Source organism: Drosophila biarmipes, chromosome 3R (genome assembly GCF_025231255.1).
Source record: "Drosophila biarmipes strain raj3 chromosome 3R, RU_DBia_V1.1, whole genome shotgun sequence".
NCBI lineage: Eukaryota > Metazoa > Arthropoda > Insecta > Diptera > Drosophilidae > Drosophila > Drosophila biarmipes.
The window spans coordinates 18,153,188-18,396,002 of NC_066616.1; the positions used below are offsets into that span (position 1 = coordinate 18,153,188).

The 242,815-nt window shown below is 45.2% G+C and overlaps 32 protein-coding genes and 2 non-coding genes across 66 annotated transcripts; 15 read left to right on the top strand and 19 right to left on the bottom strand.

The window, feature by feature from the left end:
- The first annotated feature begins 249 nt into the window (after positions 1–249).
- Positions 250–3,816, top strand: LOC108024541 (transcription factor Sp2). The gene is made up of 5 exons (XM_017094513.3): positions 250–491; positions 552–922; positions 975–2,825; positions 2,894–3,101; positions 3,172–3,816. Exons 1-5 carry the CDS (start codon positions 339–341, stop codon positions 3,391–3,393), a joined length of 2,805 nt encoding a protein of 934 aa, XP_016950002.1. The 5' UTR covers positions 250–338; the 3' UTR covers positions 3,394–3,816.
- Positions 3,586–7,171, bottom strand: LOC108024547 (uncharacterized). Of its 5 annotated transcripts, none has more exons than XM_017094545.3 (3): positions 6,721–7,171; positions 4,960–5,437; positions 3,586–3,936 (listed from the first exon to the last, which is right to left on the bottom strand). In XM_017094545.3, exons 1-2 carry the CDS (start codon positions 6,822–6,824, stop codon positions 4,999–5,001), a joined length of 543 nt encoding a protein of 180 aa, XP_016950034.1. In that variant the 5' UTR covers positions 6,825–7,171; the 3' UTR covers positions 3,586–3,936; positions 4,960–4,998. The 5 variants fall into 5 exon arrangements, with proteins under 5 accessions (XP_016950034.1, XP_016950016.1, XP_043947111.1 ...); XM_017094527.3 differs by having other exon boundaries at positions 3,586–3,981; XM_044091176.2 differs by having other exon boundaries at positions 4,957–5,437.
- Positions 7,172–7,414: 243 nt separating this feature from the next.
- On the top strand, positions 7,415–8,911 carry LOC108024568 (mesencephalic astrocyte-derived neurotrophic factor homolog). Its single transcript, XM_017094567.3, has 4 exons — positions 7,415–7,622; positions 7,700–7,824; positions 7,909–8,050; positions 8,550–8,911. The coding sequence occupies exons 1-4, from the start codon at positions 7,535–7,537 to the stop codon at positions 8,714–8,716; spliced, it is 522 nt and encodes a 173-aa protein (XP_016950056.1). The 5' UTR covers positions 7,415–7,534; the 3' UTR covers positions 8,717–8,911.
- A 4-nt stretch (positions 8,912–8,915) lies between these two features.
- Positions 8,916–15,313, bottom strand: LOC108024574 (lysosomal-associated transmembrane protein 4B). Its single transcript, XM_017094575.3, has 4 exons — positions 15,121–15,313; positions 10,321–10,591; positions 10,105–10,258; positions 8,916–9,384 (listed from the first exon to the last, which is right to left on the bottom strand). Exons 2-4 carry the CDS (start codon positions 10,561–10,563, stop codon positions 9,284–9,286), a joined length of 498 nt encoding a protein of 165 aa, XP_016950064.1. The 5' UTR covers positions 10,564–10,591; positions 15,121–15,313; the 3' UTR covers positions 8,916–9,283.
- A 1,192-nt stretch (positions 15,314–16,505) lies between these two features.
- Positions 16,506–17,711, bottom strand: LOC108023419 (putative SERF-like protein). The gene is made up of 3 exons (XM_017092908.3): positions 17,520–17,711; positions 17,079–17,184; positions 16,506–17,009 (listed from the first exon to the last, which is right to left on the bottom strand). Exons 1-3 carry the CDS (start codon positions 17,524–17,526, stop codon positions 16,940–16,942), a joined length of 183 nt encoding a protein of 60 aa, XP_016948397.1. The 5' UTR covers positions 17,527–17,711; the 3' UTR covers positions 16,506–16,939.
- Positions 17,712–18,073: 362 nt separating this feature from the next.
- LOC108023751 (uncharacterized) lies at positions 18,074–18,662 on the bottom strand. The gene is made up of 2 exons (XM_017093392.3): positions 18,399–18,662; positions 18,074–18,342 (listed from the first exon to the last, which is right to left on the bottom strand). Exons 1-2 carry the CDS (start codon positions 18,618–18,620, stop codon positions 18,187–18,189), a joined length of 378 nt encoding a protein of 125 aa, XP_016948881.1. The 5' UTR covers positions 18,621–18,662; the 3' UTR covers positions 18,074–18,186.
- A 304-nt stretch (positions 18,663–18,966) lies between these two features.
- On the bottom strand, positions 18,967–26,837 carry LOC108025352 (uncharacterized). 2 transcript variants are annotated; one of them, XM_050888880.1, is made up of 5 exons: positions 26,372–26,837; positions 24,179–24,333; positions 20,884–21,148; positions 20,698–20,819; positions 18,967–20,638 (listed from the first exon to the last, which is right to left on the bottom strand). In XM_050888880.1, the coding sequence occupies exons 2-5, from the start codon at positions 24,263–24,265 to the stop codon at positions 19,175–19,177; spliced, it is 1,938 nt and encodes a 645-aa protein (XP_050744837.1). In that variant the 5' UTR covers positions 24,266–24,333; positions 26,372–26,837; the 3' UTR covers positions 18,967–19,174. The 2 variants fall into 2 exon arrangements, with proteins under 2 accessions (XP_050744837.1, XP_043951469.1); XM_044095534.2 differs by having other exon boundaries at positions 18,967–20,641.
- Positions 26,838–28,304: 1,467 nt separating this feature from the next.
- Positions 28,305–29,525, bottom strand: LOC108023622 (uncharacterized). The gene is made up of 3 exons (XM_017093236.2): positions 28,971–29,525; positions 28,803–28,912; positions 28,305–28,631 (listed from the first exon to the last, which is right to left on the bottom strand). Exons 1-3 carry the CDS (start codon positions 29,339–29,341, stop codon positions 28,444–28,446), a joined length of 669 nt encoding a protein of 222 aa, XP_016948725.1. The 5' UTR covers positions 29,342–29,525; the 3' UTR covers positions 28,305–28,443.
- A 3,982-nt stretch (positions 29,526–33,507) lies between these two features.
- Positions 33,508–64,102, bottom strand: LOC108025271 (single-minded homolog 2). 6 transcript variants are annotated; one of them, XM_050888866.1, is made up of 10 exons: positions 63,979–64,102; positions 63,158–63,395; positions 61,998–62,468; positions 50,167–50,357; positions 43,237–43,361; positions 38,629–38,718; positions 37,086–37,590; positions 36,208–37,031; positions 35,404–36,141; positions 33,508–35,121 (listed from the first exon to the last, which is right to left on the bottom strand). In XM_050888866.1, exons 3-10 carry the CDS (start codon positions 62,051–62,053, stop codon positions 34,582–34,584), a joined length of 3,069 nt encoding a protein of 1,022 aa, XP_050744823.1. In that variant the 5' UTR covers positions 62,054–62,468; positions 63,158–63,395; positions 63,979–64,102; the 3' UTR covers positions 33,508–34,581. The 6 variants fall into 6 exon arrangements, with proteins under 6 accessions (XP_050744823.1, XP_016951125.1, XP_043951502.1 ...); XM_017095636.3 differs by lacking the exon at positions 63,158–63,395 and having other exon boundaries at positions 63,825–64,028; XM_044095567.2 differs by lacking the exon at positions 63,158–63,395 and having other exon boundaries at positions 63,807–64,028.
- A 23,735-nt stretch (positions 64,103–87,837) lies between these two features.
- On the bottom strand, positions 87,838–87,911 carry Trnat-agu (transfer RNA threonine (anticodon AGU)). Its single transcript has one exon. It is a non-coding gene; the product is annotated as a tRNA-Thr (tRNA).
- A 5,957-nt stretch (positions 87,912–93,868) lies between these two features.
- LOC108023640 (uncharacterized) lies at positions 93,869–96,183 on the top strand. 2 transcript variants are annotated; one of them, XM_017093260.3, is made up of 5 exons: positions 93,869–94,028; positions 94,082–94,275; positions 94,624–95,049; positions 95,400–95,834; positions 95,893–96,183. In XM_017093260.3, exons 1-5 carry the CDS (start codon positions 93,908–93,910, stop codon positions 96,088–96,090), a joined length of 1,374 nt encoding a protein of 457 aa, XP_016948749.1. In that variant the 5' UTR covers positions 93,869–93,907; the 3' UTR covers positions 96,091–96,183. The 2 variants fall into 2 exon arrangements, with proteins under 2 accessions (XP_016948749.1, XP_016948757.1); XM_017093268.3 differs by having other exon boundaries at positions 95,917–96,183.
- Positions 95,213–95,286, top strand: Trnat-agu (transfer RNA threonine (anticodon AGU)). Its single transcript has one exon. It is a non-coding gene; the product is annotated as a tRNA-Thr (tRNA).
- Positions 96,184–96,326: 143 nt separating the features above from the next.
- On the top strand, positions 96,327–97,979 carry LOC108025622 (protein farnesyltransferase subunit beta). The gene is made up of 4 exons (XM_017096161.3): positions 96,327–96,533; positions 96,590–96,846; positions 96,914–97,585; positions 97,641–97,979. The coding sequence occupies exons 1-4, from the start codon at positions 96,435–96,437 to the stop codon at positions 97,870–97,872; spliced, it is 1,260 nt and encodes a 419-aa protein (XP_016951650.1). The 5' UTR covers positions 96,327–96,434; the 3' UTR covers positions 97,873–97,979.
- Positions 97,980–98,196: 217 nt separating this feature from the next.
- LOC108023396 (uncharacterized) lies at positions 98,197–99,347 on the top strand. Its single transcript, XM_017092845.3, has 4 exons — positions 98,197–98,361; positions 98,418–98,585; positions 98,641–98,849; positions 98,935–99,347. The coding sequence occupies exons 1-4, from the start codon at positions 98,253–98,255 to the stop codon at positions 99,313–99,315; spliced, it is 867 nt and encodes a 288-aa protein (XP_016948334.1). The 5' UTR covers positions 98,197–98,252; the 3' UTR covers positions 99,316–99,347.
- On the bottom strand, positions 99,317–99,885 carry LOC108023394 (28S ribosomal protein S33, mitochondrial). Its single transcript, XM_017092831.3, has 2 exons — positions 99,645–99,885; positions 99,317–99,580 (listed from the first exon to the last, which is right to left on the bottom strand). Exons 1-2 carry the CDS (start codon positions 99,762–99,764, stop codon positions 99,359–99,361), a joined length of 342 nt encoding a protein of 113 aa, XP_016948320.1. The 5' UTR covers positions 99,765–99,885; the 3' UTR covers positions 99,317–99,358.
- Positions 99,886–100,046: 161 nt separating this feature from the next.
- On the bottom strand, positions 100,047–105,016 carry LOC108024094 (protein CLEC16A homolog). Of its 2 annotated transcripts, XM_017093872.3 has the most exons (11): positions 104,520–105,016; positions 104,324–104,463; positions 104,113–104,261; positions 103,913–104,055; positions 103,767–103,853; positions 102,915–103,705; positions 102,540–102,656; positions 102,015–102,476; positions 101,370–101,955; positions 101,098–101,304; positions 100,047–100,516 (listed from the first exon to the last, which is right to left on the bottom strand). In XM_017093872.3, the coding sequence occupies exons 1-11, from the start codon at positions 104,723–104,725 to the stop codon at positions 100,201–100,203; spliced, it is 3,204 nt and encodes a 1,067-aa protein (XP_016949361.1). In that variant the 5' UTR covers positions 104,726–105,016; the 3' UTR covers positions 100,047–100,200. The 2 variants fall into 2 exon arrangements, with proteins under 2 accessions (XP_016949361.1, XP_016949369.1); XM_017093880.3 differs by lacking the exon at positions 101,098–101,304.
- A 101-nt stretch (positions 105,017–105,117) lies between these two features.
- On the bottom strand, positions 105,118–106,366 carry LOC108024083 (tetratricopeptide repeat protein 1). The gene is made up of 2 exons (XM_017093861.3): positions 105,763–106,366; positions 105,118–105,698 (listed from the first exon to the last, which is right to left on the bottom strand). Exons 1-2 carry the CDS (start codon positions 106,275–106,277, stop codon positions 105,410–105,412), a joined length of 804 nt encoding a protein of 267 aa, XP_016949350.1. The 5' UTR covers positions 106,278–106,366; the 3' UTR covers positions 105,118–105,409.
- Positions 106,367–106,405: 39 nt separating this feature from the next.
- LOC108024074 (methionine synthase reductase) lies at positions 106,406–108,692 on the top strand. The gene is made up of 2 exons (XM_017093849.3): positions 106,406–106,555; positions 106,606–108,692. Exons 1-2 carry the CDS (start codon positions 106,424–106,426, stop codon positions 107,878–107,880), a joined length of 1,407 nt encoding a protein of 468 aa, XP_016949338.1. The 5' UTR covers positions 106,406–106,423; the 3' UTR covers positions 107,881–108,692.
- A 245-nt stretch (positions 108,693–108,937) lies between these two features.
- Positions 108,938–117,249, bottom strand: LOC108024064 (serine/threonine-protein kinase PAK 2). The gene is made up of 2 exons (XM_017093837.3): positions 114,352–117,249; positions 108,938–110,347 (listed from the first exon to the last, which is right to left on the bottom strand). Exon 1 carries the CDS (start codon positions 116,295–116,297, stop codon positions 114,594–114,596), a length of 1,704 nt encoding a protein of 567 aa, XP_016949326.1. The 5' UTR covers positions 116,298–117,249; the 3' UTR covers positions 108,938–110,347; positions 114,352–114,593.
- A 676-nt stretch (positions 117,250–117,925) lies between these two features.
- LOC108023543 (trypsin-4) lies at positions 117,926–119,195 on the top strand. The gene is made up of 3 exons (XM_017093118.2): positions 117,926–118,577; positions 118,890–118,930; positions 118,995–119,195. Exons 1-3 carry the CDS (start codon positions 117,961–117,963, stop codon positions 119,144–119,146), a joined length of 810 nt encoding a protein of 269 aa, XP_016948607.1. The 5' UTR covers positions 117,926–117,960; the 3' UTR covers positions 119,147–119,195.
- A 370-nt stretch (positions 119,196–119,565) lies between these two features.
- Positions 119,566–121,779, top strand: LOC108024146 (glycerophosphodiester phosphodiesterase 1). The gene is made up of 6 exons (XM_017093938.3): positions 119,566–119,803; positions 119,913–120,232; positions 120,310–120,461; positions 120,529–120,733; positions 120,791–120,966; positions 121,030–121,779. Exons 2-6 carry the CDS (start codon positions 119,924–119,926, stop codon positions 121,181–121,183), a joined length of 996 nt encoding a protein of 331 aa, XP_016949427.1. The 5' UTR covers positions 119,566–119,803; positions 119,913–119,923; the 3' UTR covers positions 121,184–121,779.
- Positions 121,780–121,982: 203 nt separating this feature from the next.
- On the bottom strand, positions 121,983–134,310 carry LOC108024139 (titin). Its single transcript, XM_017093924.3, has 7 exons — positions 133,885–134,310; positions 133,601–133,816; positions 133,483–133,526; positions 131,636–133,311; positions 131,490–131,570; positions 131,051–131,434; positions 121,983–130,876 (listed from the first exon to the last, which is right to left on the bottom strand). Exons 1-7 carry the CDS (start codon positions 134,050–134,052, stop codon positions 122,121–122,123), a joined length of 11,325 nt encoding a protein of 3,774 aa, XP_016949413.1. The 5' UTR covers positions 134,053–134,310; the 3' UTR covers positions 121,983–122,120.
- Positions 134,311–134,939: 629 nt separating this feature from the next.
- On the top strand, positions 134,940–136,346 carry LOC108024148 (COP9 signalosome complex subunit 5). 2 transcript variants are annotated; one of them, XM_017093963.3, is made up of 3 exons: positions 134,940–135,294; positions 135,358–135,928; positions 135,994–136,346. In XM_017093963.3, the coding sequence occupies exons 1-3, from the start codon at positions 135,034–135,036 to the stop codon at positions 136,137–136,139; spliced, it is 978 nt and encodes a 325-aa protein (XP_016949452.1). In that variant the 5' UTR covers positions 134,940–135,033; the 3' UTR covers positions 136,140–136,346. The 2 variants fall into 2 exon arrangements, with proteins under 2 accessions (XP_016949452.1, XP_016949442.1); XM_017093953.3 differs by having other exon boundaries at positions 134,941–135,294; positions 135,358–135,934.
- Positions 136,347–137,015: 669 nt separating this feature from the next.
- LOC108023479 (soluble guanylate cyclase 89Da) lies at positions 137,016–140,061 on the top strand. Its single transcript, XM_017093004.3, has 2 exons — positions 137,016–137,803; positions 137,930–140,061. The coding sequence occupies exon 2, from the start codon at positions 137,941–137,943 to the stop codon at positions 139,942–139,944; it is 2,004 nt and encodes a 667-aa protein (XP_016948493.1). The 5' UTR covers positions 137,016–137,803; positions 137,930–137,940; the 3' UTR covers positions 139,945–140,061.
- A 1,869-nt stretch (positions 140,062–141,930) lies between these two features.
- Positions 141,931–145,813, top strand: LOC108025453 (soluble guanylate cyclase 89Db). 2 transcript variants are annotated; one of them, XM_017095957.3, is made up of 2 exons: positions 141,931–142,277; positions 143,546–145,813. In XM_017095957.3, exon 2 carries the CDS (start codon positions 143,620–143,622, stop codon positions 145,627–145,629), a length of 2,010 nt encoding a protein of 669 aa, XP_016951446.1. In that variant the 5' UTR covers positions 141,931–142,277; positions 143,546–143,619; the 3' UTR covers positions 145,630–145,813. The 2 variants fall into 2 exon arrangements, with proteins under 2 accessions (XP_016951446.1, XP_050744601.1); XM_050888644.1 differs by lacking the exon at positions 141,931–142,277 and adding an exon at positions 143,111–143,198.
- A 130-nt stretch (positions 145,814–145,943) lies between these two features.
- On the top strand, positions 145,944–146,635 carry LOC108025469 (dihydrofolate reductase). Its single transcript, XM_017095977.3, has 2 exons — positions 145,944–146,095; positions 146,147–146,635. The coding sequence occupies exons 1-2, from the start codon at positions 146,016–146,018 to the stop codon at positions 146,616–146,618; spliced, it is 552 nt and encodes a 183-aa protein (XP_016951466.1). The 5' UTR covers positions 145,944–146,015; the 3' UTR covers positions 146,619–146,635.
- LOC108025474 (succinate dehydrogenase assembly factor 3, mitochondrial) lies at positions 146,616–147,233 on the bottom strand. Its single transcript, XM_017095990.2, has 3 exons — positions 147,035–147,233; positions 146,860–146,969; positions 146,616–146,803 (listed from the first exon to the last, which is right to left on the bottom strand). The coding sequence occupies exons 1-3, from the start codon at positions 147,114–147,116 to the stop codon at positions 146,633–146,635; spliced, it is 363 nt and encodes a 120-aa protein (XP_016951479.1). The 5' UTR covers positions 147,117–147,233; the 3' UTR covers positions 146,616–146,632.
- A 369-nt stretch (positions 147,234–147,602) lies between these two features.
- Positions 147,603–149,152, bottom strand: LOC108025573 (derlin-2). The gene is made up of 3 exons (XM_017096105.3): positions 148,797–149,152; positions 148,194–148,714; positions 147,603–148,134 (listed from the first exon to the last, which is right to left on the bottom strand). The coding sequence occupies exons 1-3, from the start codon at positions 148,881–148,883 to the stop codon at positions 147,951–147,953; spliced, it is 792 nt and encodes a 263-aa protein (XP_016951594.1). The 5' UTR covers positions 148,884–149,152; the 3' UTR covers positions 147,603–147,950.
- A 167-nt stretch (positions 149,153–149,319) lies between these two features.
- LOC108022975 (cadherin-89D) lies at positions 149,320–164,029 on the bottom strand. Its single transcript, XM_017092203.3, is given in 14 exon segments — positions 149,320–149,730; positions 149,804–150,013; positions 151,132–151,290; positions 151,357–151,665; positions 152,583–152,819; positions 152,938–153,006; positions 153,276–156,392; positions 156,507–156,673; positions 156,746–157,706; positions 157,758–158,467; positions 158,726–159,045; positions 161,462–161,562; positions 161,564–161,631; positions 163,976–164,029. Coding segments are annotated over 14 exon segments (6,807 nt in total). The 3' UTR covers positions 149,320–149,405.
- A 144-nt stretch (positions 164,030–164,173) lies between these two features.
- Positions 164,174–165,317, bottom strand: LOC108022984 (putative gustatory receptor 89a). Its single transcript, XM_017092215.1, has 2 exons — positions 164,409–165,317; positions 164,174–164,344 (listed from the first exon to the last, which is right to left on the bottom strand). Exons 1-2 carry the CDS (start codon positions 165,315–165,317, stop codon positions 164,174–164,176), a joined length of 1,080 nt encoding a protein of 359 aa, XP_016947704.1.
- Positions 165,318–165,408: 91 nt separating this feature from the next.
- On the bottom strand, positions 165,409–167,330 carry LOC108023404 (caspase-3). Its single transcript, XM_017092858.3, has 3 exons — positions 166,973–167,330; positions 166,144–166,476; positions 165,409–165,799 (listed from the first exon to the last, which is right to left on the bottom strand). The coding sequence occupies exons 1-3, from the start codon at positions 167,301–167,303 to the stop codon at positions 165,537–165,539; spliced, it is 927 nt and encodes a 308-aa protein (XP_016948347.1). The 5' UTR covers positions 167,304–167,330; the 3' UTR covers positions 165,409–165,536.
- A 2,330-nt stretch (positions 167,331–169,660) lies between these two features.
- Positions 169,661–239,771, top strand: LOC108023087 (collagen alpha chain CG42342). 19 transcript variants are annotated; one of them, XM_017092345.3, is made up of 18 exons: positions 169,661–170,134; positions 179,668–180,898; positions 218,626–218,705; positions 218,990–219,097; positions 219,199–219,267; positions 219,958–220,011; positions 220,141–220,311; positions 220,696–220,801; positions 224,731–224,828; positions 233,477–233,839; positions 233,990–234,058; positions 234,124–234,219; positions 234,293–234,337; positions 234,396–234,458; positions 237,451–237,477; positions 237,556–237,609; positions 237,908–238,105; positions 238,684–239,771. In XM_017092345.3, the coding sequence occupies exons 2-18, from the start codon at positions 180,187–180,189 to the stop codon at positions 238,849–238,851; spliced, it is 2,481 nt and encodes an 826-aa protein (XP_016947834.1). In that variant the 5' UTR covers positions 169,661–170,134; positions 179,668–180,186; the 3' UTR covers positions 238,852–239,771. The 19 variants fall into 19 exon arrangements, with proteins under 19 accessions (XP_016947834.1, XP_016947882.1, XP_016947898.1 ...); XM_017092393.3 differs by having other exon boundaries at positions 239,311–239,771; XM_017092409.3 differs by lacking the exon at positions 237,908–238,105 and having other exon boundaries at positions 239,311–239,771.
- Positions 239,772–239,890: 119 nt separating this feature from the next.
- On the top strand, positions 239,891–241,662 carry LOC108023308 (uncharacterized). Its single transcript, XM_017092614.3, has one exon. The coding sequence runs from the start codon at positions 240,021–240,023 to the stop codon at positions 241,566–241,568; it is 1,548 nt and encodes a 515-aa protein (XP_016948103.1). The 5' UTR covers positions 239,891–240,020; the 3' UTR covers positions 241,569–241,662.
- On the bottom strand, positions 241,592–242,308 carry LOC108023356 (putative peptidyl-tRNA hydrolase PTRHD1). Its single transcript, XM_017092733.2, has 3 exons — positions 242,051–242,308; positions 241,768–241,987; positions 241,592–241,686 (listed from the first exon to the last, which is right to left on the bottom strand). The coding sequence occupies exons 1-2, from the start codon at positions 242,234–242,236 to the stop codon at positions 241,814–241,816; spliced, it is 360 nt and encodes a 119-aa protein (XP_016948222.1). The 5' UTR covers positions 242,237–242,308; the 3' UTR covers positions 241,592–241,686; positions 241,768–241,813.
- Between the last annotated feature and the right edge of the window lie 507 nt (positions 242,309–242,815).

Sequence of the window (242,815 nt, forward strand, 5' to 3'; positions counted from 1 at the left end):
GGGTGGGAGTCGTAAATTTTTTGAAAATCAGATTTTGCTCAAAAATGCTCCTTTTTTTAGTGGTTTTTCAGTCGTAGATGTGCCAAATAAAAATTATTTAATTGTTATTTAATAACTAAACATAAAAGTTTATCCCGTGAGTATACATTGACTATCGAGTATATTTGGTATCGATAGTTGGTTGCGCTATCGCCATTCACCACGAACTGGGATGCATCTGCAGTGCCACCTCTAGTAGTGAGCGTCGTTCAGACAGTGGAGGAAAAAACAACAAATATTTGCATGTGCAATAAACCAAACGTAAATAGCATTTCGCCAAGCACTGAGCCATCGGGAAAATGGCTGCGGCCGCAAGCAACGTCCGCTGCATCAACTTCTACGACCTGTGCCGCATCTGCACGGACAGCAGCGACCACAAGACGAACATCTACTCGCCCGAGGGACGCGCCAAGAACCTGAGCAGCAAGATTCTCGAGTGCCTCTCGCTACAGGTTGCGTTTTTTACACAAAATCCATATTACCATTGGCTAATAGCCCCTCTTTTATTGCAGATCGATGAGAAGGATCGGTTGCCCAAGGTGGTGTGCGCCCAGTGCGTGCAGCAGGTCGAGCAGATCCACGGACTTCGCGCCACTTGCCGCAACTCGCAGACGATGCTGAGCAACTGCCTCAACATCCGCCCAGCGCCGAGCAGCGAAAAGCTTTACATTCGCGATGCGATCGACGAGTCCGGTAAGAGCCTCAGCGTGGCGCAGGCGGCTCCAGCAGCTACCGCCGGAGCGCAGCAGTCCGGAAATCTCTTGAACAGCATCATCCAGGCGGTGGGAATGCAGCCCCAGCAGCAGTACACCATCACGGTGGACAACGGGGTACAACAGCAGCCACCTGTATCGGAAGCGCAAGTCAAAACCGAGAGGCAAACGTGAGTGACATTTCCTTCCTTATAAGACAACTTTCTAAACAGTTCCCCTTAGTGCTTTGGAGGAGTTCATTCGCCTTAAGCCGGACATCAAGATAACGCCGCTGGGGAAAAAGGAGACCACTACACCCGCCAAGCCCCAGCAGACTCCTCCTCTCCAACCGCAGTCAGTGACGACTACGGTAAACACACCCCAGTTGCAACTACAGCCGCAGCTGGGAGACCAATTGCAACCCCTCTGGCAGCAGATACAGCAGCTGCAACTGCAGCAGCAGCTACAGCAACTCACGAACCAGCTGCAGGCCACGACTCAGTTCTCTGCCACCCAGGAAGATGCAGGAAATCCTGGCGACAGCAAAAAGCCCAAGTTGAATTTTGTGCTCTCTTCCCCAACGGCACCCCAATTCACCACCTCGCTGCCGCAATTCGCAGGAGGTCAGCCGCAGATCCAGCTGCAATTGATGCCCGGTGGAGGTGGAGTAACGAATGCGTCAGCAGCGTCTGCCCAGCCTCAGTTTAATGCCGCTGCTCTACTCTCTAGCCTGGCGGCTCCACAGTCAGCTCCCAATATGCTATCACCGAACAAGTGTTTTCTGCCCATAACCATTCGTGACGAGAACTCGGACCAGCAGATCGTGGCGCATATAGACACCAAAAACCTAGTGCTGCCCACCACCTACCAAGTACAGATGAAGCTGCAGCCTCAGCTGGCCACCGCTGACGGTCAACCGATCATGCAGCTGACACCCACCTCCATTCCGGCCACGCTGCAGTTGACACCGCAGACTCTGGGAAATCCGGCAACCAATTTCCAGGGCACGACTGTGGCGCAAAACCAGTTTCTGGCGCCGCAGCCTCAGTCAGTCCAACAGCAACAGCAGCTTACACAACTGCCTACCACGGCACAAGTAACCTCTCAACAAATCATAAGATCTCCACAAACCACCACCACCAATCCACAGCTGGTGATAAGGAATGTGACCAATATCCCAACAACTCCCACCACGCCAACGAGCACCAAGGAAGCGCCAACATTTAAGACTCCCCCGCCAAAGCAAAGACAGGTGCCATCGCCGAAGACCAAGCCTTCAGTGGTCTCACCCTCAGGTGGAAGTAATAGCTCATCCACCAACGAAATTAAGCGGCTGGTGGTCCAGGCAAAGCAGCAACCGCAGGCAAAGCAACAGCAGCCCGCAGGGACCGCTGTGGCAGCTCCCCAAACGACAACCTCGGCCAATCAGGCTGCCATGCAACGACTCTCCTCGAATACAACCATCACTAAGGTGACAAAGCAGCCCGTTTCGGTGCCAGCACCGGCTCCAGCACCAGCACCCACTCCCGCGAAACTACCCATGCTGAACAAGCAGAATATTACCATCAGTCGAATCTCAATGCAGACAGCTCCGAAGCCGCAAATGAAGCCTCCTGCTACAGCACCTTCTCCAGCTTCCCAGCCCATTCCTATGTCCGTTCCCGCATTAAACCAAGTCCAACCGCCACCATTGGCGTCGCAGCACAAGAAGGTCGTGCGCAAGCCACCTGAAAATCAGGAAAATCCTGGGCAAAAGGCGAAACCTGCGCAGAAACCCCAACAGATCCTGCCTTCGCCAAATCAGGAGGGGGAGAACGCGACCGCCACTGCTAACGATGCGTTTTTGCCATCCTCATCCCTTACTTGCCCGACTTGCAAACGTGAGTTTAAGAAGAAAGAGCATCTCACCCAGCACGTGAAGCTGCACGCTGGCTTGCGTCCCTTCAAGTGCTCGGAGGAGGGCTGCGACAAGACGTTCAGTCGCAAGGAGCACCTGTCGCGGCACTTGATCTCCCACTCGGGCCAAAAGATGTACACCTGCGAGGTCTGCAAGAAGCCCTTCTCGCGGAAGGACAACCTCAACAAGCATAAGCGGTGAGCAATTTGCTTAAGTATGTTAAATATGATTCAATAATAATATCGAACCTTATTTATCTTTGCAGGATTCACACGCACCCTACAAACGAAACGCTTTACTGTTGCGATGTTTGCAATAAGAATTTCGCCACCAAGCTGCACTACGAAAAGCATCGGGAAATGCACAAGAAACCTCGACCGGAGAGTGCGGCACCGGCTCCGGCTGCCACTACTGCTCCTGCAGCCACTCCTGCCCCTGCGCAAGTCCGTAGCAATGGTCAGGTTCCCAATAAGGTGAGTGGTTAATGCGGTTTAAGCTGGTGATTTCCAATCCACCTCCTCCTCCTCCTCCCTGTTTCCCAAGGCGGTGTACGAAATCAAGCAACAACGCACTGCTCAGCAGCAATCGCAAGCACAACAACAGCAGCCGGCACAGATCATGCATGTGGTAACCACCCAGGACCTGGCCGGAAACACCATAACGATCACCCAAGCACCCGACTCCAATATGCCTGCATCTCTGGGCAATTACGTGCAGCTGGGCTTCTCCCAGTACCAGAGTCCCAGCGCACCTGCCGCCAAGTAATTATTAATCTGAATGCTCGAGAAGCACTCCATTTTACCTCGTGTCCTAGTCCGCGATCTACTCGAACTCCTGGTCGCCAGTTCCTTAATGCTTTTAGATTGGTTTAGTTAACTTTACCTCTTACTTTTTCTGTGTGCAATATTATTTATAAAACGTTTGAAGCGCGTTTTCACGCTTCATTTATTTCCTTAATTTATTTTAGTCTGTTTAGTCAGTTTTTATTCAGTGATTCGCAGCAGTTATATTAGGATAAACACCCGAGGAGAGTGTTTGTGTAAAGTTTCCTATTGTAAGGCATTGTAAATATCTGTGTATCTATATATATGTACAAGCTGAACAAATTTGATGGTAGAATACCTTTTTTGGGTGAAAAGAAATGATTCCATTGCAAAAGTAAATATAATGTATAATTTATGGCATAAAGTGTAAGGTGTATTTCGTTTGGTATTGCATTGGAGCCTTCGATTTTGTGGCGCTATAAAGCAGATGGCAGGCGGGCAGGCCCCAATGTTTACGTGTTTATATTTGGTAAGGCTCTCCCCGCTGAAAGTATGAATATCAGACGGTTATTCCAATGTCGGCCGGGTTCTGAAAGATTTCCGAAAATGCTCGTAATTCTAAATCTACCATGCGAACGAGTGAAAAACAAATGCAAGCACGCTTCCCATTGTTTTTCCGATTAAAAATTTATAAGCATTAAGAAAGAAAACCAATTCCGGTGAATTTTTGTGTTTACGCATTTAATTAAGGAAATGTCAAGGAGATGTTTAATACTTTTGGCGTGGTATGGGTGGGTATTACATGGAAAGCTTACAATAAGGTTCAAAATCTAAATGGAAGACTTCAGCAAGCACATACATATATTCAAGGCATATAACCAACTCCTTGGCCCAACAATAAACGATTGATATCAACAAGAAAACGTGGCAATAAACAGCAACTGCGATAAATGGCTATAAGCAACAGCACAGTTCTACGTCACATGAGACTTTCTTAAAAAAGGCCAGGTGAGATTTATGGACTACCGATAAGAGCAAGAGGAAAAAAGTGCTTGGGAACTATAAATATGTGACAAATAAAATTTAGAGTATTATGGGAGTAGTAAACAAGTAAAATTAAGTTCGCTAATTAGTGCAAGTTTGATGACTTTAAAGTGATCTAAATGCGGCTGAGGCAATTTAGAGTAGTTTTCTAAAGTTGTAAATTAATAAAATCAGCAGAGTAAGTGGGGAATTAGTTAAATGTAAAATACCCTCTAAAATATATTATGTTTTAATACTGTTTAAACAGGATCATTTTGAAAGGAAAAGCCAGGATCAACAATCCAAAACTCGATCTTAAACAAAACCAACGAATAAATTAACGAAGAAAGGGAGAAAGCGTGTGGATACTGCGATACTGCAGCAGATAATGGAGATGGGGTGCAAAATCCAGAAAACTACTTCAACTGAACTACAGGTGAGGGGTTCTTAAGGGCGTGCAATGTTAGGACTAGGGGTGTCCCGCAACCGAACTTCAGCCCAAGCGATTGTAGAATGCATTAAATAGGAGCATATGACCAGCTACCTGGGGGATCTGGCGGCTGTGGTTGGGGCTCCCTCCCTATCAGTTGTAGCTCAGGGCAAACTGGCTGACCTTCTGCACATCGCCCCACACCTGCACCGCCTGGATGTCGGAGAGGGAGAAGAGGGTCTCGTACTTGGTTATGAAATTGTGGCCCGAATCCCTGCCCTGGTACACGTGCATCATGGAGTTCGCGTAGTCGAAGACGAACTCGAGGCAAAACGAGGAGTCTGTGGATGAAGTCAAAGTCAAGGCCTCGTCAATCTCGCTTATCATGCGGGCAAAGCTCTGTGTCAAATGGGAGTTCTTATCGCTAGCGCCTGTACCGTCGAAGATGTTCAGCTCGGTGTCCTTCTGCAGACTGCTCCACTCGCCGTTCCGCTTGTAGTTCTCGATGATCGTCTGCGTGGCGATGATCACCTTGAAGTGATATGTGATGTTGTCCGTGCAGTCCGTACTGTTGACGAAGTTCACCGAGTATCTGTGGAGGATGGGAAAGCAATGGTGTTTTACAAATCTTTTTGTAGATCCCACTTAGGTGCTAATGACGTAGCTGTCCTAAAGCCCCTTTTTCCAAAGTTCTACTTGAGCTGAGTAAGTTGTAGGAATCATTTATCAAGTTCATAACAAGAAGCTGATGACTTTTGTCAACACGCTTAACATTTTTATTATTAATATAAAATGTAATAATCTTGTGCTGATCAAAGGTGTCAAAGTGAAGGTAAGATGATTGAATTGAAAGAGTTTAACAATTTGAATAGCTCTTAAAATTCTAGAAAACGTCACATCGTTGTGCCCATGACGTCGCCCGTTGAATGTTTGACCCCCCATTTCAAACGCTTAGTCATCGTAGTTGTTTGAGTGGCACATGGCTGTTAGGCGGGTTTTTTTTTGGGGACCGGAGCTCCCAGACATATGTATGTATTTATAGTGGGTAGACGCGAAAACGTGCAGCTCATTTAAGGAAATTATGAGGAATTTCAGACGTCCGTCCTGTGATATTTTTTATTGTTAAGAAGCCTTAGTCACGGAGTCTATAGAGAGTCCACTTCAACATTGCCGCTATCTCAGGACAAGAACTAGAAGTTAGGAGCTGCTTACGACACGTATCAGAAGCTTCTACAAGTACCTTATCGATCTGGGGAACAGATAAGAAATAACTACAAGGTCTTCGCATATCGAATGCGTAGAATTGTTCAATGGGGAACCCGGATTCCCGAGTGTCGTAACGATGGTTCTTCTGATTGATTGAGATCATATAACTATTCATAAGCTGATTAACAGTCTTCCCACCATCCCATTCTTCTGGCCGCCTTGATTACTACCATTTGTTACGGCTTTTGCTGTTCTCTTCGCAGCCGGCATCTTGGGAGCGCGTGTCTGATTTAATTTCTGGCCGGTGATGTCATGGATGGGGGAATTGATACAGTAAAGCCAGCGACTGATAAGTGCCAGAGATGGCTTTATTGCCATACCCCAAACACTAATAGGTGGCCTTTGGAGTCGCCCAAAAAAGAACGCGAGACCTATATGCTAGGGCATAAATTGTTTAAATTTCACAGCCCATTTGCACGTGTGTGCTATAATGTGTGCGCTATAAATCGCTCGCCAGTTTGTGAGCATTTCCTATAACCAGGTCACATAAGCACAACGTTTTTGGGCCATTTGATTTTGTGCACGCAAAGAACCTATTTTCGGAGGGAGTGTCTAATCGATTTTCTTTAAGTTCTCAGAATCCCAGTATGGTTGGTGGACAGGACTTACTGCTGGGCATCCTGGAGGAGGTTTGCGCTGATGGACACCCTAGTTACTCGATCCGATGGATTGGCATTGGTGGGCAGGATGGAGAAGAACTTTACATCGGGCATCTCGAAGGCTGTTGTTTTGTAAATATTTCACTTTTTATTTTTATCTTCAGGCGGGTGTGTAATTGCAAATTATATCCGGTAAGGGGCAAATAACTTTGCTGTGGCAGTTGCCAACGGTAACAATAACTCTAATAGCCGGCTGGGTAGTTAGCACTTGGCCGACTTGGTCAATACTGTTGGGGGTTTCACGAAGACGCGGCTGTTTTAAGGGAGCTCGAGGAGTATTGCCGCCCACGACGTCACGGGCAAGGTTCGTTCGAATGCATATTTGTTCAGCTTTTTCGAAATGTTGAAGCGCACGGTAGCGTTCCGTTCACTTTCGCGCGGTATTGAAAACTGGGGAGGAATACTTCTGGGGAGCCGGAGAGCCAAAATAACCCAAAGAGTGATCCCCCACACCTGTTAGTAAATAAATTCCATTCCGGACCCTAAGAAGAGTGCAGAGAGTATTTCCCTCCCGAGGCAGTGAGACCATGTCAGCTCTTCAAATTTGAAAACGTGGCTATGCCCGCCGATAAAAGAGTACATTTATCGGTAGTCCGTCTATCGTCGAACGACCGCGATATATCGAGTCGAAAATATCTCGATATAAACATCGATATTTTGGTACGGTCACCTAACGCTAACAATTCATACGAAACAAAACCGAAATCAAGAAACTCAGTTTAGTCAATAAAAAGTCCGCTCCTGCACACTTAAAATAAAACAAAATGAAGACGTGGCACACGGTAGTAGCGATCGGCTTCCTGGCGGCGTTGGCCACCACGACATGGGCCCTGAAAGAGGAGGACTGCGAAGGTATGCTATTGGCCACGTAAGTGGTAAAGATGTTCTGGAGCAGATTTTCACCGGGCGCCCTTCTTCGATCTTTGCAGTTTGCGTGAAGACGGTGAGGCGGTTCGCAGACTCCCTGAGCGATGCCAGCAAGAAGGACTTCAAGCAGATCGAGACGGAGTTCAAGAAGTTCTGCAAGACGCAGAAGAACAAGGAGCACAGATTCGTGAGTAGCCGGCAAACAAGTGTCGCCCCCTCTTCTCTCGCACTCATGCGGAAAAATGATACACGTATGCGTTATTCCACGTAGTGCTACTACCTCGGAGGTCTGGAAGAATCCGCCACGGGCATCCTCAACGAGCTGAGCAAGCCCCTCAGCTGGTCCATGCCCGCCGAGAAGATCTGCGAGAAGCTGAAGAAGAAGGACGCGCAGATCTGCGATCTCCGATATGGTAAATATATCCAGTAGGGTGGAAAGGAGGGATATAATATAGTAAGATAGGATTGGATACATTGTGAATACTTTTAAGAGTATCTAAAAAAGATAAAATTACACTACAGTTCTAGATAATTGTTTTTATATCCATTTGATATATTAAATTGCCATTTTTCGAATGTAGAATGCGTCCCAAGGTGTGTCAATATGCTAGCTACGGCTTAGAACATCTGTCAACTTATTCCAACTATGTAAATGCCATTTTAAAATTTAATTACTTACTTGAACTTTTAAAAACACCTCTGAAATGTTTGTCTCAAATTGAAGTGCTGCTATATAGATAATAATGTAAAGTGAATTGGGCGTGCTAGAACATTTTGACATAAAATGCATTTGTCTTGTTAGTACCCAACAAAACAAACCCAAAAATTAATAACAGATTTAGTTCATCAACGTATCCCTGTCACTATCCTTTTCCCCTTGTAAACCTTTCTAATCGAGTGCGTCCTTTGCAGAGAAACAAATCGATCTGAAGAGCGTGGACCTGAAGAAGCTGAAGGTGCGCGACCTGAAGAAGATCCTCAACGACTGGGACGAGAGCTGTGACGGCTGCCTGGAGAAGGGCGACTTCATCAAGCGCATCGAGGAGCTGAAGCCCAAGTACTCGCACGGCGAGCTGTAGAGTTCAATCTAGTTACTTGTGTAGTTACATGGAACACGCCCACTTAGCTAAAGCAACAACCACATGAAACGCCCCCCTACACATCCATATTTTTAGTTAATTTACAATTTTGATAGACTTTGAGAGAATTGAATATAACTATATATACCTAAAGAAAAAACATATATTTTGAAATAAAAAACAACAAACACACAAGACCTCGTGCTCTCAAACGGTTGATAAACAAACAGTTTGTTTTTATTTCCACGTGTTAATCTTTTTCGGTTCTTGAACTCCTCTTTCACAATTACAAGTATTACGTACAAATTACAACAGAAATTCACAAAATATCTGGATTAAAGTTTTATTTAAATGTTAAATACATAATTCCATTGCACTTACTGCCGCGGGCCGCGTAAATTCGATGTGAGCGAAGGGCTGGCTCGCCTCGACTAAATTACAATTATTAGTTAGACATAATTACTAAAAACGAACATAAGAAGCTAGGATGAAGATGTGTGTGTGGGTGCGCGAGTCTGCTTCTAGAATGCAAATTTTGATGAGTTTTGCTAGTGATCCTGCAGATCCCTAGCGGCGGTAGGGCTGCTTGTTGTAGCGGCCGCGCTCGTTCTCCTCTGACAAGTTGGCGTATTCACTGTAGACCACGCACCAGCAGTAGGTCATAATTGCTGAAAGAGGGCACAAGATACATTTGTAGGTTTAGATATGTGTGCTCAAAAGTGTGCTATGATTTCTTATTTTACAAATGTAATTTACTGGCGATCATGCCATTCTTTACTAGTTTCAATAACCTTTTCGACTTTTAAATGTTTACATTGTACATTGTTCTGGTTTCAGCATATTTTAAAGAATTTATTTGGATTATTTTAACACTAAATAATTTGTTCACTTTTAAATGATTTTTATATCATGTTTTCTTTGAGAAATGTTTATAAACGTTAAAATATTTATTTTACTTTTAAATTAAAAATGTAATATTCCATTTAAAAACGGGAAATAAAATAAGGAACTATCATGAAATCTTTCTATTGTTAAAGATTACCTCCTTTCGTTAGCTAAAACATTACATTGTTGTCAAGTCACATGGCTTCGCTAAAGAATTGTGGTTACCCCACCTCATTAGATTAAAGTGCTGCAGAAAGTTGGCAGTTGCACAAATGGCCACTTCGCGCCTCATTTGCGCGCACCACCCACCCGGCAAGCCCCTCCGAAAACTCCCAGCCCTGGGCGCCGACTCTGCTGCTTTCAGCGCACGGGCAATCATCGCATGATAAATGGGTCTATAAATTAAAAACGGCTCGCAATAACCGCCATCCGGTGCTAAAAACCGCACATGGAATAGTCAGGTTTCCCCCACATCGCCACGTCCCATGGAGCAGTGCACTTACCACAGAAAATTAGGCCGAAGATCAGCCAGAGGACGCCCGTCAGCACATAGCCATCAATGAAGAAGACGACGCCCGTGTAGATGACGGAGATCAGCAGACCGATGGCAATCATGATGCCGAGGACCACCCAGGGTACCATTAGATAGTGGTTCCGCTGTGAAGAATGTAAACAGATTAATGTCTTTCCATAAGAGAGGTTGAGCGACGACGACCTACCTTGAGAGCACCCGCAATCATGAGCAGTGATATCAAAATAGTCATGCACAAATTAATAACGAGGATTATCTTCACGATGTCATTGGGGATGAAGTCAAAGACTATCGTTTTAAAGTGGACTCGTGTTGTGAAGATCACCACGATGGTGATGATGGAGAGGATGATGGCCAGGATGCCCGAAATGACGGAGCCATTCCGGGTCGACTGGCACAGGCAGCAGGAGTTTAAGAGGGGTTTAGGCATTTTGGCAGCTCAATAAAGGGATTACCAGCTAAAAATAAAGTAAAAATACAGAAGATCATTAAGATTATATCATTAGGATCTTCTAAATATATTAAGTAAGAGAAATTCTTTGCTTTTTCAGCTGTGACAAAGTTTTTATGACGAACCCAACATTGTGTAATTCTTCATATGAACTATACAAAATTACGAATTGTTTTCATTTCTCCCCCCTGTTTTGTTAGCCAACGGAATAAGAAATATTTGTGGATTTTTACCTTGCCCACACTGACCGCCATGGCGGTTGCAAAAGTAAAGTCAATGAAACCAACCATTAAGATCCAAAAGTTTGACCAGCTGTGACGTCAAGCAGACAAATGAAAATGTTTATAAAACAAATCTGCTTTAAAAATAGAAGGAACGCAGAAAACAATGGGCAGAAAACGTGAAATACTCGAGAGAACGTAAGAATTATATTTAGCAATGCTTTTAAATCGAATGAGTAATAAATCGTATGCTAGCCGCAGGGATGTGAGCTGGAAATGGCAGTAGAAGGCCGGCTTGGGAAAGTAGATATCATGCGCGCATGCGCAGGCGCACACGATCGGCCAATCTGGCCAACTATCTATGGGATGCACCCGACCAAATGGCAAACTAGCGAAATAGCGCCACCGGGCATTGTCATTAAATTAATCAAGCGCTTAACGTGCCTGGGCTGCGGATTGATGTGGCGCATGTCGGCACTTGCAAATGCCGCTGCAGCTGGTTTGCATCCATGAGATACACCCCATGCAAACATGTGGCTCGCGGCGGTCTTGATGAGATAATCACACGCCAAAATGTCTTGTCTTACATGGAAACGCTTAGAGTCATTACCAGAAAGAAAGACCCGGCTAGGCGGGCTGCCTGGGAAATGCCTTGTGGCTGGCGCACAGCTAGAGTTCGGCCAGCAGATACTGCGATACAAATGCTATTTGTATGTGAAACCCATTTCCGCTGAGCTTCACACCTCACGGCGAAAGATGCGAAGAATCTGGCCAACAGAAGTGCTGTACAAATTGCGCAATTATCAGTGGGCAGGGGCGTGGGGCAAGGGGAGCGTGCCAGAGATCACATCACATTCTGTTCTTCTCTGTAAGGAATTTAAAAACTTTCTGTAGTTTCGTCACAAGCTGGCTGGGCTGATAGACCGGACACATGGCGCATTAACATGCCGTATTTCACGCGTTTCGCACGCGTTTTGCTCAGGCGATCTCCACGTTTGCGTCTGTTTATAAACGCCACTTCAATTGGCCACGGAGCCCAGCAGAGGCATTTGTCTGGTTTCTATAACTCTGCCATCTTGGGTTACTGTGGTACATATATCTATTGACCTGGTTAGGTGAACAAAGTAGAGATACTCGAGATCTCGACAAGTAATTGGGGTCAGACTTCGTGACACCAAGGGAATGGCGGCTGGGAATTCGATATAGCAGCGATTAGCAACCCACTCATGCGCCTAATGGCGTTAATATTCGCATGAACTCATCTAAAGCTGACGCTGACTTCCGCTCGGCTCACACATAGTGGCCTTACTAAACGGGCGTGTTGCGCAGCTCTCGGAGTCAAGTTCAAGTCGAGGCGTGGGCGACTCTTTCCGAGGAATGTGTGCCTCCACTTGACGTAGGCTTGGAGACTGGGAAAGTGCCGCGAGACTTGACAAGTGCAACTGGACGCAGTTGTCATTGCACTCTGTGGGTTGATGGAGTTTCTGTGGAGTTTCTCGGCGCGATGCAGATGGAGTGGGTGTACGAGTGTGTCGGATGCTGCCGAATGTGAAAGGTAACGACTGTCAGCCAACAGATGCATAAGAACTGGCAAGCCACTTTCCAAAAACCTGCAGTTTCGGGGTAAGGTTATTCGGGGAAAACATAAATATTTAGTATTTACCTTATAAAGAAAGGGGTTCCAGAAATTAGTGGATAGGAAAAATAATCTTAAAAAATATTCAACACTATATATATTAATGGTAACTGGTATGTTACAAGAATTCTTGCTCAACAGTATCTCTGGATACAAATATTATCTTAATAAATATATTTAAAATTTTAGATACTCGGTGAGCAGTACACAATATATTAAAATTTCCCTAGTACAAACAAATGTTTATCATAGCCATTAATCAACTGCTGACCCATTTGCCTAGGCCAGCGAAGACAAAATATTGTCCATATAAATCATGTCATTGCTAAGGGCTATAAGCCATGGAAAATATGTTTAATCCACCCGGCAATTGTAATGTTCGCGTGCACTGAGCACGTGTCCAGCTATTGTATCTGACAACTGCGATATTGTTTTGGGGCCTCAGGCGGAGCCAAAGCCAATTATTCTCGGCTCTGTCGAACTTTGTGACCCTGCTGCCCACTGAACCCCGCCGAAAGCTAAAAGCACTCAACAATTAGTTTGCGCTTCAACGCGTAATTAAGTTTGACATTTTCTGCGCTACTTTTTGCGCCACACACAAAAGATATCGAAGAGACAAAAGGCACTCTGCGGTATCTGCGATGTAGCTGGAAATTGCTCAATTCACAGTCTTCGACAGAAAGTGGGAGCTCGCCGGAGTGGCCGAGTCAGGTTTTGTTTGGGCCCCGTTTGGAAACCGGTAGAAATCGTTCTACCAAATTTGACGAGTCCAAAGCACGGGGCATTTTTGGTTTTTTCTTGATATTTATTTAGCCAATTTCTGGTATTCCAGCTCCCACTTGACTTTAGTCTTTGATTTTTTGTCAAATTGCCTTTTTTCTCGGCTGCTTTCAATCACTCGACTTGCCATATAAATCAATTAAAACCGCTGCAGCTGCAAACTCAATTGCAGCCTTTGAAGTTTTCATTTGCCGATCGAGATTGTGTAATTACTAGTGGCAGCGGCGGGTTTTTATACGAAAGATACAAATGTGCGCATCTATGAGATACTTTTTGATACGGCTCCACATTCTGTCAAGATTTTTATATTACAATTTCAATGTCAGAGGGCGGCGACATTGAGAGCGTTCGAAAACATAGTTCTCGAGGATCTTGAGCGAAAGTTAGGTCATAAAGAGATAGTCCCATCAAAATGATTCATTTATTCGGCGGGCAGATAGAAAACGAAAAACACGAAACACTTAAAAATAGCTCGCAAGGTCGCGAGCATTCAGCAGGGAGATCTAGAATCTAGAAAATCAACAAGGCAGTGGAACTTTTGGAACCGCGCTCTCACAATCCCCACCGAGCAGAGCCATCTGGGGTCAACAAATGGGATTCTACCTCTGGCTCTCAGCACCTGCTGGCCAAGATTCGGCGCCACTGGTGCCACTTCGCTTGGCGTTGGTGTGCGAACGCCTTCGCTTTTTCGTTTATTCCGACAGAATCAGAATGTATTTTTGTTTGCCATGTTTTTTTTCGGTTGTCTCCCATATGCTCTGGCGTTATCTTTTGCCTTGTAAACCGAGTAACCTTCACATTGTTCAATTTTCAATGGTTGCGCGTCACTGAACTTTGCCAAGTGGGGGGATTTCTGGCAACGGGATGGCCAACGTCTTATAGAACCCGTTGATTCCCCAGGCTAATTACTTCCCCGGAGGAGTGGCCACTTGGAATTCATCACCCGACTCTGTCATTTGGCTGCGAATGTGAGTTTTATGGTTCGCAGCCGAGGCGAATAGCCAAAATGTGGCTCAATCGAAACGTATGCCAGGCACACACTCTCACATTACGCATACGCCCCGCTGGCTGGAGTCGCCCCACGAGATGGCCTACTTATGTATCTTGCCAACCTGCTCAACTTGGGAGCTCCCAAAAGGCTGGGGAAGGCTTGCAGGTTGTCGCCGACTGCGATCGCGATCGCGATCGCAGACTTTCAATGTCAGCTGGCTGCTCTGACATCACCCAGTGCATCGCCTATATAGCCGCCTCTACATGAACTGACTTTGTTTTCATTCTGCCATATTTCCTCAGCCAATTGGGTCAGCGATCACAAATGCAAACAAACAGTGGCATTATTGTTTTTTAATTTTCCCTATGTGCTGCTGGTTTTTTTGCTCAACTTTGCCCCGGCGATTGCGGGAGCTCAGGAAAAGTATCAGTCTGGGGCTCGGCGGCGATCATTTGAATATTGAAATCGCCAGTGCTGGACAGCCGGCAGCGACAGCTAAATGAAATTGAATATATTTTGTATAAATAAGCACACACCGACGACAAACCGCAGGCAGACGAGCAAGCGCGCCTCAAGTCGGGGAACTGGCTACACATTATAGATAGGTCTCCGACTCTGGCTACTGGGGCTACTCCTCCCTGCCAGCCGCCTCCTCCTCCGCCCCATCCCCGCGAGAAACACTTCGCTGCCCGAGCGCACACACATATGCATATCCACCTCCGGGGGCCAGCTGCTCGCCTGTTATTTCAATTTCGAGGCGATCGTTTATCACTCGATTTGCATGCGACGGCGATCGATTGATCTCGCCATCGTTTTGTAGCTTTTTCTTTCCGCCCAATCGCCTGCCAACCGCCTGCATTTCTCCGCTGATAATGTCAGCCACTTGGCGTCCAGCCAAAATCACTTACACTTTCTAGCTTTCTATTTTCTTGATTTGCCGCTGCTGAACTGCAATGGGCAGTCGGGGGAAATCAATTGAATCCGCACTCGCACCTAATTAGTGCTTGATATTTCGCAGTGCGTGCGTTTCGCAGGCGATTCGGGTACGACTTGCGCGCGGTTTCGATGTGGCTGTGGCGGGTTTCACGGAGCGACTGAAAACGCGGGCTGCTGCCGCCGCCTTCGGAGCCCCCAGCGCGATCGCGATTTGCTCTCATCCGCGAGCGTTTGTTGACTTTTCCGCTCGTTCTTGGCTGGCTGCTCGAAAAAGTTCTCAAACTTGGGGCCAAGATAGCTTTTGCGTGGCTGGCTGAGAGTATGCTCCGCCAGCAGAAACCAGTTAGGAGATTGGCTGGCTGTTCTGTTCCGGCATGAAGTTATCAAACACTTGGTCAAACAATGGTGGGGCGATTGGGTACCATGCTTTGCACTAGCCAGGCCAAACAAATCAGTGGACGTTCTCATTACTTGGGCGACGACATCCGCGTTTGCCGGGCTGGAGGAGCCCGAGATGCTGGCCCCAGATACCTCGGCACGCCATGGCCCCATCTGCCTTTTTGGGAATGAATCGGCTCCTGCACTGTGGCGAATGTCATTCTAAAGGGGTTTTCCTTTGATGCTGAACTTAGTTAGGGTTTAGATCTTATCAACTGAAATCGCCCCTATACATCTATAAGAATCAAAGGTTAAGCATACCATGGTACCATAATATTATTCTTAAGGACTCTTCCCTGTAAGTTTAAAAGGATTCCCTGTCGTATAACCCAGAATATACTAATAAGTTCTTTTAAAATAATTATCCCCGAAGCTTAATAATATATTATCTTCCTAAAAACCAAGTTAACTTCTTTAAGAACTTGGCCCGTTTTCCCCAGTGCATCGACCGGCCGTTAGTGGCCAAGTTTTTGGCGAACTCCTCTGTAAAAGGTAAACGCTAGCATTCGACTTATTGGCATCTAGGCGAGAGTTTTGTGGGCCAGTCCGTGGCGTGCAGCTACTTTCATATTTTTCAAATCAAGCTAACCCTTGTTCCCCCCGCCACTGCCATCTGCCTCCCATTGTATGCAAATTTCCTTGGCAAGGCCTGGTTATTGGCTTTCCAGCGACCTATTAACAAGCCAGGAGTTTCGATTTAAGGTTTATTTTCAACGTTAATAAACTATACCTATGGGAATTGCTCTGGGCTTGGGCAAACATCAATCTTTGTATCTCTCTCTACGGCGCCCATCTTGCCGATCATGACTATAAAAGGTTAGTGCGTTAGTTTCGGTTACCAAAGGCACCAATCGACTCTCATTGCGTGCCATAATCTATATATATATTTTCTTTAAGCACAATAATACATAATCGAGGCTTTCTGGCGGCTGCATATTATGTTTTATTTGAAAATTTATATATATACATTACAGTAAATAATTTAGTCAGGTAGGTGGAGAAATAAGAAGTTAGAGTACTTAATTAACGTACAGCGGCACTGCAAGTGAAAGAGAACGAAACCGGGAACTGAATCGAATCGAGGTCCTTGGGTGGCACCACCTATTGCTATTGCTATGTCGCGCGCTGTACAGCCCGGTAATATCTATGCGTAGTTGCAGAGCGTTGAAATGTATACAATCCTCGTTACTTGTCTATGCTGTTGTGTTGCTTCATGTACAATTTAACCACGTGATCGACTATATCCTAGGTCCTGGGGCGAATCGGGGTCTTGGCTGACGAACGACTGACTATGTGCCTAACCTCTGTGGCTCTGCATCCGGAGACCGGATCTCTGCAAGGCCAGTGGGTCAACTATTTGCTTGTGCCGGCGGCAGCGGCTTCCTCCTTCTTTTTCTGCTTCTCGCGCATCAGCTCGGCGTCCCTGGGGATGGGATGATACATTATGTTATATGGGGGTTCCATTTGGTCAGTAGATATAGCTACTGCCTACCTGGCCTTGCGCTGCTCCACGGTGAGGTTGTCGGTTCGCTTTCCCTTGGTGGCATCCGCCTGTTTCTTCTGGTTCTTCTGGCGGGCCAGGTCGCGTTGGTTGCCGCCTATAATGTAAATTCCATATTAACTAGTTAATACGTGTCACCTGGTTGATGGCGCGTGCTAGGCGTGATCTGCATAATCTGTTGATCGAGAGAGGTTAGAGGCGCTCACATGTCCTAGGTGGCCCCATCGATTTTGCCTGCTCTTTGGTCGCTGCAGCCGGGAATTACCCATGGAAAACTATACACAGATTCTCCGTAATGCTCCCTTATTCCAGAGGCAGGTTACCACAAAAAGTTTACCCCATTTCCTGGCCATTTATTCGAATAGATACCGTTCCACTTAATAAGTGCCCAGCGGCCCATCAACAAAATGGCTCCATGATGCCCCCACTTACGTGTCATTTTGAAGGATCTCTCTGGGTTCTGGGCTGAAAAAATCTAAAATTTAATTTCAATTTTGTTTACGGACTTGTTAATTTTATTCGCTCAGCGTTGTGCGTTCCTAGTTTGAAATAATATTGCTTCTTTTCGGACAGACGAAATTGATTTGTTTTTATTGAGCGAAGCGATGTGTCAAAAGTAGGGATGGGAAAAAGGTAGTCAGATATCAATATATCGATATCTTTTGGAGACTATCTGTTTGGCGCCATCTAGTGTTGTAAATAAGAGAAGGGCTTTTTACTTTCTGCGATCTATGTGTATGTAGATGAGCGGTTCGAGTCCTTGCTAACTTCTAATAGGTGTCCGCTTTTGGAGAGCCCGATTACTTATAACTTCACAACCAGCTCTCCAACATACGAGATGTTTTATTTGGTTTCAATTCGTGGTTTATGGCTTCACTACAATTTCCCGGTCTTTTGCTTTTTAAAATTTCTCAAATTTCATATTATTTATATTATGTATAACCATCAATAACTTCATTAGAAGAAGATATGGTCGTAATCGAAAGTGGATTCACGGAATTCAGAATTTAATACAAAACATTTTTAGTAAGGAATACAACGTTAAATGGGTGTCCCCGAAATAGAAAGGCTCCAATCGAACGAGATCTTCCTAATACATTTACATAATGCTATCCATCGAGTTGTTTCGGCTAGCCGGGGCAGCAAATCGCTGTTCAAGATCTTCGAAAATAGCTCTGCAACTCATCACATCGTACTCCTTTCGAATAGCCCAAATTTCCAAGGTGCTCAGCAGTACAAATTTCGCGTGGGGGCTCTAAAGTGGTGGGAAAATATTTTTAAAGACGCCTATAATAAAAAGGTTCTATTTACCTCCCTCGGAAGGTTTCGCGACCAAAGTCCTATGGCAGCCAGATACGTCTTAATAAGCATTCGCCACATCCAGTACAGATGCGAGTCGCCCAGTTTGGGTATGGGGGGCACGATCACTTGATTCAGTAAATCCGGCTTTACTTCGGAAGAGTCCCCCATAATTGTATATCTAACTGACCTGAATAAATTTTGAAAAAATCGAAAAATTGACCCAAAAACCATAAAGACGGACTTCTAAATTTTGACTGTTAAAATGGAGATGTCTAAAATTATGCCTACTTTTGTTTAACACCTATATCTAATTTCTACGATGAATAGTTAAAAAGTGAGATTTGAGGTAGATCTATTGTAAATACAGGTTCTTCATGGATGAAGATTGGTGTCTTATTTGTGGCCTAATCTATGCATATTGTTCTTCATGGCAATACCCATCTGATTAGTATAGTCTCGAGCTAAGCTCTCACAAAGTAGCTACCCCTTTTATAACTCCTTAACTAAATGATCTCATCTCTTTCAACAATGGATAATCAAACATAGTTGGTCCACCTTCCCCAAAAAAAAAAACACATTATTCTCAAAGATATTCGTATAGTTTAATAATTAATCTGCGGATATACAATAACATTAACACTTAAATGCGTGGTAGATGCTTCTCTCCGGGCTTCTCAGCGGAGGCTAATACTAGGGCTAGGAGCAGATGCAGATGCGGATGCGGATAATGGATGCGTCTGATGGGCGATGGGAAGGACGCGGTCAGGAGTGGATGTGACATGGGACTACCTGCGCAGACAGGGCTCGCAGGTGCCCGGCAGGACGAACGAGGGATGGCACTCCGGACACTTGGGGTTCTCGCCGAACCACTTGGCCCGCTGCTCGGGGATCTTCAGCTGAAACGAGTTGTACAGATCCCCGCCGCTGGACACAGAGCTGCCAGCTCCCGCCGCCGCTCCCCCTCCGCCGGGGCCGTAGCCCGTCCGCCCGATGGTTTCCAGCGGGAAGGCGTACTCCGGAATGAGCAGTTGCTTGCGCAGATGACTGATGTCCGTGGAGCTGGCCACCACATCGGAGCGTCGCTGTGCCTGATCCGGCTGCTGCTTCTCCTCTTCCTTGGCCTTGATGGATCTCGATATGGCCAGCCGGTGGCTGGTGCTCGACTGGTGGATGGGGGAGGTAACCTGCACCGGCTTCTTCTGGTGGCTTCCAATGTCGTTCAACCGAGTGTTGAATATATCCTGTTTGCTGGGGACCGCGTAGTCTCCGCTGGTCTCTGGATATTCGCGTCCGTCCACGCCAATTGGTGGATCCAGTTTGGGCGGCTCAAGGCCGTTCGAGGGCACCTTCCACTCGTAGTAGATGGGCGGACCCTGGGTGGTGGCTATATCGTGAGGCACAAAGTCCACAAAGGGAGGCAGCAAATCGTTGAAGGGCAGCTGCGCCGGCGACGCTGGAGGTGCTGCAGTGCTGGTGGGAGTGGCCAGGCGGAAGCTCTGGGCCGGAGCTGGTGTCCTGTTGTCGTTGCGTGGGGGAGCTCCCACTGTACTAACCGTCGTGGGGAGAGTGGCGAAAGAGAAGGGCACTCCGGCCACGGTGGTTGGACGAGTCAGTGGCCTGGGAGTTGTGGTGGTGCTGCCCTCCGAGCGACTGGGAACCGGACTGAAAGGAGCCGCCGTGGATGTGCGCAGCGTGGAGGAGATTACTCCTCCCCCCTGCAACTGCGGCTCCTCCAGATTGTAGATGGGGTACACGAAGGGCGGCTCATAGATCTTCGAGGGCGTCTTGACGAACTTGGTCAACTTGGTGCTGCTGGACTGCTTTCGGAAAGGGGACTCCGCTGAGTTAAAGTCCGCGGAAGTGTTGTACCGAGTGCTGTGGCTGGTGCCCAAGTCATCCGTCTCCTGCTCCAAGGCCTGGAAAAGGGGCCTCCGGTTGTGCAGGGCTTCTGTGCGCCTGGTGGTCACCAGGGGTCTTCGAGTGGTCGTCGTCGTGGTGGTGGTTGTAGTTGTTCCCCGTGTGGTGGTGGTTGGTCGGGTGGTGGTAGTCGCTCGAGTGGTTGTGGTGGTGCTTAACCTGGGCTTGGCCGTCGAGCTTGGCAGCTCGATTTGCGGCTCGTAGGCTGGAGGCAGTATCAATCGGCTGGGCGGTGGGATGCGCCAGCGTGTCTGCGATATCTGGGGATCCAATTTTCCCGAGCCAACTCCTTTGACGGATTCGTCGCGTATCTGATTCTGGTTGGAAGTCAGCTGCTGCAACAAAAGGTTATATTTTAAATCTACATTCTGCTCTTCAAATAAATAATCACCTTGTATTGGCTTCTGAAGGACTCCCCGGAGTAGTCGGGCGCATAGGGACGATCGAGAAGATCGGGCCTAGGAGTACGCAGGCTGTTCTCCTCATCATTCACAAAGGGCTTGTCCCGCTGACCTATAAAATAGTTTCTCTCTTTAAAATTGTTTTCCTTTCTAATACACATTTGTTGGATACAAACCAATTAGCAGATTGGCGGCATAGTTGCTCTCCGCCTTGGAACAGTTGACCATGTACCAGTGGTCGCAGATGAGCATCCGCTGCTGGAAGAGCGTGGTGTTGGGGCAGGTGTAGCTGAACTGCCGGCCCAGGCCATCGCACATGTGGTACACCTGGCAGCCCGTCTCCACATCCGCATAGTAGCCGGCAGGACGTCCGGCGCAGGAGAAGGAGGTCTTCTGCATGAGCTGCGAGGCAGGATTCGTTGACTGGATGGCATTCTGAGCCTGCAGTAAAGGGGTAAATATAAATAATAACAACATCTATACCTATTGTGCTAATACTAATATTACTAAGAATTCCATTCGTAATTAAATTCTAAATATTTGCCATTCTGTTCAATACTTTTTTATAGATATTCAGTCTCACCATTGCCCGCAATTATCATTAACTTTAGTTCTCCCTGACCAGTAGCGACTTGCATAAGGTACTGGCGAAGGGAGATTCATGACTTCATAGATCGGAATGCTGGGAAAATATTTTCACGGACTTAAGCGGAAGCCTCACACATACTCCGTGCAGATCCAGTGGCAGATTTCGATAAGTCATTGGGCTATAATTTGCCACTGTCGACGTGAAATTTTTTCATTACAATTAAGCACCGCATGGAGAAACAACAATTTCCACAAAAAAACCGACTAAAAATAAAGTTGACATTTCACACAGCAGCACAGGTCGCCTGATGCAAGAAGCCGTGGCACCATGTGCCAAGTTATGACATCGCGACAATTCATCACTTCAGCCCAAATCCGACCTGCGGCTTGGAACCCCAGCTCCGCCAACCCAACTCCCAGCCCGGAGCCCAAAGCGTAAAGCTTACGACTTGCCACAATCGCATTCACACACGCTGGGCACGAGTACTCGCTGATATCGATCTGTGTGTCATTTGCTGAGCTACTCCAAAAGTCGGGGGTCTGAGAAAGCCCCAGCAAAGGTGGCCAATTACAGATTATGCTCGCGAGACTGCCTATCTCCCTGGTGTATCTCACAGATGCGGCTTCCTTTCACTATAGCAGGGTAAACAATCACTAGTTGCTACTTCTGATTAAGTGCCATATGTGTGGGGAATATCTTAGGATTATATATTTTGGTATGTCAAAAGGTTATATTTTACCTTAAGCTATAATAAATCTAATTTTTTCCGAGTTATCATATCCGATTGCTTTTTGGATATTTTCCATAATGAATGTCTTAAAGATCTTAATCTTAAGAATATCTTAAAGATAAATGAAAGAAATGATGAATAAGATTTTTAATAGTTTTTAAAGGATTTAGTTTACAGTTTCCAAGAGGATTGTTAACGTTAGTAACACATATACAGATATATCATCCTTAAAAAGCTCCAAATATTTTCTTATAAAACAAATAAAAAGCAGATTCATTCAAATTGCCCGTCTTTAAGGCACGTCAATAAACTCTGATTAGAAGCTAGTTAAACTAAATGGAGATTCCCTTATGTGGATCGCTTAGAGACACAAATTACGAGAGCTGCAGGGGCAAATCTGGAGTGCTATTATTCCTAATACGACAGGCAATGGGAATCACTTAAGGAAGTGCGATTGTGCAACTGCGAAGGCACACATCCAAGGTTTGCCAGCCGAGTTTTCAATTTCCCGACGCCGTTTGTGTGTTTGTATCGCGGGTAATTTGCCATAATTTGAAACGCTCTTCAATTTCATTTCAGGCATCTTTACGGGCCACACTAGGCACACTAAACACACATTCTGCGCCCAGTTGCCCACTCGTCCGTTACATAACAGTCGCGGCACCGGCTGCGGCACCGACTTCATCCTCGAGTCGGGCTGCGTTTTAATTTCTTGTATGCAAATAGCGAAAACAATCAGCACACGGTGCTCTCTGGTGTGTGTTCCATTTCTGCAAAAGTGTCAGACGAGTCGGGAAAAAAGGTCACTTGGTCAGCGGAGTCTTTTGTTTTAATACGTATCCATCTCGAACCCCGAGACCTTTGCTTGGCTGACGCTGAAGTTGAAGCTGAGGCCGAGCCATGTGCGCCGGCCTGTGTGTGAATTGTGGGTTGTGGATGTGGATGCACCCGTACACACATAGAATAAATTAAAAACGAAACAAAGCGTAAAGAGCGCCAAATTACAACACTTTCCGCCGTTGCTCAAAGTGTCTTGGGAAGCGATTCGGTGGCAAAGACGACCAAAATGTCGGTGGCACAGGGGCAGGCCTCCAAACGGGGTCTGCTAAGGCGGAATGAAAGCGAAAATCCATCCATTCTGAATAATTAAACAATTTTATTGACAGTTTTTTACGGCGCTTTGATTTATTCTTTCCCTGCAAGTAATACCCCATAAAGTCACTGCTTAGGCAGATAAAGTTTTACTTCCCGAGGTGTGCAATTATTTTGGCATTAAGTTTTACATTCATTTTTACACACTTTTGTTAAGATTTTACCAGCTGTAAATAACAAAAGTCATTTCATTAAAAAAAACATCAAAATAGGGAAACCCAAAAACCTATCCTCTGAGTTTGAATTTTACTTTTAATTGCTGGTCGCTTCGTAGCTAATATTTGCTTTTGAATTTATGATTATGAGTTCTTGCTTGAAGAAAGGAATGCAGATTAAACTTGGGTTCAGATAAAATGTCTCATTTAAATTAAAACTGAAAACGTGTTTGCCTGGCTTGGCTTTATAATTCGCTTTATATTAAGTTAGGTAATACTTATTATCAAATTTCAGATTTAGTTCCAAGCAATCAAAATTGACCTATGAACTTTCAATGAAATATTTGCTAAATACTGATAATAAAACTTGGCTTAGGGGAAGTTCCCTATATCTTATATCTTATACGGTTACTTCCTATGCAATCCCATGTGTACTTATCACTTCTGAATAGCAATTACTGAATACTGATCCAGGGGTCACGTTTTCAACTGTGATGATCACCCTTCTAAGTGATTACCATTTCTGGGGATGCCTTCGTTGTTGGGGTCGGGTGAAAATTAAATTGTATATTAAATGTATCTAAAAACGTTCCTGAATGCTCACTTAGTGGGGGCCTCATCAGCATCGATCGTACAAGTGCTTAATTATTGCAATCTTCGGAAGGAAGATAATAAGCACCTTCGCCGCACAAACAAATACTTCGTTTAAATATTTATACAAATCCGCGATTTGCATTTCAACGCTCTCTCACGTGCACAATCAGCTTTGGAATCTGGAATCCGCGGGAATATCTTTCGGATTCCCCGGCTCGAGCCCCTGGGCTAAGGGTATGTGTGGGACTTACCTCACTGGCCAAAAATAAAGCTGAGCAGAACAAAGCCAGGGTCAAAAGTCGCGAATGCGTTGGGTTAATTTGCGTTTGTGCCAACATTTCGCCGATTGTTCTCTCTCTCCGGGGATCCGTCCGGGGGAATTGGGGGGTATTACGCCGCTGGAGAGCTTAAAACCGAAAGTTATTAATATGATATTGAATGGACTCGGGCACAATTGATGGGAAAGTGCAGGCAGGGCCTATGGGTTGGCGCTAATTGCCTTATACAATAGCTCGCATCTTAACAGCCCTTCCCTTCCATCACCCAGCCGTAATATGTCTTTTGTTGCCAATCCTTGCGTAACCGAAACTCTGTTTACTTAAGTAATAACTTTCCCAAAAATATCTCCACATAGGTGATCAGGGGCGATAATAATGTAACTGCTGGGCTTTTCTTCGCCACTGCCTAATTTTCTACGCCACCAAGCTGTTCGTTCGATTCAAAGCGTTCGTAATGAATTGTAATTTAAAAAACATTAACTTCAGTAGTTGGTGCCGCTTTATTGGCTGGCAGAATTCGCCATGCTCTTCCCCCGCTTCTGCGGATTCTACTGATTCTTCTGCTTCTGCCTCTGCCTCGACCTCCACCTACAATTGAATTCTGCGACCTTGCCACTTGCCACTCCGCTCCTCGCGAATATAACCAGTCACACCGATAAAACTGTCAATCGCAGTCGCAAACAAGCCTCCCAAATGGAAAATTGCACTTTATGACCGTTTATGGTAAGCAAATTGAGCGAAATGGACTTGTCCGGCAAAGGCTCTTAGCTTTATGATTTCCTCTTGGGTCAAGAGCGTCTTTATGGTTCTTGTGTTGCTTTTACAAAATGCCAAATGTGGCGAAAAAGTTATCTGTCTAGAACTAATTTGTCAAGTTCCACTAGGTGCCAGTACAAGACTCGCCTTGCCGTATTGACAGTTCCAGTGTCTCTTCAGATTTTGATTTAATGCTGTTGATATTTACCAACAGAGCTTCGACACTCTTTTGACACAAGCAAAAAATCGGATAGCATCAGATAATGTCAAAAATTGGCAGATTGCTGTCAACCATTTTGCATGAACTTCAGTTTTACAAGACTAAGCAACCATTGCAACCATTAAAAGATTAATTGATAATCTTTTTTGATATGAAAGTGTCTTTTTTCGATTTTTCAACTAATACATTTTTGTCAAAATATTTGATTGTCAAAAATCGAAAGCAAATATAAATTAATTTAAGATAAAGGTTTAAAATTGTATCTCTGTAACTTACTAGCGAATATATTTCCCAAGAATAACTATTTTTAAACGGTGAATAAAATCAACCATTAAAATGAATTAAATGAACAACTAACAATAAAAACATTATTTCCATAAATACATTCGCTTCACCATTTAGGCTACCATTAAGGTGCACTCTCGCAATTAACTTTGGAATTGAAATGTTTTTAAGCCATAAAAGCCTGGCCAATCGTCGCCGTGTAATTTATTAGGTTAGCAGGTCCGCTGAACATCGTTTCGCAGAGCTCCCAAAGTTCAATTGCCCAATAAAATCTCATACTTTTCGGCTAACGAGATCATCTGTCTCAATGCTAACCGCAACATTTGTGGCAAGTTGTGGCCAGCAGCGGTTTGAGCCAAGTGCGTGTGGCAAAAGCCGAGGCAGCAGCCGCAGCGGTGGTAGGAAAGAAATAAAAGCTACTCCAACAATGCCGAACTGGCATCTAGTTTGGCGGTTTTTCCTTGTCTTGACCTTTTTGACAACGGAAAATATTTACCGCTTTATCCTCCTCGGGTTGAACTCGTGATGCTGGTTGCAGTTTGGTTTCTTGCGTTTTTTCTCTTCTGGCTTTTCCAAGCTGCCTGGTGGCCAGCAAAAGGCGAAGCCTATTTGACATTTTTGCCAGCCATTTCCACTGAAAGAGCATTGCGAGTCTAGCCCGAAGATGCTCAGCGGCGAATAATAGCAGCAGATACAGCAACAATTATGCCAATTAGCTGGCATTACAGGTTGATTACGGCAGGGCCAGGCCAGGCCAGGCCGAAGGTATTCCTACCCAGCCATAGTTGGCATTTTTTCTAATTGTTTTCGATTCGACCCCCCGACGGCATGGGACTCGCAGATGCAGAGGAAGTTATTAAGATGCAAGCAAAAGATGTTAGATGGCAACCGATTGGCGGGCTCACCTTCGCCCGCGTCGCTTGGCGGAGTATCTTCAAATTGAACAAACTAATTGTCGCCGTAGGTGGTGTGCTAAAATGTATTCCATATGGTCGCGGAGCTCTCTTCACACATCCACTATCCACTATCCAGTAATGCGAGGTGATTCAGTGCGATGTGATCTTTGCAAAGATCAAATGTCAGGCGCAAGCTGGAGCTGCAGTTGCAATCGCAGTGGCTCTAAACAAAGTCAAGAGCACTCGCACATCAAAGCCGCACCAAATTGGTTCGCATAAATTATCTGGCATACGATGTGCTATAGGCATGCCATCAACACACTCTAGCACTCTGATTTTCACAGTCCTTTGGACGGAGCACGCCTACTGGTCTCGAACTCTGTGTCTTGTATCTGAGGGTTTCGAGTGCGCCCGGATCGAAAAACAAACACAACCGCTCCGTTCGAAGTCGCGCTTTGAACTGAAGACTGCGAGTGCACCCAGCTCGGTTAAAGATTCACATTAGGCCGCCCGCTACAGGCCAGGTCTTCTCATCTGGAGAAGAGCCCGGCCGAGCTTCGTCATCGGACTGCTTCGCACAGTGGGCGAAATCGACGCCCACGTGCCGCAGAGAAAATTCTGTTCATTTGTAAAGAAATCTATGCAAATGGGTACTTTCGAATGCGGTCAAATGAGGCGAGTTCTGAGTCAAGAAGTGGTAGTTTGTAGTGGTTTTAGGTCTGTAATCTCCGCATTAAGGCATGGCTTTATGGGTTGTCTTCATAAAATATCACACAATATTAAGCCAATCAAACCATATTTATTTTATAAGGTTATTACATTTGCAGTATTCTTTCATGGCCACCGTTCAAACTAAAGTCTCTAGATGAATACGCAAAATGTGTTATTAACATAACAACAAATTATTATTCTACTACTATCATATCATTAAATTAGTGTATAGTAAAAAGATTTTTTTTAACGAAAATATAGTTTTTGTATTGAAAAAGTTGTTATAAAATAATTAAACATTAAAATAGACAAAAACTTTACAACATTTTCAATTGATGAATATTCATATCGTATTTGTGTTCTATTGCCACAAAATAAAATTTAATGGTTTTCCTTTTCATATCATATTTTATTAAAATTATATTAACAGTAGCTGATCCAATACCACTGTGCCGGATCTTCTCGGGCGGCTAACGAAGTTCAGTCGGGTATTTTTTGTGATCCCCAGGCCAGCAAAGCGTTAACATTGCAGCTTCATTTTCATTTTCAGCCAGATTCTCAGTTTCAATTTACCGTTAACAGCTTCGTTTTCATTTTCATTTCCATTTTCATTCTCATTGCACGTTATTAGCATTTGCAATGCCACCGTTTAGGGAAACCCTTCACCCACCGGTGTTTATTTGTCTAATTTATTGGAACGTTTAGGTGCTTAGGTGGTGGTACACTGGTGCTTCACCAGTGGTACACCGATGGCACTAATGAAGCTGGCACTCCGGCAGCTGGGTATGCCGAGGCAGACAGAAGAGGCGGGCTAAATAGAGCAATCGAGCGGGCCAAAAGATCTGAGCCAGATTGGGCGGCTTATTGCGAAAGCATTTTCCCCATCTCAGATTCGCCTGGTCTTTTGGCGGCATCATTGTCAGATTTCTGGCGGCTGGGTTTTGTAAGCGAAGATTTCCATTTTCCATTTTCATCTTCGTTTTCGATTCAAGTCGTTTATTTACTCCTCAAAGCCCTTTTGTCGTGGTGCAGCCGAAGAGCCAAAAAGCCAAGAAGACGAGAACCGCCAAGCGTTTGGCGCACTCAGGTTTTCATCGCAGTCGTGTGTTGCCTCATTCATATTCGCTGGGCGTTGGGTTTTCCTAGCTTTTCCCCTTCCCCCCACCTACCACACTCTTTTTAACATTTTCATTTTCGTGACGGACCTGGCAGGAAGTCGAAGTCGAATGAGTCGAGAGTCAATCGATGGTTTATTATTGTCGTATTTGGCTAGCTGCTGTCAAAAATAAAGAAAATAACACATATATAACGCTGCGCGTACATTGTAACCTGGAATTTAGTCGGTTATCTCCTGGCTAACTGGGGACAGCCTAGGCGGACGGGGCGCTGGGCCCCTCCTGGACCCCCGGCTTCTGCTCCTGGTTCTTCATGGCCAGCGAGTGCTGCTGGAAATCGGTCAGGATGCGGCTCTCGGGGATGTCCGTCTCCACGCGGCTGCCCACAATGTCTATCTCGCTTTCCTTCTTGTCGAAGAAGATGTCAATAATAATACGCACGCCTGGGGAGGAAGATATAATAGTGACTGTAAATCGTCTTAAAATTTATGCTATAGCTCGGAATACCCATAAGCTTAGGACTATGGTTTTACTTTAGGATTATGGTATTACTTTAGGATTATTGTTTTACGTTATGTAGCTTAAGCTTAAAAGTATCTTTCAATTTCACCCACCTTGACTAGTGCGTCGAATGGTGGTTTTGCTTTGGTAGGACTTTTCTACAGCATTGCTGTCAGCCGAATTGTCATCGTTGATCGAGGTGGTCACCCGAAGGGTTCCTTGACTGTGGTTAAGGCAACTGATTAGTATGGAAAACGAAGTCTAAAGAACTAAAACCTCACCCTCCATTAACGGCTGCTTTCTCCTTGTCCTCCAACAGCGACATGTTGCAGGAGCTGTTGCCGCCCTCTAGGTCCGATCCCTGCTCCTCCTCCGACTTGGAGATGGAGCCAAAGTACAGGGACTTGGCCTGCTCCAGTTCCTGGTTCTTCTGGGTGGCGAAATTGTACAGGTTGATCATGTCACGCACCCGGATGGGGGTCTCCTTCCGCTTGCGCGCCCCTGTCTGCGGCCCAGGTGTCTGGAACTGGGATGGCGATGCGGATTGCGACTGGGATGGGGACTGCGACTGGACCTCCGGATCCCTCTCAATCTCCGCAACCGGGTTAGAGTTGTAAGACAGGCTGCTGCACTCCTCCTCAACTGTGTTCATGGCGATGGCGCTCGGTGTAGTCTATTTCTCTCCCTAAGCAAAGGTGGGTCACTGAAAAGGCCTCGAAAGTTTCTAGTAGAATTCAAGACTTCCGATTTGTTGATGCTCGAAAAATTCTATTAACCTTCTGTGTCTGTGGGAAAGTAATAACTAACTCGAAATTCGTCTCTGACAATGTCAACTGGAATCGAATATGACCTTTACATCAAAGAGATCTTTGGGTCGTGTGTGTGTTTCGGTGTGTAAAACGTAGTAACTACTTCATGAGGGTCCCGCTGCCAGCAATTCGTTAGCAATTACGTTAACGAAATGTAAATGTAATTCATCTCCGAGCTGCCGAAGACGAATCGTTGGAGGGCGACCTTCAGTGCGGCAATCGAAAACCGAATTCGATCGATCGGATCGCATGATTGATCCCACAGACGGGGGCAGTGATGGAGGAAGGTTCGGTGATTAGTGAAATTTGAGCCACACGCTGAATGCCAATGGAATTGTCTTAGAGCGATTTAATGCAAGTTTTTTACTCACATTTCCCCCCGTTTTGTTGCGTTGCTGTAACAATATACCAAGTACCATACATGTGTGTGCGTTATTAATGTTTTGAAATTCGGAATTCGAAATTGGGTGAGCAATGACTTGCCGTTGCCGCAGAAGCAGCCTCATCGTACCAGCATCATCAATCGGTAGCTCCCGAGCGGCCAGCTGGAGGTCCATTTGACACACCATCCCATCGAAAAAAGATCCGACTTTAAGGTCAATCTTATGGCCAGCGACACTTGAAGACTGGCTCGACCACAGCTCGAGATTCGCAATCAGCGCTGATGGCTTGCAAGGCTCTGATTAAGATTGGAAATAAAGCGGGCAATTGAAGACCATTTTCTTTGCTGACAAAACCAAAACCAATAATGTAATTCTTGAATATTTAGTAACTCTATTGTTTAGTAGTACTGTAAATATGATCCCCTTTTAATGAAGCTCAAAATTCATGTTCCCAAAGCTATTATTTTCTCCTCAGAACTAAATTGGCTAATAAATCACCCGGAGTTAAAGTTCTCAAACATTCTTTTGTTCCCCCGAAAATAATTCCTCCACATTGACACTCATTTTAATAACAACTAAAGTTTCGTAACACAGAGGTTGGCCAAACATTGTGACTAATGTCGACATGATGAGGTGATAATGCAATGTAGAACTGCCGAAATTAATTTGAGCCGCGGTGTGGGAGTTCCGAGGCCCCTGATCGACATTCTTTGACTTTTAATTCCTACATATCACGAACTTGGAATTCGGTTCTGTTCTGTTCTGCCCTGATCTGCTCGTTTGTGCTTTGGCAATTAGCCGCGATGTCAAAGGGGTTCATCGGTGGCTCCAGTCATGGCAAAAAGAACAGTGAGAAGGTGTGGGACCCACAGCAGAATTCACACAACAAAAGTACGTGTGCACATACATAGGTGTGTCATCATCATCATCGCTGGCTGTGATTCCATTGAAGGTCGCACGGGGCTACGGGGCTACAGATACATTTGTATCTGCCATTTATGCTCAGTGGGTCTTTCTCGCTCTCGCATTTGCTCAAGATCCCCCTGCCTGCCGCCCACTCGCTGAGACTACACATGTTTAATTGCCAAATTGGTGCAATTCCACATAATTCATGCCGATAGTTGGAGTCGCCGCCACTCAGGCAGTTCTCCGCTGGCGGAGCTGTTTATTCGGCAAGGTCCCCGGCGTTTTCAGTTCCAGTGAAGAGCTTTACGGCCTGGCAAATAAAGGCGCTACCCCCATCTCCCGCGGGGGAGATTCACACGTTTATTAAGAGGCTTCTTCTTCTCGGCTCGAGTCGTGCTGCGCATTGAAATCGAAAGTGGAGCGGCTAAGCTGGCATAATTGATAACGAGCGAGTCATATGGCAGTGATTGCGTATACGCACGGGGGCACCAGAGGGTGCTAAGGGGAAGGGTAAACACCTTTGGCTGTGCTGAGTGAAGAAGCAGCTCGAATGATAGCCGCATCCGGTGGTCACTGGCAATTTCAGCCGCTAGTTGCTACAAATTTGTCAAACCAACAATGCAGCAAGGTCAAGTCAGGCCGCTCAGTCCGCTGAGCCATGATGATCACGTTCGCGTCCGGCGTGCGGTCAGCTCTGCCATATCATTGACCTTAAGTGACGAACATGAAGAGCAATGAATAAGCCAAGATTATCACCTTTGGCAGCATTTTATTGCACTTACACAGGCAGGCCGCCAAAAACGGATTTGAAGTTCAATTGCAGGCAGCTCGGGTGCTCCAGCTTCCTCGACTCGGCTCGCCTCTCGATCTCCAATTCGATCTCCATCTCCATTTCGATCTGCCACGGACCCACCAAGACGCCCATGGCACAATGTACAACACGACTATTAAAGGTCAAGCTCCAAAGCCAGCAGTGCACACGGCAACACAAAGATGAGACCAAAATAAGAAGAAACGAAACATAGAAAACGTTAAGTAAATCAAAGTAAACAAACGGCGCACTTTGTTAATTGTTGAATTTATTTCTATTTCAGTTCGAGTTTCTCCGTCTGCTGTTGGCTGCAATCTATTAGAGAACGATCTCAAAGATGCGTCAAACGAAAGACTCAAGACACGAACTGGCCGCCAGACAATAAAGTGACCATAACGCAGCACATTTGAATGGCTATGAGCTGGCTGGGGAATGCTATTGGTGGGCCACTTTGACACTTTGGCCAGCTCTTCAAAATTTCCCAAACGGAGCACGATCATCGACAATTGGCTGGCCCACTGCCGTTCACTTGCTGCCTCGACTTGTGTCAGGGGTTGTTCTGAAATGCCAAAAAGGTAGCACATACCCACTACACCTCCATTGTTTTCCCATTGAGGCAAGGTACCACTGCCGGGCGACCTTCGCTTGGCAATGGCGGAGGAGCAGCAGCTCCTAGCCCCGGGTTGCCCCGAGGGGCTTTCGGCGAACCCGAGTCAAGTGCTCCGGCAGCCTCTTCAACAATGAAGCCATCAGATCGACCAATATCTCGAATGTGAATTTGGTTCAACGGTTCAATTGTATCGGCACATAGGAACTGTTGTGAGTGATTAATTGGTTTGGCTTTCGAGGCCCAAAACACACACTGGATATGTGGAAGTGTTTGGTCTTGGGATAATGCGAACGAGTATGGCTGCAGAATAATTCATTTAATATCGAGCGTAAACAACGCAGCCCACAGCCGATTGCTTGCTATTCAAGTCGAGTTCGGGGCGCTCCCGCTTCGCCGGATGATTATGCCTTTGTACTCGAACTCCGAGTCAGTCTTCAGATCCGCGCCCCAGCCTCAGATGAATGCTTTCCATTATCTATGAGGCTATGGCCGGGAAAATATGATTGTTAGGTGTCAATCATAGGTTTTGTGTGTCGCGTGTGTGTGCCACGTTGTCGTTGTCAATTAAAGGCACTAAAGTCTCCAATTAAGTCTGGAGATGGTAATGGCTTGCGGTTGAATGGCAATTGCTCCATGGAAAATGGTGATTTACTATTGTTGCACCTTGGAAAACCGAGTGATTACAGATTGGGATGACGCCAGTCGCCTATTTACAACACGATTTATGTTGTAGGAGGTCCTATAACACTTAACTCCCCACCAATTATGTTCGATTGAAGAGCTTTTACCAAAAAAAAAAGTTGGGTAAGGGATTTTCAATAGGTAGAGAAAAAAAAGGCAACTAAAATGACTATTGACTCAAGAAATCTGCTTAGTACTTTCTTTTTCATGCTATTCTATAAACAAATATTAAACTGTTTGTTGCATAAGGAATTTTTAGCAGATAGATATAAAAGCAGCTAAAAATCATCTGTCATGAAACCTGCTTAACGTTAATCTCTGATCCCAACTTTTTCAGTTTTTCCTTTAGCAAACATCTTAGTTACATTTACAGGATACTTGTCAGCAATAACAGTTTGTGTACTAACCAGAAATATTTAATTCTATTTTCTATTGAACTCTTTTAACTGGATTTCACAGTATAGTTTTGGGATTACTCTTTATGAGCCCTATTTGTGGCATACTCTTAGGCAAAAGTAGGAAAAGTTAGTTTTTATGAATGCGTATCACATACCTGAATCATATATTTCCCTAAGCCTCAAAGCTTTATCATTAAAACACATCTTAGAACTTCGATTATTTTCTAGATTTATTTCGCTCTGATTGTTTTGGATGGGCGCACCTTACATGCACTCGGTTTTCTTTTATAAATTCATAATTGAAATTGTATTAAATGTTTCGTCAATTAGCTGACAGATTATCTACACTTTAAATTTATTGTTTCGTTTTTTCGGATACATAATCAATCGTTAAATTTTAAGCGGTAATTTTGATAGCTTACTTTTCGCTGGTTGCCAATAGTCGGTTATCATCATACGAGTAGTAGTACAGACTACCTACAGTATTGCCTGCCGAATTGCCAAGTACATTATGGTATTTGTTTAATTTATAAGTAAAGGTTTTTATGCGGGCGACTAGAAATTTCAAGAAAACTTTAAACATACAGTACAATATGTGTGTTCACGGATACATCCGCTTACGGATTAATTTAATTACTTGCTAAACGATAGGAATCATGAAAATTACTTTGTCTTGCATTACTCGTTACGTCTAGGGTTCAATTAAATATGGATACAAGCATCTTTTATTCACTTAAATGCTACTTAAGCACTCTTAAACGCAACTATTTAGGCATTTTATCCTCACTCTGTTCGCGAGCGCAACTGAAATGTAACTAAAGTTTGGCGCAGCAAACCGAAGCCAATTGGATGGATCGCATTATGCTAAAACGATAAGTATAAGTTAGAGAAATCTTTGGTTGCAACTACAACTGAAATTGAATGATCGAAGCTTAGGATCGAACCGGCATTTTCTTCTAACTTTGTGCTGGTTAAGGTCTCAGTACCCATTCCCAATTCCCTGGAAGTCTGGATACGGATTTTACGGCTGTTGTGGATTTGTTAATGGGCAAACCTAGTGTCACATACAATATACAATGTATCTATAAATTATCACAGTAAAATAAATAGAAATCTTCTCTGCTGGGGCTGCTGTTGTCTTTTCTTCTGGGATTCAACCAAGGAGTGGATGGAGTGGACGAATGGCGTGCTCTTCTGGCTATATCCATTCGTAGCTGGTTCAGATTGTATGGAAGATACGATAGTCATAGTCCACATTTTGGCAAAACTGTGTGTCCTCCCCACTGGACGACACTCACTGGTTCAGCAGCGTGTTGGTCACCTCGGAGAAGGAGAGCAGCGGACTGCCATCGGCGTACGCCCCCCCGGCGGTTGGCGGGGCGTAGGCCAGGGCCGTGTGCGCCGTAATGTTCGCCGGATAGAGCAGCTGATGATGCGGATGTGGATGCGGATGATGCTGCGTGTGGTGGTGTTGCTGCTGGTATATTGCATGCTGCTGCTGTTGCAGCGTCTGCTGCTGCTGCAGTTGCTGCAGGGACTGTTGCTGCTTTGCTGACTTTCGACCGCCCACGCCCACCTCCTCGGCGCAGATCACCAGGGGAGCGGACACAATGGCCAGCTGCTGGTAGGGTATATCTGATGCAGCAGCCGCCGATCCGTTGAGCAGACTGCTGACCGCTGGCAAGGCCGTGGGCGAGCGGGATAGGGAGGCTGGCGGCGGGGGAGGTGGCGATGATCCTGATCCAACTCCCACCAGCTGCTGGTGAAGTGGATAACCACTCAGCTGCTGCTGCTGCTGCGAATGCTGCTGCTGCTGATGGGTGGTGAGGATGATCTAGGGAGGATCGTTATGGTTAGTAGTCAGGCGACTGGAGTGGGTTTCTATTGGTATCAGAAGGTGAGTGGTTTTGGTGGGTGAGTACATAGTACATAGAGTGCTGGTGCTTCATTACTGGTGCAATCTATCCGCAACATTCTAGCGGTGGCCGTGGTGCAGGTGATGCGACTGGGCCGGAACATGGCCACCGCCGCCAGCCGCCGGATGGTGCGAGTGCGGATGCGGATGGTGGTACGTGAAGTACTGCGAGTACTGCGTGTAGGAGGCGGGCGTCCATACCTCGCTGCCATGCTGATGCGCCGTCTCGTGGTGATGGTGATGATGGTGGTGATGATGCGAGTGCGGGTGTGGGTGGGCGTGATGATGTTGCTGCTGCTGTTGTTGTTGCTGCTGTTGCTGTTGCTGGTGGCAACTGGGTGGGTGCACCGCCTGCTGATCTGTGCCCGTGCTGGTGAGGGAGCTGCTGGGAGCGCTAACATTGGAAACAACTCCTCCGCGTTGCGATTGCTGCAACTGCTGTTGCTGCTGCTGGGGCGAGGTGGTGTGCGAGGAGGCGGAGTACAGGCCGGAGTCATCGTGCTGCATTTGGTAGCTCTCCGGCGTACTGGCACTGGCCGACTTGCCCGGCAGCTCCTTTGTCCCGTTCCACTTGGCCGCCGTTGCAGGCTCGTGCTCGTTGTTGTTATTGTTCGCAGCGGCGTAGCCCAGACCATTGGTCAGCGGAGTGGTTCGCTGCGGGGAGCCTGGATTTCCAGTTCCACTTCGTCCGCCCTGCAGACTGTTGAGGGGAACCCCACTCGAGTGCGTGGTGCCCCACATCAGCACCGTCTGTCGCTCGTAGGGATCCTGTCCAGCTGCAGCAGCAGCAGCTGTTGTGGCGGCCAACTCCACTTTGGGCGTGACACTTTGGCCTACTCCGTTGGGCGTGGCACCACCCACTGGCGAGGGTCCGTCCGAGGAGCAGGATATCACCTCCATTACCTGCGGTGAAGACTTGGGCGTCTTGAGGGGAATTTGCTGTGAGAAAGGCAAGAAATCTAGTAAGTAATGGGTTCGGTGTAGCTTTCTACCGACCGTACTCACCTGTGGCGTGGATGTTGGACTGCCATAGCCGCTGCTGTAGCCACTGTAGTACTTCCCGGTTTCCTGCCACTTCTCATCCGCCTTGGAGGCGATGGCGTAGCCGTCGTAGGAGAGGAAACCGTTCGCCACGTAAGCCGAGGCAGGGGCTCCGGAGTGCGGGTAGTCTGTGTAGTAGCCACCGACGGCGCCCTGCAGCCGGTACTGATGGAAGAGGTTCTCGCTGACCGGGTAGAAGGCGTTGGCCGGCATAGAGCTGCCCATGTAGAGATTGTCGGCTGCACTGGCGTACGGCGAGGTCGTGTACATGGGATTCAGGTTGGAGTAGGCGGCGGCCACCGCAGCCGCCGGATCGGGCAAGTACTCCACGGCCACGGCTGGAGCAGGGGATCCCACCTGGCCACCCAGGGGCGAGGTTTGCTGAGTCTGCTGCTGATTCTGCTGCTGCTGCAACTTGCGTTTACTGCGGCAGGTGGACAGGAAGTCGCGCAACTGCGTCTTGTAGCGACGATTTGGTCGCGTCGGCGTCACCGGCGGCGGCAGGGCGTGGGCCGTGGGAGAGGCACTCGGCGGCACCACCAGCTGGTCCGCCTCGGAGAAGTATGTGGACGCCAGTCCCGTGTCCAGGTAGCTGACCTTGAAGTCCATCGTGCGCTTGCCGAGCAGATCGTGGCCCTCCTCGTCCATCAGCTGGCGGTGCGTGCAGATCACAAAGTCCGGCTTGGAGTTCTTGTAGACCAGCCGCGAGCTCGTCTGCAGCCACTGCCATTCGCCGTCCTTCTTTTGGTACCGATAGGCGATCATGCCGGAGGCGCCCGTCTTCAGAACTGGAGGATAACCAATTATAATTTTCTGTAGATTAAATGGGTCTTAACACTTACGCTCCTGATGGGCACTAGCCACGTAGGCCAGGTCATCGTAGTGCACCAGATCGTAGCCGCCCATGTTGACCAGCTCGGCGTCCGCGTAGCCCAGGATGTGCTTGCCCCGCTGGTCCATCGACACCAGCGAGAAGTCCAGCTTGTGCTTGGACTTGAACATGTTCTCCTTGTGCGGGATCTCCAACAGGCTGGGCGGTCCGAAGGGTGTGCAGTAGGCGAAGAGCGCCAGTGGGGGCTCCTCCGTCTTGCGGTTCTGGCCGTGCAGGACCTTGATCCTGCCGCGGATGTCCAGGCGCAGGAAGCCGCTCGTGTTGTCCAGCAGGCAGCGGAAGCGGACGGTGAAGCTGCGCTCCAGGTAGAGCGCCTTGTCCGGCGCCAGGGTCTCCGCCAGCTGCATGCTGGACATGTCGGCGGGCAGGAAGCTGTTCCACAGCAGCTGGCGCTGCAGCTCCTCGCGGTCCTCCGAGTGCACCAGTTCGTACACCGACTGGTGGACAATGTCCGACTGGAAAACGTATATATTTTGATCAGGGGTCAGTCACCCGGGGTATTCCTTCCTATTGATTCCTCAGCTCTCACTCTCGCTCCACTTCTTGGGCCCTCTTTTGCCCGGGGTTTTCAGGGCGTATAAATCAAAATGCGCGCAAATTGAAAATGCGCCCCATGTTGGCCACAAATTGAGACATAAATTCTGCACGCGCCAGCAGGAGCAGGAAGGTTGGACGTGGGGATTCGAGGGACCCCCATTTTGCTGCCTGGCTGTGCAGAAAGCCAAGCGAAAAGCAAACAAACCCAACTGATTTTCGCCAACCTGAAGCCGAGCTACGCTTTTAATTGAGCTGCCAAACGGGGCGTGGCAAGAGCCGCTTTACACATTTACAACTAAATTTCAAAAAAAAAAAAGGGGGAAAAAACGTAAGATAAAACAACTCGGGCGGATGCTAACTACAATTTCAATTTCCATTCGACAATAAAGTAGGCAAAGAACTACAATGAAGGTGTACCCCAAACATGCGGCCGAAGGAAGCCGAATTCAAATCGGAGTGCCCGCATCGGAATCAATCTGGCCACGCCCCGCTACTGGAGGAGATTCCCAGCGATTGCGCAATCTGATTTTAATTTATGATCTGTCGGACCCGCGAATCGATTCAGGTCCATACCCTTTGTGGGTAGAGGGCAGCTTGGGCCACTTTACTGGGCTCCTGAGAGCCTCAATCGCGGATTTGGGTCAGGGTGTTCGACAGCAGGTTACCTTACTCATTTTATTTGCCATACTTGCGAGCCAGCATACTGTGATTTTTGGCCAAATTGTTTACTTTTCTTGTATCATCCATTAAAGTGAACCTGTACTAGGTCATTATACCCCTTCTCTGAGACTGGTCTAAAGTATTCCGCCTTTCTCGGACCGCTTCCGCATGTCAGAGATTGACCCAAAAAACAGAAACACCCGGGATTATATTTAGAAAACCCGTCGGCAATTAAAATCAATCAAAAAACGGAGCGAAGGAGAGCGTCTGAGGGGCTAGAAGCTGGTGGCACTTACCTGATGAAAACCCAAATAGCTCTCGATGCTGTGCGTGGCAAAGAAGACTTCGCCTTCGCATGTCAGTATCATTAGAAATCCATTTAGGGCCTGCAAAGAAATTCGTGGAGAAATGGTAGACGTCGGGTCAAAATTAAATCAAAACTATGAATTAAATGTTTGTTTCTCTTTCGCGGTGGATCTTGATGGGTTACACAGAGACAAGTGGATAGATCCCCAGATGAATGAATCTTTGGGATGGGAAGGGTGGGCAAGGGTGTAATTACAGTAGCTGCCAGGGCTCGTCATATTCGGTGAATGAAACGTTATTGATCATGGCAGCCGGAGGTATTTTATTACACAGTAAGAAAACTATCAGTGCTAAGGTTTAACTAAATAATTACTTGGGATATACCAAGGCTATTCATTTAATTTCTGTAACTTTTAATATTACATAACATATTTTCAATAGATGTTGGGTGAGGTAAATTATAAAAATATAAGTTTAATAACACTCCCTTTAGATCGCAAATGATACCAGTTCATTAATGAATGTGTCATTATAGATAACAAATAATAGTCAAACAAAAAAAAATCAGTTTCAGTAATAATTTCACAGATGCAGCTACTAAAAAAATAAGTGTTTTAGGAGAATAGTAATATATAGAGCTAGATTCTTCTCAGCGTTCTTCCATTGACCCTTTCGGGTTGCGCCCCCTGGAATGAACTCTCTTGCGACCGCATGAGGAGCGCCTGGAAAGACGGCCACGATGATGGCGGCGCTTAGCTGCGGCCAAAGCGTAATCAGCGCCAAAGCGGCTTATTTCATCCGAGCCACAGGTCGCTACATACAGGCATCCCCTGTCCCCCAGCCCCTATCTCCGGGCCCGAGATCCCAGGCGGATCTGGAGTTCCACATCAAACACAACCAGGAAATGGCTTGCAATTAAATCAATGAGTTTCAACTGAACAAAAAGAGAGGGAGAGCGAGAGGTAGATTTGGGTTTAATTGCAGGTTTCCATTCCAGTTGCCTCCCCTGGAATCCCCCGGAATCCCCTGGAATGCCCAGATGAGCCAATGTCATTATCTACTCGGATATGCGCTGCCAAAGACTTGGAGCTGCTAACAAGAAATTATAAAATGCGAGCCAACGGGGGGAGTAACAAAGTCATGCAAAAGTTTTTCAATACGTTTCATTGTTTTGTTTATTATTTGGCGCATTATTGTTTTTGATTGCATTTTAAAGTCGGGCTTTATGGCCTGCTAATGGCAGCGACGCATGCGATTCCCGGCCGATCTCAACTGGAACTAACGGTAGGCAACGTGTGAAGTTGAAAACTAAAAACAGAAAACAGAAAACTGAGCTCAGAAAACTGAAAACTGAACCGGCCCCCTCGAAAGACAAATTTGCCAATGCTCCATTAGTGCCTCCGTGGCGGTGCGGCCGTAATTAATAAAACCGAACCGAAAACCACACCGCCGAGCCTACAGCACATACACATATGGGCACGTAATTAATACGGGCGTATTTAAATATCAATTTGCAGCCACCACACCGAGCGGCATCGAAAGGAAGTCGCCCCATTTTGAGCCGGAGAAAAATGTGCGCGATTGCTGCTAATTACAGAGCAGCGGGCGCAGGATTGGCCAGCGAGGAGTCGGGATCGGTTCCAGAGATCGGGCGAAGCAGCGGGCCACTGCTGGCCAGAGTTTGCATTAGCCGACATAAATGCTAAGTGGCGTCATCATTTAAAACGCATCAACAGCCCGCAAGGATGTGGTGCTGGCGAGGCCCCTTCCCTGCCTGGATTGTCATCAGGCCACGCGGGCTGGTCGGGCATCAATAATCGACATAAAGATCTCCGCAACGGTAGCCAGAGAGCCCAAGATGGTGGGGATGCTGCGGTGATGCCGAGCTCGTGGGTACACTCTCTCTGTGGACAGCATGGGGGTGGAGTAGCTGGGGTTGTCATAGGAAATTGGATACCGATCTCTATACCTATTCTTAACTTTTTAGGTTCTGCTGTGCTTGTAGCATCATTAATAATTCTAGGTTGATAAACAAATCCGCAGATTTCAGAGGACCTCTAAAATAATATTTCTGGATATTATAATAACCGAAAGAACTAGATTTTTTTAATATGAATTCCATACTGGATATTATTATTAAGTATTTCAAACACAAAATATAATAAAATATCGATTTCTTTTCAACAAAATATTGGCACTTAGCTGGCTTAAAAATAACAAAAATATTAAATATTTTATTAAACTAAAATCGATGTATCCATTGAAATATATTTATTTTATACTACATTTAAACGGTGCTTATTGTTATTTTTATATTAAATTTAAAGGGCATTGAATATTTGGTTTTCAAAATCCTGTTTGCTTGCTTTTCCCTCTTTTTTTCTACAGTTTTTTGCTGTTCTCTTTCCATTTCTTGCGGCATTTTACCTTTTTATACGGCCTGAAAGATTTCTCCCCACAGTCTAATTGTTTCTCTGCCCCATCCCCATCACCATCTCCATCGCCGTCCTTCTCCCACCTGATGGCATAGCAGCCACAATTTAGACAAGCTCGTCTGCGGCGTCTTCTAATGCGATTTTAATAATACCCGCCCGTCTTTATAAAAAGTGGGGGATCCGGAGAAAGAGAGGCTGTGTGTCTGTGTGTGCCTGGGTAGATCTTGCATTTCAGCTGTGAGTTGGTGAGATTTGATAAGTTGGCAGCGATTATTTTACCATTTCCTAGGCAGATGCAGGAAAGACTTTTCAGGCGGCGACTTTCCTGAGGGGGGAGGAGCCTTTCTAGTTTGGCCAATTTGCCCATGCTCGTCTGGATAATTGCTTAATAAAGCCCACCCCCAGCGGCAGACCCTCTCCAAAGCCAGTTAAAATATTATATCTTCGGCGGATCTGCCTCCAAAAAAAAAAAAAAAAACTGTTGCATGGAAAGTTGAGTTCATATCATGTTGGCAAGCAAAGTGTTGAAAGTGTTTTACTTTCAGTGAAAACGGAAGACAATTAAATGGCATGGCAGTGTGCTGGCCCTCGACCGAGCTGCGTGACAAAATGCCATTTTCTAATGATAATATGTGACCCATAATAAACAGGAACGGCTAGAGAAACAGCAACAGCTGCAGCAAAAAGTAAAACTTCGTGGTTCAACAGGTAACAAATACCCAAGGTATTAAAACTAAATATGCACACCTCACGGCGGCCCTTCCCCCGGGCCAAATTGCCAAAAGGACCTCTCTCTGCGCCGAGACAGACTAAAAATATGCACGGAAATGCACAATTGTGCAGTTTTGAGCTCGACAATTAGCTGCAGTCAGGAAAGGGGTGGTCGCCCGCTTTTTTGGCCCGCATTCAAATTCGCCAGCGGGCCACCCTGCGTATACGTAATGCAGGCCAGCACGGAACTGCAACGTGCACTGCCATTGCCCCACTTGTGCCGCAAGGATTGCACATGTGTTGCACACCGCACTCGGGCGGGTGGTTACTTTGGACTTTGACATTGAATTGTGTGTGTGGAGTGCAGCCGAAAAAAGCGGCATGTGCAAAAAACAGAAAAAGAAACGAGCTGGTTGCAAGTGCATGTTGCACAATTGCGTGTGTCTGTCTGGGGGGCGGGGGGAGGTAGGGGCACGGCAGGTGGGGGTCAGGGGGCACTGTCAGCTGTAGGAGCTCGAGCACTTGCCCGGTGGCCGGCTGCTCCAATGCCCGGTGAGCTATGTGCGCATTAAATTAAACTGTCATGACTGTGACAAGTGCATATGTTGGCGCCTCGGACAGTGCAACAAACAAATGCTGAGGCACACATGCACTTTTAATTCAGCAAAAACATGCAACTGCCCCAAGGCGCCGACGGTGGGCTGCAGAGGGGGCGCGTTGTGCGACAATTTAATTGGAGTATTTTGGCACATAAACTTGAAATGCATAATTTTTTATGTACTGGTGCTCTAGTTCGGTGCAGCTGCTCCGCTTCAGCTTGATAAGTGCTAATTAATTGCAGCGAAGTCGTTGTAAATCAAAAATTATTGGTTTGCCATGCATATTTGGACTTGAAAGTGCGCGAAATCACTTAATGCATTTTGTTAAACTGTGGTGATTTGTTGGTACAGAAAAAATTAAATCAAGTTAACTAGGAATAATAAATCTATATATAGGTATTAATTTACTATAATTTTAAATATGACATACAAGTGATAAACTAGATTTTAGTGAATAATTCTAGATGTTCGTGCTGGTACTATATCATTTCACCCCCCAGATTGATCTGTGTTTCCGGTTGGTGCAGAGGCAATTTTCAATTAGGCTAATCAATTCGAGCACTTATTAATTGCAGACAATTACAAATGGTGGAATCGAAGCGGGGAAGTGGATTTTCCCCACACCCATTGCCTGTCGATTGCGTGCTCGGTATTTATCAATGGCAGCTCTCTCGGCCAACAAGACGCTGATTGATTATGCCCCTTCAGCCCCTCGTATGGGGTAAAACAAAAATACGCCACATATCCTGGCCAATGAAGCCATCAAACAACCACTGATGAAGACAAATCGAGGCAATTGAGAGGAGTTGGTGGGTGCTCTGTGAGGGGTTTCGCTACTGGACTCCGGACTCACCTGGAGGAACATATCACCATCCAACAGGCCGTGCTCGAAGGCTCCCAGCTCCCGCGTCCTGTAGCCGTCGTGTGCGTGTATGTGGGGCAGGACTCCGTTCTCCTCCTTATCCTTATGCATAACAACTGCAAGAGAGAAAGATACATAGATACTTTTTACAAACGCTGGCATTTTGGATATTTTATTAACCATAAATATTTGATATTCACTCAAAAGAATGCAATAAACTTGGGCAAATTGCTTGGCCATAAATAAGTCGCTCAATTGTTTTACAAACCCACCTTCTGCGAGGAGGAGAAGCGGCATACCTGGCATAACCATAGTAACTTCATAAAAATCCAATATATCATAGAAATATATTGTGTATGTCTGTCCCAACTCCCCGAAAATACTCGTACAATAAATATTTACGGCTTTGGCAAAGTACTAAAAATTGTTTATGGTGTCATTGTAATATTTTATGAGAACTTTCGCCCCCTTTGTGGCCCACCCCTCCATTCATCCTTGAACTATTCACCCCTAGGCCGCCATTTTGCCTAGGAAAATTTCATTTTATTTTCGCCCCCCACCCGAACCCCACCCATTACTTTTGTTTATTTATTTCTTGGCGGTGGAGTTTTATTTTGTGGGAGCCGGAGCGGGTTTTTATAATAAATTTGTCACAAAAATTGATTTATGCGCGATAAACGATAAAAGAAATGGAACTTCATATATTTCCACAATATTAGTAAAAGGTTTTCGGGGGAAAATCGCCCGGGGAGGGTGGCTATACCAAGAGTGTGGTACTGGCCAAAAATTATGCCACGCCAGCTGATGTCATAAATTATGATTTTTATCAACGCAAATGGGTAAAATAAAAAATGTTGAAGAGAAATAAAACAGCAGCTAAAATAAAAACAAAGGCCGGGTTAATTTACGCATGGCAAGCCCCGTGGAGGAAAACTTTCCCCGGGCCCAGTGCAACCCCTAAAAAAAGCTGAGGGAAATTCTCGGCTTCAATTTCAATTAGCAGGTAAGCATTCCCTGCCCCCAACCTCTTTTCCTGGCCAAGCTGACCGCAAACTGGAGCTGCTTGTCGCCTCGCCATAATCTCGGCCTTTTCTGACCTTTTTATCAAATTAACAAAAGTGACTAGGTCTCTGCCCTGGAAAGGCAGCGAAAGATTGTTCATTTTAGCGAAAGTGCGATAAAACAAATAGTCGCCCCTGGCCACTAGCCCACTCCCTCACCAACTCTGCCCACTTTCGCCTAATGTGGCCCAAACAAATTGCATCATGTGCGTGTAATCCTGGCGTGATCCTTTACAGCCACTTGCCCTAGGACGCGGCCGTAATTATTCATAATTTAATTAGGCTCAGTTTACATTCATTCCGCTTCTCGTCACTGCTTTTTATTATTTCTGGCGGTATATTTTAATTTTTTTTGTGGGTACGTGCATAAACTCATTTAATTAATTTAAGCAGGGGAAGGATTTGGGTTGGGTTGTTGGGCCGTTGGCGGCGTGTTGGGTTACGAAATCTGCCCGGGCGACTTTATTGCACTTACATTGTATTATTACATGGCGAGTAAAGCGAGTTTACGACAAATTCTCCGCATTTTCCGCTGCTGTTTCCCCCATTTTCTCTGCCAGCGCTTCCATCTTTCGAAGGACCCACCCCCATTGGATCGTTAAATGAACGAAAGACCATCCACCGAGAACCGCGCCGGCGGTGGATGAAAATCTTGTGCTGCGAACGACCGGAAAAGCGCAAAATCTCGGCTCGCAGGGTGGGGCCGGCAGGGCGGAAAACTCTCCGCAACGCTCGATGATGTACACACATAAAAATGGCGGCGACGTTGGAAAACCCCACCCAAGTGGCCGAAGAGAAAAGCCAGCAGGCAGACAGCCAGAGAGAAAGACCAATGTGGAAACTAGTTGGGGAAGAAAGGCACAGGAAAAGCGTGCGCAGCGAGCGAAGAAGACCCGAAAGATACTCGCCCTAATGACGTTGCACTGTACTGACGGCACCTCCGGCTCTGGGCCATTTTCCCCCGCATTTCCCCTGTTTTTCCCGTCAATTATGCTGCAGCTGGAGATGGAGCCAGGGAACTGGGCGTGTCCCACGAGCCGGTGGCACGGCTTGGCGCAGAATAATAAATAAAGTTTACATTTTCTGACATTTTGGCAAACATTTTCCGTGCCGACAGAAGCAAATATGTCATGGAAATGTCAAACTCATCAGCGGATTTGATTGGAAAACTAACAGCGGCAGCGTCGGGAACATATCCGTGTGTATCCATATCCACCATATCCACCAGTGGCATCAACAGCGGCACCGCCAGCAACCATTGGCAGCTGTCAGGAGTGACAGGCCTTTGGATGCACCCCACCGCCGCTGTGGGTCAAAGGGGAAAGGTTAACGGGCGGGAAGGTGGTCCCGATGCAAGAAGTTGTTTTCCAGGTGCAACGGGAGTGTGAAATATGGTTTGGCAAGGTGGAATATTAAATAAGCAGCGATAAAAGAGCCGTCAGGTTGGGTTTATTATCTTAGGGTTGGACAGCTAGCTATAGTAGATACATTTTCTTTTCAATTTAAGCTATAGTAGATACATTTTCTTTCCAGTTTAAGGATAGGAATAGCTTATGATTAAGCTTAAATAGCAGTCTAACTAATATAATTTCGTTTAGATACATTTGGGCATAGTTTATTTGTGATACACATTTGCCGAAGTTGTTCCTGTGAAGTTACTTATATATTTAGGTAATGGAACCCGAATAACAAACTCCTTTAAAGTTAAGCTCTCTCCTATCCTTAAGAATGTTTTCGTGTTCTAGACACTTGAAGGAGAAGAGCTTCCTCGTTAGCTAGGCCCTTCGTATAATCCATAAACAAATCTATTTAGTCTGCTGAAGGTTCCTTGAAGGTACGTAGCTAGAAGTACTTTCCAAGCCAAATCAGTGCGCAATTACACACAGAAGGAGGAGTAGTTCGAGTGCCTTCTACAATTTTAAAGTAGCTAAACCGTTTATTGGACTTTAAATTGAACTAGGCCTTTAGACATTGTATCTGTTTCCCCAGAGCCGAGGAGGAGCCATAAGGGGGTGCCGACCTACGTAAGTCACGCAATGTTGTCTCCTGCCGCCCTCGGCCAGTCCGTATATATATAATATATAGTATAGTAAGGGTATATGGAACCAGCTGAGCATTGGCCGGCGTGACAATGCGACGCCTTAGAGTAGAAACAACCGCACCAGTAACACCGGGTCGTGGAGAAACAACACCTACATGGAGCTGGTAGGCAAGTGCATCGCCATCGCCATCGCCATCGCCTGACTGATTGCGACCCATTCATTGTCTGGTTTTGAGCCCGACGGGCAGCCGAGGGTTAAGGGGGGCCTGGGGCGGCCTTAACTGGAGCAACGCACGAAAGTCATGTTACAATGTACGAAAAATTGGCCAAATGCCGCTGGAACTGGCTTCCCTATGTTTATAGGTTAAGAACTGAGCCTTGGCCTCATCCTCATCCACATTGCCCCTGTCTCGCACAGACTTTTTAACCCAATTGGTGGCAGCAACTGCCTGTAGGCAATTTTGATAATAACATAAATACCCTGCTGCAGGGGAAAGGGGCTAGCAGAGGCGAGGACGGGCTGACCAAGTGACCTTGTCGTGGCCCATAATCGCTGGGTGGGTGGGTGACTGACTGCGGGGCCTGCCAGCTAAGGTGTCCACTTGTCTCAGGTGCAACGTCTCCTGTGCAGATTCATTCATAATACGCCCAGCAGGTTTCCACAGCTCTGCCGCTTCCCACGAACCCCCGAGAACCAGTTAAAAGACCGCCGAAGGCCAAGTCAAAAGTTATGGCGACATGTTTAGGAGAAAAAAATGTAGCTTCTAAATAGTGAAAAAATAAGTATCAAGCATTTTAGTAATGATAATTCATTAGTTTCTCGACTTAGGAAAGGATTATTCTATTCAGACTATTCCGACTGAAGTTCAGTATCCATACTTTCAGAGTGTTGAGCCTTACTTTGACATATGACAATAAATAGCTCCTAAAAGTATTATATTAAAACCTTAGAAATCATGATATTTTATGAACCACATTCATAATAATAGATATTTTTCTCAGTGCCTCTTTTAAGCATGTGTGGGAACTCGGTGGCTTGGCGAACCGCCAATCCCAATGCAAATGCAAATGCGTTCCCATCTCAAGTTACCAAATCTTTGAAGTAGCTGCTCAACTGGGATAGCAGAGCACTCGGCGGCTTTTCTTGGGAACTCAATTTGCTTATGGGCCACTTTTTACAACCATTTTAATGGCATTAGTTCGCCAGGGGAGGCGGAATTGATGGGGGAAAACTGCGTTTAGTGCTTGGCGTGCTGTGCACAAACAAAAACCCGAATAGAATGAATAATAATCGTTAAAGGAGAAACTATCAATATCAAAGGGGTCATAACAACTAATGCTTCAGCAATTGCTGCGACCTCTCCCTTTGCCACTTAATTACGCAACTCATCAATTAGCCAGTCGCCGAACTCAGAAACAGGAGTCTTTGGCACCGAGCTGTGGCGAGCATTAAAAATGTAGAAATTGCGCGTCTTAACAATTATGGCCAGAAGCCCGAGAGGTGGCTCTGGCAATTATGGACAGTTACCCCCTGCCAGCCTTGGTTTAGACCCTGGCCACCCCCTCGCATTCTGGCCAAGACAATGGGCCATTAGCAGCGCGCTTTAATTATTTAGTTTGCTGGCCAAAACCAAACCCAGAGATAGTGGAAAAAGCGCAGAGAAAAGCCAGAGAAAACCCGCAGAGAGAACTACTAAATCACCGGGAGTGGGGGGCACGGTGGTGGGCGGCGAACGGGGCGTGGTCCTAACTAGTACAACAAATGCAAAAACGAAACTCGGCTTCCTTACCCGATACGGCATGGTATAGAGAACATTTCCAGTTCGGTTCTTGCTCGTTCCTTTCCCCATGCTTTTCGGCTAGCAGAAGTTTTTTGCGCAAGTCAGGGTCAAGCAACTACAGATGGGACCCGCACCCCCAAAACAGATATATATACCTATATTGTCTGGCTAATACATGGACAGCATCCTGCCCCCTCCGCCCGCTAAACATCTAATCAATTTTAATCGTCTTGAGTGCTTCCGTTGGTAATCCATGAGCGGCACACGTCGCATTCGGATCGCCAGGACAAAGCAGTACCCAGTACCCAATACCCATCCCCAAATCGCTTCCCAGGTTAGGGGTTCGGAGGCAAACAAACACTAATTGTAAATTAAATGATCCCGATAATATCCGAGAACATCTATCTGGGCACACAAACGAAACCGAAAGGAAAACAAACGTTGACCTCGCGCCGTGTTCTGTGACAACCCCTGGCAGGATAATAAACAGGGCTAGTGGAAGGGGTTCTGGAAGCGGTTCTGGAAGGGGTTGGGGCAGGGGCCACTCACCGGGGCACACGCCGCAACGGTTCTGGTCCATTAACCCGTCGTCGTTGTAGTTTTTGTGTGCCTCGAGTGTCCTGCGAGGTGCCCGTGCAAGTCCTTTCGGGGGATGCCACCATTGGCAAAGGAAACTAATGTTTATATTGACTTTTCACAATGCACAAAGCGGCACGTGCCACCGGACGGTTGCTCCTTTCCTTTTTTGTGTGTGTGCCCGTGCCTCCTCTAAGCCAACAGTTTGCCAGTGCAATTAACGCTGAACTTCGCTTGACCGCTAATTGTCAAAATATTTACTAAAGTTCTGGTACCTTTTCGCCGGCGTTCTTCGATTTGGCCACGTGGGCGGCAGGATCTGCTTTATCGGTCTCAGAGGCGCTTTATTCCTGCACTTAAATCCCATTAAAGCTGTCAGGCCACACAAAGGCCCCTCTCTCGCTTTGCCAATTTTATCGCAAATGAAAGCGAATGAAGCAATTAAACATTTTCTTTATTTTCATTTTTTCGTGTTGTTCATTAAAAAACGCGCAGTGCCAACGAACTCGGGCGGACGAATCGTTAATCAAGCCATCAAGGCCCGAGAGTTTATTGCATTTGTTTTAATTAATTTAAATTATACAAATATGCTGACCCCTCTTCTCTGACCCCTCCCGTCCAGTGTTCAACTACCCCGAGAAAGACTAAAGCACCCCTGAGAGAAGTAGACACATATGCTAGTTCCTCCGGCTCCTAATTTCAATTTGTCTGCTCCCGACTGACCAAGCTGAGGAGAATATCAAAAGCACTGGGAGAAATTATAGAACTTCCTATGGACTTTACTAAACTTATTTTAAGTTCCTTATCTCATTTTTTAAAATTTGACATATAGCATTTTTTAATGCTTGTATATTTTGTACAAGTTAATTATTTCTTTTCCACAGTATAGGGCAGATTTCTCAATGTTATATTAGCCTAACTCATAGATAAATTTTGTACTTTCTCAATACTATGTTAGGATTTATCTCACAGAGAACTATAAAGTAGAGTGAAAGGATTCCATTTCATTGGGAAAACCAGCAACTTAACCTGAACAACTTAACCGTATGTTACCTTTTTAACATGACATTGAGAAATCGGCTCTTATTATAGTTTTTGGGCTCTATATTTTCCCAGAATGCTTCCTGTGTTTTTAGACCCTAGTCGCTTTGGCCTAGACCGCCCCACGCCGCCGGCCGCTTCCTTCCTGCTCTCCAATCCTCGAGCAGCACGTGCGTGTGTTTGTCTGTCGCTCCTTTTCGCTTTTTTCTGGCTTACGGGAGGAGAGGACCTCCTGCGGCGTTGAAATTAGTTTTGAATCATTTATGAGTCATGTTGTTTAGGGTCTGGGCCGCAGTCTGACCAACCGAGCCCAGAACGGGGAGTTCCTCGGTCCGGGCATAATCGATTTAATAGGCCGAAATTGTTACGCGCCGTATGGCGAGGGTGTTTTCCCCACTTCCCCCATGGCAGTAGCACTCACCTTGAAAATAACTTTTGGTTCTTAAATAACTAACGGACAGCCTTAGAATGCTCAGTCGATCCAGTTTGCTCAAGATGTTCTGCTCGAAGGGCAGCAGCGAGGCCAGGAGGTCCAGCTCGGCGTTGAGGCGCTCCCGATGCCGCTTTGATGGATTGCTCTTTGTGACGCCATCCTTGGGCGGCGGCTTCAGGCTGCAAGGGAAATGGGTGAAAGGGAAATTAAAAACAATTTTCATGCATAAATGGAAAGTGGCTGCCTAAAATAGAACTTATGTATGTTATGTGTGTATGGATGTGTGCGGAACGGAGAGGCCTCGAGCGCGTCAGCTGGCGGCGACGACGGCGGTGGTGTGAACTTGAAAAGGTCAAAATTATTAATTGCACTTATCAGTTACCAGAGAGTGGACCTCTATCCTCCCCTGGATAGTGGCCAGCTCTCAAGGATTACAGCCATAAAACGGACACCCAATCCGGGGTGGGTTGGTTCGATTAGCTATGCCCACTTGGTCCGCTGATTAGTCGTTCTTATGGAAGTGGGTGAATTGCACAATTGATCCCTTCGCAAATGCGTGATACGATTGTGTTTTAATGACCAGCACATTTGGGTTCTCTTTAGCAACACACAAATAACACACCTTTTGTTAATGCGAGAAATTAAGCTATTAACTTTGTTATCCAATAGAATTTGCAAGAACAACTAACTATTGGCAGAAGATTTAACGAACTATCATCTAAAAATCGTTTTAATCGTTTAAATGGCCATTTATATAAAATCAAGCTTCCTAAAATATAGACAGAACGCAAAAATAATCATCACTTTCAGTACTGGATTGGAAATTCCCCGCACAAAATAGCTATGGTTATAGTCCATTCAAGTAATCGATCGACATTATATTTTCACCATTTCAAGGAAGTTAATCGGGCCCATTACCCGGCTCCACCTCTAACAGTTTCCATGAATCAAATCATAAACGGCAATATGCACAGATACCCAGGCACAAATCAGGAGTGGGACCGCAATCCGAAACCACTCCAATTAAATGTCATAAAATGTTCGAGGACCCAGGCAGCCGAGTTGGAAATACCATTGTAAAGCCAAATGCAGAAATGCGGTATTATGGGGCTTAGTGAGGGTTACCAGAACCGCAGAACTCATAAATGCCCAATCCGTTTATGAGGGGTCTCGCGCAGCGGTGAATGGGGCAATCTGGATTAGCTGGTGGTTGGACTCAAAAGCTCTGCCGCTAATTCATCATTATCTCTGGCCGTAAGCGGATAAGCGGAACAGTTCGGATTCCGGATTGCACTCTGTGGGGATACCCCTTCAAGTTGCCTCCAGACCACCCCTCTTTATGCTCCGCTGTGTTCTTTTTTTAATCACTTTTTGTCTCATCATTTTCATTGACATTATTACAAAGTTAATTGCCGCAATTAAATATAATTATTCTTGTAATTTATGAGACGACCCCCTTCAGGGCCGATCCAACCCCTTTTCCCCCCACCGCTTGCGTGGCTTTTTTGTCAATGTTTTGAAATTTTTTAGATGTTTTGTTAGCCATTTGAGTTTTTGTGTGTGCTGGTTTATTTGGAAAACTTTTTGCTCGGTTGAACATACACGAGAGGACGCGGACTGCTGCAGGATATTGTCGCGTTAAGTTAATTGGCTGGCGGTCCTCGTCCTGTACACTTTTTATCGCTCCTCCTGGCTCCCGGGTAATTGTCAGTGGCATGTCCGTTTGATGTCACAAAACTGGACGACATGTTGGCTCAAATTGTCGCTGGCCGGATAATCTCCCCTGTTGATATCGCCACAATCCCAATCCCAGTTCTATTATCGTGCCACCAAGGTGTTGTCCTGCAGCAGAAGGAATGCCAGCCTGTCGCCCCTGCAGTCGAGGGATAATGTGGCCTGGAGATGGGAATTCCAGTGGCTAAACAAATCGACGCTAAATGTGGCACAGAACTCTCTCATCGAGAAGCGCAAGCGAAAGAACTCATTTAATGAAATCGCCAATTACGAAGAAATTTGAAAATGATCAGTGTCTGGGCCGAAAAGAATAAACGAGCGAACTTATAGCTGGATCTCGGGATCGGCGGCATGATTATATTGATGAACGAAACCGTTAGACGCATCGGAATGCACTCTATGGGACGGAGTCGCGCCAAGGCTGCGAATTAGCAAAGGGAATCGACATAGAAATAATTTCGAGCCCGGCCAAATTGAGGCCCCTGCCAAATTGGGGCAATGCGGTGTATTATTTTTTTCGCTCTCGGTTTGCGGCATAAAATGTATAATTTTCTTATTATCTATATGTGGCGAGGGTAAGAAAAAGCAGCCAAATGGCAAGGGCAACGGCAAGGCAGGAGCAAAGGACCAGCGGCAAGTACTGGGAATAAAATTAATTCCATAAACAACTTTCCAAAAAGCAAAGAACTTTCGGCGGTGGCGGTGGAAAGGGGAGAAAGGTGAAAGGTGGCTCAACCTTTTGTCTGGGGCCATAAAAACGTCAGCCCAGAAAGAGAGAGAGTCTAGAGAGGAATCCCAGCCAACAAAGGATATCTGCTGCCGAGTGTGTGTGTTTGTGTGTGTGTGAGAGTTCCTTGGAAACTTTCAGCCCCAAAAAGCCATTTTTATTCTCCTTCAGCGGCGTCGTCGACGTGGACTTCTTTCGTCCCTTCTATACACTTCTCCCCACGTATTACTTTTCGCCATTTTCGTGGCTTTCCCTGGCCTGCCACCCATTCCACCCCATTTGGCATTCTTCTTCACATTTCTTCTTTCCTTTTCCTATTATGAAATGAATTGCTTTTAAAGAAATTACAATGCGGACGACTTTTGGGATTGGGGTTTCGTTGGCTGGATGGCAGGGGGCCAGGAGTTCAGGAGGAGTTCAGGGATTGCGGACCAGGGCGGGTTGACACAAATTGCAAGGTCCAAGGCTGTCGTCTCGCCCACAGCACGCCAAAGCAAAGTCCGCAGATCTAACAAATAAGATATAAGCCCTAAATCCCGACGCACCACGCCCCGTGCTGTCCAGACCAATAGAGATATTGTAGAACACATTTTGCTAAAGCGATGAAATAAAAATAATAAGACTAATTAAAACTGGTTCTTAGCAATAAGGTTATTTTATACATTTAATATTTATTTATAAAAGTGATAAAAGTAATTCGGTTTCACTGATCAACTTTATTTTTATTTTTATTTTTACTGAATTTAATATTATTTTTCCATCTTACCCTACCTCGCACGTATTTTATTTATTGAAGTATCTTTTGGGGTAACATAGTTTAGTAATTCGGTAGTTCATAAATAATAATAAATATATTTTTATCTATTCCAAAAACTTCTTTTGCAATTTACACAGCTCTGCTAAGGCTCACTAATAATTTACTACACAAATTTATTGAAGTATCTTTTGGGGTAACATAGTTTAGGAACTTGGTAGGTCATAAATAATAATAAATATATTTTTAACTATTCCAAAAACTTCTTTTGCAATTTACACCACCCTGCTAAGGTTCACAAATACTTTGACACATACTAATATATCCTTTGGATGTAGCGAGGGAAAAACTGTTTCAATTTGCAAAGTTTGTAACAAATAACCGAAAACTTTCCTTTCGAACTTATACTCCCATTTGCAGGTGTCGATTGTTGCTTAATCCCCACGGCGACCCCGCGACCCCTCGACCTTTGGCTTGGATTTGCATATGGCAGTGTTGAGCCGGCACCCCCGCTTCAAAGCTGCTGCCTCGTGGCTCGGTGATGTGTTTATAAACAAATGACACGCAATCCTTTGGGGGGCACGTGAGTTCACGGCATCCAGCTCAGCTGTCTACGCCCTCGGTTCACTTCTCTTCCACCGGCATGCATGCAAAGCGAAAGCAAAAGCAGAAGCAGAAGCAGAAGCACTGGCATTACGCATACGCAGCGTGTTCAGGCGGCTTTTGCTACCGCCTCTGTCTCGGCCCCTGCCTCCGTGGTTGTTGATCATAACACGCTCGATTTGGCGCCAAAATCGCAGCAAACCGTTAGCAGCAAACATACACTCACGCAGACCATGCCATGCCAGCCAGACCAGACCAGACACTCATTCATTCATCAGCTGGCTCTTTTGACTTTGGCCTATGCGTGTTGGCCGAGAGCTGCGTGCCGCCAGTGCACCTGATAGATGTGGCCCCTTGCCACCGAAGAGAGCGGCAAGGCAACCCTTTCGGCACCTATAAAACGCCAAGTGGCGTGTCCAAAACCTAAAACTCTAAACAACACGGATTGTGGGTCATCACAGCTCACTTTTACTGCAACTAATTTGATTTTGCATACTGCCAAACGAACCACCCACTTGTTGATATCGAAAGCCCACTTCCCCGCTTTACAAAAAAGCAAAAACATATCTTACTGTCAGCTTGGTATTCCTCTCGAAATGTCACAATTAATTGAATCTACATTTCTGCATATAAAAATGTCAAAACAAAGGGGTGGGGTATTCGAATTTAAGCGCCATTTAGGGAAGCTGTCAACCGGCGGAACATGCTACCACAGCCTGCTACCGTGCTGCAACATTGGCCCAGTCACTTAGTGCCAACCTCCAGCCGCCAACCGCCAACCGGCGACTGGTCACAAAGGGAGCCTCCTAATCTATGGACCACTTAATGGATCTGCGCCAAATTCACGCATAAATTTTAAGGCTCAGCATCCCAAAGCTGTTAAAATTAACGAGGAGCGCGAACAGGAAGAAAGGGGGGAGCCTCAGGAGGCGAGGTGCCTCACGGCCTGGCCAACTCATTAATTTTGTCAACCCGAAAGCGAGAAAAGTGAATCGCCAGGCAGTAGCTGAAACCAAAAGCGACTACAAAACGATCGCGCAACTCTGTCAAGATAACAACCAGGCGGCGGCAAGGGGCGAAAGAAGTGGTTCGGAGCTGGAGGAGCTGGAGCAGTAGTACACCGAAAAAAACCAGTCCAGTAAAACTAAGAAATTATTATAATTTTTCGATCAATTCTGTTTGAAATATAAGTAAAGATATTTGATATCGATAAAGATTATATGCTTATTTCTTTTATAATATAGATCAAAATAATATCAATATATAATATCAAGCAGAACATCATTTATTTCAAGGGTAAAAGGTTATTAACTGATCTAAACTGATCAAAAGGTCCGAGGTATGTAATAATATATAATAATGGTATAAACTCTCCTTTTTTTCTAAGCCATATCTTTGATTGCATTTATGAAAGGGAATCAAAGAAACTCAAAGAATTGAACTTGATCGATATCCTCCCCATTTCTGCGCAGTGCATCTGCCGGAGCCTGCGTCTGAGAATCTCCGCAGAATCGGTCCCAGGCTCTCAGGTTCACGGCCTGCGCTAATCGTCAGAGGGGCGAAACACTTCTTGAATGGATTGTGAACCGAATTAAGTTGTTAAACGCATTATTTGCATATTTCGAATGCGATGATGCCACATTAAGATGCCACAAGCAGTACATCTTGCCGGCCCCTCGCTGCTCATTTGCATATTAATTGTACAAACAAAAAGGCGGAGGAATGTTCGTTCCGTCCGCTTAATGAAGTGATAAATGTTATCGATGGCTTTGCAGAGGCCGACAATCGCGTTTGATCTATGGGCCGAGAAAGCGACAGTTTTCCCATCGGCAAAGTTTTGCTTTGGCCTTTTCCCAGTTTATGATCTGCCGAGCCGAAGGCAATTTGTATCCACCAGATACATTCTTGCAGTGAGTACATAAAACTACGGCTATACGACGGACAGTGTGAGTGCGCGGCCGTTTTTAGTTTTATGATTACCCTTGTCAAGTTGGGTTCCTTTCTGGCTGCTCGTATACTTAGAGCTGTAGATGTGCTGTGGGGCGGCAAAAGTTCCGCACAAGAATAACGTCAACTGTGCCAGCCGGGGGAACCAACACAACAACGACAACTACCACGGGTAAACTGTGGCAAAGGCAACTCATTTATTTTATCGATTAAACATTTTTGCGATTCGCGCAGCGGAATCTCTTTTGGTCTCTCACCAAAAGGAGCCCCCAAGCCGGGTCATGTGGGCTTTTGGGAAAAAATGTATCTACTACTGACACACACACACACATACTTGGGTAGCTGGTACACAGATACACACACACACACACAATCATTCGGGGGCGACATCAAAGCGCCGGGCAAAGGCAACTTTGAAAACCTTTTGACAGCTGCGAACGCCAAAAAGGAAGGCGGCAAGGGATGGTGGCAGGGGTGGGGGATTGCCAGTGGGAGAATTAGGCACAGGAGGAGGGGAAAAACGGGGGAGGGGCAGCAAGAAGAGGCAGAAGACGGCGAAGGGGCGGGTTCCACCCTGCCCACAAAGGTGGGCGCGGCCTTTGGATTTAGTGGGGCGCAGGATTGGGCCAAGAGTGGTAAAAAAAGAGGCTTCTGTGCGCTAATGATGAGCATTTGGCATTTCGCCCTCAATCATTTATCATTCTGCGGAACCGTGTAATTATTAAAATTTATATCTGATTTCGCTTTTCGCTGGCAATCAATCGATTGAAAGGGATTCAATCAAAGTACAGAACTGCCGTACGGCTTAATTAAGAATATAGGACTGTCTAACAGTAACTTTAAAAAGTAACAAACATTCATAAAGAATATTAAATAGTTATCAAAACAACAATGAAGAAGACATTAAGACATTTTCTTTATAATGTTGAATATCTCATGGATCATCAACGTATTTACAGGATGGAATTCGAATGCAAACATCTAGTTAGTTTTTACACCAAATTGATAACAATTTTACCATTAAGATAATTTCATATATCAATAGGGATAATTTCATATATCCTAGCAGCCTAATAAAGCAGATATTAAGTATACACGTTCTGTTACAATCCGGTTCAGCCCCCATTCCCAAGCATAAAGAGCCTTTTGTAAGCTCACTGCCAGAGTTAAACGATCCCCTTGGCCAGGGTTTTGTGAACGTCAAAAGGTGACTAAAAGTATCACCTGCCCGGGGCAGATACCACCTCCTCCTCGGCAACTGCAGCCCAATGGACACCCCACCCCGCCGCTCCGGGCCGCTCCTGGCCTGCCCCTCGGGCGCTCCACTTCAGCGCACACTCGAAAAAGCAGAGAAACAAAAAATGCAGAAGGCAACCCAGTGCGTCCTGGCTGTGGTCCTGGGTGCTATGGTCCTTGTGGCCCTGTCGTCCTGCTGCTGGAACTGGAACTTTTACTGCCGGCCGCACTTCGGTGGTGGATTTTAATGGAACGCTTTGGGTTAATTCAAAATTCTTTTGTTTTGCTTTCGCTGACTAACCTGGGCTAGGCTCGGACTAGGGGGTTGGCCAAATGCAGGTGGTCAGCCGGGTATTCGCTGGCTTATGGATTAGTGTTGGTGGCGCGGACTAACCCGACAGTTCACTGACACTGAAGCCAGCGCAGATCCCTGGCCGGAGATCCTGATCCGCTGGCCAGACAACAGACAGAAGGCTGACAAATCGATGGCTTTAGGCCAGCTAAATCGCTGGTAAGGCCGTAAGCGCTTCAACGCCTTTCAATAGGGGACCTCAGCCCCATAAATGGCAACAATGTAGCTGCCCCAATTGGGAAAGAGACAGGGATAGAGACCAGAAAGAGACACACTCGCACTCGCTTAATGGCTGATATCGGCGTACCCCCTGCTCCTGGCCAAATCTCTGGCCCACTGCCGCCCAGTTTGGCATATGGAGCAGCACTATTTAGGCTTCGATACGCTGCATTACGCAATGGTGTTAATTACCAACACACGGACACCAGGCACCCGGCACCCGGCAAGAGGGAGAGCTGTACTACAGATATAGATACTCAGATAGTTAGATGCTAAACTAAAGCACACACACCAGCAGACGGATAATCGCCGGCAAGCAACTGAAGCGAACTGGCTGGGGAAAAACGGTTAACCAAAGACGGTAGCAAAAACATTTAAAGCCATTTTTCCACGGCGTTCCCAATAGAAAATCGTCCATAGAAAGGCAATGGTTTAATGAATCGTCGAGGTTGTGAGAAAAGCCGACTTTGGGTTTAACTTTAGCGTTATTTTCGAAGGATATCCCCCGGCATATGTCGTTCAACCCACATACAAATATCTGCCGATCTCCGACACCCCCAGTCCTTTGTAATTAACCAAATAGAATAGCCCGCGGGACGGTCTTTCAAGCCGAGATACTTTTAACCCCATGTGAACCATGGCCTTTGTGCGGAGGGCGCAGGCGCAACTAATGAGCAACCCACCACCATCAGCCATGTGGTGTCTCCCCCACCCACCTGGCCATCGCCCGCCGGCTGGTCAGTCCGTTTGACCAACATTAAATTGAGCTGCGACTTCCAAAATTTATGTGAAATAGGTCCTGGCCATATGGCCGGCGGAGAGGGACTTTAAAAAGCCGTGCTCCGCCTGAACCGGCCAAAACATATGTCGCAGTGGGCTGCGGTTTTCCACTGAGCGATCTCCTGGCATGTGGGAATACAACAATTCATGCACTCCGAAAGGTAATTCATCAAAAATTTCACAAATTAATTTGCCATAGAGGGAAATGGGAGAATGATTGTGAGGGGGTTGAAGGTTCAGTTATGGGTAAGATAATTAACCTATGAGATAGGCCAAGATATGTGATAAAATAGCAAGCGTGTGAGATAATAACATTAGAAGTAAACATTTGTTGAAAAATTTAACCTGTTTTAAAAAATTGTTGAATAAAATATTCACCTAAAATATATGTAATGAACTGCGTCTCTTACAATACAGTTAAAAATTCCACTGAAATTTCCCTTTAACTCCGAACTTAAACTCTGCTACCCCCAACTTTCGACCCACAAGTTTTGCAACTCAATCAAACCGCATAAAATACGAGCGCTTGAACTTTAAACCGCTGCCCAGAGGCTCCGACAACTGCAGCACCAACAATGCCAACTGAAACATGGCTAATTGCAATGGCCCAACAACTGCAGCTCGCCAGGAGCAGGGCGAAGGATGTATCCTTTGGCACACCAGCTGCAGCAATCAATAACAGGGCTAGGGACACCCTCGCACACCCCTGCACATAGCTGCATAGAGAGCATAAACAACGAGCTGATAATCAATAAAGCAAAAGCAGGACTGATATATCCATAACAACCAACAAGTGGAACCCAACAGCGAGGGGCAAGTGTGTCTGGGGGTTGGGCGGGGGCAGGCCTTGGGGGTTAGGGGCAGCATAGAACTTTAACTACTTGTGGTAATGGCCAACAACTCTCAGAAGCGGATGCACTGGCTTCCAATTAAACCGTGCACTGAAGTGATTGCACTCGGGGGCAAAGGAGAAACGGAAGGAAAGTAAAGTACCGCGAATTCCTAGATCGCTCGGATAAAACTAAGTTTCAGCAGAAATATTAAGGTCGCATTAAATCCAGTAGCAATTTCAGATAGTATATTTGATGCCATATCAATGATATGGTGGCCTCCTCAAGTGATTTCCTAATAAATCAATCTTTTTGTTTATTTTATCGCACACAAATATTTTCATTTCTGAACTTGTTTTTCCATCGGCACCAACTTTTAGTGCTGAAAATTGCACGAATTCAATTGAATAGATAAGTTCCTAATAAAATACTTGCACGCAAGCCGCCAGCCTGGCCAAATGTTATGGCCAAATGCAAATGCCAGGCCAGCCCATGCGTCGTATGCGTAATTCTCGCCAGCAGCTAGGGCTAAGGATCATATATACACATATTTCAGAAGGGCAGCTGTTGCCCGCCACTTATGAGCTCAATTAAAGTGCTGTAAAAAGTGCAGCGCTGGGCTAGCTGGAAGCTTCAAGGAGAGCACATTTTGATCAGTTCATTAAAAACATTAAAAAATAAGAACTATGATCGAGGGGTACGGAACCCTAAAAACGAGCGGGGCCCTCGACCTGCCACTCGAATAATTGCAGGTGTGCATTGCAGCAGGCAGAGGCAAGGTGACAATTTTGCGTCAGTCGAGCGAGTCAGAGTCGGTGTCAGCTTCGAGCCCGGCCCACAGCCAGGTCCACGGGGTGGCACTCCGAAGGCCCTGGCATTTTTTCCGTTTTGCCAACTGCAGGAAAGCGTAATTGTTTTTTTTTTCGTTCTTTTATCAAGCTGGAAGGTTCGGCGAATTACGCGACTGCCTGTCGATGGTGAAACGTATTAAGTGGAAGTTGTACGGCATAGCTCAGAACTTAAATAAAAAACGAACTTAGCGCGTAAGGGGAAACGAAATTACGCGACAGGTAGGGGGAAGGGAATAAGTTAAGAGCGCCTAAACTAAGCTTTGATCATGTTGGGCAAAAGTAGATTAAGCTTCACAGCCGAAAAAATCTCCAGCTGTATCCTTTAAGAACAAAATCTTCTTAAAATTTTAAGATTTTTTACTTACTTTTCTTAACACCCCTATAAATATGTATTGTAACTTAAATTAAGCGACAGGTAGGGGGAAGGGAATAAGTTAAGAGCGCCCAAACTAAGTTTTGATCATGTCGGGCAAAAGTAGATTAAGCTTCACAGTCGAAAAAATCTCCAGCTGTATCCTTTAAGAACAATATCTTCTTATTATTTTTTCTTAACACCCATACAAATATCTATTGTAACTTACAAAAACGACATCTTTTTAACAAAGCTAATAATGCATTTTATGATATTAAAGTTTAACTAATAAATATATTACATTAGATATTTTAATGACCTTGCTGTTATCCTAAATATATCATAACTCTTCGATATTTTGATGATAATCTTCTGTGTCCAATCTACTTTTTTAGTAGATTACAACTATTCAAAGAACACTTTTAAGACAAGTCATATTTCCAATTAATGACTTAATTTGCAATACTAAAGCTAAACGGATAGATTAGGCTAGATAATTAGAGTTTGATAAGTATTCCCCGTAATCACCGCGCTGTTATCCTAAATAGATCCTGGTTCTTGGCTGTTTAGACTATAATCGATGCAGTCTTGGACCGCCTGTTCCCCAACCCGTCCAAGGCTAGGGCGCTGGAGCTGATCAGTGGCTCTTGATTATGGGGGTCGCCGCATTAGCGATCGCTGGGCTTGCTGGGTCTGCAGCCGGCTTGGTGGTGGGCGTGTCCGCTCGCTCGCCTGCTGCATATTTACCATCGCCGCTCATGACAGTGCGTGAGTTCTCATATATTTATATTGAAAACATTATTCTTTTGTGCTGCTGCAGCGGCTAAGTACACAAAATTATCAGAAATTATGTGCACCTTGGGACAGGCAGATTCCGATCTCCCCCAGCGATCTCCCCACAGCCGGAGGGGCCGCGCAGCAGTCTTCATCATGGTCATCGCGAACGTTCACCATCATCATCATCTCCATCAACGGTTTGGCTACTGTAATTTCACGGTAACCTGCCCCGACATGCATAATGCAAATCAATTTGAGACTTTCGGGCGGCCAAAGAGGGGATTCGCCCCTTTTCCAGCCGAGGGCCAAGCCACAATTCAGTGGCCATGGCGATTTGTCAACAAATGCCCGCTTGGATCATTAACAATCGAATGGTGGCGATTTAAGACCAGTGGCCAGTGGGAGATTGATGGATCGTCAGCGGGTGGCGCCACAAGGTGGCAAGTTGGCAAGTGGCTAAGTGGCGAGTGCAGCCAATCGCATTGATTGAAATCTTTCCGTAATAACAGCGCAACCAACAGAACCCGCTCGAGCCCAAACATTCCGCCTCCCGCGGGGCATTTATAACCGAATCTGTATCTGTATCTGTATCTGCATCTTGGGATGGGAATGGATCTGGGACCTGAGACTTGGGATAGGGACGCGACTGGGACTCACCTCTTGCCGTTGCGTCGCCTGCGCTTGGTGGCGTAGACGGTGCCCAGCTGGCTCATTGCTAGGGCGGAGTTCGTTATGGTCGCCGTCGTGAATGATTTTCACTCTTATTATTTTTCGTATCAATTTTTCGTTGTCTTCCGCTGCCCGCCGCTGTCTGTCGTACAGGTTGATTCTGCGCTTTGTGTATCTTTTTGCGTTTTGTTTTGTAATTGGTTTTTATTTATTGATTTGGCTTGCTCTGGGTACACTCTCACACACGGGCACTCGCACACAGTCAGCCAGGAGCTGAGTGCGATCGGATCCGCGAGATCCTGCTGCGGGTTTCGGCTTCGGAGTTGTGGCCACGCGTAAACTTCGCTTTTTCCTCTTTGTATTTATTTTTAATTATCATCACGCTTACATTTTGTTTGCTTTTTCATTTCTCGCGCTCCTTTTTTACTTGTATTGCACTGGAGTTTCAGTTGGCTGGAGCTGTATGGAGGATTTTATGTGAAACTGTGATTCAGCAGTTGAGAAAGGCTGGGAATGGTGGTGGCTGCGCCATTATACTATTCATTCGATTGCGGGCTATCTGAAAACTATAACTTTGATTGGACCTATTAGCAATTGGGCCCTGACCGAGATACAATCAGCGTTACTTTTAAATGTTTAGGGAAATACGTTTCCGGAAATTTGGATTATAACGGTCCCATTAAATTCATTTGGGAGTGATTTTCTATAGAACTGCTTAATTCGTTTGTTAATTTTTAATTTAGCTTATAAGCCTCTATACTCATTCAAAGAAGTGAATAAACATGCTCGGATTTTGGAATTTAAAAAGGATTTGTTAAAAAAAGCATTTTTTTCAAAAAGAAACTTATACTGCAAAGCGACGGGTTTTTTTAATTTTAGTTTTTTTCTTGATCTTTACAAGAAATCTAATTGAGATTAAATTACTATTAGAGAAAAGGATAATCTACCACTACATTTTCTCCAAATTATACCTAAGTAGATTTAAAGGATAAAAATCGGAGGTTTCAGTTTCAAAATATTTTAGAATAAATGCATTTTTAGCAAACACATTGTTTTGTGGTTTAAAAATTAAATTTAAATTTAGTTTCTGATAGCATCACCAAATATTATTTTCTGTAGATCAAGTTTACACAACGTTTTCTTTTAACCTTGAATGAAAATAACCAATAGAAGCCAATTTGATGAACTTTGTTAAGAAAACTCGTTGCACATTTTGCCAGCCCAAAATTCCTTTCAATCCCTTCTCAATTGCGTTTTTATCTGGGTTGTAGCTTGTGGCTTCTGTTTTGACCATTTAGCAGGTTATTGTTTTGGTTCTTTCATGGCAACACTTTTGCTTTTCACTTGCACTTTTGCATTGGCTGTTGGCGTTGCTGCTCGTGGGCTCTGGTTTATCAATGGGCGGTGTTTGCGATGCGATGACGACGCATGCAACAGCAGAACAGAGGAAATCAAAATCGGCACGGAACCAAAGGCGCTAACGCAAGAACGGCACGCAAATCATTTGCGGCACGATCGACGCCGACGCGGGCAGAGGCGCCAGCGGCGGTGCCGGCAGAGGGGGCCGGCTGAGAAACCAGAGTTGTCAAAGTGACATTTGCCAGGGGGGAGCGTGGGTGCTTGTGGAACTGTGAAAAGGAGAGATGTGAATGACCGCCGGCAGTCTGCAAGTGGCACACGTGACGTTCAAGGCCTAGAACATCCAGTTACAGGGTATCGCGTGTTGCGTTTCGCTTGTAGCCTCTATTGTTCTTTTTTTTTCACTTTTTTGACAGGGGAGCGGAGGGGGTCACTCACGCACACACACGCACGCACCTTTAGCGGGACTCTGGCGACGGCGGAACAACCGTTAGGAGGGAGCAGCGACTGCACGCGAGCGCCAGAAACGAGTGAATGAGCGAATGAACAACAGTGCCAAAAAAACGGACTGGGACAGACGAAACGCAGGCATTTGAAACGAAACACACACGGCCGGAGGAGCGCGTGCTCTCTCGCTCGCACACGGCTCGGGCACACGGGGGAGCTCACTCTCTCTCTCGCTCTCGCTCTCTTTCAAACGCGACTTTTGCTGCGCTGCGGCCACGTAAACGCTTTGAGATTCCAACAAGAACTGAGCTGGCGCCGCGAAACGAATGGAAAAACCAGTCCTGGCGGAACGCTCTGGCAAGGGAACACGCGGGCGGTGTGTTTTGGCCGCTTTCCAGTCGTCCTGGCAACGAGCGATCGCCAAGCGACGCGGCCGCGTGGGAGTGAGACAGAGCGAGGGCTGTTCCGATGCCGGGCGTTCCGGCCAAGCGCCATACGTGCGACTGGAAGGAAGCGACCAACCAAGACGGTCTTGGAAGTGCCCACGCCGTCTCGCTCGCACCCTCGCATTGCGCTCAATCCAGTGAGGGGGCGTGTTCGCACTCACACAGCCACGTTGCTGTAGAGCCGACTCTTTCCAGCACAGTGACTGAGCACTGGAATTGGAAGTGGAAATTCGGGGCACATCGCTCATCTCTTAATTAATTAGGCGGTAATTAAGAGCTATCAGTGCTATCGCTCAATGGCATCTTCCCAAGCCGTACTCTCCTTCTATTTGGAACTTATCTCAAACAGGGTTTTTATTCTTTCTTTCCTTTTTTTGCTGTGAAATGCAAATTTTATTTGGTGTGACCAAAGCCATTAAGGCCTAAACATGAGCACTCAGTTCGCGCTTATCGCGAATGATTTATTCCCATGTGCCACTTGACAACGGCCAAAGAACAAGGCGTTCGAAATGCACACCGCAGCCCAGAACCAGAAATCATATTCCTACACCCAGGCGAGATGGGCAAAATGTCCGTGTCCAGGAACCCGATTGGATGGACACAGCCCCTATGCCATAGGCCATATGCCACGTCCGCCTTTGACCGCATGTCGCAGATGGTGATGCTCCAGGTTGCCTAGCACTTCTCAAAGGTACAGTGGTCGCTCCTAAGTCGACACTATTTTTACATGCCATGGGTCGAAAAAATGAAAGCATTATAATAATAACACCAATTCAAGTTATTTCCTTGCTTCAAGAATTTTAATTGCCTTTTTATTAATAAAGAATATAAAATCGATGGGTAAAGTACTACATTTACCAAAATTTTATTGTTTCCATTTTTAGGAATGCCAAACTTTTTTATGCCCCTACTTCAATACTGTCCTGAAAGTCGTACACTTAATTTATGCATTAATACAGGTTTCAAAACAATTTATATGACTTTCATTTTAAGCATTACGTACTAGTTTTGGTTTGCTACAAGAATAACAGTAACTAAACAAATTGAAATATGAAAATAAATACAAAACGTTTATATTCCAGGAATTTTCGTAATATAGTGGAACAGCTCTTCTATATATGCAACACTTTTTGTTGCCTTATTTCGACTACCGTGTCATATTCTTACTATATATGAAACATTGTTTAATTTGTGGTACAAACATCTTGTCGGTTGCTGTAAAATTCTAAACAGTTATTACCCCCTTCGAATGGCCACTGTAGTGCGCCTTCACTTTCGAGAAGGTATTCTTTTCTTTACTGTGACGTCAGCCAGGGACAGAATGGCTGGCACTGTCAATTGCATTGCGTGCAACTATTCAATGCGAAGTCGCAGGGCAGAAGAACCGAGTGTTTATCTAGCCAGGAGTCTCCTGCCATCCGAAGACTTTGGTCTGCAGTCTCACTCAAATCCCGCCGAGAAAACTAAGGACAACAGCAGCTAGAAGGACGGCAGCAGGATCAGGAAAAGAAGCATTCCGTAGAATGAGCAAAACAGAAGGCAGCGCATGTCAATCGCTGGCACTAATAAGTGAGTTGAGTGGAGTTAAGTAAACTGGAAGAAGGGCTTGCAACCAGTTTGCTTTGTTGCCACTTTTCCCAGCTTTGCCCCTCGCCCAGCTTGCAGCTTATCAATTTACGCCTCGACCCTGGAAGAGATGTGCGCAGTGCAGGTGCTTTCCCCACCTCGTCTTTTCCTCCTTACTGAACTGCCCCTCCTACCCTTCTTATCACATTGAAGTACAGTATACTCTCGCTGAATATGATATTGATTATTGACTTATTTTCTTTTTTATAACTAAAGTACTTCAAATTTCGTCGTATATTTTAAAGTATTTTTAAGCATTGTATTTTTAACATTGTACGGAACATGGAATAAGTTCTAAAAAACCTAAGATTACATAGAATTACTAATTACAAGATGTATTGTAAAAATATGCTTACATTTTAATACATTTTCTCAATATTTTGTATTATTTTTTTTGGAAAATACACGTTATCCAGCCTCTACTGTGCTGGGTTATTATTTCACTGCTGGTGTTTGTTGTTCCTCACTGCTCGCCCATCAATTTCGCGATGACGTCTTTCCTCCGATGAGGACTTATGCATAAGTTTTTGCCCCGGGCCTTAATGCGACTTACCACTCCTGCCCCACACTCCCCAGCCTGCCCTCCGTTTGCCTAATTTCGTAACAAGTTTCTTATTAACTCGTTTTTTTCGCTCGTTGGCTTTGGTCGGCAGCTGCCTGGTCACATCAATGTCACTGCTGATCACATCTAGACAAGCACTCCATATAGATCTATATAATTTGCCAATTAAGTAGGGGATAACCCTCCCCGATATCAGACCGACAACATTAGCGGGGCACAAAAGCCGCAAAACGATAAAAAAAAGTGCCGAACAGAACAGAAACAAATGTTTTTTGTGGCACTGCGCCGCTAACCAGGCAAAGGGTCATATAAAATTCCACAGAAAGAAGGGAAGACCATAATGCATTTCCCCATAATGTTTACTCCGATCCATTGGCGGCGCCAATTAAATATAATTATTCTATGTACATAAACAACAGCGGTGAGCTTAAAACAAGGCAAAGCCATAAAGAACAAATGTAAACAAAGTGCAATCTGGGCATACCCTAAAAGGTGCTAAGGCTCAGGTGTATCAGACTGTGAAGGGGGTACGAAGGGAATGGGTAGTTGTACTTTTATTAAAATAATAATTAATGAGAATAACAAAATGCAAAAAATGAATAAATATGTTCTGGATTGTTATGGTTTCATTAAGGTTGATTTTTGCAGCTATTCAAGAATGTTTAAAAGTCAAACGAAGCATTCATTCTTTGAAAAATACCTTTAAATGTCCTGTTTGTACTATTTATTGTTGTAACACCTCTCTAAATAAGTCTATATGATATTATTTGATATTATTTTTACATCAGCAATACAATGTTATAGGGTATAAGGGATTGTATACCTTCGATTTGCCCTGCCAGAACAATCAGCGCAAACGGGCTATAAACAATGTTTACCTTTTAAAAATGCAACTGGCGAACCGATTCCCCGCCGGTCGTTCGCCACACCACCTCCCCACCCACTTTAGCCCGATAAGTAGCCGCAATTATAATTGCCGTTTGCGGCAGCCCAAAAATGGCTGCCTTTGTCCAGGCTGAAAACACTCGCACACACAATGAACATGACAAACAAACGGCCAGCAACAAAAATGTCATTTTAGACAGAACACAGAACTCAGTGCACGAAACAACAAAAACGGCTGAAAATGCAAACAATGGCCGCCAGCAGCAGCAGCGGCTATAACAACCCGCGATCAATTGCGCGAGATAAGTGGACAACGCTGCCAGCACCACCACCACCGCCAACAGCACCACTCGCACCACCTCAGCCTCAACACCACCACAGCTGCACTGCGCTTTTGGGAAGGGCGACCAACCCAAACGCCCGAAGTGCCCACCCTTTCCACCTCACCAGCGCCCTTGCATTGCTGACATATTTCAGATTGAGTTTCCCCCACAACATTTCTCAAAAGTTTAGTGGTAAAAGTGTAAGTTCCAAAGTGTAAGTCGAAATTTTAACCCATTTTCATGTTCAATTTTTGAGTAATTCCAATGGATTTCAACTGGGACCCCAAAACTGAAATTCTAAACTTCATAACTTTGGTAATCGGAGTCCGATTTAGACGTGGGATGCCTCTATAAATTTGTAGTTGCATTCTCTAATATTCTGTATTTAAATATTTATTTTCAAAGAGGGTCGAAATTTTAACCCATTTTCATGTTCGATTTTTATGTAATTCATATGGATATCAACTGGGACCCCAAAACCCAACTTCTCAATTTAAGAACTTTGGTAATTGGAGTCCGATTTAGACGTGGGATGCCTCTATGAGTTTGTACTTGAATTCTGTAAAACATTGCATTTAAATATTTATTTTTAAAGAAGGTCGAAATTTTAACCCATTTTCATGTTCAATTTTTGAGTAATTCCAATGGATTTCAACTGGGACCACAAAACTCAAGTTCGAAATTTCAGAACTTTTTTAATTTATGTCCGATTTAGACGTGAGATACCTCTATGAATTTGTAGTTGCATTATCTAATATTATACATTTAAATATTTGTTTTTAAGAGAGGTCGAAATTTTAACCCATTTTCATGTTCGATTTTTCAGTAATTTCAATGGAGTTCAACTGGGACCCCAAAACTGAAATTCTAAACTTCATAACTTTGTTAATGGGAGTCCGATTTAGACGTGGGATACCTCTATGAATTTCTAGTTGCATTCTCTAATATTCTGTATTTAAATATTTATTTTCAAAGAGGGTCGAAATTTTAACCCATTTTCATGTTCGATTTTTATGTAATTCATATGGATATAAACTGGTACCCCAAAATCCAACTTCTCAATTTAAGAACTTTGGTAATTCGAGTCCGATTTAGTTGTGGGATACCTCTATGAATTTGTAGTTGAATTCTTTAATATTATCCAACTCAAGTTCTAAACTTCATAACTTTGCTAATTGGAGTCTGATATTAGAGCAATGCCTCAACAGAACCAGCTCTCCCGACCATCGATATGGCTATCCATAGTTCCTATCCCGCCTGCCTAATTATGCGAATGTCAATCTTTGTCGGCATTTTAAGGCTTTTCCGATTGCCCCGGTGCGATTTCCTTTGCGAATGCCACAAGAGACCAAACAAAATTTGATTTATGAAGCGATGCGGCTAACGGATACGAGACGAGTCCCGGCTGAAGAGCCAGTTCAGTTCAGTTCAGCCAAGTTTCAGTTGCGAGCCAGGGCCGCAATTGTTTGGTATGGTATGGTCAAGCGGTATCTGAAACAGTTAATCGGCAGCAAAATTAATAAATCCGTTGAGTTTAATAGAGTTCAAAAAGCAGGAACGCACAGCGCACAGCGCAAAGCGAAAGGCATCGGCATCGCCTGCTGGCCGGTCAGTGCCAGATACGCAAGTCGAGTCCCAGCCGAACTGTAGGATTTGGCTGGATCTTCGACTTTGGATTTTGGCTGGAGCTGCCTTTGGGGTCAACGCCGCCGAGATGTTCCCAGAAAGATCAGCAAATGAAGATCTCAATGGGCTGGCCAAGCTGGCCCGGCTGGCTGCTCCTCGTCTAGGCAATGCGCTCAAATAAATTCAATCTAAATTGTAAGTTTGTTTAGCTGGAGGACCAAGGTAGGCTGGGTTTCGCGGACAGCCGGGGAAGGGCAGTGCAATAACAATAATAATAATAATGCAACGAAAAGAAAGAGAGATGTTCGCAGGCATCGAACAAGCCAAATTAATCGACCCAACTCGACTCGCAACTCGCAACTCCGAACCGCAAGCCGGAGAGCTGGTTTGCGAAGCGCCTCAACTTTGGCTATTTTCGGGGCGCAAATAAGATTGATCTTTTGTAACTTCCATGCTGCTTTTCGAACGCCTCCCCGCACGGCCCCCCTGGATCGCCCTTGCCAGCATCCAGCAGCGGTAATTTGTTATCGCGATGATTTATGAACCATTGCAGACCGCGACTCGAGCAGTTTAGTGGGTGTTTACACAAGCCTCGGCCAGACGGAGGAAAAGGCGGCTCAGGGGGCCAAGAAAGGGGGACTGCAGCTCGATTCTAATACCCCAAACTGCCCCAAGGCTAATCCAAACACTAGATGGCGCTGCCTGCTCCTTGATGGATTTGTTGCTCAAAAATGTGCAAGCCAAGAAACCCCTTCGATAAGGAATCGACCATTAAATAGCTCACAATCTTAACTCTTTCGTATAGGTAGTTTAAAAACTAAGCAGAGGATTTCCTGACGAGCAAAAGAGGGAACTAAAAGTAAAGTCCGTTCTAAGAAACTTTATCCATGAGATTTATCCTAAAAGAGAAAGGATCTCTAATTCGACCATACCAAACTTAGAGGTTTAAATTCGAATATATATAATTTCAGTACATTTCATAATGTATCTTCTTCATTATAATATTAATTCTGGGATACAACAATAAATGGTTCTTTCACAACTGTGTATAAAAGCTGATATACCCCTCTCCCCAATAACTACGGTATGCCGCGAAATCCCCTATTCAATTCGAGGCAAACACTAAAGAACGCCAGAGAGTGCGATGCGAATCGCCTGGCACGTTTCCGCATTTTCCTGGCTCTGGATTGTGCAGCCAACATATTTATCCTCCGCCCTGCCGCTGCGCCTGCCCTCCGCATCCTGATCAATGGCAGCAGCCGCAGGGCCGCAAAATGATATTGTAGCTCTATATTATGGAAGTATTTAAGGCTCTAAACGATTCAATCGCAGGCACTGCAAACACTGAGAGAAGTATCTCGACAAGACCGGGCCCCAGATCATTGTAGTTGCAGGCCTTTTCTTTCGGTGCACTGTAAGCCAGTGATGTCTAAATAGCAACGTAGGGTAAACGTTCTTATTTGTGCCCGAGTTGGGCTCATACAAATTGCCTGGTCCCGGAAAACGAGTCGAGAGCAGGCGTGGGCGATAATTGAGAATTTATTCTGGGGCGACGTTTATGGGGCCTAAGTATTCCGTTTCCTGTTCGACGGGCCCAATCTCACGGCCCTCGGCCACCTGTCGCGCCTGGGCAGCAACCATTAATCAGACTAAAAAAAAATATGTATTCAATAAACTGCTCCTAATGATAACCTAAAGTTCTGTAATCTGTTTTAGGAGGACCCCGAAATGTCATCGAAATTGCCGCTGATGCAAAACACCAGCAGCCAAAGCGTTGTGGCTAATGGCTCCAAATAACAATGATTAAGTCGCCAAAGGATACCGGGCTCGGATCCAACCCAAAACCCAACCCATTCCATTCCATACGATTCGATCCGATCCCATCGAATCCCAGAACGTGGGGAGTGTGAGTCAAGCTCCGCCGGCGGCTGCGTCGCGCGAAACTCGAGATCGTATCGGGAACGCTCCACAACGCATCGCCTCGCATCGCCGAGATCCTCGAAAGAGGCGCTGGCCGAGCGCAGAAACCTGTTGACATTGATATTGCCATTGATATTGGTTCGGTAAGGGTAATGGTATTGATATTGGTATCGCTATTCCGTCTCCCCTCCTTCGAGCATTCGTCTGAACATAGCCCCTGTTTTCAGCCCCGGCTGCAGGTGCGTAGTCTCATCGGGGGCAGCTACCGATCAGATAGGCTCTTTATAAAGGGGGATCCGCCGAAGCGCCGTTGGTATGCTCTTCTGAACGATTCGCTTCCTAATAAGCTGATTACTGAAAGAAGGGTCACGTTGGGAAGAGGTAAGTATATCATTTGGTACTCATACTCTTGATAGTTTGCCTTAAGTAGTAAGTGGTAGGTGTCACAGTTAGTAACCATGATCTCTAATAAATATATATTAATATTAAAGATTAGTTTGCTTAATGTTATCACTCAGATCATGACCATGATTTATAAACAAATAGTATTATTATAAAAGACTTACAAACTGCTTAAATATATTAAACATTCTTTTATAATATAATATGATGAGGTATTAACAATTAAGATAACATGATAAGTACCGCCTGGAGAGGTACGTTTTTCATCGTTGCCAAGTGGATATAGACTCTATGATTCAGGACATAATAATCCTATAAGATTTCTGGCCGTATCCTAATCCAGAACTCCGACTACGCCTCTGGCTGCTCCGTTTCTCGATTTGAGGCCATGGCACACGTCTAGCAAGAGTCAGGGGCGATGCCTCGGTGCCGCAAGTGGACTTCACCTGACAGCGGGTCCGAGGTTCTCACGTTGCGAGGGAGTACGTAACCCGATGACTTGTGCATTCTTTTACGGCTAATTTAACCGATTAGCAAGTTGTCCCCCGAGCATTGAATTTTGAGTTGCAGTTCTGCGGTCTGCCTGTCGCCCGCTGTCAGCCACTACATGGTTTCAGCTTTGGTTTGTGTCGTGGCTTGGTTCGAGTTGCTTTGGCCTGGCTGGGTGCGAAGTAACCGATATATTCGACGCCCACACACGTTGTCATTTGTGAATGACTGAGAGTTGGGGTAGCACACACCACACACACGCGTGATTCACGTCACAGTGGGGTTGGCTTGAATGCAAAATAGCTGACAAATGGCAATTGCAACGACTCCAAAATGGTCGAAGGGTGGCCTGGGTGCCCTGGAAGGAGTTGGGTCGAATAGTTGGGTGGTTGGTTGCCCTGATGATGGCCATTAGCCGGCTATTTGAATGGCCCTAATCATGGGGTCTGGCGCTTTCCACTGGCCAGCGTCTGTCACGCCTTTTTGGCGCCCACAATCGGTCAAAGAAAAGCGTTTAGGCAAAAAACGAGTATCACAAAAAAAAGTATAATAGGCCAGCGAAACGGGAATGAGAAAAAAAAAAACAAAAAGCCAGAGAGAAAAGTACATACAAATGACTGCAATTTTTCAACGCTTAAAAATCACATTAATTAGCGTTCATGTTTTGTGCACTCCGAATTGCGAGCGGCAGCTGAAAAAACAACATATGAATTATAAATTATAAATTTATTCTCACTCCAATTATCAACAAAGTTAAGCATACGCCTAGTTGCACTTTCAGCAATAAATAATTGCGCCAAGAAACAGAGGAAAAAATTATTTTTAAACACAACTTAAAATGCAAATTTCAGCATGCAAGCAGGGGCGTACTACGACTTCTTTCCCCGGCTCCTCGACGGTCATCTCATTACTGTTGAAAGCCCAAAGAAAGACGTATTTCTGCCTCGCTTAATTGCCACTGGAGCCGGAGGGGGAAATGGATGAGGAGTTGCCCGCGGTGGCCAGTCGGCAAAAGAAATTGTTTTGCATTTGTAATTGCCAAGTCAGGAAAATGATACCCGATAAGCTCTAGTCAAGTGCAGTTTGGTCTGATTTTCCCTGAACCAAAGCACACCGCCAAATGAATATGGCTAATGGCATTGATTGATGGGATTTATCATAGAATTTATTGGTTTGTTCCAAAAGTACTTTTATTTTGACAATCGAACTTGAAATATTCATTTTGATACATCCTAAAACCTTTCTAATAAAAGCATAAATTTTATTCATTTCCGGGGATCGAGTTCTTCAAAAAAAGATATCTTATCATAGAAGCTACAATTTTTAAAAATTATGTAAAAATATAATAATTTTTTATAAATATTATAGATACCATATCTGCCCACAATAATTAAATATGAAAGAGTAAACCATATTTATTTGATTTCAGTGGTTAAACACGGTTCATATATTTTACCTAGATTAAGATCATGTTTTCACTATCAGCGTCTGGGTATTTAAAGAATGAATGAACAGGGTTGGTGCTTCGGACAGGGCAAAGGAACCCTGCAGCCTACAATTAGACGGAGCATTTTAAGACAGCTTAATGGTTTGATTATCAGGCTCGCCCTGCCATTCGCCCTCTCACAAGCTTCCTTATGCATATCCCATTCAAATGATAATGCCTCCGCCTCGGAGTCACCGGAGCTGGCTAGGCGCTAAGCTCGATCTTATCGCAATGCAAATTTTAAAAGCATAATTCAGCTAATCATAAGAGGCCATGTCGAAATTTAACAAGCACTCCGAGGAGAGTGGTAACCCTTCCTCGGAGCCGCCGAGTCCCCCGGCGCCCTGGTAACCCTGCCCTCGGGCAGACAGCAGACGGCATGCGTGTTGGGTTATGCTAATGCCGATCTGAGATCCCCGCGCCCCTGCCCCCTTTCACACACCCACCCCGCGGATGAGAAATGCGAATTAAACCCGACTCGAACTGGGGCTAAAAATGCAATTCAGCGAAGAAATTAATTTAAAAAGCGCTGCAATAAGAGCGGGCCACAAAAAGAAATTAAATAAAATGTGTAATAATGGAGAGAGACCCCGTTGGGTCCAAAAAAAAAGCCCCCTGCCTTCCTTCCCACCTGTCTGCCGGCTGTTCCCTCCTCGCCGCAATTCATAAATCATTTCGGAAATTATGACTTTATTTTTTAACATTTTCCCCTCGTCTTCTTTCATTTGCGCATTTTTATACGAAAATTATTGGCCGGCAGTGCAGTGTTAGCAAGATAAGGTGTGCCCCGAACTTCAGGTGGGTCTGTAGATAATTATAAAATATTGTTGTGTAGAGTAGCTACATTTTTTATTACGCTTTAATTGTCTCGTCAGGTAGCAGAAATGAGTAAAATGTAAGAGTTAAAATCAAGTTTGCTCATTATATATGCAAATGCAAAAGTCTTGTTTACTCAAAATACAATTTATATTTCTTGTCCTAGGAAAGAAAGGCTAAGGCGGGTGTGCTAAAACAACCCCGTACCTATCTTTTTGGGCCCTCCCCCACTCTTGGCCAAATCAATAAAGCCATTAACTAAACTATTACCAAAACCAGCACGCAAATTTCCAATTGATCCATAAAACACTTTATTCTGTTGACCAATAATCGTAAACAAATTATATTAATTAAAGTGAAATATTATTTGTCCAGCCTAAAGAAAGTAAAGGTTCTAGGGCACGTTTGAGGAAGTACGCGTACCTGACAAACACTTGAAATTACCAAATAAATTAGTGACGAGCCTTATGTACACTTTTTTGTATTAAAAGGCCACCCTGGCAATTACATTTTATGGAACGTTTGTCTTTCAAATTCTCTTTGTTCAAGAAACTTCTAGTGAAATAGCAGAAGCAAGTATTTTGTTAAATGTCTGGAATATTAACACTTTTTATAAATGTTTAATAAATGTGTAATTACTTTTTAATATATGTTGTTTAAACTATAAGTACTAAAATTAAGGTACATTAAAAAATATTAATGAACCCAAATGGCTAACAAAACCCTTGTCTATTGGAGTAATAATGATTGATTGGACCTGAAGATCACAAAGTTTTTTAAAACAACCAAAATCAAATTAAATTAAAAATTATTGGGTGTGTTGCTAACATTCATTAAATAGAACTTAAATAGATTACTTGTTAGTAATAATGAAAAAATGCAAAAAATATGATGTTTCCAAATTACATCCAATCCATTTGCTTAAAAACTGTGAGTTGGAATAACTGGCACTTTTATTCCACTAAGTTAATGGTATTTCAATGTTTTAAATTTGTGGTAAATATCAAAATCCGGGTGTCTGTGCCCCCGCACTTATCCATTTCCCCAGTCTTTTGTCTCCGTTTTTGTCCAGGTAACACGAGCAATTTGCGCTGCATTAACCAGCGAGAAGCCACTGTTTCGCAGGCGCATTTCCTTATCAAGATGCAGGGGCTCTCTGGGCCCCGTTAACCCCCTAGAGCCCCCAGTTCCGGCTCCCCTTCGACGCGGTTAAGTGTGTTTACACTCAAAGTGCATTTGTGGGTGAGCTGTGGCAGTGGCAACTGGAATAATTAATAACTGGCGAGCGGGGGGACACGGGGCCGTTGATTTGCAACTGCAGTTGTTACCTTTGTTCCATTCTTCTGCGTTGTCTGCACTTTGCGAGGCGTTGAAGTCGGATTGTTTTGGTCCACTCACCTGGGGTGAGTGAGTGACTCGCACTTCCACTCAACTTCCAGTGCTGGGAACAGAATGGGAACTGGAACCACGCCATGTTGTGGCCGCAATCGCCTCGCTCTCACTCACTCACACTCGCATGCGAACAGCGACTTTGTGGGCGGAGCCTGGCTCTTCCCTTTGAGCCCATGCAACGTTCGACCTTTTTTATTAGCTTTTTTGTAGCCCGAAAAAAGTGAAGCCAACAATTTGTTGTTGCTGTTTAATTACCCGACAATTAAGCGGCCGCCACAGTTCTTCATAATTCAGACACAATTAGTAAATAATTAAAGTTGACAATTGTCGCACACAATTGTTAATCTTCATCATCGGCCGCGTTCGGTGCGTTTTTCGCTTTGCTTCTCGTTTGGGCCTGAGTACACATCACAACATTAGGTAACATTTCATTTTGGCCCATACCCTTACAAGTTCATAAAAACTTTTAATTTCCTTGGAACTGGCACGCATATTTTAGGTTTTTGTTATAGATTTTCAAGTATTTAAGGGGTATTGATTGGTAGCCAAAAGTATTTGAGTCGGCTTTAATTGGATGGCCATAAGGGTTTACAGTAAAAACATTAATATTTTAATGATAATATTGACAGAATTCCAAATGTATTTAGCAATGTTTTAAAAATTGATTTGGTATGCTTGAAAATATACAATTTAAATGTGTAAAAATAATTTATTTAACATTTAAAATATATATTGGATTAACCTTTATTTATGATTGAAAAAATAAATTCGATAAGTTTGAAAGTAACAATTTGCAATCCTTAAAACATCGACTCATTTATTTTTTCACTTTTAAGTTAGCTTTTCTTCCTTATTTTTCCACATGCATAATGGGCTTTTCCAGGTCATTTCTTATCTTATCGTGGTTACTTTTATTTCATGATGCAATCCCTAATCCCATTTGACTTTGCGCGAATTTTACGACATTTCTTCTCCTTCAGCTGTCGCTCGTTGGCTGCTCTAATTTGCATTTTGCATTATATAAACAACCAGCACAAGAACAAATTAAGGGAAAAACAATTGCTTATACGACATTCGTGTGTTGGGCCCTCCAAAGTTTTCCACTTCCATTACTTTTTGTTGCCAAAAAGAAGCCGCCGCCGTCGCCGTCGCCACCGCCTGATGATGCCAAGTCAGCCCGAACCCAAAACTCACACTCGAAAACGGCTCCGAGTATGTATGATGGATTACGGCAATAATTAATTGCAATTAGCCGACGCCCGAGTTGGCAAATCTTACCCAACAGTCGCCTTAATTAGCCAATGGCAGTGCTCCACTTAGTAGCTAGCGTCTGGGATAAATGGCTGAAATTGTAGAGGGTATTTTCCATTCAAGGATTCATTTGCATTGATAAAGTTGTACCAGATGCTCACTTTGCCAGGTCTAATTGAAGCTAAACAAAATCGTAATAAAATCGTAATCATGCAATCTTTTAATTGAATTTATGAGGTTTGGGTAACTTAAAAACTGGTCGTTAAACCATTTAGGTGTAAAATAATACTTTCAAGATAAAGTGTCCTAGCTTATGTGTTCTAGGGTAACAAAAAATAAATAGGTAATAAAAAATAAATATCAATATTATACCTTTACAATATTATTTTCATAAAAACATACTTGCATTTATACAAATATTACAAGGTTATAACCAACATTAACAGGGTATTCTGTAGTCGTTGTGTGTCTTCCGAAACTGCCTTATTTAATCCGGTTTTCTGATTTAGTTGCCACTTGAGTCAGTCAAAAACTAGCTAATGAAATTTGTCTGCTGCCCGGGGCAGACTGAAAAGGGGCTCCGGTGGGAATGGAGAGATGGCTCTAATGAAAACTGGTCATGAACATGTTGCCGCCAACTCATTTAAATTAGTTATGTAAATAGCATAATTATTAATTAAACGGCAGCCATTGCAACATTAATGTTTATTAATAAGTCGCTGATTAGATTGAGCCGAGTCTGGCGCCACTGGACGGCTTCTTCAAGGGAGAACTTGTACATATGTGAGTCCCAGAGCTGAATTGGAGGAGTTAATAAGCTCGGTTTGAGTGACATGGCAGCTGACTGTATCTGCCTCAGCGGAAACCGCAAAACATCGACGACCAGATCCTATTCAAAGACCGGACCCCCATAGGACCTCAATTTCGGTGTGTGTGGATAATTACCCAGAGAATGCGACTTGAAACCAATCATAATTTTCAATTTTTATTTCGCTTCGTTTCATTTCCTTTTCCCTTTTTACCGAAATCGACCAGAACCAAGTTAATCCCCTACTTAGAGAGGCAAGCAGGGCCGAGGACCCTTCTATAAAGATAGAAAATAACCCGCACTGCCCACTTTGGTGAACGCCCCTGTCCGCTGTCCGCTCCCCCTACCCCCAGTCCCCAGCACTTATATAACTCTGTGCCGCTTGTGTGTAATTTTCTTGTTGAGAGATTTTCTATGTGAAGGTTGTGCGGCGCTATCAAACACAAAAAATACAAAAAACTCAACCTTACAATGGCAATGATAATTTGCAGTTATGTGTTTATAAAGCTCTGACATTGAGGCGACTGCAAGCCGCCGACTTGGCCGAGAGCACTTAACTTTTGACAATCGCCGACAGCGAAATTGACAGCCAACAGGAGTGGCAATCGCAGGAACTTTCGAGTGGGCTGCAGGCCGCGTTTGTGGTACTCCTTCGCGCTATTTTGCACACTAAAAGGTGCTAATTGAACTGAAATCGATTGATTATTCACTCGCCGTATGTGTACTTTGGCTCGAATCGGTTGGGAGGTTGGCAGGTGGGGCTAGCCAGGGGGATGGTCTGCTGGTCCGCTGGTCTGCTGGCCTGCCGGGAACGCCTTCGCTGACCGACTCCGCGCCATTAAATCGCGACTGTCACTTTAGACCAACTTGATGACACGCACATGGGAGCCCAGCAGGCCCAGTCGCTGGCCAGACATATCGATAACTGACTGACAGGGCCGTCGGCGGAGGGGGTGGCCCAAGGGGGGCTCTGCAGGCGAAAGGCAGCCCGCGGAGGCGCATAAATTGTGCGCTGCCGCCGAGTGACGTCAGGTCAGTCAGCAGTTGCAGTAGGTGCAAGGATTGCGTGCAAAAATGCACTTCTGTCTCCCATCCCTCGGCACCCTCGGCACCCGCCGCCTCTGCTGTCCTCGTCCGAGACTCTCGTCGCATCAAAATGCAAATAAAGCATTTCAAATGCCCGCAGATAGGGAGAGTGCCTGCCGGGGAGCGAGGTAAAGGGGCTACGGCTTTGGGATCAAGACATTCGGAAACTCTGACTCAAAACTGTTTTTAAATTCCTTATATGATTGCTTCTTTAGGAGCTTCTGAAATGCTCGCAGAAACATGGTATATTTAAGGAATCTAAAGTTCTAAGTCCATCATACCAATTGATATAGGTATTTTATCAACCAACTAACTGTTTTTAAAAATGATTATCTGAGTTGTATGTTTCTAAAGTTCTGGATTATCACCTATTTCCATCAACAAATCAATCTGTTAACTTCGATTCCTAGGGTATTTAGTACCTCCTTGCAACCAAAGAAACTGCACCTTAAAGAATTCCAGTTGACCTGAGTGGGAAGAAGCCTTGCCATAACGGTTGTGCAACCTTTCTCAACTCTCCCCAAATCGTTTCTGCAAAACAACAAAGCAGGCAAAAGATACATCAATTTGGTATCAATTTTGTTTGGGGATACAATTCTTGCTTTTACTTTTTACAGCGAGCGATTTAAAGCGATCCTTCAGGGTTATTTCTGCGGCAAATTATAGCGAACCCTGGCTTGGGGTCTTGGCGAGCGATCCTCTGGCCCCAAGAGCAGAAAAAGAATTCAACTAAAGTTTACCATTAAATTCCCATTTAGGCTGTCAATCATTTGCGCTAATTTTTCTTGGCGGCTTCAGTCCAAACGGAGCCCTCGTTCCTGCCAAGTCCCGACCCTCTGCATCTCTTCCTCCTCCTGTCGATTGCTTCCAATGAAGATTAATTTAGTTTTGAAAGGCATAAGAGTTGGTTTTAAGTGGAATTTTAGTACCGCTTTTGTTTCCCTTTGAGGCAGGAACTAGCAACGGTTTCGAAGGCGATTCCTATATCGATGGTGGGACCCCAGTGCTGCCCTCGAAACTCCTTCACACTTGATGTGTCCTGGCGATTAGCACAATTTGCCTGGAACGCTTTACACTTGTTGCCTTAGATCCCGATCCCCCCGAATCGCTGGACATGAGTTAAGGTCAGCTGGCGGCTATGTCGATCGTAATCTGAGCCGGCGTCGTCGTGATGAGCATGCAAATTCCCCTCAGGCTTTTGTTTTTGGGGTAATTTGTTAACAAGAAGGGAGAAAAGGGGTCAAGAGGGGAGTGTTGCCCAGATCTTCGATCTAGGGCGAGATAATCTTGAGGTTAATAAATTATATCCTCAAATTTCAATTGTGAGGGGTAAAAAAGCATGGTGGTTTGGTTACATCTTAGAATTTATCTATTATAAAATTTACATTAAATACATTATAATATTTACAGAGTTTTAAAACTTTATAATTTCTAAAATATTTTAAAAAAAGATCACTAAATTATCACTATATTGGTGTAACTTTTTTCGATCTATAAGAAATATTAAAATAAATACTAAATTCTACATCTTAAAATATTTCTGGTTGTTTAAGATAAACATAAACCTTTAGTTTCTAAATCTGAAATACTTTCGAAAGCAGTTTTAGGTCTTTTCGAAACGCCATTTTCCTGGGACCCTATAAAAGTCGATGATGAAGATCCCCATAATTGCTCCCTAAACAAAAACAGAGGCTGACCGGAGCGGGGGCACGAGCTGCGGGGACCAATCAACAGTGGAAAGATCAGAGGCTGGGGCAGCAGCATCGGCAGCCGTCGAAGCATCAATCAAATCAATTATTATCGACAATGGAGAGTTCGTGGAAATGGAATCTGGCCGAGATGGAGATGGGAATGGGAATGGGAATGGATGGGGATCTTTGTGTGAAGTTGGAGCTGCAGCTTGACGGAGCCGCGTCTCAACCGTTGGCCGCCATTAATAAGCATCTTTGGCGGCGCATTTGTTATTTGATTGGTAAATTGAGATGCCAAAGCAGAGATAATGTCCCGCCCGGTCGGTCTTAGCCACTCGGTCTGGGCCAGACGAATGTAAATGGCTCCAGTAGGTAGCCAAGATGGCCGCCGATCGAGCGGCTGCATCACGAACGGATCGGGCCAAGCGCCAGACGGCTAACAATGCCAAATTACAGGGGAAACATCTGCCACATCGGCCGAAAGAGGCCCCCCAGGCTGCATTTGCGCAATCCACAGCCAGGGCTGCCAGAAACTGACGATTGTCTATCACATCTTCAGATCCCCGTTAAAGAAACACTAATGGAATATGAAAAAATCAATACTTGAATATTTAGAATTGATTTTCATGCCAAAATAAATGCATATCCTACTCCCAATACCTATTTTAATGCTGTGGGGACTGGAAAACTCTTTAGGCCTTTGTTTCTTGACAAATATTATGTTCTCATTCATTTTGGCATCCTAAATAGGGATATTTTTCTATAGACCTATGCAATATCTATTAAATTTTCGTTTATATTTTAATAAGGTTACCTCTACCTATTATGTATAATAAAAAATGGTTCAAAAAGCGAAATTAAGTTTAAAACCCTTTACAAGCTATAATTATGTGTATGTTTTAGTTAAAGAAAGTATAAACTTTTTTACCACTAAAGCCTATTCGAGAGTACTGTCTTATGAAAATAATAGGTAATTAAAGATTCAGAAAGTTATATAGTTATCAATGTATACTATGAAATATTCGATATCTTTGATCTTAAAAACCCTATTCTAACCCCGGATTTCAATCTTATTTAACACCTCAGGACTCACAGCGATATGTGGTGACTGCGGCTCGTCGCTTTTGAGGAACTGGGCAAATGTCGCGGCAAATCCAAACAAACAATTCATCAAAAGCGGCGACAATTAAGCAATGAAGTGAAATGAAATTCAAATGAAAAATTCATAAGCGCCAGTTGCGCAGAGGGGGCGGTGCCAGAGGGGGCGGTTGGCGATGGGGAGGTGGTCCGGGGAGGTGGGCGATTATGGAAGAAAGAAGCCGCCGACGCTTGATGAGCTTCGCCGCTGCAACTGCGGAAAGATAAATTGCCCCGCTGATGTAGGCAAATGCACAGCGATCTTTCGGATCGCTCAGATGCTCTCGCTCGCAACAGGCGGCGACATAAATCATTGTGATTGACAGCTGCTGACCATGATAGTGGATGTTGGATTTGCCTGGTGGAGAGGGGGCACCACCGCCACCACCACTCCTGCGGCTGCCCGCAACTAAGCTCATTTAAATTCCATTTCAATTGGCCGAAAAAATAAGCAATAATAAAGCGAAAGCGAAAACATTTCACGCGCTAATTACAGGGTGCCATCGAAAGACGAGGACTGGACACAGATCAATCATATGGGCTTCTCCGCTGTAATTGAAACAAATGCCCGGCTGAACACTGAAATTATTTCATCAGCACTAAGAGTCCAAGATAATGAGCGGAAATATTGTTTCGAATTCAGGATTACCAGCAGATACATTTCCCCAGATAATTATAAGGAAGATTTTGGTCATAAAGACATTGATGCAGCTTATAGTTCGAATTTATTTAATATTTATTCAGATTTTATGAGATATTTATATAAATCGCAGATATTCACTAGCTCGTAATTTAAGTAATCGTTTTAAAAGCTGTTGCTCTACAAAACAACTGTAAACAAGTCCAATCCACCCCGGCAATCAAATTGATGGGCACAACACTTTAAAGATCAGGAGCAGCTCCAAAGTTGCGGGAGGCACTCTCCAGAGGGTAAAACACGCAGCGACTCGAATGAGTAAATTGTGAATAATTTCGTGTTGTCTCATCAATATAAATAAAATATTTATTAACAATTTGTTAAGAGCTATAAATCGCACTCAGCAGCAGCTTTCGGCCGCTGCGAAAGTCAAAAACAGCGAGGCGAAAAACCCGGAGCGATGGGAATACCAGGGCTCCCCCAGAGCTAGGCTTCAGACTGGCGACTCTCACCAGGATCAGGGATGTGTGGGGATAACAGGGGATCCGTTGGGTTAGCTGGCGATCTCTGGGGACCTGTGCCCGTCCGCGGGGGACCTCCTGTGGCGAGGGCGGCGACGGCGGCAGGCTGGGCATATTAATTGTACGCTTGTTCAGCAAGCCGCGATTGCGACCAGGTCGAATCCAGTGCCTCAGATCGGCCAGATCCGCACCATATAGGCACCCCCTTCCCACTGTGCTGTGCATATCCCTGCCGTTGGTGTCTGGCCAAATTGCTGCTATTTATGTTGGTAACTACCGTATAAACTTGGCAACAACAACACGGCGCACTCAGCCACATTCACCTGGGACTGCACACGAGACATCGGTGGAACACGGCAAACGCTGAAATCAATATGTTCGCTAATAAATTGTCCCACAATATTCATTAAATTAAAAAAGTAACGAAAAGTGTTGTACCAGCCTTTGAGATACAGGGGCGCAGCTGCGGGGGATCCTTAAAATATTTGGGCGCCAGTTAGATTGGGGCCAAAAATTAAAGACGATAAAGATATATTAAATATTATAAATACTTTAGTCGACAGAAAAGTTTATCGTGTTTTTTTAACTATTCGAAATTCACAAAAAATTGTTTTTTAAAAAATTTGAATTTTAAGAACGAACGAATCTTTCAGGATCTTTTATAAAAACCTCTATTGACTTGAATCTTTTAACATTCAGAATAATTACATTTTGAGTGTAAGAAAAAAGATAAAACCCTTTTCTTGGCGCCTTACCATCCAGAAATGAATCCGCTCCTGTTGCCTCAGAGCGCGAAAATTTATTTTTAATTACGCAGCCCCAAACATGGCACAAACAGCGACCGCCACATTCTGATGCCAATACTCCGACCGATGCCGATTTCTATTCACGAATCCCGGCTCGAAGCCTGTAGTTGTAGCCTGGAGCCTGGCGACCGAAGACCGAGCTCCGAAGACGCGGCTGGAGATGAGACTGGGACAGAGGACTGGCGCTTGGAATGCACTGCTGACTCTGGTGCTGACTCCTCGGCCCGGACTGTGCAAAATTATGACATGAACATGAACGAAGTCCACATAATGATGTTATACAATACGCCATCTTAGCGTAAACAAGGCGAAAAGCCGCGCCACAGTCCCAAGCGCGACTCCACTGGGGACTGGCGCTTGCTGGCCCCGTAAACGTATCCCATCCCATCTCAATCCCATTCCCAATCCCACAGATCGGAGGCTTAGGACATGTGTTGAGTATTTGTTGTTTGCAGTGCCCTAAGCAGTGGAAAGGAGCATCTGAGCTCGGTTTGAATTCACCTTGTACACATGTAAGGTCTGTTTATCCATCTTTGGAGAGATATTCTTACCGAACAATTTTAGATTTGATTATTCGAATTACAGACGATTACCCCTTCAATAAATACTTACAATTAGTAGCAAAAAAACAGCATCTAACACCAAAAACAAGTCTAATAACAAAGAAGATATTTTACTAGGTAATACTTTATAAGTATTAGATCTCTAAATGAAATAAAATGATATATGGTATAAAAATATTTATTAAAAAAAAAAGAAAAAGTAATCTATGTTAAATGTAATATTGTAAAAGGATCATCTAATTCTTCGAACTCTAAAATTATTGCATACCTTATGGGGATATGCTGATAATTACCGAAATCTCTCTTGGTGGGTTTATATTAGATAATATAGTGGGTTTATATTAGATAAACCCAAAAGAACAAACATGTCACAAAAAAAAAAACATTTATTTTAAGAAAATGTATAAATAAAATGTTCTTTAAAAGGGGTAAATACAGAGTATACAATATTCGCTTGCACCTGTACCTTCGATTGTCCTTGTTCTTGCCCAGAAGCTGTTGTCACGGTGAAGGTGCAGCATTGGAGAGACAAATTCGGCATCCAGTGGACTTGAATTTTGACTTTGAAAAAATAAAATTTATGGACTTTGGTCAAAAGTATTTGCCGATGAGTTTGTGATTTATGGCCAGCACATTCGTGCTCGACCCAAGAGGTGAATGGCTGCAGCCTCATGCGAATGCTAGGAATGTAACCCAGTTTTGCCGAGGGTTTCCGCTTTAATGATGTGGAAACCGAAAGTCCCAAGAGTAAGGCCCTCTGTTCGCGTGGGCGGCTTGGCCTCAGATACTTTTTCCGTAATACATAATGCTGGGTTCTTGACTGCCATTACGCTAAATATAGCAATTACAAGCCAATTGCGAATCACAAATGCCATTGAAAATGCATTCAGCAGAAGGCAGGGGAGCGGGGTTTTATGGCCCACACGCACATTACAGCCCTATGAATATACATACGAGTGGGCCAATGCATTCGGTTCCGCGTGTGTGCGTGAGTAATTGGCAATAACTGCGATATTCTGTCATTTGCTTCGAAATCAAGGCAACAAACTCACGTTAAAAGGTTCTGTATGAAAGGGGTTACGTTGAGCCCCCACCGCCACTTCCCAAGCCCCCCTGCGACCCCTTTGCAATGCGACGCAATGACAATGGCAACCTTCACACAGAAAATCGTTCATTAAGAAAATTATGGAGCTGTTATATGAAAATAAAAGGGGGCAGGTCGCCGCGTATGTTATGTGATGTGAGCGTAAACAGAAAGTCAAGATTAAATGGGCTATTTTCTAAGCTTTTCCCACTGTTTTGCTTGGGTTTGGTAGGAGGGTTTTGAACGATTTTCCTTGGGCTCGTGAAATCAAAAGTTAGGTAAGATCTCTTGCTTAGATATAATAACGTATAAAATGCGTTGGTAGCCCTTTAAAACAAATAATACAATTTTTGAAAAACAAAAGGAATCCTTAACAACTATAAACACTTGTTAAGTAACATTGTTATTCAATTTAGATATTAAAATGGCTAGAAAATAGTTTAGTTTTCATTTCAAGGTAATCTTCATTATTTTTCTGCCAATCGTGTTATATTATTATCTATTGTTCCACAAAATTAGAACCCAAACAGATCCATGTAGTTTATTTTTCTGCAATTTCCGAACTATAATTGAACTATTAAATCACCGCAATCGCGACACTTTATCTCTTATCTATCGGAACCATTCATTCGCCTGTTATCCGGCCGAAAAATCAAGTGCCGCACATGGGAGACCCGCCGACTGCTGCAGTCGCAGTCTCACTCAAATTGCCACTCAAACCGCCGGCGAGTGGAAGTGAGCCACTGGAATCCGAAATCTGGAATATGGGTGGAGACACCTCTGCTCTCGCTGCCTCTCGCTCGGCTCCATATGGCCATCTCGCTCGCGCCGGGCAAGGAATCTCAGGCACAGCAGGCGGTGGCAGCAACAACAATAACTGCAATAACAACAATCGCCACAGAGGCAAGGCGTCGCCCAGAGCAACAAGAACAACAAGGGCAATGGGAAAAAATCAACCACGAAAATTTATGAAACACAAAAGTGGAGGAAAAAATCGGAGAAAAAAGGTAAAGAGCAAACCTAAATGGCGACGAAGACGACGAAGTGGCGGCAGTGATTTTGAGCGACCCAAGGGGGGTGGCCTTTAGGGGGGGTAAAGGCTGCAGGGGGTGGGGGACAGGACAAGAGTGGCAATGGCTGCGGGCACACACAGGATAATAAATAATTGCCGACATCGGCAGGAGACTTCGCTCAGAACGCTGGCAACATAATTTCTGCGGCCCAAACCTGTCAATGTATCTTCGCATCCGAGGGATGCACATGTTAGGCCCCTCGAGGTGCTTCCGCCCCAAAAACACTGAGAAAAAGTTGTGCTCTCAGTGTCAGTTCTTCACATGCTAACATAACAGCCAGAATGAATTCAACAGCATTTAAGACAAATCTAATTAACGATAGTAAATAATCTAAGAAAGGGGACTTTAAAAGTTATCAATTTATCTGGTGGGATTGAACTCGGACCACTACTCCCTAAGGTAGTCGTTTTTTTTTTATCTAGTCCATTTCATTGTGATGGTTCTTTAAATCATAAATTAACTCTTGTTGTTCTTATAAATTCAAAAAAGATTTATTTTTCCTTAAAAATGCAAAGGATAAATTTAATCAAAATTTATTTTTCTTTGTTCCCGAATTTTTCTAGTGCACCTGATCCCCTCGACCATGTGCTGGAAACATGGAAAGTGGAAAGTTAATCCTGGCTAAGCAACGCCCTTTGACACTGACAAGAGGACCAGGGATAAAGACGGGAGGATCTGCAAACAGCTGGCCAAGTGGCCAATTGCATTTTCAATTCCAATACCAATACTCGAAGAGGCGGGGTGGGAAATGCGGTTGCAAGGTCACCCAGCGCTCCTAGGCTAGACGACTGCAATTGCACCACTCCATTCCAGTTGCGTGATCCCGGTAATTATCCTACCCAGAGCGATCGATCGATTGATCGGCCGATTGATCTGCACAGGCAGCAGATCGTGACATTTGATGGACATTTGCCGCCGCTGCCGTTTTCTGTTTGCTGTTTGCTGCTTGCTGTTTTCTGTATTCAGTTGCATTTCGCTTCTGGCCGAAGTGGATTCTGGTCGGTTGGGGTCTACTAATCAAATAGCCTGGGAGATCCCGGCCATGGGACCTCCGCTGCACGGCAATCTGCTCTTACAGCCTTCAATCAACTCATTAGAATCTCAATTCCACAGACTGACAACAGAGCAAATTGCCATTGACGTTGCAATTGTGAAATCAGAAGCGTTTCAATGTTTAAATGAGACAATTTGTAGCCGCTTAAATGCCCACAATGGGCTCCTATAGAAAGGTTATAAAAAGAACCATTAATGATTGTAATAGTGCAGTGCTCTGAATTCGAGGATGGGTTACAGCACATATATACCAAAAATTATATAGTTTATTATACTTAAAAAATGGGATCATTAAAAAAAATTAAAATTAGTCATGAAAAAAAATCACCGAATTGTGAAAGGCCCCGGCGAGATTCGAACTCACGATCTCCTGTTTACTAGACAGGCGCTTTAACCAACTAAGCCACGGCGCCCATGTATCTCATGTTTTTAAAGGAACTTTATGAGTTTTCTCACCTTGAGAACTATAACATTTCAGAATATTTTCACTTAAAATAATTAAAGTTTGCCAATAGATATTTTCAAGCGGCAACGAATGATAAGAGAGAAATCACAGGAAGTAGATAATTTCAAACTGCCCTAGGGAAAATCAATCACTATAATTGTATCAACCTGAGAGGTTGATAGCGCCACAAACTGCGTCAAGTGTTATATATGGTCCATGATAATCTAAAAATAGCCGTATTTATATTAAGTTAGATCGAAAATGTATATGTATTTGTAAAGAATCTGATTAATATAGTTCCAGATTGTAAAAGCAAAGCAGCATTGTTAAGAAATATCTTTCCATGCAATAGTTGCTAGGGTGTATTCTCTGCTAGTTTTATGTTCGTAAGGATTAAGCAAATGGTTTTGTATCCGTTCTATTTTCTTGAGCTAGTTGGATTAAGTTATGGAGCGGCTTTACGTGAGTTTACAACATCGCTCAAACGGCGAGAAATAAAATTACTAATGCAGATCTCACATGAAGTCAACGGAATTTATGCACACCTCCCTGCGGATGTTTTCTTCGAGACCTTTTTACTATTACATTTTTTACGTCTTAAAACCCGGGCAAATCAAAAATGCATTTGCTCATACGGAGTAGTATAATTATTCAGCAGACCCAAGGATATTTGGGGCGAGTACAGTAGTGGCTGCCTAAGCGGCCAATGAGTACGGATTATTTTTGCACCAAAGAAGCTAAGAACTTGGGATTGACTTAATTGCAAGCCAACCGAATGGGTTTCAGATGGGTTCCACTGCCTGTGGCATGCTCGTGTTTATTTGCGCAGGGTAACAATTTGAAATTTGGCTCAGGCTGCAATTTGGCGGCGTGTTTTGCATATTATCAGCTAATTTCGCCTCCGAGATAAGCACTCTTTCTCCTAAACTCCTCGCCCCTCCAAGAGTATAATTTATGCCCCACAATACCCCATCTTGTAAGGCCTTCGGCCGCGTCCCAAGTGAGTGGCAACAATGAAATTGTTCGCTGGTTCTGTGTGCAACACAAAAAATATTTATGCAAATCTAGCTGCGCTTTGTTGGGCTGCTCTAGCCATATTTTATTGCATTTTCAAATATAATTGCGCCTTGGGCATGGGCATGGACATGGGCACATGGCCATCGATGTGGAGGTAGCGCTCCGGTATTTCCACATGGAGCAGCTTTGCACCGGCGATTTAATCTCGTTTAATTGCTGCGACTAAGTGCGGATATGACGGCAGGGAGGGGGATTACCTGCAGTCAGCTGCCGGCCAACGAAATTGCATCAATGTCAAGCATGTGGAGCGGCTTTCGAGGCACCGCAGCAAAAACACGCCGAGGTGCACCAAATGATGGCCTGCTGCACACCTTGTCCCAGCACCCTGCTCCTGGCCCTGGCCACAGCCCCTTTCCCAAAGATTTTCCGCGTTAATATTGCAATTTTATGAAAACAAGAACATCGCCGCGTCTCCCTGTCGCCGTTCTCGATTGCACCTGCCCATTTAGCGCACGCCGCGCTAGTGACAAGTCATTTTGAATATTCCTGTCCAGGGTCCTCTTGAAAAGGATACTCGCAAAGGATACTTGGGTAAGGAAATGGCTGAGGAAGACTTGTTTATACTCTACGGTGGGGGAGGCAACCAAGAAAAAAGGTACAAGGATATTCAAAATGTTAGAGTGAAAGTGAAAAATGCAAATTTGCAAGTCAACTAAATTAAGATTTAAAGGAAGGTAGAAGAAATGTCAAAGGATAATAATTAGGCAAGATATTTGTATCATATAATATAAAATTCCATACATGTAGAATATAGATTTTAGCAACTGCCTAATTATTGATATATATATTTATTTCTTAATAATTTAGTTACCATTTACTTCAAGGGCTTCCAATTATAGATCAATGTACCTCTCCCCATAGTGAGTTACCCTTTCAGTTCCTACCTTTGAGAAAGGGTATTTCTCTGGCTTCAATAATTGCAATGTAATATGTAGTTAAAGGCCCCCGAGGGTGGCTTTTGACTTGGTAACGCTGCCTAGATCAAGTGGCCCTTACGACGAAGGGCCCTCGAAATTAATAACGTTATTTTCGCATTAGGAAGCAGCCATGACACAGGCAGTTATGAGCATTTCGCGTAATTGCCGTAATTATTGCATTAATTTTTTGTGCATTTCCAGTGGCCCCCAAGCTCTGGCGATCCTGACAGCCCCGACGATCGATGGCGATTAGCCAGTTGAAGATACGCGTCAGTTGCAGCGCCTCGAGGAGACGGACGCCAAGTTCGGGTTGCAATTTCAAGAGCGATTATGCTAATTGACCCAGTGAGGAGTACCACTGAGGGATATTATACAGCCTGCGACACAGGGCACAATTTCATGCAATTAATGCCGCAAACTCGGTGTACCTACATTTTGTAGCCGAATTGCCAGCAACTGAAATGGACACCCTCCGAGCTGCTTGCTCTAAATAAACTGTAGGACCCTGGGCGAATTTGCATGGCAACAAAATATAGAGTACAATAAATATTTAAATTTTATTGGAACCCGAACCCTCGTCCGACATCCATCAGCGAAATGGAGAGCGAGGCGTAGCGAAAATGGGCGAGTGAAATAAAAGTTAAAAGCGTTAAATTTACGAGGTCTGGGCAAAGTGCTCGACACATTTATGGGCAAACATGGCCGGGCCAACTGCGATTGGTCTCCTCATTGGGAACTCTGGTGGCTTTACTTTTTTACACTTTGCTAGTGGGATGGCTGGCGGGGGAACCGCTGCCATTTCGCATGCGCGCGCATTTAAATTCACTTCCGTTTTGGCCGCAAATTGTCGGACGTCTGTGTGTGTCTGCGTTTGAGTGCTTTGTTGGCTGCCATAAATTCATAACTTTGTGGAAAATCATAAAAACAGAATTTATGGCTTAATTATATATGTGTACACTCTCGGGAGCGAGGAAAGAAGAGCCAAGTGCACAGTTGGCCTCGACTGGGGCATTTCTTTTTCTTCATTTCACGCTGATGATTAAGTATCGCACACTCTCTTGCAGCTGCTTACACAGATACCAGTACCAACACAGTGAAACCGCACTTAAAATAAAAAACCTTCTTTGAAAATTAGGAACAATTTATATGCACATCTTTGGGGGCGTTTCCAAGTTATACAGGGAACTGAATAACTCTCTAACAGCCTTAGATTAACTTAAAAACGTTAGTACCATTTTAAATAATTTATTATAATTATTATTTTGAGTACTTATTCTTGTACGTACTCAATTTTTAATTATTATTTAGTCAAACACTAGAATGCACTTAAAATAAATGCATTAGGCAAACTATAACCATGTATTGAAATGAAGTATGGGCTAATTTTCTGTAGTAGTTAAAACTGTTAGTAATACAAAATTAAAGATATGAAATATACTTTCGGAAGCCTTGATTTTAAGATATATTTTTTGCAGTGCTGTAACGCGGACTTTTCGCTTGCATTTATGCTTAAATGGGCTGCAATTGTTCCTAAAACGCTGCCAACCTGCACGCGATGATGGAAAACCTCAACGATTTTCATTTTATTCTGGCCAGTCGCCGCTTTTTTTGTTTTTGTTACTGCGGCGGCTGCTGCTCATAACTTACAATTACGTGCAGCATTTTCTTTTGTTTCTTATTGATTTTTTTTTTTGTGTTTTATTGTGCTGAGGCGAGGAAACAAAAAATTGGGTTAAGCTGTTTTGCATTTGCAGCGAGTCCACACGCGCCCAGATAGACGATTCCCACGATTTTCTCTGGCCTGCAGATGGGAGAGGGCCCAAAGGAGGCAGCAGGATGCAGGAGGAGGAGCAGGACCTGCAGACAGTTTGTCTATAAAGTTCTTCGCAACCAGAAAAAAAGAGAACCTCTTGCATAAAGCCAATTAAATTAAGAAATCTGATGCAGTCCAACGACAACAACAGCAGCCACAGCGACATCGGCACATGGAATAAACAAAAAACACAGAAAGAGCCAAGAAAGCTGAAAAATGGAATGATGCAGAAACGTGAATCACAGAGGAATCTGGCTCCCACTCCCACCTGAACTCCATCCGTCCCGGTCGCTCCGAGGGGATGAGCCTGGCAATTGGTATTTTACAACAAACAGCGCTTGCGTTCAGCTTATTTAACATAAATCGAATGGCTACTGAAATACACCCAGTCAGCCAGCCAGCCAGCCAGCCAGTCGGTCAGTCGTCTTATCTCTGCTTTTTGGCTGTAGTTCTGGCTGCCGGGATGTGGGATGCACCTGGAGAAAATGGGGGCAGGGAATAAACAGGTTGTCTAAAAAGTTAAGTATACGACATGTGGGATGTGGGAAAGAAGGGGAAGAATTTATGATATAAAAGTATGATACTTCTATGGGAAGGTTTAATATTTTATACACTGAATAATTTTACTATTTTCGTTGTATTGAATAATAAGCATTATTTTTAATGACTTAAATACCTCAACCTACCATATAATCCTTAATTTTTCCCCGTGCTCGTCTGGAGGCTGAGCCAATTTCATTGAGTAAAGGCAAATGTAAAGGTAAAGCAAACGACCTTTAGAAAAATTGCTGAGGTCCGAGGAGATGTTGTGTCTTTCGCAGACAAATCACGACCCGCAGACGGAGCTGCCGTCCAGCGAGGATATCCAGGAGGTGAGTGGCGGAGTCCAGCGGGGATCTCGACAGACTTCACACCTCCCCCGCGAGAAAAGGCTACGAAAAAACAGGAGTAAGACGGACTGACCCAACTAATAAGAGTCAGCCCGGCGAAACAGCAACTGCAACACCTCGGCGGCGACAACAACAACACGGCATAATAAATAAAAGCCAAGTAGCTGCTGCTGCCTCGGAGTCTGGGTCTGCATTTGGGCCTGGTCTCTTGGTCTCTTGGCTTCGGTTTGTGATTTTCACAAGTTGATATCGCAAACACAAAATGTTAATGAGCAATTTCGAGATGGTGCGAAGTGATTTCATTATTTAAACTTTTTTTCCCCCGTATGCTTAGTTTTCGCCTTTTATTTCGCTGTCTTTGTCTCTGGGATTGGATGCTGCTGTGGGGCTGGGGTCTCTTGTTTTTCACTCCTTTTTCTTTGTGGTTTCGGGTAAGACTTTTATTACGGCCTCTCCATTGGGTAATGAAAGCGAAATAATTTTAATTGGCACTGGCTGGCTGGCAGCACTTTTATTTGGGACTCTTTCGATGCCAAATTAATTATTTCCTGTCAAATTAGTTTTGAGTTTCGGCATAAATTACGGCCGGGCCGCTATGAATATGCATTACAGCCGATCTCTCCCCATCGCAAAATGTCACCTGTCGTGCGGTGTCGCGTCGGGTTACTTCAAAACACTGTTCCGCCGCATAAATTAGGGCCAGCGCATCGGCAACGTTGATTAATTGGGTCGCGTTTGATGATTAAAACATAAATTGCAATGGATGCAGTATAAACTTGGGCATGGATACAGCAACTGCGTGGATGAGACAGGCCAGGATACGCGAGGATATGCCAGGATATGTGCAGTAAATGGGAAAGGACCCATATCTTAGGGGTTGCCGGGCACTAAAATTACACTTAATTAAACAACAACCCATTAGGGATCCCGCTCATGACGAGCTCCTTGGCAGAGGTAAGTGGAGAAGGGCACTCAAGGGGTTGCAGTATTCGAGGAATTTCATGTGGGGAATTGCCAACTGATCCCGGGTCTGGCCACCAAGTGTATAGGGCTATCCAGCAAATTGTGAAAGTGCCTTTTTGTAAAGTAAACTAGTTTCAAGAGTGACACTTGAGTATTGTACATACATTCTTTTATTTATTAACTAAAACCTGAAAATATTTTAGTGATTACCAGATCGCTAGTTAGATAGTCATACATGAATATACATTTTGTAGGGGTTAGAGATCTGTAAGACATGTAGTAGCCAGGCAAATTCACTCGGAAAATGTTACAATACCTGTTGGTTTGCTTCGTTTTACTCAACAGACGTAGCGCCGACGGAAGTCTGTGCGCCACAAAGGTCATAGTGCGAGTGCCCCGCGACAAGGACATTGGCTTGATTTTTGGTGAGGTTTCCCTTCGGTTTCAAAGGACCTATCTTAGTGACCTCATCCACCAGATCTGACCGTCACCAACCGCATTAGGAGTGACCGAAGGGAAACGCTGGACTTCGCAGTCGTCTCCAACGGGGAATGCACCGTGAACACAACCGAAGGAGAGCAGGTGCACTCGATGGGACGAATCTTCGGAGGAGATTTTGGGGCTGTCGAACCAGGCAAGAGTGAAACTGTATCTCTGGTGTGGCCCACTGTGGTTAGTCTAATGATTAGTAGTTATATTAGAATTTATTACAACTAATTAAAGCTCATTGGGAATACATTTAAATTAATAAGCTTATTATAGACTCACCTGCTCTCCCCGATTCTTCTCCTTATATGCTTATTTTTTAATTTCAAATTATTAATTTACTTTTCCTTTAAGGTTATAAAAAACCAAGTGGACTCATTACAGATATTAACAATCGATTTTTTAAATAACTTTTAAATAGTTAAATAAAAATATAGAAAAAATTATTTTTCAGGAGTAAACACATCTTCGGATTTATAATAACAAACGAATAAAAAATCAAATTAATTGAACACAACACCTGAACTTCCTTAGTCCCTGTTCAACCGGGTGGGCAGTTGCCCCATCCTGATCTCCGCCACCAGCGCCCACGCCAAGGACGCGGTGGCCACGGCCAGGCAAGTGCTGCACTTCGACACCCGCTTCGAGACCCTCGATCCACATGGCAACAAGCTGCGCAGGCGAAAGGGTTTCACGGACTGTCGCAACTGGGACAAGGATTACCTCCGCAACTGCACTCCTTTGAATTGCGAGGAGCGATACTTTGGGAAGCGCAGCTTCTTCAACCCGGAAACAGAGCACTGCGAACAGGTGTCGGACTGTTCGGGGCCCGGGGAATACTACGACATTTTCAGCAACGAGGGCGTGGATCCTGGCAATTTTGTTTCCTTGGACGAGCTTGAACTTATTAAGAAGGGGAAGTTCGACTCGAATTTTTTGGATCTGCATGGCCCTCTACCGGTGAGTTTTGTCAACATAATGCTTTAATAAGCGCCATCTATTGCATTTCGCATGAAAGTAATATACACTGCTTGACAGTGGGTCGATAAAGCAGGGTGTTAAGTGGTGTGTATGGTTGTATAGAACCCACTTGAGTGTTCTCTCGTCACATGAGTGACCATGTGGCGCCGTGGCTTAGTTGGTTAAAGCGCCTGTCTAGTAAACAGGAGATCGTGAGTTCGAATCTCGCCGGGGCCTATGGGTAATACGATTTGAGTATTTCCCAGTAACTTTTTTTTATTTTTTTGTCATTTATTTATAATACCTATAAAATCTGTTCCAGCTAATGGTACACTTTATTATCTCTGCAGCAACATGAAGAACCCAAAGCTAATCTGCAACATGAGTTCAGGAAGAAAAGCAGAAAACTTGCTTTCCCTATGCGCCATTTGACTAAACCCACGGCGCCAGAGGATTGCGACAACTCCCGAAAGCTTACCCTGGCAGACTTCAATGATTGCTTTCAGCACTTGAAGGAAGCCCCATTCCAGACACCCAAGGACTCTGGGCATGAGAAGAAAGTGGAGAAAAAGTCACCATTTGAGGTGCCAATGCTGACGCAGCTCTACTACGATTGGTATCTGCCCCTGAGAACTGACAGCTGGGGCGAAGGAGGAGAAAGGAGTGCCATGGGAGGAGAACCTAGTCCTCAGAATGTGCCATCTGGATCGGAGCCCCTCCTAAACTGGATAGGCAGACTGGATTTCAGGGGCTGGCTGATGGTGATCCTCAAGGGAAGTTCCATTGTGAGTTTGTGATGTCGGCGACCGAACAGTGTGAATTGATTGTTGGCGACTGTTGCAGATCTTATTGCTCATTGTGTTTCAGATTTTCGCCACTCTAACGGCCTATTTTCTGGTGTGCCTCGCCGTCTACGGCTTCATGGAACTCTACACCGTTTGGAAATCTGACGAGGCAGCCCAATCGTTGATCATGGATTCCAGTTCTCAGACCAGCGCCTACAATCTTGTGACCTCAGAGAGTCTAATGTCCCATCGTTAATTGAAAAGTCAATAAGTATTTTATAAGAAAATCAATAATCAGGGCTTCCATAAAGAAATTTCATATATTAACAGACAATAAATGTGCTTTGAACCGCCAAACGTTTGAATACAATAGTTATTCATCCCATACTCCACTCGAACATTCTGTTTTTTGAAAACTGAACCCATAAACAGAGAAAAAAGGATTTCCATGTACTAATAGGAATACCCTCATTAAACAAAGGGCAGTGTTGCAAAGCGCGCGTTCTCAGTGCTGAGACAACAGCTCTCGTGAAATTCCTAATCGGCGAATCATTTTTTGTTTATTTAGTTTTATTTAACCGAACATAAAGCAGCGGCAGAATGGGACCCGAGCAGGAGCTGCTGTTCCGCAACTTCCAGCGGTTGAAGGCCTACATGTTCGACGACGAGAAGGAGTCCACGACCACGTCCCGCGAGCAGGTGAGTAATGCCGGAAAGTCGGTCAGGAAGAGATAAGACCCAATGGATACGTGCAGCAAAAGACGGAGGGCTCGGTGGAGAAGTGCTTCGACCGCTTCGAGCAGCTGATGTTCTCCCACCCGCGCCTCACCCAGATCTTCCGGCTGGAGCACCAGTACTACCTAGACGCAATGCTCCGGCGACTGCCCTCCAACTACGAGTGCCTGGACAGCAGTCGACCTTGGTGCGTCTACTGGATCCTGCAGGCGGCGCAGTTGCTCAGCTTCAACTTCGACGACCAGACACTGGACCATGTAGTGCAGTTCCTTGGCAAGTGGGTTCTCAACGGATATTTCTATGACAGGCTCCTGTAACTTACCATTTTTCCCTCCTTGACATAGCTGCCGCGCGCCAACCGGAGGCTTCGGTGGAGGACCTGGACAGTATGCCCACCTGGCGCCCACCTATGCGGCTGTCAACAGCCTGTGCATCATTGGAACCGAGAAAGCCTACCGCGCCATTGATCGCCCAACTCTAGTCCAATTTCTGTTCAGCGTGCGCGAATCGGACGGCTCCTTCCGACTCCATGTGGACGGGGAGACGGATGTGCGTGGCGCATATTGCGCCATCTCCTGCGCCAAGCTGCTGAATCTTCCCGAGCCGGTGATAAAGGAGCTGTTTGCCGGCACTGGCGATTGGATAGCCCAGTGTCAGACTTACGAGGGAGGATTTGGCGGAGCGCCCGATCTGGAGGCCCATGGTGGCTACACCTTCTGCGGAATTGCCGGACTGGCACTGCTCAACGAGGCGGAGAAGTGCGACAGACAGGCCCTGCTAAAGTGGACCCTGCGCCGCCAGATGACCTACGAAGGAGGCTTCCAGGGGAGGACCAACAAACTGGTCGATGGCTGCTACTCCTTCTGGGTGGGCGCCACCATTCCCATCACACAGGCAACGCTCTCAGGAATCGACAAGCAGATGGAGCACACCCTGTTCGATGTGGAGGCCCTGCAGGAGTACATCCTGCTCTGCTGCCAGAAGCAGAACGGCGGGCTCATCGACAAGCCCGGAAAGTAAGGGATTTTCATATTGCTGAAGATTATAATTAGTAAGACTCTGCATTTTCAGGCCCCAAGATCTCTACCACACGTGCTACACCCTCAGCGGCGTTTCCATTGCCCAGCACTCGGAGTGCGCCGATAGCCCACAGGTGCTGGGCGACACCATTAACGAGCTGCTGCCCACCCACCCACTGTTCAACGTCCCACCGAAGTCCGTTGCAGCTGCCAGGAGCCACTTCAGCAATTCCAATGATACTGAGTTCTCCGGCGGCGACAGTCCCACAAAGGAGAACAGTTAAGGCTTCGAGATAGAAGGACGATGCGTTCTGGAGAGCTTTTACTCGATGGATGGTGGTTTACCTTAAAATAACGAAATTTGCTTTAATAAAATTATCTTTGAAATATAGTATTTTTCGCTTCTTTATATGTATGTATGTATGTGAAAAAGGAATTGATTAAAATATATGACTAATAAACTAAAAAAAGGTGTACAATTCTATAATATTGTATATTATAGGCTACGTTACATATTCCACAGATGGTTTTTGGCAGTCAAACGTTTCTAATAATATGACCGCCATTGTAACGTTTACATGAGAATGTTTAAATTGAAGGTTATTCCAATGTGAATGTCATTTTGGACACCATTTGAAATCGCGGGATCATCGGAGATACTTTTATGTTCTCCAGCCACAGGACATTAAAGAGGAGGACTCCTGCCCAGGGTATAGACCGCCGGGAGTATATTGGTCACCTGGTCGATGAGTATTACACAACAACCAACATCGGTAAGGCTTTCATTTATCGTGAGTTGCATCCTGAACTGTTTCTATATTATTTTTAGAGGCCCAGCAGCAGGTGACTGCTAATTTGGCCAACTTTGCCTACGATCCGATTAACTGGCCGCATCTGCTGGAGGCGGAGGCCCTGGATGTGTTTCTGGCATCGCTGGAGTCACAGGATCAGCCACTAAAACTCCATGGAATAGCTGGGTTGTGTAATATTTGCTTGGGTATGGAAATCATATGAATTTTAGACTTCTGCTAAAGCTAATCTTATATTTTCAGACAAAACAGCTGTCAAATTCATCAGGAAGCAGCTGCCGCTCATTACCGGTCTTTTTGGGCGCACAGATCATCCGGAAATAGTGTTGCACAGCTTGGCGCTCTTCTACCAACTTTTGGAATCCGGTGCGGTTGAAAAGGATTTGCTACTGAGTCCTTCTGTGCTGAGGACAGTGCAGGAGTGGAGGGTGAAGGCTCACGATCAGCGCATTGTTAAACTCTGCCAGTTGTTGCTGCAAGACTTTGCCACCCGCATCGAGGTTACCCAGCTGCAGAATGCTCCAATTCTGCCGGCAGCTGAGCAGCCGAGGACTTCGGCAGGTGCAAGTGGTTAAGCGCTTCTCGCAGAGCGATTTGGATCAGTTCGCCCAGTTCACTGGCGACCACAACTACATCCACAGCCTGGAAACCCCTGTGGAGGAGCGTCGGGTGCACGGAGCACTGCTCAACGCTGTTGTGGCGGGCATTATGGGAACCCAGTTGCCGGGACCCGGCACTGTTGTTCTAGAGCAGAGCTTCAAGTTCCTCAAGCCCTGCCGCCTGGAGACGGACACCCTGGTGACCGTGCGCCTGCTGCAATCGCGCAAAATCTCCACCGTGGAGTACGACATCCGACAGAACGACGAGGTGGTCTTTGCCGGCAGTGCAAAGCTGCTGACCCGCCAGCAAGCAGACTAGATTAGGTTTAATAAAGTTGGATTTTTGTTGTATATTTATGGTACTACTTCTTGGAGGCCCGCTTGCCCTCGCCCTTCTTGGGAGGCGCCTTGCCGCGCAGCTTGCGCAGACGCTTCATCTCCTCCTTGAAGTCCTGGTGCTCATCGCGGAACAATCCGTAGTCGCGCAGGTTCTTCATCAGCAGGTGCGTCTCCACGTGGCGCGGATACCAGTTGACCACGTAGTCCCGCTTGTGAATGGGCTCCTCCGAGAACATGCGAACCACCTGGTGGATTAAGAGATACCTTAGTTTAAACATTAGTTTATAAATAAAAAAGATATACACAGACCTTCATGGACTTTTCGTTGGTGGTACGCGCCACTTCGCCGAAAATGCGATTCGAGAGGTAGTTCATCCGGCGGGCATACTGCGTGCCGAGCTTAATCAGTTCCGTGTACTTGTGGGACATGTCTGCTTAATAGTTATTAATATTTAAAGTTTTATTTCATTAAATATTTAATGAAATTGAGCTTCAAGTGATTTGCGGTTATGTCACGAAACAAAAACAAGACACAGCTGATTGCCAGGTACGCTTGCCATTCAGAGAAAACGCGGACATTGGGGATACTCCTCAAAATTTTGAATGCGTTTTGACCGTTAACATTTTTAAATAGAAGAGAATAATCAAGTACTAACTATTTTAAAACCATCAACAAAGTTGCAAATTCCAAAAAACAGTAATATACCTTACTTAACTTCAAATTCGTCAAATTAACTTTTATTTAAAATGAAAAGCAAATAGAGTATGTACCACCATATAAGTCAATTGGAATAACAAAATGTTAGCAACAATCCAAGCATAAGGCTCCTCCTCCTCAATGTAATACTAGAATTTCTAATCTAATTTAGACCGTCTCGATGGCTCCCCGTCGCCTGCCCTCCGATCCGCCAGTGGCTTCATTGGCGTCGCTCCCGATAAAGGATGTCTCCTCGGAGCTCTGCACTGGGAGCACCTCGCGGGGCAGGCCATTCAGCTGGCTTAGAAGGGCATTGGTGCCCCCAAGGGAAGCTTCGCGTGGCGACCCGCTGTGCCCGGACAACTGGTCGTAGTGGAGCACCCGGATGGGCGTATGCGAGCGGGAGGCGGGCGAGGGGTTGCCCCGCGAGTGCGGGCTGTTGGTGCGCGAGTGCTGGAAATCCTCGAGGGGAATCTCCTCCGAACTGAAATAAAACAAAAGCATTTTGCATTTATTTTTTTCACAAATAAAAAGTTTTTTATGCTAACATTGCATGCTGTTGAAAATGAGTTATATTCATAGAAATCAGAACCATAAACAACCTAAAACGTGCCAGTACATGAAAAAGCTCTTGGATAAGAAATTATTTTAATAATATACAAATTAAATTTAAATAAATGTCCTCCGAGAATAATAACATGCCATTCGGTATTTATTGAATCAAAGTAATACGAAAGTTATGTAGAAAATATATCAGATTAAGCTATTTTTAGGATACTTCTATACATAGTTATTTAAATTTACATTACGGTTAAAAAAGTCAATTCTACAATACATATTAGATACACACATATTTATTGAATTGAAATAATAAAAAGCACCAAATTTTGAAAATTTTGATAATCAGGTACATAAAAAGAAAAAAGATGGTAAATAATCGAATTTAGCAAAATATATGAAAATTGTTTGAACAAGAAGAACTACAACCGCGGTTAAACCCATTCCGAATCTCAATTACAACAACCATTCCAAGAAACTAAACCTGACTAAAACATATATGGTTACCGCGGCCTGGGCATCCTAGGGCTGCTCTCCCGCGAGCGGTTGCCTGTACTTCTGGGCTGAGAGTTTTCCCGCGACTGCGAGGAGCTGTGGCTGCCCATGCTAATACTGGGCGATCGCTCCCGATCCGAGTGATCTGCCCTCAGATTCGAGCCCGAAGTTGAGCCTGGACTGCGGCGTCGGGAGCGGCCAGCGCTTTCATTCCTAATTCTGCAGGAAGACGCACAAATGAGGATGGAAATGGGGCGCATGAAAACAGATCTACTTGGACTTACCCCTCGATGGAACGATTTGGGGCCATCTGGGTACGACTGACGCCGGCGCTATTGCTTCCCCTTAAAACGGCAGCAAATCCAGGGACGCGATTAGACGTGGAGAACATGGGACGATGGTGACCACTGCGCGAGCTGCTGCCACTGCTGTTTCCACTGCCTCCGCCACTGGACGTCGCCATGGTGCCGCCCACTGCGTACACTGGAGAGTCCATCTGCCCAGGAATCTCGATGAGCTGGGCGATCTGGTACATCTTCTTCTGTCGCGCCTTGCTGCGACCCTTGGTCAGGCGCTGTTTGGCCGCCATGCAGCGAATGTGGTCGTCGAACAGGAACTTGGCCGAGAGCAGCGGTGTGCGGTTGTGCGTAACCCCACCGCGGTGCACGGTGATGTGCAGACAACGCGAGTCGTCCTTATCACCCTGCACTTCCACGTCCTGCAGAAAGCCCACAAACTTGGCCACGCCCCAGCCTAGCAGCTTGGCATCAGGCTCGACGAGGATCAATTGTAAGGCGTCAATGACCAGAAAGCGTCTTTGCTTGCTGCTGTCCTTGGCCACCACGGTGCAGGCAATCAGGTCACTATTGTCTGCAAAAAAAACGTTTGGTTAGTTATTCCGCTGTAGTGCCTCTCATACTAATACTGACTCAGGTCAAGTACGTTCTCCACCTGCACTAGATTGACGACATTTGTCAGCGGCAGCAGGGACTCCTTCTCGTTTAGAAACTTTTGGCACGTGCGACGCAGCAGGAAGTACACACGAATGGCTCGGCGGGCCTTCTCCACCTCCCCACAGGGAAGGCGTCGCGTAAAGTTAATTCCCGTGAGGGGCGTACCCGTGGGAGGCAGTAGGATGGTGGAGTCCATGCACAGAAACTCCACGTTCAGTTGTGCCTTTCGCATCTCATTGTATTCGTCTTCAAAGAGATCAAGAAAGATGTCCTCCGACTTGTAAAAGTTTCGGAGCACCGCCATTGACTGATTGCGGGCACTGAAGAGCAGATCCTGCTGGGCGGCGGTGATGCAGCGCGTCTCATCCGAGCTGGGACGGGTAAAGGTAACCAGTAACTCCAAGGCAATCTCAACAGTAATCAAGCGAATGCGGGACGCTTAAAGACAAAGGATAAAGATGATATTGATTGTTTAAATAGGTATATTCTTAAAATACATACATGGCTGGCTGGACTGTGTGATGATGTTCAGCAGATGCTCAATCAAGGCTGTCTTATAGCTGAAGGCGCCACGCGTTGACTTGGCCAGAACCTGATCAAACCACTCATTCTTGATGCCTGTATAGAAAGGTTTAAGAACATATTTAGTTACTGGATGGAGTTACTAGACTTTGGTTGATTAGTACGGGATGTGGACGAGTTACGTACCATCTGGACGAAGTGGGACAGGTACCAGAATGTGACATGGTCATTACACACATAGAAAGCATTTAGAATGAAGCACAAATGGGGTGATCAGAGCAATTGAAAGTTTCACAGCATTAGCCCAAAAACAGAGAGGCAGGGGAACAACAAGGCGAACGCAATATAACTTACCACGATTGTGCGACATGGCATAAATGAGGCACAGCGACAGCAGGGCCAGGTAATCGTTTTCGGTGCAGTCCAAAGCATGCAGAACAGTGTCCAAAAACGGCTTGGCCATCTCCGCAAAGTCGGTTTTCGCTGAGGACGACGACTTCTGCAACAACTGCTTTTCCTCGTCGGTTATGTTACGCAGCTTTAACTGCTCCGCCTCGGCAACGTCTGTCTGTGAGTCCAGTTCCGTGGCTGCAGGAGAAGAAGACTCCACGCCGCTGTCCTCGCTAAGGGCATAGCTGGAGGAGCTGGACTGGCCTGTGACTGTGTCCAGGGCCTGCTCGAGGCTCTCGTTGGGCTCTCCAAAGCCAGGGACCACCACTTCGCGGTGCTCGACGTATGAATTGAGAATCTCAGCCGCGCCCTCCTTGAAGACGCTGTGGTCTCCATTGAGAATTACCCATGCCAGGGCGTGAACGAGCGGAGCATGCGAGACCACCAGGAAGACCAATGAGAGCAGGAAAAGGGCCACGATGGAGCTCACTCGCGGATTGTGGATCTCCTGAATGTCGATGTCCACATTGCGGTTAAGCACTGCAGCTAGATTCTGTGTAACCACAGCCAGAGAAGGCGGTGGCGGGGCTGGAGTCAAAGAGAATATGTACAGGGGCACAAAAAGCTTATGAAGCAAGTGCTCGGTGAGGACCGCATTCAGATCCTTTATGTCCAGCAGAAGGATGTCGCTCAAATAGTGCAAGTGATCCAGGTGCTCAGCCACGAGATTTGAAAGCTTCTGATTTGATTGATGGCTGCGGGTGGAGAAGAGATTAGGCAACCAACATGGAAAGATGATGTCATATGATTTCCTACTCTATATCTGTGCGCACACAGGTATCTAGTTCCAGAATGTGCTTGCCGATGAACCAGACCAGGTTACTGAAGTACGGAGCAGCCGTTCTGGGGGTTGAAATAGTCGTGTTAAAGGGTTCACTTAGGACTATAGACAGAGTCCATACTTGTCTCGGATAAAACGCAGCATGCTGGTGTTCTGGACCTTGTAGACATTTAGGGAAATGGTGCGCACAGCAATCCTCACCATGGACTCAGGGTGGTTGAAGAACTTGATGGCCTCCGTGTACAAGGGAAAGTCATTCGTGTGCTGTAAAGAAAAGCCCACATTTACGTTATGTTAATGGATATTTAAAATAAGGCAGACCTCATTGTAAAAGAAGTGTATCGTGTGGGTGTTCAGCTTCAGACTGAGCGTCTTCAGGAAAAGGATGTAATAGCCCATCACGTCCTCGTCTGAGAAGTCGAACTTGTGCACCATGATGGAGTTGACATGGTTATTGCTCAGCAGATAATCTGGAAAAGGAAAAAAGGGTTTAGAGGACCTAACAATGTGTGGTAATAGACAAGGGACTAACACAAAGACGTCTCGTTGCGTATGTTCTCAAAGAGGATGTTGAGTGTCTGGAGCAGCTGGACGCAAACGAAACTGGAACCTCCGCTCTTCTGTCGCATAATGTGCAGGAAATAGGAGAGCATGTTCTTTTCCAGAAAGAAGCTGGAAGAGACAAGGATTTAGCATCGATTAGGTGACACTGCGATCACGCAACTTACTCAAACACCAGGGAGTCATGCTGGTCGCCCCAAATCAGGATCTCGGCGATGCAGCGCAAGGACTCCACAAGAAGGCCACGATTGCTCTCCGACACGGTGGTGTTCTTCTCCAGAATGCTGTACAGGTACTTGAGGTGTTCCAGCGACAGGCGGTTCTTGGGCCGTCCGCCCCAGGGACCGCCGAACCAGCTGCGACTCCGGAACATGCTGGCTTCTGGGTTGGAATCAACTGGGCACGATCCGCCTGGCTGCTCTCATATCAAGCTGTAGAGGATTGCGGGGGCGCCACTCTCGTGGATCTGCGCATGCACCACTGCTCACGGTCACGCCACGGGGTTGGCCCACAAAATGGGAAAACCAGAATGTCTGCGGGGCACGAATCTAATTTTGTAATTTGCGAATTGCGATTTTTCCAACAAATTGCTCTTCTTCTTCACGGGGAACACAAGTGTCACAGTCAGCTGTTGCTTCTGCCCAAGTAAATGGCTATCGTTATCGGAATTCTAGAGATGCGAAGTCTTGTTATTGTTGTGACAGCATGGGAACTGCGACTCGGTCACGACTTATAAAAACCCCTTTAAAATCAACGCTGAAACCATTAATTCTTACGGAGAACATATTTAATTAACAATACAGTCAATTGCGGAAGGAACCTAATAGATTATTTGCATATCACATCATGCATATTATAATAAAATCTGAGTAATGTAATATCAAGTAGACCCAAACATTTTGGTATCCTGCTTGTGATTAAAATGCGGATGTTTTCTAGTGGTAGAGTTGTAAAGTGTATGGAAGCGGTGACTTCGTCACGACTTGCTAGCGCCAGACTGCTATTTTTCACATTATCCTCGAAAACAGCTTTATTTCTTATTCTGCAAAACTTTTAACTAGCTTGGTTTTTGGTTAAAGTTTATGGAATACGAGCCCGTGTTGGGATCCTGTTGCATTTGGAAATTCTGTGTGGACAGGCCGAAGGGTTTGAGTATCATGTTACCCAGATCCTTCAGGCTGGACATCATCTCGTTCTTGAGCTTCTCGTTGCGCTCGTTAATGAGGGGTGGCAGGCGGATCTGAGCTTCACGAGCCTCTTGCTGACCGGGATCTAGCTCGGTCACCTTCTTGTAGTCCTCCAGAGCCTCGTCCAGCTTGTCGTCCTGCTCGTAGAGCTTGGCGCGCCTGCACAAGAATGACACATTGGTTTTAAGTGGGATTACAGATGAGATTACTGATTTATACCCACCTAAGGAGTACTCTGACATATTCTGGCCATAATTCGATGGCCTTTGTGCAGTCGTCGATGGCCGCTTTGTTGGCCTCCAGCTTTATTTTGGCCGCAGCCCTGTTCCCGTAGAGCACTGCCCGCTCCTTGGTGCTCTCCGAAGGGCAGATGTCCAGGGCTTCTGTGTAGGTTTTGGCGGCGCCTATGGCATCGTCGTTCTTGAACAACTCGTTGCCCTCCAGCTTCAGTTTGTCTGCTTTCTCCTTATTCGCCGCCAGCTGTTCGGGACTGAGTTCCTTCTCGCGTTCGCGCAGTTCCTCGATGGTCAGCTCGGTGTCTACGTCCGGTGGTTTCGCTACGGCGTCTCCGCCAGCCGCACCCTCCTCGGCTTCGTCATCCAGCGCCAGTTGGCTCTGCTTTTCCACGATTTCGTCCACATCTTTCTCGCTCAGCCGCGTGTTGGTGTCCTCCTTTTCCGTGATCTCCTCGCCAATCGCGTCCTGGAACTCGTCGTCACTGTTGGCGTTGCCTGCCATCCTGCTGGTAATTTAATTCTAATGGATTTACTAGAGATTTCGGCTTGCTAACAAACAACAGCAACAAATATTGCTCCTCATGCTGACGATAACAGTGCCTATCGATAGACAACCCCCTGGTGGCTATCGATGGCACACCATCACTGATGTTTTGGCGCTCTGACGGTGGATCACCTCATCCGGATGAAATGGACATTGGAGCGTATATTCTGAGTGAATATATACCCGCCAAGCCGCTGGTCGGCAATCTGGAGGTGTGCTTCACGGGCGAAGAGCAGGTGTGTACGTCGCCTCCCTGAGAGAAGCCTCTAAAAGCGTATTTTTATAGACACCCACTGAAGCATGTGCCCAACTAAGATGTGGCGAGGCTTTAAAGTTCCCATTCGCCCGCCCGGGTTCCCAGCCAAGGGCAGTAGCGATAAAGGAGAGCAAGGTGCTCGTGGCTGCAGATAAGGCAACGGAAACAAAACGCGTGGTTGAACTGTCCCTGGAATCTTTTTTTGATTATGAGCCGGGGGACACCATAGGAGTTGTGCCCAGCAATGTAACCGAAGTAGTGGACAACCTGCTCCAGCGGCTGGATCTTAGCAACCATGCTGACACCACTTGTCACTTAAAGTTGGCGCTCAACTGCGCCAAGAAGAACGCCAAGCTACCTGCTCACATTCCGGCAACAACGAGCCCCAGGGAGATTCTCACCCACTGCCTGTCTCTGAACTTCGTTCCGCAGAAGCAGCTTCTTAGTGCCTTGGCGGGATACACAAGCAACGAAAAGGAGCGATGCTTTCTAGCCTGCCTCTCTTCCAAACAGGCAGCGGAGCACTACCAATCTCTTATCCTGGAGAAGGGACTGTTCTTCTTGGATATTCTAGAGCTCTGCAGCAACTGCAAGCCACCGCTGGCCTTCCTGGTAGAGCACTTCCCTCGTCTGCTTCCCAGACCGTATTCGATAGCTAATAGTCCTTTGGAAGCTGGCAACCAGGAACTCCGCATTATCTACTCCCTTCTGAGCCACAAGCCTGGAGTCACAACAAGCATGTTGGGGGCCAAAGCAAAGCAAATCAATCTTGAAAAGTCTACTAAAGTGGTCATCTATCCACGTCTTAGCAACGCATTCCGCTACACAGAACAGGATCTTAGCAGCAACAAAATACTCATTGCAGTGGGCACGGGACTGTCCCCTTTCCTTGGATTCCTCGCCCACAAGGAGAAGCTCATGTCACAGCAGCCGCAGCAGGAAACAGGAAAATCCTGGCTTTACATAGGTGCCAAGACGCCAGAAGCCATTCTCAAGCGGGAACAGTTGGTGGCCTGGCAGGAAACCTCAGTGCTGGAGCGATTACGCATGTGTCATTCGAGAGGCGAATCCCCCAGCTATGTACAACAAATGCTGGAGGAGGATGCCGAGGATCTGGTCAAGTTCCTTCTGAAATCAGAGACTGTGCTTTACCTCTGTGCCGATGGCGCCAAGATTTCCCAGTCCATTGAAAACGGTTTAGGTCAGTGCCTGCAGAAAGCTTTGCATCTTACGGAGGTGGAGGCCGCACGACAGCTAAAGGAACTGAAGACGCAGGGCAAATATCGCGAGGATGTTTGGCTGTAAATGGACAGACTTAGAACAGTCAAAGTAATAGCCTCTCAGATATTGCCTCTCTAGATGCTTTTATATTTTAATCTCTTGTGTTTGTTTTTAATGTACTTCAGACATTTTAATGTTTTCTTACAAAGATCTTCCGCTTTTGTTGTTTTCAGCTGTATTGCTAGAGCAAACGTAATTTGAACAATGTAAAAAAAGTGTAGAAAAAATGGAATATATGATTAATTCTAATTTAGAATTTAATGGAAGCAATACCCAATCCCAAGCTGAAACCCCCTCAGGCTATTAATTTGACTGCAGCCTTAGCATAAATATGAATCTAACAGAGTGCTTTGGTCGAATAAGTAAATAACGATATATTTAACAACACAAAATAAAAATTACAGTGCAAGGTAAACTAAATACATACAATTGTGAGGGGCCAACTTCAATGATCGAAGTGGATGGGGACTAAATTGCAAAATAAATCTAAATAATGGTAGAATATACGAATACGACTTAGGTTCCAAGCAAACTAAACGTGCGCACATAAAACATAAAACTTATTGTGGGATTTGCTCATTGCATTTAAGCGATCGTTAAAGCGCTAGTGTATCGTTACTGCTTTTCCGCTCCTCTAAATATCTAGATCTTCGCTTTTGTTTATCATACTGTTTATGTTTATTTTGGCAAGTCGGGTCTTGACCTTGCACATTAATATGCATTTTGTATTTTAACTACGTTTAGGTTTAATTGAAATAGAGCCAATTCTTTTAGTGTATATAATAATATAATTACGAATCGATCAAAATTGATGTCAGCTTCTCCTTTCTCCTATTCGTCCCTTTACAATTGCAATAAAAGTTGCGTATAAAAAATTATGCTACCTTTTGTTGTTCTTTGTTTGGTTTGAAGACTTATGTTCCATTTACAATTACGTTATTAATTGCAATATTTGCGTTCGTCTTAAATGCGTTTGCGAATATGTAATGTCGGGTATGTCTCGGTTTCCAAAAAGGCCTTCCAAACCCATTTCTACTGCCCCCGAATACTCTCCGTTCGTTGCCTTGCCTAATACTCATTTAAGCTAAACTAAGAAAATCAAGTAAATTTTCGATTAATAGTTAAGTTAAGCTCTTTAAAAATTATGAATGCATAATTATAGGCCAAATATTGGGATTTCGTGTAGTATATAAAATTTAACTATGAACCGATCTGCAGCAGCAGCAATCCAATGCCTACTAATATCAGAATTGCAAGTAAAAGATAATCCCTATAGGTGTTGTGTATATGTAACAGTTAAAGAAAGCTAACACCTGCCGGCAGAATAACCTCGAATGTACCCTTCCTAGTTCCGCCTTCGTTGTGTTTCAGTAAAATATCCGCGAAGAGTCTACCGACTGGCTACATACTTTTCGAATAAATCCTGTGGTGGGAAGTAGCACTCAATATTCAACTGAAAGGGGGGTGGTGGAAACGGAAAACCCACTTCGGATGGGTTGCTGATTACTTTCTCTTCAAGATATCTTCCTCAGCAATTGACATTGCTCGTAACTCCCGATGGGACTAGGTTTAGTGTACGTATACCACTTTCTATATGCATATACTCCCTTTAGGGATACTTCTTTGTTTCAATATTTCACTTTAGCTTTGACACACACATTACCGCGTTAAATAACATCTCTACTATGATAGGCTTCTGTATAGAATTACAATTTTCTCTCGGTGCATATGGCAAATGTCTCGGGGAAGGAACGGGGAAGTCTATGTAAATCTGCTCGTTTGTGGCGTTTTCGGTTAGTCTTAAGTTTGTACTAATTAAAATGGAATATCAAAGATTTTTCCCTCAATCCCGTCAACACTGCGAATATCAGCTAATATACAAGCTTCGGGCTCTGGCTTGTCTAGTTAGTTATCTGTTTTGCATTGATATATATCTGTACTCTATGGGAAATGCATAAATTGTGGAGATAATTCTGCTGTTGCTGGTGTGTCGCTTGCTGCTGCTAGCTCTAGTCCTAATGGCACTTGTTACACTCATTTCGACTTGCTATAATTATCGCCTTCGCTTTGATTTTTTCGTGTTTTGTTTTTGGTAATTTACAACAAGTATTGCATGTTCTCTGTTTAGGGTTCGTTTGCACTTACTGACTACGACGAATTTTATAAAGAATCGCATAATGCAGACTTGATAAAATCGCTTAAATCACAATTATGTATATATACGGGTATATAAGGAGTAATCAAACTTATGTCCCTACAGTTAATAATACAGTATCTATATCATATGTGCGTGTTTGTGTGCGTTTCGTCGCATATACATCGGCATGCGCGCCATGTACGAAGTAAGCTAATTTGCCATAGGACAATCTAATCTAAGCGATAACCCCCGCCCCTCTGCCTCTGAGCGATGCGATATGGATCCACGGTTTTGCGACGGCTTCCTCCGAGTTTTCCGGCCTCAGTTCTCATCTCTCCTTCTCGCCGTCTCGTGCTGCAAAGAAAATAGATAAAAACGATGGTTACTTATTGTGGGTAAAATTCCAGGTCAAATTGCTGCACTGCAGCCAAGAAGGGGGGCGAAACGAGAATGGCGTGGCGAATAATTAACACATCGACCTCTAATAATTGCCATCACCCTGAAATACGTTTATGGTCGGAAGAATGTACAATTAAGCGCACAGAAATAGCTAAGTGGTATCTATAAATTGCAAGTGGCACATCTGAATATTTTGAGTGGAGGAAACCGCAGATATATTATGCTACAGTTTCCTCATGATAAATTCACCAATTAGAGATAGCTAGGCATTAAGGTCTATGTTTTCTAATTAGGAACTTTTGCCAACCGAACCCAATTCCCTGACGTCGAGTGTATGGTCGAAAATACATTTTGTTCGGGAAGCGCAAGGCAAGGTAAACTAATCAAACAACTGTTCCCTTATCGGGGACGCCTTATCAGCTCATTTGATACAACCGGCTGATTAGCTGGCCAAAGAAATCGTTAAATATAGATCGTTACACTCACGACAGGTGGGTAGGCCTTGGGCCTTGGGTTCAGGGGGGCCGAGGTCAGGTGCACTGCACATTATAATTAATAATGCATTATCAGTGCCAATTTTATGGCGCCCCTTCGATGGGTTATTTCAGGGGGTATCTGCATAATCTTTTGGCGTCGCTCGCTCGTTTTGTTCGACCGCCGCCCCCGCACACGATCACTCTGTGCTGCTGAAAAGAACTATTGTTATGCCATGGGAGAGCGGAGCACGTCAATTATCAGCACAATAATTGTTTATATTTATCAGCATGTGAAGCAGCACCCGCTCGAAAGTCACGCTTCGATTTCAATGAAACGCGGCCTGCCGAGCACTTCCAGTTTTCCCCACAATTTTCCTTTGACGAAATCAGAAGCGAGAAGAACAGTCACTCGGAAAAAAAGTAGAACCATTTATCAAATTGAAATTAAGGTCAAAAAGATAGTATGGTTTTTATAATTATTAATTTTAGATATAAGAGTAAACAAGGGTAAATAGCTATGATAGTAACACATCTGGTCATATAAGATACAATATATCTGTTAGATCCATTGGTATCTGGCAATAAAACCTCAAGATTTCTCTCAGTGCAGCTGATAGTTAGCTGGCAGGCAAATGAGAGCGCGCTCCAGATGCAAAGAGGGTCGGAAGAAGTTCACTCGTGGATCGTGTACCAATGCATGTTCACACTACTCGTAAAGCACATTGCAATCCACTGAGTCTCACCGCAGAAATATATATTTTTATTGCGAGTGTACTTGCAGCCAGTACGTGTGTGGCTTGTGGTCTGCGTGTGTGAGTGGATGAGTATGTCGCAGGCACTGGAAACCCTGACAAAACATTCGTTCGCAAATGTTGCTAAAGCCAGTGGATTCAGATACTGTGTAATACACAACTTTGCATTGTCGTTTGGCGTGATCTGCCCGGGGGGATTGAGAGGGGGCGGGGAGGTCGTTTACAAACACCCCCCTCGACGTTGGATGGGAAAAATAAGTCGCTGGCGCAAAGTAATGAATGAATCATCTAAAATTCCGCATAGCTACCAAACAACAAGTTGTGTGGTTCAATAAACGAAACACTCACACACGCAGACGTTCAGCCGAAAAACCTTTCGGGCAAGGTGAAATTATCGTTCAGCGGCGCCATTCCAAATCGAACTATATGTGAGTGGTTTAGTCATTATTTCTGGGTCTTGGGGCGTCGCTCGCTAGACCATTTTCCAATGTCTCGGGGGATTCACGAGGCCCTTTCACTCACTAACGCACACATGTCTACACAGGCAGAAAAATTGAAGGGATTCAATGGATAATTGGATTATTACTTTGGAGTAGATAAACGAAAGGTCTGAGTGATTTTGAAAAAAAAATTCATGTTGATCAATTATTATTGTTATTAAAATGAATAAAAACCAGGAGTTTTTTTCTCCGTGTATCCAGTTGTACTTTGGCCCCAGCATCGAGGTTCCACACCCAGAAGCCAGAATGGAAGCCGAAGAAAATGTTTCACTTTTTGCGAAATTCCTGTGCGTAGCCCTTTCCCCCGCTTTCCAGTACTTCCCGCATTCAAGATTTCAATATCCGCAAGTAAGCAAATCCAACGCACTCTCTCGCTCGCTCTCCCGCAAAATGGAAAGCAAAAGTATGCGCCAGTAATATAAACAAATAAAGAGCCTAGAGATCCGGTAGAAGTTGGGGAAGAAGCCAGGGGCGAAGCCAGGGGGGTGAGTTTAGTCAATATAGTCCCCTGAAGTTTTGCCAATGAAAATCAAATTACCACAAAATCTTCACATTATTCCAACAGTTTTCCCCCATTTTAAACGAACCCCCTCGCAATACCCGGCTAGAGCCGCCCCTGGAAAGTGCAGAGACAGTGCATCACAATGGAGGGGAAGAGCCAAGCCAAAAGTGGGAGTGGGAGAGAGTAAAAATAGCGCAGCCAAGTCGCGACGTCGCCATCCCCCCTCTCGCTTGCTCCAGCAGCAGAAGCAATTAAGTTGAGTAAGTGGGAGGGCGACCAAAGATGCAGAAGAACCACAAGATAGGGAGAGGGAGAACCGCCATCAGAATCAATTATACACACTCTCATTCTTTGTGCTACACACACTTTGAGTGCGACTCCACTTTCGCTCTCTCGCCGCCCCCAACTCTCTCGCTCTCTCTCTCTCCGCCTTCGCAGAACTTTCACGATCTATGTACGTTATTCCATTTTTTTTAGCCTCGCTTATCACATCGAAAATGGACGAAAATTGTTCTAAGAATTTGAGAACCTGATAAATTCCGCTCCGATTTGTGGACTGCCTGGGGGAATGACAATAGCACTAACACACTGTGTTGTACCCGGCTGATAAGGCCAACACAAGTGCAGTCCGCGGAGCGTAGGTGCTTTCGCCGTCCGTGTGTTTGTCTGAATTAAAGTTTCTTTATTATGATACATGAATGCTTGCATATATTTTGGCCAGACAAAGCGATATTCCAAACAGGAAATGCGAACGAGCGTGTTAAATTGCGTACTTAGTTGTTGTTTGCTGTTGTTGCCGGAGCGGCTTCTTTCTTTTTTTGCCATTGTCAGTTTTCAATGGGATGTCTTGTGCAAAAACTCTGCACGTAGTATACGTAATAGGTGGGCCAAGGAAAGATACAACACATACGACGACAGTAGCCGGATAACGGCATATGCTTCCAGTGAGAGTATTTCCAAATGGGAGAAGCCCAAATTTCTTTTTTAGGGAATATATTCCCTGGAACTTATTCCATTGGTCATGATTAGCTGAGTTCGCAGAATTTTAGAACGATAGCTTCGAAATTTTTAACACGCTTCTCTACAAAAAGGAACTCACATTTTGAGAATCTCGTTTTTAATAAAGATTTGTCATAGCGAGTTAAAAACAACTCGTAATTTGATAACATTTACATATTGTTTGGAATTTAAATAAAGAAATGAAAGTAGTATATCACGGTTTGAAGTGAGTCATCCTTAAGTTGTATAATAAGGAATAAATAAAGCAATGGGCAACCCGACCGCTGCTCGAAGTACTAACTTTTGAGCAGTTCCACACTAACTTCATTGTGTTTTTATTATGACGATCAGCATATTTGCTCTTCGGGGCGTTGCAAACGGCCCCATTTAATATTCCCTTTCTACGTGGGGAAAGAAACTAGCCAAGAGACAGAAACCTCGTGCACTTCGTAACCTTGATCGAATTTAATCTGTTGTTCGGACCGACGCCACTTACTGATTAAGAGAGTCAAGATAGTCAACTATCGCCGTTTTGGGTCTAGGTCTTTGACAAAATTCAGCCAGCGCAGTGAAACCAACCCAGCGGCCGGCCAATAAACCGGCAGCCTCTGTTTCCACATGTGCGATTGCGAAAAGGTTTCCGTTGAAATAGATATCGCCTCGCTTGAATAATGAGCTCGGCCCAGCTACCTGGGCCAGTGCTCAAGGGGCGGACGGTGAGCGGACTTACCTGCTTTCGAAGGGGAGTGGCCGGGTCCTAGTCCTGCCCTCGCTATTTCTACGGTTGTACACACTACAAAGACTACGATCAGCATTCTATTCCAGTTCCAGTTCCGGTTTCGTCCACACAAAACAAATTTACATTGAAAACTCATTATACACACGGGGCAGATCCCCCGTATCCGATCCCGAACCCGATTCCGCTTCCGATCACGCGTAGAGCAGCCTGGCCGTTCGGTGATTGCACAGCAACTATACGTTGCGTCGGAGCACCTTCTTGGCGGCCTTGATGTTGGGCACCAGGGCCTTGACCTCGCTGCAGTCGCTGAGGAAGGGATGGCTAAGCAGCTCGTCGGCAGTGGCCCTTCGGTCGACCTCCACCTGGAGGCAGCGGTCGAGGAAGTCCTGCAGGTTGGGGCTGAGCTTGTCCCAGCTCTTGATGTCCGGCCGGCCGTTGGCGGCGATCAGGTAGAGGGCGCGGAGCGGGGTCTCGTACAGATAGGGCGGCTGACCCTCGATCATCTCGATGGCCATGATGCCGATGGACCAGATGTCCACCTTCTTGCCGTACTTCTTGCGCGTGACCACCTCGGGCGCCATCCAGTACGGGGTGCCCACCATCGTCTGGCGCTTCTCGTCGCCCTCGATGTTGGCGCAGAAGCCGAAGTCCGTCACCTTGACGCTGCCATCCATGCCCAGGAGCACGTTGTCCGACTTGATGTCTCGGTGGATGATGCCCTTGGCGTGCAGGAAGCTGATCGCATAGAGCGTCTCGCGGCAAACGCAGGCGATCTGACGCTCCTTCATCACAGTCTCGGTAACGACGTCGGTCAGTGGGCCGCCATCCATGTACTCCATGACCACCCACAGCTGGTCCTCGGGCTCCAGCAGGTAGGCATCCAGGAAGTTGACCAGGTTCTTGTGGTTGAAGTCTTTAAGCACCCGGATTTCGGTGAGTATGAGATCCTTGGAGGACTGGTTCTTCATGTCGATCGTCTTGACGGCCACCTGTGATTCGTTCTGCAAATCGCCGGCTATGAAGACTATGCCGGAGGCACCTTTGCCCACCTCCTGGGTGGTCTTGTAGCGTTCCCTGGGATCCTCTGGATTGCAAATGGCCCGCAGCTCATCGTAGATCTCGGCATCGGTCTTCTGGGCCCGCTTCTCCTTGGAGCGGCGCAGTATCGTCTCGTCCGGATTGTCATCGGCATCCTGGGCATTGCCGGCCGGCTTGATGATGATGGTGTCCGTGTTGATCTTGTGCTGGTTTTCAGAGTCCTCCTCCTGCCGCAGGTCCGATGTGCGTGAGAACTTCTGGGTAACCCTGGGTTTGGGCTTGATCTGCGGCTTGGGCGGCATGGCATGTGGCGATTTCTTGGGCGGCACTGGTGGCGGTTCCTGTGGCGCCGCCTTTAGCGTTTCGCGGTGCTCCAGATTGGACTTGAGCTCCTTGAACACCTCCTCCAAGGCGTCCAGCCGCACCGCCGACTGTTGGCTGCTGTCGTTGATGCTGCTGCTGTTGCTATTTCCCGCCGAGGAGCCGCATCCGCTGCTGCTCTCCGTCTCCGTGGCCGTGGAGCTGCCATCGTCGTCGGACTTCTCGGGGTCCTGCGACTTGTGCTTGTTCTTGTAGTTGACATAGTTCTCGATCTCCTTGGACTCCTCGTGGATGACGTCCTCGGTGATGAAGGGCTTGAAGACCTCGTTCTCCTTCTTCTTGATCGAGTAGTTGTAGTACTTGACGGCATGGTAGGCGGCATCTGGATTCTTGTCCTGCTCATCGCGAGTGATCTGTGAGTTCATCAGGCGGACCCAGGGCGCTGGAAGGCCTTCCAGGTCGCCCGTCTCCTGGTTGCGCGACACATGGAAGTGACGCTGGAAGTTTGTGGGTGCACCGATCTCGGAGATCGATCCCCCATCCCCGCCCTTCTTCTTGAACCACTTGGTGAAGCTCATTTTTCCAGCGGCTTTCTCTCTCGCTCCCTTTGTATAGATGGGGATTTTCTTCCAATGCGTTTAGTTACGCTCGACTTGGAAAATTCTAAACGTTCAGCGGATTTGGATTTGTTGTTGTTTGCCTTTAGTTTTTTTTTGTTACTGTTACTCAAGCCACCACTCTCGCTCTCGCTCTCTTTATCTTTGTCTCCCCCTCGCTCTCACTGAACCAGCCGTGAGTCATGAACACATTCACACGCACGCACACTCGTTCGTTCGGCCTGCGCTTTTGTGTATGCGTATGTGTGTGGGTGCGAGAGCTCTTCTTATCTCTTCTAACTGTAGCTGTAGTTTCTTTCGCTTTACGAAAACGCAGAAGATTTTCACTTTTTATTGGCCCCACTCGCTTCGCTAATTATTAATTTAGCTACCTTAATTTATTCAGCAATCACCAGTTTTCAATTGCTCGACACACAAAGGCGGACGCGGACACGAACACGCACACATCTCGAAGTCGGACACAAAAGGAGTGGCCGTCGCAGTCTTGTTCTTCCACTGTCTCTGGTTGTTGTTGTTGTTCTTGCGGGGCCGAAAACTCCCTTCTTGTTGTTATGAGCCCTTCCAGGGTTCCATGACTATGCAGCAGTTTATCGTTTATTTGGATTTTTAGCCGCCCGGGAATTAATTCCACTCTGGAATTATAATAACTTCTTTGGTTTTTCCCCTTCGCTTGGCTGCAATCGCACTGCTGCACTCGGCCTGCTATTGCTGTCGCACTCGCACCAGAGTTGTGCCGATAAATGAGTTACGTATACGACGTATGTATGTATGTTTTTGCTAGTAAACACAATTGTTATTTCCGCGGACTTAAGCTAGTTTTTACTTTACAATTTTATGTTTTTTAGTACGAGCCGAAACACAAGCGCGCGTGTGTAATTTCTTTTCTTGGCAGACTGAATGTGACCGCAGCGCACACGTTAAGACATACCAAGTATTGGTGATGTTTATTGAAGTATCGATTACATATTTTGACTATCGATTATTCTCGTGAGTGTTCTCTTTATTAAGGGGACTCCCTAAACGGTTTAAATTGCTTTTAACCAGAGTTGCCGCTTATTTCTTATATTTCAAAAAATGTGTGTAGTTTTTTTGAAAATAATAATGGACTGCGACTAGTAAATGTAAAGAATATTATACGTTTCAAGTCAAATTTTTCTATCTATCCAACAGGATGTGTTGGGATTCCGTGTGTTCATAAAACTGGTAATAAAAGCTTCTTCAAAACTTTTCCTTCATGTTTTATGTTGTATAATTCTTTAAACGGATTCCAAAATTTGTGGGAGGTTTAATTAATGCTTAAAAATCAGGGTTTCCGGTTTTCGCACCAACTTAAAACCCCGAACTGGGTTAACCCCATCGTTTTTTACCACCCACTGCTGCATATCCCCGATGCTCTTGCGGAAGTTCATTGCCGCCGTCACCGCTGTAAACAGTAATAAAATCAGAGAATCTGGAAGATAGGCAAAGAAAAAACCCAACTGACAATGCTTAATTACGGACGACGGCGCAGCTTCTACAGAAACCGTGTTCCCAGCTAGATAACGGCAATGATTGATAAAAAGCCAGCGAATATATCGACTTACGGATTCCAAAGGCTGGTTAGTTTCCACTCGTCCGCAGCGACATGCAAAAGCCTCGAGTCCCGATTTCGCTACTCCTCCTGCTGGCTGGGATCCCTCTAATCCTCGAAGGATCTCGCGTAGAAGCTGCCGCTCCCCGACAGCCGGATAGTCGGATTGTCAATGGACGCGAAGCCAGGGAGGGCGAATTTCCATACCAACTTTCGCTGCGCCGCCAAACGGTTCACATCTGCGGCGCCTCAATCCTGGCCAGCAACTGGGCCATCACCGCCGCCCACTGCGTCGACGGGCATGAGCAGCAGCCACGGGAGTTCACCCTGCGACAGGGCAGCATCATGCGTTCCACGGGCGGAACAGTCCAGCCGGTTAAGGCCATCCACAAGCATCCGGCCTACGATCGGACGGACATGAACTTCGACGTGGCCCTCTTGCGGACTGCGGACAGGGCTCTCAGCTACCCGCTTGGAAAAGTGGCTCCCATTCGTCTGCCCGCCGTGGGCGAGGCCATCTCGGACACCGTGCCCGCGGTCGTCTCCGGCTGGGGACACATGACCACCACCAATCCCGTCCTGTCGCCGGTTCTCAAGAGCACCACGGTACTCACGGTCAACCAGGAGAAGTGCCACAACGATTTGCGGCGCCATGGAGGCGTCACCGAAGCGTAAGCGAAGAGAAAATGTTTCATTTCTGGTCGTGGTTAGATGATCAGTTTATGTATAATTTTTATCAAGAAATCAGAATTTTTTTTTTTCTTGCATTTGAACAATTTTAAGTTTGACATCATCTTTACTTAGTTCAGTTTTAAATGTTGAACTCGGATGCACTTTTATACTACTTATACTATGAAATCTTTATTAAAAAATTGTTGTTTAAGGGTTTTATAACCAGGCAAAGTGAAAATCATAAAATATGTACCGATTAAATAAGTATGTATCAGACACATTAATTATCAACTTAATTACCAATCTTCCAGAATGTTTTGTGCGGCCGCCAGAAACACAGACGCCTGTCAAGGTGAGTTCAGATAAATGATTAATCTCCGAGTTGATAAAGACACCGAACCTTTTCGTTCTTGAAGGTGACAGCGGAGGTCCGATTAGCTCGCAAGGAACCCTTATCGGAATAGTGTCCTGGGGAGTTGGCTGCGCAGATCCGTACTATCCGGGAGTGTATACCCGCCTGGCTCATCCCACTATTCGCCGCTGGATTCGCCTTCTCACAAAGCTGTAGATTTGTAGCTAATTACAAGAAATAAATGGAAATATTAATGCATTAATTATCTGGAAAAGCTCTGTTTTGTTATAATTGTTCATTTAGTTTGTCAAATAGAAACTCAGGATGTGCGTTGCAATAAAATAACCAATTAATTAGTTTAACATAATCACTTTTTTCCAATTTAATTTGATCCTTAAACGACTATTTGACTTTGTCACTTTTTCTATTTTACCTACTAATTTAACCATCTTTCTTGTTGAGGATAATGATATTACATTACTATGCCGTTATCTTATTTAATTAATTTTAAGTTTATTACAAAACGAATTTGTTTCAAAGATGTTTAAAAAAGCCCGCCTTCGCCTCCAAATCCTCCACCGATAGCAGAACAGCTGATTGGGGGTGGAGGACGATAACGATAAGTGATAAGCTCACGCACCGATAGACACTTGGCCAGGAAAATGTACGCTTTTCCTTTGCGAAATTTCAGTTGCTTTTTCGACGGTTATTAATAATAGTACATGTTAAATTAGTTGCGCATTAACCCCAGTACAGTTTAAGCCGCCAGGGAAACAAGAAATATTGCAGCAATCGCCTAGGAGAACTACGTTATCCGAAAGATCTGACGAGGGAGTGGCAGGAGGAGCACTAGCGGGTGGCATTCTATTTAGGGTAAGTGGATCTGGGCATAGGCTTATACAAGAGATACAAGAGTTTAAGGTCTCTTGTATCTACAGCAGCCTACTTATACACTATACTTATCTATTCGCCACCGGTGTAGTTTTCTGCTGAATGTCCTTCTGGCGTTGGTTGTGGCTGGCCCTAAAAATGATATACCAGCTGATGTGCTGCTCGGTGAGCCTGCTCCTCTTCTGCTTCAACGTGTTCTGGCTCTTCTGCAACCTGGCCATCCCGTGGTGCACACTGACCCTGATCGTTGTCTGCATCGCCTCCAAGTTCGTGAAGCTGCAGCGGAGTCCCAACGAGAAGCGACTCCTCAGCCTTTTGAGCAGTCCGGAGGAATGGCCCAGTTACTGGCCCATCGCCAACCGTGCGGCCGGCTTCGATGCACCCGAGAACTCCAAGGCAGCGATTAAGAAGGTGGGTGACGTCACTTGCCGGTGGTTGGCAGCACAAAAATCAATAACCATCCCCGTTTTCCACCCCCGTAAAAACAGTGCCTCGCACGTGGATATCGGAACGTGCTTCTCGATGCCGGCCTCACGTCCTGCGGCGAAATAGTCGTAGCCAACCCCAAAAAGATAAATGTGGCCCAACAGCCGCTGGCGGAGTTGCAAAAGCTGAACATCGCGGAGCAGCATCCCATGGGGTGAGCCAATCAATCAACTGGAAATGCTGTTAAGTCTTCAATCATCCAAACATGTCATCGCACACAGGTCGCAGTACGAGGCGGAATCGGTGGCCTCCCTGAGGCAATTATCGGACTTCCTGGAAGCGGAGGCTGCCCAGACCACAGTGTTTCTGCGACTGCACGACAACAGCGCCAGGATGATTGACACACTGCAGAAGTTTATGACCGCCGACGAGACATTCACTCAGCGCACAGTTGTCATTAGTCGCTCACCACTGGCCATTTACCAGGTGGGCGCGAGTCCTTTATTGGTGCCCTTCCAAGAACTAACCTTCTGTGTTTTGTAGCTCCGGAAGCTGAAGCCAGAAATCATTTGTGGTCTATGGCATGAAACCTACTTGTCACTCTCCATCCTCAAGTCCTCCACACTTATTACCTCAATCTATGGCGCTGTCTTGCGCAACATCATTGCCCCCGTGATCGGAATAAGCGTGGTCTTTCTCAGCAAAGATGAGATTAACTTGTGAGTCCCCAAAGGTATCTACCTTGTGGAAATAGTTAATACTATTAATATTTTTCATTATAGCCACATCGCCGATCTGTGGCGCAACGTTGGCGTCCGTCCAATAGTCTACATGGTGAACTCACCCAACGAGAAGCGCTATTTCCAAAAGACTATGAAAATCCAGTATCTAACAGACTCCCTGCGATCCGAACCGCACCTCCTTATGAAGGCCTAAGAAGTTCTTGAGGATTTGAAACGAACAAAAACGACTTAGATCGACGCACACACTTACACAAACTGTTTGCATTTAGCTGGCAGAGCTTAGCCTTTAAGAATAACGTATGTACGCAAGTGTTTTTGTAGAAGCTTTAGAAAGTATTATCCCAAGTTTACCAGCACCAGTGAGATTGAAGATACAATTTAGATTATTTGTGTGCTTTACTTTTGGTTAGCTAACGCTTGTATTATTTTTGTCGACGTCTTGACCTATTTATTTTGTTATTTATGATTTTAATTTGTTTACCGATTACTGCTCTATTTTATACGAAAAAGTTCTCAAAGTGCGTATAGGCTTACTCGATGTACAATACTTCTATACTTAGGTACACAACACAACCGTACGCCTTATATGGCGTATGATTTTTGGAAGTGCTATATATATACACATACACCCAGCTTTTCTATGATTCCCCTTGTTACCCGAATCCCGAAAGTAATCAATTAGAACCCAAAAGTGTGTACCAGCATTAGATATACGTCTATACCAAAAACCTACATTTTATTATGATGATAATAGGAAATAAAGATGATGCAACGATTGATTTAAAGCGATTTATTTGCCTCTTCAATAATAGTCTTCACGTTTTAGGTTTACGAATCTTTATTATTTTTGGGGATGTTTGATAGTATCTTAAAAGGTAAACTATATGTATTATAATGATTAATGCCTTAACTCTATTAAGGTTAGTTTTCTTTCTGAGCGAGGGGAGCCATCCCAAATATATCCCACCGAAATGGGGGATTAACAATAGAACTTAAATGTTATTGTGCCTTTATTAATTGATAAATGCAAACTTTTTATACAGAAGTTAATAACGTAAAAAATGCAGAATTATAAAATAACCAAAAAATTATACAAAGTAATTCAAGCGTTTAGATGAAATATATAGATTTTACTTTCGTCGTGATCGAGTGGCCCGCTTGGGTGCATCCTCACTCGTTGAGACCTCCGGCGCCGCCTCGAAGTGCACCTTCCTGCCTCGTCCAGCTCGCCCTGTCGTCGCGGATGTGGAGGCAGCTTCCTGTGCTTGGGGATCCTCGACGGGCTGCTCCGGCTCCGCTGTCTTGGCGCCTCGTGCTCGACTACGGGCAGCGGGCTTCTTGACGGGCTCCTCCTCCGGAGTACCTGCAGGCTCACCCAAAGGCGTTTTGGAGCGTGCTCTGCCTCGCGCCTTTTTGACGGGCAGATCCTCCTCCGGTTCGGCCTCAACTTTGGCTTTGCGAGTCGTGGCGCGTGCGGTTTTTTTCACCGGCTCCGATTCGCTGTGTTCGGCTTTTCGACGAGTGCCACGCCCCTTAGCCGCGGGCGCCGGCTCTTCTTCCGGCGCTGACGTCACTAGTGGCACCTCAGGAGTCGCCTTCTTTGCAGGAGGCTCTTCATTGTCCACTGCCTTGCCCTTGGCCCTCTTTGGAGTCGCCGGTCGCGGCGAGGAGTCGACAATCAGTTCCAAGGCCTTTGCAGTCAGATTGCGTACCCTGCGGCCTCGGGAAGATGCGGGCTTGTCGTCGTCCGGTGGCTCCGTGTAGTTCTTGCGCGGAAGATTCCGCCCTTCCCGTCGCTGCGAGGTCGTGGGCTCTGGCAAGACCACCGTGTTGTCGGGAGTGGCTTCTACGTCCACGGGCGGTGGTTTGGCAACCGGAGTAGCTGTAACTGCTTCTGGCTCCGGAGCCTTGTTGGCCACCGCCTTGCTTGCCGCTGGCTTGCGAGCCCGTCGCAAGGCCGAGGGCGGTTTGTCATCGTCTGGTGCCTCCTCGTAGTTTTTACGGGGCAGGTTGCGTCCCTCTCGGCGCCGTGGGGTAAGTTCTTCCGCATCGCCAGCCTTTGTCGGGGATCCCGAAGTGACTACGAGTGCTGAAACACTGTCCGTCGGCAGGTCCTGTAAATCGATCTGCTTCCTTTCCTCGTCCTCGTGGGTCTCGTCTTTGCGACCGCGACGAGATGCCGCCTTCTTAGCCACCGGAGTTCCATCATCGACACTCGCTGAGGCCTTGAGGACACGTCGTGCGGGTGGTTTCTTCTCTGGTACAGCGGCTTGCGTCGCTTCCACATCCGCACTTGGCTTCCTAGCGCGCCTCGTCGTCTTCGTTGGTGGCTCCGCGTCGTCGGTATGAGACTCTGAATGGGTTTCTTCCTTTGGTTCGTGCTCCAAGGACGCCCTGCGTCCACGAAGCTTTGTCTTCGACTCCGTTAGATCTATAGTTGTATGGGCCTCGTCTTCGGTGGCCTTGCGCCCACGCCTGCGTGAGTGAGTGGGTAGCTCATCCGATTTCTCGGGCGAGTTCGTTTTTATCGGCATCTCAATCGTCTCCGTCGTTGGCTTTCGACCACGTCGCCTGGTCTTGTGCTCCTCCTCTTCTTTTGGCGGTGGCTTAACTGGGGACGGTTCGGATCCCGAAACGGGCTCGGCTGTCTCTTCGATTTGCTGAAGATGCTCTTCCTCGCTGGACACAATTTCAACAGTTTCAGCCGAAGCCTTGCGGGCATTGCGTCTGGTCTTTTTCTCTGGCTCAACAACATGCACTGGCCGCTCTTGCTTTTCATCATTAATGGGGGGTTTATCATGGCCTGCTGGTGTTCTACCCCTTCGCTTGGGTTTTTCTATAACTTCTTGGGCAACATGATCGATGTCAACGGAAGGGTTGCGGCCCCGACGCTTGGGTCTTTCAACGTGATCATCCTTAGCTGGTTCCTGGGCACTTGCAGGCTTAAATTCGGCCGATTTGCGGGTTTGTGGGTGGAGTTTGTGTTGGTCGTCGGAACTTGACCGATCTTCTTGAGCGGGAGCCAACACCTCCTGTGTGTCATTAGGGGCGGAGGTTTCCACCACTTCTGCTGAAGGTTTGCGTCGTCTCCGCCTTGACCTACCGACCTCCTTGGACATCTCATCTTGCTTTTCAATAGTATGCAGGTCTTCCGATTTGTGCTTCTTGTCTGATACGCTGCTCACGTCTTCGGCTGATGCTTTGCGTGCCCTCCTACTTGTCTTAGCTGGGATGGGATTGACTTCAGCCTCCGCCTTCGTTTCTTGCTCTTCCTTGGATACATTTAAAGCCTCAATGGGTACTGGCTCTTGAGGCGTTTCCTGCTCAGAATGATCCGAAACATTTTGACTGGATTGCAGAGTTTCGTCTGCTTTAACAGCTTTTAGTACATCTACAGGTTTTTCTTTCTTGTCCAATGTCGTTTCCGTTTCTTTTGCAGATGCCTTCCGAACGCGTCTTTTTGGTTTTTCAGTGATGCTTTCCTTCTGGTTGGTATTCTCCTCCCCTTTTGGTTCTACCTGCTCGTCAATATCGGGCTTCTGAATTTCAACTTCCTTGACAGCATCTAGGTCATCCTCAATTTTTTCTTTCGTGTCCGTCGTGGTGACCGCTTCTTTTGCAGGGGCCTTCCGTCCGCGTCTTTTGGGCTTTTCGATGGTCTTCTCTTCCTGGATTGTATCCTCAACTGGTACAGGCTCTTCAGGCTCCTCTTGCTCAGGGATATCCAAATGATCGTCTTTAGCTTCACTGACTGCGTCTAGAGCATCTTTTGTGCTTTCTTTAATGTCCAGTGAAGATTCAGTTTCCTTTGCAGATGCCTTTCTTCCACGCCTCTTGGGTTGCTCTATGGTGATCTCCGCCTGATTAGTGGAATCTTGCTTTGCCTTTGACTCTTTCTTTTCCTCAACTCCAGACTCAGGCTCTTCCTCTAGGATGGGTTGCAGAGCTTCTTCAGCTTTTCCGACTTCTTCTTCAGCTTCCAGTTGGTTTTGTGTCATGGTTTCAATAACTTCTACAGAAGGAGTGCGCTTTCGTCCTCTCCTTTTCTCAGCGATAGTTTCTGGTTTGTCATCATCTACATCAGCGGATGGTTTTCTGGCTCGTCCCCTGAGCCTAACGTGGGCATCATCCACTTCCGGAGCTTCAGCAGATGGTTTTCGTGCCATCCTCTTCGGTCTTTCAGATATTGCCGTTTCAGCTGGTTTATCAGTGGATGCCGATCCCTTCCTAGTCGTTCGTTTTATTGGCTTGGATTTTACTTCATCCGGAGATTTTTCATCTTGTTGAGATGGCTCGCGAGATTTTTTCGGTGACTCAGGCGATATGGCGGTTTCGGAAATGGGCTTTTCCGATTCATTATTTTTGGAGTCGATTTTTTCTGTTGATACATTATGTGCAGACTCCTCAGTTGGTTCATTCTCGGAATTGATTTGACTTTGTTTGGCATCAACAGCGGAGACTGAAGATTGTGCAGCAACCAGAACTGTAGAAGTGGGCATTTCAAAGTCATTACGTTTTGCATCCTCAACAGAATCTGTTCTTTCTTGAGCAGTTAAATCCTCAGATGCTGGGCTGTCGTGTATTTCATGAATGGTATCTGGTTCTTGAATATTATTTGAGGCAGCTTTATTATCAGTGATTTTAGTTATTACAGGTTCTTCAACAGGCGGTTGAGCTAGCTCATTGGGTGCCTGAGGTTCTTCTGAAACAGAAGTACTCGCCGTTGGTACAGTAGATTCTTCTTGCGGTATTACTGAAGTGGCTTCGGCGTCTGATGTTTCAGGTCCTTGAGCGCTAGAGCTTGAATCATCTATTGTAATAACATCATCCTTTTCGGAAACCGCATCTCTGGGCTTGGGCTCATCAAGCTTAGCTTGTTTTTCGGCATTAGGAACAACTACACTTTTATGCTCTGATATGAATTCAACTTCTTCTTCATCGTCTTTTCCTTCACTTGCAGAATCCAAGTCGATTATTGCTCCGTCTTGGTCAGCCATCTGAACCTCCTCGCTCACGGTTTTTTGGTATTCAGAAAGGGATTTGGAAACGTCAAGCAAGGAAGATCCTTCAGCATCTGAAGACGGTTTTGTAATGTCATTTACTTCCTTTTCAGTTTCCTGTATCTCAGATGCGTTTTCCTGAGCTTCAACTATTGAACCAGATACATCTTGAAGCTGCGTTGTAAGTTTGCCTTCGGATTCAGGTGCATTAATGACATGTGTTGTTTGTTGTGATGATGACGAAGACTCCAAAATATCTGTACTTTCTGAACCATTGGAGCTTGATACATTCAGTACTACGAGTGGAGCAGAAATGGTGTCTATTAAGTTTTCGTTTGGCTGCTTTATATCTAATTCTTCTTTTTCCGATTGCAAATTGTGCGCTGCAGGGACATCAGTATTTACAAGTGAAGTATTCGGACAGTTCTCAGGTTCAGATGAGTCCTTTACAATAGATTTGTTGGGGCTTTCAGTATCCATCGAAATGCTGTTATCAATGAACTTATCCTCGGTGGCCGTCTTTTCTGTTAGTTTTTGTTCAACAATTTGGGAAGTTATCTCAGGTTCCACTGCCTTAACTTCTTGATCATTGAAAGAAGTCGTATCCATTGTCGTTTCTGCAGCCCCATCCGTTTCCGAGGGGATCACCTCAACGTCAGTTTCCTTTTGATTCCTTGTTAAATTGGCCGTGGTGATTGATTGGTCGACACTCGACGATTCCGCCAATATTGAAACATGTCTTGAATTATCAGTGATAAAATCTTCAAGTGTGGACCTTTCAACAATGTTCGACGCATCCAACTGAATCACCTCATCTTCAATTCCGTTTTGATTAAAGGACTCTTCAGGCACACATTTTACTAATATTTCTTCAATGGTTTCCCTGGCTTGTTCCTTGTTGTCCTCCTGAATGGAATCAGCGACGATGTCTACTGAACTTTCATCCATCTGAGTCTGCTCAACAATGCTAGAAGCATCCAACTGAATCACCTCATTGTCAGGCTCAATTTGATTATATTCCTCCTTAGATTCCTCGTTATCCAGCTCCTTGTCTTTCTTTGTGTTGTCAAAAGCAGATGACTCTTTGGGCTGATGAGTATCGCAATTTTCAATTAATGAAATCTCATCTTCAGCCTCGATGGCTTCTACGGTAGGGCTCTCCTTTGTTGTGTTCAAATCTAGATTTCCTTTGGAAGGATCAATGGCGGAATCTTCAGGAAGTAAACTTTCACCTAGTGTATTGTCCTCTACAATGCTAGACGCGTCCAACTGAATCACCTCATGGTCGATCTCCTGATCAGAGGACTTTTCAGGCGGGCATTCCTCTTCTTTCTCTGTATGTGCATGTGTATCTTCCGTTTTCTCGATGGATTCATCCAGGATAGAAATTTGTTTATTCTGACCCGTCACAGGGAGTTGAATTTGAGGACTTCCTTCCAGTGAAGCATCATTAGGACCGTTTTGGTTGGTTTCTTCGGCATCTTTTTTATCCACATCCTTAACATCTTTCGATGATTCCTCCGAGGAAGAAATTTCACCCTGTGGAGTCGATTTGATATCTTTGTCCTCTTGAGAAACCTTAGGAGAATCCTGGCCAGAGATCTTCTGATTCTCGGGTGAACTTACATTCGTGGATGTTTCCAATGCAGCGGCATCACTTGAAAAATCTTCGTTTGTATCTGTTCGTAACAATATTTCATTGGCAGGTTCCTCTTTGTCGGAAGATTGAACAGCAGCACAGGTTGAAGTTTCCATTACCAGCGCATCTAAATCTTCTATACTTTTCTCAAGAATTTTGGTGTCTTTAGGGGGTGATAGGCAAGTCTCCTTCGGATCCACATTGTCAGAATTTTCGATCTCACCTGCTGCACTGAAGGACGAATTATTATTTCCCGTTTCAACCGAAGTCTCTTTCTTTTCTACGTTTGAATCACCCGAATATTCTTCTTCCTTGTTCTCGCCTTCGGAATCAGAGGAAATTATCACAGATTCTTCTTGAGTAGACTGTTGATCTTCTGATTGATCTCTTTCCAGGGCTGGGACCTCATCGACAGCATCGCTGATGCTCGTTTCACCAATGTCTCCCATATTGAAGTTCTGAATTTGATCTTGATGAACATTTTGGCTTGCGGAACTTCCAGATGCAAATGGCTCATTTTGTTGTCCGGTTTCCTCTGGAACTTCTTCGGCAGATAACGTTTCGATGACTAGCTGGTCAGTTTTATTATCTGTAAGCAACTCGTTTAGATCGGCCTCCTTTGAAAGCTCATCGCCAGGTGATGTTTCGGTTACTGTTTGATTAGTGGTCTCATCATCATCAAGTTTGTTTTTTTCAGGCAGTTCTTTCGACGCAGATGTTTCAATAACTTCCTGATCAGCGTCACCTTCTGTGGGAACCTCGTCAGTTATATCTTCCTTAAAGAGTTCTTTGCACGGTGATGTTTCGATTACATGTTGATTCGGATCTACATTAGTAGACACTTCATCAGGCTTGGCTTTTTCTTCAAGTTCCTCGCTAATTTCAGCATCGACGGGAACCTGATCTACATCTGGTTTATTTTCTTCGGTCGTTTGTTTAGAAGGTGATGTGTCAACGGCACTTTGATGTGATTTTGAATCGACGGGCACCTCATCATCTTTAGCTTCCTCTGAAAGTTCCTCTAAAGGCGAAGTTTCGGTGACAGTTTGATTAGTGGTCTCTTCAGGTTTATTTTCTTGTGGCAGTTCTTTTACTGGAGTCGATTCGATAACTTCCTGATCAGCTTCACAAACTGTGGGCCCCTCTACCTCAAAAAGTTGTTCGGGCGCTTCCTTAGGCTCGGCGCCTTCTGCGAGTTCATCGGCGGATGATGTTTTGATGACTTCTTGATCAAATTGAACATCAGTGGGGACCTCCTCAGGTTTGTCTTCCTCGAAGAGTTCGGAAGATGATTTTTGGAATGCACTCTTATTGGGTTCCGCATCAGTTGACACCTCATCAGACTTAGCTTCTTCGATAAATTCTTCGGCAGGAAATGGTTTGATGACTTCTTGATCGGATTCACCATCAGTAGACACATCATCTGGTTGGCTTTCTGCGGAATGTTTTTTGAAAGGTGTTCCTTGATTATTTTCTTTATCAATAGGATCATCGGAATTAGTTTTCTCTGAAAGTTCATTGGCAGGTGAAGTAGTAATGCCTTCTTGATCAATTTTACCATCATTGGGTATCTCATCGGGTTTGTTTTCAGCGACATCTGGTTCGGAAGGTTTTGTTTCGTTGACTGGTTGTTCAGATTCTGCAACAGTGGACAATTCCATGACTGGATGATGTGTTTCACATTCTGTGGGTAACACATCGGTTTCAGGCAATTCTTCGATCGGTGGTTGATTTGTTTCTGCTTCAATAGACTGTTCAAGTTCACATTTTTTGGCAGGCGATGTATCCACGACTGATTTATCCGAATGAGAAACACCTTCTTCAGAAGCTTTTTCGGGAGAAACTTCTGCTAATTCGACGTCGCCACTGTTTGCCGATTCCAAATCGTCAGGCTTCAGATCCTCTTTAGGAACAATCTTCTTCTCGCTGAAGCTAAGGACATTAGAAGAGTCGACTGAACGATCTGCAGTTGAGTCTAGAGCAAATATCTCGGACTCTACGATCGTCAATTCGACCACTGGGGTTTCATTATTTTCTTCAGCTGGTGATTCTTTATCCTTCGAAATATCTAGTTTAACTTCCAGATCCTTCTCGTCCTTATTTTTGTTATCTTGAAGATTTGATTCACTAGTAATGCCCTCTATTGTGGTATCCTCAACTTCAATCAGAGAAATTTCTGTAACAGAATCATTTTCAATTTTACTTAATGTCTCGTTCACAGATTTCAAATTAGCGGATTCCTCAATCTTGTAGGCAACAGATGGTTCCTCAACACAAATCGATTTTTTCGGAGTGGCTGCGGATCCCTCTGGATTCTCCTCGTCATCACTAAATACCAGGGGCTCGGTAAGGCCAACATTTGAGTCTGTATCTGAGCGATCTTCAACGTTATCTACAGGTTGGATGTTTTGGCCAGAAGCCTTTGTCTCATCCACAGTAAAGTCGCAGGACTCCACGCCCGACACTACTAAAGCCTCGGAGAACATCGAGTCCGAGGTCTGATCCAACAACTGTATGCCACTCATCTCGTTTGGGTTGGGTGAAGTCGTCCTGGAACCAGATTCAGTAATGGCACTTAGGTTAAGATCGGCCTGCAAGGCGGCCTTGTAAGTTGTGCTGGTCAGAGGATCCTTTAGCGAAGCGACGCCAGTGGCTTTATGAGAGATACTCATTAGAGCCTCTGATGATACGGATTCATTTCGCTTTGAAGAACCCAAGGGATCAACGCCAGTCGCTGTGCTGATTGCAGTCACATTTATTTCGGTTTCGGTGTCCTCCAAGTTGGCCCCAGTCGTTTCGGGCACGTCGTCGAATATTTTGTCTAGATGCAACGTGGTATTGGTCATGTTTAAGTCGTATTCGGTGGTCGCCGCCAAGGAAGCCTCGCGAGACTTTAATACGGCACTAGCTGGTTCATTTGGTACCATTATATTCCTGGCACTGGGCGTCTTTAAAATTCCGTCCAGTGTTCTTCCTGGTTGCACGCGAGACATGGTCGTATTCCTTCTCTTAGGGTGAGGAGTGCTTCCTACAGAAGTTTCCAACAACTCTGCCATGTTGCCCAAAATTGGTGAGGCGGGAACCTTGGGAGTGCGCATCATTTCTCTCAGTCCTTTGAAGCGGGGTGTACTGCAGTTTTTGGGAGTTTTTAGCAAATCCCTCAAGCCATGATAATCAACTTTGTCAACTTCGTCGTCCGGCAGTTCGTTTCCATAATCTCCGTCGTCAGCGATATCAGATTGGTCCTCTGTAACAAATATTTTTGTAATAAAATTGCTAGACAGTTTCGTGAAATCGAAACAAATGGTTTAAGGAACTAAGCAATCAGTTTTTTTTTAAGTAATACACAGTATACAAATATATATATATATGTTTAAAACAAAGTAAGTATATAAAGTAAAATTATATTGACTTAGCTCACCATCTTCTTGGCCAACTTCTTCCAAAATAACTCCCATATCGCCAACGGATTCGTCCACTTGAAATTCTCGCTTGGGCGTGTTCAGCAGACGCTTCGATTGTCGCGTTGGCGTGGACATTTCCTGCGTGAGTCTTCGCTTGCGCCGTGGAGTACCCACATCTGTCTGACTTTCAACCGCAGAGCAGGAAGCGCGGCGAGTACGTTTATTGTTGTCCTTCGGGACCTCCTTGTTGCTGGCTTCCATAGAGGATCTACGAGTGCTTCTTCGCGGCGTTGTGGCCACTATCCTCTGGTCAACAGAGAGGCGGCGCAAACTCCTTTGAAGTAGGGGGGTATCAACATTTGGTGTTTGCTCATTCATCTTTTGTTTGGTCTCGCTTGTTGCTATTAATAGATGTTAATTATTTTGGGTTTAAATAATAAAAAAATCAAAGCCTACCAATTGAAGTGCATTCTCCAGCTTTACTTTCCGATGGCACCTCTTCGCAAATGTTGTCCTCAATTACGCTCTCAGGATTAGCTGAAATCGTTTAAAGGATGTCCTTAACTTTGTTATCAAATATTTTAAAATTAATTTTTTTTTACCATTGTCACTTTCTTTGGGAATATTCGCATCAACCTCCTCACAAATGCTATCCTCTATAACAGGTTCGTCACATTTATCGTTGGCAAGCAGGCTCACAGTTTCGTTTTTCTCCCTGTCCTCAACTCCAGTATTGGACAGACTTATTGACTCTTGCTGATCCTTAACAGTCTCCAAGACATTTTCGGCACATGGTTCTGGTTTATTTATACTCTTTTCGAATGTGGCGTCTAGCTCAGAATTTTCCTTTTCCTCTGTAGAATTTAAATCTTTTTCCTTCTCATTCGCTGGACTGGTTGAACCAGGTGCTGTTGTATTTGTGGGCGGCAGGCTTTTTTCGAATACGGAAGCGAACTGTAGGGATGCATCAGCCTCGTTTTCCCCCGTTATAAGTGCTGCCATCGCTTCGATTACTACTCCTGCAGCACTCTTCTCCTTTCCTTGGGTGTCATCCATGATGGTGAAAGTGCGGCTCAGCTCGCTATTTGAGTCGTCAGGTTTCTCCGGAGTGGAACTCTTAATTTGTGAGGCATTAAACGTTTTTCTCGGACACGGCGATGTTGGCTTAGGTGATCCCGGCATAGGTGAACCGCTTTTCGGCGAGTTGAGCGATCGTCGTGCCTTGGCCACCAGTTTGTTGCTCTTGTCAACGCCGGGACTGCGCTTGGCGGCCGCAAAGGACTTCCTGAGCTGGGAGACCTTGTTCTCCCTGGGCGATTCCATCAGAGATATCCGCCTGCGAGGAGAGGTCTTGGGCACTTTGCCTCTCGGCTGCTCCTCGGGTCGGTTGACTGGTGTCCGTCTGTGCGGATGGAATGGCAATCGGCGGGGAGTGGTCAGGCACTGACGACGAGCCTCCAGCAGCGATTGCCGTTTGGCGGTGGCAACAGGAGTAGTCTTGTCGGTCTGGTTGGCGGCTATCTGCTTCTTGGTACTGGTCAGCAAAGCCCTTTTCATCAGGGACTGGGGCGTTCGCTTGGGAGTGGCGCCTGCGGTGCCCGCCGGTCGGTGAGGAGTTTTGTACCGTTGTGAAGGGCCTGGTGAGGGTGGTGTCTCTGAGTTGGTAATGTCAATAACCAGCGGCGATGCATCGGATGATTCGTCCGTGCTGTCCACACTGATGGGCGTCTGTTTGGGTGTGAGCGTTTGCTTAGGTGTTGGTCGTAGCTTTGAGGGAGTGGTCAAGTCGATCAGGAACATAGATGATGCCCGCTTCACCTTCGTCGAAGTGGATGGCGTTCCAAAATCCATCAGATCCCGGCTACAGCTGTCTTCGTTCAGCTCCGAGAGCACTCCGCCCTTCGGAGTGCTGTACACACTCTTGGGCGTGGAAACGGTCACCGAAGTCGAAGTAGAAGCCGCGTGGGTCGGTTTGCGCACACAAGTGAAGGACTTCTCCACCTTGACGCCCGTCTCGCGCGGCGAGAAGGATGTGATAACCACGTCAGAGAGGGCACACAGTTTCAGCAGCTTCTGATGGCTTCCAGGTGGCGTTGCCGTGTTCTCCTTGTTTTGCGTGGCCTCCAGAAGATCTACTTTGGGCGTCTCACAGGTTGTCACCTCAGCGCTGGGTGGTGGGGAGATATTCAGGGCATCCTCCTCCAAATGGGACTCACTCTGGTCGCGCGACTCTATGGACGTATTGCCCTCGTCATCCGAATTGATGCTGTAGTGAAAACTGAAAAAGGAATCGGGGAAGATAAGTTTTTATGAGGTCCATTAACACACGGGCAACACATGCTGGCAGCGGGGTTTTTCGGTTCCTATTGTTGTTGCTCGGAGACATTGAGGGCAATTTAGGGGTTGGCCAGGTAGTCGGCCAGCCGTCTGCCTGCTGATTTTCACTTACTTGTGAACCGTCAAGCGTTTTTCGATCTGCAGCCGAGGCGATTGCTAAGGCAAATAGAAAAAGTAGGGATATAGGACTTGAAGTACTGTACTCGCTGGCTGAGATTGTGGGTACTTACCCTTAGCGAGGGGCAGGAGTTCGGGGCCTGCTCGCTGGCCGGCAGGCGCTCTGGGGTGCACGGTGCATCCGGCGCTTCGGAGGATTTGGGGAACTCCCAGGTGTAGACCTTGTCGCGAATGGTGATCTTTCCCCCATGGAGCAGCGGACGCTTGCCATGGATGACCACGTCGTTGAGTTGGATGGGGTCCTCGCTGGACTTGTTGTAGATGATGACCTGGCGGGTGAAAAAGCGGGAGGTTTAGGGCGGCTGTTTGGCTTGGGTCCTTTCCAATACAAACTCACCCTGCCGAAGGCGTCGCAGTTTATTTCGCATATCAGGCGCTCCTCCTGCGGCAGGAGCAGGTCGCAGTTGTAGTAGGAGCCCACTTGGAAGGTGCGTCCCTTGGCCGCCAGGACCACGGTCTCGCCATTTTCGTCCTCGTAGCGCAACCTGGCGCCTTCCAGCGACATTTTCCGAGCGGCGTCTCAAATGCGGCTTGGGTGCGGGGAAAACGAATACCGAAGCGAACGCAGTGAAAAGCCGCACAGCTATTGGGAAATCTCGGACACTGCGGTTACAATTAAACGCCACATGCACAACCTATACACTGATTTCTTTCACACTTTTCCATTAATCGCCTTTTTAAAGGCCAACATCACGAGATTGCCGCAGTCGGTTAATTGTAGCGAAAACTCTGTGCAGGAATTTTTTTTTGCAATGGACGCGCAAGTCATGCCAACCCTGTTCGAATGCGCCGGCTTATGCGTTATGTTTGAATTAAGGGCGCGGGAACTGGCAACTTGGCTTCGGCGAAGGCTTCTTCTGAATTAATGGCTGATAAGGGTGGTTTATTGTAAACATAATCATGTTAATAACTATTGGTATGCTCAACTTGATATTTCAATAGCATTGGAAAGAAGAAATAAGATATTTTTGTTGTCAACAACGGAATGCAGCCCTGGCAAGGCAAGCCGGTCTAGCAGTGTTGTAAAGCAGCGGGAACAGTACAGTTAGAAGTACCGAAAAGCGCGCCAAACATAAAGTTTCCAAAATTGAATTTGTATTCTTTATAAATAATTATCTTAAACTTACACAAGTAATTTTAATGAAAAACTAATTATAACGAACACCCCTTACCGCATTCATAAAATAAACATTGGTTCTGCGGTTTTAAAAAATGTCTTGTTTGTACAACTAATTTTTATTTTAAATTTATACTATATTATGTTACAAATTTGTTAAATACTTGTAATTTATTTTTTATTAGGTTTTTTATAATTTAGCTTAAATGTACGAGCAAATTAGGTTCGCTATTAAAAACTATCGAATGAACCTTCTCACCGAACCTATCGATATGACTTGCAGGTTGCAAGTGTCATCCCTAGACTTGAGCCGGAATAAAACAAAAATTCGCAACAAAAGGCGAGGAAATTGCAAAAAGTACATAAACAATGGACTCCGACGCTGCACAGAAGACCTGGGAGCTGGAGAACAACATCCAGACGCTGCCCAGCTGCGATGAGATCTTCCGCTACGACGCGGAGCAGCAGCGCCAGATCATCGATGCGAAGCCCTGGGAGAAGGATCCGCACTTTTTTAAGGACATCAAGATCTCGGCTCTGGCTCTTCTCAAGATGGTGATGCATGCCCGCTCGGGTGGCACACTGGAGGTGATGGGTCTGATGCTGGGCAAGGTGGAGGACAACACAATGGTGAGTCGACGGCTTTGGAAGATGTGGAGCTTCCCAGCTTATTGGCACACCATTTTCTTGTAGATTGTCATGGATGCATTCGCACTGCCAGTGGAGGGAACTGAGACCCGGGTTAATGCCCAGGCCCAAGCCTATGAGTACATGACTGCTTACATGGAGGCGGCCAAAGAGGTGGGTCGCATGGAGCACGCCGTGGGCTGGTACCACAGCCATCCCGGCTACGGCTGCTGGCTCTCCGGAATCGATGTGTCCACCCAGATGCTCAATCAGACGTACCAGGAGCCATTCGTGGCCATTGTGGTCGATCCGGTGCGCACTGTCTCCGCTGGCAAGGTTTGTCTGGGTGCTTTCCGCACCTATCCAAAGGGTTATAAGCCTCCGAATGAGGAGCCCTCTGAGTACCAGACCATCCCGCTGAACAAGATCGAGGACTTTGGCGTTCACTGTAAGCAGTACTATCCCCTGGAAATCAGCTACTTCAAGTCGGCCCTTGACCGCAAGCTGCTCGACTCCCTTTGGAACAAGTACTGGGTGAACACGCTGGGCAGCTCTGGTCTGCTGACCAACACAGAGTACACCACCGGACAGATCATGGACCTTTCCGAGAAGCTGGAGCAGAGTGAGAACTTTTTAGGTCGCGGTACATAACGAGTCGGGGTGGAGAGTGGTGCATTTAACTGATAGTTTTTCCATCAACAGGTACGGATGTCAACGAGAAGCGCTCCGAGGACAAGCTGTCCAAGGCCACGCGAGACTGCAGCCGTTCCACCATTGAACTGATACACGGCTTGATGGCTCAGATCGTTAAGGACCAACTATTCAACAAGGTCGGACTGGGCAAATAGATCAAGACTTAAGATATTGCTAATTCCTATTGAATTTTTAAACAAACTGGATTTTCTATGCGAGCAGGCGATGTATGAGCCCTTTCCCTCGGGAATACTTTAAGTAAGTCAAGCTTATCCAAAATAAATATAGAGACGCCTCTTAGGCGGATAAAAAATATAAAAACTTTCGACAGATATATTAATTAAAGCACAAATTAAATTTGAGTTAATTTTGGGAATGTAGTTTGATGGTCGATATAAGCAATAATGAATTAATCCGACAATTCAAGGTTATTTACATATAAATATATATTTTTAATATACCTTAGAAACAATTTTTAGAAAACATCACTTAAAAGACACTGGATAACTAGAAATTCGAGCATTTTAAGTGGTTTAGAATTTAGTAAACCGAGCCGGCATCAAAGGAGCAACCGAATGCTATCGATTCCAATGTCTTTAATTGTTTGGGGATTTGTTGAATAGAATGTTGCAAAGCCTGGTTATCGAATTGTGGTTGCGGCAACTGCTCCCTTCTCATCAATCAAATGGTTTCATAATCTTCATCGTTTGGCGTATTTTACAACTTTTATTCCTCGATTGCGTGTCCGGCGTTGGGCTGGTGGATATCCCTAGTAGACGAGAAGTCTACGTCTACCCCTGGGATTGTGAGCTACAAGTGAGATGTCAACGCCCTTCCAGCACGTGGCCCAATCAAATTGGACAAGCAAGCGGGTGTTGAAGAAGGGCACTAATTAAATACGTTGTCACGTTTATGGCCGTTGCGAAGCACCAACAAAAAAGGGGGTGCTAATGCAAATACCAGTCCTGCCTAACCGTTATCATCACTCCTGCAAGGAATGCCCATTAAAATGTCAACGTTTATGTTTGTCCGTCCCAAGATTTATACTGTGGCATTTTTAAATCCTCTTAAACGTAAATGTAAATTGTGGCGGAGTACAAGGCAAAAAATCCCCACATCAACTGGAAAATAAACAAAATTACAAGAATTTGTAACTCAGTTGGGGGAAGGAAAACGAAAGCCTTTATAAAGATTTACGTGACAAACTCCACGGGCTGTCCCGTTGTGCGTGTAAGTTATTCGTATAAAAGCAATAAAACTTTCATTTTTGATATTTTATCGAAAAGTAACCGTCAATTGGCATCAACAAGGAGCAATGACATGAAATGTAACACTACCGGCGGGGGCTAAACCCTCCACTTAGCAAATGGGAGAGGAGGAGTCTACAGCGATTGCCGAGGGACTATAAAAGTCGGAGCCAAAAACGACAGGCGCTTCATTCGTGTCCTGGATGCGAGCAGCGGAGCTTGCAATTTACGGTCCACAAAGTCCACATTTGTTGACGATATCACGGCAACATTCACAGCATCCTCTCTTCAAAGTCGTCAGCACCCATCCAATAAAAATCAGAGTAACTACAATGGAAAATGTGTTCGTGTGTATATTGCCTTGGGAACTGTAGTCGGCATATGTGCCCCCAGATTGTGTGTGCTTTTATTGGATTTGCATGGAGCCATAAATAAATTAGAGCCAACATATTACCAACTGAAACTAAAGTTAAGGCAACGCGGAGAAGAATTTAAAAACGTCGACAAGGTGCCGAGGAAATAATAAAGGGATTTTTAAACTAAAGAAAAATTACTTGGACCTGTTGAGCACGGTTTGTGAAATTTAAAGATTTTCTTAATGTATAGTCATTTACTTGTATAAAATTTAACTTGGTAGTGCTGAAAACTTTTAATGAAATATTTTATTTTTAACAATTGGCATATTAATATACTTTCAGAATTATTAACCATGTACGGAATGCTTTACGAGAGTGTGCAGCACTATGTGCAGGAGGAGTATGGAGTTGAAATTTGGAAGAAGGTGTGTCACATCATCGACTGCAAACACAACAGCTTCAAGACGCACCAGATATATCCGGACAAGCTGATGCCGGACATCGCCGAGGCCTTGTCCGCCTGCACGGGCGAGTCCTTCGACTTCTGCATGAACTTCTTTGGGCGCTGTTTTGTGCGCTTCTTCAGTAACTTCGGCTACGACAAGATGATTCGCTCCACAGGGCGCTATTTCTGCGATTTCCTGCAGTCCATCGACAACATCCATTTAATTATGCGATTTACCTACCCCAAGATGAAGTCGCCCAGCATGCAGTTGACTGCCATGGACGACAACGGAGCTGTGATCCTTTACAGGAGCAGTCGCACCGGCATGTCCAAGTACCTGATTGGCCAGATGACGGAGGTGGCTCGGGAGTTCTACGGCCTGGAGATCAAGGCTTATGTCATCGAGAGCCAGAACGATATCAGCGGGGGCACAGCGGGTCCCATCAAGCTCACGGAGGGTCCTCTGACCGTGATTGTCAAGTATCGCCTGGACTTTGACAACCGGGAGTATATGGCCAAACGCGTTAATACAGAGGCCCATCCCTCGCAGCTGAAGATGCCTACTGTAAAACTGGACGTGTTTCTCGACTTGTTTCCCTTCACCTTTGTGCTGAACCACGACATGAAAATCACGCATGCTGGGGAAAAGATAGTGGAGACGTGGATCATGCATAATCCGGGGGCCAACCCAAAGGGCTTCATTGGTACTCACGTCATGGACCTGTTCCACTGTCGTCGTCCCAAGGACACCACTATCGACTGGGATACTCTCATCCAGATGAGGGCGGTTCTCTTTGAGTTTGAGCTAATTCGTACTGGTCACAATCGCGCAGCCTACGATGCCGTCTTGAACATGGACTTTGAGAACTACGACGAAATGGATTTGAACGAGGCCCAGACAATGGCTCTCGCAAAGGCCAAGGAGTTTAACGAAGCTCATCCTACAGACGCAGACGAAGCCTCGGGAGAGGACGAGATCGATCCGGCCACGGGGGAACGGAGGTCCTCTCAGGGTCTGAGATCGATCCTGCTGAAAGGTCAGATGTTCTACATCAAAGACGTTGACTCGCTGATTTTCCTCTGCAGTCCCCTTATTGAAAATCTAGATGAGCTGCACGGCATCGGTCTGTACCTGAACGATCTCAATCCACATGGCCTGAGTCGGGAGTTGGTCATGGCTGGATGGCAGCACTGCTCCAAGCTGGAGATTATGTTTGAGAAGGAGGAGCAGCGATCGGATGAGCTGGAAAAGTCCTTGGAACTGGCCGATTCCTGGAAACGGCAGGGGGATGAGCTCTTGTACTCCATGATCCCGCGTCCCATTGCGGAGAGAATGCGACTCAGCCAGGAGCAGGTTTGCCAGAGCTTCGAAGAAGTTTCTGTTATTTTTCTGGAGGTGATGAACGTCTACGATGAAGGGTTGAATAGCATTCAAGGAGCCATGCAAGCGGTGAACACCTTGAACAAGGTGTTTTCAGCACTGGACGAGGAGATCATCTCTCCATTTGTGTATAAAGTGGAGACTGTGGGCATGGTTTACATGGCCGTCTCGGGTGCTCCTGATGTCAATCCCCTTCACGCGGAGCACGCCTGTGATTTGGCACTAAGGGTGATGAAGAAGTTTAAGTCACACGAGATGGCCGACGTGGCCATTAGGGTGGGCATCAATTCAGGACCCGTGGTGGCCGGAGTCGTGGGTCAAAAGGTCCCTCGCTACTGCCTGTTTGGGGACACCGTTAACACCGCCTCGCGAATGGAGAGCAGCAGCGATCCCTGGAAGATTCAGCTATCCAAGTACACCGGCGATAAAGTGAGCCAAGTGGGCTATAAGGTGGAGTCCCGCGGCACCGTGAAGGTCAAGGGCAAGGGCGAGATGGAGACCTATTGGCTACTGGAGGGACCTGAGGGTTAGGGATAGAGAATATTTAATGCACCTCAACTTAAAGACCATGCACCATGCACTTAAAGATTGTACGACACCTGTGGCTTCTGTAATTCGTTGCAATAAAAGAGAACTAATCTCTTTTCGATTTATGTTTAATATGGGTGAATATCAAAAATGCATTATTATTAAGGTTTGGTATGAGATAAATTCCACATTTCTACCAAACTCTATTGTCGGTTAAAACTAATATCCATGAAAAACAATAGAGTTCTTATCCTAATGGCTCATATTTCTGAGATATTCTCCATCCTGCCGACTCAATTATGAGCTAAGTTTACTTCCCGCCTTCTTCATTTCCAACAGACAACCCCCATTTACGAAAATCCATTTTTAATAACTTTTATGGGCGGTTTGCGTGTCACTTTGCACACCATCAGCCACGCCACCCACGAAGGACAATCATAAACCCCTACAACCCTCAAGTAGACTTGGGTCCAGGGTCCTTTCTCCTGCTCCCCTTAGAAATTAAATTATGTCACTTTGCGTGTGCTGAGAAAGAGCAGCTCAAGTGTCTGGACGTTGGGCAATTAATTCCGGTGCAATATTGACAATAAATGCACAGAAGAAAAATAATATCAAATGTTTAAATACATAATCTATACATATACCATCTTTAAGGATCTTAAAGGTTTGCTCAAGAAAAAATAATTTTTCTATATCCTTTATTTTTCCGAGTGTAATTATTATTAATACTGTGTTAGTTAAGTTTTTCTTGGAAATACGAACACGGGATAGTTTTTGAGCTATTTCTCATTGAACGCGCGCCTGTCACTTCTGTTATTAATGGCAATTTGAGTGGCTCTTAAGCGTGCCCAAAATATCCCCTTCGTTTATTCGACCAGGCATATCATCATCCTTTTTGGACGATTTCTGCTCTGCCCATAAAATCGTCAACGTTTATTTAATAGGCTTACCCGAAAATCCGTTTCGTTTAAATGGGGAAAAGGCTTTCTGTTCGATGCTGCGAAATCCCCATCAAATAGCTTTAAAACAACCCATCAAATATAGGACTCAGGCCAACATATATGTACAAAAGTTTATGTGAGCTTTTATAGCAGAGGTATGCGTTAAAATGAAAGGGCATTGAGTAGAGATGCCCCAAAGCCATTCCTCCATCTGGAAAAAGGGGGTATGGAAGGAGACCTATGCGAAAAACCCTACAGCAATGATATATTTGACAGACTGTTTTAAAAGTTCCAGGGCTTTGGGAGGTATATAGGTACCTGAGTACTTAAGATACACTATTACTAAAGAAATAGGTCCATTAAAAGAATAGTGATTATATTGAACTGGCTTTTCAAATACCAGTTTTAACAACATTTTAAAAATAATAAATTAGTAAATTAAATACTTATTTAGTTATAAACCATCAACATAATATTATTATACATTATTTTTATATATTATTAATACATTTCCGCTCCTCTTTAGCATTACTCCTTATCTATCCCTGGAACACCCGTTTAATAGCGCGGCAAGTCGGAAGACCCAAAGGACAATACTTTGCACGGAATGCCAGGACCCCGAGCGCACAGCAAACGATGTGGGGGAGTGAGGGTCATAAAAGGAACGAACGGAGAGAAAAATGACTCCTTCGGTTGTGTGCCAATGTTGATACTGTATCGGAAGGAGAGAAAGTGGCAATTGAGGCAAGGAGCATTGACTGGCCACGGTTCCTGGTTGTAACGACGACGATGATGATGAAGATGATCACGATGGTCAAACAGAGAAGTGCGTGTCGAGGCGCAGGCACGTAGGTCCTAAGTGGTCCGGAAATATAGCTCCCGCTGCAACTTGGCAGTGGGTGGGCTATAAAAGGCCTGACCGCCAAAGAGGCACGCTTCATTCGACCGACATCGTCCCGGCGACAAGGGAGAGCTCCACGGATCCCAGTCGGAGCCGACTGAACCAACAGAACCGACAGACTCACGAAGCTCGTCAGAGGAAATCATGAAACAAATCAGACTGCCAGAAGCCAAGGAAGCAGCGACGGGCGGCAAAACAAATTTAGTGTAACAATAGCAACTGCCGACGACGGAACACGGAGTCCGGAAAAGTGAGAGGCCCCGCAAAGTGCGTGCATATATACATACCATACCCATCCGTGCCCGAGTTTACGCGTCCGGGGAGCTGTGTGTGTTGGCATACGCCTTCCTTAAATTATAAATAAGCGGGGAGCAAATGCCGCGCGGATAAAATTAAAACTCTTTAAGAGGTGCGGACACAAGCGATTCGATGCTGGAGAACTTTGGGCGATTCAGTTAGTGGATTGAACCAGGCGAAAAGGAAAGCAATACAAAGTAAGCGGAATCCTGGTTATGATAATAAGCCAATTTCACGGTCTCCTAAGCAAGGATATTTGACTGGGAAAATTCAAAGGGTTTCCCGGAAATCGGAAAAGAGCAGTTTGTCCAAAGATGAGGAACTCTTTAAGATCAAGCTGTAACTAGAGGAGAACTTAAGCATCTTTAAACTGTAGAAATTTACAATGATTATCTCTTTGAAGTACTTTGAAGTACTTTCTTGGCCATCATAAATAATAAGCGATTAAATCTTCTTGTTATTGTAGGATAAGGATTAATATTTGCCTCCTAAATTACATTTGACAGCTTACATTCTCTGAACATTAATCAAACGCTACCGCTTCCCTTTAAGCACCCAAACAACAGCATTTTTACCTACTTTTTACGACTCTAGGTTTGACAATAATTTGCATGTTCTTGGTCAAAATTAAGTGTACTCGTACCCCTGAAAGATTTTCCAGAATTTATGGCTCAGTTAGTAAGTCTTTGTGGGAAAAAATTGAAAAGCAGGCATTGCCACCAGCGAATTACCGGCAACAGCAAAGGGAAATAAGTCAAGAGCACAATGAGCTACGTTCCTCTCGCCCGGAACGTGACAAGCTTAATGGGGATTGGGGCGAGGAGTAGGAGGACTCAGAGCCTGCGTCTGCCACATGAACTCAAATTAAACTGGCGGGGCAATCAATCAAATGATATGGAGGAAAAGCAGACTTTCCTTGAGTGCTGTTGACGGCTAGATAAGATAGGATCCCTCGACGAAGCAGGCATATGTAACCCTGTTTTATTTACTTTTGAAAGATAATGCAAAATTAGGTTTGACAAGGAGACATAATATAAATGGGATGAAGTTATTATCCCTTTCCGACCTTAAATGGGACATGCTTATATTCCCTATTATATTTAACCCAGTTGATTAAGGTAGGCGATATATAGGAGCAATCACTTTGAAATTGGTTCAGTTAAAAGGTTAACGTAAATATATACCCCAATCAATAGATTTGGTTAAAATTTCAAGAGAGACAACATCTTCTTAACAACAAATTCGTTTAGCCAGGTCCGTTTTCTGTAACTTCCTTAAAGCCCATCAATCACTTGACCTATATAGTATATTAGTTGCCTGGGCTAATCCCTGACCCAACGCACCAAAATTGACCCTAATCCTCCGGGGTACGAACACAGTTTACCTAATTACCAGCTGTGAACGATGGAAAAACTTTGTCCAGCCTCCTCCTGATTGTGTGCCTACCAACTTTGGGTCGTTACAGGAAAACTTTTGCAAACGCAATTTGGTCGATAGACAGGACTTAAGGGACCGCAGACATCCACACCCATCGCAGCCATGTACGGAATGCTGTACGAGAGCGTCCAGCACTACATCCAGCAGGAGTACGGGACGGAGACCTGGCGGAAGGTCTGCCAGATAGTCGACTGCAAGCACCAGAGCTTCAAGACGCACCAGATCTACCCGGACAAGCTGATGCCGGACTTTGCAGCAGCCCTGTCGGCGAGCACTGGAGAGTCCTTCGACTTCTGCATGAACTTCTTTGGGCGCTGTTTTGTGCGCTTCTTCAGTAACTTTGGCTACGACAAGATGATCCGCTCCACGGGTCGCTATTTCTGCGATTTCCTGCAGTCCATCGATAATATCCATGTGCAGATGCGTTTCACCTACCCCAAGATGAAGTCGCCCAGCATGCAGTTGACTGCCATGGATGATGATGGCGCCGTGATCCTGTATCGCAGCGGGAGAACTGGCATGTCCAAGTACCTGATTGGCCAGATGACGGAGGTGGCCAAGGAGTTTTACGGCCTGGACATGACCGCCTATGTCCTGGAGAGCCAGAACGACATCTGCGGGGGCACAGCGGGTCCCATCAAGCTCACGGAGGGTCCTCTGACCGTGATTGTCAAGTATCGCCTGGACTTTGACAATCGCGATTATATGGCCAAGCGGGTGAACGTCATCGCCCATCCTTCTCAGCTCAAGATGCCCTCGGTGGACCTGAACGTGTTCCTAGAGCTGTTTCCCTTCACCATCGTGCTGGATCACGACATGAAGATCACACTCGCGGGCGAGAAGATTGTGGAAACGTGGATCCTGCACAATCCTGGCGTGAACCCAAAGAGCTTCATTGGTAGCCACATCATGGAGCGTTTCAAGTGTCGGCGGCCCAAGGACACCCAGATCGAATGGGAGACTATTCTGCAGATGCGGACAGTGCTCTTCGAGTTCGAACTCATCCGTACGGGTCACAACCGCGCCGCCTACGATGCGGCCTTGAACTTTGACTTCGACAACTTCGACGAAGGTAGCAGTCTGAACGAGGCCCAGGCCATGGCTTTGGCCAGTGCCAAGGAGTTCAGTGCGGAGCACGCCAAGGAAGAGGCAGCCGCCACCGCCACCTCCAAGGACGAAATCGATCCGGCCACTGGTCAGAGACGCCACTCCGTGGGACTCCGATCTATCCTGCTGAAGGGTCAGATGTTCTACATCAAGGACGTGGACTCGCTGATCTTCCTGTGCAGTCCTCTTATCGAAAATCTAGATGAACTGCACGGCATCGGTCTGTTCCTGAACGATCTCAATCCACATGGCCTGAGTCGGGAGTTGGTCATGGCTGGATGGCAGCACTGCTCCAAGCTGGAGATTATGTTTGAGAAGGAGGAGCAGCGATCGGATGAGCTGGAAAAGTCCTTGGAACTGGCCGATTCCTGGAAACGGCAGGGGGATGAGCTGTTGTACTCAATGATTCCGCGGCCCATCGCCGAGCGAATGAGAAAGAGCGAGGAGCACGTCTGCCAGAGCTTCGAGGAGGTGTCCGTCATCTTCATCGAGGTGTTGAATGTCTACGACAGCGGCTCCAATAACATTCAGGATGCCATGCAGGCGGTGACCACCCTCAACAAGGTTTTCTCAGCACTGGACGAAGAGATCATCTCTCCATTTGTGTATAAAGTGGAGACCGTGGGCATGGTTTACATGGCGGTTTCGGGTGCTCCTGATGTGAATCCCCTGCACGCGGAGCACGCCTGTGACTTGGCCTTGCGGGTGATGAAAAAGGTCAAAGCCCACGCCCTGCCAGGAGTGGCCATTCGAGTAGGCATCAATTCGGGACCCGTGGTGGCTGGTGTGGTTGGTATGAAGGTTCCTCGATACTGTCTCTTCGGGGACACCGTCAACACCGCCTCGCGAATGGAGAGCAGCAGCGATCCCTGGATGATCCAGCTCTCCAATTATACCGCCCTCAAGGTGAGAAAGGTGGGATATAAGGTAGAAGCGCGGGGATTTGTCAAAGTTAAGGGAAAAGGAGAAATGGAGACCTACTGGCTATTAGAGGGACCAGAGTAACATGGTAGATTTGTTAATGTTTAATAAACCAGGAGGCATATAACATATATTTAAACATCTTAATGGGAAAACATCGTTAGTATATAAGAATATAAAATCTGAAAACCTGTTGGTGGCCACGCTGAGGTTTTTTGGCATAATTTCCAAAGTATAAAAAAAATGTATATAAAAATTGTATAATAAAAGTGGATCAATTTAGCATTTAATAAATGGAAGTTTGTTTTTCTTCAAAAGTTATAATGTTTGTCAAACTTTTGTATTGGGGGTAAAAACCGATAACAAATTACGGTTGCATCTGAAACCTTTTCGAGTGTATAATCGATCATCTGTTCGGAATCATTGACCTGCAGATATTTTAGAGTTTATCATTTTTAAAAGACCTAAAAATGTTACGTTTCAATTTAATCGTGGCAGTTAGCGAGAATTTCGGCATAGGCTTCAAGGGCGACCTGCCATGGCGCCTAAAGTGAGTTGGTCTTGAAATATATCAACGCATGCTAAAGATCTCCTTCCGCAGATCGGAGCTGAAGTACTTCAGCCGCACTACCAAGCGCACGAGCGATCCGGCCAAGCGCAATGCTGTTGTGATGGGCAGGAAAACATACTTCGGAGTGCCGGAGAGCAAGCGACCTCTGCCCGATCGCCTGAACATAGTTTTGAGCACCACACTCCGGCAGGAGGAACTGCCCGAGGGGGTGCTCCTCTGTCCCAGTCTCGATGCAGCTTTGAAGCTTCTCGAAGATAAGAGTGATGTGGAGAACATTTGGATCGTGGGGGGCAGTGGTGTGTACGAGGAGGCTATGGCCTCGTCAAGATGCCACCGGCTGTACATCACCAAAATCCAGCAGGAGTTCGAGTGCGACACCTTCTTTCCCGCAATCCCCGACAGCTTTCAAGAGGTGGCTCCCGATTCCGACACGCCACTGGGCGTGCAGGAGGAGAATGGCATCAAATACGAGTACAAGGTCTTAGAGAAACAGTCAAAATAAAGAAATCCACTTATTTATTTGCCTTGCACTTCATCCAAACCTTTGGCCGCCAGCATCAGCTCGTATAATTGCACCACCTGGTCGTCCTTGAGCATTTCCACGGCCTCCGGATCGATCGCTTCGCCCAGCTCCCCCTTGGGCTTTCCCCGTATCCCCAGTTGTTGGGTGATCGTCGAGGCGTAGCGCTGAAATGGACGGATTCTTTAGGGGAGCACCCTTTTGAAAATTACGTAAAACTTACGGCCCACTCGGTCATGAAGAGCTGTGCCTCCATGGGATTGCATTTGATGTGTCGCCGGAACTCGTCCCGGACATAGTTATCGCCCAGAGCACGTAGTTCCGCGGGAAGTCCTGTAGAATGCCAAGAAACCCGGTGAAGTGGTTGGTATTTATGGGTAAGGAAGAGCTCATCTCACCTCGGTGCAGTCGCAGAATGGTTTTGTACAGCAGGCGCACGCGCTGGGGGTGGGTCAGTTGGTTCATCACAATTCTTGACATCCTGAGTTTAGTTCATATATAACATTATAATACTATATATTTCCTAGCCGGCTAAAAAACAAATATTGCTGAGAAATAACAACGAACAAAAACGTTGGTAACCTTAGTGTTGGGTAACGCCGAAAAGTAGTCTAGCAAAGTTTGTCATATGGCAACGCTAGCAAAGGGCGCGCAAATTAAAATTTTCCTGCGGAGGCTAAAAAAGTTTAATGTTATTAATCATGATATAATTTATTCATCATTTTAAATGTACCATTTATTATAGTCAGTTTAGAGTAGTAGTTATTTTTGAAAAATATCTATTAGTTTTATTTACATTTTAGTACGACGTTTCAAAAATTACTACAAAATGTAACCATTAAATGGTGAAATTAGCTTTGGCGGGCAAATAAGTGAAGCACTAAGATGTTTAATTTGTTCCTATTTCCAGTATGTTTATAAAATCAAAAACAAGCCCATCGCAAAATTAAGTCAAGGGTCCTAAACTTTCTTTGTGGACTTTATACATCATGGTTTATTTGTAGCATGTTTGTATATATATAATCACATGTGCAGTGTAGGTTCAAAACTGTCGAGAAAGCATCCCTTGGGGGTTAAATTAAAGAACATCTTGCGTGGAAATTGGGCTCTGCATCAGAAAACAAACCAATAAATGACATACACACACGCTCTGCACCAACTTTGGCTAACTATTGCACGCCTCGCTCTCAATACTATACGCCTAAATACACCAAGCACCAAACGGAAGGTGGCGGAGGGGTACACAACATTGTTGTCATCGTCGTCGTCGTTTTGAACAGAAGAACGTTTTAACAATCAAGTTTTCTAGTTTTGTTATAGCGGCGCCGCAGCAGCGGGAGGCGGCGGGTCCGCGGCCTCCTGCTCCTGTCCACCAGCTGCGTTCGCAATCTGATCCGGCAGCAGAGGCTGACCCTCGCCGCCCCAAGGAAAGCCGCCGGGACGATCTTCGGCGGCTGCTTGATAGTTACGCTCGATGTGCTCATTGAAAAGTCGTTTCCTGAAAAGAAAAATAACAACTTATGCCATATATACGTCTAAATACTCAGGTGGACTCACAGAAAGTAGGGGGTTTTGATCAGTCTATAGCCGTTGGACAATGTGGGATAGACGTCCTCCAGCACGTAGTAGATGTGGCCAACACCCATGCCAATGACATCCACCCACACGGTGTTGCCCAGTATCATGGAGCAGCAGAGGAGCACCCACGGCAGGTAGGGCGCCTGGAAGTTGAGTACCCCGAAGAAGTTCATGGGCACCAGTGGATTGCGACGTGACCACACATAGACCAGCATCAATGTGAAGGCCTGGCCGAGGAACAGCAGGTTGACGAAGATCCCGAAGAAGGTCATCAGCACGCCGCCAAAGATAAACATCATGACAAAGTCGGAGCTGCGTCCGCGGAAAGAGCCGTCCTCCAGCATGCGGCAGTAGCGATATGTGAACACCATATTGAAGAAAAAGCTAATGCCTATGGTGCCGAAGTACAGGAATGTGGTGGCCAGGCGCCAGATCTGGAACTTGCGCACAATCAGCGTGGGATTGAAGTAGAGCTGCAGCGGCGACACCATGTCCAGATGCTAGAGAGTTGGCAGGGTAAGCCGATTAAACACGTCCACGTCAGCCTCGATAAAGAACCCAATACGGTAGGGATTCACTTACCACCGCCAGGGTGGTCAGCACGCAAACCGTCGTGTAGGCCCGTGTGACCACCGGTATCTCCAGGTAGAACTGCCGCAGTGCATTCATGGCGGCTCCTCCTCCTCCGTGGGGCTCGGAATATGCAGTTTGGCCAGTGACCTGCGTTGTGATCCTTTGGACTCAAGGCTGTTATTCCCGTGCTACGCTCGCATCCACCGGCGGTTGGGCTGTTTTCAGTGGTCGTCCCACCTGGGCGTTCGGATCTCCCAGACTGGCAAGAGGAAATGGATTTGGGACAGCGCTGGGCTCGATGGAAAAATAATAGTTTTTATTTTTATGAACGGGTCTGTTAGTGGTGAGCCAATTGCTAGCGACGACACGGAGAGTCTGGCGCCAGCTATCGATTATTGCATGTCGTGACACGAAAAACTAAAGCGTGCATGTCGTGACACGAAAACCGGAAATGGCTTTCAAATTGCATGCTATCAACTTGTTTCTTTAATATTTTATTATTTAGAGCAATCATTTTATTTATAAATCTCTCGTTTATTGCACTTGTTTCTTAACATCTAACCTCTAAGCTTAGTTGACTAAACTAAAAATTGCACTGCGTTTCTTGCTAAAAAAAACCTAAAACAATGAATTCGATTTGCTAAATTCGAGGGGGCGGCGAAAGGACTGCTCCAGATTGTGCAACCTCTGCTCCAGGTCGTTCATCGAGTTCCGGAGGGCGTGGCCCCGGGGGCGCAGCGAGATCTGCGGCGACTGCTGCATGAGGTCGTCCTTGACTCCGGAGAAGGAGTGCCGCACGCAGGAGCGCTTCTCGAAACGCGTGTTCTGGTAGTGGGGATGGTGATTGTTGAGCTGCTGATGCTGGCGGTGCTCGCAGTTGGCACTCCGGCAGTTGTGGGCCACCAGTGGCTCATCGGTCTTCAGCGAGTCCTCGTAGGTGTCACTGTGGGAAAAGGTTTTCCAAAGGTTATTGGATATGAAAAAGGATTAGAGATGTCTTATATATCTTGACTCACCTGCTGTCTGTATTTGGATGGGGCTGGCGCAGCTCCAAGTGAGCCTTGGCATGTCTGGGGCAGAGTAATTCCGGATTGTTGCTGCGCTTGGAGCCGCCGTGCTGAAAGGAGTCCGGCGAGGTCTCGTACAGCTCGCGACTGCTCAGGAACTCCACCCCGGAGTCCTGGCCCGTGGAGTGCAGTGAGAATAGCGAGGTTTCATAGTTATTACTGTCAAGGGAATGGTTATATGCTTAGTATGTTACGTCGAGACAGACGAAAAAGATTTAAAAAATAGTGTGAATAGTGAAGCACCGCCAATGCCAATCAATTGAAAATTTACCCATCATTACTATTCTTGCTTCCCTCAAAACACTGCATATTTTTGAGTGGAAAATGAATATCTTAGTTTTTATGGAAAAACTGATATTTTTTTCACTTTTTTTGGTATAACTTGGTCAAAAATGGTCCAAAACCTTAAAGATGCACCGTTTTGAACAGCTAACAAGCTGGATAATTATTTGCAGTAATTTTTTGGCTGATTAAATAATTTAAAAATTTTTCAAAATTTTTACTTTTTTTACAAGGGGTAGCATCGTCTTTTTTTTGCGAAAATTGGTCAAAATAAAATTTTTTATCTGAGAATGCCAAGTGATTGGATTTTTTATTACGAGTTCAGCAAGATATGACATTCCTCTTTTGGACCATTACTTTTAATATTTCGCCCAAAACACTATTTATTTTTGGGTGAAAAATTAAAAACAAATTTTTTTGCAAACACCGAAATTTTGATTTTTTTACAAGGGGTAGCATCGTACTTTTTTGCATAAATTGGGCAAAAATAAAATTTTTTAGGTTTGAATGCCAATTTGTTCGAAATTTTATTGCGAGTTCAACAAGGCATGACATTCAAGTTTTGGACCATTACTTTTATTTTTTCGCCCAAAATACTGATAATTTTTGGGTGGAAAATGAATATCTTAATATCTTCTTTGACCATTTGTGGTGAAATTGGTCAACAAATCAACCCACCTTAAGTGTTCGACCTTTAAAAGTATTTTAAAATTATAAATCCGCATGTGACAATTTAAGAGGTGATTTGAAGTTGATAAAGAATGCCAAAACTTTAGTGTATAGTTTTTTGATTGGGACAAAAAAAAAATGAAGCCTTTATATATATAATTGGTAAATTGAACCGCAAAAACTATTTCTAAGGAATTCCTAAAATTTAAGAGCGTTATTAGATTAAAAGCTTTAGAGTAACAAGTCTCTTAATCCCTTCTTATTTAAAATCAGTAGTACATATCTTAAAATAACAGTGGAATTTATTTATTAAAGTTTGCACTTACAGATTGTTCACCGGCTGACAGGCATTGTACTTGAGCACAAATGGAGTGCTGCCGGTGCCCACATTTCCATCGCCGCCACTCGCCGCCGCCGCCGCTGCCTTGACAATTGATTTGGGAAGAGGAACATCTATATACTCGCGCTGCTGCTGTCGCTGTTGCCTGTGCGAGGATGGATGGGTTGGATGGTGTCCAGAATGGAAACTCGTTTGACCATTCACTACTCACTCGTTCAGGTACTGGTGGTGCTGCTGCTGCGTGGCCATCGCCTGCTGCTGGTGGTGGTGGTGCAGCTGCTGCTCCAGTTTCTCGGTGGCGGTGGCCGTCGACTGGGTCTGCGCCGAGGAGCAGACGGACTCCGGCATGAAGGCGCTCGTGGGCCGCTGGCTGCCCGTGCTGCTGCCCTTGCTGCAGCGCTGAGTGTGCCGCTGCTGCCGCTGGCGCCGCTGCTTCTGACCACGGGGGGAACCGATGCCGGCGATGGTATAGGTGAGACCGGCATCCGAGGCGGTGAAGTCACGTTGAGACCAGAGGCGTCTGCAATTGGACATGGGAAAACACACCAATAGCTTGAGATAACTTGAACAAATTCTGATACTAAGAAGCAAGACCAATATATAATCAATTTAAGATATGTTTTTAATATTTTATATAGGAAATTTTTAAACTTATAAATTAATTGTTATATATTGAGACAAATCATTTATCTGTTCAGACTTCAAACTAGTTTGAAAGTCAAGGAACTTCTTTTCTCACATTTAATTTAAAGAGCCAATTAAATTAATAGTATTTTTCAAATAGTTATAGTAAATATATTTCTAGTACTAAGCTTAAGGCCACGTAGCTATAGCTTAACTTAAGTTCGCCTGTAAATTTTACATTATAGTCGAACTTTTTATAATAATAAAATAATATTTCTAGTTATGGGTGATAGTATCCCATAGTTTTCCATTTAAAACTTATTCTTATTCCTATTAATATCTTAAATAAGACTAGTGAATTTCTCTCTGTGCAGGATGAGCCGAGTTGATGAGATGAGAGGCGATTTGATTGGCATTCCCATTTGGGATGCAATTGCAGAGATGTCACAAGATCTGCGTCTAATTGCCTCATGTTGCCATTGCCGCATTGTTGCCCCTGGTGTTGTGTTTGTTGCTTTTTACCGTTATAATTTAATCGGGCAGGAGAGGCCCAGTGGCAGCCGGTTTATTCAGAGGCTTAGACGCATCAACCACATTGGCCATGATCGTGGCCCGGCCATTGGCAGTGGCAACAAGTACAGCAACAACAACATTTGCAATTGACTTAAGATTTATTATGGGGGCCTTGAGCTTAGGCTAAAACTATGGCTAACATGAAATGCATCTATGAGCTACTTTTAGAGCGCCCAGTAAGCAGTCTTTCGGTGGCAGTCTTGCACTTGCATTCTAATGCACCACCTCTCTCATTCATACCGTTTTTGGCGCATGCACAGGTAGCAACAGGCGGCCATCAGTGCGCCCAAACTGATCAGGGCCAGAAGCACCACCGTCACGAACTCCAAGCCTCCCATGAAACTGGATGAGGAGGCGTGTGCGGGCCGTGGGGATTGCCCAAACTCAGCCAGCTCGATAATGCGAGGCATGAGCTTGCCGCCGTCGAGCTTCTGCTGCTGCAGCTGCAGTGCATCCAGTTGGAGGCCGGCCAGGGACCTGAAAGAAGACATTCAAGTTCATTAATTCGCATGGCAGTTCTGGGTCAATTGATTTTCGGTCGGGAAAGGCGACGGTTCGGGAAAGGGAGGCGGTTCGGGAAACGGGGAAAACTTACTCCTGAAGTTGCTCCATTTCCATAATGGAATTCGTGTGCGGATCGACTGCATAGATATAGGCATTGGTGCTGCAATGGACAGAGAAGAAGAACCTGTTAGATGAGGCGGGAGTGTTGTGATTGCATCTAATGGCCAGTTTTCTTATGTAATGCGGTCAGACTGCGCATTTTTAACAATTTAGCGGACATCTTGGAGGTCTGGATGAGGAATTTATGAGGTTAAAAAATCTTTATCTGACACATATAATCCTAGGATGAACATAACGACTTATAGTGATATATAAACATTTCTAAGGCCAAACGGTTTTAAAAGCTGATTCTTAAGTAACACAACTCACGCTGGTTCTAGACCTCCAGAATATGGCTCCAGCAATCGCACTCGCACATCCTTGCCAATGGCATCGCTCAGGGCCTCCATGAGTCCTTCGATGCGACGTTCCACCTCGACGGGCATTCCGGCCACCACCAGGCGCACCTGCCTGGCCTCATCGATGATGTAGACAAAGACGTTGACGATGCCACTCCTCCCATCATCGGCACCCATGCGATCAGTGGCTTTCACATCGAAGCCGTAGATGCGTTCGTCGCGGGGAAGATCCGCCAGAAGGCGAATATTGCCGGACAGCTCATCAATGCCAAAAAGTCGAGTTGGCTCATTAAGCAGTCTATAGCGTATCTCGGCGTTGAGACCCTCGTCCAGATCGTTGGCCACCACTCGCGTCACAGGGTATCCAAAGCTGGCACTCTGCGGGAGAACAGCTACAATCGGTTGTCCATTGCCTCGGAACTTAGGAGCATTATCATTTTCGTCCGCTATGTGGACCAGAATTCGGCACTCGTTGAGCGACAGACCCTCGATTCGTTCATCCACCACTGGATATGCGACCCTGGCATAATTTCTAGCTTCCCGGCTCAAGCGATCCGCTCTAATCCTCAACTGATACCGCGATATGTGCTCCCTGTCAAAGGGCTTGAGGGCATACAAAAGCATATTCTTGGCGTCATACTCAAAGGGGGGATGGGCATCCGTTTCATCCAAGCCCTCCTCCAACCACAGGGACCACCGATAGTTTTCGGGATTGAGACCAGCACTAAGATTCAAGCGCATCACCTCAATAGGTGCTTCGTTGTTTTCCGTAAGTTTGACCTCATAGTAGGCGTGCTGGAAGACGGTTACGTTGGCAGGAGGTTCTGGCTTTGGAGTGGACTTGGGAGGATCCGTAACTGCCTGTCCCTGGAGATTTACTATCACCACGGCCGTGGCGGACAAAGCTGGACTTCCCACATCCGAGGCTATAACAGAAACATTAAGGTGTTCATAATCGTTATACCCATTAATGCGGGATATAGTGGAGATGGTACCATCCCTGGAGTCGATTTGGAAGAGAGGTGCCTGCATTTCCTGATGACGAATGGAGTACAGGACCAGACCATTGCCATTGCCCACATTGTCCTTATCTATAGCCGTGAGTTGCCTCACAAAAGTGCCCGGTTGGGTGCTGCGATCCAGATACGCTTTATAAACCGGCAGCATCATCGTGCGATCTGCCACATTGGGTATAAACTTCACCGCCTTTGTCTGATCATCGTAGCCAATGAACTCCGGACGATTGTCGTTGATATCCAGGACATTCACTTCCACATCCACACTACTGGACATTCGCTGCATCGTCGGGGCATTATCCGTGGCCATTACCTGGAAGCTGTACTTGTCCTTCAGCTCCCGGTCTAGCTGCCCACTGATCTTGAGCACTCCCGAGGCTGGTTTGATGGTGAATGGCAGGTGCGAATCACTGAGCGTGTACGTAATATTGGCATTCTCGCCAAAGTCCATGTCTATGGCCGTCAGTTGACCCAGAACGCTATCCTTGTACTCCCCCTCTGGGGTATCGAAACTGTACCAGGACTTCTTGAATGTAGGAGCATGGTTATTGACATCCATCACGGTGAATCGCAGGCATGCCGAGTCCTTCAGACCATCTATGTCGGTCACCGTAAGATTTAACCAAATCTCTATATTGGCTGACAGAGGATAGTTAACCGAAAGCTCTCCGCTGACCTTGTCGATGGTGAAATACCTCACTCCGTGAACCCGCAACATGGGCATTCCGGGTGTTCGCTCCACCTGCTCTCCCTGGAGTTCATAGTGCAGCTGGGCATTCTTTCCGTAGTCCTCATCAGTTGCACTCAGTTGCAGGACTTTAATGCCCACAGGGGTATCCTCATAGATGGCAAACAGTGGGCACTTGATGGACACAGCACGTACCATCCTACGTCGTGATTTGGCTCTAGCTACTACACCCAATGCTGCTCCAACTCCCACAGATCTCTCCCGATCCTGATTGTACCTCGGTGATCCGGGAATGTGATAGGGAGGTGGAGCCAGCATCATGGCTGCCGTGGCCTGAGGTGCTGCCAAGCCACTCGAGCTCTCCACAAAGTAAATCTCCATGTCGGTGGTGTACTCACGGATCTCCAGGCGGGAATCCTTAAACACCGAGATGCGCTCAAACATGGGAGCGTTGTCATTGACATCGGCCACGAGAATAGTGAGATGGGCGTATCCAGAGAGACCGCCCGTATCGGTGGCTATAATCTTGAGGCTATACAACTGCTGTTTCTCACGATCCAAGCCCCTCTTTCCCGTATAGGAGACGCGGAAATAGGGACCCGAACTGAGCTTAAAGTTCGTTTGCATAAAGGTGGTGTGCAACTCCTGGTACTTGAACTCATCGTTCCATTGATCCGTTAGGTTGAAGATATTGAAGGCACCAGTTGTGGATGGCATCTTGTGCTGAGTGGTATTTCCCGAGGAACTACCATTTATGTATTCTATGCTGAACTCTTCGCTATAATCTCCCTGAAGCTGAACTCTGAACTCAGCATTGGGTCCTTCATCGGCATCCTGGATGAGTATAGCATGGTTCATCGATAGCTCTGTGCCCACGGCGCAGTTTTCATTGATCAAACCCACATAGGTGAGTGCATTGAACTTGGGAGCATTGTCGTTGACATCGTCCACCTTGATGTTCACCTGGTAGATGCCAGCTCCACTCACCAATCCCGTGCTGTACTCCACGATCACGGTTAGTTCATAGCTGGCCTGCTGCTCCCGATCCAATCCAATCAAGGTGAGCAGAGTTCCATCCTCCGTAATAGATATCTTGTTCACCACCTCCTGCTGATTGGCTATGATGTAGCGCAGTTTTATATTCGTATCTCCCACGAGTCGTCTCGGCAACCGACGCCTTGACTTGGAACTGCGACTTCGGTTTCGACTGCGGAATCTACTGCCCATGGTGAGGTTGCGTCCAGTTGCTTCTGAAGGCATTTCCCGGAAAGTTCCCAGCTCGTTGTTCACCAGATTGATGCCATTTTTGTACAGCAACTGGCCAATGATGCCACCCACAACGTTCTCCTCCACATGGAAGTTGATGACGTTCATGTTGATCTCTCTGAAATTAATGGTATTTAAAAAATGTATATTTAATTTAAGAAATATAAATTTAACATCATTTTCATTTAATTTCCATCTTCACTGAATTTAGGAAAGTGAAAACGATACTTACTCTATGACAGGTCTTAGAGGCACCTTTTGCTCTGGTTTGTTAACAATATGGATGGTAAGATTTGTGATGAGTACACCTTCATCGCTGAGTTCACCGGGCGAGGCTATTGTGGTCAATGGAGATGAACTTCGCGACATGACCAGTGATTGCGAAGAGTTGGCAAAGAGCTGAGTAGATGTTAAAAAAAGTGATACATTACAAAAATTAGGGGAAACAGTTATTGTATGAGCTCAACTCACATAATTTGCCACCGCCTCGAACTGATAGACTTTCCGTTTGAATTCCGACAGTTCCCTTATGACTGTGATAATGCCCGATCGCTCTTCGATGGCGAAGGGAACACCCTCTGAATAAGTGTGCAGGAGGTCGTACATAATCTCATCCTCCCCATCATAGATCAAAGTGGTGCGTACTTGACCCACAGAGGTTCCCAGCGGCGTGTTCGCACCCACCCAGAATTCGTAAGGCGCACCCACAAAATCAATGGCCTGGTCATCAATGGTGGCATACACTTCGATGGTGATCACTGCCAAGGAGAATCGCCGCTCGGAGGGATTAGTGGGCTGATCACTGGCCTCCACAAAGACGGCAATGCGTCCTCTTCTTAAGGGTCCTCCCACATAGATAGTTCCATTCTTGTTATCCAATCGGAAAGGTATATAGCCACTGCCTTTTGGTCTTTGCAGTTCGTATAGAAGTTTACCATTGGGACCCTCGTCCGGATCGTGGGCAATAACCCGACCTATCACATAGCCCGTGGGAGCATTGATGGGCACCTTGAATTCATATAGATTTCCATGTTCAAACTTGGGTGTATTGTCGTTTGTGTCCAGCAAAGTGATCTCCACCTGAACCTTACTGGGTCCTGGCTTCTTCAGGTGCTTGTCATCCAGATACGAAGGATTCCTTTCCAGGGCCTCCACATTCAGTTGGATAGATCTGCGTTGCTCGCGATCCAGCAAGCGATCATCGCGCACAGTTATCCAACCCGTTCGGGAATCTATTCGAAAAGCACCCGTAGCATCTTTGGTTTCCACTAGATTGTACAGAAATTCAGAGTTCTCGCCCTGATCACGATCCACGGCATTGACCTGGAGTACACTGAAGCCAGTGGGCAGGTTCTCCACAATGGAGATGTTGTAGAAATCAGCCTCGAACTCGGGAACATTGTCATTTAGATCCAGAACCTCAACTTCGATGCTGTGAATACAAAATTAAGATTTATTGGTATTAACTGGTCCATTTACTTACCGTGCTAAAGCTTTCTTAAGGGGATTGTCCTTCTGTCGCGCCTCCAACTGAAGCACAAAGGTATTTCCTGGTAGACTCTCCTCCTCCAGATCGATTTCCTTCTGCAGATACATGACACCATTATGGGGATTCACCCGGAACAACTGACGTTCATTGCCCGAAATGATGTCATACACAAGCGAAGCATTCAGAGAATCCTGATCGAAGGCCATTATGGGTGGGGCAAAGTACAGGGGTATCCTTATGGGCACTCCTGTCATCGGATAGAACTCATTGATCCTGGTTCGATATACTCCCTCGGTAAATTTTGGCGGCAGATCGTCTACGTCTCTCACATTGATTGTGATCGTGGTATTTGCTTGGTTGGCAGGGGTTCCCCGATCCCAGGCAAATATTGGCAGCTTAAATTGCCGGATGCCATTATCAAAATCTAGTTCGCGCTTCAGGATCAGCAGAGGTCGATGGGGACTTTTGAGGGCAAAGTAGGGACTTCCATCTGCAGATAGTTGCTCTGGAACCGTGGACATGCTGAAGTGAACCTCGGAATTCGGAGTATTGGGCTTGTCGCGATCGAAGGCCTGTACTCCCTCAAAGATGATGCTCTCAATGGAGGTGTTCTCATCCACATCGACTACGTAGGGGACGTTCAGGAATTCCGGAGCATTGTCGTTCACATCTTCGATGTACACGGTAATAGAAAGGTAGCTTCCCTGAGAATTTAGGAAAAACATAGGTTTTGTATAGTACTAGCATACATTATTTTGAAAATGTGGTGATCTAATATTTCTTAGATTTGCAAATAAATAAACTTATTTAGATTCTTACAAAAAAATAAAATTTTTAAATTTTAAAAATATTAAAAATAAGAAAATGATTGTATCTTCTTGGTACCAAAGGCACTATATTAATTTTTATAAAACTAAAATACACTTCCATAAGATAAGACTACCACGGATTAGAAAACCCACCTCCTCCAATTTCTCATGCTTTCCGGCACACAAGATCCGGAACTTCAGCAGGTTTCGGGGCACATCGCGGTCCACGAGTCGCTCCAGCGATCGCGCCAGGCTGACCACCAGGGTGGTGGCATTGTGCTCCGTGAGGTTGAAGTACTTGTGGTCTCCGCTCGCATCGGCCCCCTTTAGGGCCGCCGAGGATCTGGGATACGCCTGCAGTCGGAGGATCTCCTTGCCCACCTGGGCGTCTTCCCTGAGCCGGATGAAGCGCACACCTTCGCTTTCCGCGGCGACGCCGTCGAGCGTGTGAAACGCACAACTACCGGAGGTGGCTAAAAAGTGGGGCACCAGATTACAGATTACTATATATAGGAGGTATGTGGCATGTAGAAGAAAAGTAAAACTTTGACAAATTGTCGCTGTTGTTTATTTGGGCATGCAAATTTTTTCGCGCACTCTGAGAACCGAAAACGGAAAAGCCCGAGAAAAACACAATTGGAAAATCACCGAGAGCGGAAAAGGCGACGTGCGGAGCAAATTGTGGGGGGCTGTGTGGCAAGGGGCCGTGTGGCAAGGGGGCCGTGTGGCAAGGGGGCTGTGTGGCAGGGGCGTGGCAGAACTGGCGCCAGCTAACCAAAAACTTTCTACGTTTGTCGCGTGGCCCATTCGACTGCGATTTTCATGTGCAGTTGCAACACTTTTCCACATGCATTCAACTGTCTCCCTGTCGCGGATTCTCCCCCACCTCTGGGAGAAACATGGAGTCGCTCCGATGGCCTGGCTGCAATCAGCTCTTGCAAATTATTTTCTGCTGCCTTAGTTCCCACCCTCATGACATAATTAAGCATTTTTTGTTTGCCCACGGCTCGACTGGCATCCCATCCCATCCCAATCCCAGCCAGATGTGTTCCGAGTGACAAGAAGACGACACCAGCACATCGTCGTCTGACTCGCTGACATTTCTCCGAGCTTCATTTTCTTTCTTGTTTTTATTTTTCGGAAGATCTCCTGCAGCGGGAAATTATCATTGTTGCTTTCAGATGCAGATGCAGATGCAGTGAAATCTTGGCCAGCGTCAAGTAGCTTCTGCTGGCGGAGATGGGGCTGGGGACGGAGACATTGTCGGTGGCCCCATGTCGTTGAAGGCATTGCTGGTTTATTGTCTTATTTGTGGCTTAGTTTTATGTTGCTTGTTGCCTTTGCCGCAGTTGTAATTTGAGTTGCAATTTCTATTATTTACTTGCAGTTTCTGGCTCACTTCGGTGCGAACTCTTGGCGTTGGAGGGTTTCCCCTTTGGGTAAGAAAATCATAGGCTTGTAAATTAGAAATGTTGATAGGATCTGTAGTCTAATTTATATGTATATTTTACAATTTTTTGCTTTTAAATATCATTAAAGAAATTATATTGCATTATTATTATTTGTTTGTTAGAAAAGTTTAAGTTATAAGACATTTCAGGTAAAAGGCATTAAACTTTACATTTTAATGAGCTATTATGAAGGCCATTAAACTCGTTGTTATATGTCTTCTTAAAAAACTACAGACAAATTAGGTTTGAATGAATCTTAAATTCCTTTTATTGAAAATATTTACTTGCAAAGTTTTTGGTTCGAATTTTCTTGAGCGTCATAGATGCATTTATTAGTTTTAAATTGCTTACATGTTTTATTTGCATTAATGCTAGCCAACCAACATGTTTATTATATATCATTGGAACGGGGCAAAAAATTTTAAGTTAATTAATTCCAGTTTATGGATTACACTTTTCACTTGGAGGTCACATTTCTTGTTCATATGTTGGTTTTTTTTTTATTTTATTACACAAATGATTTTAATGCCAATCTTTCCCAATCATTTACGACAGTCACATTCAAATAATCATGCATTGCACTTAGCACTTTAAAGATTGACGGCTTTTCGTAACGGTTCTTCAACTCATTTCCCACAACATAAATGTCATTCTCATTGTTCTCATAAAACAGAAATTATATGTAATTCATATGCACCATTCACATGTGGCCCGAACGCTTTAGCACTTGCTGGCGGCACAATGTCTAGCAACCATTTAGCCATTCATACTTGGAGTCGCGCCTAGCCAACATCTAGAACATTAAGCTCAGGCGGTCATTCCAAGTAACACAAACGAATTAAGTTTTAATTAGAGCATTGCCACACACTCACTGCGCCAGCGACACTTGGGTTCCCAAGACGGGTTTGCGAGTTCACGGCGGGGCGGTCGCGGTCGCGGTCGCAGATTCCCCCAACTTGGCCGGTGGAAGGTGCCCAGGAGCAGGTTACCGATATATGGGTCAGGCGGTGGTTGGACCTAAGCTGGCCCAAAGTGGGTCAGCTGTCAGTCGTTGCATAAACAAATCGACAGGTTGCCGCATTGAGATAATGGTCTCAAAATAAATCGATTTCCTTGCACATTTTTCGCCAGCCCCTGAGGAAAAGCTGTCGCACCAGCATTTAAATTCGAAAATTTGGGTTATTTAACGGTCTGCAAACGAGCCAAACGGGTTGCATGCCCAGACGAGGGAGAGGGGGGACCCAGCCAAACGAAAGACTTAGGCGACAAACTGCGTCCAGCACTTGATTTACGCGGACCAACACATCAGCGCTCAGGCGGAGAGATTCGAGGCTGGGGGACACACACGCACACACATTAGCCGAGAGATTTATGAACAGATCCCGCCAACTTAAAAGGCCATAACGGCTTGGGGCGGGCGCTTTGGCTACCAACTTGCCTTGCACTTGTCCCGCTTTCGCAGCCTGGGAGGAAACAAACAGCCCAACAATGGCCACTGGCAGAACCCAAAAACACTTGGCTGCCATGTCCTGGCAGGCTCTGGCGGATTTTCACTTGACTTTTCCTTTGATCTGTGGCTCTGAGCACTATCCACCAGCTCGCATCGCGCTTCGAGCAACGAACAACCGACAACGCAAACACCTCGCGACCAACTGAAGCTATCTTCCCAACCGAACTGCAGGCTGGAAACCGAGTGCGATGAGACTAGTTTTTCACACACAGCTGGAAAACAAGAAAAGCCACGACAAGTGGCTGAGGAAAAGCGCTGCCAAGAAAGGTGGCAGGGGTGCTGGGTACTAGATCAACGTATCCTTGGCCATACAGACTCGCTCAGAGACCGTTGCGCTTGTACTATTACTTATTTCTCTAGTGCGTTGCGTGCTGGCCAAAAGACAAAAGCCAGGCCCACTGAATGAAAGCCAGGCAGAAAGCGAGAAACAAGGAAGGAAGGTCCAATAGCGTCGAAGCCAGCTGGTCGTAAAAGTATAAACAACAAAAGTGATTAACATAAAGCATAAACATGCAGTTCGCTGGGGCTGCGAGCCCTAGGCACATTTGGCTGCTGATGGTGATGATGCCCCTTGATGGTGATGGTAATGGCGACGGAGATGCCGCAATGGAAAGCCGAGTCAGCAAGTCAGAAATCAAACAAAACACGGCCAGACAATAAGCGATAATCCGCAGTGGATCCAATTCGAGCCGAGTGGGGAATGGGAACCGCTGCAGTTGCAATAAAGGCATATTAACGGTTCTCGGGCTCCGAAGATCGGTTGGAGATGGTGCGCCACTGCTGAAAAGAATCAAGCCTAGGGAGAGCCCATAGGGAGTGGGAAAATGCTAACAAGACAGCCGCGGAGAAAGAGCGAAGAAAGCCAGAGGCTCCGAAGACTGAGCAGCGTTTGCATTATGCGGTTTAATAGCTTTACATAACACCTGAGTGGAGACGAAGTCGAAGCAACCGCAGTGGATGCGACTGACCGACAGCCCAGAGCAACCTACGCAAAGGTGTGCACTGAAAAAAAAAAAATGAAACATATATATGCGCCGAATACCTCTCGAGATTCTCTTTGGAACCTAATGCAAATTAACGAAGATTATAATAAACTGAATCTATATTAATAATATTAGTTATACGGCTACTACCAGAAATATATAAAGATTTTGAAACACCTGTAAAGTGAACCAAATATTTTATGAGTATATATAAGTTCTCTGTGGGATACAATTTATTTAAGTTAATAAATGATATAGTATTTTAAAAGGACTTTTTAGTGGTTACCTATACAGAAAAACATTGATGATTAAATTATGATAAGTCGAAAACTGAAGTACAGTGAATAATACTTTCTCCCAGTGTACGCGCGGCAAGCGGCGCCGTCTTGAAGAGCCGAACCGAGCGAGCCAGCGGCTTGGAAAATTGGCGCGTGCGAATGCTCCTGGTCGCGCAGCTCGCTTGTGGTGAGCCACTGCAGTTCGCTGGAAGAATCAATGCTAATCAGCGAGGGCTGCTCGAGAAGTCGGCAAGTGAAAGCAGGAAGGTATGCTAATCCATCGGCTCTCTTCACCTGCCACATCAGGTTACACATCAGTCATTGGACTCGGATTGGGTGTGAGGCAACCAACAAATTGGGTATGCATCGTTGGGCTAAAGGGATTTCAAAACTCTTGACTAATTAAACTGAACATTTGCGTACAACATTCCTTCTTCTCTTTTTTTGAAACCGCTTGCCTACAATATAATCTTTATGTAACTTTCGGCTTTTTGGCCTACGCCGATAGAAACTAATGATCAATTATGGCCATCATATCTTGCAGTTTGGTGGCGGAGTTAAACGATTTCATGTTTTTTCGACTGCAAATCTATTTCAACTAGTTTTTGGGATTTGCTGGCTGCCAGCTGCCATTTCCAGTTTACGCAATGACTAGTCCAAGTGACAAAGGCATTTCACAAAAATCATATCAAAATTCACGAATGCGATTGAGCAGCGTAAAGTAAAACGACAAAAATGTATTGAATGGAGGTTTTTTCCATTAATCTTTGTGTGATAAAATCGGGATTACAGCCAACGCTTAGCTTAGGGCACCTGCTCCACTTAAATGTATTGTTTTTTAAATAATAGGTAAACAATGCCGCAACTCACACGCAACATCAATAATTTGCACATTGACCCTTTGATTTCTGTGTCAACGTTTTGACAAATGTTTATGTTTGCCAAAATTTGTGTTATTGTTAGAAAGTAAAAGGTGGATTAAAGGTGGAATAAATTCGTTTACATTTAAAACTGCGCGCTCAAAGATGTGGGTCAAGTGCGCCATCTTCATAGTGTTGTTAGATCTTGGAACTAAGGCAGCGCCACCTAGCAAAGATAGTTACTTCCAGAAACAGCCGCCTTTCAGCGGTCGATTTTATGGCGCCACTGTGCAGCTCGCACTCAGTGTACTCTTATTATACTCTTGCAAAGGGTATTATAATATTGATCATGTTCTTAACGTTGTTCACAGGCATTTTTAAAATTTTTAGCAACAAGCTAGTTTACTTTACATTAAAATATACTTTAATAATCAATTAAATGAGTCAGGAGGTTTGTTTAATAAGAGTATGTGATAGATATTTGAGATCAGTTTGAGTTCGTTGTTACAGTTCTTTGTCTTAAGCCTGTTTCATGTTCTCAAGGCTGAACTGCAGGATGACCACAATATAGTTCATGGCATAGGAGACCAGGAAAAGCCAAAACGAGTTGTCCAAGGTGAAAAGACCTAAAATACAAAACTTAACACTGCCAGTGGGTGAGACCAAAGGAAATGGTGTTGGGGACATGGCCTGGAAAAGTATGTGGTTACACAAAATTACCCTTCTATTTTCGAATTATGCCAGCTTCACCCACCTGTTCCCGAGTCAATTCTTTGGGTAGATATTCCAGTTCCAGGCAGCTTTTTTGTAATCGACCTGATCTCACCTGGCAAAGATGGGCGGCCAAAACGACGGCATAGAGCTGGACTGCCATAATCAGACAGTTATTCGAAATGGTCAGGGGGACCCCATGAAGGGAGGTAAAATACGACATGAAGGCGTAAATATTGGCCAGGATGTTGATGAAGTTGCCAATGACCAGGAGAAAGAAGCCCAGCTGAAAGACCCTCACGAATCTCTGGACCAATCTCAGCCAGCTGCGTTCCCTTTGCAGAAGTCTAGCCAGGATGGGTTCCTCTTGCTCCAGCTGGTTGTAGCACTCCAGGATTAGCAGCATGCCCCCGAATATACCATTTGCATAGACACTCGAGACATGTTGTACGTAGAGTTGGACTCCAAAAGCTGCCAGTTGGGTCCAGGGCAGACGACTTCCGGCTCCCTCAAGAAAGGGCACATTGCAGAACAGTTCGTAGAAGGAGAGGAGCAACTTCAGCCACAGGAACAGGGTGGACCACCAGCTCAATCTTCGCCGGCGATGCAATCTCGCCAGGCCCGTCACCAATAGAGCCAACTCCTTGCGATTAAGGAGGTGGGTTCCCAGGAGAGCCAGGGAAATGAGGAAATCTCCTATCATGGCGCCCAAGGCAATTGTCTTGAAGACCGTCGAAAGTCGGACATTCGTGGCCTCATAAATTTCAGAACTTTGCCACACAATTAGCGGTGCCACCGAGGTGAGTAGAAGCCACCTGAAAGCCGCACTTAGGGTCACCCATCGCTGACAGCGGGCGACCTCTGACCCACCAATTCTGAACGGGGCCAAGGCCAACAGCTGCCAGAGTCTGAGCAGCACACAGAGACCGCAAACATGCGGCAATCGCGACATTTTCCGGGCAACTGACCCCACTACAATTCGACTTCTATCTGAGTGTCAGCAAGCGCTATCGCCGCCCCAGAGGCACTAAGCCAATTTCAGATAAGTGCCATCGATATGTATTTCTATCAACAAATTGCAAACATTACGATTAAATGAAAGAGTTGCGGTGTCCCTCGCCCGACTGACTCACAGTCCCCAGTGCATTGGCGCTGATTTCGTGACCGGAGCTCAGGTCTTGGGCTTAACGCGCAGCTGGAAGGTCTTGGTCAGCGTGGACATAAAGTTGGGCATTTCCTTCATCTGGTTGAGGGCCTCGTTCTTCGTATTCGACTGGTACTCGTAGGCCACCTTCCGGTTCACGGCGGTCATAAGGCGGAGCAGCTCGGCCCCCTCTGGCGTGGATGCCTCGTTGGAGGCGGCCAGGTCCAGGACGCGGCACAGGCTCTGGATGAACCAGGAGCCATCGTCAACGTTGCGGAACGAGAAGAATTCTAAAAGGTAAGAGAAGACTATATTAGACAAAGGGCAGGAAAATGTAATTAAAATAAATGATCGCCTTTTATGAGATAGCAATTCAAATATTTGGAGCAATAAAAAAATATATATGTTTTAAAATCCCGAAGCATCTTTTAATGGAAATATGAAAACAAATACTCAATTTCTATAATTGAAAAAAGAATATGAATATGAATATGACTTTATACATATATTAAGTATCTTTTACACACTACCCCTTTAAACCCCCAACTGATTGATGTGAAAAGCCTAATAAGCAGGGAAAACTTTCATTATGTTGTGAAACTATGAAAAGTGGATTACTTTTGACAACACTCACTGTCGAAGGTGGAATAGAAGACGAGCATGTCCGCCGTGCTGGGGATGGCGTAGGTAATGGGCTGTACGGGGGCAACGGTATCCGGGACCAGTTCCCTGGTCATCACCGCGAAGCTTGAGAACTCGACGGCCTTCTCCAGATTTTCGCCGCGGCAGGCCTGGATGAAGAAGAGCTTCGGTTTGTTCTTCAGTGTTTTGCAGTTGTCGCCGAGGAAGGGGTTCCACAGACGTTCCACCGGGTAGGACATGTCCTTGGCATAGACCTTTCCCTCAGTGCCGTGCGACATCACCGCCAACACAAAGCAGTCGTTCCGACTGTGATCCTCGCGAGCCACTGCAAGAATAGATATAATTGATTCACATTGTAAGTAAAATGGGTTTCTGGAAATTATTTATCAAAAGATAATACATTCTTTGTAAATTTAAAATACAACTTTTTTGACTCACATTCAGATCGAACAGAAAACCCGATTACTGTCTTTATCTCATAATTATTGCAGTTATAAAAGTAGTGACTTTGTTTTGATAATGATAAGATATCAGTGTTTGAAATATGTCACCAATACCGAGGAAGGAGAATCACTTGAAGTGTAATTTAAATAACAATAATGGGGATTGTTATTGCGCTCTTGCAACACTTGCAAGGTAATAAAAGTATTTTAGTCACGAAATTCTTCTCATTGTGGAAAACATTACTTTGTACTTTACCACAAAAGACAAAAATAAACTTGATTCAGTTGGTAGATAAAGCGGTTTTACTGATTTATGGCCGCCACAGAGCTTCTGGTCGCTGTATGTAAGTTGTAGCACCTTCTTTTGTGGAAACTCACCCTCCTTGAGCTTGTCGTTGATGTCGGAGAAGGTCAGATCGTCGTAGGTCCGGACATCGAAACCGAATCCCTTGAGCGTGGCCTCCATGTCATCCCGATCCTTCTCAGTGCCCACTCGCTGCTTCTGCCCCTTGACGTCCTTGTGGTTGAGGATCAGCGCAATGCCCGCCCGCTCGCAGTTCTCGTATGTGTCCTCTGTGGTCGGCCGCGAGATGATGATCCTCTTGAGATCCAGCTCCGAGGTGGGCGTCCTGGCGATCTGCGTGGCGTCCGCCTTGTCCTTCTTGTGCTTGTTCTTCTGGCCGAAGAGCGAGAAGTCGGTGTCGTCCATTTCTGACCGTCCTCGCGCTGTGGCAACCTGTGACTAAGCGCGATTAGGTTTTCTAGCTATCAAACGAACCAAAAAAGAAAAAGCTCCCTCTCTCACTTCGGCGCTTATCTAATCAATGCAGGTGTCTTATCAGCCTGCTGGGGTGGTGGTTCTCCCGCTCTTGGCGACATTTTTCGGCTCTTGCAAAACGTTGATTAGCCTGCTCGAGGGGAAGTTACGTTTATTGGCAGTAAAATACAATTCGCTTTGCCATTGCACCAGACAATTTGATTTCCCTGACGGGTCACGCCCACAAAAATGGGGGCCGCCCGTCGGGGAAATTGGCAACTTCCGGCGAAAGTGTCGCTGGGAGGTCTTAATGTGTTTTCAATAAAATTCAGATGCGCAAAAAAGCATTGGGCGGCCAACTTGGGCACGCAGTTCAAATTTTCCACGCACACAAAGTAACGGAAACCGGAAATGAGAATGGCGTCCCAAAGTCGCAGAAGTACCAATCTAAGATGTACCTAGGAAACAGAGGGAGAAAAAGTTTGCAAAGTGGTTGAAACTATGTTAAAACTGACTTTGAATAATAGCTTAATTGTTTTGAATTTATTATATAAATTCAAACAAATTCACAATTCTAATTGATTTAATAGTTATAAATCTTAGTTAACAGCACTTGAATCTGAATGAAGATCTGTTAAGAAAATGTTATAATAATATCACATATTATATCGAATTTTCTTAAACAAAAACTAAAATAAATAAACCTTTTTCTCTGTGCACCCAAAAAGTGTACCGCACCTAAGAGAGCGCATTGCGTGGGCGGTAAAGAGAGTGAAATAAGAGAGAGCGGGAAACGCGTGGCAAGTGGAACGCATAACAACAATTGTGGTCAATTAATAAATCAGCTCCTACGACCTCTGATTGGGAGCCAATTATAATTGACATGTAATTATAATTAGCGCATCATCTCTTTGTCAACTGAAGAGCTGAAAAACGTATGTTGGTAGGTTGGGAATGCAGGAAGGTGGTTAAGCCGGCTTTTCAGAACAATCGCTTGGGGTTCTCGAGGGGCCTTGGTCGCCGAAAGCAGCTGCTGTCCCTCCCCAGTGACCCCGAATCTGCTCTTATCTTAGGACTCCGAAAAGGCGCAGAGAAAGGAGAGATTTATTGAGTTGGTGTTCCAAAATTCACTTGCTGAACACTCGCACAAGATGATTTATCGAGTGTACTTTTTGGGAGTAACAATGCAAAGTTTCACCTGAAATTTATGTAGTACACATTCCTAATCATTTTAAATCACACATTTTGTAGCTTAAGAATTTATTGAGTGAATGGTGAAATATATTATATTTATTTGCAGTTTTTGATATTTTCTTATCTTATTATTTCTTTATGATTTAAATTTAAATTTAGTTCGTATACTAACCTTCTTTTTAATCATAATTCTACATAACTATCTATAAAACCATCTGATTACTTACCATCAAAATATCAACATTTAAAGTTACTTATCTAATTAATTGTTTAAAAATCTTACTCATCTTCTGTTGAAGAATAACTTTCCATGCATTCCATGCAATTAAGCAATTTAAAACCCATAATTACGTAACTCAGAGGGCATTACTTAAAGTGCCGCAAGTAACTCCCACCGGTTGATCATGTTTTTGTTGCTGCTTTCCCCATTATGCGAGCTTATTTACCTTGCAACACCTCCTGCAAAACGCTCTCTTCGAACTTAAGAGCGACAGAGCGAGACTCTTCCGTAACTGTGGGGCTGTTCCGATTCCACTGTTAGCAAGAAAAAGAAGTGGGGCCCATGTTAGGACCAGAGGGAGTCAATATGTAATATAAATTAAAAGGGGGCCTTAATATAAATATAATATCCTGTATACATCAAAGGAGATTTTTTTAAACAAAATTTTGTAATGTTTGGTTTTCATCAAGGCGGATAAAATCTTTAAAACCGTTTCACAAAAATTCGTTATTTGTTAAACAAAATGATCTATTTGGACCCTTGTTTTTAAAAAAATTATATTTTTGAGGGAAAGTACTTAATAAGTAACATTAATGTATATTTCGGGCAATCCTATATAAGTAGTTTCATTTTATGAAATCAGAATACTTTCGTAAACATTATTCTTTGAAAATTACATCTTCATATTTAACCATCATTTTCATGATTTAATAGAATCGTTTGCCAAGATATCAGGGTAAGCTTCTGAGCCTGGGACCCGGACCTCAACAGACTGTCCGTTTCGTTCCGGAGGCGTAGCACCAGAGAACCCGCGCGCAAAGAGAGGGATGCTATGTTAACCGCCTGCAAACAAAAACACCCAACTTTGCGATGCTCGCTTCATTCTGTTTCGGCGACTCGAATCGCGCGGACGCACTTTTCCGGTAGCGGAGGAAAATCTGGAAAATCGGGAATTTCGAACTTGAAACCAAAATTGAAGCCAAAACAGCGACGCCAAAAGCTTTGTTTGTGTGGCCCCGTGAGGAGGTGTGATTGTGTACGCTTGGATTCGGAAAAAATTCGCATTTTTTTAGGGTCGCGGGATCCTATCCTCCGGGCGTGTGTTTTTCCTCGGCCCCCCATTGTTGTCCTTAGATTAAGGATAAACGGGCGAGAGGGGAGCCGAGCTGTGACAACAACAGGGAAGAAGAGAGAAAAGAAAAACCAACTCAGTGTGTGCCAAGTGCAAGGAGTTGTAATTTATAGTTGCCGAAATTAAATTATGTTAAGTGCCCCAAATCTCTAAGAAGAGGAAGTGCAAAGCAGCGGAAAATACCAACAGCCACTGAGGAAGGAAAAACCAAGTACTGGAGGGAAAACAGAGAAATAAGTACGTAAGAGGTGAACCAAACAAACTGTTTGATTATAATAAGCGGGGTGCAAAAAATCCCATTTGAGTGCGGTGTGTGCGCTTTGTGCGGCATGCAAAAACGCTCGCCGAGAACGACAACAAATTAGGGTGGCTGGGCTGGACCAGATGACAAAGGAAAACAAAAGGCGCACGAAGGGCGTACCTCTTTTTTTCGACCCACTCCCAAAAAACAGCCCACATACAGCGGGATATAGAGGGCTATAGAGGGAAAGCAGAACCCACAATGCGAAACGAAAACGAAATCAAATCAAAAGCAGAACCAGCACCAACGGCCCGCCGAAAGGGAACAAAAAATCTGTGGCTAGCTTTTAGGCGAATGCCCCGGCAAAGCGTATAAAAAAATAGATTAACAGGCTGGGCAGGGCAAAAAAAAACATTGAAATTCTGACGTCGTCGCTGGCTAAGCCTCTGCACCAAAAATAACAGCAGCATAAAAACCAAAACATCACCTAGGGAAGCCAAAGTCGGGTCTTACGATCTGAGAGATACCGGGTACCTTGATAAACTTTACGACAAAAACATACTTGGGAACAATGGTATTTCATTAAATCTCTAACCTAATATTACCTTGAAAGGTATAATATTATCTCAAGATACTTATAGATTTTAATATACTTTGATAATTACAATAGATTTCCATATATGATTTATACTAAATAGATATTTTCTAGTTCTTTCAAAGTTACAAAACTTCTTTGTTCCAGTTCCTAGTTCAAAGACCATAAAGTATGGTAAATTAGTATTTCCTTTTATGGCCAAGTTCCTTACCTTATGCCTTGTAGGAGTTAATAACACCATATAAGGGAACTAAAGACACTTTGTAATAAACCTGTCATTCTTATGGACACATGATTAACAAATGTGTAGGCAGTAAAATGTTATAGTTTACGATGGGGATTAGGAAAGTATCCCATGCCATACTGTCTTTATGCCTACTAAAATTTTGTATTATTTTGCAAAAGAATTGGCTCTACCTTTTCCAGTTCCATATAGTAGATACCCTCTAATCTTAGGTAAACCGACCACAAGTTGGCAACTAACCAGCTGGCAGCCCAGCCATCCGCGAAGATGTGTGCTTCTTTTTTACGTGCCTGCAAATGAAGTTGCAGTGGACACCTAATGAACCCGCACCTGAATGGGACGCAGATGGAGACCCTTAAATTGCCAGCACCTGAAATATTCGAGATACTTTATGGGCATGCCTCAGCCGGGCCAGAGGCATGCCAGTCATGCCGCAGGAAGCTGCCCCCGCCCCTCACCCGCCCCCCTCCCAGCCAGCGAGGTGTAAATTCTGTAGCAGAAACCTTCATTTATGAGCGGGCTAAGGTTGCGCTTTTTGCCGCCTTTCCTATCCGCACGACCCTTTTCACTGGCGGGGCATGGGCTTGCCCCCAGGGAACCCTCCTCTGGAGACTGCTTTGCCGGCTTTATGAACTTCAGCTGAGCAATTATCAAATATGCAAGCTTCTTGCAGCTTTAAGATAAGCCTGGGCGGCCTTCTGGTGGGTGACTTCTGCTCTCCATCGGTGGGCCCTTTGAAGTTCTTGTTAGGAATGGGGGGGTTGCTACAAATGTGCGGGAGACAGGCAAACAAACATTAATTGTGACTGTAAATGGTGTGAAATGGGCGAGTGAATGAAGGTTTGAATGACGGAATGAATGGATGCTTAGCAGCGGCTTGAGCGACTGAATGAATGACTCTCGAGTGGAGCTGCCAGTGGCAGTGGTGATGCTCCTCTCGGCAACTGAAAATTGCTCCAAGTGGATGTCATCGCTGTTGGCCGGCGACAATTTTGATGAGCTCAACGCACAAAAAACACTTGACAGCAGCGCCGAAGATTTCGCAGGGGGCCGGGTGGGCCATGCAATAAACGAAATTATGACGCTAAATTGAACACAAAACGCCCAGTGGGACAGGCCGAGAGATATAGTAGAGCCGAGGAATAGTCCAGGGAAAAATAAGTGTAGTTGGGGGCGGAAAGGGGTTGGGGCGACTGGGCTGGAAAGTGGGCAGTGGCATGGGGGTTTCGTTGCCTGCCCGGCATCCACTCCCCGGAACCACCCGTCCACATTTAACGCGCGAATGAACAGCAATCAGCCGAAATGGGGGATATTCGACGAAAAAGGGGGCGGCTGAAGGGACTGTGGGCAAGGCTCTGGACCCGGGACCTGGACACGGACCTCGAAAGACCGGGAATCGCTCTACAACTGGTTGGGCCGCGGTGGTGTGATGGTATGATGGTTTCCCCGGAGGGAACGTTCAACAATAAAAGTCATGATAGACATGGCAATACGGAAATGCTATTTTTGGGGCTGCCGCTACCGCTGCCTTCACACGGGAATGGTCCACGTCCGCCCTGCGAGCGGAAGGTGAGAATTAAGAAATTAGCGTACACCCGGCATCCAGCATACAGCATCCAGTATCCACTATCCACCATCCACTATACAGATGCAGTACGCAGAACCCTCTAACCATTACCCGTTTCCCAGTTGGAGCTGCCAGATGGGAGCCGATGGAGCTGCTCGTAAATTGCCCGCCGCCGCTCACTTTAACTTAATTATATAATTTGCGAGACAGCAGCGCTGAAAAAGGGAGACGAGCCGACCCACGAAAAAGGGAAACACGACAAAAATCGTTAGTTTCAAAGAGCTGAATTTTAAACCCCTGAAAAAAAGAAATTATATTTGTAAATTTTGTGTAAAGTTGGAAATAGGTAATTGGATTTCGGAATAGCAGAGACATTTATTTTTAACTAAATATTTTACATAAAATATATTCAAATTGAATTTATTATTTATTTATATGTCTAGTTGGCAAATGGTCTTTGAGTTAAGATTAAATATTTTGTAAACCATTTTTTATTGATTTGAAAAATAACTTAAAAAATCAAGTTTAAAAAAATTTCAAGTAAGAAAAAATACAAATTACTGAAAGCCTATAAAATCAGCCGAATTTCCATTTTTCAAGACTCAAATGAATACAAAAAACAGTGAAAATAAGGACCGAAAATAATTTTAAAAGTGCACTCACTCTTCTCCTGGCAGAGGGTATAAAAAGAAGCGGGCTTCGTGGGTTTTTGCGGTGCACTGCAAATTAAATGAGCTGAATGCATTTAAGCCCAAATCAGCGCAAGCCGTCGGCTTAGTGACGGGCACAAACTGTGTCTTAAGTGAGTCAGCAGGCATCCGGACGTGGAGCAGGTCCAGGGCCGCCGTCTCCTGGTAATGGGCGTTGCTGGAAAAAAAGTAAATAATCCTTTAACCACAAAGCAATTATGCAACCCGGCAGGAGCAGCCAAACGACGGCGACGGAAAGGCGACATCTTGTCAGCCAGTGAAAAATGGCCAACCAATGACGGCGACAGTAGATGTATGTGAGCTTTTCAGGGGGAGATGGAGCAGGACGGGAGCAGGAACTGGTTGGGTGGCTAGTGGAAGCCCACAGGTTGCAGGCAACAAATTACTTAAATGCCAAGCCGAAAAGTCTGGCTGAAGCTTATGTGAAATTTTAAATTGGCGAGGGGCGTGGGGCAGTGGGCCGGAGGACGAAGGATGGTCGGTGACTGTCCCTCTTTTTGCGGTTACCTTGCACTTTTGGCCGCAACAAACCGGCGACACACACGAGGCCGAGTGAGAAATGAGGCAACATTTTATGGTCCACAGCCAGTTTTCATTAAAATTTGCGACTTTGCAAGGCGGCGAATTTTCAAGGTACATACTACAGGGATTATTTAAGGCTTGTCTGTAATTAACTTGCATTTTTTCAATATTCAAGGAGGCAACTATATTACTATATTAATTGGTGATACATTTTCTTAAACTTTATTATGCCCAAGAGAGAATTTCATCGTTTTGCCCATTCCAAATGGGTCTTGGGATTTGTTTAAAAATTTTTGGTAATGCATCTGTGTTATGTATTATATCCCATATTCTGATTTTTAAGTAAGCATCCATAGACTTTTTAATATAATTTTTTCTATGTGCAGCACAGAAGCCACCTAGATATATCGTCCATACATCTAGCTTATCACATCTCATTCATTCCGTCCATGCCTCGTGTGCCTCCCTTGCCTTTTCCCACGATGTGGGGCCATTTCCAGCTCAGGTTGCATTCTCATTGGCAACTCGTGCGCCTTCGGTGCAAAAGTTAAGCGCTTTTCTATGCCTTCAGTGCCAGATCAGAGCGCAATTGATGGCCAGCAGCTCAGAGCCTTTAACCCGCCTTAGCCGCAACATGACAATGCCGCACAGAGAATGAAAGAGGAAGAAAAGAGCAGGAGGAGGGGGGATTTGGCCAGACGGAGATGGAGACCAAGACCACGACCAAGAGCAATACCCAGACCCGGCCCCCTGTCGAATGTCCAGCTGTGTCTGTTTACACAGCCAGAGCTCTTTAGCAACCCGTCTGGACAGCGTTTTATGTTCATCTGCTCCGGGTTTGTGCGTCAATTTTCGCCTCAGACGGGCAAGAGGGGGCTAGGAGCTGGCAGGGGGAGATGGATGGCAGGAAGAGGAAGTGGAGGCCCTGCGGGTTTGGTCAGTCCGTTGGACGACCTTTCCAACGGGGTCGCGGATTTACATTTGTTGCTCTTCGCTCGGCGCCAACTCATTCATAAAAACGCACGCAAAGTCAAGCGTTGCAAGTTGAAGGTTGCCCCGCCTGTGGTTTTCCCTCCCACTTCTCTGTCCCCCTCGCCCGCCATCGCCGCACACCACCCCCTTTTTTATGCCCACCTTGCACTCGCCTTCTGTGCTCGAGCTTTTATGCAGTTAAGTGCTTAGTTGCGTGTAACTTTACACTGTTTAACAAACTCACTCACTCACCGCACAGCGAGTCAAAGGAGTTCCTGAAAGAAGGGGTGTGGAGGGGGTGAAAGGGAGGTGGAGGGGCTGGGATGCCTGGTTGTCAGTAGGCGACTTCCACTGTACAGGGTAAGTGTGATTTTGCCGTGTGTGCTAGCTGCAAATAGAAGAGCTACACGGGAAAAACTTTAATCTGCGATTGTTCTTATTTTATTAAATATTTAGAGATTTATATTCGGTAGGTTATAAATTACTAGAACTTTGTATCGTTACCTAAGAATATTTGTATTTCATTCGTGAGATTTAATAAGAAAAGTAAGGTTTTCTTTTTGAGAAAAATATATCTTATAAATATTTTTATCTGATATCTAATAAGATTATTTAATTTAAAATTAACTTTACTGGGTTTTATATTCAAATTAAACTTATTTTTCTCACTGCACAAAAGGGCATTTATTAGAGTTGGTTAAACTAACCATTCGCTGGAGTGTGTGGCCCAAGAGTTAATTAGGATCCCTCTTTAGGTTGTTAAGCACCCTGCTGCCTCAAATGAAATCAAATAAAGTGAATGGTGGACATAAAAAAGGAAATACCTGGGCACAGAATGTGTGGAAGCTAGCAGAGATAAGGTTAGGAAAAAATCCTGAAGTGGGGTCTGCAGAAAGGGGAAAAAAGAGGTAATAGGAAGTCGGGTAGCCGAGTAAACAAAAGCAAACATTGCGTGCCAAAATTCCGGAAATTTTTAAGAGTCACAGCATGTGTAAGCTGAATTTTTATAACCAGACACACACACAACACCACTCTCACCCCAGACACAAGCACACTCCCAGCTCCTGGGCAATAACCTTGCCACCCCCCATCCGTCTGGATCCATTCCTTAGTGCCATGTTTCCTGTCTAAGTGCTAAATTGAAATTCCAAAATTAAGTAATTTCTCCCAAGGGCAACTTCTGCTGGAAATCTTTGCCAAATGCGGACATACACCCAAAGGAGGAGTGGCCACGCCCCTTGGTGTGGCAAGGGAACGCCCCGCAAAGAAGCAACATCGTAAACAATAACAGCAACAAGGCTGGGAAATGAGTTGCACTATTAGTTTTGGGCAGGGTGCGTGTGTGTGCGGAGGCTGCCTCATAAAAAGGAAATGCTGGCGAAACTGTAAAAGTAGCAGCAACCGCATCTACATGAAAACAAGCTGTAAAAATTATAGGGAAATAGCCAACGACGCTCACATAAGTGTTTTGTTACAGGCATTAAAGCTAACGCCAAGATACTCATCCAGTATCCAGTGACTCGCCTCGTTTAATCCTAAACTGCAGAGCTGGCATATAAAACTGCAGGAATATCTCAAAAGACCCGTTGAATGGGACAAACTATCAGATACGAATGTAGGCAGGGCGTGGAATGTTGTAAAGTATCTTATGCTTTCTTTATGGGCCCCTACTACAAAGTTTTACTCTCTTCTGGCACAGCGCTTGTAAGTAATAACACTAATTGGTCTTGTTCCTTGGTTGTTCTATCTGTTGCTAAACATAAAAAATGAAAATTCATTAACAGCAACTCATTCCTTTTGAATCCCAAATCCCTTTGCTTTTAATTCCCTTGTTTGCTTGCCACTTCCCAATTTTTTTTTTCTTTGTTACTTCCAGCGGAACCTTAATCAAAACCGAAGTGGCCCAACACTTTCTATGGCTGCTGTCCTCCAAAATCGAAAGTTTGCCAATTCATTCCGCCACCAGCCACCACCCACCACCACCCGCTTTTTCCTTCGCCACATTGTCGTCCCTTCGTGGCCCTGTTTCAGTTAACTTCAAGGAACTTCTCTTCTACTTCAGCTTCCTCAATATTTTTCAATTTAAATGGTGGAGCCGGAGGAAAAAAGGGGCAGCCAGGATGGCAGAAGGAAATGATGCTCTTCACACTAGTTAGCAAGGGGTTGGGGGTTCCAGGTCCTGGCTGCCAAAAAAATAGTTGGGAAAAAGAAAGGGAAAGGGAAGCGAGGAAACTTAAACACTTCTTGCATTTTTCCTATGGCACGACAACTATTTATTGCCCTGCCCGGAAGCCCAGACGAAGCTGTCGAGGATTCCCTGTTGTTGCCCCTGCTTACTTTTGTAGGGCCAGCAACAAAGTTGCTTGATATGACCAGGAACCTACACAAGGAAAAACACAATTTTTAATCTAATAAATTAACCAAAATTATCAGAGGTAAAACTATTTTCTCTTTCCGCTTCCAATAATGTAGGAAAATTGGAAGTTCAAAAAGGATATTTTATATATTTGGATTCTTGAAACAAGGCTCTTTTCTTCGAGTGTACTAGAATGATATCTGGAGTTGACTACCATGATGATGACGTTGAATATTGGTGTTGCTGGCCAATGGTGATGATGAAAAATGCACATGTGTTGCTAACGGCCCGATTATTTTTATTGTTTATTTACTTTGATTCGGCCCTCTTTGCTCTTTGTGTGTGCCATTCGGCTGTTGGGCCATCATGTTCATGTTTTTATTTGCCACGACCGGACCTGTGGCCATGTCCTTATTCGGGTTGTTTGGGTTTGGTTTGCGCATTTGTGCGTAACGAATAAATTTAGCAAAATAAATAAGGACAATAATCCCTTTGAATGCATTGCAATTGAGCTTTTTACAGCCATTGACTGTAACCCCATCGCCCACTAAAATATATAGAGCGCAAGCACGCACACGCACACACATGAGTGTGCACACTCACACAGAGACACAGACACGGACACTCGTACGTGGCACTTAGCTCAACATTGTTGGATGGCTTAGAAAGCTTTTGCCTCTTGGGCAGGATTCCATGCCGTTTTTCGGCGTCCGGCTAAAACCATTTCGATTCCGGCTTGATTTGCATTTCAATTCCAAATCAAATTTTTCAATTGCCAGCTGGACACACACACAGACGCCTGTCCATGTGTGTGTGTGTGTGTGTGTGTGTGCTAAGTGGCCGCACACACACACCAGTTTAATTCAATTTTGGTTTGGAAGGGCGCCCAAATTCATAGCATACTTTGCAGCGCTGCTTGACCCACTCGACGGGGATGCGAATCTTGAGAGCTCCTCCACTCCCCATGTAATTGACAAAAGCTGCGCTCCACACGGCGCTCCTTGGTCCTGAAATTTGAAATCAATTTATTTTATATTGAGTTAGCTGCCCCCCAGTTCCACCCGGAATAGCATTAACCTTTGGCAGTTACATTGTGTAACATCGAAATCGATATGGTTTGCTTTGGTAGGGAGCCGAGCCGGGCTTCGGTGGCCAGCCAATTGCAGTGTCAGCTTAAAACCCAGCCAGCGAACGAACAATGAACCTCCTCCAGCCTCTGTGCACACATGCTCTTATTTGTTAAATTAAAAGCTTCTCCACCGCCTTGCAATTGTTATTGTTGTTGCCCCGACAGCGACGTCATCATCATCATCGGCAGAGTCATCATCGTCGTCTTCATTTGCTATTATTGGCTGCGGAGCGCACAAGACTTTCAATTAGTTTTATTAGGGTGTTCCAAACATTCCATTGACTCTCGAAATTAAGGGGGTGGGCTGGGGCGGTGTGGTGCTATGGGATATAGTATCCAAGTATCCATTGTTGTTTTCAACCCGACGCTGCTTCTGTTTGATATTGGCCTTTTGACTTTTATGCTTTTTTTTTTTGGGGGCGGGTGTGGGCGCAATTTTCGCTTTTTGCGGTTTTTCGTCGGGCTTTTTCAATGGCACGTTTTGTTTTTTGAGTTTTATTTGGGGGGCTCCTCTTATTATTGTTTTCGTTGTTAGGCGCATGATTGCGCAATATTTTGTGTATAAATATGTGCGGAAGATTGGCTTTTGTGCGTGTGAAAATGATGTTTAATCAGCAATTTAGGCCGCATTATGAATCAGCAAATATTTGGTAATTTGAACACAAAAACACAGGTTTAAAATGAGTTTTATTTTAATATGATATTTTTGTACTAAATTAAAACTTTTAATTATTAAGCTTTCCTCTTTATAATCCTTAAGTAATAGTTCTAAACTTGTTCGAAAACTTCCGCCCAGTGCCACCATATAGGTCAACTTTTGGATACTTTTATAGCTTTTGTTTTGCATTTTTTATGAGAAACTTGTTAAAAAGTTCTCAGGCTCGTTTCATTTCATTTCTCCAAAGAACATTACAGTTTCTCTGTCGTCCCCTCCGTCTATTCATCGGGTGCTATAATTTCCACTTTATGACTTTTGTATTGCCAAACGCCCTTCTCCTGCCGGCTGTGGCATGTGGGGCAGAGTTGAAGGCAACAAATGTTTGTGACACGACAGGTCCATGGGTCAAACGCCTTTCCCCGCTTCTGTTGTTTTTTATTTGTTTCGAGGGGTTTTCTTTTTAAACGTACTTTTTTTTGTCACTGCTACTTGAGCTAGAAAAAAAGTTTTGTGCGAAAAAGTTTCGGTTGCCCGATTCTTGCGAGGTACTTGGATCTCAACTCGGTTGCCTTGGCTGCGGGTCGAGCACGCCTGGTTGAACTTGGAAGCCAAGTCAGCGAGCCCGGCTGATTATTGAAAATGTGGCGACACCGCCGACGGTCCAGTGTGCACATAATTCATGGGGGGAAGGGTGAAAAAAATGTCTATACGAAGCCCTGCGAAAAGTTTGGCCCAACTTTATTTTTCACTTTTCTTCTCATTCTGTGTCGTTGCAGTTGAAAAGTGAACGCCGAGCTAAACAAGTTGCAATGTGAAGAGCCCTGAAAGGACAAGTGCGAACCAAGGAACAGGACTTGTCAACGACTAGCTGCAGCACAAGCAGGAGCAGGAGCAGCTGCCACAGCAGCGATTGACAGGACGAAAAACAAAGCCCAACTGGCTGAGAGGACTTCCTGCTCGAGTGGCACGGCCAGCAAAAGTTTAACGTTGTTTTTCCGTTCCATGGCCCCCGGAAAACTGCAGCAACGGGGCGCAATGTGCTGGCCAACTACCGCAGTCGGAGAATAGAAAGAATAGAAAATCACTCGAAAAAGCCTTGGCCAAAAACAGAAAAGAAAAGCGTGAAAATAGAGAGGGGGAAAAACGGAGCAACCACTGTGCGGTGCAGCATATGTGTGCTTTTGCTGTGCTTTTTCTGTGATGCCACAAGGACACAAGGACACTTCAAGTGACAGCAACATACGCGAGTTTTTCGTTCGTGGAGAGCCCACCATTTCCATCTAAGACGCAGCAGTATGCGCAAGCACAAAGCGCCGCCCAGCGGCAGTCCAAGGACAATGCGCCAGGACATTTCCCAATCGGAGCAGTCGGCGGGAAACGAGGAGTCCCCAGCAAGAGCAGCAGGAGCAACAGCAGCAGCAGCAGTGGAAACCCCCCAACAGAGCCTGCTCCTGGGCCACAATCCCGCGGATGGATCCGCATCAGCTGCCGCCGCTAGTCGCCTGGCCCCGCCCCCCTGTCAGCCTCCCATCAGCAGCAGTGTCGCCACCAAGGAGCGACCTCGTCCCACAGTCCGGTTCATCTCCCTGCTGCATGTGGCCAGCTACGTGCTCTGCCTGTGCGCCTTCAGCTTCGCGCTGTATGGCAATGTGCGGCAGACGCGGCTGGAGCAGCGGATGCAGCGCCTCCAGCAGCTAGATGCCCGGATCGTGGAGTTGGAGCTGCGACTGGAGCAGCAGCAGCTGCTCCACTGGCCTGCCGACCAGACGCAGATCCTGTCCAGCAATCCCAGTGGCGGAGAGAGTGCCACTGGCAGTGGCAGCAACAACGGCTCCAGTCAGCACTTGGCGCTGCACGTGCGGCGGGAACTGCACCGCCTGCGACGGGATGTCTCCCATCTGCAGCTCACAAGGCGCCAGCAACGCCGCCAGGCGGCAGAGGCGGCGGCAGCAGCAGCGGCCAGCGGAGAAGGGGGATCCGGCGTTGGACAGTGCCAGTGTCAAGCAGGTGAGCTACAAAATATATGGTATTTATTAGACATTGATAAAAAACAAAAACAAAATAGTTAAGCTTTGAGGTTTTTAAAACTTGTAAAATTCCTTCTACTAAGAAACAAATGTTAAGAAGTTTTACACCTTTGGAATATTTTTCATTTTGAAAAAAACTCTAATGTAATTAAAATTCTTTTTTTTATTTTTGATGGTGTGCCATAAATTCGACTATTATTGAAAAGTCATAAAAGTCAAATATGTTGGCTTTAAGCCAGACGAAAACCCAATTAAAATGCAAAATATTTGCTCAATAAACATAATTAATCCCAGTAATCGATTGGCCAATATCTTGCAGCTGCTAACGATTCTGGCTACTTTATAATTAATCTGTCAAACCATTACTGAGATTCCATGTCAATCTTAATTACGAGTGTCAACTCCGCCTTTGAAATTTTCTGTTTGGTTAACCGAAGACTAATACCTTTAAGCGATTATGGAAACCGGAAATGTTTTTCCTCTCTAATAAAGGGGCCTTCCGACATGTAAACACATACGCGTGTACCTTTTCCCTGATATTGGGATATCTTGTCACTCTTTGACAGCCACAATGTTGGCCATGAACATGAGCCGCCTACATTTGCGGTCAGCGCGCAATTGGTCAGAAATGTCAGGCACACACACACTGGCGGCCGCACCCACACACCCATAAGTCAACAAGTCGTTGGGGCCCGTCTGTGTGAGCCCATTGTGTGTTCGTGTGGGCCACGAAATTTAATTATTTGGGTACGGGCCAAATTTATGGTAGTTTAGAGATTTCATTAATTGGAAAAGTGTTTTCCCCACCGCCCTTAACGCGCACACACACACATACATCCCTGGCAGCGGCTTTTCCTTGAGCTTTTCCCATTTTTCCTGTCTACGCTTTTTTTGCCCGTCTCTGGTGACATTGCCGAAACTTTGATTACTCGGGGATTAGCCGAGCACTCGCCGGCACACACACAGCGCACACAGCGCACACAGCACACACTTGCATAAATAAGCACTTGGCAAGTGCCAGTTTGCCTTGTGGTTTGCATAAATTTCGCTTAAAATACTTTTTGAAAACTTTTGCGACACTCGCGCAGAAGCTGCAGAAGCTCTCTTTTGGGAGATGGAGCTGGAGCTGGAGCTGCCTCCTTGATTCCCCTCCTAGCCAACCCACAGTCTGGTCGTATTAACGCAATTTGTCTTGACATTCGCACAATTAACTCAGCCGCTAAGCTGCCGGACAAACTTTTGTGGCTAATCCCGCTGATTCTGTTGCTGATTCTGATTCAGAGCGCCATGCATCGAGCATATGACGCATACGCAGCGTGGGCCGAGGGGTCGATGGCGAGGCCAAGAGGCCAGTAAACGCTCGACGCAATTATTTAACAACTTTGCCAATTCCAGCGAAGGAAGCTGCAGACGAGATAGGACACAAAGTTTTATAATCGATGCGCTGGCAGGTCGAAAGTTTCGTGCGCCTGGCAACGGTCGAAGTTTCTTTTCAAAGTCACTGCATATAAATAAATTTCTCCGCCACTCAAAATATGGGGGAGCCGGGCGACAGGAGTTCGGCCCTCAAAGGATCCTCGATAAGCGCGTGCCAGGACACACAGCCTTTGGAGCAACTTTAAGCCCCGCAATAATAAATCAAAGGAGCTGCGGGGGCGCCACAAGGACTTCACTTGTCACTTGCTTATCTGAGGCATAGACGATGCGGCAAAGTCATCATCGGTTAAGCCAAGTTTAGGGAAATCCCTGCATATATGCAGGCTGCTCCCTTCTTTTTTGGCCGTATCTGCAGTGCCTGCGAAGTTCACGTCAAGGACATTGCAGTTGCTGGCAAAAGAGACTGCCGCATGCCGATTAAGTCGATTAGTTTTGGGTTTTATCGACGTTTTCCCCCTCAGTTTTGCTGGGAAATTGATAAAATTAGTGCGACAGCAGTTGCCAGTGGAGTGCCATCTCATCGCAGGAAGCATTAAAAGCAATCCCACATTTTGGCAAGCGAGACGGAACCGAACAGTGGAACGGTGCTCTTTTCAGCAGCTTTCACAGTGCTTCAGGAGCCTCAAGGACTGAAGTGCATATTAATCCAGGAAATAGTGTGCTGTTCAGCTTTAATTATGCATATTTAAAACCGATATGGTGCTGAGCGAAAGCAGATTAAATAAACTTTTTCATAATGCATATCCTTTTGCCGACCGCAATCTAGCATTTGTTTATATTTGAAATTTTTAAAATGCCTTATATAAACTAAATAACAGTTTTTTTTACACTTTTACCAAGTGTGACAACCTTATATGAAGTAGTTTAAAATTCATGGTATCTACGTGTTTATTTAAATATTTGTTTAAAGCCTGAAAAGAAAGTTTATCAACATGAATTTAAATTTTCCCCATGAAAATAACTTCTCACTCTAAGGAGCTAATTCAATTGATTAACTAGATAGCATTAGAATAATTTAAATGCAACTCCCAGAGGTGGGTGATTTCCCAGTGGAATCTGCAGCTTAAAGTTGCCATGCTGCTTTGCACATTTCATTTTTTATGAGCATTCTAAATTTGAGCATTCAAAATTTACGAGGGTCCCATGGTGCAACCACAAACACACAGGGACATGGCTGGCTGGGCTTGTCAAACTGCAAATGACATTTGGCCACTTCTCATCCACTCGCATCCCTGGCCAGGCATCCCATCCCAGTTCATCTGAAAGCTGCCGTTGCATCCGCTGCGAAGGGGACGAGTATCGGGCTGCAGGTCCCCGAGTCCCGTATTCCCGGTCCAGAGATCCGGAGATCCGGAGCCCGGGGTTAAGGGTTGAAGCTTAGGTAACGATACACGGGTCCGGTTCAGTCTGCTGCCTCTCCATCGTTGTCCAGCTGAAAACCCTCAATTTATCATAGCCGAGCGCAAAATCCACTTTAGCAGCTGCCCCGGCGACATCGTTGGCTGCGTGTGACATTTTGCAAAGCCAAAATATGTAGAACATGCCACAGAGACACATCCAGATAGTCGAGGACCCCGACTCGTCCTCTGGAGCACACGTAGCCACTCACTCGCTCACTCACTCGGTCGGTCGGTCGGTGAAAGAGCAGCAGTTAGGAAAATGGCATATGAACTATGGAAATTCCCAATTAGGTTTTAATGCGTACAAGTGCTTTTTATTCACTGCAATTTCTCACAGGCCACCGCCCCCACAACTGCCACAAAGCGATGGTGTGCCCTGGGATGGGCCAGGATAAGGATGGGCTTCTTCTGCTCCCGGAATTCAGCTCACGATTCCAGATTTCGGGGCAGCAACATCCCGTGTGTGTCTGTTGCGTTTATTTGCCAGTCATAAATTTCAATCACGTTGCCGGCTATAACACCGAGTGTATCCACTCCATATATCAGCTATGCCCTCCTGATTCTCGGCCTTTCCCTGCATATGCTGCTTGGCAGCGGCAGCACCTGCCAACCCCTCATCGCCTTTAGTATTTCCTTTTTTGGCTGTCAGTGCACAGAGAAAAAAGGATATTAAGTCATAAATCATGATTTTTAGAGTAACACAAAAAATGTCACTTTGAAAATATGAAATGCTAGATAAAGTCTAGGGGGAGACTGGCTAGAATCTATCTGAATGTTAAAGGTATTAAATTGTTTCTTAAAACTTTTTATATATAAAAGATACAAAAATAGTCACATATACATATACCTTAAATACTTTCATTTTTTCGGCACTTTTACTATTACTGATAAAGTACTTAATATTAAAATAATAGCTTACTTAAAAAGAAAAGCTAGATAAGGTATAGAAAAACCTATCTTAAGTACTATTATTCTTAGAAAAAAGACCATTTTCTTATTATATTGCCTATAATTAACAACTTATTTTGTACACCTTGCTATAAAAAAGGTATTTTCCACCCAAGATGGGCGAACTTGATACGAAGACGAGGTTTTTCCTGTGCACATGTGCCTGTGGTTGTTTGGGGCGTGTCGAGGCGGCCGGGTGACAAACCCACCCATTGCCTGGGCCTTCGAGCGTGCCCACAGAGGCTTGTGCGGTTTTCGGACCACCGAGTCCCTGAACCACACACCTCGATTGGGCTTCGTCCAGTATCGATTCCACCGGCCCATCAATTGATTTCCTTCGTTTTCGTTTTCAATTTGCCAGGGACATTTTTGTTTGTGCCCCTTGGTCGGTCGTTAGTCGGGTTTGGGTTTGGGGTTGGGTTCTGTGAGCTGGTGTGCTTGCGTTTGGCTGGACTGACTCGGCTGGTAATTTGTGACTTTGCGTGACTTTTGGCTTACCTGAGCCAGGACCACCACGCCTTGATTGCCATTTAAATGCTGCGCTAATAGGCCAATAAACCATTTCGCTGCACAAAAGATATGAGAAACCAGCGCCAGCAACAACAGCTACATTTATTAATTAGTGAGAAAAAATTAATGCGCAACTGTCATCATTACTCCTGTCCCATCCACGGGCTCCTTCGGTGGACCTTGGTGGCGGATATGGCCATAAAAATATCCGTCTACCCACCCACACAGCGCACACGACAATGTTCGCCAGCGGATGCCACATTTGTTGACAAATTTATTTGTCGTGTGCCACGCTGACACGCCCCTGCCCCCAGCCGCTGCCCCTGCCCCAGCACTTTTGTTTTATTTGTGGTCCCATTTCGAGTTCCAGCCATCTCATCGATGTGCGTTGCCCGGCATTCCTTGGTGGGGAGCCGCAGAAAAATGCTATTAAAAATATCACAAGAGCCCAGGCGAACAAACTAAAAGAGAAATAAAATAAGGCAAAGTAAATTCATTGGCAAAACCGCACAGAAAGCCGGGGAAGAGGAGCGAAAAAAGCGTAGAGAACTGGAATGTATTACCCGGGAAAAAAGGAATTTCATAAATTTCATCTGATTGCGCTGCAGATTTACGAGGATGTGTGAGTCTGACTTTTATTTTTGGCACGTAATGCCATTTTTTTCCTCCGCAACGAGAGAGATCATTTTAATGAGCCAAAAATGTAATTTGTCTGACTGGAATCTTTTAAGCCTGTTAGCTGGCTGAGTTCATTTAAATTCAAGAGCGCTCGAAAGTTATATTTTTATGGCGAACGCGACTGGAAATCATGCCATTGGCGGCCGTGTCCAGTGGGATGTAAAAGAGTGCGGAAATCGAAGTTAAATTAAATTATGGACAGCCAATCGATCTGTGGATGAGAGTTGAGGGTTGGTTTTTACGGAATTCGGTGGAACATATTTCACCTTTGTATTCCACCAGCCGAATTGAGTAGTTCAAATCCATTAGAGTGAACCAGTTATTTAAATTTTTCAGATACATTAACCTTTGCAAAGCCCTTTCAATTGATAACAAGATGAATTTAGAGCTCAATAAACAAAGCTCTTAGGAAGTTCTCGGAGACTGACATAATTTATCACACCACAAGATGCCTTTCCATTTTGGATCATCCCCATAAACCCAAGTTTTATGGCTTTTTAATTCACTCTGAGCATTCGCCCCACATCTGTCAGTGGAAATTATGCATTTGAAAGCGGAATTAATTTATTTGTGACTTTTTCTTCGCTTGTTTTCAAATTGGTGATAACTTAATTAGGGAGGCGATAAATTCATTTATGAAATGGGAATGTGAGAACGGTTAAAAATTAGTGTAATTTACCAAATAACTCAGAGAGAGCACACACATTCGTTGCCATTTTTTCATTAGCCAGCCACTTAGCTTGAATTTCCCCACTAATTGTCAATATGCACACTGTAATTTCCCATTGGCAGGGCACTCTTGGCAAAGCAAATTAGTCTTCGAGTAAAGCTGCCACTGACATTAATTTGTCGCTTTTTTTCCGTTGCCAAAAAATAACTTGCTAATTAGCTAACAAAACTTGGGAAAAAGAGCGATTCGAAGGGGGGAGGTGCCTCCTGGGACATATCATCAATCAAGTGGAATCCCAGCGCCGTCCAAGCTGACAGTCCATGTCCTTGCCGTCTATGTGTCTTCCTGCCCTGTGATTTTGGCTGTGTGATGGAGTTCAATCAACCGCATCCCAAATGCTGAGGGTTCAGGTACTCATGGCGATACAGAGATACAGATAGATATGTGCTGCCGAAATATAGGTTGTATTTGTACGCCTCTGCAGCTGCCACTCGGGATGGGAGCTGCTGCATTGGTTTCAGCCCGATTCGATTTCCCGTTCAGTTTGGCTTCATTTGGTTTATTAGCCACATATGCTTGGCTTTTCCTTACTGAAAAGCCATGCCTGGAAAACCCAATTGAGGGCTGCTGCGTAAATATTTCAACGGCAATCTGAAATTTATTCGACTTTTGGCTCGCCAACACAGTATCGTTGGAGCACTTCGTAGCGATTTCAGCGCAGACAGATTTCATTTTTATACATTTACGTGATTTTCAACGGCAATTCAGCGAGTACGGCGACAACGATGACGACGCACATGCTCCAATTTCAGCCCGAAACTCACGTACTCCATTCGCCGCGGCTCTGGCTGCCCGGGGGATTGGGACTCGGAGATGGGGAGCTGGGTGACTGGGAGACTGGGGAGCTGTGGCTGCTTTATGATTTATTGCCTTGACACTGCCTGCGTGGTGCTGCCTCTGTGTCCACAGCCTCAACAGCTCCACAGCCTGCACAGCCTCCACCGTTTATTTAAGCCATCTCTTTGTTTGTCCGCCGGACTATCCGCAATACAAACAGAAATGCTGGTCAAAGGGGCTCCAGGCCAGGCCAGCCCAGACCAGACCAGGGAACTATTCGTCGGCCAGGATTTGTTGGGACATTCCACAGCACGACATGTCCTCACAGTCCTCACATTTAGCGATAAATACAAGTTTTATGATGGATAATAAATGGCTTCATTCGCGTTGACAAATAGTCTGCCTTCATTTGTTTTTCCCACTGCCATTGTGTCTCCGCCGGCCCTGTCTTTGTTTACGTTTTTCCGCTTTTCCTTGGCGTTGTTGATGAAGCTCCACCGGAACATCGGTGTGGAAAATGGGGGGCGGACCGCCGATAAAGATGATATATGATGGTTTTCGGGGCTGGCAATCTTCAACACTCCTCAACTTAGCATGGCCTTCAAGTGGGTGGATTATGTTTTCAGTTCGGGATTAGCAATTACGCTTATAAATAGAATTTCCCTCCATTTATCATGCATTTCTTTCGGTTTTGTTCTGCCGAAATGGTCTGAATATCCGCTGGCAATAATTTTAAGCGCAAATGTTTATTGCATCATTTCGAAATTTGAATATGCCAGCTAGATAATGATAGGCACACCCTGAAATTTGGTATATGTGTGCTTGGTCCCTGTGGATTTTATAGCTAAATAATTCTGTTGCCTTTTATGCGGCGTTCATTAACATTTTCCCAGACAGCCCGAAACCGAGTTATTCATATTCAATTTTCGACTATTTATGCAAATGAGCCGAGCTGTATGCGCCGTATGCATAAAAGCCGAAAATGTCATCATTCTCTGTTTTTTATGCCCGTTGAAGCGCAAAATATCACTCATACGCCCCATGGCGAAGCCCAAGTACGGCTCATTAGGCCGCAAGAGATTTCTCGTTTATCTCCGCCGCCGCTGTCGTTCGGTCTGGATTTTTTTTGATATTTTTTAACGATTCAATCAGATGAGAAATGAAAAGGAAAATCAAAACCCCCATCAATGTCAGGGGTCGCTGGGGCAAGTCTCGGCCCCATTTGGAGTGTTTTACAATCTGGTAACACAATCTGCTTGTAATGATTTCCCTCCGAAATCAATCTTGACCGGGAATCGGTCATCCATATCCATTTCAGCCGTTTTCTCTGGGCTTCCTTACTTTTTTCTGGACACTGGCCTTTCTGTCTTGGCTTAGAAATTAATTGCTTAGACCGATTTGACGGCGTCGCAGACATTCTTACAAATCACAATCGATCATTGTCGAAAGGCCAACGTATCAACAAAAAGAAAACCCACATACAATGTATAAATCGTTGGAGAAGAGAAACCCACTTGGTTTTGGGTTTCCCTCGGCTGCTGGTTCATGGTCGATTGCTTGTTGGTTATAATTAAATTTTCCTCTGTTCTTGATTTTTTACATCTTTTCCCGGAAAATTCAATAAAACTTCAGTGCTAAGCATCGATTCCCCCGGCGATTTCAAGTCAATAACCATTTCAATGCTACTGTGCGTGATGGCTGGGGCATGAGTAATTGGCCAGTGGGAATGGAAGGGATGGGGATGGGGATGGGACTCTCGGACCCTGGGACTGTGGAACAGGGTGACAGCCGCAAGGAACTGCACTGCCCTGCGAAGTGGACAGCAGGGCGAACTGGTTTCTTGCAGTTGATGTTGATAAATTATGGTCTATAAATAGTGAGCGCTCGAGGGTTTCTTCGTCTTTTTTGCATATCTTATGTGTGTGCTGGGAACATAACTCCCGAGGTGTCCGGGTCTTTATCACAAATTTTCATGGTTGCCTTGGCTCCAATTGAAATTCGATCCGGGCAATCTCGGACAGATAAGAATCCTCCGTTGGGATCTAATTTCTGAAGTGAAAGCCGAGAAATAAAACTATGCTGCTCGGGGGAAGGAGAAACGATTCGTTGGGAAACTCAATTATCTGGTGCCTCTTGTGCCTGAGTGAACCGCATCAAAGCGAGCGCGGTGACAACCCTTTCCGGATTTTCTAATGGAGTGGCAAGAATTACCTTTCGCAGGGGGTTTCCTTTGTCATCGCTTCCCGGGGCCGAAGGATTCGTGCCAAAACTCAATCAAAAGTGTCGACGTTTGTCACCATTTCCCCCGTCTATTTTTTGTTAGCACCGCGCCCTTTTCGACGGTGCAATTAAGTCGAGCTTGGTTCTGTGGGTTTTTCCTTTTTGACTGTCTGGTTTGGCCTGGGCGCGCCTTGTCTGGTCGCTCGCATTTGCATTTTGGCCCAAAACGCGTTTCTGCCAGGCAAGCAACGTGGTTAGACCACCGCATCCGCAGTCGCATCCGCGGCCTCCGCCGCACAATTGGAGCGCTTCCAAAGCGTTCCTAAATCTAATCAAAGTGCCCCCGACTCTGGGCTGTCGTCGCCGCAACCAGGCTGTTGTCGTTGTCGTTTGTCGCCTGTTTACCAATCACCGGCGCCTTTCTTTCGCACTCAGCCCGCATCGCCTGCCCACTCGTTTGGGCTCTTTTCCAGAGTCTCACATCGCACCTCCCTGGGGGAGTGTGTGGCGGGGCAAGTCGGCCGATCGGCCGCCATTTCGCCATTCAAATTACCAACGGCAACGACAGCGGCAGAAACAACTGCAGTCTGCAACTGCAACACGTTTTTCAAGTGCATGGCAGACAACACCTTTTGACACGCTCGTTGCTGCCGCCTGTCTCTGGTTCCACTGTCATCCGTGTCTGCGGTGACCACTGTACGGCGATACTCTTCATCGGAAAAGGAGTTAGTCTTGTTGGATCGACTAAAGTCCAAGTATCTCTTTGTAATTATCCTACGAAAAAATCCCTATTATTAAAATAAATATTACCCTACAGTAATTATTAAAATAGTAAACACAATGTTGTATAGTTATATGGCCTATTAATCTATTAATCTATTAATCTTCTAAAAATGCTTAATCTTAATAAACTTATATAGTACTGCCATAGAAATCTGCCCTGGGATAGATAAAAACTTGATGATAAAATAAATCTGATTAAGGTATCTCGATATGATTGGACTTTTTCTGCAATTACATAAATCTTTTTAAAAATATATTTTTTTCAAAAAATTTTTTGAAAAGCAATACACTTTCGTTTCGTTCAATATACATAGTACACTGTACTCTTACTCTTTAAGGGTATTTAAGGTCTCGATTTGCAGAAAATCCCGCCTATCGTTTTGTTTTCATTGGATTTGCCTAGCTAACACTGCGACTGGGTTTCTGCTTGGGTTTCGGCCTGGTTTGGTGACTCTCTGGCAGAACGACTCTGCCTTTGCTGGGGCTTTTGTGGTTTCCCGTCCGCCTGTCTGGGCCTTTTGTCACACTCATCTTCGTCGGCCGTTGTCACGTCAGTTTCATTGGAATTGCATTTTTTGGGCGACGCTACGCTCGAACGCAGTACGCATGCGCAACGCTTTCGGGGGAAGGAGGTTTGGTTCGGTTGGGTAGAAGTGCAGTGGAATCCCTTGTCCCCGCTCCTGCCACAAGCTCCGAAATGAAGACCAGTTTGTCAACCAGTCGCCCAGGCAGCTTACAAATTTAATCAGCTTTAAGCAGCGGGTCTTGGCACTCGGGGCTTGTACAGCGAAAAATGCAAATTATATTCAAATCCGCTTCCACCGAATTCCCTTTAAAATCAATGACCATATTTAGAGCCTAGCTAAGAAATTTAAAGAGAAAAAACAGTGAGAAAAAACCTCTTAAGAAGGAAATCTAAGAAAAATTTAATGAAGAAATATATCATAATCTATCTGTCTATCTATCATCTATCATCATGTAAATAAAGAGTTTGTTAGGTAATTCTATACTTTTAAAGATTTGTAAAAATAAAAATAAATGCAAGCAAATGGTTTTCTTCGGTATTCAAAATTTACATCCACTTTTTTTCCTGAAATTTTACAATTCAAATTCTTTTCTGAGTGTGAAATTTTATACGCCCGACTTGGCGGAGACTTGGAGACGTTGTTGGCAGCGGACCATTCATAACTACGCATCGCTTTCGGATTCCAGTTATTCCCTCATTTCGTATGCAAGGCGGGCGCTGCATTCTGGAGCATCTTGGAGCACCTTGGAGCTGCACAGTGGTAGGGGTGCCGGCACAGTGGGCCTCATTTGAATGTGCTCGAGTCAATGGGATGGTGATGACTTGGCCGCTCGTTCACTTAACACCTCTGCCTTAGTGCACTCATGCATGGCGCTCTCATATTTATTTATTTTTGGTCTTTTTACCTCGCGGGCTTTGTGTGCAGCGTTTTAGCATCTCTCAAGAGCTGAGCACACTTTGTTGGCCATAAACAGGGCAGCTTTTACATAGTAAAACACATTAAGCATAAGTAAATGCATTTGGTGTAAGTAAAATGTTTATGCAAACAGTAAGAAAAGAAAAGGGGTTGTTCTCTGTGTCCCACTGTGCGGAGAACAGGGAGTCCGAACCCACTGTACCAACAACGCCAAAGAGTTGTCAATTAAAGTCAACACCAGAACAGAGCTGCAACAACGACGATTATGGAGCCATAACAACGACGACAACGATTGCCGCCTTATCAAGAAAACAGAACTGACGCATCTCGCGGGGAAAACCAGGGGGAAAACCGGGGGAAAACAAGAAGGAAAAAATGACAAGCCAAGCGGGAACCTGAAAACAAACACAGAATCACATTTATTATGTTCAACAGACCCCCGATGGCGTCAATGCGGCAACACCTTCAACCCGAGCGAAGATACAGATACGGAGATACAAAGATACGTTTTTATGGCGCTACGAAATGCAGCTTAAAGTTGTCACTACAAATTGGTCGGGGCTGCTAGCGGAGGTTCCAGGTGCCGGGTTCTATTCTCATTAACATACTATATTAAGTGCTATAAATCTTAAAGGTTTGTCCCGAAAAATCTCGAATTTTTCTCTTAGAAAACGTTTTGTTTCCCGGCTGTTCACTGATCTCCCGCCAGCAGCCCGACACATTTAACACTTTATATAATTTATTGTAATTTTTCACACTCCTCCATTGAGTCTTTGGCCTTTTTGTGGCAGGGCGTTGTTAACAAAACGTTTCCAACATAAGCCTCGCACCTTTTTCAGGCTTAAGTCTTAGCAGTTAAGACTCTGCGATGCGGCTCAGTAACAACAGCTTTGGCTGGGAGTTGCAACTGCATCTGCATCTGCATCTCCATTGCTGCTTTGCAGCCATCAAACCCACTCAAAATTCAGATAATTTGTATTTGGCCGGGGGCAAACGGGTTGCTCAAGCTGCCAGGCTGCCGCTAAGCCCTGGGATTGAGCAAACTTAGAGTTTATGCGTGGGTCGATCGTGATTAGCAGATAAATCAGGAGTGCTGGTGTAGAACCAATATATCTTGATTCAATTTGCCAGTGTGTTGAACCTATAACACTGTTATTGGGGAGCCAGAAGAACAAAGAAAAGTTCTTAATTAACTTGAGTCTTTGATAAGAAAAGAAACTCTTTGCTGTCGTTATATGATAATCTTGAATAAAATTTATTATTACTTACATATTCCAGCTAACTTTGTATTTTACAGTGACTTTAATCCAATAACAATCTATGAGTTATTAATGGTAAATAATTGAGTCTTTCAGTTTGCTTGGCAGTATGACAAATCTTACGGCGAGGGAGCCAGGGAAGTATTTATTAAACCTGCAATTTAAAGACCCGCAGCACGGTCTACTTATTTCAATTCCACATCCAACTTAATCCAGTTTGAAAAGGAGTTAAGTTAATCGATCTGCTGAGAGTTGGGCAACTGACCGGAAAGTATTTGCCTGGCTGCAACCCTCATCACATGACTAATCCCACGTGTAAACACGTTTTCGCACTGGCAACTGCACGGCCCTGCTCCTAATTGCCGCTTGTTTCCCAGTAACAAGCTCCTCATGGCCTCATGGCCTCCACTACTCCTCGGCTCGGTTATTAGAACCTTGTTCGATCTCTATCGGAATCGGTTTGGTGCGGCATTAACTCTGTTTGCCTTTCCTGCTAAGCCGGCTCTCCATATTTCCCTCAGTCGTCCTAACCCTCCGGCTTACCTGTCCCATCCCGTCCTGGCCTTTTCGCCAGTCTTTGTCGATGCTCTTTACATGTCAGCGGCTCTAAGCTGTGAGCAGACGACAACGACCGCCCTGCATCCCCAGTCCTCCTCTGCACTGTTTGCACTTGGAGAAAAATGGGAAATACATTTAGTTCTTGGAACCCAAACCCCAATTAACACAGGAAACAAATGTCAACGAAATAATATATAAATGTGGTTTATTTTAGAGAACCTGACTTACCAACTCAAAAAAACTTATAATCTTCTTCAGTTATTGTAATACTTATTATAAAAAAAATTCTAAGGATAACATATTTTATTATTCTATAACCAAGGGACCTGGTCCTTGTTTTTTCTTTACCCTGTTACCTGTAGGTAATCTTCAGTAATCTGCTGCATTTCGTAGGACTTGCCTCTCAGTTCCTCAGTACTATCTAGATTTCGAGTGTGGTTCTTCTGTGCCTGTCGCTGGTAGCGCCTCATAGCTCCTTTCCGGCCAGCCCACCGTATTTATCGTGGCCTCGCCTTTCGCCTTTGTCTGCGATTTGTGCTCCCCCATCGCCTCCTGGTGTCTGTCCTCGGTTCCTTGGCTCCTCTGCTGTGGAACCGAGTCGAAATACCGCCGCCTTTGTGAAACTCGTTTGCATATTGTCATAATTTCTGCCCAGGCACAAACACTCGCCTGTACTCATCCGTTTAGGCGGCTCAGCTCAGCTCCGGGTTCAGTCATTGCCTTTTATTTTGTTGCCATTTGCGGGCTGTGCTGCATGTTTTATTGTTATTTTGATTGCATTTATTGTATTATTAAGCTGCATTGTTATGGGCCCTAAGCCGGGCTGCTGCCTAGCAGCAAACATTTGCCATTTGTGACCTCCGCAATCTCAGCGCTCCTCCCTTTAAATCCCTCCAGATCCCGTTCTCATACCCATTCCCAACTCCCAGGCCACGTTCACATGTGTCAGTTTGGGTTTCTCGAATTCCGCATGTCTGGCTGCAGGGTGTAATCCACAAACGTAGCAAATATCGATTCGTTATAGTACCAACTCAGTGAATATTTTGTCAATCAAATTGTCAATCTTGGAGTGGAGGGGCGCGGGAAGTAGGCGGATTACACTTCTTGGGAGAATATCCATATTCTTGCTGTTCAAACATAATGAAAGTTGTCCTTTTTTAAGAAACAATTTCAAGGCTATCAAATTTGGCAATATAAAATGGATAAAGATGCCTTGTAAAGCCGATTTTATTGCATGTGTGCCAGCTTAGGGCTAACACCAAGACTTTCTTAATATGAATATAATATTTTATATATTTCTCTTCTAATAAAAAAAACCCTAGATGATGGCATGAAATTTAATAATTGCTACTTCAATATTTTAAACACAATTTCAAGCCTAATTAGCCGATAGCTTTATGTTCATAGGATTTAAAGGGGATTTAGTTCATGGTTTATTAGTCATGATAATTTATTATACACATATTGCATTAGGAGTATTAATTTAATTAATACCATAAAATGTATAAATATTTTGGAAGTAGCACGCTTTAAATTTGAGATATTACTCGGAATTAGCCGTGGCTAATAGCGTGAAATTGCGTAATGACTGCACTCATTGTTGCAGCAGATTTTCCAGTTTGCTACTCCGAACCATTTTCCCCTCGATCCCCCGATGCCTCATTGTTATCAAGCTTTTTGTTTGACTAACGGCCTCGGGTGTTTTGTTGTCATTTGAAGGAGAGTTTCGCCTGTGGACCCTCCATTAGTGCGATCGGTCGACTGCTGCATGTTGCATGCCGCATGCTGCAGAGTGTCTTGTGGCAGTGGGAATTGCCTCAGCTCGAGTGTGACGGAACCCAAGGTGTCGGCTTACCAAGAAAACAGAAGCCGGAGTGCAGGAAGGCAGCACTTCGGCCGCCGGGGGCTGTCATAAAAACCCGTTGAGCGTAATTAGGCGTGTTGTGCGCCGCGTTGTCGGCGGCTCCTTCAATGAGTCATGCGCTCAAGCGAGCCAATATATCAATCCGCACGCACTGACGGCCCATTAGACATGCTAGGCGAATGCACACACGAGATGTGCGGGTGTGCGCGGAGGCATATGCGAATGCATGCGGTTTCCATCTGCTGAATGCAAATGCCAGCCAGAGTTGCCGATGCTAATTAATGGCGGCTCCATCGACAGGAGCGGCCGAAACTCTCAGGCCTCTCGCCACTGATTAGCGATCCCTAATTAGAGCAGGGTTCACGGCAAAGCGAACTTCTTTCCGACTGCTAACACGCCCTTGTGGCACCTTTGAACTTGTAACCTCCTCAGGTGCGGGGGCACTGGAAAAAAATGTATCAAAAAATTGTTCTTATTTGTATGTTTATAGGTATATATAAGAAATACTAAGTACTCCATTCATAGAAGCTGATAGAAATCGTAAAAAAAATATTTACAAGCCAAATTAGGTTTCATTATTTATTTAGGTTGTAAAAAATGTTATCAATTGGCTGTGATTTCTGTATCACAAATATAATTGATTTGATTAAACTCATATCATGTGAAACACCACAAGAAAAATATAAAAAACCCTTTTTTGAGTGTGTTGTTTGGGGGTGTGGCAGCGTTTCTCTGTTCTGTTTGCTTTGGCAACTTTTGCCACCGAAAAACTTTTTGCCACCAATTAACGGAAAAAAATTTCGCCGCCATCAAGGTGAAACTATATTTCAATATTGTTTGTTTGCTGGGGGCTGGCTGGTTGGGATGGTTGGTGGTTTGATTGGGAAATGTCTGAATAATTGAAGTGGAAGAGCACGAATGAGTGGCAACGATTGCGATTCGATCCATTCACGAAAGGGCTGAAGTATTGTTTTAAAGCAGGCCCCACTTAAACTTTTCCCGACTAGCTGGCAAATTAAGTTAATAACTATAATAGAGCAATTACCTGGCGGATAAGGGCGCCCTGCGGCAGCAGAACCCAGAAAACCGCACAAAATCACACACAAAAAGTTGACAAAAAAGTTGGGCCAACAAAATTTGTAAACTGTTGTAAATTATTTTTTTGCCTTTTTTGGTCAAACAAAAAGCAGATAAATATTTGAGATACTTTTTGCTCCCCTTTTTCGGTAACCACAGGGCCTGGGAAATTCGGAAAACTAGGTAAATATAAGCCAACGGTAAGCAAAAGTTCACTTCTGGAGGGCGGAAAAAAGAAATCGTTGTCCTTATTGATTTGCTCTCTGCAATTTGTTTGCACATAGTTATTGTTGTTATTGCACGTGTAACCCAGAAATGAAGACAGTCAACAGCAATAGCAACAATCACAAGACACTGTCATAAATAACGAAATTGTAAGTCGCAACCGGGCAGAAAAAAATGGGAGGGAAACCGAATTGAAAAAGGGCAACATTCGCCGGAAAACCCCACGAAAATCAACTTGCTGCCCCATTGTTGTGGGGTCCATTGTTGTTGTTTATTGTTGCCGCTGTCACTGTTGTTGTAGCTGCTCTTTTTTCGGGCCATGTCCATTGTTGTTGCTGCTGTAGTTAAACAACAAACTGCTGCGCCTGCAGGTTTTATTTGGGCAAGAAAGCGAAAGAGGAGAAATAACTTTTAGCCGGCCGAAAAGCAGCACAGAAAATTGGACAGACAGACAGTCAGACAGTCATTTTGGGCTGGGAGACAGAAAGACCTAGGATAAACAACACCGACGGTATAACACGAGTTGTGGAAAATGCTACAAAAGTGGCATGCCTTACAGTTTGGAGAAAAACAGAAAAACAGCCCCGAGGTCCCTTTTCGCATTGGCCTCTTTAATTAATTGCCAAAAAGCGAGTCGAGCGGGACAAAAAACGCAGAACACTTGTGGGGCCCAGCAACCAAAGGCCCAGGCCGTTCGACCGGAAGGAAGTCAGTAAGATTTTCGAGCACAAAAGGCCCAAAGGACCGGGCACCCATACAGGGACACCCAGGACACCCACTCTCACCCACACAACGAAAGCTGTTGCCATTTTGTAGCACACTTTTGTGCGCGCCTCTGTTTATGCGACTTGTAAACTTGGTCTTCTCGGCCAGCCCCACTGTTTTGTTGTTATTTTCTCACTTCCCTGCTGATTGCCGGCAACATATTTCGCAAATTGCTGTCAAAGTGTTAAGGAAGTTGACTCCGGTCGGGGCCAAAAGGGTGCGCTATGAACTAGAGAACTCCAGAGCTCCAGCCCAGTATGGCAGGGCATGGTACATTTCGCCTTCTCTAATTGCAGGCAGTTCGGCAGGATGAATTGCTAATGGTTTTATGTTCCTCTTTTTTCCCTGTGTCCGTGCACAGGCAAACAATAATAATAACTATAATCATGAGCCGACTGTGGCTTTTTATAGGCCAGTCTTACACTGTTTCCGATGGCAGTGGGCTCACAAAAGAAACCATCAAGATGTATGGATAGGCTACTGCGGCATAATGATGATGAATGCTGATGAAGATGGAATATGTGAAGTGCTCTCCTCAGGGCGAGTGTGAAAGTATTCAATTAGCATTCGGTATTCGGTATGCCATTACCATTACCATTACCATATTCCCACTTCACTTGGGCACCTTTTTTCTGCTCCAAGCAATCCCTCAACTTGGATCCACCTGAAGTAGCTTCAATTAGTGGCAAATGCAAGATATTTTTCAATTAGTCGGCGTGGCAAGGGTAAAGTTACTTAGACAACGGTTGGGAATTACCAGGAAACTAGGGAGTTGAGAAACTGGGAACTGCAGAGACAGCGCATTGGGTTTCTGCGTGCAATTAACAGCATCACGTGACCTGCAACCCAAGGCGAGCACTCAGTGGCATGAAAAATGAAGGCGAAGCAGTCGCTGCAGGCGCCTTAGCATCTGCCCCATCCTCATCCTGATTCCCCCAATCTTCGCCAGCCTTCAGTGCACCAAAGACCACAGCCTCCCGAGCAGCCTCAGCTCAATCACGACCCGAATTGACTTTTGGGCTGCTGTGCATCATTAATTCACTTCAACCGAAATTTCGGAAATTCGAATTGAAATTGACTTAGGGTTTCCAGGGGGTTTCGGGGATCGGAGGGCGTGCCGTTTGCGCCAAAAACCGAATGAAAATAATAAAAACGTAATTAACGCCCAGGCCATAGACAAAGTGTAAGTGGGGCAGGGTCGCATTGGTGCTTTCCTGTCCGTGTTTCCTTCCCTCATCTCCGGGATTTGCGGGACCATTTGGCTCATTTCTTATACAATTAAGTGGCCACTGCCTATGGCCAAGGGGTGCAGACTCCGACTCCGGAAACCCTGAGATGTCTGCCCTCTTCAACTTTGTCTATGCTCGTCATGAATCTCATTGCGGGGCGGTTTCTGTGGGCGTGGTCGTTTCGTTTCATAGCCTCTGCTGTTTTTGTTATTGCTTATCTGATTATGCGGATGGCTGGGTCTGCGGACTCCGGACCCCGGACTCGGGATTACGATTACGGTCTGCGGACTACCAAATGCCTCCTCCGACTGAGTCCCGAGTGACACGTCAATGACAGCTCCGTGGAGAGCTCAAAAGTTTAATTACCAGTCGCAGTAATCAGTGTGTTTGGATAAATAAGTAGGTTTATGCACAATGGTTGGGCCATAAGCAAGTGTTCGGGCAGAGATGGATGATACACGTACTCTTTCAAATGAATATTTTAATGTTTAATATTAGAAGATTAAACCACAAGCTCATAGAGGTACCCCACTTCCAAATCGGGATCCAATTACTGGAAACCATGAAAATAGGGATAAATCTAACATAAAAATGGGTTAAAATTTGGAACCTCAGAAAATGGAAAAAATTGAATGTGTAATAATCAAGAATTCGACTACGAACTCAAAAAGGTATCCCACATAAAAATCGGGATAAAATTACTTAAGTTACGGCATCTAGAAGTGCCTTTTCGGGGTCTGATACTAAAATCGATGAAGATAAGAAAAAACCGAACATGAAAGTGGGTTAAAATTTTGACCATCGTAAAATACAAAAAATGACATATAGAATATTAGAGAATTCGATCACGAATTCAAAAAGGTATCCCACATCAAAATCGGGATACAATTACTTAAGTTATGGCATCTAGAAGTGCCTTTTTAGGGTCGGATACTAAAATCGATGAAAATAAGAAAAAACCGAACATGAAAATGGGTTAAAATTTTGACCATCGTAAAATAGAAAAAATTACATATAGAATATTAGAGGATTCGATCACGAATTCAAAAAGGTATCCCACATTAAAATCGGGATAAAATTACTTAAGTTATGGCATCTAGAAGTGCCTTTTTAGGGTCGGATACTAAAATCGATGAAAACAAGAAAAAACCGAACAATAGAAAAAATTACATATAGAATATTAGAGAATTCGTTCACAAATTCAAAAAGGTATCCCACATCAAAATCGGGATAAAATTACTCAAGTTATGGAATCTGGAAGTTCCTTTTTGGGGTCTGATACCAAAATCAATAGAAAATAATAAAAGTGACGTTTTCGGATCCTATCTTGAAAACCACGGATAAACCGAACATGATGGGTTATTATTATAGTTTGTAAATATTGTTAAAGTTAGTTTATGATAATCCAAATCCACATCTAATCAAATGTTTTTTGTTTTTTATTGCAGGTATGTTGATTGGTCTCCATAATGACTTCTAAGACACTCCCCTTAAAATGAGTAAGTTTTAATTGAAACAAGAGTTTCCTTGGGCTTACATTTAACGGCCTCCTCTTATTGACATAACAAATATCCACTTCATAGAGTATTCAACCCCACCGGCAAAAACACAACCCAATTCCTGCTATTTTTGTTTGGTTTTTGGCCAACTTGCCTCCATGTGGGGCGGTTGTATTGGCTTTCCGTTCCCAGCGGGTTATATTGGATAGAAATAACGAAACAACACAAAAAGTTGATGAACAACAAGGCAATGAACTATGTAAAACTTTTAGCCGCAGTAAACGGCTACACCGGAATGGGCGGAATCAGCGGCCCACAGCCCAATTTTTCGCTCAGTGCAGGACGGGTTGGCAGGGAGGAACGGAGAAAGGATCCTCGCTGCCCTCGGGGGAACTGGGCCAAAGAAAGGCAACGATGGGAGCTGAGATAGCATTCGGCTAATAGAGCAGCCAACAGAATTTTGGGGCCAGAGGGAACATCCAAAGGGATTACAACAAAGTGGCAACTGCTGGGCTCTAGATAAGCTCCGTTGCATTGACCACTTGGCTGGTCCGAATGGATTGGGGCTACTTGGCGTCCACTTAAGATATACAAAGCTGAAAAAGATACAAAAGTGGGCCGAGATAAAGGAGAAGAGGGCCACAATCAGCTCGAGACGCTGGCAGGCAAAAAGGCGAGAAACACGAATATCGACAGATGGATGGGGGAAAACAAAAATTGATTAATGGATGCAAGCGATTGAAAAACGACAAACACACGAACAGCAGAATGCTGGCTACATAGTTGTTGGTAGGTAGGTGGGTTAGTGGGGTGGGAGCCAAAAGAGGGGGTTGGGTGAACCGATCTGTGGCAGGGAACATCAAAGTTGAGGTGCATGCCACGCGCATGTGGCCTGTGGAGGTGCTGACCCCAAAACATATAGTACCAGCCAAAAAATAACATCAATCTGGTTGCCAATCAATCGAATAGGCCTTGCAATGAGCCTTAGACAATCGTGGTAAGAAAAATAGGTATGCCAATAAAATTTCTAATCTCAGGCAATATGGAGCTCCCTCTAAAATTCAGCATTTAAAATACCAACCAAGGTTCTCAATTGATAATTGTTGGCATTATTTCAATAATTGATTCTGGGATAGTATCATACCTTTTAAGAAGGGGTAAGACTTGGAATGTTAATTTCGTTTCGGAATAAACTGTTCAAAGCTAGCCCTAAATATTTTAGAAGGTTGTCAAACCTTTTACAAAATATGAGTTAAGTAAATGATCTAAAATCTTTAGAGTCTGAGCATTGCTGTGCGTGCACATAAACCGACTTGCGGTTGCTTTTTATTGCATACTAAAAATGATGCACAATGGCATTGGATTGAATGCCCTGGCGTCGGCTGCAGTCCATCCATCCATCCGGCCGTCCATCCATCCCTCCACTTGTCCACCCATCCATCTCGTCTGCTGACCCGACTGCAATTGTTTTGTTTGCTTTCATGTCTGCCCCGCAAAAAACACACCCATCTTGCGTGAAGGAATTGTAGCGCAAGAATAACACAAGCCAGCGACGACGTCGGCAAATGTTTGTGGATTTTATTGTGGCGGAATGGGGGATTTCGGGAAGGAGCATGATTCAGTAAGTCGGATGCTGAGGCTGTGCAGCCAAGACCAGAAAAAAAGTAAAACCCCGAGAACAAGACCTAGACGAAGGCCAAGCGTCGACGATGACGTTGATGAATTTCTATTTACTTTGTTTAATTTCTGCTTTTATTTGCCATTCGACGGGCCACTCGGCGGCCAGCATCGAATGTGGATGCGGATGAAGAGGTCTGCCTGCAATTAACGTAAAGTGCTTCACAGTACTTCGATGACGTGGGCGTTAGCTGGGTGGAATTTGGGAGGGGTATCAGTGATGCCAAATCAATCTGTAAAAAGAAAAATCGGTTGAGTAAGAAAATCAAACATTTCGGAAGCAGCAATGATGCCAAACCAATTTGAAAGGAACATCAGTGATGCCAAATAGATTATTAAAAGGAACCAAAATCTATTCATTACAATAAATACATTGATGAATAAGATTTTTAAACATTCCTTTTAAGTATTATTTAATCAATTATTTAATTTTGTGTCTTTTCCCACATAACCCCTACATAAAATCTCTATTTCCTTTATGTAAAAACTGCACAGCAAATGAGATCTTAAATAACTTGAACGAGAAAAAATACAAGTAATTTCAATATTGATTAAAATGTTTTTCTGAAATTGAATATAAAACTTTTATGTTTGGCAAAAAATAGCCAAGCTATCAGCTCTTTGGTCATTTGTAAGCTGCAATTACCGTTCGCCTGTTGCCCATTTAATTGATTTTGACGCCGGTCGTCCAATAACATTGATGGGTTTCGCTCCACCCTGCTTATAGCACCCCCACTGGCCGTTTCATTCTCTTTTACGACTGCAATTAGTGCAGTGCACTGAGCGGGTGCATTTTCTTTATATGTGCTAAGTACACATTTTCAACTGCTTCTCGGTTTCTCCTTGGGAGATTGACCTCCAGGGTCAGTGGGAAATCTTAAATCCCGGGCAACTCTCATTTTTCTTTGGCTTCCTCGGTTTCCTTTACTCTTCGTACTTCCTTCCTGGTTACTTTGTTTGTCCGGTGATTAACTACTGCTAACTGCTTACTCTCACCCGTTTTTTCTGCATCCATCTCTCCGGCTTTGATTTTCCGTAAAGAGAAGCTCATCCCATTTCAGTAATTATTTACCCAACTTTTTTTGCATCCGAGGCAAACTGTTTGGATTCATTTTTTCCCCAGCTCTGTAAGATTTGTTTGGCTGTCGAAGTCAAATGAGGTTAAAATACGGATAGCTTGTGGCAAGGCGAAAGGATGTGTGTGGGTGTGGGCTTTGGCCGTAAAATATTTTGGCTCAAACAGATAACGTTACTTGCTCAAATAGATTTGCTTCCCAGCTGAGTGGAGCATCGATTCTGTGCACGTTGGATAAATATCAGAGTCGGAAAAGCAGGACGGAAAATGCAAATAAGGAGGAAATCCAAAGCAATCACCCTACCCACGTTGAAAGCGAAACCAATCCAAATCATCAAGATATATTATTGAAACAGCGAGAGATATTAATTTGCCTTCCTTATTTAAGGCAACTTATTGAATGGCAGCTTAAATCATAAATACCCTCAACTTAGTGTGCTAGAATTTGGCCCTAATTAGTTTCTGGCATTTCCCCCAAAGAACAGCCAAATCTGCAATAACAAATAGCTGCCGTAAATCAATTGGAACAGAAACTAGGAATTATATGAGCCATATATATGCCCACAAAACGGTCCCATAACTTTCCGCGCCATTGCAAATGGCTGCACCGTCCGACCCCCCAGAGCACCCATTCTCCGCCGATTTTGTCTGTCTATATTGTGTGTGGACTACTGGTGAATAACTCACAATTCGAGCGGAGCGATTCATGAGTGTGCCAAATGCTGTTTGTTTCCCGCAGCACTCTTTTTTGCCAACTTTTTTCGGTTCATGGTGAAAATAGAGAGCGAGCGGGAAATGAAAAATATTTCATGGCAGCGATGAAAGCAAAGGCTGGCCTAGTCCTGCTGTGGAATAACTAATAAATTGGCGCTTAATCAACTTCTGGGCCAAGCGAGAAACAAAACAAACAACGGACGGAGCATTTGGCCACATGCACCAGCTGCCACACAGAATGTTGCAACACTGCAGTCGGGATGTTGGGATGAAAATTGTGTATCAAGTGGAATTAATTTAACTCACGGACCGCATTCGCTGGCGCCTCTTGCAGCGTCTTTTTATACAGATATGGCAAAAGTAAATAAAATGCAATCAAATTAAATGCAGCACAAACACAGAGGGGAGCAGCAGCAGCAGCAACAGCCGCGGACTAGCAACACAAAACTGAAGTGGCAGCAACTTCAGCGGCAACAACTGCGAGTGCACTCGAGAACAGGGCCAGAAGTTTGGGGATTGGCGGGCTCTGGCGCTAGTTGAGTCCAAGTAAAGACCACTTCTGAGGGCCCAAGTCCCCACTATCCAGTATCCACTTTACGCTCCTAACTCCCACCATAATCCCTCCCCTCAGCCTGTTGCGCCGCCCTTTCTTGCCACAGCGTGGTGCAACATTGTTGTAGTTACTCTAGACCCTAGTCTGCAGACTCTCGGTGTTTTGTTTGGTAGGCCCAGCGGAAGCTGGAAAAATAATAACAACAGGCGCATAAATTTCACCAGCCACCGCAGCAACAGCCAACAAGAACCACCAAGAAGGAGCGAAAAAAACACTAGAGCTGGTCTAAATATACTATAATCTCAGTCTTGCTGTGAAAGTTTTCAATTTATGCGGTTCTATGACATTTATCAGGCAGTGAAAATGTTGTTGTTTTGTATCAATTAAAGTGCACAGCCTCGAGAAAGTTGGAGGTGCAGACTAAAATGGTTGGCAAACATTTTCCAAGAGGACACCTACTTCACTAGATGCATTTAAAATTTAAAGGTCCGTAGAAACCAGACCAGATATTGAGAGTCTTTAGACATATAGATGTGACATGATTGTTTATTATTTCTTTAAAATAAATAAAAATAAAAATATTCTAAAATCCTATTCCAAAATATGTCTAACAATATTTGTAAGTTCTAAGTTTAAAGTCATTTCTTAGTTGTTAATAACTGAACTATTTCTGGTAGTATTTCTTGGATTTAAAGGATGTTGAACATGTAATTTCCAAATGGAAAGGTATCATCTCAAATACAGCCCCAACCATCTTGAACTTCTTGGCTGCCCCATCTTTCGTCAGCTTCGAGTAGTTTCTGTTGTCGTCGCGGCTCTGACTTGTATTTATTTTGATTTGGCAGGCTCCTTTTGTTGCCGGCGCTAGCATTTGTTAGTTAATGATGATGAAGCGCAGCATGTTGAAAGGCAAATAAACAGCGGGGAGGTCTGCAGATGTTTCCCCACACACGCCCACACACTCGCTTTAATTAAGCAAACATTGAGAATGCTCAGCGTAGCGGGTAAAAAATTCATTAAAACAAAGTTCCACCCAAAACCCCCGACTAAAACAGCGGGGAAAACGCATTGCTCTGGGGTCGCTGTTTTTTCGCCCAGCCGCCTTAGAGCAAACAAAACGCACGCGCGTCACTCGCAGACATTTAATTTGCATAAAAAGTTTGCCGCCACCCGACTTTGCGACTACTCCTGAATTCCTAGCCCTCCCTGGTATCCTTGCCATCCCTGCCATCCTCACCAGCGGGAATTCGTGGAAAGGACATGGAGCGGCATCTTGGGTCCACCGATCCTTTGTGGGCGGCGGCGGTTGTTTGACTGCGGCAGCGACCCGCGACAATGTCGAGTATAATGGCAATTGGCGAAATTTGCATAATGTTAATTTTAATTTGAAATTTGGCCACTCGACGGTAGCCCGGCTCCACCGCATTTATCTTACAACGTGTTGATGCGGTACATAAAATGCTCAGCAGCTCGGACCCTGAAATAATGGAAATTATTACCCGAGGCCTTAGACTAGACAACGTTTAAGGAGTAAAGTTCCTTTCATTTGTTAAGTCTGTTTATTTTAAAGAAATTCTTCAGGCTTACGAATAAAAGCTCACTTGAAACCTATTTTAGTAGCATCCTAAGCTGCTAACAATGAGGAAATAAAATCAAAGTCATAAATTCTTTTGCCTTCAATTAAAAAATTGTTGCTCAAGTATTTTGATTACCCATATCTTGAGCTTTTAAATCTCTTGAAGCGTTTACAATAAAATAAAGAAATTACCAAAGAACTTAAGCCAGAGATACGCATTCTTTTGGTTAAGCCAAATATGTTTTCAATTGTTTTGTCAGTGGCTAAATGAATTTCACTTTGAAAAGCCTTAGCCATCTGAAACAACAAAATATTCAAATGCCATAGGCTGAGCAGAAGATGTTTAATTAAGATCTGCCTTCTGGGTGTGAAATTTTATTTGCTTTCAGTGGAATTATATTTGACACTAAATAATTAAGCAGCAAGGCAATGAATTCGCAAGTAGGCCAAACTTTGCCAGGGATTTACTTATTTATTTGTAATTATGTTGAGTTTGTAGGCAAACAAATAGGAGAAGGCGCATAAAGTCAGATTATTTAAATAGAACACAGCCAAGATTTAATCTGCATAAGCTGCAGTAATTTTCTTGCTGGCCGAGCATACACACTTCTTCCTCCTCAAATTGGTGGTCTGTGGCCTGGCCTAAAAGCGATCGACTATCTTTCAGCTGCAACCACTTTTGCACTCTTGGCCTGCGGCAGGCAAAGTTGGTGCACTTTTTTTATGGGACTGGGCAGGCCCTGTCATAATGCGACTTGCAGTGGCTTGAGGTCGGTGGCCACGGTGGCCACAATCGGGATTTATGTGACCCCTTTTGTGGGGCAAGTGTTCCGGGCACCGGCAGTTATGTTATGGCCATACCATAAAGTGCATAATTGGCCGTGTTGGCCCAGTCGGAGATTTATGCAGCTGCTGCTCCTGTTTCCTGCTCCTTGAATCTGCATAATTAGCGCACTGGCACTTGTGCCTAATGACCCTGTTCTACACGGCCACGTCACATTAGGCCCGTCCAGATGGGCTGGCAGCTGGCAGGATGGAGGCCGAAAGGTCAGCACCCGCAATAAATAATATTGCCATAGGTATGTGCACTCGCCCATTGAGGTTCATGCTTCTCGGGCTTCTCCGTGGCAGGCGAACCCAAGTGCATTGCCCTGCTGGCAAATCATGCCGTCTAAATTTGTATTTATTAGACAATGAGCCACGGGGCGTATGTGTAATATGCCATGCTATGCCATTAGATGCATTCCAATCCAGCCTGACAGCCCCACAGAGAGTGTGTGTTTTCCCTAGCCTGTGGTTACAACATGACCGGCAATCTTCGAGAGCCCGAGTGTGGGTGCAGCAAAGTCCGGATTAGCCACGAGATTCTCCTTTCTTCTCGGTGGCTAGGAACTGTTGGGAGCTGTTGGCAACTGGCAACGGTTCTATTGAACCCGTTTGAAGTGCCCACATTATCATATATTCTCCATGTCTGAGGTCCCGCCCCGGAAAATCCAATAAAAATAATGAAGCCAGAGTCGCAGCAATGGCGACGGAGAGTGTGCCATAAAAAAGCAGCTGAGCAGCGCATGAGAAATATAAAAAGTTAAAATAATAGAAAGCTGCTGCTGCTGCTGGCGCTGCTACTTTGTGTGCTGCATATTTTGACTGCAGAATAAATAGACTTTTGCATACGAGACTGGGAATGCGTTTATGCTCGCATGCATGTGGCACATTCTCAATTTATTTACCAAGCGGGACCCTCAGTCAGTGCTCCGCTGTGTGGCAGTTGTAGCGAGACATGTATGAAATACAGGAGAAGTCAAGGGCGTGGCACCACAGCTCTCTGATCCTGGCATTTTTGGCAGCTGAGTTCCGTATTTAAGCAATCACGGTCGCTCTGCGGCACTCGGAGCCGAGAAACATCAAACATTCTGCGGGGAAACGGGCCCGGAGACAGACTCACCCGGCACAGGCATCCATCCCACACCATTCACACTCAATCACACACTCGCTGACCGTTCAATGGGCAAATAACATGTCAAGTCTCATTATGTTTCACAACTCGAGCAGCCACATTCATGGGAACAGTGGGGCAGCAGTAGAAAGGCATACGAAGAAATGATAATACAAATTTTTCCAATAAAATAGGAATGTATAATCCAATATTTGTATGAATGCTCCCGGCTTTTAGGATTTATACATTTTATTCTAAGACTTATAATGACTTTTTGTACATTTTCATAAAGTTTTTATTGTAAAGATGGTTTTATGTTTTTGTTTTCAAGTTGCAAGTCATAAAAGGTACAAAACGAAGCCAAATTGTAAGCAATAAACAGCTTAAAAATATTACTATGAACGTGGCAAATATGAAAGGTTAATATATAACCTCCAGAAAGGCGGCAAAACCCAATTCAGAACAGCTTTACTGCCTTGTGGTGGCAATTATTTGCACGTTATCAGCAAATATGAAGGCATTATTATAAATCGTCGTTTAATCACCCGTAGGACCACTGTGGCATTTCCCTGTGGCCAGGCCGCATCGACGGCCACAGCATCGTTTTTATCAGCCAGCCTGCGCCCTTTCCCCGCGGCAGCCACTGGCCAGGCCATTGTCCCCTCCCCGGAAATCCATCTACTTCCATGTCTGCGGCTGTGTGTCTGCTAAAATGGCTGGCAATTTAGAATTTATGGCAGCTGCATGATTTGTATGATACGAACGTAAGCAGTTTGCACTCACGTACCAGGGGGGCAAAAGCACATATATATAGATTTGCCCCCCCAGAAGGGGGCAGGAAGTGGTGGCACAAAGGGTTGCCGGTGTCCGCATCTGTATCAGTCTGTATGTATCTGACCATCTGTATCTGCATCTGTATCTGTGCCCCGGGCAGCGGCGCATTTGTCTATTTGAACTTGCGCTGGGCGCAGTGTGATCATTTAATTTGAATTCGCGTCTGACATACCCGCGGGCTCAACATTAAACAGCGCAGGATGCGCAGGGCCATTTATATGTATACCAAGTGAGTAAAAACCGTGGTATATTTTAGCCGCCGCTCATTTGCATTTGCCCAGTGAAATTGGTTAATTTCATTCCCATGTAGCTGGCCACAGAATCGGGCGGTGGTGGCTCGCCTGTAATTTGCTCATTAAAGCGACGGGACAGCTGCCAAATGGACGCAGGATGCTCGACGTGGATGCAGGATGATGGATGCCGTTGTGGATGTGCATGTGGATGCCTCGGCCATGGGCATCCGGCCATTCAGCTGTTGCTTTTGCCTGTGTTGCCTGTGCATCGCATTATGCGCGTAAGCGTAAAACTTTCAATTATTTAAATTATGCCACACGAACAATGCCACAAAGGCTTCAAGCCGTAGCATATGCCACCGAAAGCATCAGCTGCAGGTTGCTCCTGCTGCTGTTCCTGTTCCCTGCATCTGCTGTTGTTGTTGCGGCCGATGTTGCCACTGCAACAATGTTTCCAACATTGTCGCTCGTCTGCAGATACCATGTTACAAAATTGCCGCAAGTTAAACGCATGTCGACGCAGACCCATCCTCAGTGTGGGTATGTACGCACCCCAGCCCCAAACATTTCGCCACCCACCCCATCTCCATGGCCTGCAACTCTACACCACCCACATAATTCATTCATATCATCAGTGTTCGCGCCACGGATGAGACATTCTCAGATGAGTGATGGCTCCAACATATCGCGCATATCGGCAACATAACCATTGTGTAAATGTCACTTCATCCGTCCCCAGCCCTCTCCCATACCACACCATCCCGATTCCGATCCCATACCATCCCCAAGTGGGATGCTGAGGTGTCAGCAAGAGCGACTGTTTTCGCTCCCCTCCATTTATTGGGAATATTGCACATTCGCCGGGTGTAGCTCGTCAAAAGAAGGAACTACTGAAGCGTGATCTGCTAGTTTGCTTATACACTAAGGAAAATAAGCCATGCATGTATATATTATACAAATTATTTGTATTATTATTATTATAGTGCTTGGAATTACCAATAAAAAAGAGAACAAAATATACCTTTTGTTGTATGAATATTGTAAAACATTAAATAGTTCTGCTTACTATGAAATTCTGCATATAAGATATTTTTAAGGGTCTTAAAAAGAATAAAAATATGCAATTTCTGATCCTTAGCAAGTTTATATTTTTAGATATTCAAATTTAAAATTTGCCATATTTTTGGAAAATACATTTTTATGGGGGTTACAAAAAGGGAGTCTTGAGTCTGATAAATAGATACATTTTTGAAGCAAAGTAAGTAAAGTATAAATGTTTTCTCTGAGTGCTGGTTACCCGCTGGCTGTTTATCTGGGGTGCAAATTCATGTGGGAATATATATGAGAAATTATTTACACTGCTTTTTTGCTGAGGAATCGCGCACACAACCCCAGAGGAACATGAGGGGTGGTGGTAGCCGCTGCAAAGGAACTCCAATTTGCAGGACTTGGCGGCATCGGACGGGCACTGTCAAACAAGTTGTATGGCTCGATGGGCAGCCACCTCATCCGCATCCATCTCATCCACCTCCTCATCCACATCCACCGACGCTGACATCACAATTAAGCCATAACTCATCGGGCAATGGCAATATGTGAGCTGCATTTTGTATTGTGTCAGTGGCTCGGTTACATTCCATTACGGCCATAAAAAGAGGCTTACCACCGATGAGGATGTCCGAAAAAGAGAAGAAACGGCTTAAATCCGCACAAATGCCACACACGAACTGCAGCAGCAAAAGGCGGCAGCGGGCAGCAGGCCAAATAAACCATTCGGAGGCGCAAAAAGAGTGTCACAGATACAGATTCGGATACAGATACGGCCGCCCATGCATATAGATATAGGGACACATATTGCCATTCATTGCTCCTCTGCCCGCTTGATATTCGCGTGTATTTACTTTGTATCACTTGTCACATTTTTTATTGTCATTGCCCGCCGCGCCGCAGTGGGTGCTGTGATTTTTTACGGCTCATCTGTAGGGGTTCGGATCCGCTATTATTATTATTGTTATTATATCATTCTTCATCAGCTTGATTCGCCCATTCATTGTTGTGTTTATAGGGGGCGCAGCAGCAGCAGCAGAGAGAAATAATATATCTTTCATTATTTGCTTGACGCTGTCGCAGCTGCTGAAGGGATTAATTTCTTGATTTACCCATGGAATATATTTACATTCTCAGCTCTATAGAGGGAGTCTCAGCCGCTTTGTTCTTTCGCCGTTGTCCCTGGCAGCGTTTTGCTCCACCCAGTTTCGCTGCGGTCTTGGGGTTTTCTTCTCTTTTTTTTGTATTTCCAACTGTGCAATTGCGTGGAAGCGTATTGAAAGCGAGTCCCGAGCACTCGGAACTCGAAACCAGCGGAAAATATGCTAATGCCATTCGATCAGGGGGTTCCCGTGGGGGCGGAGTGGGAGGGGCCAGTCAGCCATCAGTCAACAGCGTGTCAGACGCGCGGAAAGTGAAATGAAATTCTTATTTTACATTTTTTTCTTATTTTCCTTTTCACTTCTAAGCGCCAAACACTTTCTATTGTGCAGAGGGCTTTACGCCCTCCCCATCCACCGACGTATTTTTCCAGGGGATTATCATCCAACCATTTCTCTTTTTTCCCCGCCGGGGTGTGCGTTCAAATTGTTTTAGATTCCGCCTTTGTGGATACTCTATTGCTTATTTTGGACCAAAAATAACAAAACAACTTCCGAGGGATTATCCTTGGGATGCTATATTAGTGCCGTATTTGTTTTCTATTTATTTGTAAAACGGAAAAACAAAAACAATTCAAATCTCGAGGCCACTGAAGGCGGAAAAAGGGTTTGCATATACAAGTTTGCTTTATCCCAAAGCCGTTTACCAATTACTTAAACATAAGGTAAAGCCCCCGGGGATTTACAAGTGTTTTTCCTCCGCTTTTCTGTTTACTTTTCCCTCTTTCTGTTGGCTGTCCACAGCGAAGGACAGGCCTTTTAATAAACTGGACTCTTAAGGACCTCCGAAAATAAGTGACAGCATAACCATTAAATCGAATGACTTAAAGTTTTCAAAACAATGTGAGAAAGTTTTCCACTTGAGAAAGGTCTTAGACTACATTAAGTACTGGATTTAATCAGGAATCCCCATTTGAAAGCCTTGCCAGGATTCAAAACAAACTGACTGCCGGCTGTCCCAGTTGTCACAATGCAAATTATGATACCCCGTCGGCAGAGTCCTTCAAATTGTGGTTTAATCAAATTGCATTTAAAATGCAGAGGGGGGAAAAGCCAAGCTGCAAGCTGCGCAAGGAAAAGCGTAATGCAAATCTCTGGACGGCTGGAAAGCGCGAAAAATGCGAACGGCAGGGAAATTAATTATTTTATTAACGCTCAACAAAAGAACAAGACGTGAAAAACACAGCGCTCATAAATAACAAAGTGAATTGAATTTCCCGCCGCTCTATTAAAATCACATTACCTATCGTAAAATGCCATTTAAATCATAAAAATTCCCCATAACAATAAAGCATTAATTTTAAGCAAATAAAAAATAATGTGCTGAACGCATAAATCAGAGCCGGAACTGCAATAAATTATGCAATTTGCATTTAAAACCGAAATATAAATAACAAACAAATAAGTTGGAAAACAAAAAGGAGCAATAAGCAATAAGCCGCAAACAACAATTTTCCGGTGGCAGCAACAAACAAAAGTGAAGCTAATTTGTCAGCTTGTTGATTTCGATGGAATGGGTTTTGGATTGGCATTCAAAATGGGATTCGGATTCGGATTGGGTCAGCCAGATGCCAGCGAGACCACAAAGCCATGAAGCCGTCACTCAATCAGATAGCAAAAGCGAATTGAAAACCGTGCGCGTACAGTGAATGCAATTTACAATTAAGCGAAGAATGGTTTTTTGCCAGCCCCGCTCGCTGGCAATTACCTATAATATTTATGGGCAAACCGCAAAACATTTGTCCACCGTTGCATTTACATGTGTAATTGGCGGTGTGGGCGTGGCACTCGCTAATTAATTGCCCCCCGGGGGCAACCTGTTGGAGTGTGCACACTCGCACTACGTATACGCAATGTCGGTCATTAGTTAACCCCTTTGGAGAAGAACCGAAGGATTTGGCCACTAATGAGCATTTTGGGCATTTAATTAAAGAGGAAATAATGGCAAGGACGTGTCGACAAATCGATATGCCTGGCGTTCCATAATGCAACAGATTTGTCAGACATTTGCCTTCTGGCCTTGGCAACACAAGCACAGAGAAAAAAATTTGATAAAACTAGAAATGCTTTGTTATTTAACATGACATTTATATGTTTTTGGAATTTTGTCTTATTTCTAAGAAGTTTTATGTCTTATTTTATTGAGAATGAAATTAAACATGTCAAAAAGGATAATGTAGTAAATATGAATCACTCTTGTTCTGAAGAATTTGGGTTCTCTTGTTACCATGCTCTGAAGAATTCGCGGTATTTTCCTGATTAAGGATTTCTGTGCGGTTTGTAGTGGATAAAACTGTCAAATATGCTAAGTTCTTCAATATTGGTGTATCTTATTCTAAAGAATATTCCATTGACTTGTATAATTGATCCAATTTCTTTGAGTGCACCCATCGCCAGCTGCCAACATTTGCACTTGTCATCTGTGTGTGCGTGTTGTCTGGGTTTTCGCTTTGCCAAACCGCCTGGCATTTACCTCGTGCAAATGTTCGCCTGTAAATAAAACCAGACGATGCCAGGCATCGAAGGATCCGAGTTACTCAGCTTGTGTGCGAGACTTCCTGTGTTTCAGTTACTGTTTCCGTTTCCCCTCGCACCCACACCCACACCCACGCACACCCTGTCAGACAGCCAATAAAAGTTTGTCATAATGCATTTGTCGAACATCAGACATCGCCCGAGGCCCACTAATTTGGTTCTGACCATTGTTGATTACTTGCCGGCGATAATGATCTGGCCTTTATGGAGCTTTCGATTACGCATCTTGCGCATAAGACGAGCATAAGTCAATTAGGGTCATTCGTGTTCATTGGAGTGAAATAATTAGCCATGTCCATAGTTACCACTTCAATTGAATTATGGAACAAAGCTTGTCCTTTAAATTGGCAGCCTGAGTTTAAGTTGACCCGGTATCCCTGCTTGGCTTACTGATTTACTGGACTTGAACTTTAATACGGACATGAAGAACAGGTTTCTGGCCTAATGAGCACACATATATCACATCGGATAAAGGCCAAATCATATACAGGCAGGGATTCTCCTCGTGTTTTTGTAAGGCAACCAAGCAGGTTTCCAGGAAGAAACCGTATCGCTCTACAATTACAGTCTCCCAGAAAGGAGTCCCTGGGACAACATGAGACACTTTGGCGAACAAAACACCGCGGGCGAAGGAGACAAGCTGCAGGAGAATAAAAAGGGCAAAAAGACCGGGGGATAAAGAGTTATTTTGTATGGAAAGTATCGCATATCAGCAGACGACAAGGACAAGGACAACGCCGAGTGGCAGGACGAAAGTTGCCGCCCTTTCTGTTTGCCTGTAATGTAGCGCAGCATTTTCGCATTCGCATTTATTGAGGATTTACAGCGGCAACTTGCAGACAAACAACTAGCAACACAACATTTGCTATACCTCGTCCTTTGTTTTTTAGCCAGCCGCCCAACCACCCATCGCCACCGGCTACATAATTTCATTTGCATTGGCAAAGTGGTGAGGAAAATAGGCGGAGCGGGCACTCCTAAGTCGGAAAATGCGTGACTCCCCAAGCGGGCAGGAAAAACTTTTGCATTTATGTCCGCAGCCGGAAGGAGCAAATGCTTCAAGTATGCTTGCCATTTCGTATTTGGCTGCATTTGGAATCGCACATTCTGCATCCTGCAGCCGGCGCTTGCCTGCCACTGACGCACGTACGAAGGACACCGGGGAACTGAGCGCAAGGACGACACACGTCACGGCAAAAGTTAAAAGTTTGCCATCAATGTTTGCATTTCAAGTTTCACTCCTGGCTGGCAGTTCATTTTGCGCTGCGCACAGACGTCCTTGACAGGATGACAGGGATCCTGGGAACTGGATACTGGTGCTGCGGACTTTAAATGAAAATTTCATTGCCTCTTTAACTTATGCGCGTTCGCCTTTAAGCACAGCTAATGAAACTGCCGAGTGGCTGCCTTAAAGCCCGGCAATCCGATTCCGAGGCAGCAAAACTTTTTGCATAGCTCAAAGACAAGCAGCAGGTGCACTTATAGATAAAAGTTCCCCAAGAATATGGGTTGAGCTTACTTTGGCCCAGCAATTTTAATAATAAAGCTAGAGTCAGAACTATGCGAGCAGGCTAAACATTTAGGTTTTTAATAAAAATTGCATAAACAGGTTCAAACCACAAAATTGCATTACTTTTGCCAGCTTAAAAGCGGAAGTATTCTCAAAATTCCACATTGTAACCTTTGGCTCTATAACAGACTTTAAAGATTTTCCTCTGGGCTCTGATTTATTTATTGGGTTTTTCATTTTGAGGGCAGAGCAAATTCCTGGGAAATCATTCTGGCAGCTCACCCAATCAGCCCTCTATTCAAATCGAGCCCAAAAGAGTTATCCTTTCAGTGAAAAATCAATTGAGCTTTGACCACAAAACAGAGCCCGGCCAAGTCAAGTCTTTGAACCCCGAATCGCCTGCTGCCCTGCCGGCTGGCAACTTGGCAAATTAGATGAATCTCTGGGAGAATGAACAAGCCCCAAGTGTGGCGGCAAAGTTAGTTGATGTTGCAGCCAGGCGGCGAAACTTCAATTCCCCGATCAGGTGCAGAACCATTCGGGGTTGGCCTGCGAGATACAAGCTGGGAAATGGGCATGTAGCTCTAGTCCTTTCAGTCCTGGCAGCCCCATCTCTCCGGGGTGTTTGCCAACTTGTTTAGCCGTTGTTTGCTGGCTGTACATGTTGTCGTGGTGTTGTACGCACGTAAACGATGCCAAGTCGGGTATTTATTACGCTCACAACTTGACATAATTCCCAATTTCTGGGGGTGGCATGGTATGGTATGCGTCTGATTCCGACTGAGCTGATGCAGCAGCAGTTGAACTAATGCCATCGATAGAGATTTATAGCTCCGCTGGCACGTTCGATTGCCTGCAGCAGTAGCAGCATCATCATCATCATCATCATCATCACATCTGTAAAAGCGGGAAAACACATTGAAGGCGACAGGACTGCCATCAAGTTGGGCGGAAAGGAAACAAGTTGCGACTTAACAACTTCATCGGCTGGCAGCGCACTTAGTTTGCCCGACAGCCTATATATGTATCTATGAGGTGGTATATATGTGCTCGCAATGAGATTTCTTAGCGCATTAAGCAGCAGTATCAACAGGAGCTGGAAAAACAACAAATAAATGCCATTAGCAGCCAACAAACTGTAAGCCAAAATGGCGCCATCAACGCGAAAATAATACGGAAAATGCGGCGTTAATGGCAACGATGAAAGAAGGATTGGGAAAGCGCGGGGAAAACCCGGGGAAAACCCGGGTGGGGCAGAGACACAGGGCACCCATGTGCAGGCAAACGATGTTATGATTATGATTATTATGTTGCTATTAGATTAAGAGCAATTTTAACTTTTTCCGCTCGCTCACAAAGGCCTTCCGCCTTCGCCCTTTGCCACCACCGCCCATATTTCCTGCCCAGCCCCCGCTCGATTTTCCGTGCTTTACTTTCTTTTTTCGTGCGTCAACGCTTTCCGTTTGGCTTTGGCTTACGACACTTGACGCTCAAGTTCCTCCACCCCCATCCAAGGGCTCCCAACTTTCGTCCACCCCGCCGGGCAGAGTTACTCCTTCATTGTTTCTGGCCCGGGTCTTAGCCACGCTTAATTGGTTGGCTTTTATTACTCGGCAAGTGCTGCAAGCGCATAATTTGCGACTACGACGAACAGTGGGGCAAGCTTTAAGATTAGGAAAATTTCATGGATGGCTTAGCGGAGCACTTCTAGGGGTGTTCTTGGCGGATCTATTGATTGGGGTAAGCCGATAGGAAGAAGCTCGATTAAACGATGTTTCTTAATTGTTTAACTATCAAACAAGCAAGTGTTCCTTTTAAGGTTCTATTCTAAGAAATATCTGTTAGAATGGATTAGGTAATTATTAAAATCGTTTATCTCATTAAAAGTATCTTTAACTCTTATGAAGAAGATAGAAATCAATTGAATATATTACAAATATTTTCATTATTAAAGTAAGACATCATTATTAAAATGTAGTTCCTATTTGTTTTTTTTATTCCGTGGGTTACTATCAAGGTTCTTAAATTCTTATATTCTAAATGGAAAACTATAAATATTTTCCATCTCAAAGTCAGGAGAGGCCACATATTCATTTGTATCTCAAGGAAAGTTATAAGTAGCTAATTGCCAATATACCGTCGTTTCTATTTAGGGAACACCCACCAGGTAATCCCCAAGTTTGGCGAGAGCCTTAACATTTCTTGTAAATATACTCTATTAGTCTTCCTTCCTTTGCCCTGGCCTTCGTACTTTCTTGCTCCTGATCTAGGAAATCTTTTTTTAATTAAATAAGCATCCGTAGAATAGGAGAAAGGGCGGCACCTTAGCCCGCGCCATGCTGGCTGCCTCGCCTCGCACCTACAACAGCCTGCAACATGGCCACGCCCACTTTTCCAACGCCCCGACCCAGCTTACCGCCCGCAGAGAGGGGGGAGGGCATGCCTTTGGTAGTTTGTGGCGCCATTTTAGCGCGAAATGAATTTAAATTGTTTGCCGGCGTTTCCTGCATTAAGGGCAGCTTCCTTTCGAGACCCCTGGTGCTTCTGGGTCTCTTTCTTGTTCTCCATTTCTGCAGCGAAGAAGTGGAAAACGAAATTACTTAATTACAACAATTATTATATGAAACGGCCCCGAAAAACTTCAGAGACGGGGAGTGGGAATGGAGGAGCTTCCGGGAAATGCCCTGCTGCTGCTCTGTTGCTATTTTGTTGCCTGTGTTGCCTGTTAATTTAATTAAATATTTTCACACCTTCCGACTGATACATTGGACTACACCAAAGCCGTTTTGGGTGCCTTTGTCTTGGAATTTTAGGTGTTAATTTCCTGTCCTGCATCTGCTGAGAACAACAAGTGCAGCGAGTCGGCGTCGGCTCTAATAAAAATAATTGCCATGGGCAGACTGGCAGCAGAAGCAGCAGCAGTGGAAAATTACAAGACACGAAGGACCCGGGGCTGGCAGTTTTATGCCATGGAAAATTGCATGCGAAATAATTGAAAAGCATCGACTGCAGCTTTGTCCTGCTCCGAGGTCCTTGCAGCTCCTGGCTCCTGGCTCCTGGCTCCTTGCTCCTCGCTGCTCTGCAGCCCCTCCTTTCGGATAGATAAAGTTTCCTCGCAGCACCGAAATAATAGCAGCCAAAGTGGTTGTAAATATTTTGTGCCCGCCATTCGCCAGCAGCTTCGCTTTTTTCCCGCAGCGTGACAAAATGCTGCGAAAAGTCATTTTTCAGCTAAATGAATTTGCGCCAACTGCGCAAAAAACAACGTTCAAAAAAGTAGCTCAACTGGCAATGGGAATGGGAATGGGGGGCTTAGGATGGGTGAAGATGTGACCCAAGGAAACGGCTTGCCACTGGTCCGGCATCCTGTGGGTCAGCGGCAAGTTCAATGGGCAACTAATGAGGCGACCTTAAGATTGCTTTTTCACAACTAACTCTCGAAACTTTCCGTTGCAGGTCCTCCAGGTCCACCGGGTCCACAGGGCAAACGAGGGAAGCGCGGCAAGAAGGGCGACAGCGGCGAAAAGGGCGATCCGGTAAGTGGAAGCAGGAAATGATGTCCATATGCCGGGAGATCTTTCAGTTGGAAGTGCTCTCCAGATTTATACGACAATGGAAAACGAATTAGCACATTCAGAATAAAGTTTTCCACGTGGACTTAAGATATTTGCTGGAAATATGTCAATGCCTTGGCATTTAGATGGATCTTAATAAGTTAAGCTATCAGTTTTAAGGGTATATTAACACATAACTCAGGCAAATTGGAATCAAGAGAGGTATCAACATTTAAGAAACCTTTGAATATCTTTTCTCCGCCTAGGGCCTAAATGGCATCAGCGGGGAGAAGGGCGCCGCGGGCAAGCCCGGTGACAAGGGCCAAAAGGGCGATGTCGGCCACCCCGGCATGGATGTCTTCCAAACTGTGAAGGTAAGTCCGTCTCCCAGTCCTCCAGTACGCAAAGGCTGCTGCAATACTTGGCTACAAATTAAATAGAGTCTAACCGGATCCAAATTGCTTTGCATTCCTAGGGTCTGAAGAGATCGGTGACAACGCTGCATGGCGGCACGCTGGGCTATGCGGAGATAGTTGCTGTTAAGGTATTGCCACCACCCACCCACACTCTGTGCCACTCTTTATCACTCTGGCTCCCGAATGCCCCGCTAGACGTAGACGTTGGACATGGTCAAGACCATTTTTCAGGGGCCAAATGCAGATGGCCAAGAGATGGCCGTATGGCGCACAACAAATTATTCGCAACTGGTTGTCCTTGGTCTCTGGATTTGTCCTGCTGGTCCAGTCCTCGTCCTAGTCGTCCCCTTACTTAGTCGTATCCTTGTGTAGTTGTGTTTATTGTCTCGCTTCATTCTCGTTTGTAATGCTTTTAAGTTGTCTCCTGTCTTCTGGCTTCTGTCTTCCGTCGGTTGTCCTGCTGCCTGGGCTCTTTTGTTTAAACTGCGCCATAAATTCGTTGCAACATCGTAGTTCTGTAGTTCGGTAGACACTTTCCCCTTTTCCTTTCTCTTTGGCAGTGGCAACTTTTCGGACAGATCCCTTGGTAGTTTTAATGGAATTTCCATCCTATTTGTTTCGTACTTTTGAAGTTACCCTTTAAGAACGTTCATTTCATTTGGTTTATTTGCTTTTAATTTGGCTAATCTGGCTTTTGCAGCAGCTGAAAGTTTAATATTTGATGATTTATTAACCCATTGTTTTGATTAACTTAATTTAATATTTTTTGTGTTTCATTAAAACCTGTTGTTTTTTATGGTTTGTGTTGATGCTGTAAGGACTTGCAAGAAGCAGGCGTCAATGTATCCGCTTCCACAGTCATACAGCTGAAGGTGAGTTGTTTTTAAGTTCCATTCTTCCCAGCATGTCCTGCTTTTGGTTTATGTCCTGCACGTGCCCCGAGCTCCATGGGAGATCGAAAACCCTATGCCAATCCTGAGCTAATAAACTTGTTTCCACAGGGAGAGCCTGGTGAACCGGGTCCGCCAGGACCGCCGGGTGAGGCGGGACAACCTGGGGTGCCTGGCGAGAGGGGACCTCCGGGAGAAACTGGAGCACAGGGCGTCCAGGGCGAGGCCGGTCAGCCCGGAATCGCTGGACCACCTGGCGTGGCCGGCGCACCTGGCACGAAGGTGAGTTGCTGCCGGTGATTGAGATTCACCGAAAATCCCTTCACAAAAACCGAACAACCACAAACAAAGGCGGCGCAGATAACACACACAAAATAACAATAAGGAGAAGCCGGGGAGGGAGGATGGAGATGTCACCAGGATTAATGCATTATTTGTATCTGTTGGATAAACACGGCGACGGTTTAAGTGACTGCCAGTGATTCGCTGTCATCCTGACGGGTCGTCCTCCTTTGTTCTCCTGACTTTCCCATTTTCTTTATGGTCTCGGGCTTCTCCTTTCTTCCTCAGTATTTATCGTTTATTTATGCATTAAGGCTGCTCCAGGCTGACTCCGAGTTTTCCAATTAATTTCCACAATGACTCACTCTCTGGCTGACTTTGCAGGGTGACAAGGGCGATCGAGGAGATCGCGGACTTACCACAACCATCAAGGGTGACGAGTTCCCCACGGGCATCATAGAGGGTCCGCCCGGTCCGCCGGGACCACCTGGTAAGTATTCGTTTTATTTGTTTGTATTTGCCCTCTAGGTGAGGTATTTCGAATAATACAGATACAGATACAACTACAGATATAGATACAAAGATATGGTGCATTTTGGGCATCGATTGATCGATCGAATGTGGAGTTTTTCATCTGCTGCGGGTCGCCTAATTTATTGTCATTCGATTCTGGGAGTGCTGGGAATGCTGTGGCCCCATCCTCCTCTAATTGAGTCATTGACTAGCCCGATGTCCCATTAGTTGGGCCTTTTTATTTTTGGCTGGCTCGTTTAAATGGAAATCAGAGTGCCAGCGCTCGCGCGCTTTTCACACAATTTTCCACAGCAATTTTTATGGCCTCACACATATTTTAAATATTTTATTAGTCGCCTCTGCCATATTTGGAAATTTTCAAATTTCATTTTCCACTACTGTTGTTTTTGCGATAACTTTTATGACCTTTGCTGCTCCCCCAGTTCGGACTTCAACGTCAATTAAATGCGCATAGAAATGTAGGGAGTTCAGCACGCCCACAGCAACAATGGAATTTCCATTCCGGCTTTCGGTTTTACGAGCCGGCTCCCAACACAACACATTTCTGCACTTTATACGAGTTTAATACACGAAAATGACCCCAAAAACACGCCGTTCGAAAATAGTTGAAACGCCCCAGAATCAAATACAAATCTAGTGATTCTCGTAAAAATTTGTAGGCCCCGAAAACTCGTGGCACTGGCCGCAGTCGTAAAAATGCAACTTTATGTCATTTATGTTGCTTTTAGCGGCTCATTAGCATGACTACCATCGAGTTGGAGTGCAACACTATGGGATCTGATGGTATGGGTTGGGATCTCGGTGGGTCAGCTTGTACTATTGTTTTACTAGGGGCCCTCAATGGTCGCAATAAAGAGGCAATCGCACGAGCTGCGACTGATGGATTGATGGCCAATAAAAGTCCCTCGAATGACACTGGAAACTTCTTTAGCCAATTGATGGATTGCGGATTAATGGTGTTGACCATCCGAAATTGAGTTTTATTGGGAGAAAAGAATTTTAATTTAATTTTGGTTCTGGTAATTTATTTTTTATGCTCCTGAAATTACTTTTACACAACATTGAATGTCCATTAATGGCTTTAATTGGCTTTAAAATGTGTAATGATCCGCTGCATTAGGATATTAAATTTTAATTTGATTATGACCCTAATAAAAGCTTACTGAAATGTTAGTTTTAGTTTTGTTTTTTCAGTCATAAAACAACTAAATTACGGATTTGTTTTCAATTTGTGAATATTTAAATATAACAAAAAAGTATCTATAAGATTTATTTTCGATTTATTTTCATTTCTTAACTTTCCCTGATTGAGTACCCCCAGTGCTTTTGACCATTCGTTAGGCCATCAAGCAACGCCATCAATTAAGCGCCTGGCTGTGGTTTTGCGCAACCCGCATCATTACGAGGGTCTGCGCCCCCTCCTCCCAGCCGCCCTTCCGCCCCTGGATGTGCCACTCCCCTTTCCTGCCCCCATCCACCGCCTCTCCTTGACTTATCAGTGGGCTGGCATCGAAGTGCTTCGATGTCGCCAGTGGCAGTTGGACGTGATTGCGATGACGTTGCTCGTGTAGCTGGCTATTGTCTCTGGGCTTCTTTCTGGGCTTTTGTACTTTCGCTGCAAGATCTGCTGTTGCGATATGCAAAGGTAGTTGCAGTTGCAGTACCAGTGGCTGCATTCGATTACTTCCGTTGAGCTGTTGGAAGGCCCATCCATCCATCCATCTCCGCCCACTTTTCCCTGGTGCGTTGATGGACATGAAATTGCAATTTATTTTTCCCCAAATTCGGCGACAGTAGCCCAGAACCCAGGGGACACTTCTCCGGCTTGATTTGAATAAATGGAACGTCATTTGTTTCCGGGATTCCCTGCGTCTGTCTGGTCTCGACGGCTTATCTTATCGGGTCCGTAATTAGTTAAGCTTTCTTTGTGTGTGGGCCTGGCAGCCCAGAGCAATTGGATGTGCCTGTCGTTCTCGGGCGGAAAATGCCGGTGGTCCGGCGGACGAGAGCCCGGAAAATCTCACCACAAAACATGGCCAGTCGCAGCTGTAATATCAAAAAATTCAATTTATTTCATGATTTATTTGAATTTCATTTCATTTGGCTTTTTGTTTTTGGCTGATTGCATTGCGTCTTCGGGCGGCATCCGTTCTATGAAATTAAAACTTATCTCGGGCATTTTATCTGCCAGCATGGCAAAAATAAACACTAAGCTGACCGACCGGCAGTCCAATATCCTGGGCCCTCTGGACTGGACACTATAAATCCACAATTCCCGTCCGACCCTCTGCTCTGCCATAGTTTTTATACTGTTTTCCAATTGTCGCTTAAAATGCTTAACAGTGAATTATGCATAAGTAAATAGAAAATAGAAACAGAAAACTTCTGGGCCAGACAAGGGACTGACTGGCTTTGAAAACAAATGGGAGGCGACATGAGAGGGATCTCCCTCCTGGCATGCCGGTAAATTTATGCTCTCCGCAGGACGACGAGGTCCTTTTGCGTGAAACGCAATTTTACGAACTTAATAAATTCACTATATCTTTTTGCCCTGGCCCGTTTTTGACAAGCCGCACAATTGGATTTATCTATGATATAAGCCCTCCTCTGGCCCCCGCCCTTCGTTGTTGGTCGTGTTGGCTGTGCAAATGGTCTCGTTTAATGGCCATGGCAAACAACCCGAAAAAAGGAACGCAATTTCTCATTATTCTAACTAAACAGGTTGGCCGACGACCGCACAGTGGGGCAAAGTCAATTTGCCGCTGATGGATTTACGAGCCACTTCGGCATCGCGGCTTAGGAACAAAGCACGCAAATTGAGTGAAGAGCCAGCGTTTAGCAAGAATGTGAGCCACCGGGGAGCGGTAAATTGTCGGGAGGGGCTGTCAGGGATGGGGTCTCATGATGAGCTCAAATTGGATTTGCAGCCAACAGCTGGCTGAGGAGTATTTGCTCCATATACACAGAGATCCATCGGAGAACGAGATTCCATGGCGACGGGGCAGGAGTACACCAAGGAAAATATCTGTTCCTAAAGCCACTCCATCGATCTTAGAAGTAAGCCGAAATGGATAAGAAATAAGGTGCTCGGTTTCCTAGACTGCTTTCTTCTCAAAAACCAAAATATACACCGAATGTTTATCTATTTCAAGAGTATTTTTTAAGATAAATCTAATACATATGTACACAATACAATTTCGAGAATATTTTTTTCTCAATTTCAAGAACTTTTCTTCTCAAATAAGAGAACATTTGATGTTGTGTCCATTCCCTTCCCAGTTTTCCTGCGTGTAAGGTCTTATTTTCCAGCTGCCAGCAAAAGTGCAGCTTATGCATATTAAATTGTTTTTCTGCATCTGTTTGCGTTCCAATTGCTCGGAGTGCCGTCGAAGGGAAAGGTACTACGTTATATATCCGTATATAGAATGCCATTAAGTGGGTCAAGTCGCTGGCACCATTAGCATAGAGATAGCAGGAAGCTGGGGCCTTGAACCATTTACAATCGATGCCCGACCACGGTGAGCTCAGGGCATCTCATTCCCAGGCAAATAAACAATTTGCATTGCCAACTAAGCCCCGACCATCGTTAAACCATCAAGAGCCGTCCGTCCCTTATCATCAACCAGTTGAACAAATTGCTGACCAAAACCAACAGAATGGTGGGGGAGCAAGGTGCGGGGCTTCATTGAGCTCTCGGTGCTCTATAATTACAAAGGCCACGCCCACTGTTTGCACAACACTTGCGGGCGTATCTGCATCTGTATTTGTATCTGGCCGTATCTGTGTGGCGGAATATGGGTATATATCTGTGGCATTGTTTGCTCGCATTTTGAAATCTGTCACTAGAAGCGGTTCGGTGAAATTAACATTGGGTTTTGTCCACAGGCCCGCCCGGAGAGCCGGGAATTCGAGGAGAGGCGGGACCCATTGGACCGGCAGGACCTCCCGGAGAGAAAGGACCGCGTGGCAAGCGCGGCAAGCGGGTGAGTGTAATCAACATAATGCCAAAAGCTGAGAGGCAAAAAATAACAAAACAACAAAAAAACAACCTGATTCCACTCGATTTTTAATTAGAAACCCGACGGCACAGGCCGTAAATCGAGTTCGAAAACAAGAAGTGTATTATCATGTAAATTACTTTTGTACAAATGCGCGGGCGTCGTGTGCGTTAATTTTATGCTAATCTGTAAATACTAGTGACGCCGCGGGTGTAAATATACCTACCTATACGTACATATAGTGCTACCCACCGAAACTTGTCCTTCCGCATGGTTTCACCTGCATGTTTTGGCAGTCGGTGTAATGAGCATGTTTACACGGCTGCGGGAAACGTGTTACTTAACTCATTACAGCCAGTGCGAGTCCTGAGATTCAACTTTGACAAGCTGCCAGGGGAGGTAAAAAGGAAAAAGTGCCGAAAGTATCTGGCAGATTCTTTTGGCAGCCCATTACCGGGAAACTATGTCTTTCGCCGCCTGCCTAATCTGATGCTTAAATTACGGCGTCTCCCTTGGAATACTTCTCGTTCCGTATCGACGGCCTTTATCTAGTATCTTAAGTATCTCAGCAAGTTATGGCCCTGAACCCCCCAGGACCACACGAAATTTTGTCAACAGTGCTGGGATACTTAACATTTTTATTGGCACTCCAAGTGTCGGCAGCTGTTGCCGCCCTTTTGACGTGTTGATGGATGCGCGCTATTCTTCGGGGCGAAGCTGGAATTTTCATTTCATTTCCTTTCTTTTTGCGCATATACATATGCGCAGATACATATGTGAATGTGGGGCCAGCACGTGTTTGTGTGCGCTATGAAAAATGCATAAGCGCCGCCGGCGGAGCTGCTACGCCACGGATGAGTTTCCTCGGATTCGACTTTTGGCCAGGGGTTCGCCGCGTGTTTATGTATTATGCTGCCGCTCAACCAGTGCGCAAACATTTGCGCATTTGCCCATTTTCACGTAGCTATGGCCAAGGGGCTGCAGGGGAGCTGGGAAAAACATTCTGATTATCGTGCAGCCAAAGTCAAAGTCATGGGAGCCGCTGCTGCCTCCGTCTTTGCTGTTGTTTTCACAAGCCATAACGCGTAATGCCAAAGGAAAACGGCAGGCATTGGCCAATACAAACCGACTTTCAATACGCCCAACAGCGAAACAACAAACAGAAAACGCGGCGGCAACGTGCTGAACTTCTTTTATGAGTTCCTCATGGATTCTCTTTCAAAACACAGCGAGGGTAGATAGAGCTCTTAATGCTCGCAAAAGTTTGTCAGGTAATAGGATTAAAGAGATGCAGGCATACATTAAAGGATTAACAACAGAAAGAACTTAAAAATCCGAGAAGTCTGATAAGAAAGATGCTTTGAAAAATAAATAAAACAAATGGGTTCCAATTCATTTATTAAATTAAAATGTAAGATACATTTTAAAGGTATCAACATTTTTTGAAAAATGCTTAAGGCCAATTAAAAAATATTCCAACTCGAGAGCAACAACAAATAAATATTCACTCACTAGGAAAGCCAAATAAATATAATTTTTCCCCAGTCAAGAAATAAACTACAATGCAAATATTCACCTCATGCTAAGAATAAAGGAAATGAAATTCAGACTCCCAAATAAATACAAAATGTTTCACTGGCACGTTTGCATTAAAACCAATTAGGAATTTGAGCACATACTCTCATAACAATATTTAAAACCGAGTCGAGAGATACATTTTTGTGGCCAAGAATATGGCTTGCTTTTTTTGTTGGCCAAAAGGAAAATGAATAGTTTTCCAATAGAGGGAAGAGTTATTAGACATTCCACAAAACTTTTCGATCTTTCCCGGTTGCCAGTTTCAGATTCCCCCTCGGAGGTCCCAATACGAATCCCAGGGAACTGCAGCAACGTGATGTCAAAACAAATGAAAGTCATAAGCAACGGCTTCTGCCTGTGGGCCGACTTCTTCGGCAAACAAACAATATAAACTTTTGGCAACAACAGAGTAGTAGATATAACTATATTCGCACTCATGCGCCGCACCGCAGGCAGTGCAAGGCATAAAAAATGATTTGCAGCAATTGCCGTCATCTTCGCTGGAAACGTGACGCCTTGCAGGCAGTCATTTCATTTTCCAATGTGGCATCGATTTCCCCCGTTTGAAGGAAAGGAACCCCCAACGCGATGTCGCCGTTGCCTGGCTGGATAGTTAATTACAATAGTAACGATAATGATACGAGAAGCTGCATTGGTGGGAACTTTTTTCCCGCCTCGAAATGAGCTCAATTTAGCCATAATTAGTTCAGCAAATCGTAAAAAAGGCCCGGGCTATTTTCGAAAAAACATTTATCCATTTCCCGCCAACGGCATCTGGCTAAAACCATTTTCCCCCCATTTTTTCCGCCTGTTTTTGGGGTTATTGCCTAGCCGTCGGAGTCATAAAAAATACATAACGCAATTGCTGGCATTATAAATTTGACATGTTATTTTCGTCGCCTCGTCAGAATAAAATGCTCATATAGATGGCCACATGGCCAGGGGCGGGCTGGGGCGTCTGGGCTTTCCATCTGATGACGGGTTGGCATATGAAACGAATCTGGTGTGTGTAGTGAGGCGTGAGGCCGAGTTTCACAAGTAACCGATGGATCTGTGCCCTACTTTCACTCAAAAACCAATAAAAATCCATGCACCGACTAAGCCCAGTGGCAAATGGCGACTAATTCAGCGACAAATCTCCCTACAGAGCCTAATACCCCCTGGTTATAGGGTATTCCAATGATTTTTAGCCACAGCAAGAGCACAAACATGAAGTCTACGAGCAGGCATCATATTAAAAATTTAAATTAATTTCAAAGCGGTTGGGTGTCTTGTGGAATTTCCCATGTCATGGCTCGTTTTAGCAGTTGCAGATTTGCACTTTTCCACATTTCCACATCTATATCCCGGTTTAATAAAGCCGAAACGATAAGTCACACGAGGGGGGTTGTATGTTGTATTTCAGATGTGGGAGGGCTGACAGCAATCTCAGCCAGAAGAAACTGTTTGTGAAGCGTTTATGTCAAATTTATGCTAATGTATTTTACAATCGTTGCTCAGCCAGGGCCCCCATGTCAAGTTTGTTGTCTCTCGGAGCCAGGGCCCTTCACATCAGCATAAATTTACCGAAGCAGCCCTCCTACAAGGTTTGCTTTGCTTATCAACAGGAAAGTTTTCCCGTGCCGCCTGGGTCTAAGTAAATGGAGTCATAAAAATTGCGAAAGTCGCAAAAAACTTGTCAATTCGCTACACGTCACATGGTCTCTGGGTCCTCCTCCGCCCTCGGCGGGAAATGCGATCCCAAGGAACTTTCGGAAAGAGAGCTCCCTTTCTCGCTGGCTTGGCAAATCAAAGACTTAAGGTTGTGCTCACAGCACCCTTTGCGAGCGAATGTATCCTGTACACATATCTTCTTGTCTGCCACTCAAAGGGTTCGTCGCTGTGGCTGCCACTTGGCCAATTCGTTGGCCCGGGTGTTGCCTAAACGACGCAATAAGCTTAGCACTTTCATCCCCACATCCTGCCAGCCGCCAAGGAACTCCGCAGACCGGATACCGGGCTCGTTGCCTGGATTTTCATTGCTTCAGCTTGAGTGGAGACGACTTTCCCTCTTCCTTTTGCCATTTGCCGATTTGCCGACTTTCCGATTTGATAAGCCCCACGAAATGGCCAACACAATGTGTGCTTAAATGTGTTACGTCATTGTGTTCATTGAAAAATGCGCAGCATGCAAATTTCGCCTTCTTTGTGCGCAATTTTCCAATTTTCCTCTGGCTGCGGCAATTATTTGCGGTCAGCGGCCATCTATCTTGCATTGAATGGGTAGACGGGTGGATGGCCAGATTGTCCTGGAGGAAAAAACCGGTCAAGCATGGAACACGCCGCAGGACATGCGTGGCTACATGCGAACATGTGGGTGAGAGGTGGCAGGTCGCAGTCGGGGGCGTAATGTCCTGGCCCCCAGGGTGTGCGTAACTTTTATTTTATGGCCGCCGATGATGAGAGCGCTGTGGGAGTCGCAAAAACGATTGAATAAAGAAATCCGGGCTTATAATGCCCACGCCTACACGCAGACCTGGCGACAATGCCCTCTGACCCCCGGCCCAACCCCAAGGAACCCCCGAAAGCGCCGCTTTCCCTATTCCCTTAGAAATTTATAGGCACGCGTGTTACATTGACGTGGGTTTGAGTTTGAGGTTGCCAGCGCTGGAAATTCGAGCAGGGGGATGGTTGTTTGTGGGGGCTCTAGGGTCAGGAAGTGGGGAATACGAAATGAGATGGCGGCGAGAAGAGCCCCCCTTCCAGTGTGCAGGCAAAAGTAGCAAAATTATACGAAACCAACGCGCTTTGCCAACCCAAGGAAGCAACAACCAACCGCACAAATGCCAACTGCTGCCATCTTGGCATTGATGTGGCACTGTAGTCGTCGGATGGCAAAACGACGAAATCTTTAACAACGATTTCCCTAAATACTTCCGAATTTCATACATATTACAATATCACGGCAGCCGGAGCAACCGCAGCTACATTGTTGGGGGCGAAGCGAAATCACGCGAAATTTTTACAACGAGTCTTGACTTGGTTCTCTGTGCTGGGTTGGGAACAGTGGTTGTTGTGGTGGAAATATTACAGATATTTTTGGAGACAGTCTCTACCATTTAAGTTTACCTTCCTTCTATGATATGCTGCTGAAAGATGCTAATTTTTTGTTGAGATTTTTACTACCCATGATAAAAGAATAATGAAATGACCCCATCAAAAGATATCTATATTTTATATGTTACAATATATTCACATCTCAAAAACTAAATAACTAAGTAATATCATTGGTAAAATTTCGAACAAAGGATTTCCGAAGGAAAATGTTTCATAACCTAAGAACTTGGGAACTCAAAAAATCTATTTTTATGGGGTAGACTGTGTTTGGAGTTCTAAAACTTGATCGCTTCCGTATTCGAAAACTTTTATGATGTTTTCATAGAATGTCTTGGAAGACCGGGATGCTTGAGAGAAACATTCCCAGGTTGTTTATAGTTCCGCCTTTCACCGCCCGAATCGCCCATGGTGAGCGGTATCAATGCGAGGCGGAACATATTACGAATTTAATGCGCTCGCGTACTTGCCAAGAACTTCCCGGCCACCCTCGGATGTTTTGTAAACTTTTGCGGCGAACGCGCAACGCATTACACGCCATGAAGTGGCGGGATTTCGGGTGTATCCGGGAGTACTATGTGTGTGGGTGTGTGTTTGAGCCGGAAACGGGCTGCAAAACTTTCACCTCAGGTGGTGGGCCGATGGGGCGGATGGTCGTTCGGTGCGCTTTTTTCCCCTGTTGTTATGGCCCGAGAAAAATATTAAATTTCAAAAGAGAGAAAACTGCCGGGGAAATGAAAAATTGTGAAAAATATGCGCGCACGCAGCAGGGAAGCACCAGGCGGCACATGCTGTACTTGAAGGCGAGTGTCCCGAGGTGCCTCATCCTCATCCCCCTCCTCCTGGAGGTCTGGTCCGCCATCCTGCCCTCTTTCCATCTGGTTTTGCACCCAACGACATCCGCAAAAGGTCGCGTCGAGATCAAAATGATTTTCAATTTAACGCGCTTACGTGCGGCCATTTGTCTGTTATCCTCCACCGGCTTCCTGCCAGCTTTAAATGGAAAAACTTCGCCGGATGCATACTGAGGGAGAAGTCCGGACGCAGCGACGGACAATCAGATGGGGCAATTAATTTACAATTACAATTTGTACATTGACAACTAAAATGTGCAAAAAGAAAGCGAAAGATAGGTATGCGATGAAAAAACGCCATGTCAGCGGATGTGGAAAATTCATTTGCCTCGCCATTTGTGCGTTAAATTGAAGGGCGTTTGTGCAAATATTTTCAATATTTACGCATAATTTAAGAGGTCCCTACGCCCAGCCACCCACTCGTGTGACTGTGTTTGGATACTTTGAGAATTAAACTCAGCCCGAGGGGCTTTCTCGCACAAATATTGATACATTCTAATGGATTTCCCTACACACACACACTTAGGGCCCTCCACCCCCCACAAAAACCAATTGGGTTTGGGGCTGCCGAAAAGGCAGAGCCTTTTTTTATCCTAGTTAGACAGCTGCGTCCTGTGTTCGAGGCCCGCAAAATCAGTTGGCATCTGTATCTGTAGCCGGATCCTTTATTTATGTTATTTATCGTGGCCGCCTTTAAAAGCCCTTAAACCCCCAATGCCTTTCTTGGCCGGGCGCAGAAAATGTGGGCACATAAGCCCTCAAAGTGTCCCTTAATTACAGCAGAAGGCAAACGTTAAGCACTCGGCTTTAATTCAAATCGCTTTAATTGCTCTACAAATGGCCAGAAAGGCAGGAAGTCGGAGGGGAAGTCCCATTCCGCATTAGGAACAATGTGCAAAAGTTGCTAACAAAGCGAGGCAACTGAGGCAGCGGGAGCTGGGGAATCCTTGCACACATACCAGCAGCGCACCTCCGGAGCTGGGAGCAGGAACCCGGGACCCGGGAGCCGGGAGCCAGGATCCACATGCAGATGAGCTGCTGGGCCAGAAAGAAAATGCCAAGGGGGAAAAAGTTGAAATTGGGAAGTGCATTTGCGGTGAGGCAAGGACTTATGCTCCTGCTCCGCCATAGTCTCCTCAATGCATCCTTAGTGCACAGTTGTCTTTGCCGCCTCGTCCTTTTGTCTGTCGCCATTTCGCAGGACCAACAACTTGCGCATATGCCAGGACGAGGACCAGGCCCGAGCCCAAGCCACATCCTGTCCGTATAAGTGTGCGTTAAGCGCTTACATTGTTATGCCTTGCCGCTGATGCGGATGCTTATGCCGTTGTCCTTATGGTTGCTGTTGTTGCCGGGTTTTAATAACTGTAAGTACGCCACTTCCTGTGACAGAAGAAAATGTAATTGTTGCACATGCCCGGGCATGCCGCAAGGAAATTACACTTCCACAGATACGGCTACAGATACAGTTGCAGATACACATGCAGATACAGAGGCAGGATCAATTGCGTAATGCCCGGATAGAGGTGAACGCATGTGCGTGATACATAAATGCATTTGCGCAATCAAAGGACTAAGCGGATACGTTCAATCAGATAAACTGCAGCACTGCTCGGGGAGCACTCACCTTTAATTCTACGAAGGAAGCGGCTTTAAGGCCAACCTGAGGCCCATTTTATTCCCAACTCGATTTAGCCCGAATGCCATTGAATATTCCAGCGAGTCGTCGAGTGTCTCTATTTGCTTGAGCCACATGTGTAAATGGTTTTCCCCATTCGCCTTTATTCTAGCCATTTTCCATGGCTCCTTAACGCTTTCCACTGCACTCCCGCTGTTTTTGCCGGAGTTTGCCTTTTATGTCGCTCAGCATTCGCCTAATAGAGGTTTTTGTTTTCGGGTGCATTGCGGTCTGAGAGCCAGGCCCCCGCCCTCAACAACTTTTGGTAATTTCCCGTCAGCCAGAGTGCACTGAAAAATATAAATATTATAATAGCAGGCTATAAAACTCAAAGAACACTTAAAAAACTGAAAAAAATGGAGAAACAATGGTATTGTTTATCCTAGGCATAGTCAACTATTTCCTACTAATGGAAAATATATCAAAAATGGAAACAGCTTCAGAAAACTAGATATTATACCCAACAGAACTTCGTAATTTTCCCTAGATTTCAGTGGGTTATAATACTTATGGGAAACAGTTTCAGGAACTAACTTTCTTTCCGTTATGAAACTTTATACTTATGTAACCCAAATTCTGCGAGTATAAGGTCGATTTGAAAACCCACGGGCTAAATCTCTTTTTTAAACATTGATTTTGAATGGCTTTTCCCGGGTGCAGTGCACGTTGGCTGTGTGCGCTCACTTAAGCTCCATCGAAAACTTTGGACTTGATGTTTGTTGGGGCTGCCTTGCCGGGTTGTCTGTGCCTCGGAAATTTGCCTCGAAGCGCGCACATTTAACCACCAAAAAAACACGGAAAAAAAGAATTAATTGTCTTTTGCAATGCACTCACTCACTTATACGCACACACGCTTGGCCCGCACACACACAATGCCAAGTGGCAGGAGCCAAAGAGCCAAAGAGCACCCACACACTCGAAGCGCGGGGCACTCGAGGCACGTAGGGAAGTCGCTGGCGCTGACTTGACTTTATTTTCGACTCCTATATATACCCACAGCCCCCTTATGCCCCATGGACCTCCGTGGAACGCGGTTCGGTTTCAAAGATTTTCTATGCAGCCATTGTCTCAGCGGGGCGGTGGCAAAACTGGGTGGTTGGATGCTCCAACTTGCACTTAACACAATTTCGTGGCACACAAAAGACTTTCGCTGCGGCACAACCACCAGGACACGCCGCCAGAGCACCAGAGCACCACCCCAAAAAAAACAGCACACCAGCACACCATCCCACAACCCCATGGCCCCCTCTGTGGGGCGGAACTTTTCCCTTAGCTGCGAATTACGCGCCGCTTTTGTTTCCCCCATCAAAGCGTGTAGAACGAGCGCGTGCAACGCCTTGGGCGGCGCCACGTGGCATAAATTAAACTTCCCACTAAATTTGCCATCTCTTCTCCTCCAACCCTTGCTTACACACTCGCAATTTGGGCAGATATTCGGACCCGGAGGCACCAAGTTAGACGAGGATTACGACGATCCGCCGGTCACACTGTTGCGAGGTCCTCCAGGACCGCCTGGCACCTCGGGCAAGGACGGACGCGATGGACGGGACGGCAGCAAGGGAGAGCCCGGAGAGCCGGGAGAACCAGGTTCGCTGGGACCACGTGGCTTGGATGGCCTGCCCGGTGAGCCGGGCATTGAAGGACCTCCTGGATTGCCCGGCTATCAGGGTCCGCCGGGGGAGAAGGGCGACCGCGGCGATATTGGACCGCCTGGATTGATGGGTCCGCCCGGCCTGCCAGGACCTCCCGGTTATCCTGGCGTCAAGGGAGACAAGGGCGATCGTGGTGATTCGGTAAGTACAACATGCAACTTAAACTATTTTCAGTCAAAAATTGGATTGGATTTAATAGATATTATATATATACCATCTATCCCTGTTTTTATAAGTTAATCTTTTATTAAACGCTGTCTTGAGCATGACTAATTCCCAATCCCCTTTCAGTACCGCAAGATGCGTCGTCGGCAGGATGAGGGGATGTCCGATGCCCCGCACATGCCCACCATCGAATATGTAAGCTGATACCTTCGGTTCACCACTCTCTGGATTAACCTTGAACGATGTGATTTCTTCCGCAGTTGTACGGCCCGCCGGGACCTCCGGGACCCATGGGTCCACCGGGACACAACGGCCTGCAGGGGGAACGTGGCATGGACGGTCGCAAGGGGGACGCGGTAAGAGTCAAAGTGCCACCGACTAATATCTCTGGATTTCCAGGTCTAAATCTGTTTCAAATCTCCTCCGCAGGGCGATAAGGGCCACAAGGGAGACCAGGGACCCATGGGGCTGCCGGTAAGTGTCGAAATTGCCCTAAAGTTTAGCCAGTGATTACAATGAGACGTAATTGCAGGGTCCGATGGGCATGAGAGGCGAGTCAGGACCTTCGGGACCCACGGGAAAGGCTGGCATACCGGTAAATTTGAATTGAACTCAGGAAACCCTCAATGTTTGGCTTTTAACTTGTTGTCCCCGCAAAATTCGGTTCACTATCCCACTTAGCTAGTCGTAACTTCTCCCCCGCTTTTGTGGATCTCGTTACTAAAAGTGTTTTTACTAACCCAATTGTGTGTTCTCATCTCTCTTCTCTTTTTACTTGCAACAGGTGTGGGGCGACTACTAATACTAGCTAAAGGGCAGTCTCTATTAAAATAATAACCAACACATTGCGCCAAAGTCTAAATGAAATGCGACTTGAAAAAAAGCCATTTAACACACACATACAAAACACACCCACACACACACTCGAACAGAAAGTCCTTAAGAAAAAGCATACATATGAGGAAGGGAAATCCAATTTAATCAAAGCAAATCAATGTTCAAAGTTACGAGGCCGCGCAACGCTTGTCAAAATGTGCTCAGTTATCGTCTATATATATACATATGAACATATATAATTGTGTATATGACAGGCGTACTCTATATGTAATCAATTTGTACAAACACGCACCCATGTACAGAAAATCAAACTCGAAATAGCAGCATGTCAGTGCCGAGTAAGCAAATCAATTAATTGCACAAGGCAAGGAACCGAACGAAAACTGAACCCCTCCACTCCACCCGCATGAGAAAAAAATTAATATTCATATCATTTAAAATGCCCCAAGAGTCAAATAAGTATTTATGTATACAACCAAATGGCGCAAACAGACGTGTGTCTACAGAAGCGTATTTACAAACATCAATCAATCGAATCAACTAACACTACACACCCACATGCAAACACAGCAATCCAACTAACAAATATGCAATGCAAATATTTTAATTGCATTTCATTCGCCGCCGCTCTGTGCAAATCAGCAGGAGCAGAAGTGCAGGAAAGGCCTCTCGGGCACGCATAAATCATACGCACCGTGGTACGTGAAAAGAGCGTGCTGTTCGAGCACGCTTTCCCCTGGATCTCAAGTGCTTTCCCGAGTGCGAAGCTCCTAATTGCAGGCTTATGACGAGACCCCAGTCGCAATCATCGCCAATTGGCCATAAGTGACTTAATTACTCGAGTAATCAAATTATTCTTAGCAATTGAACCGCACGAGCCTGCTCCTGCTGCATTCCGCATTGTCTTAGGTGCCGTCCATGGGCTTTTGTCTGAATATTCGAACAGTACTCGTTCACTCAAACACAAAGCATTATTGCCAAGGCTTCAGTGTGAAACGCAAGCATCCAGTAGTCGTGAGTGCTTAACTAGGGAATTGTGCTAATTAAAGGTGGCAGCACAAAAGAATTGTAAGATACTTTCTACCACACTCCACTCTCTCGATGTCTACAAGTAAAGATATTGTTTAGTTACTATACACACAATCCATCTTAAAGAGATCTATGTATACATACCAGGCAGTGTACTCGTATAACCCATAACAAAGAGCTATCCAAACCAATTGTGCATATTTTTCAGTGTTAATAAATACTAGTACTTCAATAAATCAGAGAAAAAGAGAAAGGCAGACACTAGCTAGGCTAAAGTTCCATAGTCGGAAAATTAATGCTTTCCAATTCGAAACGCAGCTTGGCAGAGCTGATGTGCTGGGGCAGCCCCTCCTGAAATGCGAAATATCAACAATAAATACATAATCTTACCACAAGTATGTATCCTATTGGTTTCATGGACATCTCAAACAAAGTAACGCAAACAACTCTATTTATACAACAAAAGTGAAGGCATAAATTAACATTTACGAGCGAATGCTGCATTTTCAATTTCAACGCTCGACCTAGGCAAAGGACGAATAAAACGGCCTGAAAATCAAACATAATCAATGCAAATGAAATAATGCCCTGGAAATATGATAATAAAAGTATATATACTGCCATTTGACAGCCTTTGCCCGGCATATTTCCGCACCGAGAGAACAGGGCCCATAAAAATTGAATGGGCTTTATTGAATATGCAAATGGGGAGTGGAAATGTTTGCAGCTTTAAGGTTCACTCGAACGGCAAACAGCAAACGGCAAACGCCAAACGGCATCGAAAATCAGAAAGAATATGTCAATTTGTTTTCAATTAGATGTGTCTCGTTGTTGTAATAATCCCCCTAAATGGAAAACAGAATACACAGGCAATTTGCATGTCAATTTTCGTTTAATCCACTAAATGTCAAACAAACCCCAATGTGTACATAAGCGGTGAAGCGGCAAAGAACGAAACTTAATCGTAATTAATTATTAATTTTTCCTAGCTCTCTTCAGCTCTCAACGTGTTTACTTGAATCTCGCTCTACATACCTATAGATACTTACTCTGTACCCTCTAGATTCCTTCACTTGCTAGCCACTAACGACGAACTCAACTTTCTCGATCCATAGGCTAGAATAATGAATTGTGTTTTTCGCGATTGAAACCTAACATTAACCTAATAAATAATAATGGTATTTGTGGAGACGTAAAAAAGGTTAAACCCCTAATAAGCCGCTAACAATAATTGTAAGTGTAAATTTGTTAATTACCCAATAAACAAGAAGAGTTTGCAAACGAAAAATAAAAAAATATACAAATATATATATATATATATATTTACGTGTATTTATGTCTATATACATGCATATACCAAAAATGTCGGTGTGCGAGTGCATAATGCCATCACAAACACGAAATACAATATTTTTATCCGTGCTGCTGCATTTCAAATGTACGATTCGAGTGAATATAAAAACGAATGTGAATTCTGGTAGTTATTTGTCGTAGCATGAGCAAACCAGAAAAACAGCATTCGATGGAATGACCGAAATGTAAAATGGCTAAATGAAACTAACATAATTTTCGAATTAATTATGCATTTCCAATAAAGTGATGGTTTTTTACTAAAAACAAACACCTAGTGCTTTAATTGCTAGGCAGGTTTTCCATTTTCCGCCGCTCTGCTAACCACACGCTTTTCCCATTCTCTCTTGTTTCTCTTCCATTTGCTGCAGGGTCCTCCGGGCTTGGATGGCATGAAGGTATTTTCTCCGAAACAGCCAGTGATGTGAAAACAATATGGTAATAACCGATCTGTTTTCTGTTTTCCATGTTCACAGGGCGCCCAGGGCGAGACGGGCCACAAGGGAGAGCGCGGAGACCCAGGTCTGCCGGTAAGCATTACATAAGCATCCAAAAACTCAACCGCGCCTCGGGGCATTTCCCTAGAAAATGTTCTACTCCTCTGTGGTTGCTAATTTTAAATAATTCGTGTCTTCTCTTTCTCCTCCTTATTGTTTTACCTCTGCTTGCATGCGTATCTCTCTCCTCCTTGGCGTCGTTCACTACCCATATGCACATCTCTTGAATATCCTTCAACCACCTCTGACCTCCGACCCCCTGACACCGCCACCCACCACCACAATCTCCCCTCGAACACTCCGACACACCTCCGGATAATCGAAACAAAAGGGCACCGATGGCATTCCCGGGCAGGAGGGGCCTCGCGGGGAGCAGGGCTCCAGAGGCGATGCCGGCCCGCCCGGCAAGCGGGGACGCAAAGGAGATCGCGGCGACAAGGGCGAGCAGGGCGTGCCCGGACTGGACGCCCCCTGCCCCCTCGGCGCCGACGGGCTGCCGCTGCCCGGCTGCGGATGGCGGCCGCCAAAGGTTAGCATGCGTTATTCGTTATCGACTAAAAGCCACCCACAACCCTCATAACAGTCCACCCAGCATACAGAGAAAAAAATTAGGGTTCTATCTATGCCATACAATGCATAATATCTGAAATCTATTAATATTTGATCTTTACCATTATTATAATACTTTATCAACATTATTTTTCGAAATCCACATTTCTTAAGGACAATATTCCTTAATACTGATAAGGATATCATACCAATTCCTCGTCAGTTCGGAGATTTAAAAAAAAATCTGTTTTAATTTAGTATATCTTTAAACACTTTCATTTGGAAAAAAAATATGTTTGTCTTAAACCTATATTAACCGTCAAAAGATCGAAATTTATGTAGAACCTGATTTTTTTCTGTGCACCCCCAATTGGCTGTCGGAAAGTTGATCGTTGTAACTTTGCATGCGCCACTCGTGGCCTCCATCTACTTGGTAGTATCTTGTTGTTGTCCAAGTTGGTTAACTAACTTTTGCTTTCGCACACAAACACACGCTAACACTAACACACTGGGAAACGCACTTGCACACCCACCCGACACACGAAACACCTAACACAGGAGCCAATCATCTCGACGCCCGTGCACAAGGATTATTTGCCCGACGTAACGCAGCCGGAAAGCAACGCCAGCGATTACGAGCAGGAGGAGGAGGAGGAGGACGAGCAGGCGGAGGATAATGAAAACGAATATGATGAATATCAGGACAATTTGCATAACAATGAGTGAAAAGGAAGCAGTCAGCCAGCCCAGTCGAATGGCAAATGGCGTGCAGAGCCTAAGAACCAACCGCCTTCCTACCTCCCACTCACCCACTCAGCACCACCACCCACAAGGACACCCACACCGGCACTGGCTCACGCACACAGACGCAGACGACTAGTTAAGCACTTCCGATTTCCGCTGCGAGTCCTGGCTCTGTTTCGCTCTGTTGACATTTGCAATTAGCGCTAACAAATGCCAAGTGGCTGCTGCTCCTAACGGTCCTGCAAAGTAGATGCTATTAGCATACCCTATCTCTGTCCCTAACCCACTTTCCCACTCACGCACACTCTCACCACTATCCCTTGGCTAACACACACACTCTGGCTCAGCTTGGTGACGGGTCCTGGCACTCCAACCCCCGCTCATTTGAACTCTCTCATCCAACGGCCCTTTACGGCCAAACTTCTGTCTCGCCCCTCGCAGGAAAAGTGGCAGGCCTGGCTCAAGGAGGAGCTCAATGCTCTGCAGCATCCGCGCTCAAAAAACTAATCCGCGAATCTGCCCCCGAACGGCGGCAGAGAAGGCGTGGCCTTGCAATATCCAGAGGAATCTACGCGCTTTGGTCTTAATTTTAGTCACTTGTTATTGTTAATCGTAGACATCGGACAGAGCTATAGCCACTATGTACATCCATCGCATAGCAACATCCTCTCACATGAACACTGTACAATCTGAGTCCGCATCTGTGCCAAATTGCTCCAGGTTGCCTTCAGTTCCCACGTAGCAGCCTCTAATTATAGTTCTACTCTACCTACTACTATACAAATTGTATCTAATGCAGCTACTTCTACAGCTCTTTCAAATACCTTAAGCAACCCAGCTATTTTTTACAAGAAAACACTATTTAAAAACAGAACTTAAAAAATAAATGTCGAAAAAACTAAGGAATGTGTGTTTTTATATGGGGGTAATACTTTTTGAGAAAACTGCGCTGAGGCTAGCATTAGAAATCCCTTTAATCCGCATATCAAAGCAGTCGGAGAAAACAGCCTCGTCAGAAAAATAAGATTCATTCAACTTAGCCCACATAGGCGAACGGGCGAGATCTAACTTTAACAACATTTTTTCAAGGTTTAATACAAAATTATATTTTATATTTAGATATTATATTTAGTAAGACCAAAATAAGAGCTATGTTTCGAATACCGAAGCCAAATATCCGGAATTTTTACGTTCAGGATGGCGTTGCCTACACGGAGGATCGCACTATTGTGCGGCGGTTAAAAATCTGTACACTCTTTCCTTTCCCGAGTGAGTCTCTGAAAAAGTATTTATCGAGCTTTGGAACCATAGAAGAGTTCCGATGGAATGTGGATAAGCGTGAGGGATGGGTGCTGTATAAGGAGCCAACCGAAGCGGCAAAGGCCTTGTATTGTGCTAAGCACACCTTAAATGGCCAAACTTTTTTTCTGCGCGCCAGCAGATCGTGGGAACAACCGGAGGAGGAGGAGGAACCGGGCAGACTAAGTGGCTACGATTTGCCCATAGTCGATGACGTTTGGCGCAAGGTTCTGGACTACCTGCCTCTGGACAGTCGTCTCAACTTTGCTGCCAGCTGCCAAAGATTCCAGGGCATCTACGAACTGGAATCCCAACGACTGAGCATTGTCCTTAAAATGCAGGATGCCTGCACGTTGACGGCCTGGGGCATGAAGCGACTGATGCGGCTTTCAGGAAAGTACATTCGCCGTGTGGAAGGTGGACCGCTTCATCCGCGTTGGTCGCACTTGAAACAATTTGTCCAGCTACTGGGTGTCAGTTGTCCGAATCTAGCAGAACTTTGCCTACATCGAATACCGCTTAATCCGGACCACATGGCTTACCTATTTCTAAACAGCACTGGTTTGGATAAGTTAATCAACCTCTCGCTGCGCCGATGTGAAATGACAGATAAACATCTGCTCTGCTTGGGATCGCTTACTAACCTGCGGACTCTGGATCTTGGAGAAAACCCAGGGCTTCTAGGTGGCACCTTGGGAACTCTGCCGCCTTCTCTGGAGATTCTAAAACTTTCAGGCTGCGAGAATCTTGAGCCAACGCGTCTTTCTAATCTGTGTGCTCTGCCTCTCCTCCGCGAGCTGCGCTGCAGTGAGATACACATGCGCAATTTTAACCGCGACTGGATAGACGAGGAGGAGATGGCTGCGCTGGATGCAGACGAGCATGTGTATCGGAAGCTGGTGAAGAGCTGTCCAATGCTGGAGGTCCTCGAGATATCGGTATGCCCATATATGGACGAGAAGAAATTGGGCGGTTTATCGCATTTGCGCACCTTGGTACTTCGTGCCGTGGCCTTGGAGCCAGAACCATATCAGGTGGACAACTCGATGCTAATGGCCCTTGTGGAGGTCGACTCGCTGCGCCATCTGGAGTTCCGGCAGGCTTCTCCTGGCTTCGTGGACGCTGTCGGTCTGAAGATCATCTCGCAACTAAAAGAGCTACGAACTCTGGTCTTACGCAATCAGCACTTTAAGGCGGATGAGCTGAGGGAACTGCGCAAGCTTAATGCCTTGGAGTTTCTGGACCTCAGTGATTCGCCCCATCTATCCAACGAGATCATAGCGGAATTGGCCAAAACGCTGGGCAAGCTGCGTCGGTTGAAGATTAAGCGATGTCCCCTTATATCTCAGCGGCTGACGGAGATCCTCAGGGAAAAGCACTTATTAGAAGTGGATGTTTAATTATTATGTGATTATGTTAGGCATAGTTTTTAATTTTGTATTTCTTTAAATTATGTTTGTGTTATTAAATTGTATATTGTTTATCTCTTGTCAACGAACCTTTGTTTTGTAAAATTGGCTAGATGAGGGGATTAATTGAGAAAACGGAAGAATATTCGTAACCTTCTTCTATAAAACTTGAAGAACAAACTTGACTTACTATATCAAAAGGTTTTAATAAAGAGGTTTTCGGGTTTTAGACATGATTAATCCTTCAAAAGCTTGAAGCTCTTAACGTATTTTTGAACTGTGTCCTTAACATATGGTTTAATCGCGATGCAGGTTGGAATATTCTCGGGTTGTTCGATCCACAACTTGTGCTTGATCTCGTTCTCCTTCAACTTTTCGCTAAGCTTGACTAGGGCAGCCTCATCTTTGGCCTGGAAATATTTGAATATTTTATAAAGTCTCAGGTATAGGTAGGTTTTAAGTAATTTTCTTACCTCCAGCACCACTTTGTGCATATTGTCCAGGTCCTTCAAATAGGCCACGGTGTCCGCGTCCTCTGAGTTCAAGTGAATGACGGCGGCGGTGGCGTGGCAGCACTGGGCAATAACCGCGCCCATCGGCCAACTAAGGGCGGAACGCAAATCACTGCGAACAACTATATATTGCACTATATTGCTCATATTTTCAGTAAAAATAGAGAATGTTTACTAATAATTAATGGAGGTAAAATGCCGGCAAAGAAGAAGAGAAACAGCGTTCTTGCGTTGCCATATTTTGTAAATTCAAAGAGCTGCAACATGAAGAAAACAGTTGTTGCAGGTCGTTCACACAGCAGCCCTAGCAACATTAACCAAATTGTCGGGCTTTGTTTATTTTACTTATATTTAAAAGCTGCTGAAAAACATCCAAATATATATATTTTCTGTTCTTATAACAATCAATATTCTTAATGTAAAAAACAATTTGAACAGGTTTGGCCAGTGTGAACATCAAGTCGAAACATGTAAAATGTATAAAATACGTGTAGACTTCCAGGCTGCTCACTAGGTGGCGTCACTAGTTGGTGCTACCAGATCGGGAAATATAAACTTCATATCTAAGGAAGAGAAAACATGGCGCCTTGATTTGAAAATATTGAAAAAGAATACCTTTAAGATAAATTGGCTTGGATTGGGATCTATCTATATAAATGTTTAAAACATCATATACCCAGATGCAAAAACAAAACTTCTTAGATTATTTTCTTTTGACCCGAAAAC

What these genes read in the sequence shown, in the direction of transcription:
- LOC108024541 (XM_017094513.3), top strand. Translation starts at nt 339, where the DNA reads ATGGCTGCGGCCGCAAGCAACGTCCGCTGCATCAACTTCTACGACCTG. An exon ending in GTCAAAACCGAGAGGCAAAC is followed by an intron (nt 923 to 974) that starts GTGAGTGACATT and finishes AGTTCCCCTTAG; the next exon opens with TGCTTTGGAGGAGTTCATTC. An exon ending in AACCTCAACAAGCATAAGCG is followed by an intron (nt 2,826 to 2,893) that starts GTGAGCAATTTG and finishes TTATCTTTGCAG; the next exon opens with GATTCACACGCACCCTACAA.
- LOC108024547 (XM_017094545.3), bottom strand. Translation starts at nt 6,824, where the DNA reads ATGCCCGATGTAAAGTTCTTCTCCATCCTGCCCACCAATGCCAATCCA. An exon ending in CTCCTCCAGGATGCCCAGCA is followed by an intron (nt 5,438 to 6,720) that starts GTAAGTCCTGTC and finishes CATCCTCCACAG; the next exon opens with ATACTCGGTGAACTTCGTCA.
- LOC108024568 (XM_017094567.3), top strand. Translation starts at nt 7,535, where the DNA reads ATGAAGACGTGGCACACGGTAGTAGCGATCGGCTTCCTGGCGGCGTTG. An exon ending in GAAAGAGGAGGACTGCGAAG is followed by an intron (nt 7,623 to 7,699) that starts GTATGCTATTGG and finishes CGATCTTTGCAG; the next exon opens with TTTGCGTGAAGACGGTGAGG. An exon ending in AGAACAAGGAGCACAGATTC is followed by an intron (nt 7,825 to 7,908) that starts GTGAGTAGCCGG and finishes TATTCCACGTAG; the next exon opens with TGCTACTACCTCGGAGGTCT.
- LOC108024574 (XM_017094575.3), bottom strand. Translation starts at nt 10,563, where the DNA reads ATGCCTAAACCCCTCTTAAACTCCTGCTGCCTGTGCCAGTCGACCCGG. An exon ending in TGATTGCGGGTGCTCTCAAG is followed by an intron (nt 10,259 to 10,320) that starts GTAGGTCGTCGT and finishes CATTCTTCACAG; the next exon opens with CGGAACCACTATCTAATGGT. An exon ending in CTTCGGCCTAATTTTCTGTG is followed by an intron (nt 9,385 to 10,104) that starts GTAAGTGCACTG and finishes GCCCTCTTTCAG; the next exon opens with CAATTATGACCTACTGCTGG.
- LOC108023419 (XM_017092908.3), bottom strand. An exon ending in GTGGAGCAGCGCAAGGCCAG is followed by an intron (nt 17,010 to 17,078) that starts GTAGGCAGTAGC and finishes TCCCATCCCCAG; the next exon opens with GGACGCCGAGCTGATGCGCG.
- LOC108023751 (XM_017093392.3), bottom strand. Translation starts at nt 18,620, where the DNA reads ATGGTTTTTGGGTCAATTTTTCGATTTTTTCAAAATTTATTCAGGTCA. An exon ending in CGCGAAACCTTCCGAGGGAG is followed by an intron (nt 18,343 to 18,398) that starts GTAAATAGAACC and finishes CCACCACTTTAG; the next exon opens with AGCCCCCACGCGAAATTTGT.
- LOC108025352 (XM_044095534.2), bottom strand. Translation starts at nt 24,265, where the DNA reads ATGTTGGCACAAACGCAAATTAACCCAACGCATTCGCGACTTTTGACC. An exon ending in TGCCGCCAATCTGCTAATTG is followed by an intron (nt 20,820 to 20,883) that starts GTTTGTATCCAA and finishes ACTATTTTATAG; the next exon opens with GTCAGCGGGACAAGCCCTTT. An exon ending in CCTTCAGAAGCCAATACAAG is followed by an intron (nt 20,642 to 20,697) that starts GTGATTATTTAT and finishes CTTTTGTTGCAG; the next exon opens with CAGCTGACTTCCAACCAGAA.
- LOC108023622 (XM_017093236.2), bottom strand. Translation starts at nt 29,341, where the DNA reads ATGAACACAGTTGAGGAGGAGTGCAGCAGCCTGTCTTACAACTCTAAC. An exon ending in AAAGCAGCCGTTAATGGAGG is followed by an intron (nt 28,913 to 28,970) that starts GTGAGGTTTTAG and finishes CCTTAACCACAG; the next exon opens with TCAAGGAACCCTTCGGGTGA. An exon ending in CATTCGACGCACTAGTCAAG is followed by an intron (nt 28,632 to 28,802) that starts GTGGGTGAAATT and finishes CTTCCTCCCCAG; the next exon opens with GCGTGCGTATTATTATTGAC.
- LOC108025271 (XM_050888866.1), bottom strand. Translation starts at nt 62,053, where the DNA reads ATGAGCCAGCTGGGCACCGTCTACGCCACCAAGCGCAGGCGACGCAAC. An exon ending in AGGCGACGCAACGGCAAGAG is followed by an intron (nt 50,358 to 61,997) that starts GTGAGTCCCAGT and finishes TTTCCCTTGCAG; the next exon opens with CCTGAAGCCGCCGCCCAAGG. An exon ending in AACCAAAAGTTATTTTCAAG is followed by an intron (nt 43,362 to 50,166) that starts GTGAGTGCTACT and finishes TCTCTCTTGCAG; the next exon opens with TTGTTATGCATAAGGATAAG.
- LOC108023640 (XM_017093260.3), top strand. Translation starts at nt 93,908, where the DNA reads ATGTTACAATACCTGTTGGTTTGCTTCGTTTTACTCAACAGACGTAGC. An exon ending in GGACATTGGCTTGATTTTTG is followed by an intron (nt 94,029 to 94,081) that starts GTGAGGTTTCCC and finishes CTCATCCACCAG; the next exon opens with ATCTGACCGTCACCAACCGC. An exon ending in CTCTGGTGTGGCCCACTGTG is followed by an intron (nt 94,276 to 94,623) that starts GTTAGTCTAATG and finishes GAACTTCCTTAG; the next exon opens with TCCCTGTTCAACCGGGTGGG.
- LOC108025622 (XM_017096161.3), top strand. Translation starts at nt 96,435, where the DNA reads ATGGGACCCGAGCAGGAGCTGCTGTTCCGCAACTTCCAGCGGTTGAAG. An exon ending in CGACCACGTCCCGCGAGCAG is followed by an intron (nt 96,534 to 96,589) that starts GTGAGTAATGCC and finishes GGATACGTGCAG; the next exon opens with CAAAAGACGGAGGGCTCGGT. An exon ending in GTAGTGCAGTTCCTTGGCAA is followed by an intron (nt 96,847 to 96,913) that starts GTGGGTTCTCAA and finishes TCCTTGACATAG; the next exon opens with CTGCCGCGCGCCAACCGGAG.
- LOC108023396 (XM_017092845.3), top strand. Translation starts at nt 98,253, where the DNA reads ATGTTCTCCAGCCACAGGACATTAAAGAGGAGGACTCCTGCCCAGGGT. An exon ending in GTTGTGTAATATTTGCTTGG is followed by an intron (nt 98,586 to 98,640) that starts GTATGGAAATCA and finishes TTATATTTTCAG; the next exon opens with ACAAAACAGCTGTCAAATTC. An exon ending in AGGCTCACGATCAGCGCATT is followed by an intron (nt 98,850 to 98,934) that starts GTTAAACTCTGC and finishes TTCTGCCGGCAG; the next exon opens with CTGAGCAGCCGAGGACTTCG.
- LOC108023394 (XM_017092831.3), bottom strand. Translation starts at nt 99,764, where the DNA reads ATGTCCCACAAGTACACGGAACTGATTAAGCTCGGCACGCAGTATGCC. An exon ending in CCAACGAAAAGTCCATGAAG is followed by an intron (nt 99,581 to 99,644) that starts GTCTGTGTATAT and finishes TTAATCCACCAG; the next exon opens with GTGGTTCGCATGTTCTCGGA.
- LOC108024094 (XM_017093872.3), bottom strand. Translation starts at nt 104,725, where the DNA reads ATGTTCCGGAGTCGCAGCTGGTTCGGCGGTCCCTGGGGCGGACGGCCC. An exon ending in ACGCAACGAGACGTCTTTGT is followed by an intron (nt 104,262 to 104,323) that starts GTTAGTCCCTTG and finishes TTCCTTTTCCAG; the next exon opens with ATTATCTGCTGAGCAATAAC. An exon ending in CTGCGTTTTATCCGAGACAA is followed by an intron (nt 103,854 to 103,912) that starts GTATGGACTCTG and finishes TTCAACCCCCAG; the next exon opens with AACGGCTGCTCCGTACTTCA.
- LOC108024083 (XM_017093861.3), bottom strand. Translation starts at nt 106,277, where the DNA reads ATGGCAGGCAACGCCAACAGTGACGACGAGTTCCAGGACGCGATTGGC. An exon ending in TATGTCAGAGTACTCCTTAG is followed by an intron (nt 105,699 to 105,762) that starts GTGGGTATAAAT and finishes ATTCTTGTGCAG; the next exon opens with GCGCGCCAAGCTCTACGAGC.
- LOC108024074 (XM_017093849.3), top strand. Translation starts at nt 106,424, where the DNA reads ATGTTTTGGCGCTCTGACGGTGGATCACCTCATCCGGATGAAATGGAC. An exon ending in GCTTCACGGGCGAAGAGCAG is followed by an intron (nt 106,556 to 106,605) that starts GTGTGTACGTCG and finishes GTATTTTTATAG; the next exon opens with ACACCCACTGAAGCATGTGC.
- LOC108024064 (XM_017093837.3), bottom strand. Translation starts at nt 116,297, where the DNA reads ATGAGCTTCACCAAGTGGTTCAAGAAGAAGGGCGGGGATGGGGGATCG.
- LOC108023543 (XM_017093118.2), top strand. Translation starts at nt 117,961, where the DNA reads ATGCAAAAGCCTCGAGTCCCGATTTCGCTACTCCTCCTGCTGGCTGGG. An exon ending in CATGGAGGCGTCACCGAAGC is followed by an intron (nt 118,578 to 118,889) that starts GTAAGCGAAGAG and finishes CCAATCTTCCAG; the next exon opens with AATGTTTTGTGCGGCCGCCA. An exon ending in AAACACAGACGCCTGTCAAG is followed by an intron (nt 118,931 to 118,994) that starts GTGAGTTCAGAT and finishes TCGTTCTTGAAG; the next exon opens with GTGACAGCGGAGGTCCGATT.
- LOC108024146 (XM_017093938.3), top strand. Translation starts at nt 119,924, where the DNA reads ATGTCCTTCTGGCGTTGGTTGTGGCTGGCCCTAAAAATGATATACCAG. An exon ending in GCGGAGCAGCATCCCATGGG is followed by an intron (nt 120,462 to 120,528) that starts GTGAGCCAATCA and finishes CATCGCACACAG; the next exon opens with GTCGCAGTACGAGGCGGAAT. An exon ending in CACCACTGGCCATTTACCAG is followed by an intron (nt 120,734 to 120,790) that starts GTGGGCGCGAGT and finishes TGTGTTTTGTAG; the next exon opens with CTCCGGAAGCTGAAGCCAGA.
- LOC108024139 (XM_017093924.3), bottom strand. Translation starts at nt 134,052, where the DNA reads ATGTCGCTGGAAGGCGCCAGGTTGCGCTACGAGGACGAAAATGGCGAG. An exon ending in ACTCCTGCCCCTCGCTAAGG is followed by an intron (nt 133,527 to 133,600) that starts GTAAGTACCCAC and finishes TATTTGCCTTAG; the next exon opens with CAATCGCCTCGGCTGCAGAT. An exon ending in AGAAGTTGGCCAAGAAGATG is followed by an intron (nt 130,877 to 131,050) that starts GTGAGCTAAGTC and finishes TATTTGTTACAG; the next exon opens with AGGACCAATCTGATATCGCT.
- LOC108024148 (XM_017093953.3), top strand. Translation starts at nt 135,034, where the DNA reads ATGGACTCCGACGCTGCACAGAAGACCTGGGAGCTGGAGAACAACATC. An exon ending in AGGTGGAGGACAACACAATG is followed by an intron (nt 135,295 to 135,357) that starts GTGAGTCGACGG and finishes ATTTTCTTGTAG; the next exon opens with ATTGTCATGGATGCATTCGC. An exon ending in TGAGAACTTTTTAGGTCGCG is followed by an intron (nt 135,935 to 135,993) that starts GTACATAACGAG and finishes TTCCATCAACAG; the next exon opens with GTACGGATGTCAACGAGAAG.
- LOC108023479 (XM_017093004.3), top strand. Translation starts at nt 137,941, where the DNA reads ATGTACGGAATGCTTTACGAGAGTGTGCAGCACTATGTGCAGGAGGAG.
- LOC108025453 (XM_017095957.3), top strand. Translation starts at nt 143,620, where the DNA reads ATGTACGGAATGCTGTACGAGAGCGTCCAGCACTACATCCAGCAGGAG.
- LOC108025469 (XM_017095977.3), top strand. Translation starts at nt 146,016, where the DNA reads ATGTTACGTTTCAATTTAATCGTGGCAGTTAGCGAGAATTTCGGCATA. An exon ending in GACCTGCCATGGCGCCTAAA is followed by an intron (nt 146,096 to 146,146) that starts GTGAGTTGGTCT and finishes CTCCTTCCGCAG; the next exon opens with ATCGGAGCTGAAGTACTTCA.
- LOC108025474 (XM_017095990.2), bottom strand. Translation starts at nt 147,116, where the DNA reads ATGTCAAGAATTGTGATGAACCAACTGACCCACCCCCAGCGCGTGCGC. An exon ending in CATTCTGCGACTGCACCGAG is followed by an intron (nt 146,970 to 147,034) that starts GTGAGATGAGCT and finishes GGCATTCTACAG; the next exon opens with GACTTCCCGCGGAACTACGT. An exon ending in TCTTCATGACCGAGTGGGCC is followed by an intron (nt 146,804 to 146,859) that starts GTAAGTTTTACG and finishes CGTCCATTTCAG; the next exon opens with CGCTACGCCTCGACGATCAC.
- LOC108025573 (XM_017096105.3), bottom strand. Translation starts at nt 148,883, where the DNA reads ATGAATGCACTGCGGCAGTTCTACCTGGAGATACCGGTGGTCACACGG. An exon ending in TGCTGACCACCCTGGCGGTG is followed by an intron (nt 148,715 to 148,796) that starts GTAAGTGAATCC and finishes CCAACTCTCTAG; the next exon opens with CATCTGGACATGGTGTCGCC. An exon ending in ATCAAAACCCCCTACTTTCT is followed by an intron (nt 148,135 to 148,193) that starts GTGAGTCCACCT and finishes TTTTCTTTTCAG; the next exon opens with GAAACGACTTTTCAATGAGC.
- LOC108022984 (XM_017092215.1), bottom strand. Translation starts at nt 165,317, where the DNA reads ATGTCGCGATTGCCGCATGTTTGCGGTCTCTGTGTGCTGCTCAGACTC. An exon ending in AAGAATTGACTCGGGAACAG is followed by an intron (nt 164,345 to 164,408) that starts GTGGGTGAAGCT and finishes ATACTTTTCCAG; the next exon opens with GCCATGTCCCCAACACCATT.
- LOC108023404 (XM_017092858.3), bottom strand. Translation starts at nt 167,303, where the DNA reads ATGGACGACACCGACTTCTCGCTCTTCGGCCAGAAGAACAAGCACAAG. An exon ending in CAACGACAAGCTCAAGGAGG is followed by an intron (nt 166,477 to 166,972) that starts GTGAGTTTCCAC and finishes CTATTCTTGCAG; the next exon opens with TGGCTCGCGAGGATCACAGT. An exon ending in CTTCTATTCCACCTTCGACA is followed by an intron (nt 165,800 to 166,143) that starts GTGAGTGTTGTC and finishes CTTACCTTTTAG; the next exon opens with AATTCTTCTCGTTCCGCAAC.
- LOC108023087 (XM_017092345.3), top strand. Translation starts at nt 180,187, where the DNA reads ATGCGCAAGCACAAAGCGCCGCCCAGCGGCAGTCCAAGGACAATGCGC. An exon ending in ATGTCTTCCAAACTGTGAAG is followed by an intron (nt 219,098 to 219,198) that starts GTAAGTCCGTCT and finishes TTGCATTCCTAG; the next exon opens with GGTCTGAAGAGATCGGTGAC. An exon ending in CGGGAAAGGCTGGCATACCG is followed by an intron (nt 234,459 to 237,450) that starts GTAAATTTGAAT and finishes CATTTGCTGCAG; the next exon opens with GGTCCTCCGGGCTTGGATGG.
- LOC108023308 (XM_017092614.3), top strand. Translation starts at nt 240,021, where the DNA reads ATGTTTCGAATACCGAAGCCAAATATCCGGAATTTTTACGTTCAGGAT.
- LOC108023356 (XM_017092733.2), bottom strand. Translation starts at nt 242,236, where the DNA reads ATGAGCAATATAGTGCAATATATAGTTGTTCGCAGTGATTTGCGTTCC. An exon ending in TGCACAAAGTGGTGCTGGAG is followed by an intron (nt 241,988 to 242,050) that starts GTAAGAAAATTA and finishes AAATATTTCCAG; the next exon opens with GCCAAAGATGAGGCTGCCCT.